Genomic DNA, 243,793 nt, shown 5'->3' on the forward strand with positions numbered 1-243,793 from the left:
TGATTAAAGGGTGTAATTTCTCATTACGGTTCAGCAAGTGACAGACAGTCTAATTGGCAGTCTTTCTTCAGCCGGACCCTGTAAACGACTGCTCGTATCAATTACACGCGAGTGGACATGACTTCAAAGAGCTGCCAAGCGAAAAAGAAAAACGAAGAGTTTGCATTTTCTTCCAGGGCAGAACTATGGTGTAATTGGGGATGTGAGAATGAGGCAGTAGTGGTGCCTCACATCTTCATGTTTGCCTGTCTTAGTTGACATTTTGTTATATTTGTAATAAAAGCTCCATATTTATGTTTGTTGAAGGCTGCATTTTTAGAGGAAACATTAATTTCTATATTACTAAATTAACTGGATAATTGCAAAACCCAGTAAAGCTCATATTTTTGCAATAAGTACATGTCCATTTGATATAGTTCATATTCCAGATTTAAGCAGGTTAAAACTTAGTGATCCTGCTTCGTGAGACAGGCCCCAGGTCCAAACTGTAAATAGAAAAAGCAATTCATTTGATAAAGATGAATTATTTATTTCTAATTATGTTTTAAAATATTGGATATGACAGCAGTCGTAATGGAAATGTGCTTTAATATTTCAACTTCATGGAAACCCGCTTCCTAAATTGCCTGATTTGAAAGTGAACCTTGTTCACAGGCTACACGGTGGCTCAATGTCATATAATCACTAGTCTTTCTTATTAAGGTCTTGGAATTTTCTGAAATTACAAATTAAAGGCTGGTTATTCTATGTTTTTCTAACTGACCAAAACCAACAATAAACAATGATGTATTTCCTGTGTAGGTCTACTATCAGACCAAAGCCTGAAAGCTAATTCCTCTGTGCCATAGAGCTCCATTATTATTCAAAGCACTGAGAGGTGGACTAATATTGTGTTTGGTCTTTAAATGGGATGTGTTGAAAATAAGAGAAACACTGAACGTCAGCCTTATGTTTTCAGAAACACAGATGGAGGCTGGAAACAAGACTCACTCAACTCAAGTTGTCTTTTCATTTTATTTCTTATATGAAATTGAGTCTAGACAGCATTATTCTCTGTGTATTACCAGCACCAACAAAGGTTTTTTTTTTTGTAAAAACAGCCTAGTTGGATAGTTGACAGAGTATAATTATACAGTACACATGAAACAGGTTTTTGATGATGCTGTGACACACATTGTGATTTCTGTGAGATCAACAACCTCTGTCTACTTTCAAAGTTTTAATCTCTTCCCTTTCCTTAATCTTAACTCTTCTATTCATCTTCTCTTTTACTCTCTCTGTGCTAAAATGCAGAGGTTAATTGATATTTAGAAGGTTGTTTGTGTTCACTTTTTTGGTATTTCCTACTGTAAACTGCTTAATGTCGTTTTTTAAGGGAAGTATAATCGAATTTATTTCAGCCAACAGGTCAGTTTGCAAATGCATCCTCATTTCTTTATATTCAGGCAATGTTTATACTCAACAATTGGAGTAATATGTTTTTCTAATTTGTATAACTAAGTACTTTATGCAGTATTGATGTCTGTGAATCTGCTACATTAAGCAGAAATTGTAGAAGAGGAATTATCTTTAGTGCAGCCTCTAATCAACCACAGCTAATGCAACCTGCCTGTGTTCCAATGGTTAGTGTTAACTGTTCTACCCTAAGATAGGGTGTATCGTGCCCTGTCTGTCAACAGCTCATCTAGGCTAACGTTACCTTAGATGTCACTCCAGATAGCTTCAGCCACAGGCTTGATAGAAGGCCTGTAAGTGATAGCACCAGCATAGCTTCATTGGCAGATGATGCAGAGTTTTCCCTGTTTAGCAGCATGGGAAGAAGAAGCAACCGGCTGTGTGGTCTGATCTGCAGCCACCCCTCCCGACTGCTCCTGACCTGCTGAAAGCTGACGGTCTTCACCCTTAATCTAGGAATATAAACAGGTATTTATGTCATTTTCTGTCCTGGAAGAGGGATCCCTCCTCTGTTGCTCTTCCTGAAGTTACTTCCATTTTTTCCACTTCAAGGTTTTTTGGGGTATTTGTTGTTTTTTTTTATCTAAGAGTGTTATATGTGTGTTATATGTACACCAATTTGTGATTTAAGATATGGGATGGGATATATATATCAAATTGACTTGACTTGAAATTGTATGCTTTTTACATACATCAGACAACATGGATCCAATTTCCCACTCCCTTCCTTCTACTCACTCTTACCTCACTCAGCTTTGTCAGTTACTGTTGGGAAAATATTCTGGTGACTTCCTTTGTTTGTATAAGTGCTTATTATGTTTGTATGACCGCTGAATCCACTGTAGTGCTTCTTAGTCCCTGATGCTAAACACCTGCAGACTGTACCTCATGTGCATACAGATGGTAAGTCATTTTAGAAGACAATGAAGCATGTGCCATACACAGTGCTCTTGCTGTTACACCAATTATGTAAAAGTTCAAGTTTAGTTCATTTAGTACAGTACAGTTAAAATGTAATTTTAAACATTTCCCCAGCAGTTGTAAAGTCTTTCCTCATTGACTAGAGCCATGGTGGAAAGAGGAAACAGCCTAATGAAGAAAACTGTATATTAACACCAAAAGCACAATGTCTGACTTCATCCCTTTAACATTTATGATGTTGTTGACAGTGTGCTGCTCACATGAGGACAGATGAGGGCACGCACGTACATTTAGGCTGCTTTGATTTCAGAAAGGAGTGACTTCAAGCAGCACTTTGTTGCCTCTAACAGAAACTTGTTATACATGTGTCTCAGCCATCTTCAACTTATTAAAAAAACATTACAGTACTGCAGAGCCTAAATGATGTTTGAATTGTTTAAGTCCAACTGATTAAATTGCATTTAAACATCAAAAGGGCAAAATTTATATTTAATATGTTTTGGTTTTATGGTGGTGGTCCTGAGTTTTGCATTAATTAGTCTGAATACCATTAAGTATCCATCCTCTACGTAGAAGGAAAGCAGTAACGTCAGCATTGTACCAGTGATAGGCCAGTAGCCAAACCGTTTGTGTGTCAGATAAAACCTGTTCAAAGCCATGCTGTCAAAGCAGACAGCTCAGCTAGATAAGTGACAGTTATCGTGGTGAGAATCTGACCAGGGTGAAACTAGAGCATAGTGTTTTCTTCACATTACTGCCACTACAAAAGACTCTGATGTCTAACACGCATACATAAATGAATGTGGCCTCACTGACTACATGTTGTGAGATCAGTTTTAGCTTCAAGACTTAAGGCTTCCTTTGTGACACATCCACAAATGCATTTTCTGGATCTCCCTCACTAATAGCTCCACTATGGTTTTCTCTAGGAAATCACCTAAATAGTGCTTTTATTTAGTGCTCTCATTCCCTAAAGGTTAATGTTTTATTTCATAAAAGTGTATTCTTTTCATTTTCCTGTAGCTGATGTGGTCTTTGTTTCAGGCAAATGCTTATTCTGTCGGGACTTGGCTTTGGAACCAGAGGGTTGTAAGTTCAAGTCTAGTACGGACCACAATATGAAATGTGGAGCGGGAGAGGTGCCAGTTCACCTCCTGGGCACTGTGGAGGTGCCCTTGAACAAAGCACAGAACGCCTAACTGCTCCTGGGGTGCCAATACATGGCAGCCCATCACTCCACCATCTCTCCACATCTGCATGTCAATGTGTGTGTGTGTGTGTGTAGGTGTGTGTGATTGTGTGTGACTGTATTTCAGGACTATATGTGTACAAATTTCAGTGAAAAAATAATTTAATTAATAGAGTAAATCTTCTTCTTCTTCTTCTTCTTCTTCTTCTTATAATTTCTAATCAACTATTCATAATATTTTTGTTATAGAGCCTAAGATCACCCTTAGCTCCCACTGATCAAACTATAGGGGAGGACGAGATGTTGAGATTGATGGTCTCATTTAGGGCATCACAAACCTACAGCTGGGAGGGGTGGGCCAACTCTTCCTACTCTTCCTTAAGTCTAATGAGTACTTTCATTAGACTAAATGCTAAAAAAGAGGGGGGTAAACTAGCAGAACAGTCATTAATTATAAATATAATGGAGAAAAAATGAGAATGTATTATGGCTCACGGGTTGTTTTTGTATGACGGCCATGACAACACAAAATGAGGAGAATGTATAAGAAACTGAAAATCATAACTTTCAGGAAGAAACAGGAGTTAATTGAATCATCTTGTTTTAGATCTGGGCGATATGGCAGCAAAATATCATCACTATAATGTTTGACATATTGATCAATATCAGTAAAAAGCAGAGGCCCCAAAGTTGCTCTGGTAGTCAATTCTAACTCATTTAACAACAATTTTATTCACTGGTAATCGTAGCTAAAACTATGCTTTGTGGTAGGAGATGGGTATGTACTTTGACATGCGAGCCAAAAACTGCAGACTGACTGTCTGTTGTCACATTTATCTGCTGTCCAGTAGGCTGTTAGATCTATCCATATGGAAAAAAAGTGTCCAAAGTATACCATCGCTATCGACGTAAATATTATCACAATACTGTATCAGCCCAATCGTGTTTAGCACAGAGTCACAACGCTCCTTTTCAAAGAACAAGAGGGTTGGCCTATTGAGACACATACGGATGCTCTGAGATGAATTTTAATCTGACCTGCAGTGTAGAATAGTTTCAACACAATAAGTAAGTCATGGGAAGGTGATGATGACTCTAAAGTTTAAATTATAAGGAGATGTCAGGAGAAAGTCTCAATGTTAATTTGGCATCGTTAACCAAGATGTGATGGAGTCAGCAGTGACTCCACCTGAGCAAATGTCTTACTGCTGCTGCCCTTATTATTCTACACAGATCCTCCTTAAACAGAGTGCCTTGCTCTGTGTCTGTCAAGGTTGTGTTATTTTTCACAATCGCTTGTGAGTCTATGTAAAGCCAGAAATAGCAATTTTATTTAAAGTCTGACAATGCAGTCAGCAGGGAGGAAACTAATGCTCACAGTTGGAATGCTTTCCAGTGTCAACCGGACACCCAGTGTATACTTGAGTGGAGAAGGACTTTTGAAAATACTGTAGCTACACCACTGACTCTACTTTGTCAAGAAGTCTCTACGCCTACTTCCACAGGTTTCTCTCCAATCACAACGGCTCTATGCTGTGCCTGAAAAAGGTCACAAATAGATATGACGACCACATTATTTGTGCCTAAACCTTTGCAGCAGGAGTACAGTATGAAGCATTAGGAGACCTGTAATTAAACTGCCTCTCACAGTCAGGTAGAAAAATAATTTTACTTCAAAAAGTAGCTACTGTATACTGTTTTAACCATACTCTATAGGGCTTTTCATCAACTTCACCAATGGGATGGAAGTGGGGAATGAGGAGAGGACAACAATGGAGGGCACAGGAGAAAGGAATAAGGTGATGACTGATGAAACAGCAGAATAGTAGTACTGCCATTGTCCATGATGACTGTTAGGATCTGTTCTGCATGCAAATGTCCACATGTCTTTGTTGACAGTGACCTGTGCAGGTGGAATAATTGTTCAAGGCCCACCAGTACTGTGTGTGAGTGTGTTCTGCTTCAAAAATGAGCAGGAGCGAAGGAGAAATTACATCAAGAAAAATTCAAATTGTAAGCTGCAATGTTTTTTAACAACAACTGATCTATTGCCCTGTTAACTCAAGACAATGCCTGTGAAACACTTTATTATGATATGTACCAATTTAAAACCTTGTTTGTCATATTTTATGATGCACCACTATATATTTTAGTGCTTTATAGCTGAAATATTATTTATTGGTTTATACTTGTCCTTGTGTAGCCAATCCTTCAGTCAGGATAGCTTGAGGCTCACAGTTAAAACACTGGCGAATGTTAAAACAAGGAAATTCAATTAGCTATGTTAACCTACAGAACAGGGGCAGATTTAAAGAAATATTATTGTGGTGGTAAGAGAGTGGCATGGAGACTTTATATTATACTATATATTAATCGCAAACAATCACATATATCAATATATAAGTCCCCAAATGAAGATACAAAATTAAATGAAATTATTTCACATTATTGAAGTATTGAATAGAAATATCTAAAGTTGGCATTAGAAATTCATTAATTGTTTTATTTCCAAATCTTTAGATATTTTCCTAAGTGCATGTATTTTTTCATTGGACTTAATTAATTAGTCCAAAATTTAAATGTTTTTTATTATTATTTATTTCTAAATTTAAATGAATTTGTTAAATTGTACAGAATTTGACACCAAACTGTGGCGGCAGCTGGGGTGGCAAGACATTTTTTAGGGGTAGCAGCTGCCCACGCTGCACCCCTCTAGATCCGCCCCTACTAGCAAAACACCTAAGTTAACAATGATGCTACATTAGACAGCATTTCTCCTGCAATAGTGCAATTGTGATATTAATATCAACAAACTAAACAGGAAAGATATCAAACTAAAGGTTAACATAATATAAACCTTATATGTTAGAAATATTACAGTATCTTACATTTCCAATCATTTCAGTGGCTATTCAAATGCTTCCTTAGGTTTTCTGTGTTTATTTTCTTGTTGCATACTTTTCATTTGTTTTCTGTTGTAATGTTTATTAAATAGGTTGCTTCTTACAGTGTATATCTTCCAAGAACAGGCAGGGTCATACGGAAATTAGAGATGGCCCTCAGCCAGTCATTTTGTATTACTGTCAACTTCTCCTTGGGGAATATTTTAGGCAGCATAAAGTACTTTCTCACATCTGCAGCCCTATACTAATTGTACATGGCAACAATTGTAATATATTTAGTCATTGTATCTTTTTAGTTACTTTTTTCTCCTTTCAGTTGTGGAAAAAAGATTGTCAGCTAATATTTTCCATCATATTTTTCATTCACAAACATAACACTGCTGTAGATCTTTGCGCTTCTTAGCTGGGTTTGCCTTTCTGTTTGCTTGCTGGATTATGCTGTCCCTTTGTCAGTCAGCTCTTATCATAAGCAGCTAGCCCTACAGTCCCAGCAAGCTAGTTCTTCCTCCTCCTTGGCAGTTAGCCCTTCTTTCAGCAGTATTATATATCAGATAGATAATACTTACTGGAAACAGGGTCTTCAAATCGACATTGCCCACTACACAGCATGCTTTATGATGTCGCTGTCATTGACATCTGTGCAAGTGGAAAGGGTTCTTTAATCATTAGCGTTAGGCTTTTATTGGTCATGGTAAACAGTAAACCTCCAGGGAATGTGTGTGGTCCTGTTTATGTGTGTTTCATGTGGCTTATACAGATGTGGTTGGCTTATACAGAGTGCATGAGAGAGATCTTGGCTTTGGTCATGGCTGGTCTCTACCTTTATAAATAAATTATGGAGGCACTTAGAGTTTGGGCTAGAGGTTGAAACAAGCAAGCTTCACATTTGTCTCTGACTTCTGAATAGACATAGGTCATCCATGAAGAAATATAACTCTACCCTCTCTGCACCCTCAAAAATAGAGGATGAAATATAATATTTACTCAAACCTAAACTGCATGTTATGTTTTTTTGTTTTTTTCTTAAGTAAAATTCCCCAAGTGAACATTAAGTAGTCACTCCAAACGTAACTCTAAATGTGATGTCAAAAAGATGAAGTAGTTATAGTTAGAAATGTATTATTTATACATCAACATGTTAGGCTTGGTTTATTTCTTATTCTTCATCATTTTACTCAAATCTCAAAAAATCTTGACCTTATGACATCCAAGGCTCATGGCTTTATTCATCTACAAAATGTAGCTTTGGCCAGAGATGTTGCAAGCTTGTTGTGTTCGAATTGGGTTCTCCAGGGGTCTTATACTTAAGTTTTATACTTACTTCCTTTTCCTCTGAAGATAATGATTGTAACCCTTGGAGGATGTGCTTCACAATCCTAATCAAAAGGCTTAGAGCAGCTGCTGTTACTTTGGACAGTGTTTATCCTCCAGACTGCAATAAATCAGTCAAGTGTTAACATGAGCACTAACAAAATTATTGTACAAGGTGTCCTGTTTAAATGCTGTACAGACAGCAACCAGAAAGAGTATCCTAAAATGTGCAATATACTGAACTGAGAACTGCAGTATAGATTCAGTTTGAGAAAGATTCAGCACCCTTTGATTCTTACTGGCTTACTGCTGTGGTTCTGTACTAAAGCAACAGCTCTATCTATGATATTTAAAGTTAGTGAAGAGAAAAATCCAATGATTCCCCAGGGAAGGGTGAGAATGACAACACTGAAGAGACGACCAACTCAAGTGGACAGACGCGCAGAAAAAGGTTGTTCTGCAAATAAAAAAAATGTGAAAGAGCATGAACAATTTTCATCCTTTGAATTAATTATTGAACGTTTGAATAATCCCATTCAGTCAATCAAACTATTTTTTGAATGACCCAGTTTGTTCAGATTGAGGTACTTACATGAGACATCTTCCTTGGATCAGGCTTTGGTGAGTTAAAGGCTCTGTGTAAAATCAGGGGAAACAGAGCTTGTATCCTGTTTATTTTAGCTTGTTTTTTTACTTAATAAGTTATAATTAGTAAGCAAAGACTTTAAGTTATATGTGATTCAAGATACCTGTCGTTCCTAGAGTCCTCACAAAGACAGAGTGTCCATTTAATTCCTGTTTAAACCTCCCTCCTATGGCTGTTAGAGCACACATTGGACTGATTCAAATTATGTTCTTACTAGCCTATACACACCTTTTCAAACAATAATCTTGACAGACGAAGGAACAACCTGCCCAAGAAGGTAAGACTTGCAACATGCAGAAACAAAACTTTTCTAGAAGCAAGAAGAGACATTTGCATGTCAGTTTTCTAAAATCTAATTGGACCATTTATGAGATACCCAACTTTCTTTTAGGCAACAGAGTGCATGCAGTAGTTGCCAAGAGCATGGTGAAGTGTTGGGAGTGAACCATGAAATATACTGTGGTTTCAAACCAGCAGTGTTCCAGCCAACTCTGTCCCCTAAAAAAATACATTCACTTAACTTTCCAATAGCAAATGCATGTTGTGAGAACCATAATGCTACCTGGCTTATGTTTTTTAATCAGCATAATGAGAACCTGTTTGCATTCAGAGTATCTGTAAAACATTAATCGTCATATATAATAGCTGCTCCGGTCAAGTGAACATTATTATGGTTAATGAGGTTATAGAGAGATTGTGGTCTTGGTTTAATATTTAATTTATATTAATATATAATATTTTAACACTCAACTCAGTGCTGACTTAAAAAACAGGACAAGATTACTTTTTCAGTATTGAAGAAAAACCACGATCTTGTCCTAACTTTAACCGACCATTTAGCCTGAACAGAACAACACATACAGGGCATGGACACTGGTCTCTAGTGCCAAACTCTACTGCTTTGGATCAGTATAAATAATAATTACAGGCAGGAATTACATTTCCTTCCAAAACATATTTGGCAAGAGATAGATTTTTTCCTATACAGCTTTTTGAAGATGATTTCATGCAGCTGTCTCACTGTGTGTGCTGTCACCTGCCTGTCATCCTTGAGGGAGCCAGTGGCTGGCACTTCCACCAGTGTGGGCATGATGGCTTACAGTTGTTATGACATTGAGACAATATCTGTGTGTGCGCATTTGCAAGTGTATTTGTGCATGTGCGAATCCTCCCTCACACTCCCTTTGGGTAATTTCTGCCTTTTAACCACAACCCACAAATTTTTACATTTGGGTAAAATCTAAATTAATTATTAACATTCCCACATACATAAAATTAACAATATATGCAAACTCTACATTTAATGTATTATTCCAGCTCCTGTCCTCTGCATGTACACATTGCCATTGCAAATCTGTGACAAGCAGCAATGTGGCACCTGCAAATAACATTTTTTCAAGCATATTTCCAGGAGAATGGGTGTTGGATGCCAACAGCACTTTTCTCCACTGACCTCCTACATTACTGCAGAATCCAACACCTTCTGGCCACATTACTATGCACAGCAACTGATTGGCAGGAAGCCAAGGCACATTGAAAATGTCTCAGCAAATTGCCTGTGAGTGAGGCTGCTTGACAATAATCAAGACATCTTCTCTCCTCCTTCTCCCTCCAACATCTCCTCTGTACCATGTCTATTCCTGCTCCCAGGCTCTCCATCAGCCTCTTTCACAGCAAACTTGTCATTGGTATGTGGGTGTTTTTGTTTCGTCAAACTGTGAGTGTGAATTTCAAAGGGTAAAACTGAGTCCAGTAAGTCTAAAATGGGCACTGTTATGTGTTTGTTGCTATGAAGTATCAAGAGTTAATTTGTTTCATATGTACAATGTAAATGATGTCATTTCACACTCACACTCTGTTTGATAGCAAACGCTCCACACTTCCCACTAGTATCACGATCACAGGTGTAGGCAGTGGGCCCGGTGTGGTGTCTCTCCTGTACTTTGGGAACTTGATAACTTGGAGAATTTGATCAGTTAGACAGGATTCTTCTGTTCAATGGTGGGGTCAGTCATTCTGGAGAAAGATAGCTGATTTTTAAGTCTCCTTTCCTTCACAAATACAGACGCTTTGGCGACCAAGAGCGTCTGAATTTGATGACCTGAGAGCACGTATGACACCTGTTGTGTTGTCTGGCTCACTCATTGACTTGGAGAAATTCTTGTATTCTTATCCTAAACCTTTTTTTATTTTATTTTAGCCAGTCTAGTTTGATTCACCAAACTTTAACTGCTCATAATTGCTTTTTTGAGCCTGATGAGCATTTTTGAGACTTATCATTATCATAATTACTTAGAACATAATGAGATCATTAAATGCACCAATTAATAGTCATTAAATGTTAAATTTCCAATTGTTGTGAGATTAAGTGGCAACTAGTATAGTTTACAATTGCAACTCCATCACTTCACCTCCCATTCCAAGTACAAAGGAGATAATATGGTGGCAAAAAAATGAACGAAAAACATGAAAGGTCCTATCCAGAGCCAGTGTTTAGTTTATCTATTGTTATCTGGGCTTTTGTATGGCGGCTCCAAGAAAGACAACCTGCAGCGTCTGTAGATATAAAAGGCAACAAAAACATAACAACTATTATTTTCAGGTAATTAAACATACACATAATATTCAATTTCTGCCAATAGATGCCCCTAAAAGTTACACACTGGACCTTTAAACAATATTTCTTTATTTTCATTGACTTATTAAATGTTTCTGCATCATACTCTATCTCATGTTTGTCTCTTCTTTTTAGTACAATTTTGTGATGACTTGAATTTAAAAAGAGGCAGCCCTCTTTAATTTAAAGTTGGGTGAGCAATGTACCACTGAAAAATTAAAGGAAGTTCGATTCCAACAGAATCACCTTATCTTTACTGATCAGGTAAAAAAATTCACAACTTGTTTGATTAAAAACCTAATCAGAATGGAAGATCTAATTTTACAGAAGTAATCTGCACTCATCTTCAGTAGCTTACACTTGTCAAAGCAGATCAGACCCCAAAAGCCATGCTAAATATAGCAACATGTCGATATGGGAAGGCGCACTGTGACAAATTGTCTCCTCTTATTTCCTTCTTCTTCCACTCCAGCTGATAAGATAATTGGTTTAAGCTACTCTCTTTTATCTGTTTTAGTGTACCTTCAGTAGAAACACATCAAAACAGATAAAGAGGCGTTATAGAGCACAAAGCTGGTTGGTTTGACCTGTCTGGACATTTTCAAAGCTTTGAAATGCCTCAAGGAGCAGCTAGGTGCATTAAGTCTTCTTTATGAGGGCCAGCAGGGCTCTGTGTGGCTTTTATGAGTAAGTTGGGATGAGGTTTTTAGTCAGAGTTGTGCAGAGGTGACCAGAAGTTACTCATAAGTGCAGTGGAATTTCAACTTAACACTGCCCATGCTCTTTGTAGCCAATGCATGTGTGTCTGATTTGCATTTTTTAAAATATTTTCTGGCTAACATCAGGCTTTGGCTCCAAAGGGAACATTAGTTATTAGGATAAATTAAAATTAAAAATTTGCAGATAGTAAGAAAAATGTAGAATCATCTAGCTTTGCACAATGTGTACGTCTCTCGGTCACATGGCTCCTGGGCCTCTCTCTTACAAAATGGGGGCATGGAGTGAAAAAGATGTGGTTACTTCCTCCCAGCAGTCCAAAGCTCCTTTACTAGTGGTGTAAACAAACCTCCCCTGTCCTTCGAGCTGCCAGTCTGGGTAGAGTCAGCTAATAGGACCGATAAGTAGCTATGGCAGATAGTACAGTTAGCACATGCAGCAGTTCACCTGTTTTTTAATTTTATAATAGATAACTTATAAAACAACATCTGAAGGGGAATTGATACATAAGCTTAACATATTTTAAGTATTCTAAACAAAGTTTTGCAAGTCTTTGTTTTTAGCGTGTTTTCTTATAAGTTCATTCCAGTTTCATTATTCAGTTTTATTTCACCTCTTCTGCATACTTATTGTTTGCACTCTACAAAATACCACTAATACCCCCAGGGTTGGGTGGCTAATCAACTTTCTAACTCTAGTTTTAAAGGCAGGTATTATAAATATGTATGAAATGATGCTTCACATTTCTAATCAAATCAGTGTGCACAACAAAGAGCCGTGGATGCAATGATGCATAATCTATTCCCACGTATTAGACCAAGGCTCCATTGGAATCAAATATTCATTGGCTGTATAAGTAGTTTGATACTGCAATGGATTGTCTTTTGGTAAACACATAGACTAAAGATTAAGGATTACATTATTCAAAACTTCTATTCTTTCAACTTTTGGATCCCGAGTGATAAATGCATCTATTTTATTACTTTCAAATCCCTTCTACTGAAAAAAGATCAGACTAGATCAAAAATATGGAAACACAGACAATAGCAGCAGTGCAGTGAGTCCTTTTCAAATGGATTTCAAATGAAAGGCTTTCCATTTGAAAATCCACCTGTGTAACTTTGCTATGATGTAATGTCTTTTAAAAAACACACAATATATAATGATGACAATTAAAGTACCTATAAGTAGCTCTATTTTGGATAGAATATAATTAACTAGCAGTTGGCAATAAAATAAAACATTTGAGTATAAAAGGCACACATACACAGGAATACCGGAAAAGTCAGTGCACTTGTGCCCTGGCATTTGCAGCGCCCTAATACACCTACTGGCTCCAAGACCCCCGTCACCCTCATATCTTGGCAAAAAACATCTGCACCTCATGAGGCATGAGGATGTGATGCGTCTGATACTGAATTATTCGCTACATTTGCTGGGAAGCGGCAGGTGTTTCTTTCCTCCCAGTAAGCAGATGATTTTTGTTATGCTAGCTATGTTGTGTCAACACCTTTTCTAAAAAGGTCACATCTGACTTTCAAAACATGGAGAGAAGTCTAAACCATCCATATGTAATGTGCAGAAAATTGTAGTATGAAAATGTTAGAAGTACAATAAAACTAAGATACATGTTTAAATTACTAAATAAATAATAGCTATCACAGGACCTATATATATATATATATATATATAATTTGTTTCACGTCAGGAAGTAAATAAGGAGACAGGGAGACAGACATCACATGAAAATCACAACCTCTTCCTGAGCCAGATGAGACATATAATCCCTCCAGCATTTCTTGGGTCTATCCCAGGGTCCTCTCCAAGGTGGACCAGCCAGTCTTCTGATTATAGAGTCTCCTCACCTGCTCATCATCTCCACTCACCTGTTTCTCCTTCCCTCATTAGCTCACTATATATACTGATTTATATCCGCTAGCTCTCTGCCAGATTGTCTGTGTGCCATGTGCCTTTGCTTTATAGCATCCTGTCTTTGCCTGCTCGTTTTGATGTCTGTTTTGTACCTTATTTTCCTGCCTGGATTTTTGTATCCTTGTTCATGTAAACATTCCTTTAGTTTCAGCTTTGCCTCTTGAGTCGTGCTGTTAGGTTCTATAGTGTTTTTGAACTGTAACAGTTTTATCATCCTGGTTTAACTCGCTTTAATTGTGCCTAGCCATCAACATGTGTCTCCTAACAGCAGGAGATAGCCTTGCAAAGCCACGCTGTTGTGTTCCTGCTGAGTAGCAGACCATGACCACAGCACACCTGTCACGTTCTCCCCACTCAAACAACACTGGGCTCTGAGTGACTAGGTGTCTAGAAAGAAGTCTTTTTTTTTTTTTTTAAAGTCTTGCAGTACACAACTATAAGTACTTTTGTTATGTGTAAATAAATCCCTGTGTTTCTGTCCATACTTTCAGCCTTATTTTAATGTTTACTGATGGCATTCAGTCATATCACAGCAGTGTCAAGTCACTGCTGCTGCTGCTTTCTCTGGTGAACATGAAGGACGCTGTTAATGTTAATATTTGATCAGTGGATTGGTTTTAATTATTATAGGAAGAAATGGCACAAGGAGAAATAGCCCCAGTGAGCTGTCAGATGAAGGAGCGGCAGGTGACAATCTGAGTCTCTATGGTTTTATGCAAACCCACACGCCTCCAACACTTCATCAGCGCCTCAACCTTTCCTTGCTGTGCTTTGGGAAAACACTTGCACATGACCAGTGTGGCTACAATGGCTGCATAAGAATGAGCCCAAACACCTTTTCAATGAACTTTGAATTATGTTTTTTTTCAGGCATATCAAAGAATGACAACTCTATTAGTGAAATTTGGTATCTATGAGTAATAAAAAATAATAGTAGTCAAACATAATAAGAAATAAAAACAATTATAGGAAATGTCCAGCTGATAATTATAACACTGGAATTACATAAATGTAAAAAAAAAAAATACATAAATGATGAACTTTTATAATAAATACTAATTATTAATGGTTAATAAATCATGTATTAATAATAAACCAGTAGTAGGAGTGTTGAAAATCCTGTTGGCTGGTGTTTATCCTTTCTATTTGTTAATAATGGTAATGGTAGTAATAATAATTATTAGTAGTGCATTATTTACTACATTGCTGTCTCACTTTCTTATCTCCTATCAATTCAGTGGGTATAAATGTCAATAAGGTATTAAAAGGTTTCAATTATAAAGTTCTTCAGTTGTAATTGTTAGTAAGTTAAGAAAGGGATTTTGGCATTCATAACCTTGCAACCCAATTTATTATTATCAATGTTTATAACTGACCTAAATCCATTATAAAGCATTAGTAAACAATTTGTTTTACCATTATTAAAGCCACTAGTTACCACCCCTTCCATAAGGAGTGCTTCATTAGAAGTGGTACTGTTACTTCTATGAGAGAAATAACCATTGTGCCGGATCAGCCGAAAGAGAAGAAGTCAAATTTAATTTCAGCTTTATCCTGTTGGATCTTTACTTACTTGTTTCCCGTCGGTTGTTAACAGCCTTTTAGATTGTGCGCGGCTGAGGAAAAAACCTGTGCCAGTCGTTGTAGACTCAACAATTTTGCAACATGCCAACAAGTCTCTCTCTCATCAGCACATTCTGACACAAGCAAAGCCCTGGGTAGTTGGGTTTCTGCCAGGCATGCAACATGAGTGTCATTTTTACAATGTGGCTTGACATCACAGTCCCAACGCAGCGCTGCAATTTGTGTGATAAAGGCGGTGTATGCCGCACTGAAAGGGAAAAGGGCACACGAACAATAAGAACCCTGCTCTGCTTGTTCAACTCAGCTTGAAAGTTTGTTAAATTTAGTTTAAACACCCTGGGAAGGTGGCAGGTTGCTTGCCATCCCCTGTAATGAAGTGGATGAGCGATTTGAGCCAAAATGGAGGACAATTTTGGTAAGGCCCAAGTCTCCCAGCAGGTTTTTGAAGGATACATTTTTCTGTGCACCTCCCACCAAGTCACAGGAACAAGGTTTTCTGGGTACAGTCACAGAAGGGGTGGTTTATTGCACTTCAACTCTTAACAGGTGCACAGAGACTGGAGATGGTACACGGGATGGTCAAAGAGATAGAAAGTTTATGAATTATCCTGTAGGAGTAGATGTTGAAAAAAGACAGTGGGAGTTAATGTCCAACCCTATCCCCAGACGAGAACTTTGATATTAGAAAATATTGCAAAATCCTGGGTTCAATGTCACTGCTTTCCACAGTGTCTCCCATGGCAAATGCAGTATGGTCAAGGTTAGGGAAAGATCACGATTAAAGCCAGGCAAGGCAAGTTTGTTTGTTTAGCAGATTTCAACAACATGGAAATGTTGGGACATGGAAGTGCTTTATATAAGACAAAAAGGAATTATAGAATAAGAAACAAATAGGAAATTTAAATTGTAAAAATTAACCACGACAATAAAATTTACTGCGCAGTGCAGGATATTAATGAATAGTCCCAGATTGTATTTAATAAAAGGCAGTGTGAAATGAAATGTTCTGGCTGTTCATTCCATATATGTGGTGCATAAAATGTAGATATTGAGGCCTGAGAATGAAGCCTTGTGGAACATTTTTAGCATTGTAGCATAAGGTCCCACCAAGTTTATTCTCGACTTTTACAAAAGAGTAGTCTCAGCCAACTAAAATATTGGGATTATGAAATAGAAAGATTAGCGAGCAATGTTTGTGAGTCTGTGAATTTGAATTTATTGAAAGGATAACGCCTTGAGATGCAGCATCTCTTTTACGATGGGGTCCTAACAATACCACAGACAATACAAACTCTGGTCTCCAGCATTAAAGTCAGACACACAACACACCCATCTACCCATGTGACCTCCAAATCATTGCTGTCTGCCTCACTACATAAAGGTCACACTACTTCATTGGCATGGATCTAAATCATAAGGTTCAGCAGTCCAATGTGATTCAAGGATGAATTATAAGATGGATGAATAAGTGCCTTCGACATCAGCATCATGGGCTGGAAGGTCAGACAGAAGACACCAGACTTTGACCAAATTTGCCAATATCTTCTTTTTAATGCATCTGAACTACACAATAATCAGGGTTTGATGCAGGACAGTACAGAGACTGCTCAAAATTAGTACCACTGCATATAAGTCTTGCACCTCCTGTTTTGTATTAATATATTCTTTAATGCATATGAGGGACCATAAAAAGCTAAAAGATGTGCATTAAAAAATACTGCAGTCCCAAGCTTTATACACAGCAGCTGTTTCAAGCCTATTGATCTTAGTGCTAAGAGTCTTTTTAGAGGACAGAGTCCAGATCAATTTTAATGACAATTTAGATAGGGTCAGATCTACTCTTGGTCATAAAAGTACTATTTCACACCTAACAGGGAATCCACTATGCTAAATCACATTCAGTTTCGGTTAACTACTTTCCAACTTGTTTTTTTTTTTCAGAAGAGGCTTCTGAATAATCATCCAAACTGACAAAAACAATAAAGGAAATTATGATAATAAAGAATTTGTGTCAGTCGCTATAAGGGAGCTGTTTCAGATCATTTCAATTCATGCCAGAGGAACTCTGTAGATCCAGACACCTCTGTATCAGCAGTAGCCTTAATGTCAAAATTTCACCTTTAGCCGTTGGGTAGGAACACTGTGTATTGACATAACTTCAGAACAGATAAGCAGCTACTATTTTATACTGTATCTCCTTATTACTATTCTCTGTGCATGGTGTTTGTTGGCTCTCCTATCAATATGAGGTGTGGGTAACATGTGTGGCACAGATCCAAGTCTCTATAGCAGCAAAAGCTGGCAGAGAAATCGGAATATTGACTCTCTATAATTTACATCAGGGAGTTTCGTGCCAACCATGATTGCATGCTAAACACCGATAAATAAATAAAGATGTCAGCAAACAAATACAATACATGACCAGCCAGACTGACAGCACAGTTATGGCGGATATACTATGGGGACATAGCTGTAACTCATCCTCTGAGTTGTGTGCATACAATCTTCTATTGGCAGCTGTCAGAACAGTCATCTGGCCTGATTCAATTTTTATTAGATGCATTTTGTGCTCTCAACCAACAGATGAAAGTCCTCATGCTATTTTATTTTTCTGGGAGCTCTGTAGTGCGGTGCAGTTTCATCTACAGTAGCATAACAATATGAGAAACAACAGCTCTCAACTACACAATGGTGGTAGTGTAATTGAAATGAGTGGACTGTACTCGCAGAAGGGAGCTTGATTGGCATACTAGGGATTGCATCTTGGCAAGTCAATCAATGTAACTGCACCATAATCTTGCTATTTTCCATTTATAGACCAGCCTCCCTGTCATTTAAATTTATAAATGACGGTGTGCACAGTTATAGCTCTCTGTGTTGCATAGGTTTAAGATACTGTGCGAAATTTGAAAACACAGGCAGTGCAGTTCTAGTTCTGCAGCCATGTTACAGGGTAAGAGCAACAGTTTGAAGCATGTTAGCAGCCTTCATCACACCTCTAGTGTTGTGATCACAGTTTATGTTTCAACATATGGGACCTGGGTTTGCAAAAGTCTACAAAAATGAGTGTAGGGTTTTCATTGCAGGTAGTAAAAGGGAAAGTATTGGTAGAGGTTTATTCTTCATATCATGAAGAGAAGAATAATAGAGATACAGTCATGATGCTTTGTGTGGCTGTACATGGGCACAGTGGTGCTTTGAACTGAATGCTAATGTCAGCAAACCAGCTTGCTCCCTATAACAATACGAAGATGCCCAGGTTAATATGCTTATCAACTTAGTTTACCTTTTTAGCATGCAATATGTATTCATTAGTGCTAAAAACAAAGTACAGGTGAAGCTGGTGCGAATAGCATTAGCTTTGCGGGAATTTCAAACCAATGTATTGGCCAAAGTATAATTTTGGCCTGTTTACAGCACTGGATGGAAAGGTAAGGAATCATCAAAGTTGTTACAGTCCCTAGAGCCATGCTGCTAACAGAGCTTCAAATTTAATAAAACTATATACAGGGGCTGAACAAAAACGGTCTATGAGAAGTATTTTATGAAGATACTGAATCTTCGGTCTAAATCGGTCGCCCTTGACTAAATTCAGAATTGGGACAAAATACTTGCTCAGCCTTAGCAAAACTGTAAGTATACACCTCACGAAGGTTGTTTTTATTGGAGGACTGTTGTCTAAAGCCTGTACTTGTAAGTGGATCAAACTAGAATATCCCATTTAACTCTGGTCTGCTAAATGTATTTAGGCAGAAGTGGGTACACTGATACCACTTTATTCATACTCTAATGCAGCTGCGAAACAGTGAAGACCGATTTCCCTGACTAAAAGTTCCTCTTACCTACTGAAGTGTGGCATAAGGGGTTCATACTGCAACCTCCGAGGTCTTTCTCTACAGCATCAAAATCACACACTTGTAGCTACTGGATTTTTCATAAAGGACGGTGCCATTGTGAGTCCTCGTCCTCGACCCATTTAGTGTGTTCATGAGTTATTTACTGACAATGTCAACCCCTCTGAAGCATCTTCTCCCCAGGCACACCCAGAATGCCCTGATGCATATATTCCATTTTTACACAGTAACAATAAAAGAATCGTTGTTTACTTCATGATAAATGAAAGCTTATATACTTGTGTCAAGTATCTGTCAGATTTTTATACACATCAGTTGCTTTGTGGAGAAGATTTTTTATCTGTGGAAATCTAGTATCTGGTGAATAATATATAGTTCTAGAGGATTGGATGTGCAACAATAAATTCATCCACTATATATCAGGAATTTCTAAAGGTATACCAAGTGTACACAATGTTAAATACTTCCACTTGAAATTGAGTTATAGACCCTTTTTCCAAATACATAAAAGGAACATAAAAGTTATGGACAAGCCACAACCAGTATGTAGGCCAAAATCATACACACAGTAGTCCTGGTCAACAGAAACCACCATTCAAAACAATTATAGTATACTGAAGTAGTATACTATACTACTGAACTTCCCAAGAAACATAAAAGAACATTTTCTACAAACACTACTGTGCTACTTAGGAATCCTAAAGCACAACATGCTGACAATGTTTATTTGAACTCACCAAGTCTAATGAGATGGTTGTGATTGCATGTTGGATTGCAGACTTAAGTCAGGGGGTGTAGTCATGCACTGGCACTTTGATTACATGCAAACAAAATCACAAAACACAAATAAGTCCTTGCAGAAGCAACCATATGTTTCAAAACACACAATGTCACCATAGGTGTTATCTTCTCCAAACAAAAACTGAGGGTCGGCCAGTACAACATTGAATTTTTGTTTTTGCACAATGTCTAAAATCATTCAAATTCACTTTTTATAGCCTGCAAAAAAAAGGAAATAATCTGTCAAAAGTAACATTGATAAACTGCTGCCATCATGACAGTCCTGTAGACTGTAACAGAACAGCCGTATATATGCACATCTGCCACAGTTAACGGGACCATCGTAACTCCAGGTGTCCAGCTGGTGCAATCTCGTAGTGAATTTAATGGCCCCATCTACGAGAGGGATGGACTGAAAAAAGACTACACACTGATATGAGTTGTGTTTGTTAACAACATATTATCTCTGGATGTGCAAGGCAAAGCCACAGGAATCAAATGAATAACGTGTGGATTCTGTTTTGTTCAGTCTGTCCGTACTATAGACCGTATGGTCCCTGCTGGGTAGCTAAAGCTGCAGCAGTCTGCAGATACCAGGCTTAAACACAAACAGCAGGAGCTGATGAAAACAGATTAATTAGTCTGCAGACTTTTTACTCAAGGAGTGCAGAAACTGGTTATTTAACTTGATGTAGTTGAATCATTAGGTACTGACGGTCTATACTGTATAATTATGCATTTTTTAATATGCATAATTTGGTAAATGGTCTGCACTTATATAGTGCCTTTTCTAACTGTCCTCTCGTTGCCTTACAGTGCTAAATTAAAATTTAAATGGCTGCTTATCAGCACTTTCAATATAATGAAACAAATCAAACCTTGCAATTAAGGAAAACCAAAGTAAAATATGATTTAGCTACTGATTTTTGCAATTTTAAACAGAACTGGACTAACTTTTTTAGTGTCTGATGGCTGGGGTTGGGGGTCCACAGCCATGGGTAGAGACAGGAGGTTATCCAGAGACCCACATTAGGAATGAGAATACACAGAGAAACAAAAATCACAAAAAGCTATCAAGCTGGGGAATTGCCCAAAGTGGAGCTACCACTAGGTTGAAATAACAATCTGCCAAAGGTTGGTTGATGATATTTATATAAGATAGATATACTGCAGGTGGATGGCATGAGGAAAGGAAGGTGAGCGGGTTAGGAGCGATGATGAACTGATTGAGATGGCCAGATGCATAAAACTCTGTATATTCAGGTGAAAACAGGAAAACATGCATACGCAGTCTTTTTTGTCATATTTATAAAACCTCACATATGTCGGTTCCCCTCATGTTTTTTCCTCATACATCTAAACCATCCTGAAATTGTGCGCACCTGCACAAGCCTTCTGACCATTCCCATGATTTATTATAAATGGCTTGAAACCCCAAATTGCTTTATTTGCATATGAGAGATCAGCATCTGGATAAGTTTTGAGAAGAAATGACGAAAGCATCGAAGAAGCAAATGAAGAAGAAGAATTTTGCGCACAGTGAACTCGAGGTAATGGTGGGTCAAAATGACAAAAGAAAATATGTGTTATTTCGATCCCTAAACTCTGGTATGAACAAGGGAACAGAGGCAGTGAATGTCGTTTCCAAGCCTCAGTCCCTGGAGGAGAATAATAAAAAGTGATCTGATTTCAAACAATTTCTAAATTACGCAACATGGAATAGCAACATCTTCCAGCAGTGCCAAAGCAGCTACTGTGTCACTGTTTCAGTAACTCAATGAATGAACATGAATGTGAGTGTTGTATTAAGCCAGACTTGAGGAACGTATAAAGTTAAGTTCATTCACTCCATGTTCGTTTCAAACATTAGCACAATGTCTATTTTACAATATTAAAGATACCATCTGACACAATAAATCTTCGTGAGTGGGGTTGGATGGAGGACACACTGAAAGGAAGATAAAGATATAATGAAAGGGAAGATAGGAAAGGGTCAAGTTATTGTCACTGACACATTCATATTGATTAACTGTGGGGCTGGGAGGATTTTCAGAGCAGTGAAGCAACTAGCACGCTGACTAAGCTACATACTTTAAGGTACTGACATAAACATTCTGCTGCACTTCCCAGGGTGCCTCCAGTCCCCTTTGAGCTTGATTCAAAAAGACAGTGACACTTTGAGGATGCCAGTGGGAACCCTGACAGAGCTTTGAATAAACAAACATGCTTGCTCCAAGCTACATGTGGAGTGCCAAGTTACAAGCATACCCAACATGTGGATGTTTTATTCTGAGGTGAATGTATAGAAGTAATGATGCCAGACCAGGAAGCTGCCTGTACACTTTTTTTCAGTTATTAAAGTGGGAGGTGAATCCAAGTTAAAAGCTACTAATCCTTTACTTATCTGTCTTATTAAATCTATAAAATATATAATATAACTAAAAGGGCACTAGAAGAGCGTAGACCTCCACCAGCCTTCTATGAAATGCAAATCTACAAGCACAGCCACTATATTCAATTCAATTCAATTCAATTTTATTTGTATAGCGCCAATTCATAACAGAAGTTATCTCAGGACACTTTTCAAATAGAGCAGGTCTAGACTGAACTCTTTAACATTAATTACAGAGACCCAACAGTAACACCATGAGCAAGCACTTGGCGACAAGGGCAAGGAAAAACTGCCTGTTAAAAGGCAGAAACCTAGGACAGATCCTCCGGCTCTAGGTGGGTGGTCGTCTGTCTCGACCAACTAACTATATATAGGAAACATTACTCCTTTTGTCCACAGGGGCTGCCAGAATTAAGAAAACAAGAGTTCAACCAGTTCTTTTTTTTTTTTTTTGCCACTTTAACAAAAGTGGAAAACAGTTCTTGTATCTGCATTGGGATTCTGAACTGTTCAGAAATTGTATAGGTTTTTCCTTCGCCCATGCTACACCCTTCCACCAAGTTTCATTAAAATTGGGTAGGTAATGTTTCCATAATCTTGCTGATAGATAAACAAACAAAGCACTAAAACATAACTTTGTCGGCAGAGGTAATTACAAAGGAGAGGTGTTCATAGAGAAACTGCAGAGTTAGAAGAAGGTATTGATAATGCATTGCAGGGTGTCCCAATATTAAAGATACAATAATGGCCAAGTTGGAGGGATTCAAAGAGTTATGGCTCCTGCAATTATTCCTTATCTCCATACTGCCTGGAAGTGGTCCCTTCCTAACACTCCCGAGAGGTATGGGGGACAAAATCCACAGTTTTTATTTCGTGCTAAATTTAGACTGGAAGTAATGGTTTGGCTTCAGTGGGATTTGTCCTTTATTTCTTACAGTGTAGCCATATCAGGAGGGGATCCTTAAATGGTCCACGTTTACTGATATGAATTTACGTGAGTATTATATCAAGCAAGAATTAAGGAAAATGTGACGTTTATTTAAATCGTGTTCATTTAAATAAAGTCCTTGAACTCTATGAATCTTGACCTTCATGAGACTGCATGCTAATTCAGTACAGTTTTATACATGTAGTGATGGAAACAAGCTTTCCTGGGATTTGCTGACTGCTGCGATGCTGCAAAATGATTTTGATAAGAGCAGTGTGAGCAAAAGAAAACAGTAAAGACGTAGGCCGTAGAAAAGAACAATGAGCCGAACGATGCAAAAAAGCTTCATAAATTTGGTGGGATCTGCAGAGATGGGTGAGAAAAGTTTTCTTTGGGTAATGCTTTCACATTGCACATACATGACATAAAAACAATGATTAGAGCAGCTTTAAAGCAGATGCTTTACTTCAGCTGTTTATATCTGCACAGCAAAATAATTATGGCTGTGAGACTACATGAAGACAATGTTTGAACCAGTATTTGTTTCTAGATTGACAGAGGTGTAAACTTGTTGATTGGAATGACAAAAATTATGCTTAAAGTTCAAGATAAATAGATTGCTAACAGAGGAAACAGAATACAGTATTCAAATATACAGTAGCAAGCCACTTTTTAATGTGTTTCAAACAATTCTCTTTACGTCTGGCATTACATTTCAGTCACATTGTTGCCATCACCACCTTGCAGAAAAGAAAATTGCTTTGGTCTTACTGCCCAACTCAATCCTGGAAGGATTTTATGCAATTGAACATTCTAAACATGAGTCTGTTTAGTCGTCCCAGGAGTATCATGACCCCTCATGGCCAATTTAAAAGAGGCACTTCTGTTGCAAGAACTGTAGCCAAAAGGTCCATGCTAATTTCAGCTCTGAGAGAGCACATGCTGATGACATACAGTATTTATTCCAAACCTCTCTGCCCTATTGGCCCCCTTATCAATATGCAAATGAAGGGTTGAGGATTGTGGGTGTTGATGGACTGCTTGGTAAATATTTAAATTACAGAAGCATGAAGGCATGATCAGATCTAAATAACGCTGGGACTGTGGGTATGCTGTATAGGTGGATTTTGCAACAGCAATTCACAAAATAGTCACACATGTCTCTGTGTGATCCACAAAATCAATATGTATTCTGCTGCCCACTCACTTTGTACCGAATTTGGAATAAGGGCAGCTTCGACACTGAAAAAGTAAGTTAATTAAGTGTTTTCCTTGTTGGTTGATTTTGTACAGATTTTTACTGTGACAGAATGTAGGGAACAAGGTTGACATCTTGCACTGCAGGCAGATTAGCATTTCAATACAATTTGACTGTATTGGATTTTGACTAGGGAGACCAGCTCTGACATGTGACCTGTAAATATGCTACTTTTTTCTTCTTTTATTCTCTATCTCACTGTTGGTATCTGTTTTATATCCTTTCTGTGGATGTATTCTTCAAGACAGCCACAGAAGGAGAAAAACAATTTAACCGAGTAAATTTGTATAACTGAAATGAATGTTGAACGTTTAGCAAATTGTACAGAGCTACATCAATGCATCCCCAGTAGCAGCCAGTAGATACAATTATGCCACAGAAGACAGCTCCTCAATACATTCCTTAGGCAAAATAGCAAACCCTGCTAATTAGGCTGAATAAACTCGAAACAGCCAATTCCCAAAGGGCAACCACATTATACATCACTAATTAAAGTCCCACTATATATGCTTGCAGTCTGAAAGCACCAGATGACAAGTTCTCAAACAAGACTTTTATTATGTAATAATAAAACATCCACTCTCCACGTGGATCAAAGGGTGACTTTGTTGGCATGTGCAGTACATGAGATAATAAGAGAATGTTTATAATTGACATTAATATATGGCGCAAGGTAAAATGACTAGGGGTTAATACATACTGAATATCGGGATATTATTAATCAAATAAGCATTTTGCATGAAGAACCATGCAGACTAGTGGAGTATTAGTGCAGTTCAAGTTAGATAAATAAGTCGTAATTCACAGGACTGACAGAACCACACTGTTCTGTTCTAACTCTAAACTACTCCACCAACCTTCCTGGCACTTAATGTAATAGTGACAAATGGCACCCATTTTAGAGTTAAGGAGGCTTATACAAAGGACGATAAGTATTTTCAGATACTTAGAGATCCAGGTCTGTCACATACTGTACCTCCTTGAGACAAAAAACTTTAACTCTAAAAAAATAAATAAATAAAACTTTAAAACTGCTGTTTAAAAAGGAAAACATCATGCCATGTCTCAGGAGGTCTTGCTGAGATTGAAATCTGTTATTTCCCTTTGTGCTCCAAAGGTTCTGTCTCCACAGACCCTAGACCTGCAGCGGATGGAGACTCAGACAACTTTTTCAGCTGAAGACTGTGTTAAAAAGAATTGAATCCTGCCTGCGGTCACTTAGGTCATCTGCAACAGTGTGTGTGTGTGTGTGTGTGTGTGTGTGTGTGTGTGTGTGTGTGTGTGCTGCACACATATCGAACCATGACAACAGCCTCAGCACAGTGGTTGTAGCTGAGGAGGCACCTGATTTTAAAATAAGTATTAGCATATAACCATATTCTCATAATCAATTTACTTAATGATAACAATGTCTATATTCTGTTATACATATGTGTAGGTAAAACATGATTCAAAGTGAAAGGTGTACTATACAGCAAAAGATGCTGTGGACAGACTTAACTGTAGGAAGAATAAAAACTCAACTAGCAGTGTGGTGTAGAAACTGACATTTTTATAAAATGCAAATGTGAAAGAAGAAATGTAAGTGAGTCATAACAAGAGAGACATAACAACAGTCTTTCCCAAGTATTATATCCATGCACAACTATTTTTCATTACCAAAATACATTTTGAGGAAATGAAAAGCTCTAGTGGGATCTACAGTAGAAAGATATTAGTTGATTGCAGATCTAGAGAAATATCGCGATGCAGTGAAGGAATGTAATCATTTATTGATTATTACAAAGGAGAAATGTGTTAATGAGGGAAGCAACAATGGGGATATTTGCAGAGGCCATATACTGCACCATTCATTAAGCTATGTATTTGAATGTAATTGCAAGCTAGAATGCTATATTATTATCCTGTATAGTGATTATAGTCCTGTATAAAATACACAAATTGCCCACATAGAGTGGCAAGAGGGTCTCGTGGAGACTTTAAGGCGTGGCAGAATATGCTGATTGAATCTTAAGCAATCACATATGGATTGGAAAAGACCACATAAAGATATTTTAACTCAAAAACTCAAAAGCATTGAATAGAAATATCTAAAGGGGGCATTAAAAAATGTTTTATTTCAGACATTTTTCCAACATGTTAATAATAATAATCTCAATTAATGTGTTAACTTTGACAACATTTGTCACCAAACTGGGGTGGCAAGGCTTTTATTAGGGGGGCAACTGCCACCCCTCTAGAGTCATCCCTGGTTGGTTGATCGGGAGGTTGGTCCGACCACTTCTTTTGTATATATCTTAACAAATATTACATTGATTGCCACTACATTTTGTACAGACAATCACTGACCATTGATCAATCATTGATAAGTTCCCAAAGGATGAATCCTAATGATGGTTCCCCTGATTTTTCATCTGACACCACCATAAATTTGACATCATAAAGTCAGTTATAATTAGACAACTTAAAGCACCCAAAGATGTATTGTTACGGAAACACTGTGAGCATGGCAGTTAGAGTATGGTTAATAGTGGGTAAGGGAACTAAACCTATTGGGTACTGTGAGAAAGGCACAACTAAAACAACCAACAACATAATACATATAATAATAAACGTATACGTACATACATATGTCATGCTTGTATACACTATACATAATGCATACGATGGCCACAAAAGGATACACAAATTTGAGATGCACAAAGTAACAAATACAATTACTGATTCATTATTCATGTATCTTGAGTTGTTTAATGAAATGGTCCCACCTATTTATTATATATTTCCTCTTACTCTTTGTAATTGGTGTAATTTGATGGGTGTAGTATAAAACTTCAAATAGGACACCTCTTCTCCTAGCTTCTGTTATATCCCTCCATTATCTGATACAATGTGTGATAATGTTATTTCACATTTCAAGTCCTTTCCCCACACCACTTTCCCTCAAACTTACACTTTGCATAACATTTCATAACATACTGAAGCTGAATGATCGATGTTAGGGTTGCAAAAAAAAGCTCATGAATTACAGTTGTTCCTTTGTGCTTCTAAACACCATACACATTGGTTACACAACTGTTGTATCTCTAAACATCCTTACTATTCAAATTATGCTGAGCACACATCTTGTCAAATCAAATATAGTCCATCCTTGTGAAGAGCTCCCTAGTATGCACTCCTTCTTTATCTATATCTCATGCCTTTATCATTCTGTGTGCCGTGTACCATGCTTTCTGGAGCAGTTGAAAATAGGATTTATATCCTGTACATCTAAATTTTTGTTAGATCAATGGTTTAAATTAATTTCTAGTTGCACCCATTTTGCTTTTTTTCTCTCTGGCTTTCAATGTTTAGCCAGTTTTGACAGTTTAAATGCCATTTTATATAGCTAAAACCTAACCTCATTATGCTGTAAGAAAGTTACTTCCTGTATTGGACTTAAATGTTTTCAGTGAATGAGAATCACTTTTTTTTTTTTTTTTTTAACAGCTGAGTAAGAGTAAATATAAGAAATAATATGATTGTCACAGAAGGAAGGGCCCTTGAAAGAAGCCATTGAGATGGAAAAACCTCCTCCAGTCCCAGCTCTATAATGGTCTGTTTTCCACAGGCAGGCTTTAACTTTCATGTTATAGTGAGCTCAAACTGTGTTAAAGTTCAAGCAACAATATCAAAGACGTAGTACAGTATAATAAGTACACTTTCAGTCCACATGTGGAACTTTAAATATATAACTTATATAACTTTGTAATCCCATGGCTAGCATACATCTTGCTTTGCTATACAAAGGTATCTAAATTCGTCAAACTTACAATAGACATACTGGAACTCATACAGAATCTATCCAGAGACTCTAGTCTACACAGAGGTCGTTGATGCATTCATGAATGAGATGATTCCTGGACTGAAGAATTAATTGTCAGTCTTAAAGGAAATTAAGTGTTTCCAGTCTCTAACGGTGAACATGAGCTGTCAGTCGTCTGTCATTCAGTGGATGAATCCAAACGGAACTAATGGTTATGACACACTAGAGTCCAGTCCTTGTTTAATCAGAACAGTCTCTGAGCTTCTGGAAAGCAGAGACAAGGATTTTTGTCATGGATCGTTATTTGAAAAAGAGATGAGAAAGTTTCCAAACAGACTGACAATCATCTACCAGCAAATGCAAGGTATCGTGTATCGACTCATGCACAGGCTGACAAAAGCAGTATGAGTCATTATTACCCCAACGTTCGTAGCCAAACGCAACCCTCTCTCAGGTCTGTCAACCTCAATCATGTCTCTCTAAATCAGCCTATTCGGACCCATCCATTCATTCAGAATCAGGTCATCAACCACCCAGGATGAGTCCTACTCTCTCCGTCTCTCTCTCTCTCCTTTTTTATTCTCGTCTCGCCGTGTGACAAGACTGTGGACAGGTGGGTTTGCAGGTGTGTCCATTGATCCAAAATGACAGGTGGCCCCTGAGCTTGTTGCCTGGAGACAGTGGTTTGGCAGGCTTGACAGGGAGGGCCAGCTGCACGAGGCAGGGAAGGGACAGGCCAGACCTGGTGCGCAGGAGCCGTGACTGAGGCGAGGTTAGCGCTCGCAATGTATCGTGAAATTATTTGTTTATGAGAGAAGGATTCCTGGAGTGTTTCGCATTTATCATGAGTGCCTTATTTGTCAGTAGGTGGACAAAAGACATTCAGAAGACAAGGAGTGAAAGAAAGGATAGACACTGAACAAAGGTCTCAGGCTGAAATCATATCCAGGACACTGCAGACGTAAGGTACTGTATGTGGCTAAAAACAACTGATCCATTAGAAAGCCTGGGATTCCTTCATCAAAATCCACCTTCAAAAGACCTTTAGTCTGTCAAAAGAGAGCATTAAACTCCGTGTCAGATGTATTCAGCATTTGTGTGCACAGATTTACCCATACTGTTCTTGCCTTGCTCTTCTACAATGCAGTATTGGTTTTATTGACACATTGCCTCAAAATTAAACAATATTATACAGGCAGATTTCCAGAGATACAAGTTTGTCCAATGACAGAAGCTTTAGTAGACTATGCAAACATATCTTGCATTTTTGTGGATTATCATAATATTACAATGCAAATCTCTCTGATTTGATACATCGCTGATTGGAGTGGAATGTGGTAAATCCCTATAAAATCAAAATTAAATTTGATACACTTGCCCTGATTGCAATCCAATTTGGTCTTTCCGTGGGCTACATGTAAATCAGGGTCAGCTACACTCCAGTTCAGAGCATGGTAGTAATGCGCCTGAAGCTGTTTGGTAAACTGCCAAATGTAACTGTAATGTGAGGCTTATTGTAAAGGAAACTAAACAGATACATAAAGGTTGCTCTATAGTAGTTCTGGTGAAGTAAATGTAATAACTTTACAAATAATAGTAAATGCTTTTATATCCTTGTTTCTATTGTTTATTGTGTTTTTTTTAATCCAGTGTTTGGTTTTAAAAGTGAATCCTTATATACACCCTTTCATAAATGAATAGTTTAACCCTAACCCTTTTCTTTTTATTGTCCATTATTATCATTAAATTCAGAATTTCAGTTCATCGTGCTACAATTTGCTGACGACTAGCACTCAATTAATTATATTTTATATGTAGTATGTCCCTTTTGTGTCTTTCTCACACCAATGTTTTGAATGTTTCTTGATGTTGAGAGTTTTTGTTCTGGAAATCTAACCATATGCTAGATGAAATGTCCATGAATGTATACAGTAAATTGTGTATGATATAATATATAAACTGCTGGCAAATCTTCAGATTTCTATTCCCAGTATATGAGGTCCTTCCCTTCTCGTGTTTGTGTTAATTTTCTTCAAATCTTTTTACTATATAAATATAGATGTGTTTGATCACGCTTGCACACAGTCATACACTGATAGACCCACCTCCATCTGGTCTGCTATGTGTGTGGCCAAAGTCCAGACATAGTTCATGCTTGCCAGCTGTGAGCACCTTTAAGTGGCACGAGGAGCACCATCTGTACCTGCTAATAGGGATGGGGTGGGAGGTAATGTAGTGCTAAATAATGGTGCTGGGCCGCTTGGCACCACCCTTCCCCCTAACCTCCCCACTCATCAAAGTGCAATCACTTTCTCAAAGCAAGCAATAATGTGCCCTCATCATTTCACAGGTCTCACTGTGTTTACCATGCTGTGACAGAAGCTGAAAAGTCGGAGCATATTGATGTTCTTATCAACATCAGGGTCTTTGCCTACAATAGTGAATGCATGCTCTAAATCCTGACACAAAAGTTCTAATAATGCATTGTGTTGTGGATCATTAAGAGTAGTATGACAACCTGTCCAGGGTGCATTCTGCCTCAGTGCATGCTGGGATAGGTTTTAGCCCCCTGGACTGGTACACTGAACAGGATAAGCAGTATATTAAGATGGATAGATATTATTATACAGACTTTAATGTATGCAAATAAAAACTAGGCCAATCTAATTGTGTTTCCAATCACTTTATAATCAAGCAAAGTATTACTCAGTTCCAGTTTCTAAGGTAATGCTTTACACACACATTTTACACAGTCCATTGTAAACACCACTGTTTCCCCAAAGGGTTTGACTAAGTGGGGAGGTGAAGCCTATAAAACAGCATAAAGAATAATTTACACAAATTTAGATTTTACGTACTCTCCAAACTGAATATGCATCTCCACAAAAATGAAGAGAAAAACTGAGAGAAAGTGAGCTCCCTCAACATATGGTAAGGTTTTTATAATACAATTATCACTTGTACTCCACCTATATTTAAAATAAATATACACATATACAGTATGTGTGTTGCTCATATAAATCTCTCCTGGTTTCAGAAACGCATGGCTTAGGTTTGGAACCTGGAAACTGTCATAGTGATATAGAATTATTAAAGGTTTTATATATGAGATTTAAAAGATCAAAACAGCTATTTGCTATGCAAAAAACAGTGGAGTCACGGTGTCTTTAACTGAGAATGACGCCACACACCCTGTGTTGCTATTACAGCCTGTCGGTGGTTTGTTTACATAGCCGGTCTGGTTCGTGTGCAGTAGAGGAAAGCAACTGAAACAGCTGTTTTTCTCATCTATGTCGGTAAATTAAGGATTTCTTTTCGACCAAAGCAGTGTTTGTGATTGCTGGAACAGTGAAAAGTTTTATCAGCTTGTCATTTGTCAGCTTTGAATGAAGTTACAATTATATGCAAGATAAAGTTTCTACTTTTGTCTAGTCTGGTGGTGAGCTAAATCACTAAGTCACTTTTAGTGGTTATACGTTGCAGCCATTGCAGCCCTTTCCACAACTCAGTAAATTAAGGGGTTATTTAACTTCAAAACATAATTTGTGATTGCCTGAACAACTTCACAAAGTCTAACAGAGACATAACATATTCAACATGTTAACTTATTATCAACAAGTTTATATTGTACAGTGTAAGAAAAAAAACATAGTATGCTATCTTTACTAGTAATTTACTGTACAATCAATGTTTTGTAGAAGGGAGGAGTGAGAATGATTCTCTTCTTCACCAAAGATCTGTCACAAATTGCTTGATGGACATTCAAAACAAATTTGCTTCCACAAGATAAAGTCAGTAAACTCATGACCAGAAAGCTACAAGTTCTTCCAAATTAAACGAGAAAATGCTTTGTTGGTCACTGACGGCACAAAGGAGCTGACAACATTATTTGCCTCGCAAAACTGTTACAAATCACTGTTGAAAAATATATCAGTTTTATTATGTGAAAACACTGTAGTTAAAGCTTAGTTACTGAAGGTTTAGACAGAAAAATTACTTGGCTAGGTTCAGGGACAGATTGTGATCATGCTCAAAAGAAACATTAACATTAACTGTTAGTAGGAAAATGGAAATGAACAGCAGTCTCTTGTGTCCATAACCTCAAACCTCCTCTTCAGACTATTTGGCTCACCTGGTTTTCTTTGCTCTGACAGACAGAAGTTGTAAATTACTATGGTTGCTAGATGACTTTGTGTAAGCGTGTCTTTTTCCTGATGCGGTATTTCCCGAACGGTCATTTTTCTTGTAGAGACTGTCTTTCAGAAACAGTATATTGATACCCCCTGTAAGATGCTCTGTGATTGTGGTCAGGGATTCACAGTTAGACCTCAGTATCAACAACAACAGCCTGCAGCAAACTCTTCAACAAAGGTCGCCACTGTACAGGAGAAAGGTCGTCATTGTACAGCAACAGCCTGCAGTGTATTTCCATGTCATGACATAGTACATAAATTCTGGAAATATTACAGCATTCAGGCCAAACAGGTCCTGGTCCTTCACATGCATAGAATAAATGACAGCTGAATGAAACACTTCCTCACTGTGGAACTTTTCTTTTAAGAATCCACATGCATATTTATGGCTTACAGTCGACTAACAATTTGTGACAGTCTGATAATGATACCTTTCCTGTGTATAAATTACATGCGCAGCACAGCATTCATAACCATCTGTATGTGTGAATGCAGCTTTCGGCTCTATGTTGTGATGGCAGCTTTTAAGCATGCTGGGACAACAGCCTGCTTTAGTGTTATGTTGAAGATGTCTGAGACGACACCGGCCAGCTTGGCTGTAGACTCTAGTGTTTGGGTTGAGCTGAGATGATACTTATGCAGTACACTATATGGTGTATCTACTCTATGCCATACTGTATCATAGAATTGAGAGGGAACAGGTGATGAATTTTACTTTATTTTACAAAATCTTTCATCAGGTGTCTTGGTAGTAGTGACTAAATCTTGATACATTCCCTCTACTTTATAAATGATAGGTTTCCTCCAATGATTGCAGCATTCTTCAAGCTTGTAGGAGAAACTATGGTGACCACAAAACTTGCAAAAACCATAAAAGGCCCTGTCTAGAGCCAGTGATTGGTTTGTCCCTTCTGGGCTACTCCATGGTGGTTCAGTGGAAGAGGTTCCACTCCCTCTGTAGATAAAACATCTCACTCCAAGGTAACAAGAACACAATGATTCTTATTTTCAGGTGATTCTACACTAATGAAAATATATTTATGAGCTTTTATATTTCATTTCTGCCAACACATCCTCCTAAATGTTACACACTGGACCTTTATATGAGACATAACTATTAAATAAATTTTATTTAATAATAAAAAAAAAACAGTGTAAAAAAAGGAAGCTACTAATGTCATTGGGCACACATAGCACAATATGTCCGTCTGTGACCTACACTCAGTTTCTTTCACTGCCCCCCCCTACACACACACACATATTAATCTCCATTAAAGCCAGTAAGGGGTCTGCCAAGCCCTTCACACCTCTATCAGTCCCCATACTTTGGATGACATTGAGCCCAGCAGTAGTCAAAGAGCTACAGGGAGGTGAGGGTCCACATTGTGCTGCACTGCTAAGACTACTGATATTACTACTTTTCCTTCTAGTATTACTGCTACTGTTACAGCTTCATTACTGCTATGATAACAACATACTTCTACTATTGCTTCTCCTACACTACATATTTACAAGACCCAACAAGTAGTACTACTACTATGTTGTTAGGATTCTAGTATTCTAGTCTTCCACATCTACTTCTAATCAAACAAAATACTGTCTCCCTGAGTGACACAGAGAAACTAATGCATGCTTTTATCTCGAGCAGGCTAGACTACTGTAATGGACTCCTCTCTGGTCCACCCAAAAAAAGTTATAAATCGACTTCTGCTATGGCTATAACTACTATAACTGTTGTATACATCCAGTACTACAACTATCAATTAATATCACTAATATCAAAACTTCTAAAACTACTGTGCTGCTATTGCGTGTCTACTACTGCTGCTACTCCAGCTTGTAATACTACTACGACTGCTATGACTATCCTGCCACTACTGGTGCTACAACCAGTGCTCCTGCTGCTTCTGGTAGTGTTAGTACTGCTGCTATTAGTGCAACAACTTCTACCACACTACACTACTAATATGCCCTACTACTACTTCTATTACTACTATGACCAGTACCATTTGCCGTTTAACTGCTGCTGTGACTGCGACTACTAGTTGCTGCTAATACTATTAGTAATAGTATTAGTAGTACAACTACTAGTAGTATCATAGCTTCTTTTTTGAATGACTAAGAGATGTTGTAGAGCTGATTAAGCAACCCCCTCCCCTTTACCCTTCCACCTGCCATTGCCTAACAGACCCAAAGTCATCTGTGGGTGGAGAGGCTGCAATTTTATTGGCACTTATGACCCACAGCAGACCTACAGCGATCAGCAAGGGGATGGACACTGTGACATGGCATGGCAAAGCACGCCAGTGGACCATAGCAGCTTCATTAACACCGGTACATTAACTGTAAATCCAGGAAAAGACCCCCGCCCCCAGGTTCCCATCCAGAACATCAGGTGAGAGGCCTCCAGCTACAGCTTGTGAGGGTCAATCTGCAATAAAAGGCATCCGTTTTCACGGCCTGCGGCAGAGAGATTGGAGACCTCCCACTCCTCTCCGAACCATTAACTTCACCCTTTCATGGCAGGCAGAGGGACCAGTCACTGAGCTCCCATAATCCCTTGCATTACCTTCATCTGACCTTCATATGCCCAATGAAAGAGCAAGGAAGTATGAAAAGACGGGACAACTGAAAAGAGACTGCAGCTGTTGAGCAATCATTCATTAAAGTCGAGATACAGAGTGTGTGTGCTTCTGTGTGATTTCCAGTTTTCTTCCAGTTGCATTAGTATTTCTCATTTTGAAAGAAATTATTCTCCTAAGGTCATGGCTTACAGTAATAAGGAAAAGGTTCAGCCCAGTCTCTACAAGAATTTTGTTCATATTGGACAATTTTGCAGCACAGCATATTATTCTACTGCCAGTTAGAACCACTGCAGAAAGTAGAGTGTCCTTTATGCAGGCAAGGTTAGGATACCAGATGGGTGTGTGCCAGAAAATAATTTCTATAAATTAAACATTTTCGTTTAAACTCAATCAAGTGTTTTAGGTGCCAAACCTAATTGTACCTGTGGTAGAAGAATTACTTTTTGGTATAAAATATATAGCTGCCCCTGGCCTTTTACTGACTCTGCCAAGCATTTCAGACAGCTTGAAAACATAAAATTCTTGATATGCTGGATGAAGAATGGATTCTGTTGTGTAAAAAAGATAGCTAAGAAGTTTTCAGAATCATTCAAAAATTAACTCTTTGTCCAGGGATAGGATGGGAACATTACATGTTGAGGTTCTTTGCAAATGACTTAATATACTAATAACCACAATAATAGTCAACATGAGGTTTAGTTTCATATGTTGAATATGTCATGTGTAAAGTCTTAAACTTTAATGGCACCATTTATAGACCAACTCAAAACAACAGAATAATCCCACCACCACAATTCAAAACCGAACTGTTACCTGTTGTCAAACTGTTTTCTGATCGTTGTTTACATCATGGGGTTTTCCAAAAAGGAAGTCACGTAAAGCAGTCGGAACTCTTTCACTAACCAGTAAGCCTAACTAAAACCAGATTTAAACAATCCAAATAACTGTGAGTAAACAAGTTTAAAACAGATATTGTTCTATAACCACAGTCTTTTCCTACCTTAAAGGTGGCCTGCAGAGTTTTCTTGTAACAGTTATGTTTACACTGAGTGTTTTCTCACAAAAAATCCATTGAGTGTGAGGTCATAGAAATACACCGATCAGGCAGGGCACCCTAGTTGTAATGATGTTATGCAGCCCCACACGCAACAAACTGTGATGCACTGTGTGTTCTGACACCTTTCTATCAGAACCAGCATTAACTCTGTTGGTAGTTTGAGCTACAGCACAGTTGAATCGGACCACACGGGCCAGACTTTGCTCCCTACGTGCATCACTGAGCCTTGGCGGCTGACCATGACCCAGTCTCCAGTTCACGGCTTTTCCTTCCTTGGAGCACTTTTGATAGGTACTGACCACTGCAGACTGGGAACACCCCACAAGAGCTGCAGTTTTGGAGATCCTCTGACCCAGTCATCTAACCATCACAGTTTGTCCATTGTCAAAGTTGCTCAAATCCTCACACTGCCCATTGCCATTTTTCCTCCTTCTAACACATCAGCTTTGAAGACAAAGTGTTCACTTGTTGCCTAATATATCCCACTCACTGACAGGTGCCATGATAATGAGATAATGTGTTTTTTACTTGACCTGCCAGTGGGCATAATGTTATGGCTGATCAGTGTATGTTGAATCCATTTCTTTCTTTATAGATTTTTTTATCCTTTTTGTGTTGTTTACATCTATGTGTTTGCCAGCTTTCCATCTTCTCTGCACTTTGCTACCCTTTCCTGCACGTTATGGCCACTAACTAACAGGGTATTAAACACCACCAGTGGTGGTGAGTTCCTTTAATTAGAATCAGAATCAGAAACTGTGTTGGTGTCTTTTGCTTCTTTAACTACAACATTTTCATTCTTCATATAAATTTAATAAAATTTAAATCAATCAATCATAGCTGCTATGGTACAGTGCAGTATGTTTATTGTGATTGTTATGCACCAAATTACCAAGGGAAATTCAGTGCATGTGAAAATCTTCTTGACAACAAACTTATTAGTGTTCACATTAATATTGTGATCAGCAGTGTAATCTGAATAAAACACACACACGGTTTTATAACCTGGTTCACTATGTGATTACTGCACTATACTGCCTCCTGTACTGGCACTATGCACTGCCACTTAACCTCCCTAAAATCACTAACACAGAACGGCACCATAGGACTCACACGAGGGACTGGGTTGCAATATTGCACACTGCCCTTTGTGTGGTCCTGCCAGAGAGACACAGGAGTCCACAGAGCACTTTGTTTGTTTTTGATCCCCTAAGGGTAAAAAAAAAAGGACAGACTAAAAAAAGGCATAGAAATAGAATGAAAGAGTAATTCAGCCCTTAAGGGGAAATATGGATGTCCTGCAGGGTAGATACACAGTCCCTCAGCGCAACAAAGCACTTTGAGTTCCAGTTGCACTGCTCACCTTGCTTTTACACAGACAAATGGATATGCATTAGCGAGAAGGTGGGCGTGTTTATGTGTGCATGCTTGTTTGTGTGTTTGGGTCAGATGTGAAATCCTGGCTTGTAACTTCCCCCATGTTGACTCCCTCCTATAAAAACCAAAAAATGTCAGAATCACAATCACATATATTGCCCTGTACTAATTAATTTATTTTGCTCCTTTTGAATAAAAAAAACCTTAAGAACTAAATTACTTTTTTTGAATTGATTTTGAATGACATCATACATAACATGCCCCTCTTAAAGATTTATTTAATGTACTTTATCATCTTCTTCAACACATAAAAGAGTCATGACCCCTTCAGCTACAATACGCCTCTGAGGATACATGTTCTCTGTACTGTATGTTCTTAGTATGCAACTGTGCAAGAACTGAGAGCATGAAGTTATTTCATGAAGGAAAAAAAGCCTTTGTATTAAACATAATCTTCTGAACATCATCTCCTGATCCCATTTATTATACAGTTCTTTTTTTACACATCAGTCCAGGAGTCTTGCAGCTCTCGGCTTGTTAATTTCTTCATTGAGTACTTTCTGGTACTGAGTTGAGATGTGAGCAGTGGTGTGACTCCTTTATAATAACCTTGGGTTGTGTCATGTTATACTGTATTGATGAGACTATAAAACATATCCAATCATGCATTCAGTTGTTTTGTTACTGTCACAATATCATTGTTACACAATCAAATGTCTTTTGTGAGACGTACACAGAGAGGAATATCTAAATAGGTATCACAATGCTGGATTCTCTTCTTTTCATAAATACCATATCCATAATATAAGCCATGATAAATCTCCCCATCTGCATCAATCCCTCATTTGTACTGTGGCTGCTACAGCAGCTATTGATTTCCATAAATAGGATCTGAGCAGAACAATACAAAGCTCATGTCTCACTTGTGACTGGTTATCATTCAATTTGCCTCCTGGTTCGTTACCTTAAGAGACAACATAATTACAATTTCCCAAACATCTTCTCTCTGGAGAGAAACACTATAGCGGTAACAATGCTGCATATAATGCAGTAAAAAATAGAACTTATAGTATGGAAATGTAGGAATCACTTTAAATATCAAATAGAATAACAGTCCAACAATTACCCTGAGTGTTATTGGTTTATACTGTGTAGTATTTGATAGATTATAGTGAAACCCACTGTGCAATGAGCAAAACATCCTGTACAAAGAGAAAAGAGTGCCCTAACACTACAGTATCTTCTTTCCAGCATACATACAATTAGACATGTGATTTTTCATGTAACACATTTATGTCACCTCTTTTTGACATTGTGTGAGAATTTCATTTTTATTTCTAGTTGATATTCAAATGACAGAACAGTCCCACTATCCATTGCTTACATAGTGTGACACACTATACAGCTTATTTTTAACCCCCTTATTTATCATTTATAAGCATAATATGAACAATAAATACATGTTTCTAACACACTGTAATAAATAAAGTAATAGATAACTGGAAACTTTGAAGTGGTTATTAATATGTTTGTCAATGACTATATTATATCTTAATACTTTATTTGAATATAAACTAATATATTTATTAATATATATATATATATATATATATATATATATATATATATTGCAAACTCTGGCTGATGAAAAACTCCAGAAACTGAAGCTTGTGTTAACCACTATTTCCAAGGTCAAGAATGTATTGTCAAAATCAACATTTCATGAGATATAAATGCATTTAGAAACAGCTTTAAACCTGCCTGCATAAGTGCTGTATAACACACTATAAGAATGTGTGTAATCATATGTCATTAAATAGAGTTTTAGCTTTGTTATTCTGTGTTTTCAATAACTATACACCACCTACTGATGTTCCTGCTTTGGATGTTTTCCATTTCATATATAAATATCATTTTTAGCTGTTGACTGATATGCACCTTATGCCCTAAAACATACATACTGTATCATTTTCAAAATTGCATGATTGTTTTTTGTTTTTTTTCCTGCCACATAAAATAATTTTATGTAACTAGAGTGCATTGCATCATTTGAGCCACAGCAGTGCATCGTATTTCACTGAGCCATAGGACAGTATGTGTGCAACTGTCAGTAGCAAGGACAGCAAAATGAACAGAGCCACGGCACCCTCTGCAGGAGAGGAGAGGAGAAGAGAAAGAGAGAGAGAGAGGGCAGGGGGAAGGGAGAGAGAGAGAGAGAGAGAGAGAGAGAGAGAAAGAGAGAGAGAGAGGGAGAGAGAAACAGAAGAGGAGATAATAATTTCTACTACTCTGCTACTTTACATTATATAACGTCAGCAGAAATGTTATAAAGTATAATAATACCAATAATTTTACTTTTGACAAATAACAACAGCAGTAAGGTTGGCTTGTCAGTTGGTTTGTGTTTTGCTCTCTATAGTCTTGGATGGTCGCTGTGTATCTATATAATACATGTTTTTTATTATTCATTCTGCAAGTGTTCACAAACCATACCTATATTAAAATTTGTACTGCATTTTCAAAGTGTACTGTACATGTACACCGGAGAACACATGAATTAATAATGACAAACGCTGCAATGACATTGATACATTCTTTAAGTATTGCATGTGCTTGCACACGTCTCTTCAGTACAGTACAGTCTGCTTGCAATAGTAAACTGAAGCTCAATGGTGATATTGCACTCTGTCATGGTGCTGGTGTCACTAACCTGATAATTGACAGCAATTACTGTTGTTACTGTATATGTTATTGTGGCTTGAGTAGCTGCTGCAGTATGGCTGCATTGATCTCGCAGCTGGAGAATCGCTCACCATTGCAACATCAGAAATGTCACGCAAACTAAACACATGGATGGGCTTGTACAAAAAGACACGCTTTAAAGTGTATGTGTGTGTGTGTGTGTGTGTGTGTGTGTGTGTGTGTGTGTGTGTGTGTGTGTGTGTGTGTGTGTGTGTGTGTGTGATACCAGCATGCACTGGCTGTTAGCAATAGAAATATCGTGCACACTGATGACTAAAGACCTACATAGTGAAACTGTTGGCTGACAGACACACCAATCACTTTAATTGCACGTTACAGCGACGTACGCAGTGACAGAAATGGTGACATACAGTGACATCTTAGTTTTCGCATTCCATGTTAAAATCCAGCCACGCTGTCTGTCTGCGCTTTTGTCTGTGTCATTCAGACACTCTCTGTTTCTCTGTCTGTCTTTCTCATCATCCCTTCACTCTCTCGTTGGTGCAACAAAAGGCAAATATGCCTGTGAACTCCAGGAGGTACACAGGACTCACTTCCAACTCGAAGCAGATCAAAATCACAGAGGGTGGCATTGCACACATACACTGTAATACTCTTGCAATCAATCATATTTGTTTCTCTCTTTGTTTTTTCCTTTCTCTTACACACACTCCCCCATTATTTGTAACCCAACTATGGCTTGGCTTTGTCTTCTTCCACGTCACCATGAAAAAGTGAAGGTATGTTTTTTTTTATCTAAGCACGATAAATGGGAGATGCACAGTAGGGGCCTTTTAAAATACATCAGGGGCACCAGCCGATATCACTTCACAATCATTTTGTCCTTTTACTTACAGTACAGGGAAGGTAGCACCAAACCGTATGTGTGCAGCACAAGGAGAGGGGAAGGGTGGGAGCCTCAAAGTGAGAGGTAATGATTTTCCCTCCTAGCAGGATACTGCCCCATACAGAGTTGACGAATAGAGAAGAAAGGAAGAGAAAAACAAATAGTTTTCCTTTTTTCTTCTGATCAGTCCAACTTCCAACTGGTTTTAAAATGTGTTTGATTGATACAGGCTATTTCACTACTTTACTTAATTAGTTTTGCGACTTCATACTGTGCAGCATTCAGTCTCATGACTTCTTTCAACTGGTTTGAACGATCGTAAAGAAACAAACAAACCATGATTTCACACTGGGAAATAAGCAGAATGTGACCAACTTTGCCTTGGATGAAAGCAAAAGTATAAAAATGTTGTGAAAAGACATTTCTTTCTCTCACTTGTTGTGATAACCCTTCAAAAAGAGGACACAGGTGCATTTCATTCGACCATAAGCCAAAATAGTAGTGAGAAATTTCAAAAAGCTCAAGGACAAGACTCCTCCTTTTGAAATAATATTTGACTGTGGCTCAGAACAATATAATAGCAGAAGAAAGGGGCTCCTTGAAAGCTGTTGGGTCCTTGCACCACTTACTATGTTCAAACTAATCTCAGCAAAAACAGCATGAAGCTTAAAAGTGGTTTTACAATTTACAGTACATGGTACTACAGAATGTTTCTCAACGATCCATGAAAATCGAATATTTCTAATTAAAAAGTTAGAAAACCTCTTGACTTCATGAATAAGGGCACATTTACACAGCAGCTGTTTCATAGAGTGCTGCGAGGATGACGTCTTTTTGTAGGCCAACCGGGAAGTTAGCATTGTCCTGGTTGTCCACAAGCCAATTAGATTTTTTTTAATTGGGTTATGTATTATTGCAGAAAATAAGCTAGGTGGAAAACAAAAGTTTGTGACAGTTGGATCTTTGAAAGAATGCACCTTCAGTGTTTTGTTTTTTTTTTTGTGGTGCTAAATCAATGTCAGTTCCACTGTTGAATGCCCAAATGTAAAAAGGTAGCACATACACATATTTTCAGGACAAGTTGACTAATCTCAAACTCAATTTATTTAAAATTTAAAATTGACTAGTACCTTGTGCTCATCCTGCTACAACTCATCTGCCCCCAGACCTCTGCAGCTAGTCCAAAATTCTGGGACAATTTTGGGAGATTGATTGTCCCACACCACTCCATGTCTCTGTTCACCTCACTGTCCTATTGTATCCAGTTCAAGACTTTGCGCTTTCCTACATGGAGAAAATAACTGCATCTTTCTCTAATGCCAGGTTCAGACAACACAATATTTTTGTCTGTTATAATAGTCACTGTGTCAGATGATAAGAGTAAAGTAAATACATTCTTGCCGTGGCTTGGCCAAACGACATGACAGACTTCACATAGGTCTCAACCAATCCTAGCTTGCCGTCTTCCACAATCTGTGTGATGTTATCGGAAAGGAGGTGCTAGGGACCAACTTCCGAAACCAAGAAAATGAACAAACAACACCATCTGATGGAGTGTGTATAATACTGGCTCTCATGTTTGGAAAAAACGAAAAAGGGAAAGAGGAAATAATATAATGTAACCTTTCTTATGTTTCACAGTTCCACTTCGCAGCACCTACAACATCATTGCTCTTTTGTTTCGCTATGTTTATAGTTATGCACAGAAGAGCGCTCTGGGCTGCTACTGGTCAACATCACGCAGCACTTGGTGGAATTTGTCGAGGAAAGTGAAAGAAAAAAATAAATAAATCAGAGACATTAGTCTTATCATTACAAGGCATCCCAGATGTGGTGTTGTCGTCCACTTTATACATTTTACGACATAAAACGATCAATTGTGCCCCCAATGCCCATTTTTGTTCCTAACGCCATCGTGTTGATATTGTGTAGTCTGAACACAGCATAAGCCACGTTCAAACCATTATCCGGTTGAATGGTCACCCTGTCTCTCGGAGGACCCAGTGGTCACTCATCTATTCATCATTGTGACCCCACAGTGGGGGAATGAACTCCCCAGTAAAGTCATGACTGCAGAGTCACTGGTTATCCTCCACCCCCCATGTTCAGACTACACTTAGTCACACCATTCAAGCACCTATGCCTCATTTCCTGCAGCACTGAGTGCACACTGAGATGCACTTACAATTTTTGATGACATATGTCTCTTCCAACGGATGTTCTGTAAAAGGTACTTATTATAGCTAATTTTGGACAAAATTCATCTGTTAAATAAATGCAATATCGATGTAATGTGTCACTACTTCTCTCTATATGTAATTTTCTACTTGGTCCAGAGCTCTCTGGAGACACTAATACAATATTCCTAGCATGTATTTTATGAGCACTCTGGCCTAAAGGCACCTTAATTCTCAAAACAAAGTCAAATGTGTAAAACAGAAGTACAGCTGAACACATTGAAGGGTATGGCTTTCTGTTGTTTGTATTTTTGCACAGCATACCAGTGGGGGTACACTGAGTTTAAAAAGGCGGCAGTAACCTTGGGGAGCCTAAAATGGCAGTGACAAAAACTTGAAGAACAAAAAACAGTGGCTCCAGTGAAAGAGTGGCTGAGGCAGCTGAGGGAAAGGGAGGATTTAGAAGCTGTTTGATCGATCACAAAGGTGCACATATCTAACAAGCTCAGCTAGCCAAGTCTTGAAATGACTCACTTTGACAGACATCTTGAGAGATGGGAACAAAGGCTATGTCCCATCGCCATACTACATAATAAGACTCTAAAGTATACACTAAACATACTAAACACTTATCCTCATATTGCTTTGGGAGTTTGTATAAAGCTTTTACCTTTTTTTTTAACAACAAGCTGTGTCGCCACTTTCTACAGTTTCCATTGCATCACTTTAAATGTGTTTCAGGACAATAGTGGCAATCCACAAAACTCAAGCATATTTAGTTTTCAGTTTCAAGTATGCTTCATGTGTTGCATGTGATATTGTAGTCCAGATGGTCACAAATGTGTGATGGTTTTTTTTATGAATAATAATTTTAACCTTGCCACTAATTACAAGCAGTAGCTCATAGAAAGAATCCACAAATTTAGGCTGCCACTCTAATTGTGAATTATTAATTAAAAATAATTAAAGCAGCGACAAGGAAATTTGATTTTGTGTTGATCCTGGCAGTACCTTCATCAGTGGAGAAATCTAACTGACTTGAGGCTGTTTCATAACCATTTAAAAAAGTTGTGTAGTACGTTTAAATGCATGCTTGCATTTACTTTTTCTGGCAACGGACCTTTTGTTGGTTTTGACCTGTTTTTCACACAGCTTACAGGGACATTTGAATAGAGTTGTTGATGTTTTTCCGTAACACTCGTGATTTTGACAGATAAATGTAACATGACTCTGCAAATAGTGTGTACATACATTTCATGCCTCCACAAATCAGTGCAGAGATTTTGCAAGGTGAAGGGGCAACATTTTTTGACATTTCTCTCCCCTATTCCAGGTGACTCATTTCATTGTGCACTATGACATGCACTGAAATGGGTTTGAACCACATTTTTCATTCCTTCTTTTTTGGTACTTGTGCGAGGCCGAGATAACAGATTTACTGAGCAAGCTCCTTTAGTCATGAAACCGTTGGTTACTTCCAAGTTTTGCTAAGATGAAGTAGCACCATAGTCTGTACTTGTGCCTCAGATCAGATCAGAAAGCAGGTTCTACCTACTGAAAACTGTTTCACTGAAGCAGTCAGAAAACTGGAACTTTTTCTCCAACAAACTGTGACAAAGGCTGAAAACTAACTTGTTAGGAAAGTCAGCAGTCTGTGTAGTTGTAGTTTAAGTTATGGCTTAGTCTGTTCAGTCGTAATTATAAGAATTATAATGGCAATATTTGAATTTTTTGTACACACAAAAAATTATGAATACAGAGAATACTAATCTAATCCATGATCAAACATGACATTAATAGAGCACTTGTAGCGACAGTAGTAATACATTGAGAAGAGTTCACAGGAGAAGATGCATAATAAGACCTTTTTCACAGCAGCCATTTTGACATGAAATAGTGTTACCACTGGTGTTCCCAATGACACTAATTAAGGTTCTGTTCCATGTATTGTATCAGAGCCTTCCAGTGAGCCAACATGCACAAAAGCAGCACTGTGACTCTGTTTGACCTGAATGGAACAGAACCAGTGTCTTACAGTGTTTACCCTATTTCACTCTACTATTTCTTGTCCAAATGGCAGCTCTGAATAATGTTTATTCCTAAATTCTGGGCCACAGTCACAGATATCAATCAGTGATGTTTAGTTTTGTTTAGAAGCGAATGGGGATGTTCAACCATGAGTAGATTTTTTAAAACATTGTTATCAAAGACAGTGTGATACTGTATGAGTCCAATTGTGTACTGACCCCAAACAAACTTATATCATTCAGGAATATCAATGAGGCAATATATAGCAAGCACTGAGTTCTGAGAATAAGAATATAAAGTGTAAAAAATAAATAGGAACATGCCTTGTACCATATTGCTATTGCTGCATACCTTGCAAACAACCAACCTTTTTGTGAGTGAAAATCAAACCGTATTAATGACAGTCATTGCTCACCACCACATTCCAACACCCATACAGTTTGTGACACATGTAGTTCATCCAATGAGCTATTGTTTAATAACACACATTGCATCAACGCTCATGATCACGTTACAGTTATTCCGGAGAAGAAGAAGCTGACACACTAAATGCTCCCTGTTGTTTCATCATGCAAATGCACGATACAGTCTGTTCTCACAAGATGAAGATGGATTATTAAACAAGGCAATAAACTTGACAGCATGCTATGTCGGTCATTGACCCATCTTTCGCTATGCAGCTGTGACAATCAATGACAATGAACTCCATCTAATGAATCTGCTTTGCAACCTTTTGCAACCAGGTCGGTTACACAAAGCATCTTCTGAAAGGAACAGGAGTTGTTCAAATCTATTTTTTAACCTTTAGTTAACCAAAGAGCAAAAAAATGGGTAAGAATTAACTTGTTTTCAACGTTTTTTAAACAAAATACAAACTCTCTAGGTACAGGACGGTCCTATTATAATGTAATGTCATGATTAGTTTGGTTTAAGTGATCAGTATATGGCATTTTGGGTTATAAATAAACAATCCTCTTAACCCCATTAGGCAAAACTGGGTCATAACTATCAAAAGTAAAACCTTTTCCCAAAAGAAAATGAATATTTGAATAAAAAGCACTCAAGCAACAACACAAATACATCTGAGCAGTCAATACGAATTGAGCATGTAAAGCTTTGTGATACAATACATTTTTAAATTATACATAACTTGCTATGTCTGGTATTTTTGAATCATGTCATCATGTTGATCTTGTTTTTATTCAAACAGAATACAAGACTAACTGGGAATCCATATTAGATGCTGAAATGAAAGCACAAGTGAAGCATCCACCCATCCAATCCACACCAACTCCAATCTCTATAAAAGCATCATTGTCCTGAGAAGCAACTGAGGAGCTGTAAAGAAAGTAACCGTTCAACTGTTTTCAACATAAAATTTACTTGACAAAAGTTGCTTTTTGGTAGGCATCTAATTTTTTTCCTCTCCACCCACTGTATCTAAATGGTTATCTTGAAACCAGAAAGCTCATAGTTAAACTGGAAGGCTTTATCACTCATGAAAGATATAAGTTCACAACACGTAGATAGCTGGAGAATTGTGGGATTTGAACAGCTGCCTCCAGAGATAATGCTTCACTAAGAAAAACAGGATAAAATGAACTTGGAATGTAAATTAAATCGGGGCAATTGGGTGTCACATAGTAATGTATGTCACTTAAGCATCTTTTGGAGGATTGATACATTTGATAAAACAGTGTCTTTATAGATAAACAAACAAGTGATGTACCTAAAAAATGAGTATGGATTTTCAAAAGCCCCAGTAGCAGACTGTGCATGCAAGTCATACTGCTCTTTACACTCCGCCTCTTTTAAAGCCACTATGTGTACAAATTGAAAATTCCCTTATTTTGCCCCAAGTGGTAATTATAAAGACACTGACAAACACTAATGCATCCACTTATGTGCTCATTGTCCTATTACTCATGCAATAGCTGGGATTCTTTTGGCCACTTCAGTGCTTGGCATATAATCATCTTATATGGTGAGTTTGTTAGCAGATGCATTATTTAGACATCCAGCAGTTGCAGAGCAACATTATCATTCATTTGAAGTTGTGTTTCTGTCCAACTAGTTAATTTAAGTCTAAAATTAATTAAATTTTGGCTCTGTATTTGGTCCCTACCTACTTCTAAGGGAAATGTCTGGCTGTCTAGCTGCTAAATGCTCCATATATTCAACAGCTTGTCAACTAGCTTTGTCTGTCTACTGTTTGGTGTTGAGCAGGTAGTCTATAGTGGGTCTTTAGAGCTTTGTTGCTGATCACAGCTGCCTGCGGCTGAAAACGACCCTATGAGTGCAGTGAGTGTGAACCATAACAGTAAGTTGTGGGAAATGGTCATAAAAATATTGATTAGCCGCTTTAAAGAGCTAATTCATAGTTTTCAGTCACATTACTGGCATTGAGCCCTGGAGGGCAAAATAACGTTCCAGTATAGCGACTTATACCAGAAACTCCATAGAACACCATAGAACCACAAAGGAGGAATTATCCATTCATTTCAAACCATGCATATTTATATCCAGTTTGCCGATCTTGTGGAGAATCGCTCCACTTACACTGTCACCAGACTGAAAGCATACAAAAGTACAGACTAGAGATGTACCGGTCCAATCTCAAAAATCTGTGTCCGTGCCAATCAAAGCATCTGTCAGCTGCTGTCACACAGGTGTCGTGAAGGTGCAGCCATCGCCAACTCTCTCTCGCTGTCAGCCTCTCAACTGTGCGCTCTGTGTGTGTGAGAGAGCAGGAGCAGCACCGCCCGCTGTGAAACTCCGGAGCAAAGGAGAGACAGCAGTAGAGATCCGACACACCCACTGCAAGTGCAACAAATGCCAATAAGAGGCATTCAATAATATAATCTGTGCAAAATAAACATACAGAACAATACAGTCAGTTAATTCAGGTAATTTGGATGTTTCGGTGCAACCTGTAACAAACACTGGAGAGAGGAAATCCCTCCAGACAGCGAGAAGGCAGAAGAAGCACAACCCAGTCCTGTCTCCTCATTGGTCAGTGCATCTTAACACACAACAACTATCCAACATTTTAAAAACTTGGTCTGTGTCACCAATTACTGCTGTTAAATTAGCTGGCGGGCCGCAGAAGAAAGCCTTGTTTTGCCTTCCAAGTGGGTGTTCCAATGAGGGTGTGACGTCATGTGAATAGGAAATAGATAATATTATTTTTAGAGTTGCATCTATGCTTCTTTGTAATAACATTTTTCACACCGTAAAATAAACCCGTTTGAACACATTTCTTATAAGTTGTCCACTTAGAAATGCCTTTTTTCTATGATGTATGTGTTTGAAATGACAGACCAATTCAACAACACTCTGCCACTGCGGCTTGAAGGGATAAAAAGTATCCACATTTCTGTCTTGAGAGAGAAAATCCGAGAAGTCCCCCACTTGTATATGCACCGCTTCATTCAAAGTGCTGTGCACTGACCCACAGACTTAGCATGACCATCTTTGTGTTATTTGCAAGTACAGTCGCCACAGCACTCTTGTTAACCACCCACTGAAACCACAAATAGGCACCCCGTCAGACATGGAGGCACATCAGCTGGTCCTTTTGTTCCTTTTCAGCTAACCAAGGAGACCTGGACGTCAAAGTTGGTCTGCCTGCAAAGTTCACATTTGCATTTTGCATAGCAGGGGCCAGTGCGTTCCTTCTCCAATCCCCACTGCTACTCTGAGGGTGGAGGGGAAGCAGAGAAATGTGTGTGTACAACAGCTCAGGCTTTTTGGTAGGTAAATGGTCTTCTAAGTCAAAATATGAAACTTTTTTGCACATAAAAACCTACACCATACCAGGAAATGGCTTAGCCGGTGTGCGGCCATTCCTCTCTTAAGCGAATACAGAGACAATACGCTTTTATTACCTGCAGGATTGATTACCGTAATGTTCTGCTTTCTGGTCTCCCCAAGAAGAGTATAGCTCAATTACAATTACTTCAAAACTCAGCGGCACGTGTGTTGACGAGGACGAGAAAGAGAGCCCACATTACACCAATCCTGCTACCTGTGTGCTTCAGAATCGATTTTAAGATCCTTTGATTGGTTTATAAAGCTCTTAATGGTCTTAGTCCTACTTATTTATCAGATTTGCTTTTACACTATGAGCCCTCTAGAACCCTCAGGTTTTTCAGGTAGTGGCCTTTTAATCATCCCCAAAGCCAGAACAAAGACCCACTGTGAGGCAAACTCCTTACCTTTTTAGTCTGGCTTTTAATTGATTTTTATTTACTTATTTATTTGTCTACCTATGTGTCTATCTATCTATATATTTTTTTATATTATTATTATTATTACAACTCTGTAATCTATAACTCTGTTGATTTTCTGTATTTATTTATTTATTTATACATCTTAATCTGTTTTATTACTTTGTTTAGGTATTTGTACATCTGGCAGGTTTATTTGGTACCTTGTCTTATCCTTAGTTTTCATCTATTTCTAATTCTGCCTCCAGTGTTTCCTCACTGCGACTTGATGAGATGGCTTTTCCTCAGTTCGTGTTTTTATTTACTTTATTCTGTGTGTGTGTGTGTGTGTGTGTGTGTGTGTGTGTGTGTGTGTGTGTGTGTGTGTTTGTATGAAAAGTGCTATACAAATAAAATCTAATAAATCTAATAAGATCATGATCACCAGAATATGAATCCTAATGACTTTGGTGATCACCTGACCTATCGTCTAGCGCCATCATGAGGTTGACATTTAGGATTCCAAGTGAAATATTTTAAAGTCCAAATAAATTCTATTAACTTTGAAAATCCTCTGACTTTCCTCTATCGCCAGCAGGTCAAAATGTCTTTTTGTCCAATACTTGTGTACCTTCCCATCAGCCTCAGGTGTACTTTGTGTTGATTGCTGATTAACAAATGTTAGCATGAACACGGTAATCAGTGGTGGACATGGTCATAATACCTTCTAAATATCAACAGCATTATTATTATTATCATTGTGAGCCTAAGTGCAGATAGCATGGTTCTTCTGTTAACTAACTATTTGGTTAAATGTGGGGTAGGCGATTCTAATCCAATACACTTTTCTTTTTAAATTAGCTCCTCAAGGTCCCCTAACTTTCCACTCTGTGTGTGTGCTGAAATAATAAAATCTGGTGGTTGTACACATCCCTGGCTCTGCAAATGGGAAACAAACAAAGTGGATCAGACCAAGCCACAGAGCCCTGACTTGTTATTCCAGACATTTCAGCAAGGATTTGTGTGTCACGTTAAATGACTTGCACACAGACATTCAGTTTACTTACTTCGTTTTCCAAGATATGCTGTTGTGGCAGGAGAGTTTTGAGTATCGCTGTCTGGAGCTGGTGTGCCGGCTCTGGTGTGCCTTCTTGTCCTCTCTGCATGTTAGCTGTGCATGTTGAGCGACATTTTTTGCAAACAAACAACATAGCTAACATTAGTTACAGTATTTGTCTTTCTTATGGTATTTGTTATGGTTCTGTCTCCAGAATTGCTTACCGCACCTATAATTATTCATGCATATCAACTGTTATTGCAAAGCCACAAAGCTTTACTCAAACCTAATGTGTACCTTGTTGTACCTCGTCTTTTTTGCTATGCAGTGAAAATGTCATTAACCAACCAAGCAACATCAACACATGAATGCGTGTCACTGAAACTAGCCTGAAATAATAGAATAGCAGAGTGTAGAGAAATAAATGCATATATAACTTCACCATTATGAATAGAACTCCACCGAGCAGTTGGAAATGATAAGGATATATTATTGAAAAACAACACAGCATCAGCTTCAGTGCTCCCTGAGAAAGTCTGGAGATTAGAGAAATAGGGTAAAAAAAAAAAAAAAAGATAAAAATGTGCACTGTGCAGGTGAAGCAACCGAGCCAAGATTCTGCCACTCCTTTCATACCACACTGAGCATTTTATTCCCTACGCTCTGCCAGACGAAATACTGAGTGAAATATTGCAGGACTCCAGTAAGACAGGTGGCTCATTATCCACATCATCAACAAAGAGGCAGCAAGAGAAACGACCACCAAGGTTTTTGACATAAAGCAACACCTCATCCTCCTTAGAGGTTTCTAACTGTATGTAATTAGCAGCGAGGACAGCATAAGGAAATTCTAATGATGTATTTCTCTTTTTTCTTTCTCATTTTTTCCCCCTTTTGAAGACTCTTCTCGACGACCCTGACTTTCTACATCAGGAAGTAAAAGGGTTGGAAGGGTGAGAAAATCATCCTTGGAGCTTTACAGAGACTAAGAGCCAAGTATTTAAAAATGTCATCATGCAAAATACTTCCTAGTATCTTTATTAAGAGCGAGAAAACAAATGAGAATGGATTGCTTAAGAGAGATGTGAAACTGTTGGGAATATTTGCATTTCATTATGATTAATGAGTGATGATCCATATGTAAATTTCGAGGTACATTAACAACGGGAGTCAGGTTTGTTAAAGGGAACGTGGGTATTCATCTCTGTGATTTGAGTTAACCTAGATCCTGCCCGGTGCTTGACGAGCACTGTGTTACCAGCAGAGAGTGTTTGATAATGAGGAAACCACAGAACAGAGGCTTACAGTAAGAGCAAAAACAGTTTCACGGTTGCTCTGACACGAGGTTAATCAACTAGAACTGTTCTCGCACCATAACGTCTAAATCACACTGAAGATTGTGTTTAGCAAAAGAAATTTTGTACAGAAGATTTTGTGTGCATCGACATTTTAATCACATTGCAGTATAATAAAAATAACCACCGAATCAGTAATAAATTGGCTTTAAATTACTGCATCAAGCTATTAGGCCCCACTCTGCTTTTATAAATGAGCAGAGCCCCCAAGTGTCTGGGTCTGCAGGAATTCAAATGCTCATCATGCAGAAACAGGACTGTGCCTCTGACTACTTGTTAAAGGAATAAATTGACATTTTGGGAAATACGCTTATTTGCTTTCTTGCTGAGGAATGAAGATTGATACCACTCGTGTGTGTTTCTGTTAAATATAAAGCCACAGCCGGCAGCCGTTTAAGCTCAGCCTGCTAGCATAAGACACAGGGGAAACCGCTAGCTTGGCTCTGTCTAAAGTTGATGAGCTGGATTTCCCCGCAACAATATTTTGTGGCAAAGAATATCACAGTAAAAGGTATTTAAATTGATTCAATTAAACCAACACACTAAACCAGTGGTTCTCAATATGTGGGGCATAGACTCACTACAAGGGGCCTGTAAATGACCAGAGGTATTAATATGATTAATGTACGGAAAATAAACAAGAGTTTGCTGATGCTATCGTGCTGACCTTTATTGCACAGAATTTTTACCTTGGACCCTTTTTATTATTGCTTATACCCTCTTGTTGGTAATGATTGATAAAAAATTGTGGGGTGGCATGAACTTTTTCGGCTTCTGAAGATGGCAGACCAGAAAAAGTTTTAGAACCACTTATCGTATACATTGCATTTTTGTCAGACTTGCAAAAGAATTTATACATTTAAAACGTGATAAATAAGTTCAGGTAGTGTTAGGATAGTTGACTGTAAATATCTGTAACTCTCTCTTTTAGACTGTTCAGTTAATTCATTTAATTTAACTTAGACTTAGACACACAGAGAATAAAAGCTATGCACCGTGGCACAGGCACACGAAGGCTGAAGCTAAAAGCGTAAGAAAGAACGAGTTTATTTAATGTCACCACTCAGCACCCATAACTTGGCTCTAATTCTGGCCCGGGTGTGGTTACATTGTTTTCTCTTTGACCTGTAAAAAGGGGCTCCCTTGTGGCTTATCTAAACCGCTAATAAAAGCAGGAGCACTGCGCTGTGTTCACGCTGACCTCTGAAAAACAAAAGTAAATGGTAGTCAGCTGCGGCCACCCTATAAGTAGAACTATTATTTTAAATAAAGACAGTAGTTGGGACAGAAACCAGCACAGCTCCATTTCTTCACTGTCACCGTAACATAATTATGAAAACAAAACAATTAATACGCAAATGTAATTAATAGCATACAGGCTTGCAGCATATTATATATTATATTGTATTAAGTATATACCTCTCTGCACTAGCTTATAATCAGTCACCCATTACTGGTTCACAGCACTCTGCAGGGCAAGTTATTGATTAACACATGGATGATAATGGAGGGTGAAAGTTGTGAGTATATCTGTTTATTTACAGGATGGTGTCTTTTAAATGCAAGATCTTGCTGCCTGTCCTAATACACTAATCAATATGTTTCCTCTACATTCTAAGTATAACAGATTGTACTGACTTGAAAGAACTCGTTTGGAATACACTGCTCATACGTGTGCTTTCGACCCACTTTTTGTTCTGGCAGCAACATATTTCGAATGTATTGAAAGAGAATGTTTTTTTCTATTCTTTTTTATGTTTTTTGTTCAGTTATTTAAAATCAGATGCATGAAGGAAAGCATCCCATTTTCACAAGTCTGGTTGGGCGTCATCAGGACACAAAGACAAGTTTATCCTTCCTCCCTGCAGGTGAAAAAAGACCCTCAACATCCAGCTGGTCACCAGATAACCCCCATGTGTGACAGTAACATTCCTCTGTGTGGCTACACCTGCTATAGGCTCTAAATAATAGCATTTTTTTAAATCAAAATGCCTCTTTGAAAGGATATTATGCCTCTAGCATATAGTTTACTATACAACTAGGCTGCAGCACATATATATTTGATGCATGGACCAAGGGAAAAAACATGTTCCTCCACCTGTGTCAACAGTAATATTGACATAACATACAGTACAGAGAAGGAAAGATTGAGACGTCGCTCCTGCTCCACTGGTAAATTTCTCATTACACAGAGAGCCAGACATCTCTAGAAGCACTGATGGAGGATGAGCTGTGCTGGAGGACACTGCCGGCCAATTTCCCTCATTACCCTAAATCCTCCAGAGCTCCCAGAGAGACGATGTCCATGCTAATAACAAGTTGTGAGACAATTTTTAAAAGGCGGTAAAAGCACCACACATAATGAATGACAGTGGTTGGGAGCTGTGCAGCCTGACCTTCTGAATGCCTCTGAGTACTGGTTGTAAAACTAGGGGCAAAAAATGCCTCATTAGTTTAGTAAAAAATGAAGCATAAAGTGAAAAAAAAACAGGAATTCAGGTACATATATAAAATGCATACTCATATTTTAGTGAATTAATTGAATAAATTGTCATCCAATATCCAAATAATAGGTTTTTTTTTCTAAAGTAAGACAATGATATTTTTTCTGCAAACTCTACGCATTTGTGCAGACTATATGACCCCAAAATTTGAGGTGAGGTTAAAGGACCAGCGTGTAGGATTTTGAGGTATCTAGCGGTCAAGTTGCAGATTGAAACTAACTGAACCCCCTTCGTGTCTGTATTTGATGACCTGGGAATGAGAACGTGCTGTGAGTGTGTAGGAGAAACTAAGGTGGCCGCAAAACTTCTAAAGTAACAAAGACACAACAGTTCCTATATTCATGTGATTATACGCTAAATGGAAATATACCTATTATATTTCATTTCTGCCAATAGAGCCACCTAAATGTTACACACTGGACCTTTAAATGGGAGTATACACAGAAGTGTGGTAGAAAAGTTACTTCTAGGTATAAAATCTATGTGTTTCTACATTGCCATGGTTAAGTGGCCTATTCTCTATACTCTACCAAATGTGTGAGGGGGTTCAGACTGTCAAGAACTTGGGGTGTCTCAAATTCTTGCCGTGGTGGATGGATTCTTTAGTTTAGACTAGATAGCTAAGAAGAGCCATGCATGCTATTCTCATCTATTTGTGACCTTGTTCTCTTGGGTATAACTGCATTATTTTTTTGTTAAACAAACTCCATGCCCCCGCTACTATTGTGTGTGGTCACTTTCCTTGCATTTATATACAGTTTTAGGACAACAATTCACCAAAATAAAGACCTGAAAGTACAATTTGTTTGTCAGTTTATCACAGAAGATGAATTCAGGACAAGGGTCCAGTAAAAAGAATACACCAGAATGCATGAAATGATGGCAAGATACAGCACACAGTGGTCCACTGACTTCACTCAACAATCCCTGGCTGTCTCATTATTTCCTTTGGATGCAGCTCCCATTTTTTCTTCTCCATTCTCATTAAGTGATGCCCTGTTATGCTGCAGTGCTGTATATGCGTCACTGTCCACTGTGAAACAATGTCAATAACTGTCTATACAATGTTCCATTGTCCCTGCAGTGCATGTGTACTGTACTGTAAAACTTAAATTCAAGCTCTCTATTATCTATTGTTTCTACCTTGGTGTTATTTAATGCAAAATTGTATGTTTTTTTCCACCCCAAGACCAAAACAAATAGCACAAAGATTATGTTAAAATTACAAGATGCACTCTCTTCCTCTGTTTGCACCATAACATCCTATATTCTCCTCCTATATAAACCCAGCTCATTATCACAATACAGGTTCAGTACTCATGCCTTCTGTTTTGGATTCAGATACATAGATTGTTTTTTATAATTACAAACATAAAAAAAAAATAGGCATCATAAAAATAGCACATTTAATTATTACTAAAACACTAAAAAGAGTGTGAAATTAGAAATGACTGATACAGAAAGACACATTTTTAGTTTAGTTATTATAAAACATCGCCTTAGTGTCTAGTAAATACAAATACAGGCTAATTGCTTCAGTACTTAAAATTACTCCTGTCATTTTTGTGTCTCCAGTCATTTCAACTTCATCTCCCACAGCTCCTAACAAAGAGGTGCTACCCCCCACAGCTGTAGCTCATAACGACCCATCTTTTATTCTCAGTTTATCTGCATGCCACACGGTATAGACATCTGGGAACAAGAATCATATTCAGCCACATTTTTGTGACAGCTAAAAAATGAATCAATCCCGCTTCAATAAAATCCAAAGAAAGCAACTGTTTCTTTACATTAGTGAAATATTTCTGTGCCGCTGAAGACACACAGCGAGCCGTGTGCTTTCATCTGACTGAAAGAAACAGATTAGAAATCAGCTGACTGCTCTCTTCTCCCACTTCTGTCACAGAAATAACAGCTATATTTAATACTGCTGCGTAATAACATTTGTTTTCCTGACATCCCAGTCATTACAGCGAGCCGAGGACCACTCTTTGCCGGGCCGGTAACGACCGGGATGCATCACAAAATGACATTACAGTCATATTGATGCCAGCCATTACCCACTAATCCAGGCTTTGCTTGTGTGCACTTGTTGTGGCCTCTGAAGAGCAGAGGGAAGGCAATAAAGACCACTCGCAAAGATCTATACTCACAATTTCAATAATTTTATATTCAGCCATTTTAGGCTCAAGGCTAAAACTTAATTTTTTTCTAAAGATACTTTAAACAAATTTCCCTTGAGCCCCAAAATAAGTCTAGAAGCTTGTTTTGACAGTAAGTGCTGCCATTATTGATTATGCTTGTCTGGAGTGAAGTATAAAGGCAGCGTTTCTGAAATGTTTGTCGTCTTATCTGGATAAAAAGGAACTGAGGTCATGTAGACCAAAGTGTCAAAGCTTGAGGTGTATTTTCTACAAGATTTAGATAAAGGGCATGATGAAGTAATTTGTCACAAACAAGAATGGCAGAAAATATTTATGAATCAAGATGAAGCATAAAATGTGAATGACAAACTCAGAGCTGCAACTAAGAGTTATTTTCATTATCAAATAATCAATAAATTATTTTCTCGATTAACTGATCAGTCGTATTTTTGTCCAACCATCGTAACCCAAAGATTTTCAGTTATATGGTGTAATACAAGGAAACGCTTCTATCTGAGAAGCTTCTGGCTTGGCAATGGAGTTTAACGATTAATCGATTTTAAAAATGGCTGCCGATTCATTTTCTGAGACTTGTTTGTAGGTAAGTTTTGTTACAAAGTTAACATTTAAAGCTGCAGTAGGTAACTTTTTTTGTCATATTTGCTTAAATGTTCACTATATCCTGAGAGTGGACCAAAAAAATCAGGTTCCACTTACTTGTCCTGGCGTTAAAAGTTATCCACTTAAGTTGTTATCCACCGCAAGTATAACTGGTTCCAGATTTAAAGACTGGAACCAGTTATACTTGCGGTGGATAACAACCCAAAAGTAATGATTTTCCCCTCTGATGAATAGTCTTCCTTCTCACCAGCTGATGTACTGTATCTGTCTATACTTTGATTTACATTCTATAAAATATGTAATTATGTCTGCTTGCAACATTTTAGGTACCAACTGTAAATCACTGTTTTAACGACTAAAATTCATATACATTTTTATACTTCTTACCACAAATCTTCTTCTCTGTAATGTTTAATCAGGGATTAGTACACTTTTATAGAGCCAAACAGTTGCATACATTTCATTTATTTATTCTTTCATTAATTTTCATTGTGTATTTAAATCCAGTCGTGAGTTTTCATTATCTTTGTCCTTTTTCCCTGCTGAATCTTATTACTGCTGCTGCTGCGCTGGTCTAATTCCCCACGGGGATCCAATTAAGTTTCTTCTTATCTGTCGTTTCGCACCTCATCTCATTTGTTAAACTCATGTGTCACCTACAGAAGCTACACTGTGAGACATGTAACCAGAATAAAACACTACTGTTAGGAATCCGGTAGGTTTAGAGGTCTGAAATAAAGTGGATTTACTGATATGAATGATTGTTTTAATTGTGGCTTCGCACAGGTGACATACAAGTGTGTCACACCAAGGGCAACAAAAAGTGCCCCCCAAAAAATCTACTATTTCAGACAGCACAAAGAGTTTAGACTCGGTCAGGGTTTGTGATTAATCACCATGGCAACACTATTAATGGCCGCATTACTGCCTTGGTCAGCTGGGAGGCATCATCACACAAAGCTGCGAAAGGATGGAGAGGGTTTGGGGGATTGAGGTTGAAGAAAATTAAGTCTCCAGACAGTGGTCTGCAATGCATTATGGGAGTCCTGGTCACCACGCACTGTGAGACAAGGCATTAATCAAACAGATGCCAGAGACCAAGAGAGCTCTCTCTGTTGCCACATACTCCCACCTTCCCCACCAGTGATTGATTGGTATTCATTACCCATCGATTTGAGATTCTTCTCCGTAATCTCTCGTCTCCAGTCATATCATGGCCTCAGAGGAGATCATTATTGTGAGCCAGGGACACGAATCATAAGAGTCAAGTGTAACAACTTTGGCGAGGGCTGAGTGTGATAACATTAGCTCAAAAAGCTAAATGAAAGCTCTCATTAATCATTTACCTGTACACCTCTATGTAAATTAACCTTGTACAATAATACAGTTAAGATATCAGGAACGTGATGTTTTTCAGTGTTTCCTCTCTGTGGATGTTCAACATGTAGCTGAAGAAAGACACTGTTATCCATAATAATTAGTGATAGTGTTCACAAAGGAATCTGCAAACACAATGCATTTCAGGAGCATTGACGGAGTAACGGAGCAATCTTATAGGGTTTGTTGATGTGATTGGTTGAAGTTGGTGGGGTGTGATTACTGCCGTAGAGCTTTATGTACTTGGTCCAAACCTAAAGCACAAAGTTACACAGTCCAAGAACTGGTATACACGGCACAGACTGGGAATGGGTGTAGCATCAAAATGAAGGTGTAAAATTTGCTTAATGTTGCTTTAACTATAACATATGATGTTTCTGGATTAATATTATTGGGGCATTCATGTGAATGTTGCATTTGACTGCTGTAGAAGTTAAATACTTTATATTCTGTTTAATACACAGCAATGCAAAGAAAGTACACGCACCTTGAATTTGTTCTTAAGTTGTGTATTTTATGTTCTTGTTTGGTTGAATGAGATTCCTTCAACTTAAGTTTCAATCTGCATTTTTCCACCAGGTCCAACATGTGACCCCCACCCCACCACTGCCAACACATCAATCCCCCCCTCCCAGTGTGGGAAGCACTGGATTGGAGCATGAAATGTTAAAAGTTGATATACAGACACAGAACAGAACAGGCAAATACACACTTGAGTAGCTTCCACATCATTGTTTTTAATACAGTCATTTACGCTCGTTTAAAATACAGCTGGGCTTGGATGTCAAATCTCTAATCACATGTAATGAAATTATCCGTCAAATGCACAGAAGATTAATCTAATTTTAGGTGGAACATCACCCAAAAGGTAAAAAGAAAAAAAAAAGATGTGTGACTAAAGGCGGTTAATGTAGGCACAGGAGTTTCTTCTGCACTTCTGTGTAATCATGATGCTTGGGTGCTATGGGGAAATTTTAATATTAGTTCCACATCTGTCACTGTTTTGCTTCCAGTTACTGAAATAGGCTGTTAAAAATGCTTTTCTTTGGATATTTAATCTTGGTTAATATAAGCTGTAAATATTAGCACAGCACGTCTTTTATGTTAGTGGTGAATGAGGAAAAATTATCCCGGTCTTTACCTTTATATTTCCCCAAAGCAGAGGTAGTAATGTACTTTCTCTGGCGGCCTGTTGTTAATGAATTCAAAGAAAATAGCAGCACAGGTCCAAGAAAAATGTAGAATGCATTCAGAATATGTTCTTGTTTGTCAATTAAATGTGGAGAAAACCACAAAAGCTCTGCTTTGTCGTTCTAACATCAAGTTAAAATAACTTTTTTTTTGTGTAGTGCGTCACGTTTTTACAAATCATTTAAAAAAGGAGCCAAGAACCTCTGAGTAGTTTTTAATGACAAACAAGCGTGATTTCGAGATAGTGGTGAACAATGTAGATGACATTTCAAATAAAGCATGTTTGGAGTTAATGGAAAATGGGAACTGTAGTGCTCGGCATAAAAAAGTACTATTTTTTTTCTCTTATAGCCCAAGCATAGGGGTTCACACAATAAACATTTGCAGAATGTGTGAAATGGAAATGAGATTGTAGCAGAAACACACAAAATGCCGATGAGAAATTAATTGACAACAATACATTTCTACCTGTCTGCCTGACCCAGTATTTATTGACAGTAGTGACATTGTTACATGATCTAATAGATGGGACTAATAACTGGAATAAATATACGTTTTTGATGACAACTAAATAATGCCGGCATTCCCTAGAACTACTTTGTTTACTGGAGAGAGATGGCTCGATTCAATAGAGGTTTAACCGGGATTTATTTTTCTTTGATTCCCTGATTTTATAGCACCCTTTTATTTAAGATAACATCACAACTTCAAGAAAGCTTGACTCTTGAGGCGGTGTTTGGCACTTGATTCACCCCACCAGCTTTACAGTTATTTGCTCAATGTGGCCTCTGTCTGTCATTTAATTATCATTTTTATTGCCACAGAACCCCCTCCAACTCCATTATAGCGACGGCGGTTGTCACACACTCACCTGGAATGGAATCAGTCAAACACACACAGGCATGAATTAAACATTACGGCTGCACACGGAGTTAGCTGTGAGGCATCGGCTGCTAAACCGTGCATTTTGAGTGCATGGCTGCCCATTTTTGCAGAGAGACATATCACAGGCTCATGTCCATATTTCCGAGGCCGCATCAGAATTGTTTTTAAAGCGCTGTGAAATGATCACACACTGCACTGGGCTGACACCCTGCCATTCATGATGAATTTGCAGAGAAAAGAGAGAGTGTTATAGTGTTAGTATTCATATTTTCTGCTACTTTAAACATTTCAGAGGGAAACGTTGTACTCCAAGAAACATGAAATATGATGCCTTTTTATAAATTCCAACACTAAAATAGTTCCAATTAGCGCCACTTTGACATTTAAAGGCTGCTAACACATGAAGACCTTGGCGTTTAAGAAACAATAATGTAACACATAACAGTATGAAATGGGTAATTCTGCAAAATGAGTGCTTTTAGTTTTGATACTAAAGAATGCAATGTACTGAAATCACGCTGCTACAAACAGAATACCAAAGTGTTCAAGCTGCTCAACACTGTATTTTTTTTAACTCACAATGGATCAAATGACTGTGGGTTTTAGTATTGGTCACTGGTAACAAACCCACAGAGAATTTTGTTTATTTTAAGGAGTGTTTTAGCCTATTTTAGCTAATTGTTTTGTTTTCATGGCATGAAACTGTACAGATTGGCTCAGTCTCACTGCTCTTGTCAACCTTATTTTCATATTTTCAGCAAAAAACATCAAGTAAACCCACTTTTTTGCAAATAGCTGGTAAATTATTAGTATTTAGCTGCTAGAGTATTTTTCTCAATAGTTGGTGGAGACCATAAACAAATTTTATAGAAATTGGAAGTGATTTTGTCAGGTGGACAGAATCACACAAAAATAATGCCAGTGTTGCCTTTAAATGTAAAAAGCTTATTCTTAAGTTAAAAAAAAAACACAGCTTTTCGTATTTTCAGATGATTATACACTAATAAAAAACATATTTACTTATGAATATTGTATTCCATTAATGCCAGTAGAGACGCCTAAATGTTACACACTTGACCTGTAATGTTGTGTTTAAAGCTCATTCAAGTGGCCAAAAAAAGGTAAATTATTGCTGCTTTAACTATGTCTGACAAGTTTGATTGTTGTACATTCTGTGTAGTTTTAAATACTCAAGAATAATCTTTATTGATGCCTTAAACTTATTCTTACAAGAGACACACGTTCTTCAATGTCCAGGGGAGTGGATCAGCTTGCTTGTTATTTTTCAGGATTTATTCAGTATAATGATCAGCTCGGTAAACCAAGTTCTTTTTTACGAAGAGGATTTATTCTCAAAAGAGACGATTCTCTGTTCAAGAGTCTTGGCACAAGCACTTGGTGAAAAGACAAAGTACTTGTGCCTCAGAAAGACCAAGCTGGAAGTGTTTTTCTCTCTTTCTTCCAGGCATCAGACACGTATCAGTACTGGCACCCTGCCCATAGGGTGCTAAATTATCAGCATAGACCCAGTTGTTATTATAAATTGTTGCTCTGAATCGCATTCTGCTATAAAAGCGTTCCATGTTGTTAGCCTGGGCTAATCTGTTTCCCCGTAATTTAATACTTTCATAGATGGCAAACGATGAAATATAGCCGAGACAGGACAGGCAAAGTGCATTACACAGGCCCTGGATGGCGATTTGTTGCCTAATGAAGCCATTAACCTCACACTACCAAATTTGATACAGGCAAAATAATGGCTTCATTAGTGGAAAAAATTGCAGCCCTGTAAGGAAGAATTTCAATGTGCACATGTTGGTGGTGCATATTATCTCACCACCCAAGAGAACAAAGCTCACAGTAACAAACACAAATCTTAGTTTCAGTTAATAACAAAACATGAATGAACACGTTGCTGAAAACAATGTTAAAGAGCCGCTGCTTCACATAATCCATGTTTTATTTAGACGATCAATCCCGTCATTCAGAATGATTCATCCTTTTTGTTGTCTACAAAAGTCATAATCATTATTATTAGGGTTATTACAAGTTTATCTGCAGAGAAAATTGTCTTGGTACTTGGTCACAATGCTCATTATAGACACAGCTGTGTAACTGTTAGGCTTTTTGGTTCAAAAAGCAATAACTGATAGCATCAAGAGTCATCCATCCTCTCCTCTCTTCCTACTGATATGCATGGCTGATCAGTCAACTCATTATAATTAAGAGGTGTTAATTAAGAGGCAGAACTAGCCTTTGCATTCCAATGACAGTTTGCCGCAGAAAAACACGTTAACATCCAAGTCCCTGCTCAGATCAACCAGAGGTGGCGAGTTGACAGCGCGCCACCGCCTCCCTCCCTCCTTCCTCTGCATAGGTCAAGAGTTTCTCAAGTAAATTACAGGCAGTGACTTTTGTTTGTATCTCCCAGTTCGTTCCTCCAGTTCTCCAAGGTTCCCAGCTCGGTTTAATACATCATTCATCAAATTATGGAAAGCCATTAGTGTCAAGATTGGGAACTTGCAAATTCTTTGTGGCGTCTCGCTTAGCATATAAAACAGAGCGCACCGGCTTTTATGCCCAACTAAATATCGGTGACAGCCCTTGTTACAGTTGATGGATGAGCTTCATAATTAGATGGTGCCACCGCTTTCGACTATTAATGAGGGTTGAGAATCAAGTCTTCCCGCTGCACTGCCGATTTTTGAGGCGTCTCATGTTTGCCAGAAGGAGGGGCGACCTGCAGACAGTGCAAGAGGTATGAATAAACATCATGGTGGTCTCTGATGCTGAAAACAATTCATATTCACACACCTTCACTGCTCTGTTCCTATACTTGGTCAAGGTAGACCCATTCGGAGACCTAGACTTGTCATCTTGAATAGAAAAAAAAACTTTTTTCTAATAATGATGAGGAATTAATGGGGAAAAGATTTGGAGGTTAATGATTTAAATGTCTGGATACTTTATGTTAATTGACCATAACACAGACTCAGAATCTTCAAGAGGAACAGGTGATCAGATAATATGAGCAGCTCATACAAGGCCTCAATGCTGTACAGTGTATCAAAGTTTCAGAGAACAGAACTTTCTGGATTCTGTTGCAAAAGTCTCACCCGGCATACCTGACAAAGGTGTTGTCTCTCCTCTGTCTATGTATCTGCACATCAAACAGGCAGCCTACTGCTGACAGGGAGCGCCCAAAATGGGCACCTGGGGCCGGGTCACGGGTCAGTGTAAATGGGCTCAGCAGCCTCTACGGACTCCATGGCAAAGGTGAGCAAAGAGGACGTTGAGGGGAGGAAACCAAAACAAAAACGTGATCATGCAAGACACCAGACAAGACTAAATGTCAGAGCGGTTTCACTCTGAAACTGCAAATAAAATACCAAAATGCTAAAGAAAAATACCAATTCTTAGAAAAATGTTGCTTTAACAGCAAAGAGAGAGGCCATGGCTAGGAGTTGGTTTTCTCAAATAAAATGTTGTAATTCACAAATAAACTAAAAAACACAAAAAAAACAGTGAAAAATGTGACCATGAGGTCAGAATAACAGAGAGGAAGAGCACAGAGAGATGGAGGACAGAGAAACTTTACATCTTTTTGAAGAACACAGTCAACATTATTTACAGATACAGTAAAAAGCTTGTTTCCCCCTAAATAATTTCAATTTCATTTTATTTGTATAGCGCCAATTCATAACATTATCTCAGGACACTTTTCAATACACTTTTTCATTATAAAATTATTTACAGAGGCCCTACAGTTCAAATAAGTGGGTGGCAACAGCGCAGCAAAGGTATCCCCACAGGGCATTCAGGGAAAAACAGCTAAAATCTAATGCCCTGTTGGAGTAAGAAATATAAATGGCTTTGCCAGTTATCCCATGAAGATGCAACCTACTGTGCTCATTGCCTCACCTTTAATAAGGTTCCAACAATAGTTTCATTACAAAGGGCTTCAATGAGTGGAAGAACGCTATTACTGCAAAAAGAAGTATTATCCCAAGGCTTAGCTTGACAGTGGGGCATCAAAGAGCCATTGAACTGGCAGAGAACTACCTGTCTATAGTCCAAGGAAATAAAAAGAACATTGGCTCAGTTACTAGCCAATAATATGATGAAAAGGTTATGGCAAATCGCAATAGTCTCTTATGTATCACTGACATAGTTGTGTATCTTGGCCAGCAAAATGTGGCATACCCGGGGAGATGGAAAGTGATTCTACCCAAAAGCAACATCTGCAAACAGTACCTTTCCCCCAAAACTCAGAATGAGTTAACAGAATGCTGTGCAGAGGAAGTCAGAGAGACCCTGTTAAAGAAAACAAAAGGCGGATAAGTACTTCACTTGAGCCAATGACATTTAACAGATGTCCATATGTGGGAATGGTCAGCAAGGAGGAAGAAAAAGCTGAGATAAGAAAGGTTTTCTTGGTTTTTCTCTCTTACTAAAACAAGAAGCAGCAACAATAACTGAAGCTGTCCTCAGACAATTTACAAAGTGGGATCTTCAGGCAACCTTCCTTTGGGCTCAATACATTTTAATTAGAAAGCGCTTTTCTGAACACTCAAAGACACTGCACAATATAATATAAGAAGAATACACGAACTGTACCCCATGGCAGTGTGCACCCACTATAAGAGCTGTGCTCAATTTTCCTTTATTGAGGAACACCATGTCCATCCTTGAAAGTATTGCTGTTCCCTTCTCAGTCACAAGTGCCAGGTAAGACTCTTTGAAGGAGAGAGGATACCCAATCAAGGACAGCAGGGACCCTGTTGATGTTGGACACTAGATGGGGCACCAGAGCAACCACTGCTCACTGCAGTTCACTGCTTTGAAATGTCAAGCAAAACTCAAATAAATAATCTCGAAAAACATCACACTGGAAAACATAACATAAATATTATAGGATAAGACATTTGCTCTTACACCAATGGGCCTATCCTATCCATCGAGTGTGCTGAATAGTATCAGTCAGATTAAGTTGTACTGTTGACGTTGCTTCGCTTGTCTGTGGTGCCACCGCTCCTCTTCCTCACTTGGGTAGACTCAAGTGAGTCCACAGATTTAACATCATACAGTAACATTACTAGTTTAGTTTATTGACTGTTTACTGGTCAAGCTGGATCACACTAATTCAAGCGGTCTGTTGCGTTTATAGACTGTACATTTTAATTTTAAACTTGTCAATAAAAAGTGACCTAACCTAGAAAAAAGTGAAGTCAGTAAAGATAAGTCTCTGCCTACATCGGCTTTGAAAAACTATGAAAGCAACACAAATGGCCATCTCTCCCACCATAAAATGTACGTTGAAAATGTTCCAGTGACAACAATAGTCTACTTAACCAAGCTAGCTTTCCAAACGGTTATGCATGTTATTAGTATACCAATATTTCCCTGTCGCATTTGCCCTTACTGATCATAATGTGTGGAGGGAAAGACCATAATGTATGCAGGAACTCAACACAAGGGAGGCTCATGAATGGTCTGTAGTTAGTGTGTTCTTCTGTAAAACATCCCACACACAGAAGAAGAAAGAGAGTAAATTGCTCCCTTTGTATATATTTAATTATAGATCATGAGTTTATGTGTAGTGTATAGCATGGGTTGTGTTTGTATGTGGACCTTACTCATTTTTAAACCCTGGCTACAGCCCTAAGCTGATCTGACTTATAACAAAGCTCAGAATGCTTTCCTCTGGGTATGTCATCATTTTCTTGTCACAGTCAGCTGTCAGTTTGTCGACTTTAACATGCAGAGCTTCGTCTTCTGCTCAGCACATGAAACATGTCTCAGTTCCTGTACCTAGATCTGATGACAAGTGTAGAGCGCTCGTCTGTTCCTGTTTTCAGTCCATTTTAAATCTTTTTGAAGCCAATATTTTGTCTTTGACAGATGAGTTGAAGTTGCGTAGCACCACAATTTATTATTCCTACAGTTCTGATTCAGTTTTACTTTGCTCAGCATCTTGTCTTATTTGTTGTCATCTCATCTTCCAAGCCATCCCTCACAGCCTGAGCCGGTCTCCCTATCTATGAATCAGTCAACCCATCCATTAAATCAGTTAACCCATCCATTAAATTTCATTTTCATGGTAGGTTTTGCAAATAAAATTATTTCATGTGTCTGAACAACGAATTGACGTAAAAAAAAAAAAAAACAACAACATTAAAATATCCACAAACTCTACACTTTCTGTCACAGATTTTGACAGACAAGGACCATAATGACAGTTAATGCACTGTGATACAACTCTGGTTCATGTTACAGTAACTTGATGAATATGATGCTGGAGAAGTGAAAAATGTAGGTGACGCAAATGACCAAATGTTCCTCCATGTCAAGGAAAGACCTCTTTCATGACAAATGACTATCCAGCTAAATAAGTGCTTCGAATTGTGTTCAAAATAGATTTAATGAACCTGTATAGGTCTGATGTCAACTAATCTAATCTAATTGAATTGAATTGAATTGAATTGAATTGAATTTAATTAATCAAATCTGGCAAATAAGACCAGTTAAGAAATCAGCATGTTTCTTAAAAAGATTCAAATAGACTAAAAAGGTTGCTTTATTTCACTTATTGAAGTGCAAAAAGCATCCCCTTCTAAGTGGAACTTCTAACACCTGCTGCTGGTGGCATTGAAGAAACGACCGCAGGTGAAAGAGTCCCCCAAGCAGCCTTAAAAACAGAGTATTTGCCTCATATTCAAGACTCAACGTGAGTTTTTTAATGTTTGCCACATTAAAAATGTTCCTCACTGACGCAAACCCACCGCTCTAAAGTGGGAACAATTTCCACTCCAGTGGGAACAATTTAAAATTCATTTTTATTTTATTTTAGAATTGAAACTAGTCTGTTGTTGCAGTCCAAATTTTAGGTCACAGCACAGGGCTGGAGGGATGAAATATTTAGATAGCTTGTTCTTGCTTTACTCTGTGTTACATTATTTATTCATTCTGGCCCAAAATGGTTCTGTGACTTACAATCGGCACAGAAGAGAGTTAGCTCCCAAAGGGCCAAAACATACAGTGGGTTTGAGAAACCTTCTCTTTCTGTCTTGCATACTAGAGCTATTCTTTGCCAAACTATGTTTATACATAATAAATAGATCTTTATCAGGAATGAGAGTTCAAGCTCGAGCCGCTTGTTTCATGTCCTGCCACATAAATAACGAGCTGTGAGCTTAGGGGATGTTATATATATCCAGTGTTGGGCAAGTTACTTGAAAACAGTAATAAATTACTCATTAATAATTTAAAAAGTAATGGTAGCACTTTATTTTGATAGTCCATCAGCTGACACCTGTTATCAGTGGCAGGTCAACACTTTTACTCAACATATGTATTTTTGGTTTTTACTTGTTATTTCTGTTACTCACCTCAGCTTGATCAAAGGTGCCTTCACCAACTTCAGTGCTTCAATCCACACTCACACTCTCACAACTTGTCCTCTTTTTAGCCACAATGGTGGTGTTGCTCTGCAGTGTTGATCCACCACTGAAATACAAACACAACAAATGTTGGGTGGATTGTCATGTAATATTTTGTTGTAGGAAAGTTTTCTGTTCAATATAAATGTCTCTTTGTTGCATTTTCTTCCAAACTATATGCTAATGCAAATAAGTGTATCAATGTAATTTTAGTAAACAGTTCACAGGGTTGCTATGTTCTACCAGAATTTCCCTGGCAGATAGGACAAAGAGGCATTGCTAAAGTTGAACTGTTTATTCAATTATTATTCTGCCACATTATTTATCTAAAGGCTAAATGGTCAAAAGTTCGGCCACTGAACATTTTCAAACTGTGTCTTTTTTTATCTCCTATATCCTTGTGCCCAGTGGCGGACTGGCGGCCGCCGAACTGGCCCGCTCGGCGATTGGCGATGGTCGGGACCAAAGCCTGACTGAGCAACAACGTTGGGCACAAACACACCACCTCTTCTCTTTTTCTGAGGCTCTCTGTCACAGCACTGCAGGCACACACACCAAGTTGCGCCCCCCCCTCCTCCCGCACCTGTAGTTCTACATGTTTGAAAGATGGAGCGAGATCGAGAGCCCAAGAGGAAAGGTGGAGCAGAGAGGGAGAGGCTTAAAAAGCTAAAAGCACTGCACAGATGCAGCGAAGTGCTGTAAAATAACTGACATGTTTGTCAGTAAGGGAGCAGGTAAGACATTAAACACTAGTGGTGACAACAGACGGACAACCAGAGCCTATCCAGCACCACCAGCTTAATGAGGAGGTTAGATCCACTTTGTGGAAGCTGATGGGGCTAAAACTGACTTAATAAAACAAATTTAAGAGCAAATTTTAGAATATCGTTAACTCACATAGGCACAACAGAATAAATTATATGAATATTGAAATCTGTGTTTTGTATTAAATTATTTAATTTAACCTTTATTTAACCCGGTAAAATCCCATTGAGATTAAGAACGGATTTGTTTTTGAACATAGTCAATGCATATAAAAATTGTCAATTAGTGAACAGAAACATTTATTTTGTAGGGGAAAGAAACAGAAAAAGCTGCGTGTGGGCGCATGTGGAGCCTTTGCTTTATTATTTTACACTCTCACATCAGTAGGCGCCCAACCTAACTCACTCTTGGTGTTTTGCGTTAATCGGGTGGTGGTGGCCTGGGATGGTATGGAATTCCCGGCCTGAATTATCGTCCCAGTCCGCCCCTGGGTAAGACATTAAACACTAGTGGTGACAACAGATGCACAACCATAGCCTATCCAGCACGACTAGCTTAATGAGGAGGTTAGTTCTACTTTGTGGAAGCTGATGGGGCTAAAACTGACTTAATAAAATAAATGTTTTAAGTTATAACAAAGAATATTGAAATTTTAGAATATGTTTCTTTTTCTCACTGTGACTATTGTATCATATTTCAAATTTCTTTCTGTGTGTGTTTGAAGTTTCCTTGTTTAATGTTACAGAGAATAAACCCACACATCTGCAGTGTGCCACCTGTGTACCTCTCACTTGTGGTTTGATACTATGGTTGATACAGTGGTCAAATTTATAACTAGTCTGGTACCTGTTATATTAAAAATAGGATTGGTCTCAAGTTTCTAGGTGGATGATGGTGTAACCTATTTTATTTCCTCTACTACTACACTGTTAAATGTACAGCCTGCACATTAAAAGTGTAGTAGTAAATGAAATATAATAGAAATTATAGTTATAGTTAGAAATAATTTCAGTTTATGTGATTTGAGTACAGGTTATTGCAGCACAACAGAAACATTTATTTTGTAGGGGAAAGAAACAGAAAAAGCTGTGTGTGGTCGCATGTGGAGCCTTTGCTTTATTATTTTACACTCTCACATCAGTAGGCGCCCAACCTAACTCACGCTTAGTGTTTTGCGTTAATCGGGTGATGGTGGCCTGGGATGGTATCTAATTCCCGGCCTGAATTATTGTCCCAGTCCGCCCCTGCTTGTGCCTGTGCTAGAACACAACAAGCTACTCCAAAGAGATGTGATGGGAGCTGTCAGTGTGCCTATAACAGTGTTACTGACGACAGCTCATTACCATCCTGCTGACGAAAACCTTCTCAATCCAGTGATATATCCTAATTCACAACATTGGCATTAGAGAATTGCCTTTGTTCCATCAAATGCTCAAAAGAAAATGTGCGTTTCATCGGGAAAGCAAAGAATATTAGAGACAGGCCATGTCAGCATGAGTGTTAGAAATGGAGCTGCGTTTTTATTACTTTAATAAAAGCCTCATTTTTACTCTTTATGCTGTATGAGCTCCATTCTATTGATAAAGAAAGAACTATGTGAACTGTTTCCAAGAAGGCCAAAGAGAACTGAGCTCTGCTTTCATGTCAGGACCACTGACTTGCTGTTTCATTGTCACATCTGAGCAGGAGGTGTCATAATTCGCAGTGTAACGTAGAGTCCCATGGCGCGAGATGACTGGTAAAAGTTCTCTGTGCTCTGATGCCAGAGTGTTCTGTCGGATGGCAGATAATGAGGGGGTGAGAAAGAAAGAGAGCCAGACAAGGACCGAGTGACTTGAGTGTGAGAGATTCACATAGTTAATATATTCAACAAGATAAAAGTGAGGGATCACAAAAGGGTTACTCATAAATAGACACGGATCATAAATGAAGTGTTCACTTGTTATAAAGTTGTGACCCAGGGACAGCTGCATTAAATAAATTGCTCTATTTTTTTTTCATGCTGTCTGCTTCTTTCTCTTGCAGACAACACACAAACAACAGAATAATGATATAGGTCACACAACACACTCAGCCGTGTCTGCAGCACAAAGCAGAGAGGTCGTGAAGAAGCCAGTGGGAGACTCAGCACAAATAAAGACTGTCAGCTACTTCGCTTGATATTGAACTTTTAAATGGCAAATTGTATTGATGTGATATAAATGGCCCAGTAATAATGTGAGTGTCTGTCTCTGTATGTCTGCATGTACAGTATGCAGTACTTTCCCCATGCCCCTTATTCACCTATTGACACACATGGCAGGAAGCTATCATGCAAGGCAGTAGGAGCTCAGTGCTATTGTTTACTACACCCTGACATGTGGACAAGAGGAACCACATTAATGGACACCCCGGTCCATCTACTGAGCCACAGGCTTTTGGTTTGGCTGTGGGCAACCTTGTTTAAACAACAGCAACACAGTCAAATGTACTCAAATGTTTGAGTATTGTCCTGTGTCCAGTGTAAAGAACCGTCCACACAAACAACAATAACTATGACAATATGCAATACATAACAATATATAACTATAATAGATCATCTTAATCCCTCTACCTCAAGTGGATGGCATCCGGTGTGGATGTAGAAAGTCACAACTATAGCGACGACAGTGGCAAACAATATTGTTGGGATGTGATAACTATTGGTAAATGGTAAATGGACCTGTACTTGTATAGTGCCTTTCTAGTCTTCCGACCAATCAAAGCGCTTTTTCACTACATGCCACATTCACCCTTTCCCACACATTCATTGTGGATGGCAAAGGCCATCGAACGTAAACTAACGCATTCATACACATTCACACACCGATCGAACCAACAACCTTCCGATTAGTGGACGACTCGCTATTAAACATTTATTTAACATAATATTAGGCTTCAAATTACAAATAAAAGAACATTTTTAATTTACGTGAGACATACTGCCCATTGTTCTTTAGTGCTGATCTCTGAAGTTATTTTGATCCTTACTGATGTCCTCTTCTTTTTTACCAAAGAATTAATAAAATTGGTCTTCAAAAGACAACAACTCTCATAACAGAGTGTTGGATTCTCTTAAACCCTCTCATTTGTGAAGAACTTTGGGAACCCATATTTTATACTTTTAGTTTTTAACCCTGTGCAGATTCAGCGTGAACAACTGAGATGCCTTTCAACCAGCTAATCAATATGAAACTGTATTCATACTGTCAAAGTTACATGGCGTACAAGTACATGGTATCTTTCCCTTCTTTTCCTCAGTGAATTCAAGAACATTTTAAGATGTGCCCCATCACTCAGTAATTGCATGAGATCCACTTGACCTTTAGAAGGAATAACTCCAAGTTATCTGCCTTCACTGTGTGTTTTAGACTTTTATTAATGAACTCGAACAGAGAGCCCTTTGCCTGCTATCTAAATGTCATCGGACATCATGAAACACTGGGGAAACTCCATACCATGCTTGAGGACTTTTAAAGCAGGTTTTGTTTTATTATTTTGCCTTTCCCAGACTTTTCTTTGGAGGATACTCTGACACAGCCTGCCTGAGGCATAAGCCAACTGAGCTGCTACTCAGGGCCAGCATGGAAATTACGATGTGAACTCTCTTTGGCTTCCACTGTTCATAGTTGGGCCAATTTCCAGGACAGGGATTAGGCCTGGCACTAAAATAAAGAGGCCTTTAAAATCAGATTATCAGACATTGTTTAGAATAGTTCAGAGTTTAGCCTAATCTTAAATGAACTGTACTTATTTCCTCAAATGAATGCATGAATTTAACTTAAATTCAAATGCTGCAAGGTTTAGATTTATACTGTTGTCAGTGGACAAAAACCAATGAGCAGCTCTCTCCAGACAGGTGCCTAATGTCAGGAGTCAATTATTTTAATCAAACCATCTGTCCACGATGCTCGAAGAAAATGCAGTGCCCTGCTGGAGCTCAGACTTGCATGTAATTACACGTCAGCTACAGAGATGCACTTGGAGGCTGCAACAACTGTGATTGGTCAGCTTTGGTTGCTTGTGTTTTCAAGTTTCTAATGCCGGTGGAGACTGTTGATAGTGAAAGGCCAAGACTCATTTATCATTGGCTTTCCAGAAACACACATCTACACACACCCACTGCAAACCCTCTGGTTACTGCAGCCGTTGCTCTCTATCACAGTAAATGAAAGTACATAAACACAGCAAATGTAAAGCAATACTCCTATCTACCTATACTGTTCTATGTGTCTCAGGGTTTTAGCAACCTGACCTCAGGCCATTTTTCTTTTCTTTTCTTTTCTTTTCTTTTCTTTTTTTTCGAGCTCAGTTTGGATTGTTTTAAAATGTATAAATGTATCTCTTTCTCATTTGGTGGCAGAGCCATTAACCCCTTGCATCAAGTATAATCCCAGCTTTAGTACATGTAGTTTTTCTGATAGAAGATGTTTTATGTGTCCTGCAAAAGAAGGTTGGCCAGTTAAAATGAAAAAGAATACCGTCAGCACCAGTCGTTGTGACGAGCCTGTGGAGGACAGTCCATGTAATGACTCTTGTCCACCAGGAGCAAAAAAGCAAATAGCAAGATGTTATTGTAGAGCTCCAAACTCTGTGGGAGGAGGTCGGATGGATGGATGAGTGAACAAGACGTTGGACTAACATTGGCAACTGCTGCTGTTTCCTCAAACAAGTCCTTTGTGGATATACCTTATATAGTTTGTGTGGCTTTTGTCTTTATTGACAGCTCAAGATACACAGGAGGGGGGGAGAGAGAGAGAGAGAGAGGAGAGATAACATGCAGCAAAGGGCCACAAGTCGGACCCGAACCGATGGCCGCCACCCAACCAGGATATACTTTAATCATAGCGTTGTCAGATCATTTTGAAATGGTGGCGTCCTGTTGATAGGGGTGTCAGATCAGAAAATGCTCTTGTGTCTTTCTGGTGGGAATGAACCAATGATACATTTTGTCATTTAATTTGGAGAATTTGTTGCATGAACAAATTTAGCCATTCTCAGAAACTTCAGCTGACATTAGTTAGCTACTGGTTCATTTCAGATATTTTTCAGAGTTTGCTGAGAGTTTCTACACTCACCCCCTCACTCTCTCACTCTTTCCATCTCTGGCACTTATTTTTTTGACACTTCCCTAGACCTGGTTTCTCTGGAGATCACATAGAAAAATTTATGAGACCTGTCACTCAGATGAAGCATTCATTCTGGGTGTCATTCTTTATCCCCTATCCATTTGCTATCTTTCTTTTGTTCCTTCTTTTCTGTTTCACTCTTGCTTCTTTTCTTTTTTCCTTTCTCATCCTTCCACTTCATCTACAACATGCGCACAGACCAAAGACACACAAGCACCACACAACCATTTCATGCAATGTGCACACACTTCAGTATGTCATCAAACACATACTGAAGTTTTGTATTATTGCTGACATTAAAAAAAAAAATGTTCATGTAAAACAGAAACCTTCCCTTATGGTCTTTCATATCTCCCAGGTATGGCAGTCATGACAAAGAGGACAGATTGCAGCTCACACACGATGACGAACATAATATCTGACATTTTTATTTCACTTGCATGGGAATTCTTTATTTTTATAATTTCTTTTCTTTCCTTTTTTTCTTTTCTTCTAGAAAAAAAAAATCCTTTCTACATACAGTGCTGCTAATGTACAATCACTCCTCACTCCACAGTCTTCTATAGTTACCGCTTGCCCGCAGCGCAGCATAGCAATACAGAAGGTGATTTGATATATACAGATTTTATTACACTACCCAATCATTATCATAATTTTACGAGTTTTCCGTCACATTTGTTACGGAAACTGTTCGTCTGATGGCTGTGCCGTGCCTCTGCTCTGACATCTCAAATCCGTTTTGCCACGTGCTGTCATGATCCATCAGTTTAATTTGAAAGATCACAATCGTACTTAGCCACAAGCATCGATGCTGTTATTCAATAAGAAGGCCATGTTTCATTCTTCATCTGTCACAGGAACCAGCGAGAAAAGTGTAAGGGGAATGCGTCTTCCTTTTCATCCTGGACATGGGCGGCTGACTCATGAGACCTGCCGCTCGGAGATGTGTGGACACGAGGTCACAGGAATATCAATGATTTTCTAAAGGTCAAAGGTCAACTTCATGAAACTCATGCTTCTTTTAACACTTGAGAGAATACATTAACAACTGGCATTTGAGATAAGAGGGGAATGTTGCTGAAGTGGATGGAAAATGATTAGCACCCTAAGGAATACTACAAGACACAAAATGACACAGCTTTCTGATTCGAATACCACCACAACTGTACATCCAAATATTCAGATTATTATAATAAGCATTTCCAATTTTTTTTTATCTTCTTATTCTTTCCAATTTTATTATTATCCTGAAAATACAAATGACATCTCATTCCAAAATATTTTGGTGAATTAACCCTTTTGATCATAGTGAGCAGGTACACAGCTCAACCAACACGAGGCATCGGATCTCTCATCTCGTGTTCATGTTGACCTGATGTTTAATTACAGTAAGCTGAACCAACCATCCATCCTACTCAAAAATGTCCAATGTGCAAATTGTTACATTAATTTCTATTTTCATATTAGTAGTTTATTTCACTAATATCAGAATAAATAACACAGCAATACCAGTTTTGATTATCAAACTGTTTCTTATTCTATCATCTGTGCTCACATGCTCACTTCCAATAATAGTTCAAAAATAACCAAAAATTAAGTCCAGATTGAACCTGTTCCTCATTCCCCGATGCAATGGTCTGAGATCACAGTGCGTTTAGGAGCTTCAGATGAACACATCAAGTCAATTTGTGTTTGTATATTTGCAGGCTTTCACCATACACTTTGTCTCAAACAAAACAAAGCACAAATGACAACATATTCAAATTATTAATAAGGATGTTGAAGGACCAATCCCCTGGACTGCACTCTCTGTGCATGCTAAATAATATAATGGAAACACATTGCAAACTAAGTGCAAAGGAACGCATACATTTAGTGTCATGGTATTCTCATCACACTTCTATGCAAATGGCACCTGGACACAGAATATTCTATTTAGCTGCGGCTCAATTAATCAACTTTAAGCTCACACAAAAACAACTGCTAAATACCAACATGACATAGAGTTTAAATCAATATTAGAAAATATATTTAATTACCTAAATGTGTTGTGTTTCAACTAACGTTATAGACGGTAGGTGATAATTAACATAATTTGGCTTCCACTGTGAAACAAATCAAACAAAATACTGACAACTGTGAATACTGTGAGTTTGTTAAAAGTGTCTATCAACTATCAACAATTTGTTACATGTTAATTACACAGCATTTAACATATTTAAACTTAATTTTAGTGCTTCAAACTATGTCTTGCATGGTGTGCTTAGACAGTTTGTAGCTGTCATGAATAGAACAAAGCAACAATAGTTACTTACCATTATATTCAATGCAATCCCGGGGAAATTCATGCTTTCTACTAGTATTTTTCCACTGTTAAGTGAAGGCAAAAATGTTTGTTCCTAATTGTGAATATTAATAAGTTTAGACAAATTTACTATTTTCATTTTGACCTTAAGATAAATTGTCAGCTGACTAAAACATGTAAGTGTAACAAACATTTAATTGATATTCACTGATACTATGAATCATTTCTTAAAGCACACGGCTCCAGTGGAGTGGGGACTAAGATGGTTTGCATGAGGAGTTTTACAATGCAGAACAACATTAGTGATGGCACTGCAGCAGACCATCAACATGTTCTACTGACTTATAATATGAATGTAACAACTGTAAAATGTGCACATTATACAACAAGCACAAATGGCAACAAGAAGAGGATACATTCTCCTCTTACAGAACATAATAGAGAGTACAATGACGTCAAATTATTCACCTCATCTTTGTCACATCATTAAAAGCAAATAAAATGTAGTTTATTTTGATCAGCCCTGGTATGTAGACATGAGATTTTGAGCCCCTTTGAAATGATGTTTCTCTGCAGGGAGCCTTTGAACATGCCCAATTCTTTGCCTGTAAGATCTCAGAGACGGAGAAATAGCAATGCAGTTGCTATTGACAGGAGGAGCTGCGGCTGGATTTAAGAAAATGTCAGGGTTGTCAGGAATCAAAAGCACTCCTCTGAGCGTGGAAAAGGACGGGATTTGGCTTGAAAGAATAATGTTCTTTTATTGCAAACACTTGATCTTATACAGAAATCAGCTCTGCCATGTGAAGGTGAGTGAATAACACTTCATATAATGTAACATCAGTACATGTTCATGTATGGTAATAAGAAAAGATAGGGTATCAAGAGTTTTCTTCTTTTTTGTTTGTCTTTAGATGTTTCACCAGGTGAGTTTTTAAGTTGATTCTACACACGAGCGAAGGTCAGTAGTCATATTTGTCTTGCTGGACAAGAGACACATCCATGTCAAGGTATACGTAATATATAGATATTATCCGTAATTAATATTCCTTCAAAGCCTTCATGAATACTGATATTGCATTTAACTGATCATTAAAGCAGACAATGGGCACGTTATCTAATTCTGTCCATTGTATTACTATGATTTAGAATGATTTAATATGTGTCTTCAAAGCCAGCAAAGAAAAGAGATTTATTTACATAATACGATAACAGGGACAGTTCATGTCCACCTTCAGAGGTTTTTATGTGTTGGAGGCAGGTCTAATAACAGTAAAAAAAAGATGATTAGCTAGGAGTAGAAACACAGGTGGAGACTATAGTAAAGTATCAGATCATCCTCTGGTGTGATCTGTAGAGAAGGCAGGTGCTTTTTATATAAACACTTAATCAAACTACAGTGTGTGATGTAAAAGGGTTGTTCACAATGACAACTGCAGTTTTACCACTTCTGCAATAACACTTCACATACTACACCTTAAGTACCTGTTCATGCAGGTTTAGATATAAATCAACAGTAATTGAGACATATCCATGTCTGTTAGGGATTAAAAAATGGTCATAAACACCAAAGCAAATACATTATTTTGTTGCTGTATTAGTTATAGGCTTTCTTTATTTTTTCATAAAACACTATATATAACTTTACATGACAATAATATGTCAGACTGTGTGTTTGTCAGGTTGTTTTCTGCCCCCAAGTGGCCCAAAAAATATATTAATGTAGTTTTAAGAAAACAAAATTTCAATACTTGATGTTAACAAATCAATACATATTGTTTTTTCTAGGTACATTATATTGCAAGTAGGACAGTGGCTCTCCCCTCTAACCTGCGCATGTTCTAATTTTTTCCAACCCAGCTGTATACAGCAATGCTGTTGTGGAGCCTCAATGTCAAATCATCAAACAGACCAAATGTCTAATTGTTTTTAATTCTTGTTGAGTGAATAAGGTTTGCCATAAAGGATAATTATAGTGCAGAAATATTTATTTCTTTAACGCAAATATTCAAAAGTCAGTTTTGTGTGTCCTGACACCTTTCAACAGCAGCTGAAAACAAATATAAATGTTGTTTATGAAATACAGTGAATGGAGATTTACCATTTCATTAAACTGGTGCTAACAGTCTTGATAACAAATCCCCTGCTATATCTCTTGTAAAACATTCAAGTAACATTCAATACTATATGTTCTGATTTACAGATCTACACTGATCAGTGACCTTTAAAAGCACTTTTTTAAATTGGAGCCCTTTTGGATTCACACTTAAGAGTGTGTATGTAAAATAGAAGAAAACATGAGAATGTCGTAAGGTGTTTACAAAAAAGGAAATGACAGCTGCAAGGTCATTGGACACATGTCTGTGCACTGTGAGTATTATTACTGTAGTCAATCTTCTTCATCAGTGTATATTCATATAAACCAACTGCAAGCCTAATGGAGCTTGTTGGGCCCTTCTGCATACATCGATCGAGGATGTGTGAGTTGGAGAGGGTGGGTGTTGGTCGGCTATTGGAGTAGTATGTGTGTGCGCTATAGCTTTGGCAAGTACAACAAACCTGAGGGGAAACAAGCAAGTGCACTCGCCTTTCTCCAACCTCTACCCAATTAAAGGGAATGAAAAATCCATGAGCGCTCATTAGATGGGTTTACAGGTGGCTAATGAGCTGATATTTAAAACTTGTCACTTGCCGTGTCTTGCTCTCTCTCTCAGTCTCTCTCCCTCTTTTTCTTTCTGTCCCTGGCTACCCTCCAGGACAAAGCACCAGCGGGTCTGCTGGGGTGCCAATATTGCTCTGTATCAGCAAAATGTCAGCCATGAACACACACACACACACACACACACACACACACACAGGATCCAGACTGCATATCCCCAATGCCTATTTCCATCAACTGGAAGGACGCATTCAAGATGGACGACCTTAATTTAGCTCTGGTAATATAGGTTTGTAATAGGGTATCTGACTCGAATGAACTATTTCACTTGTGTCTGTAATTATGCACATGATAGCCGTTCGAGCCCTTATGGCATCAGGCTGGTTTGAAAAGTTATACTTGTTGTCCTCATTAAAAATCACCTCACCTTTTTAACCACCGTGTGATAAAAAGGGTAATTCCACCATGACCCATCGCCTCGTCTTTCATGCCAGTAGTCGATGCGTAGGCAAAAGCTGCGTCAGGTAGATTGCCTGCAGACCATAACCACTCTAGTTGCAGTGCAGGAAATATTACCTCAGTAATCTGCAGCAAGAGGCATTTCAGCAGGAAATGGCTCCCTGTGCTGGGTTGTATATATGGCCGGGGCTGAGTGGAGCTCATAATTCAATGCGGCCGTTGGCACTTTTCATCCTCTGTCTGCTGGGGCTGGGTACTGGCTAAATGACAGTGAAAGCCACAATGGCACTTCCACTATTGCTTTACGACCAGCAGAGACCCTGGGGCACCATGACTGGAGTGCTAAGTGAGAACATGGCTGCCAATCACTTGATATTAATCTCTCTGTGTTCTGGAGAAACAGATGATATGAGAGGGGGAAACCTGCAGCGGGGAGGAGCTGGGAAAGTGGACCCAGGTGGTGCAAGGCCGACAGAAATTAGCTGTGCGTCCGCTCAGAGCATCCAAGGGCTTCACACTTACCTGCACACACACACACATAGCCACCTGTATGCACAAAGACAGTGAAGGTCAGTGGTCTATAGCCTTCTCTCTGCCATAGAGAATACTGCGGTAAGACATGAAAGCTCAGAGCGTATCACCCGATGGACTGCTTTGAGCGCCGCATATGATTTTATTGATTGCTTGCTCACACATACTGTATAAAAGGTCAAGTGTAAAGATATATGAAGCCAAGTAGAAAGATCAAAGGTACAGACATGGTGAACCCCTGCAGCTCTTTTGTTTACCCTTATATGCTATACTGGCCTAATATGATGTTTTTGTACATTATAATATAGTTGAATGACCATAGCACTTTTAAACAGAAGTGCTCATAGTATAAAATATGTACGAAATTACAGTAATGCAACATGAAACTTCAATGATGACACACAGTGATGATGATTCATAAATCTCAATTTACTGCTCACTACAGGGGAAACAGAGGGTTTATTATATAGTGAGTAATGAATGAGTGAACAAGGGAGTGAGTTCAGATGCAACCACAGTGTCCAAGAATGCTGGCTTGTTGTCTCTGTCCTCTACAAAAAAGGACCAAATCCAACTGGCTCTGTCCCAAACAGTGAACCCAGTTTGTTAAAACCAGACTGTGTAACTTGATAAGAAGTAAAAGAAATAAATAACAAGCATTATATAAAAACTAAATTAAAAATAGAATAAAAACTATACAAGAAAGAATTAGACGGTAAAGTGACAGTAATGTGATTAATAGCAGCAGAGTCAACAGTCTATGTTAACATTGTACACCAGACTAATATATAATATGATTAAATAATGGTACTGTATTAATGTAGAGATATACCGTAATATATACATAAAACATAGCTGGGTGGTTCAAGTGGTATTATAGACTGTGATTTCCAGTCTGATGGCAGCAGGTACAAAGAAGTGTCTGAAGCGGTCCTTTTTGCACCTGGGTGGGACGATGAGGGTAAGAGAGGTTATCTAGGGTGGTTTTGATCTTGTTAGACTCTCCAGCCTTGATGCCACTGCCCCAACACACCCCAGCAAAGAACAGTGCACAGGCTACTACAGACTGATAGAAGATAACCAGGAGCCTGTTGTACACACTGGATCTGAGTCCCATCAGAAAGGAACAATAAGTTCTGTCCATTCCTGAAGGGGGCGTCAGTGTCAGAATACCAGTCCAGTTTTTTTGTCCACTCTCTCCACTTCTCCCCAGTTGGATGATAGCCAGGAGAGAGGGCCTCCAATTCCTCCGGTTGTCCAGCTTACTAAAATATCGAGCTTCAGGTGATTGTTGCACCATGTGACAAAGCTCTCTATCACGTACTCCCTCTCATTATTATTTAGTATTCTAAAAACATCTGAAGGTGGCAGAAACCAGTCGAAACAGAGGTCTGAGGTGTAGAGAGTGAAGAGAGTGAAGAGGAATAGCACCAGTACATTTCCCTGATTTGTACCAGTATTGCTGATCGTAAATGTCTGAGGCAAAGCCATCCACTCTGACCTACTGGCCGACCAGAGAGGTAGTCCATGGTCCAGGATGCAGTGTGCCAAGGTGCAGTTGCATTGCCATGAGCTGGGTGGGAAATTTAGCACCAGTCACCATAGTAAAATTATGGTAAAATATGAAAGCGGTTGGTAGATTTCAGACACAAAACAATGATTTACAAATGAGTGGCTGGTGAATTTGAACAATCGTCTGTCTCTGACTTCTGACAATCTTGGGAAATAAAGGGGAATTTAATGTGTAATCATGCTGTAATTTCCACTTGTGGCAACTGTTCTGCAAAGGTTATGTCGTATTGCTCTGCCTTCATTGGTCATGGATGTTTTCATTCTTGTTCATGGGGATTTCCAACAATCCCAAATCACTAATATATTCTCTCATTACACTTACCTGGGCAATATCCTCAATTCTTTGCTGCCTCAGGTTTTAAATGATGTATGCCAGAAATGTTGGTTGGCGTCAAAATGTTGTGACAATATGACACAACACCCAGAAATAAACAGTGCAGTAACAAATCGTAGTCAAGTGAGGTGAGTTGCAATCTCTAACTGCAGTTCATGTTTTGTCTAAAAACAGTCAGAGTGTAAAAAGTACCAGAATCAGCATTAAAACCTCATTATGTGTCATTTGTGTGTGAATGTAGTGACTACAGTGCCACAGCGGTAATCGAGCATGGTCTGCATTCATTTAAAAGCATGATAAAACCGCATTGTTCATTAGATAAATAACTGATACAGAATAATAGACCAGATATATGTCTTGATCGTGCAACATATTCTCTGTGTTTAATGTTAAAGATCCCCTCCAGGCGACATATAATAGTGTGCGTGGAACAATAATTAACAAATCAAGGAAATGTATTTTCATTATACAACACAGGACTGTATAAATGAACGTTTGCATGCTACACACATAGAAAAAGATCAATTAATTCATAGAATAACATATGTTATTCTGTGAATGTGTGCCTGATAAGTTTAATATGCAAAAAAAAAAAAAATTTTAACAATAATTTCCACATTAAAATCCTTAAAAATGCATCTAATTCTAATGTATCAAATGTAAATATGGTTTGTGCCTACTACAGTTCTACAGGCTACAAAACAAGCCATAAAGTGTGTGTTAGTTCAAGACCTTTAGTAGGCCTATGTTTATGAGGAACCTGCACACACACACACACACACACACACACACAAGCCTGATTCAGCTGGTTTTGACTTTCATATATCTGTTTTTCTCCTCCTGAAACTTGCCTGTAGTTTCAATACACTTTGACTTTGAATCAGCTTTATGATGCCCTTATTTGGAGTTTTCTCTGGAATGGTTGCCATGGAAATGCTCTTTTTTGGTGTGAAGTTTTAGATGTGGAAACTAAAGACTTTCACAACATTAAAACGGTAAAAATGTATATATATATACATACATATATATATATTAATAAATACATTTAAAAATAGTTTAAACTAAGACCAGATAAGCTGCGTGTCTGCACTCAAATGATGTGGTGTAATGAAAGGATGTGACTTCGGTCGGTTGTAGCCCGCATTACGTCGACGGTTTGTGGCAGTTACTCATTGTTCTCTGAATATCATTTCCGCAGCTAGTCATATGACAGCCCACACACACACACACACACACACACACACACACACACACACACACACACACACAGACACACACAAGTGGCGGAAAGAAGCGCCAGTGCTTTCTTCAACGCACTACGCAGTTAGCGCAGACTGTTATCCGCCTCCACCGGGATCGTACGTTACGTTCGCAGCAGCCGTTGGTGAATACGTGGTCTTTTGTCCGTTGACGTAAAACGAGATCTTTTTTTTTTTTTTTTGGTACCGAGCGGAGAGGAGATGCACACGGCACTCGAGTGAGGTAACTATATAAAAAACCCATTTGTTATCATTCACTCCCACAACATGGACCCGGGCGGCGTTCGCCACAACGCGTGGACCTTATTCACCACCGTTGTGAGCGTTTGTGACCGAGTCTCAGACACCATTATGCTGCCGTTGCTCTTTTTACAGGCTGCGAGCTAATTGTCTCCCGTGAGTCGCGCGGTGCTAGCTCCTGTTAGCTGGGTTGAATCGCTGCCTTACGGGGCCAGCGTTAGCATTAGCGTTAGCCTGTCCGTAAAGGGCAACGGCTCTTCATAATAACACCAAAACAGGCTGGTTGGCGTTAATGTGGCGTCTCGGGCAGCTTCCCCGGGGACTCGCCTTTGTGTTTGTACGAGGGGGGGTGTATTGGCGACTAGTATGCTGGTGATTTTAAAAAAAAAACCATAAAAAATAATTATAATAGTTTGTTTTTATAGGCACGTTTCAATGACAAGAGGCTCGCTCACTGTGGCGTTATGCGCACCACGTGTAGCACCGACCCCCCCCCTCCTCTAACTCTGGTGCTTTAAGACTTTAACCAATGGGCGGTAACAGCGTTTCTACACTAACCCTAAACCCTTATGTGCAAGAGATAGTGTTACAAATAATTAAACTGCATTAATTTATTTATTTTTGTTGGTGTGTAAGTGGCTGCTTCTCATTATCTCCTGATCAATGACAGTATGTGTGTTTATACATCCTGATCAATGACAGTATGTGTGTTTATACATCCTGATCAGCTGCTTTAGGGAGTAACGGATTATAAGTTATTTTGAGTTGCATAATCAGGATACAAAAAAACAAACAAACAAAGGGTTATAGTTAGGGTTGCAAGATATTTTAATTAATGATGTGATTGTTAAATCTGGAGGATTTTTATGCCCGCTACTTCATTATAATGCTGTTTTGACACAAATAGCAGCTTCTTGCGATTTCTATCAATATTGCAATTAATTGTGCAGCCCTAATTACAACTTAAAAATACATCTGATTGTCTTTAAAAATAATGTTTGGGTCAGAATGTAGATTTACATTACTGTCCTCAGTTATGGATGGCGTAAGCGAAACATTAGACGACTAACAGAACTCCAAAATTACAGTTAAACTGGTTAAAAATACAATTAATCAAAATGATTTAATAAAGCAAGCAGAGCAGACGTTCCTTTATTGTCGGGGCGTTGTTAATTTTCGGTGTGGATTCATCTGTATTACACTCTGCTCTCTTTAACTCGGGATTAGAGAAGGTTTGGTCTGATATAACACAGTTAACTTCAGTATTGGCCTTTATTAATTCACAGACACAATGTGACTATTAAACCGACCTTTGTGTTTGATAACTGGAGTTTTAAGTTGCGTTAGTAAACCTTATTTACAGCCGCTCCATACCAGATCTCCTTTATGATTGCAGCACGCAGCTTTAAAGTATAGCTTAGGGTTATTATGCAGAGACTCGCAAAACACTCGCAGCGCTTCACGAATAAGTGTTTCTTTTGTAATATAGAAAAAACAGCCTCCAAAGTTTTTAAGAGTCACATCAGAAGAAGCACAGTGATGTGATTGAGATGCAGGGCAGCGCTAGAGAACAGAAGCTCAGCTCAGCAGCCTTACAGATGGGATCTCATAAGTTCATCTGTTCAGTATACAACACAACCAACTCTGTCTTTCATATCAAACATGCACTCTGTCTTGAATGTTGTTGTTGAAATTGTGTTTTGGTCTCGGCTTTACTTGCTAAACATATAAAGTGGGCTTACTGTGTGTGTGGACAGGAAACCCAGGCTTGTACATATAACTATTTACAAATGGTTTTTATGAGAGAGAGAATATGAACACAGGATTGCACCGGTCATGTCTTGGCTTGGAGTTTTTTTTTGTTCAAACTGGATAGTATGCATGAAGTTTCTGTTGTTTCAAAGGACAAAGCTTACAGTAGTAGTAAGGGCATAATACTGAGCCACAATGATGCTAAACATGACCTCTCACCCTCTAATATGATTAAACAAACCCTAAATGACTCTCAAATTGCTGTGGGTGATGTTTTTGTACATAAATATTATTTACAGCCTCTATGTAAGATTTGTACTACAATATAATTAGCTAAAAATGTCCTTTGGCGATTTCTCCGCTGATATTACAGTCTAAACGCTGATGGGAGTTTTTGTTCATCATACTAAAAATATAACCACCATTTCAGGCATGGACTACAAACTTAGTCTTGTCTCAAAGTCGCATACAGTACGCGGCGCAAGGGCTCAACAATGAGGATTGTCCTCTTGCCCAGAGCAAGTAAAATGCCCCAGCGAGCTGAAAACCATTTTGAATCCTGAACTGTGATAAAAAATAGGAAGAAGAATGATGGAAGATCAGTAAAAAGGAGTGTAACATCGTTTAAGCCTCAAAGTGTTTGGGCCTCATTCAACATTTACACTAACTGCATCTTTTGTTGAGCTAAATTGCTTCTTTGTGTGCGTTTGTCTCTTGGTCCGGTGTCTTCAGGAGGACTGTTGAAAATAGGTTCCAGATTAGAGATCCACTTTATCTTCCCTTAAAACATTCATAACAGTTACAGTTGCCAACCCAACCTTGATACCTTGCAGTACAAACCCTCTCTGAAAGTCACTATTGCTGCCAGCTACTGCAGGTTTCTAATAAGGGTTTTGTAAACATAAGTCTATTTGTTTAAGTGCTCACAATGTCCACCGTCTGCTGCACATGTATCACCATTCCCACACTCCTGCTGTTTATGATACAGTCTTTTATGCAGACACAGCATTTTTAAATCATGCCAGCTAACATTTTTTAACCAATACATCCGTTCTGACCTCAGCCTTGTTCCTCTTGGACTTTGTTGATAAGCGCCAATAAGTTGCAACTTCTTGTTGAATAACAGCTTTCAGCTAGAGCACCGTCTAGATTTGGTGTCAGCTTAGTGTTCACATGTATCCTTGCCACCAACGTTTAAGCCATAACCTAGAGAGAGCACATACTGTACCTCTGTACTGTAACTCAGGCTAAGCCTGCAGGACCATGCACGGGTCAGTCCACATCAGTGCTTCTGCAAATTTAACGAGGATGGGTTTTTTTAAAGGACATTCCACATTTGGATATTTTTTTTTTATTTTTTTTTTTTTTACATATTTTCAAGTTCCTGATCCAATCGATACATCCAAAACAAAATACTAAGGTGGGCAGAATATCCTACCAGTAGCACTTATAAGTTATAGCCCCACACATACACCATAAGTGTCTGGTCAGGTGGTTGATCCACAGCTCCCTAACTGCCCACACACACAGACACACACACACACACACACACACACACACACACACACACACACACCCACCCTCCCTGTGCCTCCCCTCCTACTTGTACAAATTAGTTAAGTCACCGGACTCAAAAACCTAAAAAGACTCAACCTGTTACTCATGTTGGTGCTGGCGTGAACATTTTGTGTTTGTATGGAGTGACTTCCTGGCCTTTCTGGCTATTATTTGTGATCAGAGGTAAGTCTCTCTCTCTCTCTCTCTCTCTCTCTCTCTCTCTCTGTGTTTTGCCAAGGTGTTATTTCTTTGACATCTGCACAGTGCACTGTTCTAGCTGATTGTTCTGTTTACTTGTCTGTATCTCGCCTTTCAGTCTTAGACTCTTTTACACTATGATGAACATGCTTCCAGGCCACAGAGCATCAGCAATGCACCTGCGCCTTGCCGCAGTCACCTCTCGCTGTTTCGCAATGCAGCTCCTTGATTCAACTGGAGGAATTCAGGACTATATACAGCCTCTTTTGTCAACAACGTTGTCTAAATGACTCATTGGCTTCAACCTGCAAAACCTGAACATGTGGTATTTGTTGTCGTTTGACTCCATGAGAAGTTCTTGGAAGCGGTGGCTTGTTAACATTGGTTTTATTTTAAACCTGCGGAGTGTCATGCTAGCCCACAGCCAAAATTCACACCACAAAGGGATTCGGGGGTATTTGCTGAAACGATATACAGGTATTTGTTTTACTCGCAGAGCCGACTTTAGATAATCACATGGGCGTTTAAAGCTGTTCGGAGAAGCCAGAAATTAGTTTAAAAGGGGTTTGACTATTCTTGGTCATTAATTTTTCTTCATATTAATTTGATTACAAGTGTGCTGGGATCAACTGGTACTGAAACTTATTTGTGTCTTCGCCTAGCACCTCTGCTGAGTCTGCTGTAATGAGTGCTGTTATCAGGCTGGCTGTTAAAAGGTTTTCTTCATCGCTGTGAATATGCCAGGTGCTTGAGTCAGGAGATTTACAGGAGACCTACCACACAATTTATGACACATTTCACAGAATAGCTACTCTTGGTCATAGGATTGCTGGTTTGAGCTGCCCAAATTACTACTGTGCATGCACCATTAGTTGGGTGTTTTCCATGTAATGACATTAACCAGTATGTCTTTTGGATAGTTGAGCTAATCTGTAATGATTTCACATTCTGTCTCCGAGTGTTGCTGAAAACAGTTGACAGTCTATTATTTCTCCAGCTGTGTTCAGTGTTTGTCAGCAGAGATATGTAGTTTATAGTATGGTGACTCATCTAGGGGATGGCAAATATTAAGATTTTATTGATACCAATGCCATTATTGATTCCTGATCAGTCTTCTGTGTGGGGAAGAAAGTCAACACAACTGTTTTATTATCTCTGAGTCTGAATTTGTTTGAGTTTCTTTGTGAAATGAAGTCACGCTTTGAACCATGTCTTCCTCTCCACCATGACTCATTCTTGTTGCAAGTTTCCAGTAGTGTTGACGTATGAATTTGACATCATGATTTTGCAGTCCGCAAATGTGAGAAAAAAAACTTTCTGGCATTGATAGGAGAGGAACCGCTCGAAAACATTTGATTCCGATTGATCAGACGATTTGGAACCGGTTCCGTATTGATTACCATCCCTTGCCTCAGCTCTCTTTTACTTTCCGAAATGTAATGATACAACAGAAGATCCTTTAAGATTCCTACAGACCATCTGTTGTTGAGTTGGACCCATGTGGCATCTGACATCTGGCCTCTCTTGCACACCTCAGGCCCTACTAAAAGAAAAAAAACTCCATTCTGACACGTTTCTGTATATATTTATCGTCTTGCTTCAACAACAAATGGTTGCCTTTATTTGTTTAAAACCTTCCTTTTGCAACAAGAACATTATTCAAAACACGAGTGGACATAATACAAAATATTGTAAGAAACCATTGAAATAAAGCCGTTATACAGGTTATATTTTTGTTAATGCAAAAATCATTGGCGTTGCATTTTAATGCAGGTCTGCTGCTTAAACTGACTGAAAGTGCTCCGTTTGTTGTATTTTGTAAGAAAAATAGAGATCAGGATCAGTGGCAAACACAAAAGACTTAAGTATTCTACTTATTAATAAAATGGCAAATGTGTTTTTGTTCAATACCAGAAGACATTTTTATGCATATGCATTTCCAGTTTTCATTTTCCCTCTGGCTTGATACTGAGAAGAGGAGGATGTGTATGGTCGCGTGAGAATCATATGAAACGGCTTAAGGGCCAAAGTCAGATTTTTTTTTCCCCATGAAAGAAATAACAAGTTTCCTGTTGTCAACAACCTTGAAATGGGGTCAAATTTGAGTAAGTAATGTATAGAAAAAGGTTTCAGAAGTGACAGAAAGAAGATTTTAAAATTAAGTTGTACAGATAGTCAACTTGGTTACTACAAATTATTTTGATATTTATGCCCATTTGTTAGCTGTAACCTCTGGCCGAGGTTCTAGCAGAGGTTCTGGCAGAGGTTCTGTCATAGTACCATTGAGGTGCATTTTCTTCCCCACTGGCCCTATATCAAAAGGAGCGGTTTCTATACTACTTAAAGACATTTATAATTTTCTTTTCAGGATGGCTGCTGGGTAGTAAAAACAGTGCAGTACAGTACGCTCTTCGAGGAAACATTGTGTGTATGAATCAGACAAAATTATATATATAAACCTCCTACACGCCAATGTACCCATGAATGTGTCCCAAAGTTAGACGAAAACGTTTCCACACTTAACATGTATGTTCTCATTTCAACATTTCATTTTAAAAAATCCTTAAAAACAAAGCTGCTGTGTTTTTAAAGTGGCACTCTCACAGTCCCAGTGTGGTGGCCTCACAATTATAGACATATATAATATCTTTGAAAACTTTGTGGTCTGAAATAGGCCTTTTTTCAAAGCGGAGATTTTGCTTTGTCACAGTAGGACAAGCACAAGTGATAATAGTAGCAGTAATGTATTCTATCTAAGTGTTAGTAAGTCATTATAGGCTGACAGTGAGCCAACAATACCAGGACCCTGAAGCAGATAAATAGAATTTTTTATGTTTCACCTGGGCTTCGTGTTGGACTCTTTGTTGTGGTAAGTGTGGGTTGTTTGTAGACATTTATAAGCTCATCTTTGCTAGTGTTGCTTACCGTTGAAGCTGTAGAAAAGCTGAATCAGAAGGCATTCGGGAGCACGCATAAACGTCACATTCTTCTGATTTTTGCGGAAAGTTTTTGCTGGAATCTTGACACAGAAATCAGTCCACAGGCGCGAAATTAGGGCATTTGCTCGGCCAATTACAAGTCTAAAGTGTCAATTTGTAATTAAAGTCAAATTAAAATTAAATACTTTGAAAGTATTAAGTATATACTACACTAATACATATATTATAATTGCCACGATCTGCCTGGGAAGACAGATTTTTAATTCTTTAGCTGCTGACAAAGAAATTGTCCTCTTGTGACAACATGAGCACTGCTTCAGATAACCTTTGTTGCATAAGTGGAATTTTTTTGTCGGCTTGAGGTAAAAAAAATGTGTAAAGATAAGCCTGAATTTCACCCATGTGTCTCCTTTTAATATTTTTTCCAGAGTGCACGTTTCAGAAGAGTTGGAAAACCCCCCTCAAAGAGTAGCATCAGGACTGGGGGCCAAGCAGGAGGACACCAATTACAGTGAGTTACCGAGTGAATGTATTTCACAGTACAATAATTTAATGATTTACTTGTCTTGAGCTGAAACATATTGTGACTGAAACATTTGCTGTTTCCTGCATTATTATTTCAGTGTTGTTGCGAATGTTTGCCAAAAATAAGATAATAATCTTAATCCACAGAAAAAAAAATCTGGGTACACTTAAAATGGATTTGTAATGCTTACTTTTTAGATTTGGGTTTGTGTAACACGCAATTAAACTCTCTCTTGTTTCCCTCAAAGAAGAAGCACAATAAAGACTCTAATCAGGAAAACACAGCAGGCTTTGTTGTTGTTAAGAGGGTGTGCTCTTAAAAAAGGTCCTGCTTTTGCCCCAACCTATCTGCTGCAAGGTTCATAGGTCACTGCTGTCTCATGTTTATAAATACTGTCTTGTCGACCGCCATGAAGTAGGCTTGTAACCACACTTAGGTCTGCTGCTTGAGTCAGTACGCCATCAGTCACTCCTTGGCCAGACTAAATTTCACACACTACTCATTCAAGGGGCACACAGTGGTAAGTAGACTTGCTTCCATTTTCTAAAGTACGAGAAGGAAGTCAGTGTTGAGGAACTGATTTTATTTGGCATGGATTTTGAAATGTATGATGGTGTTGAATTGCGCCATATGTTTTTATCATCTGGATGACTCATTCTAAAAGTTGGTTTTATTTTGGTTGTTTGTGAACTGTAGTTGGTCGTAGAAATTTCTGTGACAGCAATAATTCTTCACTACACTTTGACAAAAAATCTCTATACCAAATTACATGAAGTGCTTACTTTAAAATACTGATATGAAATACTACTACACAAGTTCTTAATCTTGTTACGTGGGGAGAAGGAAGTCCATAACAAGTCATTAGCTGATAAGCTGATGATGTCGTCTGAGCAATGATTAAGGCTTTAAAGAATAAACAAGGGCTTTGTTTTAGGGCTTTTGTGTTGTCTGTAAAACATTTTTTGTATAGTTAGGGGTTGTTGGATCAATCATTTAAGATTGTTTTATGGTAAAGTGTGAAAACAGCAACAACCTACCAGAGTAGCAGCAGCGCATTTAATGTCAATCACCAGTATGTTCTGTTTTAAAATGAGGCTCTTGTGTGATATCATTTAAGTGATCTTTGATTCATTTTCTGTCTTCTCCTGAGTTTGTGTTTTGCAATTTCTTGCTTCTTCTGTGTGTATCCAGAAAGAAATCAATGAAGTTTTTTGTTGTTGTTTCACCCACAAGCCTACAGTGTGCATTCTGTTATTACTGTGCGGAGGATCTATAACTCTTTTGTTTTTAACATTTAGACCATTATCTGTGGTCTGCACAACACAAATCTATTCCCTCATGACGTGCATGCTGTAAATCTAGTACAAACTTTGCTAACAAGCTGACTGCCAAAGGCCTGTGTGTTAATGTGTGTGTGTGTGTGAGAGAGAGAGAAGAGATAGAGAGACACTGGTCTCTGCTGTGTGCCATCTTACCATTCTCCAGGATTCCTCATCTGACCTCTCTTTACTCATCTCCACCCCAGCCTCACCCCCACCCCTCACACATCAACCACCCACAGGCTTCACAAGAGACCTTATGAGGATCATTTGACTGGAATGATATTGCTGATGATGAGCTGCTTTAGGCTTTTTAGGGGGGGGGGGGGGGGAGAAAAAAAATTTTTAAAAAATTATTATAAAGATTTTTTTTTTTTTTTTTAGAGTTCTTTTTTTTTTTTTTTAATATTTTTTTTTATACTAAAGGTAGAGCTAAGCTGTAGTATTTATCTCATTCAGGCTTATTAAAATCTTCTTTTTTTTTAATAATACATATGAAACTTACACAGATGATGTCAGTGCGCCTTGCATCATCGGACACACACTTTATTTGTTAAACAATCCTCAGTAGAGAGTTTATTGTGCTTGCAAAAAACACAAGCGCCCCCAGAACCAGTGTTTCGTTTGTCCTTTCTGGGCTACTGTAGACACATGGCGGTTCAACATGTTGGACTGGAAGGAAACCTGTGGCGTCTGTAGATAATTCTTAGGTAACGAAAACATAACAGTTCCTCTATTCAGGTGATTATACACGATTAAAAACATACCTGTGAATTTTATATTCCATTCCTGCCGATAGATCCCCCTAAATGTTACACACTGGACATTTAAGACCAATATTGATCATTGATTTAATGACAGCAGGATTGATTCATCTGATATCAGTAGTTCCTGTTCACAATCTTTTTTTTTTTGTCCACGTAAAAGCTACTCTTATAATTGTGAGTTTACCATAAATAATTTTAAAAGTGTGAGAATATACAGTTTCATTCAGAAATTGTGCCTTGTTTATTTTAACTTAGGGGCACGTTCAGTATTGTTGCTTCTTGACTTGGAAGTCGAATCTCATTGAGGTGATTTAATTTTTGTGTTTTTATGTTGCAAAATTCTACAATCCAAAGTTATAATTCCAAGCGAATAGTAATTAAAAACTAACTAAATCAATTTTGGAACATAATTCCTTGCATTGAACATCATTTTAATTATTTTATGTGATGTTTGTTCATTGACATATATATATCAGTATCAGAAAAATAGGAATATTGGGATGTTTCCGTCCACCTCTCAGTAAGCTGATATTCTTGGCAGCAGAGCAAATTTTACTTGTCTTACACACCTGATTAAAAACAGCAAACAGTATAACGAAGAAGAGGAGATATTGAGAAAGGGAGATATATTAAGATGCAGCTTCTCAGAATGTGACTGTGATACTAAGGACGTAGAAACATTTGATTTATACAGGAGACATCAAGACTAAATCACAAATGCCTCTGACACAAAACTCATACCCCGCTCATACCCAAATAGAGCCAAAAAACCCCAAAACAGTAATTCTTCAAAGGTTTTGAAAGTGTCAGGAACGTGAACTCGCCAGTCAAAACAGTCAGAATGATGTTTACTTGGTTGCTTAAGCAGTTTTCATAATTGTTTTTCTGTCTAACAGTAATTTTATAACCAATGAATTAATAATTTTAAATATATTGTAATACATGCTGCTTACAATTGATGCACAATTGATCAAAGGATCTATATTCAATCATTCATTCCCACCAAGATCAATGTCACTACATTTCATTTTTAGAAAAAAAGTGATTGAGATTCTGATTACTGTTACTTTCTTGTTTTGGCAGGGGACAAGAAGTAAGGGGGACAATGCGAGTCCACGTGCACACCAAGTTCTGTTTCCTGTGTGTGTTCACCTTCCTCTTCAACCAGTGCAACCACTGCCATGGAGAAGGGCACAGCCATCAGCACGGCGGTCATCACCACGCCGACCACAACCACACCCACAGTGACCTGCAGATTTCTGAGGCTCCATACGTGAAAGGAGCCAGTCCAGCCCCGGAGTCAAAGAGTCCTCAAGGGCACTCTCTAGAGGAGGAGCAGCGCTTCTACATCCAGCAGCTGTTCAGGCGCTACGGCCAGAAAGGCCGGCTAGATTTCCAGGGATTTCAGAGTCTGCTGTTCAGCTTGGGTCTGGGTGAAGTGAAGGTGGTAGGTGTGGATCATGAGGATCTGGGCCATGACCACGTAGCTCATCTTGACCTGCTTGATATGCAGGAAGGTCTTCACTCCCATTCGGCCACCAGTGAAGACCACAGCCATGATCACCGGCATGGGCATGGTCATCCACACCACAAGCCCGGCTCCCATCCACACACAGAACAAGTTCCCACACGGTGCAGCCACCAGACTACTGCTGCCAGTCCAGCTACTGGTGCATCTATAGGACATGACCATAAACATGATCATGACCACGATCATGGGCATGATGCAGGGCATAATCATGATCATGCCAAGGTAGAGGATAGTGACCATAAACATTCTGATGGACATGTGCAGGACACACATGATCACGATCACGACCATGACCATGATCACGCACATGACAAACCTGAGCAGGTACAGGTGCACTCTAACCACAAGGACCTTTCTGCTCAACCTCACAATGATCACGAACACGGTGATCACGAACACGGTGATCACGAACATCACGATCACAGTGGTCACGACCACAACCATGTCCATGAAGTTCAGACAGAAGTGCCTCCCATCAACCAGGAACAGCAGCCCTCCCCCCAGTTGGAGCCAACCCAAGTTCCTCAGGAGCCAAGGTCCTCTCCCGCAACCACAGAAAGCCGGCCCAAGAAGCCAAGAAAGCCTGCTAGAGGAAGAGGACAGAGAGGGCGAAACAGAACCACTTCTCCTCTCACACCTATGTCTGATGACCACGACCATCAGTCTGAACACAGTCATGACCATGACCACGACCATGATCACGGTCACGGTCACAGCCATTCTCATAAAGATAAGAGAGAAGCACCAGGAGGCCCTCCCAACCCCACTTTGCCAGCCCCCGGTCAGCCTGGCCATCCGGCAGGATTGTCTCATCAGCATGAGGAGGTACGATTTGTTTAAAGTTACTGGCTGATTTCAGAAACCTCAATATGAACACATTCAACAGTTATCTGATATCAGTAAAACATCTAAAACATATTATAGAAAGTAAAATGAAGCAACAAGTGTTCTGCTGATGATGCTTGACAATATCTTGGCTATCTTCCTAGATTTTACACTATGGTGTTTTCTTTGTCATGCTAACTGTTTGCATACACAGAATTGTGGAATAGAAATGTTGAGTCTTTCTTGTTGCTACTACTACCACTACTACAGCAGTGGTCATTAATGAAGATTTGAAGTGTTTCCTAACGCACTCTGACAAATCCCTTAAAGGGATTTTGTTGTTCTTACAACCGTAACACCAGAAAATCTTCAACTTTGCTTAAGAAGCAGCTTGGTTTATTAATCAGTGTTGTAAGTGTAAAAAAACAATATAAAACTGTACAAGTGATAACTTTACAAAAAAGTATTCTTTAGGGTTAAAGCTGTAGGTATTTTTTAGTTTGTTTGCTTAATGGTGAACAGCAGTTAGAGTATGAGCAGTTTAGTTTTCACAAAACAAGTTGTGACGTTTACAGGGCTGAGTATTTGATATTTTAAGGACACACTGACTACACGGTCAGTGCTTTGTTACCCTCACACTGCACCTTCTCCTTCCAGTGTTTGAACCTGACACAGCTCCTCACCTACTACGGCTTGAATCCCGAATCGCTCATCTCCCCCACCCAGTTCACCTACCTGTGTCCTGCCCTGCTCTACCAGATAGATAGTCGTGCCTGCATCCGCCACTACCACCAGATGGATGTGGAGCAGGAAGCCTTGGAGCCCCCCAGTTCCGGTAAGGGCCAAGTATTTTATTGACCCGGTCCAGAAAGAAGCAAACCATGATTTCAATTTCAGTGTCAACCTCAACACTGGTAAGAGCTCTGTCTCAGCGCTTGAAATTAATAATTTCCTGTTGTCCTAGGGAAAGATACAGCGACTGGGACAATTGTAGTTATTACAAACAAAATTCTTATTATATTTTTATTGTTCAGTGATCAAATTTGAAAAAAATCTGAGGTGGCACTGGCACAAACTCTACACTACGTGACCTCTGCACTTGCACAGAATAATTATAGTCAATGGCGCCAACTTCATGACTTTCACTCTACATTTAGCGACTTTTCAGACCCTCTTACTGACTTTGTTTCTGTGTAGCATCTAGCGACTAATTCAAACCATCAGGGGAAGAGGAGAGATATATTTAAAGATATTAAAGAATCAACGACTCTTCTGGCAGCAGTGCCGGGGTCTCTCCTTCTCCTCTTGCCCCTGTGCGAAGGCAGTTGTTAGGTGTGGCGTGTGGGGCACATTTGACCTTTTCTCTCACTCTTTGTGTCTGGATCTCTGCATTTGGGTGTTTCTAAAGCTTGTAAATATATAAATAAGTAGTTCGTTTGATTTTCTCTTTCTCTTTGTAGATTAAAAAAAACGTTACATATACAATGAATGTTTAAAGTATGTAAACTACCATTTCTGTACAGAAATCAGAAACAGGTTTGCATTTGCACTAAGGCTGTACAGTTAATTGAAATATTAGCGAAATCGCAATATGGCCAAGTGCAATATGCAAATTACAGAAGTAGTTTTCTGATGAAGGTTTTGTGTGACAAGACTGCATTATATTATATAATAATAATTAATATAAGAGATGTCCTGGCCTACAAATCTTGTTTTCTTTAGATTGAAGAGAACATGTTTGTTTAGTATAGACTGCCAAAAATCTCACATTGTCATGATTTTAATAGTTTTTTCTGTGAAAATTAAATTTGTGATGTGATCAATAATGATAATTCCCACACTAATCGTAATTCATATCGCAATCGCAAAATCTGTGAAAATAATCGCAATAAGATGTTTTTACCATATCGTGCAGACCTAATTTGCACAGCAGTTTGTAGTGATGCATTTATTCTTTAAACAGAAACAAACAAGAGATAGTAAGATAACCAATGACAAAGAATAATGAAAACTGATTGTGGCTACAACTAGTGTTAAGAGTAATATATATATATATATATAGTGATAAGGAAAGTGAAAAAAGTGACTGTCTGTATTTGGTGCCTTTGGCTAGAGAAAACCGCTATCTTCATAAGCGAGAAGCCACAGGAAAGCGTTGAGATTATAATGTGATGCTATCAGGATGGAGATTCTCTCTTGGGGAAGAGTGCATAATAGGATGTGTATTTGAACTAATCAAGCCATATTTTATAGTGATGATAATTTAAGTGAACCAGGCATTGTACCTATGATCCCCCCACCCCCGGGTATTCCCACCATTGTTTGCCCCATCTTCTCATTTTCAGTACATTGATAGAAGAGTTTTTCTCCCAATTTTCTGCTATTCAGAGCAGCAGTGAACACTCACCAGTGCATAATTGTAACACTGGCATAAGTCAGCTCAAGTTTCTTTAAGGAATTTGAGAACAAAGCTGAGACCCTAAGGCAGGGATGTCAAACCGCCGGCTCTGAGGCCTTTTCCGGCCCTTGATCCCACTCCCTCCAGCCCGCGACATGATGTCCAAAAATATAATATAATCCGGCCTGCAAGATACATTTTTTAAATTGATACAGCTACCAAATTTTAAATACCGATTCCTTGAAGAAATAGCGGGTAATGGTCAGAGGCTTTTTTTAATTAGCTTTTATTTTATGAGGCATTTTATGTTTGGGGGGGGGTTGTGTTTTTCAACACTAATTATTCTGACAAAACCTTCTGACCATTACCAGCTATGTAGTTATTGATAGAAAGCAAAAAAGTTCTGACTTTATTTGTTGGATCTAAAAGGGATATGCAAATGAGTGCGTATTTATTGAGACATCTCCTATTTCTTCTCTTAATTTAATGAAAGTTTCATCATGATGGAATAAAAGATTTTTTTTTACCCCTATTCCCGAGTGGTGCCTGGCATTAAATACCCACTGCCATCTAATAAGGTAAACCATTGAAGTCTTAATAAAGTATTGTACTGGGTTAGGCTGGTATATGTATATGTGCATATACTTGAATTGTTGGCCCATAATTTTGAAATAATTTGTCCTTGAAATGTATGATTACAAAGAATGGCAACCCTGATAACTATGATCTTTGATCTTGATAACACTTTAGTACACAACCACACTGCCACAGAATTATCTCGGCACAATCACATGTTATTAACCCTTCTTTATACTAGAAAGGTTTCTCAAACCCACATGACTTTTTAATCAGGAAATCTTGTTTCTTATTCATGTTTGTACACTTCTGGAAAACTGCTTTGCTGTCTGTGACTAAATTACTTGCTCATGTGCACATTGATAGATGCAGTGGGCGAACACAGGGTTATTTTTTGGTCGTGTCAGGTAAACTCCAGTGAAGTTCATCCACCTGCAGGCGTAAATGTGGATGGCATTAAATAAAAAAACAGCTTGAGTCTCAGCCCGGACAGCCAGGACTGTGAATGCCGAAACTCTTAACTACTGTAGCGTAGCTCAAGAAGAAGGTTTATCCTAGTTATCAGCCATCTAATGAGGGGAAAAATATGGTGATTATTTTTAGATGTGATTGTGGATGCAGCAAGTTATTTAGCATAATTCTTAATGGATTAATTCTTCAGTCAATCACAAGTCCCAATGAGCATATGCATAACTAATGGCCATCAGTGGGAGTTGATAGGCAGTGAATGTATTAAGAGAGCTGAGGATAGTGTGGAAAAGTCAGCTTGGCGTGTGTATTTTGGGCCGACCAGGAAGAGATCATTTTGTTTTTTGGCATATTCACTTGGAGAAAGTTAATGTTTGAATAAATAGGTAGCCAATTTACCATATCACACCCAGCTCTCCTCACAAGAGCACATCATGTGATTGACGCTCCAAATCAGGATCATTCACTCGCCTAACTGAAGCACTCATGAGTTTTGTCTGCGACAATGTGTGTGTCCTTATTATTGAATAATTTTAGTTGCCATGGCAGCAAACGAGTGGTCCTATTATATGCTGGAAATTTTGAAATTGAATAAAGGACCTTTTTTTGTGGACCCCAGTCTTATGTATGTTTGAAAAAGGCGTCTTTCTTCCGGTAATCTCTCTTCTTTCAGTTTGTGTTTCAAATCCCTGAAGTAATTATATTCAGAAAGGAAAAAACCCCAGAAAGAGGCTGAAAGATCAGCTGTAAAGAATGAAAATCAATGTTAAGCCCTGCTCTGAAACACGGCGAGGTCATAAAATCACAGTGTTTTAAAGTTAATGAGTTACAGGTTGTGAAATAAAGCCATAAAAGTTTGCCATAAATCAATCCAGGACCAGTAATCACAGTTTCTGCACACCAGAATAGCAAACAATAGAAAAGGCAGCTTTTTCTTAGATGTTATGGTACTGTGTGTGTGTGTGTGTGTGTGTGTGTGTGTGTGTGTGTGTGTGTGTGTGTGTGTGGGATTAGTGGGTAATGTAAATGTAAATCTCAAGGAATAGAGAACACACAGCCACCTGGAATGAAAACGCATTGTGAACACGGCATGATAATCAATCTGGCTACGCTGCATTTACACCAGGAAAAATTCATTTGTCCTCATATTCTGTATTATACCTGCAGTGTAATTGGATTTTAGTTTTCATTTAAGTTATGCAAAGTAGGAAGTTTGGGAGCTGTCACTGTAAACAACAGACTACAGACCTTTAAGTGTGGATCATAAGATTGTCCGCACAAACTGAATTTAGTTTTAATTAGAGGTTGAAAGTGGCATTTTTATGACAAAAAAATATTTTAACTGCAGAAGTTATTGTCGCTTTTGTGAACTTCAGCATGAAGTAACACTGTCAAAGCAGCGGCCAGTGTGAGATTGGAGGAATTCCCTAACTGGGCTCTTAAATCTTTAATTATTAAACGCACACCGCCCCCCCCTCCTCCTCTCAGGCATCAGTGTGCCACCACTAAAAACAGTCATAAAAATGGTAACGGTGGCGAAAAAGACAGCACGAACAAGTCAAAAGGGCAGCTACGGCTCCTCATTAGTGGACAACTAGAGGCGCTAGATTGTCTGTAATGGTGCACCAAGACTGAACCACAGGCATCACCACACGCCATGAAGCTACCTCTTATTTACCTCCTGCCGGCATCCACGGGGGAGCTCAGAAAATTTGCAGTTGGTTTCTTTCTGGTCCCCACTCCCCTCTCTTTTTACACTGTGCCAATTAGGAGAGCCCAAGCGACACCCTGGGCCATTTTTCTGAGCCATGGCTCACAGGAGATACGTAATTGGAAAGAAGACACAGACCAGTGGGTCTCCTTCTCCTCTCTTCTGCTCCTTTATCTCCGCCTTCTATCGTCCCGCCGCAACCCCCTGCACACCTCCACATCTACACACACACACACACACACACACATAAACACAACTGCATAAGGGTAATGAGATAGAGAAGTAGATGAGCTGCGTGAGTGTGAAGGACCTGCAGTGATGAACTGTCTGACTGATATACAGTTGCCTCTCAGGGTTACAACGGTGTTACGCTTGATGCGACAAATAAGAAAGCAGTCAACTGGAGCTCCTTTTACTTTTGTAAGGCACTTTGGAAATGGTGGCTAACAATAAAATGAGAAAGTGAGGGGTTATTAAAGACAACTTCTTCTATGATGAGAAAATGAATTCAGCCTGTCCAGTTTGTCCTTCCTATTGATGAGACTCTCTCCACAATACGCACAGTCGATTAACTGGCAGAGACTGATGGGTGTGGGCTACTGCTCTACATATGAAGCTGACAGCATTCCTTTGCTTTTATGGAAAACTCAGCTATGTAACTGTCACATTACTGTTATCTACTGTATGTGTAGTCTCTAGAATATAGACTAATAGGGCACTTTAATACAGGAGTGCCACAGATCCTGAACCCACATTTTATTCAGTGTTACTAATGTCTATCTCTTTATTACACACAACTTTTATTGGCCAAGTATGTGTGCACATTTAAGTATTTTGCATCAGTTTTTTTGTTGCTCTCAATTAACACAGGAATAAATATAACCCCTAAGAACAAAGGGACTATTAACACCAATGCCCAACAACATAATTAAAAAGAATAATATGAATAAAACAAATAATTATGATGTGAGTTTTAAAGAATACAACTTTGGAATAAATATTAAATGCTACACATATACTTATATACAGGATTTATGTTGACAGTGATGGTGCATGATATGAAAAACTGTGCACTTTTAAACTGTAAAATATAATCCATAATGGAAGAATGAGGATGAGTGATGGCCTGTGGGAAGAGACTGTTCCTGTGTCTGGTTGTTTTGGCGTACAGTGTTCTTCAGTGCCTACCAGAGGGGAGAAGTTTGAACAGGTTGTTCCAGGTATGTGATGGATCGGTAGTGATGTTTCGTGACTCTGGACGTGTATAAGTTCTGAATGGAGGGCAGATTGGCACCAAGGATTTCCTCTGCAGCCCCGACTGTCCGCTGTAGTCCAGTCCTGTTTGGTGGCCAGTCCAAACCAGACAGTGATGGATGAACAGAGAGCAGGCTGAGTTATTGCAGAACTGGATCAGCAGCTCCTGAGCTGGCACAGGAAGAACCACCTCTGCTGGGCTTTTTGATGGAGTTAATGTTGGATGCCTGCTTTAGGTCCTGGGAGATAGCAGATCCCAGAAACCTGAAGTTTTCCACAGCAGTGTTGAAAAGTATGGTGTTGTTCTGACTGCGCTGGAGGGCCAGCCTGCTGTCTGCTGTATGCAGATACGCTACATGCACACATTGTTCAAAAAGTATTATAGAAGTAGTGCCCAAAATAAATGAGCAAAACAAGATTTACAGATGTATATGATGATTTGTAAGCAGTTAAGATCAGTTTATGTGCTTTGAAAGTACCGTCCAAATTCAAAAAATGTCAGACAACACTGCAAATATAAATGACTACAAATCCAGCTTGGATATTTCTAACTTTTGACAAGTGCCTTGTGCGCATTAACAATACTTCAAAATGATACTTTCTGCAGTTATTTGTGAGGTGACAAAAAGAGGAAAGGCCTGATAAAAAGGTGGAGAGACGAAACTTATGTAGCTGCTTCCACACAGGACATAGGGGCTCACTGAATGGTTTGATTGAGTATGAAAATGGTATGAATTATGATTCAGGCTATGGCCTCCGCAGTCACAGCCACATCTCACTTACGGGAGATTTTGGAGATAAACACCATCAAAACAAATGCCCTGCTTTTTTTTTTTTTTTTTTGGTGGACACATATAAACCTGCAGTGAGAGTCAGGGTTTGGGTACAACGCTTCCCAGAAGCTAATGACAAGTGGCTGTGTAATCAGCACTTAAGCATCAGGGCCTTCCTCTTCAGTTAAAATATTTCCCCCCGGAGGAACTCCAGCGTCCTGTTTTCTGGGTGGAGAGACGACTGCCCGGGGAGATACTTTTTTTGTGATGTTTTTTAATCCTACAGCTGGTTAATGGGACAGTAACAGCTTGATTCAGTCTCTCTAAAGACCACTCTGTCAGCTATAAGACATGTTTCAGATCATCTCTTCACAAGCGACACCACCTGGGGCCGATTAGATGAGGAGAGGAAGTGCGTCTGCCAGTGTGATTTTACTGTTCTTAGTCGTTTTCCCCTCTGGCTAGGTGGCAGCTTTTCTTCTTTTGTTTATAGAAATTGGGCTCCATCAGTGCTCAATAGTTTGTGCTACCAGTTAGAGGAAGAAAATATATTGGGCGTTAAGTAATGGTCATATACACCGATGAGCCGTAACGCAACAAACTGCGATGCACTGTGTGTTCTGACACCTTTCTATCAGAACCAGCATTAACTGTTTCAGCAGTTTGAGCTACAGTAGCTCGTCTGTTGGATCGGACCACACGGGCCAGCCTTCGCTCCCCACGTGCATCAACGACCCTGTCTCTGGTTCACCACTTTTCCTTCCTTGGAGCACTTTTGATAGGTACTGACCACTGCAGACCAGGAGCACCCGACAAGAGCTGCAGTTTTGGAGATGCTCTGACCCAGTCGTCTAACCATCACAGTTTGGCCCTTGTCAAAGTCACTCAAATCCTCATGCTGCCCATTTTTCCTGCTTCTAACACATCAACTTAGATGAGAAAATGTTCACTTGCTGCCTGATACATCCCACCCACTGACAGGTGCCCTGATAACCAGATAATTGGTCTAAATCACTTCACCTATCAATGGTCATAATGTTAAGGCTGATCGATGTACTTCCCAGGTTTGAAGCCTTTGACCCTGACAAATAGAGCAAATGAGTTTCATTGTTTTGAACATTAATAACCTGCTAAATCTGTGAGGAGCAGACCTTTCCTGTGTCTTCCTGCGCTATATTTATTAGCTGAAATGTCCCACTGAAGTCAACTGCCTGTAAGATGTGCATTACATGCACACTGCGTTCTAGTCAATAGATGTCCTGTAGCTGAATGTCAGCAGTGAAGGACCCAGCTTCGCTTTAGCGGCCGGCGTTGGTGTGACATTGAATTTCATACGACGGTAAAGATTTTGTCCTCTGTGATGAACGAATCATAAAGTTTTTCTCGCTCGGTCTTGTGCTGTTTTGAGACGCGTCCTGGGCTGACAGGTGAACTGACAGTTTTAATGATAGTGTACCTCTTTGACTTTTTCTCTTCTGCTTCATGTGTCATGTGCGCGGCCTTGAATAAAAAATGAGGGCGGGTTGAATTCTGCTGAAATGTCACTTCACATTTCTTGCTTTAGGCGTCTGTGCGTCATCACAAGGACACATGGATTGAAAACCTCTGGAGGATAGTTTCCTTCACATGTGAACAGGGAGGGGACAATACCTTCAGCCAGCAGGCGAATGGTAGTGAAGCTGTAGCTCTTGGTGTAGTCTGTCTTCTAAATAATGCAGCTGAAATCGCGACAGCTTCGGTTTCTTTCTTCCATCTTTTTTTTTTTGTGTGCTTTCACAGTTGAAGAGCAGAACTTTGTTTAAGCAGCAAAACAGCCGAATACTCATTTAAATCCAGCCGGCTACTTTTATTCCTTTAGTTTACTGCTAATGCAAACCGAATATTTCCTACTGCTGCAGCTTCACTTTAAAAGCATTTAACTGGTGAGACACAAGTGGAGTTTTATTATGAAGTAGTCTAGTCACAGGAAATGCAATGTGTTTTTGGATAATTTCAGCTGTTACATGAAGAGCTGTGGGCAACAGGCAGTTTAAAATATCCAAGAACACTGTTGTATTCTTTTTCTTGCATTGACCAATTATGCAAACTAACGTCTTAAAAATTAAATATAATGTTATGGGACTACCTGCAGTAAAATGCCCTCTATGATCAAGTATATATATGTTTATATATGTCAGCATCGTACATTTTATCCATGCTTTAGTGTAGTGGAAATCAATAGACTGAGAGGCTTCTTGAAGAAAACAGAATGAATACATTGCTTTATAATTATGGTATTACAATGTGCCAGAGGTTAATGACCCTTCACCCCTCTATAGCTGGGTGCTTTTTCCCATTACATATCCTTGTGGAAAGCCCTCGAAGAGTCAGACTACATTTCTAAAACGTTGGATTTAGCTAAAAAAAAACTGGGTTCCTGACCCTTGCTCTATAGTAAATATAGAGAAAGTAACGCTGTCTGTCTGTCTCTCTCCAGTGTGGGTGTGGCTGTGGGGTTTTGTGTCCATCACCATCATCAGCCTGCTGTCTCTACTGGGCGTGGTGCTCGTACCCATTCTCAACCAGTCCTGCTTTAAATTCCTGCTCACTTTCCTGGTGGCGCTGGCAGTGGGCACGCTCAGTGGCGACGCTCTCCTTCATCTGCTGCCTCACGTGAGTACGCCACAGATGGCCGCAACACAGCATGTGTACAGTGGATCAAGAACCTCTTGTGCAGTTGAATCTCGAGATTCTCCACCCACTGGGGGCACACACACACACACACACACACACACACACACACACACACACACACACACACACACACACGAACACACACACAGCGATGGATGATTCAAAAAAGTAAAGAAGCTGAAAGCAGATTTTATACAGAGTGTGATTCTTCAGTGTTGACTGCGGAGATTCCTCTTGTAGAATAAGGACTACAGTAATCATGTTTACCCACAATTCCTTCTCAAGCATTGAGTCAGCCAATAGCAGTGGTCAGGGTTGTCTCACAGCTTCATGCACCTCTGTCATGGTTACAAGTTGTTTGCTGTATTGTATATTATGGCCACTGTGGATGTTGTCTGTCCCAAGCCCGGTTGCGTCCGGTGTAAAAAGCCTGTGCCACATCAAATATGTGGATCATCACAACTGGGTAGTGTGGGTCAGACTTTGAATCTTTCATTAACCTCTCATAATACATTTGCAGAAAGCTGACCGGAGCTGGGAGACCAAACCATAAAGGACCAGTGTGTAGGATTTTAGTGGCCCCTAGCAGTGTAGTGTTTGCTTTGTCCCTTCTGGGCTGCTGTATAAACACGGCGGTTCAACATGGCACACCGTAATGTTCAGTGATCATCAAACATCCTCCACTCATTCTGCTGTAAGAGAGGCTTCAGGGATTCCATCTGTGTGACTTCTAGGAAATAAAATGTATGTACTGATGAATGTGCGACCCTCCTCCCTCACTCCCATCTTTCTCCCTCGTCGTCCTCTGTTCCTCACCCTGTCTACAGTCTCAAGGGCAGCATGACCACGGCGAGCACGGGGCGAGCGACGACAGAGATCTGGTAACAGCCTTTGATGGAGTGTGGAAGGGTCTAACGGCGCTGGCCGGCATCTACCTCCTCTTCATCATCGAACACTGTATCGGCATGTTTAAGCACTACAAAGACCACGGGGTGAGATAAACAACACTAGCAGTGGCTTCTGTTTGCTATATTCCCTGAGTATGTGAGGAATTTCTGTGCATAGAGCATAAATAATGTCTCTGCTCACAGGGCATGAAGAAGGTGAGCGAGGAAGGCAAGATTGGTAGGAAGTTGTCAGATCACAAGTTAAATCGTCGCTCAGATGCAGAGTGGCTGCACCTGAAGCCGCTCAGTGAAGGTAAGACGTGTTCAGTCATGCGGCTTTTACAGTACTTTGTTTCTGTGGCTGTCACTGTAAAAATCTCCTCCTCTCTCTTCCAGACCCCGACAGCACAGCCATCTCCTGCGACAACGGTCACAACGACACGCAGCTCACAGAGCTCCAGACGCCCGACTCGCCCACGAACAAGACGCCACTGGCTCCCACAAACCCCCAACAAGACCCGCCGTCACCCACCAAAGAGAACGGACGCAAGGCCAATCGGCACGGCCACGGACACTCGCACGGCCACGGTCACTCTCACGGTGGGAACTGCCACTCAGACCAGGAGATGAAGGACGCTGGTATAGCCAGCATCGCCTGGATGGTCATCATGGGCGACGGCATGCATAACTTCAGCGACGGCATGGCTATAGGTGAGAGGTTCAGGGTTTTATGTGTGTCCACTTCAGAGTTGCTAGTTAGATGGAGATGATGCACAGTAATATTAAGTCTAATAAGCTCATAGATAATTGGCCAGAATGTACAAAGCAACCAATATTGAGTCTGTTAAAGTGACAATGTGCAATACAGATTCATTACCCGAGTGATAAAACACTGGCCTTCACTTTGATTCTGTCGTAACTTCTTGTCGGTGCCGATTGGCTTGGCACAAAAACTGGAAACGGCTAGCCAGCTAGTTTTAGAGGGGCGACTTTCTGGAGGCTTGTCGCCACCACGAAGGGTCGACTATCTGTGTTTTTAAAGTATACTCCAGGAAGTCACTGTGCCTTTGCCCAGGTTAGTCGTTTCCAGTCTTTATGCAAAGCTAATTGGCTCTAGCTTCACATTTTAGCGTACAGACTTGAGAGAGTGGTATCGATCTTCTCGAGTTTCAGCACAAAAGCGAGCGAGCGAGCCATACTTCCCAAAATGTCAAACTTCCTTCCTTAACATTTCCTGAACTCGTGTCTACAGGCGCAGCATTCAGCGCAAACCTGACGGGAGGCATCAGCACATCAGTGGCTGTTTTCTGCCATGAATTACCTCATGAACTTGGTAAGTGGATTGCACTGACTGAAAAAAAACCAAACTAAACAAAGCCAGTCATTTACTGATTACACACGAGACACTGCACACTTCATTTGTTTAACAAGGAGAACAAAGCTGTTTTGTGACGGCCTTGTAGTCAGTTCGCATAATCAGCTCTTTTTTCTTACTTGAACCGAAACTTAAATCTGAGTTAGTCTCACGACCCCTCTTAAATACCCCAGTGGTGTCAATAATCATCACTCTTCTCTTCATTCCAGAAAAATGTACCCCCCCCCACAGATTAATAGCTTTTGTCTTACAGCAGCGAAATGGCTTGTCAATATGTCTGTCAGTGAGGATGATGTACCATGCCTGGCACACATTGTTCAATACAGTCAAGTCTCCGAGACGGTGCAGCTGCTGGTGCGTTCATTTGCATTCAGATCCGTTCTCTCTCCGAGGACCCTTTTTGATTTAGTAACTGTGGATGTTTGTTTTTTTTTTTATTTCAGTGTGGTGCTCTTTTTTTCTTTAAATTCAAGTGCTCTATAGGCAGAGGGGCCTGTTTGTTTGTAGCGAGAGGAAGAGGTGGCGAGAGTGGGGTGAGGAAGACAGACAATGGGGCCATCCACAGCAGATCAGTGCTAATGATGTGTCTTGTCGCGGTGCAGTTTCCATGCCTCGTTTGTGTGCTTGATGAATAGAGTAGTGTCAATTACAGTGGAGTGTGAACCAGTGAAAAATAGCTTACGTTTGTCTGCCTGCTCCCTCTTGGGTTGACTAGCATCCTGTCTTATTGTTGTGTTTAGGGGAAAAAGAGGAAACAATCTGCCTTGTTAAAAGCATCTATGTGAAAGAAGAGGGATGTAACACATTTGGGTTAAACTAACACTGCAGGAACCCTGTTTTTAAAGCCTGTGATGTGTAGCATTTAGCTGTTTTAATTGCCCAAAAATCTGCCGTGTGCGTGAGACCGTCAGTTCTGTGAGAGAAGAGCTTTTTGATTCTGCTCCAACATTTCTGTCCTTTTTTATTGCTATTTTTACTCCGTTGTACTCGAGTTTCCAGATGGTTAACTGCAGCACAAGTCCTGTCTCAAGCGACGTGGGAAGACTTGCAAGATCAGTCTCTCCCCGTGTAATTTCACATTTCCTGTTGATTCTGCGCCCGTTCTTCAGGAGCACTTGCAGTCATGCCTTCACCCCTGTAGGGCCGCTTGTCAGACAAACCCAGCAGTTTGACAAGTGCACCTCTCAGCTCCTCTTGAACACAAAAGCCGTCCCCCGACTGGCAGCTGGATGGCAAAGATGATGATTATGAGGGTTCTTTAACCACCCAGAGTGAAGCTAATTGGCAGTGATGGGTGTGTTAATTGCGGTAGATGAGGCGGCGGCAGGCGTGTCTGAGTGTCTGGCGGTTTGGAACCGGGGAGGCAGGAAACGCCAGAGTAAGTTGAAGAGAGGAGAGAGAAAAAAAAAGGGCCATTGAAGTGAGGTGTGCGCGGACTGTCTCTCTTTAACCCCCCCTCCTCCCCTTTTCTCTGGGTTTGATTGATGGATGAGAGCAGAGTGGTAATATATTCATTGTGGTAATTAGCAAGGAAAAGAGGCCGCTTGTTACGCGGTGCAGGAAATGTAGGCCACCCCCTTCTCAGTATTCATCTCTCTCTCCAAATCCAGGGCGTTTCCGCTGAGACTTGGGCCTCTTCCCGCATTTGGCCCGGCAATGATTGAAGAGGGTAGAGAGGCTACGGCATGCATATGCAATCATAAGTGTATCAAAAGGGAGTTAAAGACATATTTCTTGGAAAGAGCAGCTCCTGGTTTGTTTTCACCTGCTTTAAAGACAGAGGTAGCAGTGGCAGATGTATGGAGGGGAGTTTGCTTTGAACAACTTCACCTCATCACAGAGTCACAACAGAGCGGGAAAAGTACACAGCATGACACGTGCCAAGCTATTCACCGAGGGTTTTTATATGCAGCAAAGTGCATGTCGCTTTTTTAGTAAATTGGACACACTGCTGTCACCGCTGCAGCTTTACACTGTCACTTCCCACCTTTCATGAACAGCCTGCGAACGAACACAGTCATTCACAAAGAAGTTGGGAGACACGAGTGTCGCATGTTGAGGACACGTGTCGAGGAAGAAGAGGCGGATGGATGCGGGGTGGGGGGGGGGCTTTAATGGTGTTTAAATGAGTGTGTCTCTCCTGGCTCACAGGTGACTTTGCAGTGCTGCTGAAAGCGGGGATGTCAGTGAAGCAGGCCATTGTCTACAATCTGCTGTCCGCCCTCATGGCTTACGTTGGCATGGTGATTGGCACAGCTGTGGGCCAGTACACACACAATGTCACCAGCTGGATCTTCGCCATCACAGCTGGCATGTTCCTTTATGTGGCTCTGGTGGATATGGTAAGTTGGCACGCCGCACTCGAGCAGCCCCAGAGTGATAATTGTCCCCCAACAACATCAGCTTAACTTTCACTGCCTCCTCTCTCCCACAACGGGCAATCCTCTTCTCTCTCTCTCTCTCTCTCCTCTCCCTCCCGATCTGCAATGCTAATTCCAGTAAAGTCTGTTTTTGATCCCAACTGGTAACTTTGTCTCTTTCATAGCTGCCAGAAATGCTTCACGGGGACAGCGAGGACCACAAGCGCTGCCAGCTGGGACACTTTATCCTGCAGAACCTGGGCCTGCTGACCGGGTTCGGCATCATGCTGCTCATCGCCATCTTCGAGGACCAAATCGTTTTCGATTTTGGCTTTTAGTTCAAGGAGAGAGCCGGGGTGCTGGGATACGAAGGAAGGGAGGGAGGGGGGAGAGCTGGATGTATCAATATTGTTCTTCTTGGCCTTAACGTGCTTTGTTTGCGATGTAACGGCCCAATCTTGCATGCGATGTGAGTCTCATTCATGGCCCGTGCCTCCATTCCAAACAAGCTGCGGTAGTTTATGCATATCTCGTGACTCTGCCAGTGATGTTTACACTCTGCTCCTCCATCACCTCTCCTCTGTCAGCTCCAATCTGTCTGCTCCCTGTGAAGCAAACAAACAACAACAAAAAGGCCGAAGGAAAGAAGAGCGAGGCTGCACTCCAACCCCGAAAAAACACCTTCTCTGCTGTGAACCAGTAAACTCCATCTTTAAAAATAAATAAATAAATAGTAAGAGCTGTAGATAGTGAGGTGGTGCAGGAAGCGTGTTCCTGCAGAGAGGCAGCTGTCACAGCCCAACAGCTCACCGCCTATGCATCATCACCTGTTGTTAGCGTGTTGTCGTCGTACCCTAACCCCCCCCCCCCCGCCGCCCCGCAACCTCCTTGTCTCTTACCCAGTCTGTGCTGTGTCCCATCATCCATGTCTCGTACATCTGTGGTGTGTGTTCTCCACGCGGCATCCATCATCAGCTGTTGATGTCATCACGCTGGGTATCAAACATCCCGCGTGTCTCTCTGTGCCAAGCCCCGGCCACTGGAGCAGCGCCCCACACACACACACACACACACACACACACACACACAGTCGCACAGTGTCCTTAAAGAGGTGGGGAGCTAGCTGCAACATCTGGAATCAACCCCCTTTTTTTTTTTTTTTAGCTTTTTTTGCTTCACCTGCAAAAAACGTGTCCACAGCTGCAGCGTCGGGGTAGGAAAGTGTTCCCCTGACTTTGTGTCGCAGACTGTCTAAACTTATCAGTGTTTTTCTTTTTTTTTGCTACAACTTTTCTCCATTTATTACTTCCGAGTTATATTTTACCGTCTAATTTGATCTTCGGGATTATTAAGCCTTTGTAGTTCATAGTGAAAGCTAACACAGCTGCCAAAGCCTTTACAGATTAGCATTTAGGACTTATCAGTGTTTGGTTTTTTTTGTTTAGGAACTAGATGTCACAAATGTCTGACCAATTGTTTTTTTTTATGGGTTTGACAATCTGTAGCCAAAAGGAGACATATCCTTGTTAGGCCTTTTATTTTATAATGTTTCTTTAAAAGAATCAACAGCTTCAAAATGTGAATTCAGAAAAACTAGTTATTCTTGTCTTCATGAAAAAGTGTTGTAGTTTACTAGATTGATTTAGGGTGCCTCTTCGAGTTCCTAAAAGGTGCTTTGTCCCAACGGAGCGCCCTGCAGTGGACATTGAATCAGTTTGTTTTTTTTTAATGTACTATTAATACACCGGGTCTTTATAGTGTCAGTAGTTGAGCAGCTAAAAGCAGAAATTTTGTTCCTAAATAATAGTTTTTAAAGTACTTCCGTAAAGAAATAAATTCACTATGTGACAATCTCTTGAGACAGACAGAGCAACAATATACTGTATGCTTTCAAATGACCACATTCCCTGCACTTGTAATGGATGTTCAACCCGAGGTTATCAAACCACGGGACAAAAATTATCATCATTATTATTATTATTATTATTATTATTATTATTATTAATATTATTAACATTTGTTTCTTCACAAGCATTCCTCACATATGTTTCTGAGGGTGTACATTATAATCACTCTGCTGACTGTGCCAAAAGTGGCCCCCAGTGTGGATTTTCAGTGGCTGATGTTTGATACTTATCCCCCCCGACCCCCCGACCCCTGACCCCCGACCCCCCTGACATTCCATTGGCTGGTTTTGCGGCTACCGTGCTAAGCTAGCTAGCCTAGCTTCAGCTGCTGGAGCACACAGATAAAAGTGTGTGGCTTCATTTATCCTGTCACTGTGTGACATCCATCGTCTTTACGTCTTAACTGGCTGTGAATCATCGTTCGTCAGTCACATTGAACTCATGTCATTGACCTGACTGAATCATGCATGAAGCATGAGTGAAACGGTACAGACATTGTGTCGAGTGTAAATTTGATTTTCATTCTTTGTACTGCAAAGTTAAAATACTGACAACCTTTGTTACTTTTTAAATTAACTGTGTGAAGATCATGAAGAACTCTTTGGGGTGTAGTGTAACTGGTGTTATGGGCCTTTTTTTTTTTTTTTTAACTTATTCGTATCAGTTATCTCTTTTTACATTTTATTATTTAATCTTATGTTCATATTTAATGTCGGTGCACACAATGGTTAAACAAACCAGAATGTATTTTCATTCAACGTTCAAGTTTATTTGACATTTATTCGGTTGCTTCCTACAACATTAACTCTGATTGTGTTATTTGTAGTTTTAAAAGATTAGGGGTCATTTTTATAAAACAGTATTTCTCTTTTCAGTTTCTGTCTTATCTGTAAACTTTAAATCCAGACTGTACTGTCAGCTGTTCAATAAGAGTTATATACACTTATAGACACTATGCCCCAAAGAACAAGTTTCTTCACTGTTTATTGGGCAAAAATTGTCTGTAAAATGAAGATTGTTTTGATTTTTGCTTTGTTGTATGTATATTTGTTTAGTAATCTGGATATAAAATGCAAAATGTGACATCCTTGCTGTTTGCCTGTCTGTGCATTCTCCCCATTACGAAAGGAAAATAAACTCTGAAAAGATCCTGGACTCCTGATCTCTGACGCTACTGGCATAACGTTACAGAGACAAACTGGTGTACAGCTGTGAAACTACAGCAGCATAACACATCCATCAGTAACATTCCTCCGCCTCTCTCTCCGCTCCTCTCCTGCTTCAGTCTGCGTTCCCAGATCAGCAGGTTTAGCTAAGCTGATTCTTGAATAAATGCGAAGGCTCAGTGAACGATGCGAACATTTAGAAACCAAATAAATGTACAAGGTGCGGTTGAGTTACTGCAGTGCCACAGCTGCTGGAGGAGCTGTCATAGCTCGCTAGCTGTGCATAATGGAAGTTATCAGCCCGGTCTGAGTGTATTCCTGCAATCAAGCTCGGCTGAAACAAAATACAACATAGTAAAATCAATTACCGGTAATGTGGCTGCTGTAATGTCTGGATGCATTACTGTTGCCTCATACACCAACTCTCACATGTTCTACCTCTCTCGCTCTCTTTCATTGACGCAGTAACGACAGAACCAGGGCCCATTGTTTCAAACTGGTACTCTGATACAAAGAACTAGTGGTCATTGTTATATGCAATTATATTTTTATGTAATGCACAAACGAGAGACTCTGTCCTCTTTTTAAATTCAGAGGAAAAAAAAGAAACCGAGACTAGGAACTAAGCTGGCAGAGCAGCGCGACCCCTCGTCTGATCCAGTGTTCGGCAGGCACGTCGGAGTTGAGCGTCATGGCGATGACATAATTGGTGGAGTGGCCGGTGGTGGACAGGGTGCCACGCCGCTCGCTGGTCTTGTAGACGGGCACCACGTAACACATCCTCTGGGGAATGTCCTGTCGTTTGACAGGCTTCAACCACATCTGACAGAGAGAGAGGAGACAGTGAGCGGTCACTGTAACATTTTGGCTGCCACATTTGCGTACTCTACCTCCATTAGCTACTTTAGCAACCAGTCACTGTTGTTTAGAGGCTGTTTTACATTTAGAACATTTGACTTGTGGAATTAATTAAACTGGCAAATTAAATTCTGTACGCCTCTGCTGACGAGCAACAAAGTTAAAGGGATAGTTCAGGTTTTTAGATTAGTTTTTAGGGGTTGTGTGAGGTTCTTAAAGGGCCAGTGTGTAACATTTAGGAGGATCTATATCTATATATCTTCATTTGTGTATAATCACCTGAATATAGGAACTTTTATCTATAGACGCTGCCGATTGCCTTCAAGAAGAGACAAACCAAACACTGCCTCTAGATAGGGGCAGACCTTTCACGGCCACCCTAGTTTCTTCTTTACGCTTGGAAGAGGAGGCTAAGCAACGGACGCCACTAAATCCTGCACACTGGTCCTTTAAAGCTCAACGGTCAGGACAGAAAGCTACACAAGAAACACAGCGGAAACTAATCTGGATCTTCACTTTTTCATCCAAACATTAACTTACAAATTTGAACTTTGGGGACATAAACTTATACAACAATAGTATTAACGAGCAAGAGTCCCCCTTGGGCTATTAAGAAGTCTTGGTTATGCAAAAGGGATAAACTGGGCTACTCAAAAGAAAAAACAAAAACAGTTTGTTGAGTTGTGGCCAGAAAAGTACTCATCTAGTTCCATAACGGGCGTCTCGGTTAGGATTTGCATTTCAAAGCCACGGCAGCCCCCTCCCCCCCCCACACCCCAACACACACACAAATAATAAACACATTTTTAATTACGTTCCGCTCTTGTCAAAAACTGATTCTGTTAATAACTTGCCCTGAAATGTCTGAATATTAAAAGTCAGTCTTGTGCATTATTCATAATCACTGAATGTGGAGAAGAGAGAACAGAGGGAGAGAAAAAAAAAAAGAATAAAAAAAAAACTTGATCAGTCGTCGTCGCTCTCTGCCACTGGCACTCTGTTTCCATCACTCTGTCAGTCTGCTTTCATATAACACATCAAGCTCTGTTAATTAATAAAAGGATGAGAGAGCTAGGTTTCCTACAGGCAGAATGCTGCTGCTCAGTTTCAGGTCCAGAGAACAAGGAGCTGTGAACATCCTCCTGGGTAGAGCTGCAGCTTACTGTATGACGGTTGTTCACATTCTCCTCGGAGACTCACAATATTGGTCTCAGCCGCCTCGTAGGAGTTTACAAGCTGAATAATGATGGAATCTGCCCCATTTTTTTATAATGTGATATGTGATAGATATTATCTTTCCTCTCTTTTGACATCCTGAGGGATTCACAGGAGCAGAATCAATAAACCTCCTCCCCTCAAACTTTATGTAAGAATATGTTATGCAACATTTTTTTTTTTTTTGACTGGTTGCCTGCAGTGTTATTCACCCTAAATTGTCTAGTTATCTTATACACTAAGGCTTAATAGTTTCCCACAATGAGGAGTAAAACCATAACAATATAGAAAATGTAAACCCACACACATTGGATATAACTCTTATATCAACTAATATTCCAATCCCAATCGTACAAGAGATATTAAAGTACCAACATCTGATCAAGAGAAAAAGTAAAAATCAAACCTCGGGGGGGTTTCTTGATTCCACGAAGGATTAAAAATGTATCTCAGGGTGTATTCACACATGATACAATGTTCACACATATAAACATGAAGTTATGCAGACTGACAGTTGACTGTTAAATGGACAGTTTTGGCAACTGTCATCCTGCATCATCAGGACCCACTTGGGGAAATCAAATCCTGGTGACTGGCAGCAGTTTATGGAGCACTTTAAAGGACCAGTAGTGTCCGTCAGTCTCAGTCCGGTCCCTCAGCTGAGCTCCCTCCGAAGCATCCTCTTGGCAAATATCATACAGGATGCCTTATTTTAGCAGCTTTAGCCTGCCTTCCTTTGCAAGCCGCTTTGCAACCTGCCTCTAACCAAACTCCTCCTTTTATGCTGTATCTGATTTAATCAGTGTCTTATCTGTTGTCATTGATGCCTGCTCTGTTCTGTGGGGGGGGAACAGAAGGGCAAGGGTCCCAGAACAGAGCCATGCTGTCAAATACAAGTTTTTCCTGACTCAAATAAAAGGAAACTGCAAACATGAACACAATGTCAGGCTGAATGAAGGAAGTGGTAAAAAAAAAGTAGAGTTAGTGTTATATATGCGTGCTCCTCACCACAGGCATGGAGTCATGCAGCACTTTGGGGTAGGACTCAGCAAGAAGTTTGGTCTTCCTGTCCCAGCGGGCGCCATCAAGGTACAGGCCATTAATGTACACACCTGAGTGTGACACACAAACACAGAGACAGAGGTAAAGGTTAGTGTTAGTATGATATTAACACCGCCAACTACCTTCTGCCTTGTGACTACAATGCATATTGGCTCTTCCAGCAGCCATAAAACTTTATGAATCAAGCTGCAGCAACTGACCTCTGTGCCATAACACTGTCTTTTTATAAAGAATGTGAGCTCTTCTATCAATAGTGCGGGGGATTTAGAGATAGCTGGCTGTTGGCATCTTGTCAGTAACACACACCCAAATGCACAAACACAGATTTGTGGCTTGGTTGTATAGGCTGTGTTAGTGTGACGGGACCCGGCTGGGGACTGATTGAGGATGAGGCTTTATGAGAGACTTTGACTGAGAATCTCACAGCAGAGCTGGAGGCACAGCGTGGGGCTGACGCAGGCCTGCATGCAGACGAGAGGCGGTGGAGGCTTTGCTTTAACTTACTTTCTCACTTTATACTCTGCCTCTCTTATATTCAGTCAGCCTAATGTCAGTTTTTATGTTTGTTACTTCTCTTCCACCCACTGCTTATTTCACATTCTGCTTTGAAACCTCACTTTTTATCCCCTTGAACCTTTTTTTTTATCTTTCTGACTCTCTCTCTCTCTCTCTTCAAGTGCTCTCTGTATCTTCCTGGTGTCTTTTTCTCTACATTCATTAAACCAGGGGGTGTTTTGCTGAATAGGGCCATTTTATCCTATCAAAAGCTACCCTAATATCCTGCTTTTACTTTTAAACTACCATCCTTCCTTCTGTCTAAACACACCCTTTCTCAGCCTATCTTCTCTACCAGCCCTGTGAGCATCCTACCGTCCTCTGGGGCCCGTTTGTATTGTTTGTCGTCCAGGACCTCAAAGTCAAAGCCGAGCAAGTCAATAGGGACGGTGTGTTTCCTGGCATAGTTCTGCTGGCTGCCTGTGAGGAAGGCCTGGGTGAAGAAGAATCCTGATACCCAGAATACAGCAGGCGTACCCTGATCATACCAGTCCTGAAAGCACAGCAGGTCAGAGAAGAGAGTGTTTATAGAGGTTAATCAGTAAAAGTAATAATACAAAATATATAAAAAAATGCACAAATGAACAACTATGTGACTGAACTGACGACCTGTAGGAGGATTTACACGTCAGGTATAAAATTATCTCAGGTTCAGGATCACAAAGAAAACAAAGTACTAAAGTACTAAAGATCGCAATCCATCCCACTGTTGTTGATATATATATATATATACATATATACACACACTGACTGAAATCAGCTGTGCAGCCCTGGACCCCAAAACAATAACAAGACAAACAGCAGGATTTATATTCATAGATGGAGATAGTGAGTTAATCACTTCTGTCCAGCAGGATTTAGTACTTTAATCCACACGCCACCGTGTGTGGATTAAAGTACCCACTTGCCCACAATCATGCCAACAAGAGTCAATTTTTTTTAAGGTTTGGAGAGAGTATTGATAAGTCTTCTTGTTTTCTGTAAGAGATAGAAGGCTGGCATTTTTACACACATCTTACAGAATATGGTGGATTGCTGTAGATTAAACTAACCAGCAGTATATAAACTAGTTAAAACTACAGCAGTTAAATGCAGCATATACTTCATATATGATAGTAAAACACTGTCAGGGACCCATATTCTGTTACTTTTGATGTGTACATTTTGCTCATAATACTTACATACTTTCACTTAAGTAAGGTTTTTAATGCAGGATTTTTACCTGTAGTGGAGTATTTTCACAGTGTGGTAGTGATACTTTTACAGAAGTAACAGATCTGCACACTTCCTTCACTACTACTAAAATGTTTTGGAATAGTCAGTCCACTCAACACAGTGAGATGAAACTAATGTTTTCTTTTCAACTCGTTTTACCACAGTAATCAATCACGTTTCTTAAAATGTCGAGGTATTCTGTTAAGAGAGCGAGCTGTTTCAGATAAGAAACCCGTGACTTTCCAACTCACCCTGTGGGGAGTCATGGGTGGACATTTCCACACACACACACACACACACACACACACACACACACACACACACACACACACACACACACACACACACACACACAGTACATTATTCTCATTCCACTGAGTAACGATGAACATGAGGAACAGTGGAAATACACAGGGAAACCATGGAACCTGTTTGATGATGAAGTTGCAGACTCACATGATACAATAGCTCATGTGTCTGCATGTGTTTCCTGTCCCAACTCTGCTCATGAGTGAAAAGCATTACTAGACCCCCCCCCACCTTCTATGTGAAGTGAACCGGTCTTGTGTAACTCGAGTGTGACACGGCTTAAAGCAGGGTTTCAGTTCATTACAGAGGTTACAACGTGCACTGATGTAACTTTTTCATGTGATACTAGCTCCTCACCTCGGAAAAGGTCAAACAAGGCTCTTGTAGAGTCTACGACAAGGATCACTTTAGTTGTTCTGAAGGTTTATGGTAGCCCACTGCCTCATAACACATTATATATGCAGCCCAACATCAGTGAAGTAACGTCACCCTTAACAAAGACCGAATCTGTTCGTACACAACAGTTTTTTACCATTAAAGCAATGTTTTCTTGTTGTTTGTTCCATGTGTGTGCTGACTGACCATGACGATATACATGCACTAATCTGACGTTGCTATAAGAGTGATTAAGAGATTAAGGTCCTTCCTTTTTACAATGAAAACAAAAACACACACTCTTCTTTGTTGTTTCTTTCTCCAAGTCTCTCTCTGTTTTTTTGTTTCTTCACACCCCCATTGGCTCCTTCGTTAAGGGTCTTTTTCTCAGTAGCTATGACTAACCCCACAATACATCTTTCATTTTTTAGCATCTGATTTTGAACAGGCTTTGTTACCTGGAAGAACTTGAGTCGCTCCAGGAAGTCGTTTACATAGCTTCCCAGCGGTTTGAGGCTGGGGTAAGACTTCTTCATCCACATGCCTGGGATACGGCCCTTCAAGATACTGCTAACCACCTCCTCCAGCTCTGCAGACATCACCACCAGCCCCTGCACATAAACACACACGGACACATGCAAATGCACATATTCACCCATAGACATGTGATTCAAATCTTTACTACTTGAAAATGAAGTTGTTAAAGCCCTGTTCTAACACTGAATCGAGTATTAGAGAAATTCAAGCTTGTCACTTAAAAACCTCTCTGGAGATAGGTGACAGACAGCCACATAATGGAAACTCTTATCGCTCTGTAGGGGGTCTTTTATACCAGGATGAAAGATGATGTGCTCATTCCCCTTCCTGACTCTTTATTCTCTCTCCACTTCAATCCCATGAGACTCAGGAGGAAAGGAAATGTTTATGGAGTTTGCTAAATGGTGTAAAGAGACACGCGTGTTCAGGCATGTTTTTTTTGTTTTTTCTGAATGTGGTGTAATTAGGAGTGCAATGCTACACATATTCATGCATATACATTCAAATGATATTGTGTTTGGTCTTTAGTTTTCCCCACTAATTCTATGACCTAAATAATTACAGTTTTAGTCTTAATGCAGTCTAATTATAGGTCATGGCAAGTGCGAAATACAAACTCAGTATTTTTTTTTGCCTGAGGATGTCATGCCGAAGTAGATATTTTGACTTCTTCAAGTGTATTTAAAAAAAAAAAAAAACTGATTATAATTATATTAAGGCTTTAAGATAGCTATATTAGGGAGTCTGCTTAACTGTTGAGAATCTTAGCTCATCAGATGCTTTTTTATGGATCTAATGACTGCAAAACCACAACCCAACTTTCAAACTATTCCTTTAGAAATCTGCAATCACATGTTTATATTTTTAGCCATGCTCTAGGGATGATCATTCTCAGTCAGTCAGACCAACACTTTGGTCCAGACTGAAATGTCTCTACAACTATTCAAGGGATAACCATCAAATTTCATTTGAATTTCATTTCATCTATTTTCATTCATAGAGCTGCAGCCAGGTCTGTAGATTGTACTAGTCTATGGCCTACTATGCTACAGAGGAAAAAGAGCACTTTTTGAGAGAAGGTCAAGAGCATTTTGAGGTTTGGGTGGGTGATTCATTCTTGTCATTCAACAACATGGTCAGGGTCAACAACATCTCTATAATGTATCCATTTCATTTTTTCTGCAGCTCATTGCTTTATACCTCTGCATAGTGCATAATCTAATAACAGTGCTTGCAAAATACAAAATACAAAATACAGTAACATATTGTACGTAGAATTTCAGGAGGAAGAAGGTCTTCTGTATTGTGGTTAATTTCTAGAAATTGCCCTAAACTTTCACAATTACTGTACAAATGTTTCCATGTAATAGAAAATTATAGTGTTAGATTATTGTATTTGGAGTGTTGTGCTGAAAGCTTACAGTATCTGATTTCTGAAGATGTATTGCAAGAGTTTTTCCCTGTAATAATTCAGGAGAGGTGTGCCTCCTCTCATGAAATATTGCTTTCACTGTACAGAAATGTAAAATCAATGATGATTCATCATTTGGCTTTACTGTTTATCTAAAACAGACACATTTTGGGTAATTATAGTGCATCTGGCCATACATCATGCTGTAAGTATCCGAACAGTAAGGATCCCTGAGAATGAGATATTAAGATGACGCCTAGCCCTTACTGCTAACATGAACTGCTCAACTCTTTTTTACATCCAACACTTTTTCTACCAGCTCGTCTCATGTACCTTAATGGCCTTCTGAATGTTGATGCAGGAGCTTCGGATGGTGCCGAGCAGGTTGTTGAAGCGGCCCATCTCCTGCAGCAGCACCGTGTTCATACTCTGATTGTAGCTGGTGGGGAAGCGCCTCATTGCTGCCTCCAAGTCAAAGTCTCCAGGCAGCTTGCTCAGGATGTCAGCTGCCACATCAAAGACCATGTCATCTGAGGATTTGGCGTCTCCGCCTGAAGAGCGGGACTGATCAGAGACACAGAGCGACAGAGGACGGATGAGAAAAGGGAGGCAGGACTTGTGGCTCGGATTGGTTTGACAGTTCATCGTTTTTGGGGAAAATTATCTTTAGCTGTCTTTGACTTGTCAAATTATGTATTCCCTTTTTTCAGGACTCTTCTGCATTGGTGCTATTTTGGTCCTGAAAAGACCCTGATGTTAAGAGGTTCTGACTTCTGACTTGACTTTGCTTATATTTCATCGTCTTTGTGCCAGATTGATTTTGACATGTGCTTTTAAAAAGGGCACAAAATGAAACAGAATATCAGTCATATGATTTAAATCTTAATTTTGACCTCCTCTTTCTTAATTTGACATTTCTCAGGCTAACCTACTGCTACCAATGTAACAACACTGATGATGCGATCATAAGCATATATTTACTGGAATCCCTCTGTGAACAAACACAGTTTCACACACACACACACACACACACACACACACACACACACACACACAACACACACACAGAGCCTCATAAGATGGAAGGCTTCACAACATTTCCCCTAATTTCTCCCACACAGAAATTTGACACAATCTTATAAACAATTCTAATAATCATTCATGCTGATAATCATTCACTCTAATCTGTGATTCCTCCGCTTTCCTCTCGGCTCAACTTGCACCATTTACCTATTTGATGCTCAGTCACTAGCCAGCGGTAATGGATAATCATTGGCTAATGGCATTGGGGTTACAGTAGGGGAATGACAAATAGCTGTTTCATTCCATTTGAAGCCTCTCCCTGTTTATCGGTCATTGAGACTGATGAGAACGTATTAGATGCTAATAAAGTCCACACATGACTGAAGCCATTATTAATCTTGTTGAAAGGAGTTTATATGAATAAATGCCAGACTCCATTGAGCTCTAATTTTAACTTGAAGTCTAGAAGTGGCAATGCCCATGGAAATCATTTTGTATTTGTTTGTAGAAAGCCAGGTCTGTAGCTGTCTAAATATATCCTTGGTGTTTACGACAGCATATGTACACTGTATATTGGAATCTTAAAGAGATTAAATCCAAAGAATTAGAATGTATAAGATGCATATAGGGTATGTTTCAGTGTGCACATATGACACCTAACTTTCTTATTCTATATGTAGATCACTTGCACTTGTTTAATATCAAGTTGAATTCCCACAGGTATAAGACTGTCTGTTAAATCTATGCTAAGTGAGAGGCACAGGTCTGTATCTTATTAAAAAAAAAAATGGATACACAGATAAATAAATATCCCTTTCCGCTTTTTTGCAGGAGGAAGCTGCACTTCTGTCGTCTTCAAGTAGGTTTTGATGTGAAATCTCTAAGATCTGATTTGCAGCCAACACCGACTGGAGCCGAGAAGTGGTAAGATATAATCCGCAACAAGCTAACCTAGTCTAACTCTACAGAGCTGAGATATAATGATGTGGGATCACACAGCGCCGCCAAAGCCACTGTGAGTCATACTACGTCTCTGCAGTGTCAAAGGAAGACTACCTAATAAGAGGGATTTTTTTTGTTCTTTAAGAAATATCCAAAAACAACTGAAATATTTATTTATATTTTTTTCTCTTTAATTAATGTTGCATAGTACATTTTAATGTGGGTTGATAAAATATTTAATGCTGGCAATGATACTTATAAAAGTCAGTGGAAACTTGAGGGAAGTATATTGATGCTGTGTGCATTTTTGTGAGACAGTATTTCATTGTCTAGGTGCATGTGTGTATTTCAGTTTATTTGTTGTGAAGCCTTCCATCTTATGAGGCTCTCTCTGTGTGTGTGTGTGTGTGTGTGTGTGTGTGTGTGTGTGTGTGTGTGTGTGTATATTTGCTAGGTTCGAGTGTGATGTACTCTATCTACACTGAAAATGTAACAGATGAGTAGGGACATTCCAACTGAGCATCTGGGATGTTGGCCAAGAGGGGGCGCATTGGTTTGGGAAGCAACCCAGGGCTGCTGGCACTGAAAATCAGTGAAAATCACTTTTTTTTTTGTTTGTTTCACCTGTACTCATGCCAGGCCACACTTCTGTTTCATGTCTGAAATATATGTTATTATTATAAACCTCCAGGTCATTTTATGGCATAATAATGAATTGAGGATTGGTGCATTACTGCCCCTATGTCCTCATTATTATAACAAATAGTATTAAAAAAGAAATACTAGCAGTAAGCTTTATATTCAGAAAATGCAATGGTTTTGGGTTTGTGTGCATTCCTGACTGGCAGTTAATCAATATAATACTTGGTGTTTCACAGGTCCAGGTGGATTTACCTGTGTAAGCAAGATGCTGTCAAACAGTAGCTGTGTCTCAGCCTGATCCTTGGTGATATCTGCGTTGGCGTTCATGCCAAAAATCTCCGGCGAAGGGTTGAGCGGCAACGCCTTGGTGTATTCTATGTAACTATTGTACTGCAACAGAGATGCAGATAAAAACAGAGGGAGAAGAGTGAAGTAAGAGGACAATTTTCAACGCAACATCAGGAAACATCTCGAGTAATAACACTCATTGAAAAACAAGTCAGCTCCTTAGATTGCTGACATTTATTATAATGACTATGTAAATGTGACTTCATGAATAAAAGATGTGGTTAGAGGGGGGTGCAGCACTGGAGAACAAAATGCCAAATAAAATGGAGCGCGCCATAGATTGCACTTGTGTTAACAAATATATCAACCCTCACTGATGGTGGCTGCCTGCTGTGCCTTGTTATACACATTTTATCTCCTAATGACTTTTTAAAGGTAGCTCAACAACAGTGCTAAGCAACTGTGAGTCCTGTAATATGCTTAGTTTAAAAACAAGCACATTAAAGTGAGCTTAACTTTTATTGAGTTTTTAAGTTAATAATACTTCAGGCACCTTCTTGTAACTGATGGGTATATGGTCATGGAACTGACGGCTACACTGCTGGAATATATTTAAATAAGACTTTTGATATTTATATTTGAATAACATGCCACATAACATATCTAAGCTGCATTGTTCCGTATCTCAAAAAGGTCAAACTATCTTGAATACAACAAAAACACACAGTGTCATTGATGCAAAGCACAGTTCTTGCATAATAGCCCGTAGTGCCGTGCATGTGGTCATCTGAATAACCTAGCCAGGATACTGTAAGTAGGTTTGTGTTGAATAAATACTTTATTTGGAGAAGGAAGTGGAGAGACACTTTCTTGTTGTCAACAAAAGATCGTATTTTCTGCCCAGGCAGAAAAACATGTGTGAAGTTACCCTACTAATACCTGCATTTGTTAGACGATGAAAGTAAAAAAAGAGCTACTGAACTGTTAACAGCTCCCCCTTGTGGTGAATCTGCATTCTGTTAGATGTGACTGAATGAGTTCTTACATCACCCTCAGCTGGTGCATAGTAGAGCCCACTGGGATCAAACTTGTAGTCAGGGTCCTCGATGATCTTTGAGGTGTAGAATATAGAGAGGATCGTGCGCAGCGTCCGTCTGTCCCAGTCATCTGTCACACGACCTCCATAGTTACACTCACCAGTCATGTAGCGGACAGCATCAAACGGCACTTCCTGCAAGAAACGAGAACTCAATAATACCTGTGCGTTAGGGCTGCACGTTTTGAGAGCAGAGTATTGAGTATGTTCTTCCGAAACAGGAGAACTAGTTGAAATTCACTCTGTGACTTAGACTTTGAATGGAAACTGATGTAATAGCAGGTGAAAGGGTGGGCTTGTGGCCACTGTGGCATTTTCTGGACGAGGATTTCACTTACAAATTCAGTGAGCGACACTTGGTTACAAAATGAAAATGTCACTCGTTCAAAAAAAGATACCCTGAGTAGTTTATTCCTGCCACTTTTTCTCAGCTGCAGCAGAGGAACGGGGACTGGTGGAGGGTTGGAGAGCTATCTGTTTGTGGAAAAATGTCAAGAGGGTTTTTGAATATAGCTGATGAAAGCGGATACTTGAGTGAAGAGGAACCCACTTGTAAAAGCCAGAATTTCTATTATGGGCTTAGATGCTGAATATATATACGTAGGAGTGGATGGTGTATGTGCATCTGCATGTGAGAGTCAGAGTTTTATTCTGACCCAGATATATAGTCTCTTCATGTGAGTATATGTAAAGTATGTATGACAGAACAAGGTTATGTTAGTATGCACTAGCCTGCATCCAACACTGTATGGGATTTAGTAATTAGGGAAAAAATCTGTGTTACTGATGACTATCTTAAATTGAGTTACAGGAAAACAATATTATTTAAAAAATATATAAAAATCACCTTTGAAGGGAAAGTCAATTTGAAAATAACTACCTGGTACTGTTCAAGGAACATGTGTAGCTGCTGTACAGAGATCCGTAGGTCGGTCTCATTGAACTCGTATGGGATGTTCCAGCCTAAAGGTCCAAACTTCTTCCTCTCCTGGGTCAGGGCGTGGAAGAAACACAGGCCGTATAGCAGTTTCTTGAACACACCCTGAGAAGTAGATAAGCAAAAAATGGAAGGCGTAGTCTTAGATAAATAACAAGATGAATAGTGGTGGTCGTTTAGTATTTCCACAGATAAAACAAACACGCTCTGAAATGCACAGTGGGGGTGAGAGGAGACACAAAGGAGCTCAGAACACCCACTGATGTAGGTATGATAGATATGTACTGCAAGCCACCTAGATATGTGCACACACACTGACCGGCTTGCTGCAGCTGCCAAAAAACTCCGGGTCAGAGATGGGGTCCATTAAGAAGGAGCGTGCAATGTTGGCGCGGAGGCCCTTTGGAGCCTCATTGGTCATCTTCACCCCATTCTGAAGCACTGCCACAGGGAAGGTGGGAGACGGGTAGCTAGTCAGCCATAACCTGAAGTCTGGGTGGGTGGTGTCTGGGTTCAGCTCCTGCTCACAGCCACAAAGACCAAGTTAAAATAAAAGTGTATGGGAAGAAATGTATTATCATCGTATAAAGCTTAAGTGTGTGTTCTGACCTCACAGACTCTCTCCAGCGTTGACATCCAAGATGTGGCCAAATGGCAGTTTTGCAGAACCACCCAGGTGCCCTCTTTAAGGCCTGTCTGAATCATTTGCATAGCAATAGGACCCTGGCCTTGGCCCAGAGAGAGGGAGGTCAGCTTGTTACCCGTAAAGCCCTAAGGGATAAGAACAGTCGTGCGCACACACACACACACACACACACACACACACACACACACACACACACACACACACACACACACACACACACACACACACACACACACACACATGTAGCTGCTTTTTGACCAGGAAGGAGTCAAAATACTTTTCAGTGGTTTTAAGATGTGCGTGGAAGCCTGGGAAATCTAGAGGATTCAATTTCTTGTTTCATTTTGAGTTTGTACACACAGCAGGCTTCAAAGCTGCTGAATTTCTCCAGGTGTCTCTGTACCTTTTCATCTCCGAACTTGAGCAATGCAGCCATGGGGTCTGAACCAGGGGAGAGGATGAAGATGAGGGGGGCACAGCAGTGGCTATCAACGAAGGCCTTGCTCAGGTTGAAGGGTGGCGCTTCGATGAACGGACGACCCAAACTGTTGGACACATATTCCTGCACCATGGGAATAACCTGGGGAACACATAAATGGAATGTGTTTACTGTGTGTGTATAAAGGTAGTCCTTATAACCTGATGTATTGGTGCATTTTGAAGAATTAGGTTATAGAGGCATTTGAAGTGATTTAAAACTCAATATCTCAATAATACCCTACCATATTTTCGAAAATAGGATATGAACTGACCTTGTCTGGCCTCAGACAACGAATCACCAGCATTTTCTGAAACTGGCTCAGCTTCTCCTGCCACTCATCAGGAAAGGGAGTCTGATGTGGGGTCTGTAGATATGCAAAACACACAAGCCATATTAAATTCAGACTGTACATTAGAGTTACTTCAGATTTCACAGTGGAGAGAAAATCATGTAGTAATTTTGCATAATTACATATAAGCTAAATTCAAATGGCAACACTTAAGTGACTGGTATACAATACAATCAAGTTAACCAGAGGAGTATCTGGAAAGCCACACAGATGACGAAATGACACCTTTTAATGCTGTTTAAAATCCAGTCATTTTTATTCATCAAGAAGCCATGCCCCTCATTAGGTTACCTTGAAGAAATACGCAGCATTCAGCTGCCTTTTTGTCAACTTTTCTTGGAGAAGAGGAGGGAATTTTCAGGGTGGGGTTGCATTGTATCGAGCTGTTGCAAGATTAAGCAATGTAATTAGGCAAAAAGAGGGGTAATCTGTAATGTGAGTAGGGAGGAGAGTAATGCGGGGAGATAGATAAATATGTATGAACAAGCAACGACTGTGGAAAAGGAGAAAGCGGAAGGAGAAAGAGGTGGGGAAACAGAAAAGCCACTGGGTACTGGGTCAGAGCAATATGTTTGATTAATTTATGGAACAAGTGTACCAGAGGAAGTGAGCAATGGTAGCCGGAACTTTTGGAATTATTTTCCCAAGGCTGTTTATCGAGACACTTCTGGCTATGTGTGTTGGCAGGTGCTTTGAGACGGATACACCTATTTAGGATCTCTTGGGGATTCTCTGTGTGTACAGGGATGTGTTAGCGTGTGTGAGCCTGAGTGCCTGTGTGCTTGATTGAACAGCTGTTCTTGCATCAAGATTGAATAAATGTGAATTCTACAACTGGAACAAACTAGATTTAATTAGATAGAAGTGTTGTGGCTGATTCTGTTGATTATAAATCAAAGATGGTGTGTGTGCATGTGTGTGACAGCAAAGACACAAGCATGTGTGCCGCACACATATTTGTTTGTGTGCACCACACATTGATTAAACAGCTGTTCTTGCGACTAGATTGCATAGATGTGACTAGCACGACAGGAACAAAAAAGATTTAATTAGATAAAACTTCAATTTTAGATTCTTTATCACTAGAAGATGGAAGGAGGGTGCATGTGTGCATCATCTACACCTGACAGGCATATTACTTTCCTCCCACTTTCTTTTCTTTCTGTCTATACAACATCTAAACTAATAAAACTCAGTTATTTAACATGAAATAAAATAAGATAATGAAACATATACCTTTGGATAATCTGCATCACTGAATCAGCAAGCAGTTACAGGACACAATGGACGCTAACTGAATGTTAATTTAAATTGCATTTTATACAAAGATTGATCATAACATAGTAAAGAAACAAAGTACTTAAACTTGTTGGCAGCCATTAATAATAAAAAATGAATATTTTCATATTTGAAGATGGAAGCAGCAGAAGAAGCAGAATGTTTAGAAAAATGAAGAAATCATAAGGATGTGTCTCCAATCTGTATTGGTAATATATGTTATACATGCGTGAGTGTTGTGGGATCCCACTGAGCTGCCCTGCTGAGCTGCAGAGTAGGCGAAGCTGGCTGTGGTTCATGTGCCAAACCTACTCTGGCCTTGTTCCCTTTCTCATCCCACCGCACACCTTAATAACTGAGGTTTTCCTGCATTGCACTCACTTTACTCCTTCTCTAATACACAGTCCATCACAGCCCTCTCTTTGATATCAAGGATAAATCTTTGTTTGTTGTCCTGGTTTTACCAGGAAAGCAACAAACAACTTTTATTAGAATTTTAGCCTAAATGACAAGCAGTCTGAGCTATGGTTACCATTAAGTTAGGTGCATTGTTAGTGCAAATAGCTCAGCTCAACACAATAGATCATCACATGATGTACTGGTGCATTTTTACGTTATTTTTAAATTAGAGCAATATTTTATGTTTTCTCCATATGTAATGTATTGGTCATCCGTGCTCTGATTTTGCACACTTTGAAAGGTCGGCTGCAAAAAGTGTTATATTTTGAATAATTTGAACATTGAGCCTAGTAAATCAAAGCTGTGCACAACTCCCAGGGTGGCACTGATGCAAGGCTTGCTCTCTCTTCACAGGCAAACAATTGCTCAAGCTGGTGCCAAGAAGTTCTGCCTAAGATTGTGTGTATAAGGCCTTAGTGTCCACATACACTGTATGTTGACAAAATCTCTGGTTAAAATCCTAAATATCTTTACCAATTTGCTCTATAGACGTTGGTCCTGTAGCACCTGCAGAATTCAAATGTTCTGGTGGCAGTAGACTGCACCTCGATGTTTTATTTTGTGGTCTAACATTTTGTTGATGTTAAGTGTGACCCAGTTCAAACTGCTGACCTCCTAAACTGACTACCTACACATTTACAGTTTCTACAACAAGACACCAGCCATGCCATCCATATTAATGGGCTTATTGACTAAATTTGCATTACTGGGGGATTTACAAATTTTATTCTCCCTCTAGTTCTCTTGGGTATTTTGATTTAATGGTGCTTTTCTGTGCATGCTGATTTAAAAAATGTCAGCATTAACCCCAATTTTCCGCTATCAGGTATATAACCATACCGATCTTTTTAAAAAGAGGAAGGACAGAAAACAACTAACTTTTCCCAGTTTCTCTTTACCATCACAGAAACCTATTAAACACCCAGAGACAGAGCCCCACCAAGACCAGGCGGTCAGCTTGATAACACTCACTGGGCTGTCGTAGACCTTCTTCCACTCATTCCTGAGGCGAGCCATGTCCTGACGTAGACCTTTGAAACGCTCCATCTCATCCAAGCGGCAAATCTCATCCCAAGACTTCTTGGGGAGCCAGGTGCAGGGATTCGAGTGGGGGTTGTCCAGACCCACGCCACCAGTCAGGAGGAAGCGCCAATCAGCCTCATCGACCTACGACATTAATTACTGTCATGCAGCTATTGAAGTGTTAACACAACATAGGATTAACCAGACTTTGTGATTAAGATATTTAAAAGGTTGACAATTTGGGGGATTATCTTTGGATAAAAATTCAATGCAAATTGAAAACACAAAATACAGATAATATATATAGCAATAATGGAGAGGACTGAAAAATTAGGCTAAACAGCTTGTTTGATTAACTAACTATCTACTATACTTTGATTAACTGAACTACTACTGTCACTAACAAACCAATCGAACAACAATACTGGATGTGTTCTCAAACAACATCTATGGTTTTCAAGTTAAGAATCTGTAAATGTGTACAGCGTGTTTATTCCTACCAGCTTGTTGTGCATGAGCAGACTGATACTGAGGCAGAAGGAAAAGAGCAGCTTATCCTTCTCAAACAGAGAGCGACACACGTTGACATACAGTGTATAGGTAAAGTGGTCTCTCAGGATCTGTAGTCTGAAGAAGATACACATGCAAGCATTTTAATAATCTTGTTCCAAACCAAGCAGAGCTCTCAAATTTAACCACACTGAACTATTACTCGTCTTACATTCTTACATTAACAGTTTACAAGTCAAATGTGATTTTTCGAGTGGAGAGAAAGCTTAGAATTACTGCTTGATGACCTGCTTACAAGAACATTTATTTGCCTAGTGCATTTGTCAGCCATGCATACCTCTTCTCCAAGTCGTCACTCTTGTCTGAGTTGTCAATGGAGCTGATGAAGAGGTTAATAAACCAGGTGAGGGAGTACTGGTACATGGGTTCAATGTTAGCCAGGTCAGCAATGGAGAAGAATAAGATGGCTGAATGCACAGCGATTGGTGTGTAGCCCATGCGGGTCTGATCGATCTTTTGCTCCGTCACCTCGGCCACAGCCTGCTTCTCTGTGATTTCATTGGCTAGCACTTTGGAGCAGGAGAGGATCTTGACGGCCGTCTCATCCTCCAGGATGTTGCCCTCAGAAGAGGAAAGCACCTCTAAAATTTTGTCCTCAATCTCCTTCAGTTGTCTGATGAAAATTCAAGGAAAAGTTTGAGAAAGGAGACATTTCATTTGATTAGTTGAAATTATCTGAGCTGAGTCTGGTGCATACTAGTGTACCTTTTGTTCTCTGCTCCCTGCAGGATGAGAGCCTGTTTCTCTTCCTCTAGGTCGGGCCTTTCCCGGGCCACCACAATGCCCAGCAGCTGGTCCTGGATGCCCTCTGGGGTGATCATGAAGTTCAGAAGGGTCACCTACAGCACAGAAAAATAAATACATAGCCCAGAGAGTAAACCGACAGAAACATGCACAAATGAGTGTGTGTGAGTGTGTGTGTGTGTGTGTGTGTGTGTGTGTGTGTGTGTGTGTTTGGTGTGTGCCCCACCCTTGCTCTCAGACATTTAAGTGAGGTACTTTACAGCACAGTGTTGATCATCTTGGCTTGCTGTACTCTCCACGAACCTCCGCCATCCAATCAATTCCAATAACCACTCCGGGCTTGGCAGAGTACAGGTAGGATGCATTTACTTTTTTTTTTTTCTGTGAAAAGTGTTACAGCTAGAAGTGAAGGAGTGTGTCTTTTACCACAGCCTTAGTCATTCTGCGCTGCACTTACCCGGAGGTTAAAAGCCTATATCTGCTATCTACTCTCTGCCCTAATAAACGAGAGCACTTCTCCGGGGCCTAATTCCATTTCTATTGATGCTGCGGACCCACTCAGCTGGTGGTAAAGACTCAGAGCCCGTATAAATCTCCCGTTTGTCCTTTTCACACATACACCCTCCTCCTTCGCTTCCCTTCGTCCCTTGAGCTCCTTAAGGGCTGGTTTACTAGATGCTTGCCCTCTTGTATTTGAAAGTATAGCATTTCAAACAGGGCTTAATGGGAATAATGGAAGCCTCATAGTGAACTGTACTGTTGGCAAAAAAGACTTAAGCAAAAATAAAAAAGAGGGATTGAGGCAGTTGTGAAAAATGAGTTGAATCTATCTAATAGCTGCCCATAAAGAGCGGGGCCCCTGCAAATAGATGCCTGAAATGTGATCTTCAGTAATGCTTTCCAACCCCTTGCCTCTCCGTAATGCAATTTTCTTTAATGCTCCTTTTCTTGGAAATTTTTAGAGACTGTATTCCATTGGGGAGGTGGTATCAGAGAATCATGATTCACTGTGTTGCTGGGGTAAAAACGTGCTGCTATTTGAGTGGTATGATGCAATAAGTGGGAACCAACAAGGGAAAGTAGGGCTCATCTATCTGTAGGAAAAATGTCTTATGAAACAAAGGTCCAAAATAATTCTTCAGTATAACGAACAACCTGCTATGGAGTTCAAATTTTAAAATAAACAAGAATAAGAGAATACAGATACTCTAGCAGCTTTATGAAGCTGAACTTAGGCACAGTGGTGCTTTGAGCTGAATGCTGACAACACCATGCTATTATTCTCAAATTGACAATGCTACCATGCTAATATTTAGTAGGTATAATGTTTATCATATTAATAGTTTAGTGTGTTAACATGCAAAAATTAGCTAATTATCACTAAACACAATGTACAGCTGAAGCTTACGGTAATAAACCAAACTATTGGTATTGGACAATTAAAAGGTTTGAATTAATGATGGCACTGGATTAAAGGTTAATGGTTTACAAAAGTTATTATGATTCATCTTAAAGGGGACATGAAAGTCTGTAGCAGATTTCATGGCAACCCATCCAATATTAAAGATAAACATTTAGGGAATCATTAAAGTCTTAACACGATATTGTCTGTGAACCATGGATGCTAATACACGTAGCAGATGTTAAGATATTTCAATATATAATGTGAAAACTTTGACCCGCTGGTGCCCCTAAAAGAAAAGTCAGATGATCACGAGATTGACTGTTGCTATTAGGTGTAATGGTGGTGTGAAAATAAATGGCAAAGAAATGCAAATGTCTGTGTTGGTTCCAGTGAGAGCCTGTATTCTATTACTCCCTTCTGTTTTGGCAGCAGCTTTGTTGTGGAAGATACATCTATCCTTAGCTACCAGTTAAGGATGTTCATGGAAGGGGTGGGTAGAGAAGGCATGGGGGATTGCACAGGGCTCAATAAAACAAGACTGACATCTGCTGCAAACAGCTACGGCATGTGGCCACTGTCCAGGGTGCACTGTCACTACTAAAGTTGTGTGCAGACTCATGTCTGTCTCTCCGAGTATGTTTGTGTGTGACTGGTGTGGGTGTGGATGGAGGTTGCACTAGAGGCAGTAAGACTTTATGAAATCCTGGACACACAAATACATATTTTTAGGAACAGGTCTGTTGCCCTTTGCCTCTTGTCAAACTGTAGCAAGTGGACCAGTGAAACTGGTGGCAGGTCCTTATACCATTTAGCAAATAGTTTATATGTTACCATTTGAATACTGCATGAAATTCTTCCAGTATAGAGTTAGAAGTATTAGAATCACGATAAAATATGTTTTTACGATGTGAAGCGAGTTAAAGCGTAGTGGGATACTAAAAAATATAATTGTGCCTGAAGCATTTTCCCATTACAGTACCTTGACAGAGGTCTCAGGCAGGTAGTGTGGGTTGCGTAGCTTGGTAGTGATGTAGAAGCGAAAGTCGGGAGCATATTCAATGGTAGAGTCTCCCAAGCGGATGCACATGGCACCACCCTGTTTAAAGGTCTGTCTCAGCAGCAGAGGCTCCAGGATAGGGTCCAGCTCCTCACCGACATTCTCCAGCAGCACTGAAAGAAAATGCTCAATCTTCATCAATATTATTGACATAATATTTCTTTATACTCACACATTTACAAGCAATCTCATGTTGGAGCTGTCAAGTTCAACCACTGCTGCCTCAACTGTTGAGCCATTTGTACAATTTCAAATTTGACAAACTACGGTAGCTGCAATACAAATCTACACAAAGCATTTTTCCCCATAGCAACCAAATTTCTTTTTTAAGTATTATTAATTTCTCCAAGGCCACTTAAACACTTAAATAGACCTATACTTATACCCTTACCCTTGCAGTCCATGTGAAGAGCTAAGGGTGATGCCGCTTTTGCTGTGCTGGCTCTTCGATTGCCTTTTATTTAGCATCAGGTCAGCTAATAATATCAGTAAATAATGTTAATATTTTTTGTTTACCTTGTCTTAATTGGTCTCTTTAACATCTTGTCATTGGATACATCTTCCTGCCACTGGGAAGCATGTTGTGCATCTAGCTTTAAAAGTTTTCTATACATTAATTACTGGTTATTAATATCTTTACTGGATCTGTAGGAGGTCTTTAATAATAATAGTAATACATTTTATTTATAAGCACTTTTCTAAATACTCAAAGACTTTACATAAAAACATACAAACAGCAAAACAACATCAAATAGTAAAACACTAAAAACACATCAGACTAAGCTAAACATTAAAAGCAATTTACTAGCAATGAAAGCTCATACTCAATCCAAAAACGTATATAAGTTGTAACATATATCCTTAGTTTTTAAATATGTTACACCTATTGCAGCTGTATATTGTGCAGACCATTGCTATATTACAGTACTTATTCGAGTTAAACCCTCAGCCTCTTTCAGCTCTCTGCAATTATCACTCAACAATGAACTTCCACTGTAGCCCAAGAAACTTAATGAATGTGTGCATACATGCAAAACACCAAGAAATCAGTGAAGCAAGTAAAGCAGTACCAGTTACAAATGCCTTTTTCGCATGGCATTATTATTCATGTGATTTCACATTAAGTATGATAATGCTGTTCTCTTGTTAAGGACATAAGTGCATTTATAATTGACATTATGCCTTGAGGTGGTAACTAAGTTTTTATACAGCAGTCAGTGATAGTCACAGCTGATAAACTTTCTCTCACAAGATAAGAATCAAATCAGGTCAACCTTCTTCAGATTACTTTGGAGCATCACTTTATCCTAGTGCATCACATCGATATTGTTAATGTTTCAGCAGATTAAACAGTACCTTCTATCATTACATAAAGCCTGGCCTATCAAGAGATTTGGCAAGGAAACATTAGTTCAACCATGCTATAATTGAGAATACTAGCACATAATCGGGATTATAGGCTGCAATACAAACAGCAAGAAATTGTGGAACTCTGAAGTAAGAGAATCGGCTGACGGGGGTGGAACTTTAGCCTTCCAGGAACTGTTTTGAACCCTGTAAGGACAAGTTACTCTCCGAACTGTTAGCCTTGCAGTCTGCCAGTAAGCAAAGACCCAATGGCTGGCTGAGTTGGGTCATTATTTAGATGTCTTTTTATTGGCTTTATTGTTGCCTCTGTCTGTTTTTAACTCTAATTCCTCTCTTGCTGTTCCTTCTTATACCTACAAAAGTACGAGTAAGCACATTCTGGAAAAAAAACAGCACAAATAGCCATGTCTCCCCACACATTCTGGTCAAGAAAATGCAGAAAACACAAGGGATTTCATCAAGGATTTTGTAGGATTTACAGTAGTTTGGCATACTAATGGTGCAGTAGGTCTGAATAAATGTTCATTGGATCATCTCACACAGAAATACTGCTTATATGAATTAACCCACTGCAGAACAAAGAACAAAGGAGAAAAACATTTTGTTTTGCACAGCCATTATTAGTCCCTGTGGTGAAGAGAGACCTCAGCAGGCAGTGACAGGAACTGCAACAATGTGGGTGAAGCACACACACAAACAGACTAGACACCAACAGCAGAGGCATCAAACCAGAGAAATACTTGTGCTTACCTGGCGTGCCAAACTGGATGCAGTTCTCTAGAGTGCGTACAAAGTCACCATCACTCAGTTTAATGATATGCAGGCTATTGGCCTTCTCCATGTTTTTCACCCACTTGTTGGCTTGGCCCTGGGGATCAATCATCAGAGGCCATCGCCTGGCGTTACTACAAATACACACACGCACGGATACACACACACACACACACACACACACACACACACACACACACACACAGTAATTGCTGATCAAATGGTGCTGCCTTGTCAGAGTGAGAGATCTTGTAACTGTTAACCATGAGACATCACAACAGCAGGGGTTTTTGGTGAGGACAAGAATTGAGATGTAGCGAGAAGCTGAACATTCACTTTGAGCATAGTTAGACAGCTCACAGTTGGGTAGCACACCAGGAGCCATAGTATTGTGATTAAAAAGCAATGTTGCTGCTTCATTTACACAAAAAAGCAGATGTCTTGTGATATTTGCTTTACTTTACTGCACCTTAAGGTTGAATCAGGCAATGTCACTCCTAGGAAAGGTTACAAAGTTCTGTCCTATAGTGGTCTATTTTTTCATTAGATTAATTAGATGTAATGGGCAATCTAATGCCTCATTCTTCAATCAACTGTAACCCATTGTGATCCAGGCACACCAGCTGTCAAAAACACTGGAACCTATTCCATATGCACAGTGTGTAAGTGAAAAGTGAAGTGGCATAAAAAATAAACAGCAGCAAGCAGTTTCAATGACGATATTCACGCTCAGACGCCTGAAGCAAGCAGAGCCCCTCTGGGTTTAAAAAGATCGATTGCTTTGCCTTTATTCCAGCAACAATTTTCAGGGGCATCATGCTTCTAAAAAGCTGCTTTTGTGAAAAGTGCATTTGAAAGTCAGTTTTCATTTTGTGCTCATGTCATTTTTGTAATTTTGAGACATTTTCCAAATCTTGTCCAGACTTTCCTGCCAACAACAATTCAAGTACAGCTTTATTATGCACTTCACTGTGCATCTTTATTAAGTAGGAAGTATACATTTTGTATCCACACCGGCTGGTGGCAGATACTCGTTATTAAATGACTCAGATGCAAAACTGTTGCTTGAGACATCCATAGTTGGTGCATTAAACTCTTGATGTATTTTCCTCTAGAGAGAATGAATGCCACGTCAGTATACTGACTGTCCTTAATACTCACGAGATTATGATACCGTTGTCTATGGAGAAGCTGTCTGACGGTAGGCCAGCGATGGTCCATGCACGAATCTTCACTGCATCGCCCAAAGAGTTCATCAGAGACATGTTGGGGGAGCATGGGATCTCTCTGCTTTTACAAAGATTCATCCACTCCTCTGTCTGATCCTGGAGAGGAGTACATCTACTGGTAAAGACTTCATTTTCACTTTACTGCATGCACATAAATAAACACACACACTAACCTGCAAACAAATAAGAGCATATGCATGTATGACAAATGCAACTGTACACATACAGGCAGAGAATCACATAAACAGATTATTTAAAAAAAACAGTAGCGAGGCATATGTAGACTGTCTAACTTAAAGAGAGTGATTTTGGGAGCATGGATTTTAGCCACACACACACACACACACACACACACACACACACACACACACACACACACACACACACACACACACACACACACACACACACACATCATGCAGTTGTATGACAAAAATAACTAATTCACTCTCCTCCTTTCTGTTTTCCTGCATCACAATGGGCCTTTGTGTGAAAGATGACCTTTAAACACTGGCTTGGTCTTAGAGACATGAGAGACTGAGCGCAAGGAAAAAGCAAATTGCCTAAGCACCAACAGAGTTTACTTTCCACCAAACTGCTCTCAAGCAAATTTAGCAGCTATGTCTCTCTGAACATACATGGACAAAGGTAGAAATACAGGTAAATACAGTATTGTACACTTACCAACACCTTATACCAAAATCATGTCCCTCAAAAATCTATGTAGATGCAGGGCAATAAGTAATGTAAGTAATACGTAGATACTATCCACTTCCAAGTGTGCACAACCAATTCCCTCAGCTTACCTGTCTGAAGCTGGAGGTGAAGGCTCCCAGGTAAGCCACTATGCCCGCTGAGATAAGGATGTCCCCAGTCAGGTTATTGTAGAGCTCTCCGAGATTGAAGGCCATTTCGCTCCAGCGCGTCTTCTCTCCACCCAGGCCTCCAATAAGCTGCTCAGCACGCTCCAGCTTCTTACTGCACAGATCCACCTGGAGGACATCATTGGAGGAGGAAAGTAAAAATTTGTTGCGCTGTGGCTGTTTTCCCAGGTCAAGGAACAGAATGAAAGTCATGCTGGCCAGAGCAACTTTGTGTAATTCAGTAGTCACTGACTTGGTCCAGTTGTTTGGTCTATCAGTGGCCTCAATAGGTCAGTTATCTTTGCCTGGCTGTCTGTCAGTGGCACATTGTCCTCTTTGTTATCGTGTATTTCTCTGACTTTCATCGGGAACTGTAGTTACACTTGTTCACTCTTTGTTTTCATAACATAGCTAGATATCCATATATATCCATAGATCCACCTGAAATGTCGTTTTTTCTTTACTTCAAATTATGACAACTGTTTTAAACTTACATTTTTAAAACATCTAAAGTCACACACGTACAAACAAATAAAAAAAGCACAAACCTGATTCTCTAGTTCAGCTTTCTTGTTTTTGTTCACATCAAAAGTCTCCTGAAGCTTTGCAAGTTTATCTTGGACTTCTTTAAGGGCTGCCTGCTTTTTCTGGAGGCTCTCCATGGCCACACTCAGCTCCCCCTCAGCCTGTGCCAGTTTCTCCTTCTTCGGAGCCACCACCTTGGCCACTCTAAAGGACACATGAAGCATTTCACTCAGGAGAATGTTGTAATAAGTAAACATAAGAGCACTATGAATTGCAATTCAAGACCTACTTCATGTCCACACTGTCATGAAGTGAAATTAATGTGTGGTAATGATCATTTGGTTAATCTTTATACATATACTCAGTTTATCTACAGCCATCATTCCAGAGTGAAAAGAAAAACAATATTACTGCAATAATATATACATTGTATTTATACCTTCTGTGTATTCTGAGCAAATCATTCTGCAACTTACTGATAGCTTTTATATGATTCATAGCATAGGGTATAATATGATATGAAAACATTTATACAATGTGATGTCATTAGTATTCTTATACTACTTATTATGTGGGGGCTGAAAAAGTGCTTATATGATACATACAATATTTAACTGTTAGAAAATATGGAAATTTATTAGCATTTATTTGATATAATATGACAATCTTTCACTGCTATAAATGTGGGTAACATTTAAGATTGTAAGAACAATAATTACATTTCCCTTTAAAGGTTTCGCATCTTGATTTTGCCTGGTATATTAATCACAATTGCACCAGGAAAGTGATTATTCCTTTGAAGTTATCAATAACCAAGCTTCATGTTACTCACTTAGACAGATGAAACGCTTTGTGCATGGACATTTATTTTCATAACTGAGATGAGGGAGAAGGAGATTACTTACTTGTCATACTTGTCCATGGCACAAACCCACTTACACAGGCCTTCAGCCGCAGTGGATGCAGTTCGAATCTTCTCTGGTACAAAGTCGGGGTTGGTAATGTACTTGTTGCGGATGATGGTCATGAGATTTTGTGGGATGTTGTCCTTGTCATACTCATGGAGGCTTTGGAGAAACTTCATGTCTCCTAGAAGCTTTTTGGCTGGGCCCCAAAAGTCCTCCACTTTTTTACCGGAGCCTGAGGGGTCAGGCACACGATCTGGCTTGAGGCCTTTGAGAATGCAGATTGCCTCCATCACCAGCTTGACAGCTGGGGGTGGGCTTTTCATGGACTTTACCACTGTGATATCCTGTACATAAAAAACACATCTATAGGTCTGCGCTCTTCACTATTCTCTTCCACTATCCTATATAAGGTTAAAAAAAAACACATTGCTCCTTTTACCTGATTGGTGAGAGTGTTCAACGCAGACAGGGCTGACTCCAGGATAGGCATAGCTACAGCCAGGTCAGCATCACACTCATCCTTGATGGCCTTGGCAGCCATGGCTTGTTCATTGGCAATGGCCTCATCCACTTTTACCACCTTCTCTGTTTTAGCCACCTCCACAGATTCATGCTCAATCACCACCATCATCTCATCTACCTCCTTACTGGCCACAATCAGCTGTGGCTGTAGTGCCTCCAGCTCAACTTGCATAGAGGCCACCTGGTCTGCTGCTGACTCTAGCTTCTCCAGGCCCACCTCATAGCGACGTTTCAGCTTCATCACCTCACTGGGTCAAGGACAGAGAGAGATAAGAAAAATCAGCCCTAGTTTACACATGGAAACTGATTATTTTTCCCCATTTCCAACTTTTAACCAAAAGTAGACATAGTAAAAACATAAAATACCAGTTAAAATCACAACATACACATACAGTATATCTTAAATCTTACGCTCTTTTTGTCTTCAGCAGGACTTTGAAGGTGGAAATGAGTTCCAGGTATGAGGTTGGTGTGACATAGTTGTGACGCTGCAACTCAGACAAAAAGCGAGCTGATAGTTCTATGGTCGAGGTGTGGAAGTTCTTGCACATGTTGATGCAGCCTTCTCTGGACTCATCCGTCATCTCAATATCCTCCAGGAAGCGACAGGCCACCGCCTGCAGGGCATCCTCAGGCCACGTCTGATAAGGAAGGAAATATGCTCTACTGCCACTGCCATACGTGTATTTTAATCCCAGGTAAGGTTTTCTGGTAATGTCATAAGTTACCACCAAAGGAAGTCTGAATAACTACTATTTTTTTGATTAACTAGCTGAGGCATATTTTGGTGCAACAAATATACACACGCACCTGGAACCAGTTAATGGTGCAGCAGTTGATGAGGGCGGGGAAACGTCTCAAACGGTTCCTAAAGGCATCTCCGATGGGACTCATGGCCAGCACCACATGCAGCTGTGAGCGACAGCGCTCTATAAACATGTTAAAAAGGGACAGGGGGCTGCCATCCGTCTGCTTTTCACGGTCACGTTGCCGGTCCAAGACACGCATTCGCTCACAGATTTCCTGCTTCTCGTCAACTGCAAACAGGTTAGGCACCTGGGAACAACCAAAATATAACAAAATGGTCTGTGTTTGGGTACTGGCTTTGTAAATACGACACCTATCCATCCACATCTAATGTACTTGTCTGACTGTGTATTTATCAACCAGGCATCCATTTCTCAATCTATCCACACACCCATCCATACTTAATTCTTACTAACCATTCAGTCAAACGTTCATTCACTGATCAATCTTCCCATCAGTTTGTACATGTTATCTAGACCTCAACTCATCTATCAATCCTTGTCCCCTCCAAACCACTTTACCTCACCAGTGTTGAGCAGGTTGCCAATGTCCTCCAGGAATGACTCCATTTTTATTTGAGTGTCTGTGAAGAGGAAAACGCCATGTGCTTCACCCTGTGTGGACTTCCTCATGATAAGCTTCAGGTCATCATGCCATTCAGTGACCCCGTAGGTCTTGGAGATTTCCACCTGGAAAAGCTCTGCCTCTGCCATGTGGGCAGCCAACCGGGTGAGAGACTGACGCCCGCTCCCACCCACACCCACCAGCAGGGCGTGGCCACTTGGCTGCTTGAGGATGCGGGAAATGCGGCACACATGTTCGATGGCAAAACGGAAAAGCACCAGATTCATGGGCGCTTTGCTAATGTTGTTGTACTCCTCCAGGTGTGACTCCACCACCTGTCGGAGCTGGTCGAGTTTATGCACCTCGCGGTAGTTGCGATCCTCACCCTTGGGGTCATGAAAGTCACAGAACATGAGGCTGCGCAGGTCATCCTCAGTGACCTTTCCGTCCTGGTCCTGGTCCAGATGCTGGAAGAGCTGATGGAAGTCTTCCTTCATGTGACTCTGAGACACCACCTGTAAATGGCTTACGAGCCAGGACCGATCTGTGTCATGAACCAGTCGATCATAGTATACCCTCAGGACCTGAGGATCAACAAGACAAAGAGAGAGTGAGTGTGAGTGTGAGAGACAGGAAGTTCAAAAGAAATACTAAGTCGAACAGACAGGGGTTAGCTTGATTGCAGCTCTATGTATTACCACTTTTTGTATTTTTGTGATATTTCTATTCTATTTGCATGTTTAGGTTACTTTAGTTAGCTGTCAGGTATTTTCCACTGTTTGCTGTGTACAACATTACCTCATGCACCCAGAGGCGTTTGATCACAGATTGTTCATCTGCAGTCTCTGGCCGCGACAGGCAGATGCCCTGGATGACCCGAGAGACATCACGCAGATTGAACAAGTAATGGGACTTTGTGGGGGTAGGTAGTAGGTTCTTGGTGGCCTCATGATAGACTGACATGGTACTGGTAACGATCTGAGAGGTCAGAGCTGCATATGGCTTGGGAAAAGAAAACCTGTTGACGAAATAGTTTATTCATTGCTCAGGTCCCATTCAGATTATTTCCTAAAGTTTAGTCATGAAATTGAATTTGTAGTTGTATCAATGAAAAATGTATAATATAAATACATACATACAGTGATCAAGGATGCTTTTATACCATTATTAACAATGTATTTCCAAACCACCAAAAACTGTCAAAGGGTGAGATTGTTATCTTGTTAAAAATGCAAGTGATAGTTCTATTTGCAGGAGTGGTTGGGTAGATTTGAAACGTATCCAACAGATTTGATTGCTTGAGGACTTGTGGTCTCTGAAGTAAAGACTGTAGCAGTTCAGTAAGAGCGAATGAAAAAGAACATCTTTAATCCTCTAATTATTGAAACAGAAACTGATGTGTAGAATAACTTATCCTCCGAACTTTTAGCTCCCTGTCTGTTATAATATAAGTGCATGAATGTATTAAAAGATGGCCTAACAACCATGGAGTTAGTCAGAGATGGCATACAAATCTTTGGCCAGTAATACCTTAAAAAAGTGGTGGGACACCAAAACTTAAAGTTGTTGGTCGAATTCCATATACTAAACACTAACATTGAAAGATGTGGTTTATGTTCGCCAGAGTAGTTTGGTTATGAACACTCCTATGAACACTAAACAAATGTACTCACTCAACTTTGGGGAAAAAGCACCTCGCAAATCACAGTTGATATGTAGTTACCGTATGGTGAAATGCCAGTCCATGATCCTAGAGAAGATTGTATACATGGTCTTGTCATCAAAATCATTAATGGTAATCATGTTGAAGTGGCGCAGGTACCGAGGCGTGACAGGGTTCCGCCCTCCACCTAAGAAACAAGCAGGACAAAAAAAGAAAAACTGGATGGAGATAATACTTCTGATAATGGTAATTCTTCTACTGAGTGTTTCTGGTATTCTAACTGCAACCCAGTGCTTTATGGTGCCCTTATTATGTGTTGCATATATTCATCAAAATGTGTATGTTTTATGTCTTCATGAGATAAAGACAATTTTCCACACTGATGAACAGTAAAGCTATTTCTGTTCTATTTCATTTTTTCGATTATAGTATTATTATTATTTCAGTTTTTAAGTGCATAAATGTATTAAAATATGACCTTACAACCATGGCAAATGATAAACAAATACTACATATTGCTCTCATGATTGAAGTGATGTAATAATATACAACAGGTAACCTCATTCAGTATTTGCATATATTTTTCTGGACCTACAGTATGCCCCCCAGTCGCATGGCACACAAGAATAGGGAAACCCGTTATGTCTCAGGAGTGTGATCAACTTGCACAGCTCATCATGACTTGCAAAGCAATCTGAGCCAATAATATAGTCCATTGAAGAGATGTTTTCACTTTGAGACACATTGGAACATTTACATTTCTAGGTTATTTATGCCAATATCAATATCATATTTTAGCCTAATATCATAATAATAATATCAACACAGTAAGTCAACTCTAAAATCAATGTTGATTAAAGCCCATTATCACTAGCATCACTGAGGATGAGTAATATAATTCAGAATACTTTGACACCAGTAAAAAGTAGCTCCTTCGCTGTTTTCCCTGGTGTAGGTTCAATGGTTGTCACGCCCATAAAGCACAGGCATCGGGAGCAAATGTTGTAGCTGTGTGGGCACCTGAGTGTGGCACCCGCCCTCTTTCTCTTGCAGCTGTCGCTGCCAGCTGCCTCAGTGGACAGGGATGGTTTCATGTTTACACTGGTAGTTGTAGTGGAGGTGGAAGTGGTAAACACTTGCTATCTGTAAGCACCTTAAGGCAGTGAGGAGCTCCACAAAACAGCAGCTAGTGGTTTGTGACATTGAATCGACAACACTAGACACTCGACAGCAGCAGTTAAGAGACAGAGGAAAATAAAGTATTCACTATACCCACCTAACCTCCAGCATTTTGTCAACCAATCAAGGGCTTTCATATAATATCATTGCTGTAACAATATGCTTGTAATAAACTTTGGGTTAAGGTATCACAGCTTTTTCTCACCAGGTGGTCCCATAGCACATACAACCTGGATATCCACCAGGTTGATCATGGAGCAGTCCCTCGTGTCATACCAGTTCCAGTGGTCCAGCCACTGGCGCAGCAACTCCACAGGGGGCTGGGCGCCATAAACCTCCCTGGCTGGCATGTTCACATCATCCACAAATACCACCTGACAAGATACAAGTATAGAATACTTGGAATAAGATTCAATACTGATAATACCACAAGGTATTTGATATATAAAATTACAATGTTTCTTGTTTCTAGATGTACACTTATATATAAACAATACAATAAAACAATAAAATTGTGCTTATTATAAAGGGACTACAAGTCTGCCAACATTTTAGTGACCCACTTAACTGATATGAGTGTAAACTGAAAAACAAACAAGTCATATCAACATCATCATATGAATATAGCAAAGAGGCTGTACCATTTTCTTCCCCAATGGAGGACCAAACACTCCTTTGCGCCGCTTATCTAGCTTAGACATAATAATGTTTTGGGTCTGGGCAGCTGTGGTCTGGGCTGAAAAGTTGATAAATAATGGGCTGTACACATCCTTCTGCAGCTGATTCAATAGGAAGTCCTGGACAAGAGATGTTAGAAATATGAACACAGATTATCATCAAATCTCATAGTACTGAAGTTTACTATCACCATGAATATCTATAAATGTACAACACAACAATGCAAAATGGCGACACACTGCCGTAAGACGGCAACAAGAGATATCATCAGGAAGAGAAACTTTTCAAATAAGTACTGTACGACCATCCATGGAATGATTATATAATTTGTGTAAGGATTTAATAAGGACGCATACACTTTGTTGCTGTACAGTATAATATTTGTACTGTAGTTTTTAGTGGGATATTCAGAACACCTCAAGTGACTTATGAAGGTCTGGGAATGTCATGGACTTCATTCAGCAAATAAGTGTAATCAAGATACTAACTTGGTTGATACTGCATACTGCATTTATGTGCATTTGGTGGAAAACGTTTTAAAGTAATTTCACTCTCTGTTCTTAATCAGCATGCCAAAGAGAGCCTGTACAGGTACACAGAAAATTATCACTTTCAAATATGATCCTGGCAAAATGGTTGTGATAAGCTTTATAATCTAATTAAACGTGACATTTAGGGAGTATTTCATTAGATAAAAGCTGGATCTCAGTTAAACCCTGAAAATGACTTTGTGAGTCGAAGTAGTGAGTTAGTTACCCTCGGAGGACATGATTTGAAGTAATATTTTGCTGGTCAAAAGGGTAAAATCAATGAATTTTTGATTTTTCATGAAGATTTACAATAGTGCATTTTACTAAAAGCTGAAAGAGGCATTTATGAAAGGGCATTTTGATAAAATGCCCTTTTGGACAAATGGCCCTCTCTGTTTCTATGAACAGAGAACATAGTAATAGGTGATTTGATGTATTTTATTTGGATTGAATCTATTTTTATGGCACTTTTATTAAATACCATGTATGTTTGGCTGTAGCTTCCCCTGTGCACATATGTATAAACATGCACACAGAGCTCCAACACATGTTTGTGGAATCATGTGAGTAATGACCTGCATTATTAAAGGGGACTTGTGATGTGAGTGATCACAGGGTGCAGCCATGGTGCATCATCATCCTCTTGTCTAAATTATAAACCAGTGGCACAGTTTCTCTGTCTCGCTCAAGACTACATTGGGGTAGGTGAAGGACCCTTGTGTACAGCTGCCTGTTGGCACTGGTGCCAGTAATATTCTTATGGTCTGTGTGCTGGTGCTACTTTATCACTCCTGCCAGATTTAGGATTCAGCCATGGTCCACTGGTTGCAAGGGACAGAGCTGCTCCACCAGACAGACAGGCAGGAAGTGGAGAACAAGGCAGGCTCCCCAGTTAGATGATCTCTATTCACCTCAGAGTCTCAAGTTTGAGCACACTAATGGATGAACTAATGAAGCAGAGGGAAGGAGGGGGATTAGTCCTTGATATAAATAGCTGAATGTCTGCTGAGAGATACTCAGTATTCTTCCAAGGTGGCCGTTTCACACCTGGTGTCTGTAGCTGTCTTGCCTCCAAATGATTTGTGTGTACAGAGCACTTACTTTAGTTTCCTGAGGCCGGGAATACACTGCTTAGAAAACAAATGTTCACTCACCCTACAGAATCATGGTATTGATAGCACAGGCAGTGTTTTTCTGCATATGATAATAATAATTTCTAAAGTCCAATCCCCAGTTCCCTTAGAGAATAGACGACAGGCAGGAATAGAGTTTTACAGAGCTAAAAAAAAAAAAAAAAAAGCAGACCAATTTAGCTCATGCTTATTATAGGTACCCTGTGGAGCTTTTGACCACGTGTAGCACAATGGGGAAATTTCTTGATGAATAGGTCCCAGTTTTGTTTGCATCATGTGCACATGCACAAGGACCCACGTGCATGAGCATGCAGGCAGCGTGATTCCCATCCCCACCGATGGTTTCCAGCTAATTCACCGACCGACAGTTGGCGGCGGTTAAGGAGCCAAGAAAACACAGCAAAGTGCTAGCAAACATGGGGACGAAGAACATTGATAACTTGCAAATATACATACACAAATATCTAAAATGTCAGATTAATGAGGAAGAAAATGCACGTTTGTTAGGCCTCAAGGCATTTTGGTGAGATACACTGAATGTAATCATACATTTATTACAAGAAAACTCCCCAAGTATTTTTTAATACTGTTTCAATAATTATTGTGGACTGTCAGCACTTTAAAGAACAATAATTATGACATTCAAAAATTGTGTTATTCCTTTGGATAAGTAGTAGTCTGACAATATTTAAAGTAACTCCTAAAATGGATTGAGAATATATACCAGATAAGAGATTAATTTTACTGTTTGGTCACTTCACAAAAGGTTAAGAGTTAATGTTATGGTAGGTAATGTAATGTTAAGCAGCTGTGGTAGATAAAATCTACCAGAGATGGTCCATCTGCAATATTCTTACCTAAAATTCCCTTCAGCTGAGTGCAAAATACCTTTGTGCTTTCCAAACGTTACATTAATAAAATGATTCACAGCAGGCAACTCACTGTAATGTAGACACTCTTGCCAGTACCAGTAGGGCCGATGAAAATACTGGGCTTCTGGTGGGTGACGAGGAGCTCCATCAGTGCCATGTAGCGTACTGTGTTCTCAGTGGGCACGATGATCTCATTAAACTGCATGTCTTTGCATATGGGCGGAGCAGTCTTTAGCTCATCTGTCCACAGCTCCCACCTGCCTGGGCCCTGAAGAGGAATTCGGAAAAAGAAAGGTTAAGAATTGCGTTTGTGATGTGAAAGGGTATTGTGCTCCCACTCAACTAAAGCACACCAGGGACACATAATTGTCTAGCCTTTGACTGTAGGTAAGAAAATATGACGAAATGGAGCACACAACTAAGTTTGTCCATACTGTGAGACACAGACAATACAGGTATTTGTACATATAAGGTCACTAATCGTATCTGACCCTTTCCTTGTGTTCAGAATTGATTCATATCAGTAGCCTACAAAAATATCAATAGTTGATGTGTATGAAGTAAATGGCTCAAAAGCTACATGTTGCATCGACCAACCCTTAGCCTTTTGTACTCAGGACAAATCCATAGTAGTCTTATGTACTCAGACTTCTTTGTTAAATCCCACATCATCCACAACCTGACTGTACCGATATGAACATTTCATTTCATGATTATCTCAACCAAAACTATCTTGTATGCAATATAACTTTGATCATTCCTAAAATATAATGCCAAAATAACAACAGTCCAGATGTGCTTAAAAGCTTTGTGGGGACACATTTTAGAAGTGTTCTGTCAACACCTTTTTCAAAACACATTTAAAAGTAGTATTTCAAATCTGCTTAGAAGGGGGAACTGTACTGTAACATTGATAACAACAATACTTTGTTCACCAACCTCCATGATAAACTAAGAATTTACAGCCATGAATTTTTATAAAGATGACACAAAGACAAAAAATGAGTAGAGGGGGCTCTCTCATGTTTGTTGTCAGTTACTGTGGTAATAATGTACAGAAGATATTTGGTTTTTGTACCATTCTGAACTCCTAATATGTAAACCACAACTAAAATTTCCCAAAGTTTATTCCATAAGCATCTCATAAAGAAGTAAGTCACAAATTTCACAGTGTATTTGAGACATCACTCTTGGTAACAAAAAAGGCTTTCAGTTGCACAATGATCAGAAGCAGCCCTACCTCTTTAATGAAGCGATACTGGTAGACTGTTCCCTCAGAGGGCAGGGGCACTGTGAGCTGTTTAGATGGAGCCTCAACAGTGGCCAGAATGCCATGGCAGGCCCGGGTCTCTTCACTTAAAGGGCCGTTCAGTATCTCCCTTACTACAGCATCAAACTTGTTCCGGCTTGAATCATCACAGCTGGCACCCACTGACCACACCAGGCAGAACACAAAGATGCCCTGTGTAAAAGGAAAGGACAAGATCATCTACAACCGGTGTTTGGTTGTCTAATGTCTTGGCGCACTCCATGGAAGAGGACCGGCGGTATCTGTAGATAAAAACAGCCCTTTCTAAGGTAATGAAAACACAACGGTTCCTATATTTAGGTGATTATATACTAATGAAACATACCTATGAATATTATATTTCATATCTGCCAATAGATCCTCCTAAACGTTACACACTGGACCTTTAACAAGTAACTATGTAAATACCATTGATACTGTCTGCAAGAACATAGGATTTGCCATCAAAAATCTCATTGCACAGACAAGGTTTGCAATTATTGAATTGATTAAAAACATACAGCAACCATGTGAATCCGTCAACCTATGTACAGATTATTTCATGAGACAAACACTAGAATCCACAGAAGAGAGATGTCTTTGTTGAAAAAAAAAACAGCAGGAAGACTGTAGAAACTGAAAATTTCAGAGGCCTCATGAGCTATCATGAGCTTAGCAGCCTCATGATAGCACCTGCTGTTAAAAGGCTGATTAATTCAACACTTTGATAATGACTGGCTGAGAAACATGGAAGAGAAGGTTGAAAGGCATTCATCAGTGCAGTGTGCCACAGGGGGATAATAGCAGTACTTTCAAAAGACAGGATTCAGAGGCAAAAAAATCAATTGAAACTCACGCAGGGGGCAGCAGAAAGGGCTCATCTGCTAAAACTTTTCCACTCTTTGTGGGCCTGTTTGGAGGCAGACTTGATTGGAACAGTATATGTCAAAGGAAAAAGGCTGTAAACTCAGTTTACTGTTTGGTAAAAGAAAGAAATGCAATGCGTTGCACAGGGATTAATGCCAAGGTTGATTATTTTGTTTTCAGTTCATAACTTGAGCTGTGAACTCACTGCTTTGATGTAAGAATGCGAAGGTAACAATAGTCTGAATGAAGCTGAAAATAACTCAATCAAGCTGCAGATCATAGAAAGGAATGTGCCAAATGATCCCTTTCAAATATTAGTATGGAAGACAATAGTTTGAAATTATTGTTTTTTAATTTAATTCCACAGCTAAAGATTATTATTTTAACTATTTGGGAACGAGTGATTATTGAGGTAAAATTGGCAAAATTGGTCTGTCAGCATGTTGTCATGATGTTCGCCTTTAGATAATGCATGGCCAGTGTTCCCTGTAATAGTGCAGTGTATCTGGCACCATTAGCTCTTGTCAGTCTCTCTCTTTTCTTGCTGTTCAGACCAGCAAAACCAGTGATTTCACTCATTTAGTGTGGTTTCTCTCTTTATGTAAGTCTGTATTATACCCCACGGCGTCTGTAGATTTAAAAGGCTCACTCTAAGGTAACAAAAACACAGCAATCCTATATTCAGGTGATTATATACTAATGAAAACATAGTTATGCTTTATATATTCCATTTCTGCCAATAGATTCTCCAAAATGTTACCCACTGGACCGTTAACACTCAGATTATGAAACAGTTTCCTTGAGACTTGAGAGGAAAGTGGATATTGTATGTGGTAGACTTCTTCCAAGACACTGGGCTGCACTGTAAATCCTTCTTGTAGGATTGTGGGCCTACACTAACTCAACAATGCTGTCTAATTACCCCTAATGGCCGTTTTATGATGCTGTAGTAGACACTTGAGGGTTTACATTTTCAATCAATATCTTATTATTGTTAATAATACTATATTAATAATTAGTAGCAGTACTAGCAGTAGATGTGTACACAAACCTCCAACCAGGAGCAAATATCATTTTCATTCATGCTCTTCATCTTTGCCTCATCATGAAACTCATCCATCATACAGTCAATGAGATTCATCAGGGACTTGACTAGATTGGTGTCAGAGGTTGGGGACAGCTCCTGAAATCGAGGCAAAAGAAACAACACACATTAGAATTTGCCAAAGTGATGTCTCAGTATAATACTCAGACTCAGAACATTGCTGTAGGAAACTGAAACATTTAACTATTTTAAAACTCTAAAACTTAAGTTTGTAAAACATGCTGGAAGAAATATAACATATGTCAAAGTAATATTAATGCATTTTCGTAATGATCAAGTATTATCTCATGTAGCTGTAGATGCAGAAACTTATTCCAATACAAGTCACTTCCAGCTAGAAATAAAACTCTGTTTCTTGGGGATGGTTTAGCACCTTGGCGGCCTTTCGAATGAGCTGTAAACAGGCTGGCAGGATGCGGTCAAAAAGGGCAGTGATGAGATCTTTGTGCGCTGCATTGACTGTGGTGGGCAGGGTATTGAGCCAGGACAGCAAAAGGGGCCGCCAGCCAAGCATATGAGGCTCCATGTAGATCATACCACAACGAGACACCTGCCAAAAAAATATGTCACATCTGAAACAGAAACCTAAACAAGTGGTACTTACATCATAAAGAACAATTATTTTATACAAATATTATTGTTATTGCAGTATATATCTTAACTAATGAGTCAAACTATCTGACCAGTATCCAGAATTACAATAGTTTAATTATCAGCAAATTATTGTATGCAATGCTGTAAACTGTTACTGCAGTTAAATCATTGCAGTTAAACCATATCCTTTATACTGACGTATACTATAATTAATTGCGTGCTGTTTATGTGAAACCATGTCTAATGAATATCGGATGACTATAATACAGCCTTTTCCTGAAGAGAAGCGTTTTAATGAGATCCCAATAGCCCCACGTCCCACCCAAGAAATAGGAGTGCAGGTGAAGTTAGAAGAAAAGAGATAAGCAGAGATGGGTGAAGACATAATGCATGAGCAGTAGCTAAGAGGCATGCAGATGGGATAGGAGAGAAAGAAAAATGAAGGGTAGCTCTTTAAGATAGCACATATAGAGAGAAAAATGATATATATATTCAAAGACAAAGAGAGAAGAGAGACAAGTGATAGAGAGAGAGATCAACAGTGCACAAAAGGAGCCCTGCACAAAGTGATGGGAGTTCACTGTGATCACAAAAATGTTGATGCCTCTGCATTCAGCATGATGAAAGGAGCAGCTGCCAGGCTATAGAGAATCAAAAATAGAAGTCTGTTTAATAAAAAGAAGTAGAGCCAGGGAGATGCAAAGGTATTCTCTCAAGGCATCTAGGTATGTATTGAAATCAAGAGCCTTTGTTACTTCCTCACAACAAAGAACAATAAGGAAAGGTACAATTTAAACTTTAAAGGAATAGAGAGATGTCAGTCCTGTGATTTCTTTGTTTGCAAAGTTTTACGATTGACTGAATTTAAAATATGCTGGATATTTCCTCGAGCATCTTTGAAAAACCTGCACAACCGGTGGGTATTTTGCCCTTCTGGTCATCAATGTTATCGACGGCTAGCAAAAAGAAATCTGTGCGCCACAGATTTGGTACAAAATTAAATGTTGTTTCAAAAAACAGTGTGTGTTCAGCACATACTAACATATAAGCTCACTCACGCACATGTATCATAAATGGCTGGTAAAAAGACGTATTTGGTGACACTACAGGCTTAGCACAGTACTTATAGCAGTGAAAATAACTGCAATAACTAGCAAAGCGAACCAGCATTCAATTATTTTTTTGCCACAATTGGGTAAGAGAGGAGAAAAACAGAAGCGGAATGTAATTTCACTGACTTTCAAACAAAGTACTTCCTTGTCATTTTGAGCTTAATAGCATTCATTACACTCATCTAAAAGTCTGAAAACAATTAAGGAAAGACTAAATACGATCAACCCACAAATGTATTTTGTTCAGCTGTTTTTGACTCACTCTTTGGGCGGAGAACAGAAAATGACAGCACCAGGGCATGACTACAGGGATGAACAATAGAGTGTGTCTAAGAATGACAGGCATGAAGGGCACCATGTGTGAAAGCCTGTGTAATATGAAGGTTGATAACATGATGTGGGTTAGGGGGTGATGGGCAGCATTTCACAGCACAATGTTAAAGTAAGAAAACTACCATCTGTGAACAGAAATTGGATGTTTCTAAATAACACCAATAAGTGATGTATCCTCAGCTATACCCAGAGATTGGAAACCATCAAAGCTACAAAATGGACACATTGTGATGAAACCCTTAATCAAAAGGGTGTGCTTCTCACCGTTGCTGGCGACGCTACCTCCAGGTCCATGGGCTCAAAGATGAGGCTCATTTGCGGTGACATCTGAATGATCTCGCCACTCATCAGACACAGCTTTTTGTTGTCGTCGAGTACTGTGTTCATATTCTCAATCCACACGGCATCCACTGGGCCGTCAAAGATTAGCCATTTTCTGTCGGGGCTCTGAGAGAAGGAAGAAACAGGATTGCTCGCACTGAAGGAACGTTCAGCGACATTTATGGCACAAGTACATGAAGAAAGGTCACAAACGGTCACCAATATTGACCTGCTGCCTTGTTATAGATAGATAGATAGATAGATAGATAGATAGATAGATAGATAGATAGATAGATAGATAGATAGATAGATAGATAGATAGATAGATAGATAGATAGATAGATAGATAGATAGATAGATAGATAGACTTTCAAACCCTGGGGAAGTTTTTTAGTTCAAGGAAAAGAGTATCTTAATTTACCAGAAGGTTGGCTCCTGCTGGGCTAAAATATGCAAAATTCCTTAAGTATTCATGGGGCTTTAAAGTTTAGAAGAAGAGCTTAAAAGTGCACAGAAAGAATTCACGTTCTACCACTTGGTTTATGCACATACTGTTTTCATTTCTTTCCCTCTAACACAAATCACTGTGCATACTTTCAAGGTCACAAAAGAACTCCTGTGCATTATAATCTAAGCAAAGAATGTTTGCTAAATGAATGAAATTAACACCTACACTGTCATAATGGAGGTTGACAACAAGAGACAATTCTCCAGTTAAATGGACTGGCAAGAGCTGTGCTTTAAATTGATTTGTTGAAATATAAACAAATGGAGATGCCTGGGCTGGGGCCATCTGGTGCTTGAGAGGGAAGTGAGTATGCTGTAATGTAATGATCTGACAGAGCGTTGGCACTGAGAAAAAAAAATAAAAAAATTACATTGTGTATGCAGTGAGTTTAATACACTACACTGCTGCTGACTCCAGATTAGCACACAAAAAATTAGTTTAGTAAATGTGATTCAGGGAAGAAAAGAAAAAAAGAGCAAAACAAAGAAAGGACTTTTTTCCCACAGAGGAAAATGAGTTTTTTGAAACTGAATTAAGACCAGCCTTGTTCTCGTTTTCTATTTTCATTGCATCAGTATGTTCTCCCTCGGCTGTCATAACCACTCCTCACACTCCTTATTCATTGACAAAAAAAACAATTTGTAAAATGACAACTTTATGTACAGAGACAATTTTTAAAATGACAAGTTCATTTGGTAAACAATTTGAGAATAGGGCGAACAAATGATTTTCCATTACGACATGCACCCACTGCCATCTGTAAATCGCCTGTCCGTGTGTGTCTGCTGTGTATCCCCATGAAGGAAAGAGAGTTATTAAAGATCTAAATTTAACAAGACAGCAAAATGTTTCTTTTGTTTACCCCGTCACTGCAGCCTTTCTTTCTACCATCTTGAAATTAATTGGAATGTCATGCCTATTGTACAATGATAAATCCTAAACTTGAGAGCGCTCAGACAATAATGCATCCGAGTCTCTTCATCTTGCTGTTTCTACAACATCAAACATTTGAGGATGTTGCACCTCAGGCCGCATCCCAACGTGCCACAAGTGCACCATGCTTTTAAGGTTTCCACCCATAGGAAGAAGTTCAGCAGCAGTTTTCTGCTCCAGGTGGTTCAGTTTTAAATGACTCATTATTAAGGAAGTACATGGGTTTACTGCAACAGCATAATTGTACATCTCTACTGTTGTCATCTCTGTGCTGCCCTACGAGTCGGTAGCCTGAATGTCTATTTTGAGCTCATTCCTAGGAAAAGTCACAACGGTTAGCTGCACAGCACAAAGTACCTGAGACAGAGATATAATCCAAATACTTTCTGAATGAACTTGTGACACATAGTTGCTTCAGATGCCTGTTTCCATAGAGACAGTATCAGTCTGTGATCTATGCTGATATTATGTCTCAGTTAAGATGTCATTGCTTTGACTAATCATGGCAATTTACATGTAAGGTAAGAACAGGACATAGGACTTGAGAACCCTGAAGTCAACAGTCCCCAGTCACCTCTTTAGTAAGCAAACGCAATCAAACAGCAATGATTGTCATTCCTGAGGAGAAAAACAAGAGTCAAGATTCAAGATCTACCGTATGATGTTCGAAGCCCAGTTTGACACGTTACTAAAATGCTAGCAGCTTACATCAAAACCAACAACCCACCGACTGTGATGCGGCAGATGCAGAACAGCAGGTGGAGGTATGATAGACACTACACTGCATGTTCCCCAGAGAAGCATCATTTTTAAAAAAATGTTAACATCTCTCCTACAGCGAAACTTCTTCCACAAAGACAAAGTTTGTCTGTGAGTCTTTGGACAAATTTTAAAAAAAGCACATCAATCAAGACTGTTCGGAAGCCATTTATGGTGGACTAAAGGTTTGTGTGTAATAAGCTAAACAGTGAAGTGTATTTTTGTATTAAAAAGACTGAATGAAACTAACAGAGAGTATACATATTAGTCTCTGTTAGCACAGGTGTGAAATGTGACTTAGATCTTAGAGCTAATCCCAGCTCTGTGTGTATTTTTGGCAGCCTGTTTAAACACAGTAGTTTCCCAGGCACAGACTCAATCAATGACCTTGAGAAATCTGTGTGAGGATACCAATAGCAAGGCAACTTCCTCAGCCATGTCCTCATCCACCAGGAGGTGTGGCATCTCCACAAGGATAAATGATGTGGATTTCCCACGTTCCATCATGACTGAGAGAGCCACTCTGATAAACATCAAAAAGGTTTTCAGCTTTTGAGCTCCACAATAACAAACCCAGAAGAATGTTTACATTTTTATACCGAGGCAACACAAAATACTTGTTTCTGACTGACAGGCAGGAGCTCATTAAAATTACTAGTTACTGTAGTACATTACAGGTAACCATAGCAACAGTGCATCTGCTTTCTGTTTGATTACCTGTTAAATAATTTTCAATAAAAAGTCTTTGTTGTGTCCATAAAAAACATGAAAAAACTTGCCTGTGAGTTTCAAGAATATTTTTTTCTCCCTTACTTCTGTATTCAGTCAGGGCAGCCGTCTTACCTGGGAGGCAGCGAAGGATCGGTAGCTGACGGCGAGGATGCCATCAGACCACTCATGAGAGACAGGGTCAAACTGGCCATACAGCTGGCCCATGGTGATGGATTTGGGATTGATAACTGTGATCTGTACCTGGTTCTCATCCATCAAACCCTGGTGGAACAGCCACACACAATGGACAAGGAGATAAATTAAAACATGAACTCAAGAAAAAGAAACGCACAGACAAAAAATAGATCTGTACATATGAACATACATTAATAGTATATAGATACACTCTTGAAAAGAACAGCAAAAATGAGCGTGGCATGTCCCTCATTTGACCAACTTGTCTCTGCCAAGACTCATAAATTGCTTAGAAGATTAGTTTTTGTATGACAGGACTTCTGCTAAATGAGGATGAGAAGCAAAAACACCAACAAACGGCTATCCAGACAAGGTGTCACTTTGAGTTAAAAACAATGACAAAAGTGAGCTACTGAAAAAAACAAAAACAAAAAGGAGAGCAAGGGGAGGAGGGGGGATTGGACATGATCAGTGGATGTGCACCAACAAGGATGACGATGATAAATGTGGCATTCCCAAGCGTTCCATCAGCAGGCCTTCATCTGTCTCCTTGGTGGGATGCCTCTCAGACCTCTCAGCCATGTAAATACAACAAGCCAGCTCTGCTCTTCTCTGTGAGATCGATAACTACTAAACAAAGACTACAGCTCTGACAAATTGGATGGATGTGTTTACTTGGGACAAACATGTAGCTCAGATAAGCCTTGGATATTGAGTGTAACACATATTTTTACTTGACATGAAGGTTTATATTTCTTTTACTGACTGAGCAAGTTCATGTCCCAAGGACTCAGTTAATTCCATCAAAATTTTGAATAAAATACAATTAAAAATGCATGGCTAACCATCTGAAAATTAGGCTCTTTTTTTCAAAACCTTCTGACAAATTGATCAGGTTAACACCTGGCAGGAACATAATAAATAAGTTGAACCTCAAGGACAACTAGGGGAATACTAAAAATAATTATTTTACAATAGCTATTGATCAGAACTTGCCACATAGGGAGTCATGACATATAGTAGGTTGACAACCTGCAAACTAATGTGCACTTTTTCTAAACTTCTGTTGCCATGATTTTAAATCACAGTTCTTTTGTAATTCTACCAACCATCAAGTTTAGCACACACAACTTTTATTTCTTGTGGTCTCAACAGATAAAGAGCACAACACCCACCTTCCTCTACAGCCTACCAGTTAGATTTGGACATTGTACCTTTTCACAGACGTCATGAAGGGCTGCTGCCAGCACACGATAGGCACTGGTTTTGCCTCCGAAGGGCTCACCCACCAGCATGAAACCATGCCTCACAATCATCATCTCAAAGATCTGCAGGATTTTCTCGGCAAAGAAATCGGTGACTTGCAGGTTCATGCGCTGGCAGTTTTCCTCAACAGCCTCCAGCAGCATGCGGTAGTCGCGTTTAGGGAGCTCAACCCCCGGGAAGAGGTCAGAGGTGATACCCTGAGATGGAAAGGCAAAGGCAAATGAGCCAGTAATTTTGGAGTTGAATAAGGGGACACAGATACTTAAACACAGTTTTAAACATACACATACATAACATACAATGGAAACACACAAGCTTTCTCACATGCAAACATGCAGATATTCAGAAACTCAGCGTAAACAACCACTCACTCACACACATACACATACTACTGAACTGTTCTGAGTCAAACGGACTTAAGTTGTCCGTGTGCATTGTGGTTTCAAAGGAACTAACTGGAATTAACATGGACTGACATCACTTAATGTGTATCGCTCCATTAATCAAGACAAGAGGAGCTCCACTCTATCGCACCGCAAATAGCTTCAGATCATGCGACAGGAACTTGGGCAGATTGACATCAATAATGGATCTCAGCAACAGGGTGTCTTCGTTCTCCTCTGGAAAAGTGAGCTGTGGTGCCAGAAATGAAACCCCCAAGGAAGAAGAGGAGAAAAGAAGAGGAGAAAAGGAGATGAGAAAATATGTGTAAAAAAAGTCAGACAATGACAGAAAAAAGAAACATACATTTACATGTAATGATGTAAAGCGCTTCACTCGCAGAGTTTAAGAAGTGTCACTGTAAAGTCACTATAAAGGTGTGGTAAGGTTGTAAATAACGCCTGTTTTCCAGGACAAATTTTTAAAAAGGCAACAGGCTTAGTGTCTTTGCTTACCAATATGTAACCCAATCCTACTTAAAATAAACTAAATGCTTCCTCTGAATTAAAACTGTTCCTTGCAAGACATTAAACTTAGCTATGTGCATGTTTGCCTTTTAACTTGCTCAGCACAACTTTCATCAGCACAGACTGAGCAAGAGTTGAGAAACTGTTGCACCCCAATTAGGCACTCTTTCCTCCCATTTGTCATTTAGTTCAATGATCAAAGATGGTTCTACTTCATTAAAATGTTATTTCATGTAAAGAAATCACCATTAAAATCTTTCAAAACTGTCACAACAACAGTTATTAAGCATAACGTAAGCTACATATGCGTTGCGTAACTAAAATTAAAAACTAAAATTATTTTGTGGGAAAATATTCAGGTGAAAAAAAAAAGTCATCATATTAAAATTAGTTACCTTGAGGTTTCCAGCAGCAGTCAGCACAGACTTGACCGCCCTCATCCCATAGTCGTAGTGATGCTGTGAGGAAAGCTGCTCCGAACAGAGTCGATAAGTGGCCACAATTTTCACTGACAGCGGTCGAGCAGTCACAAAGCCACACGAGTAGAGCACAATCTCTGCAATCATTGCATAGTCCGGTACCATCATAGCCACAGTCCTGAACAGAGCCTGGTGTAAAGAGACACTTGCTGAATGGAAACATTTTTATTTATTGAATATATTATAGTTGTAAAATTAGGTATTCTGATGCATGCATTAAAGTAGAAAAAGAATGGCTGAGACACTGATACTGTACCTTGAGGTTGTCGGGTAGCTCAGAGCGTCCAGCGTAGCCAGGATTCATAGTAATGAACACAGCACAGGAAGGGTTCAGTTTTAGCTCTGTCCCTTCAAACATCAGCAACTCAGCATGGGCTGAAATTCCTGGACACACAGATGCATTTAGATACAGTATGTGTCAACTTGTACTTTGTGTCTTTTGACTCTGATGAAGACAGTTGAAGAGAAGAGGCTGCACATCAATCAACGTGGGCGGGTCTTTATTCAGACTGCAGATTTAGGGTGCTGTCTGTTTGGACACTTTTTTGTCATGAGCACACCCTGAAGAGCATATTCGTAGATGCCGTATCCACCATAACTGTAGGCCATATCAGTATATGACAAATGCACATCAGAGACAGTCAGGGCCTGTGCACACCTCGATGCAACTAAATACAAATGCACACCATAACACTCATGGTTACTTATCGTTAAACTAGCAATTAGTCATTGGATTCAAGGCTGTTCTCAATTGATTGAAAAAGGCTTTAAAACCTGTACAACTTACAACATGATTTGAATTAGAAGAAACTCCAGGTTTAAAAACAGCATTTTCAAACTTTTGAGCTGAGAAAAATCTGTATACCCCTTTGGCTCCTGCATCTTATATTGAAAGTCACTTGACGCCCATAGCACACATAGGACACACTGCTGAGCTGCACTGAACAAAGTTATACTTGAAGTTCTGCTGGCCAGCCTACACAACTTGCCTTAGCTCCGTGTTGCATCTCTTTGTAGTGAAAACCTGCTTTTTTACTGGTGAGAATATGCCAAACTTGTTCCTGGTATACTGCCAATTTATGCAAAGATCAAACGGAAAAAACAGAAAGTCAAAAAAGAAAAAAAACAGCTCAAACCTCTCTGTATGGTGAGAATCTGTTGAGCCACCACAGACAGCACCTCCAAGTCAATGCGGTTAAACTCATCAAAGCAGGCCCAAGCTCCGCAGGACAAAAGGCCCTTGTCAGATACACACACACACACACACACACACACACACACACACACACAGCTTTGTCAGTATGGCAAGTGGGAAGACGTACAGTAAGGTAGGCAATTTCTTTGTAAACAAAAGTTGGATTTTTTTACTTGTGGCTTGTTATGGGAGCAATGTACCTGTGTTATTGACTGCATATATTTTATATATTATATATATATATATATATATATATATATATATATATATATATATATTTATATATCACTTCATCATATTGCATATATTTGCATAATGGTAGAGAAACAAGCACTGCATTATATTTGGATAGGTTGTAGCGTGTAGACATGGACATTTAAATGTCTGTATGCTATTCTGTGACAGGAGGAAATAAGAACGGGAGGGACGAATATCCCCTGTGTCACTTTCTATTATCTGACTCTTTGAAGTGCTGATAGTTATGCTATATCTGTACATTTCTGAAAGAAGGGGGCAACAGAACCTGGGAATATCTACTTTTGATTAACTATCAGAGGTAAAATATTTCTGCTACGTATTTGGTTTAAACTTGCGCGGAACAGTTTGGTTATGTTAGTGTTATGTGTACTTTCACAACTGTGTGTGACAGTTAAAGTTTTGATAGAAAGTAGTAAGAAAATTCTAGTAATTTTAACTTATGGTAAGAGAAATGTACTCACTTTGAAGAACTTGCCCAGAGCAATGTAGTCCAGTCCATCGGAGCAGTTGAAGACCACACACTGCTTGGCTACAGCTTTGGCCAAGTCTTTGGTTGTCTCTGTTTTTCCTGTGCCAGCCGGGCCCTCAGGGGCCCCTCCCAAGTGGAGGTGGAGAGCGCCAAACAAAGTGCTGAAGTAGGAGGAACAGACACGGGAGAAAACTCACCTTATGGCCTGTCAGTGATTTATGTGATTATGTGTTTCCTCACTGTAGTATGTGCATACATTGGAAGGTGGCAGAGTGCTATACTTTCAAACACACTGGAACATCATATGTGGGCAGTTTCTGCACTGCAATACAGGGACTTGGCAACCGTTTATTAGTCAATTGAGGAAGTGTTTGTTGCTAAGGATTCAAAATAAACTCTAAACTCTGACCACACAATATTTTTTAAAACATAACTTAGGTGTATACCACAAAATGTCTGCAAAGTGCTGCATACTGTATAGATGTCATTGTCCCACATGGTACAATATGATCATGGTCACCCAATTATGTAAACCTTATTTCTTAACTATTTTGAACATTTCTTTGACAAAATATATTTGTTATTCTTATATTCTCTGTTACATACACATTTTCCTATGCTATTAGGACTGAAGTCTTCAATCAGTGCAAGAATATATTATTAATATCAATGGGATTAAGATGTGTTTTGATTGATTTAGGGATTCAGCTTCAAATATGTAAACTGTAAATTGTTGCAGTAATCTTTAAAAACTTGAAAAACTGCCCTAGTAGCTAGACAGAATAATAAGGTAGGGGATTGGTTAATAGTTTGGGATATGTGTAGTCGTCTCCAACTGGGGTTTTGTAGGGTAATTAGGCTTTAGACAAGACCTAAGCTGCAAGCATCACTGACAAATAAACTTTAGAAAAGGACAGAGAGTGAACTGTTGAGGGTGCTTGTGTAAAAGCTTTACCGGTAGCAGCGGTCAGTGAGTGGGGTAATGACCAGACGTGGAGTGTTGCCCAGGTATTCATAACCATAAGGCAAACCGGCATTGATCATCTTGGTCTGGAGGTGGTTCTCCTGCACAGGGTGTGATCCAGAGTTCAGAAGTCAGTCACTGAGTATGCATAATAATTTGAAATGAATCCCCAAACACTTATATCATCCAACCAGTGCTCCTTTTACATACCACCCAGTAGTAGCGCAGTTGGCTAAGCCACTCAAAGTCATTTTCGTCACTTATTCCTTTTTGCACCAGCGTGGCAAGCACATCCCTGGCATGGACGTCCAACACAACAAGGGCACCGAGGGTCACTCGGTTCTGCTTGGATAGCTTGCCACGTACAAGTGCCACAATGTCGTCGATCTGTCTATTGTTCTGCTCCAGGTAAGCATCTAAGGCCTGAGGGAGAGAGGCATGATTAAATAGAAGGCAGAGCAGGCGGGCATTTATCAAGGCAGAGGGAGGATGCTATCAAGACCCCATCTATAAACTGAAGGTCACAAGTTTGACCCCTGCAACAACTACTAAGTCCATCACTGTCAAGATGTCCATGAGAAAAAACACTACACTTTTTCTTGTTTTATAGGTACTGTTGCTGGCTGGGCATGAGCTTCACCTTCTGAGGTAAATTGTGTAAAGTCTCTTGAAGGATATTTAAAAAAAACAACAACACATAAGCTGTGATACAGAGGGGTTTTCAAGTCCAACTTTATAAAAACAGCATTATGCCGCAACTGGTTATGGCAGCAGACCTCAGCTGGCTACATGAGTAAAATAAGATGTGTCAGTTTATGAGATATAGGTGCTCTTCATTTGATGTGACTGATTTAATAAAGTTTGTAATCATCATTCACACCAGCTGTTCCCATGAACACCTCTGTGTTTAAAGCTCAACTGTTTTGAATTAGATGATACCAAGTAAGTCATTACTGTAAGTAACACATTCATTGAAAGGTAATCTGTATGTCATACAGTTTATCTATGAGTGATCAGACTTTGTTGACTAATGTTGAGAACTTCTGAAAATATTTTGTTTAAGCTGTTTCTCGTGCTCTGTCTGACATGGCATACTTCACGGCATGTGTTGCCATAGTTACAGCTTTGATACAGACATCATGGAACTTCAGAGCATACGGTAGTAGACATGAGCATAACACACACACTGGCTTGCTTGCATTATTAACAGAATAAAGTATGTAAGTATGTCTATCTCTACAAAAATATTAAAGTCTGTCGCGCAGTAAAAATATTATTAACAATGATTTGGATGACTTGAACCAAAATGTTAAAGTAGTACATGTTGATGGGCTATTTTTCTATCCAGAAGTGTCTTTGAGGATTCCTGAAATACCTTCAAAACAGCAGTAAGTGTTTGTGACATTCTGGGTTTTTTAAAAGACATGGATTTATTTTTTTGAAAAACAGATGCTGAGATGCTGTGACTCAGATATAATGGCAATGATGAGAGGCACAAAGCGGGGCTAAGTGTGAGCTTCTGTATGAAAGATCCCAGGCAACAGATATATATATATATATATATATATATATAGTGTCTTATACTATAAAAAGGGACCATATCCCAACACTACAAATGTAAACTGTAATTCAGGATACAAAATGCATGTTTGCAGACACTTGTTTACCTTCTGGCCTGATTTAATGGCTTCATGAATATCCTTTGTCCAGTAGACTTGTGAGACGCAGAGCACCGTCTGGCCTGGCCAAGCACGCACCCAGTTGATCCTCAGCTCGTTGGGGTACGCCTGGATTGCCTCCCCGATGACCTACAATGGAACAGAAGAGGGACAGACGCTTTAACTCCCTGGTGCATGTAGCATGAAAGACATAAGAAAGCATATACTGAGAAGCCTTGAATGTGCAGGCTGAATTTTGGTACATAAACAACTTATTTGCATACATAAATTAAGCTTAAAAAAATGGGGCAACAACAATCTACACAACACCTTATGGAGGGAGGCAATCATGCCCATCTCGAGTTCCAGAAGCCACTTCTCCACCTGGCCTCTGGCTTTGGAGGTGGAAATGATGTCCAGAAGCTGTACCAATTCACCCTCACTGCTCTTCATGTGGGTGATGTCCAGCACATCAGTGAACACCACATTAGCAATGCCTTCAAAGCACTTCTTCAGATGGGGCTGCACCCTGGAGGAAAGTAAAGCAAGACAATTTAATCACTTAATGTTAGATATTGTCTAATTTATACAGTATATCTGATTTAATATAAGTATATCTTACACTGGCTCTTCACACTGTACTAAGGGACATCGGATATTTTATCAGTATGAAGAATACTCACAGCTCTAACACAGATCTATTTCAATATAAACCAATGCAGCTATTTTCATGGTTGCATTGTTTCTCAAGTCCAACTTTACGCACAAAAGTATTTGATTGTGTACTGGGTTGCGAGCTTTGTCAAAATCTGAGTGCACAGCACAAACATATGTATGAAGGAATCTAGTGTAGACAATGATGGACACCAACAGATGTTGCTATTGAGATGTTTATGTGCTGCTTTCTCTGTGCAACCATCCAGACAAAAAGTAAATTGTCAGAATATGTCTGGATCAATATTACCCAGACAGACCCCCCCACTCTTTGTTTGAAAGTTGCAAAATCACATTTAAATTCTACAAATACAGGCTTTTAATGGGTATAGGTATCCCCTAGTGTGAGGGTGCTTTATTAGTCCACATCTATACTGCATGTGCATGCTGTTTTTTGTAGATAATGATGATAAAAATGTGTATTTATTATAGAAAAGAGTAATGATGCACCCAGTTTGAACATCTGTCTCCATCTTGTGAAATTTTGAAAAATGAAAAAAGATTCGAGACATGAAACACGAGCAGAAGAACTTTTTTTCAAAGCTCACTGAATCACATAGGGTTGCTCACTGTCTGTCTTTTTACATTGTAATAATGATTTTTTTTAATAATATTTAAGGAGAGAATTTCCATTGATCTGTAACATTTAAGGGCTGAATTTATTAGATTATATGTCAGTGTTTAGTTGTAATTGTGATACAATCCAGTTGTATCCCAAAAAACCTCATTCACTGACTAATTTTATCATTTGCATTCTCACCATGTCCTGTGCCCGTCGCTGTTCTTGGTTCTAAGTAATTTAATTCCAACTTAAGTGCCAGATCTGCTGAGGTCCTTCTTATTGTTACTAATGCTTCTTGAATATCACAAAATAAACAAAGTATTTCCTCCTTTTTATACTGCTTTATATATCTGTGTTTCTGCACTTTGTAGGACAACCATAGACATAGCCCCCTGCACAGGGAACATTCAGGGAAACTTGAAAATAAGAAAACCGTTCCCATGCTAAAGCATTAAAACAAAAAAAAATTGGTACCTTACTTTCTCTGTCCCTGAAATAAAAGCAAGCCCTTTCAGAGACCAATGACTCAAATTCTCAAAAATTCAGCACTTTCCCATCATTACACTGCCCTCCAAGGCCCACCGACACTCCCACTGCTGCAGAAATCCCTTCTTTACAGAAGAGCTCATGATTGTGTGCATCTGTACTGATGTGATGACAATTCCCAGAAGTCAAAGTGAGAATAGAGGGATTATAGAGTGCATACGAAAAAGACATCTGCCAGAAATGGCAGGAACAGAGAGTCTAGAAAATCTTTTGTCTGGAATCACATTCATTATTAACCAAACACCCTGGGTGAAATAAGACATGGGTTGGCTATTAGTAATGACTTGGCTTCTGGGGGAAACCACTAGTTGGCAGAGCTGAAGATTTTCTAGCCTCTAACATTCTCAGAAGCGTTAACTCTTTTAAATTGTTTACTGTTTCCCTTCCTGGATTTGATTCTTTCCCATGTTGAATCTGTTTTGAGTCTTTTTTAATGGAGAATGGTCTGTGGTTTCACCATTTTTGTTGTTGTACAGAAGGTGCTTTAGTTTATTTATCATTGTCTAAATACCCAGACAAGTTTGGACAACGTATTGAGTGAACTGAGTGGGCTACTGATGGACAGTATTTTACTAGGGGCTAGCAAGGGTGCTGAGCATCAACTTAATAAGTTTACCTTGTGGGGTCTTTGGTCTCAGAGAGGATTTCCAGCAGCTCCTCATTGGACAGGAAGAAGAACCGTGGAAAATAGAGACGCTTCTTCTCCAGGTAGTTATTAAGACCTTTGAGGATCATCTCCAGAAGCTCATTGGACTTTTTTAGCCTCTCTAGCATCTTGTCGATGGCTATCACTGCCAACACATGCTTGTCCTAACACAGACAGGAGAGAGTGGTGTTTAAAGCAAATAGTCACTTTGGTTAAGTACTTCAAATTTACTTCAACAATAGTTTCAGAGGTCAACCACCAACCCTTTATTACCATCACCAACTCCTAACAACACACAGTTAAAGATAAACATGTTCAAAACACATAAATGGACGTTTTACAGCTTTGGACAATTTCAGGTCCTTTCAGACTAATTTCAAGTCCCCAGTATCTGCGCTCTAGTTTGACAAGAGGTAAATTGGCACAAACTGCTGATAACTACCCACTGAAGATTTTTCTCTGAGTTCACATAATTGCTAATGAGATATTTTTTTACTTTGTCTCTTTGGACTGTAAAGCTTTGTTGTAATGGAACACTCAAGGCCACTACATCTGCAAGAAAGCAGCAATTTCATCACATTTGCATCCCAGTCAAATGACACAACCATCTGCAAAACAGCCTACAGTATGTGTGTTTCACAAAAGTGTTTGTTCCAATTTCACCCTCACATTAATTCCCTAGCATAAGAAAACATCTAAGTGCCGGCAATATACTGTACCTTTTACTTCATTAAGGAAACATATGACAGAAAAACAGTTTGTTGTTCTCATATTTTTCTCAGTACTGTCACTGCTGCCTTGAAGCAAACACTAAAACACTGCAATATCTTCCTTTGCTACATCCACTCTATGCTCCACAGTGAGGACCACTTGTCACACAGCGCCCTAAAAAAATCTATGATGGGACAGTAATAGAGATTTCACCTGAGGCCTGTCTAGCACCTATGAAATATTTCAGCTCTGATATCATCTCATCTGTACACTAATTCAATATCCTCTGGAACTGTCACCCCCAGGAAGTGCCTAAATAAAAATCTTCAAGGTTGGACAGTGAATGCCGGAACCTGCTAATATGAAAACACTGGTCGTTCTAAAATGAAGCGTACAGCCTGATATCATCCCCTGAATGGAATAAAATGCAGGAAGGAGCAAAATGGAGAGCTACCATGGAGCCAAAGTGAAAAACATTGTGACTTAAGAACATGCTATTTATAAAAAGGTAAAGATGTTGAACATAGAAAACATGTTTGCTTTGTTGTCATACAGCATTTTAAATCATCATTAACATACAACATAATATTATTTGCCATTCCACCCTGCAAGAAATCACAACTCTCTACTGAACGATACATGGTTTCTAACTTTTGCAAATGGAAACAATATAAACCGTAAGGGAAATAACAGCTGATATAGTTGAACAGCTAGCCTACAAAAAAGGTGGTGTGCTTTCATCTTTGTTTGCTGTGATAAATTAGCCTTGAACCTGTCTTTGCTTTATAACTACATACATCTGGATGTCCATGAGTTTTCACATCTCCTAACAAAAGGGAAGGTGAAATGTTCAAGTGAAGCCACCTACATCAAGGAATCAAGGAAATGTATTCATTATACACACAAACAAAACAAGGCTGTATAATGAAATATGTATATTATGTCTTTACAATATATGTGCGTAGCTTTAAATCAACAATAGAAGATTTTACAGTATAATGTTACCATATACACAATGATGTTAATAAGATTTTAAATAAAAAGAAAAACATATAGACAAGATATTCAATGATGGACAGTGTGTGTAATACAAACAATTCTACTGTAACAGATGCCCTGGAAAAGTCTACAATCAATACTGTTGGAAAAGCAGCAGAGGAGGATATACATTATTGGACTGCTTTGAATTGGCACAACTTCCTTTTCGTATCAAGGGTCACTGTCCATTAAAAGGAAGCACAGCCACTGAAAGATACTTTTAATCTCTTCGAGTTCTGTTCAAAAACCACAAGCACAAATATAGGATAATCATTTTTTTGATCTCTCATGATTTGGTATTGATTTCTTATGATGACTCGAGTGGAAGCAGAGGCTGTTAACTCATGCATTTGTGACTTTTTCCCCTGTGGGCTCACCATACAATATAAGTAAACACGGTACAAATGGGAAATTAAAGCCATTTAGATCTTTTTTTTACGAGGCAATAGTCGGTAGGAAAGAATAAAGTAACTGACACTCACTTTAAAGCCTAAATCAAAGCTTTGTCTGTGTTTCAACTGGTCATACACTTGTACTGGTGTAGTCTGCTTGATGAACTTTGATTCTGGTTTTTCATAGATTTCATCGGACTTCTGATTCTGGCCCATTCTCTAAGAGGGCAATGTAATAAGAGGGCTATTTTTATATTCAGTCTGCCAGCGGGAAGCTATTCATGAGCACACTGAAGGGATAACAATGTTCTAATGCATGTATTATGTGTGATAATGTGGATTTTATGCACCAAACAGATGGCTTCAATGGGGTACAGGAACTGTCTGCAGCTGATATAGCAGCTCTGCAATCTGTGTGGTGAAAAAAACATAACCTAAAGAAACTATTTTTCTTAGTTCTAATGTGTGACACACACCACACATCCAGCACAAAAAAAATGTCCTGTATATTTAAGACACATCCTGCAGAGTATTATATCTGCACGAGCGTGAGTGTCATACCAAGTGAGCTATTCTTTTACTGACTAACTATTGTTTTACTGACTATAATTGCGTTATAATTGGGTGAATCTATCAGTCTGTTAGTAAGCAGTATGCCAGTCATCTTTGCCATGAGCTCAGATGGTCGATTGTTTCTCCCTTCGTCAGCTCATTAGAGGGGGCAAGGGTGTGGTGTACTGCAAAGTTGAAAGAAAGCAGGTTCATAGATGTAAGTCTTTAAAATTGAATTTGGCCCTGTTTTTATCTGCAATTGCACATGCGATAGTAGATAAGTGACACATTAAAGCGAGGAGCAAATAAAGAAAAGTGGATGAAAAAGAAGCTATGTGTGGAGGCTGTGAGGCAGGGGAAGATCAGTGATTCTTGAGCAGCTCCCAGTGGTTGATCTGATGACAACAGCCCGGGCAAAAACCCCTGATGTGATTTGTGGGTAGGATAGCTGCACTGTAGCCTGCCTTTTTGCTCACACTGTTCTGTGATAGTATAGAGTTGAGATGATTCCAATTTCATGCACTGCTGATCAATGCTATGGACGAGATGAAGGGATGCTTTCTTGTCTTGTCAGATTTTGATGCAGTATGAACCTATGCAGAGGGGTGTTTTCCTATAACTGGCCTACATGGTGTGGTGAACTAGAATCATTAGCAGTAAACAATGTAAAACAAAAGTGATTACAGAAGAAGGGCAGAGTGTGAATCATAAAGCTCACCATTTATAATTCATTCTTAATCTGCAGCACTACATTTAAAATGTAGATAAATGATGCAAACAATATACATTGTGTTTTTAAAATCATTTAGACAAGCTGGCGCTGAGAACTAGAGATTTGGGATCCTCACTATTCTCATTTAGGATCATACCGAATGATATCTAACAATTAAAGCAAATTCTATGAAGATAACATTCTACTATCATCACTGGTGGCTCTATAGATTCATATTTATTATTTATTTATTTTTCAGATTCATAATACAAACTTTACATTGAGTAACCTACTTTTTAATCAAGTCATAGATAGAAACCCTAAAATACACAACAATTAAAGAACCAGTGTATAGAATTCAGTGGAAGTTATAGATATATACAGACTATGTAGAAGAAGACCCACTCCCCATGTAGATAAAAACGGTTTATTCTAACGAAAACAACAATTCTGATTTTCAGGTGATTATACACTACTGAAAACATATGTATGAATAATATATTCCATTTCTGCCAATATATCTTGCTAAATATTACAAACTGGCCTGTTTTAAAGCAACATAGATGGATTCCTTTCTCAAAGAGACTTAAATAGACTGAATTATTCTTGTGACAGTTCAAGAGACTGACAGTAAACAACTCAACTCATGTTAGGCATAGAAAAAAACTTAAAGTCTTGTGAATTATCCCCCTCGGGCAATTTTCAAATTAGCAGGTGGAACAGATAATAGCTGCTTTCGGATATGCATTAAAAAGTTGTTCTTGGAGACTATATATGGCAAAATAAGCAGGATTCCTCTCCAACCAGTAGGAGCTGCTAGAGCAGGATTACAAACCTTGAACACTACTTTTACTTGCACTTCTGATTAGTGTTATGAAACAGTAAAGCAGTAGTAAGTGGTAATACAGGTGCCTTCCTATTTATTTGGAAAACAGTTTGACAATCTTCAGTGCACTGAAACTACATAATTACCTTACTAAAAAAGAAAATGCCAACATCAAACAGCATATTTACTTTCTGATTAAATTCACACAGCGGGTAACAATGAAAAATCTTCCTGACTGTCTAATCCCATTAAGTTAACTAAGCAGCTGTGTGGAGGCTTGCCAGTTTAAGCAAATACAAATACTCAGCAGTAACATCATACACATTAGGAAAATGGCTTGTGACAATGCCATTTTGTTGCAACGTTTAATCATTGAGATGCACATCAATATTACCAAACTACATGTAGCCTACTGTAAAAGTGTTCTTAGTGCGTTTGTCCATCAAACACTTAGAAGACTCCACGTTTGACAAGGCCCTTAAGTGTCTGATGTTTCCATCTTTGATTCAATAAAACTGAAATATAACGCAATCATCCATTAAATCACACAGTATATATAGTCCCGGTTGAGTTTATCTGTAGATTTAACTGTATCTTTACATAAAAAAATGTTTGTTTCCCCAGCATACATACAGTACTTACTTCAGTTAACTTCACTGAATTCAACCAAAGCTTGACAAACTTAAGAAATGGGGCCCTATTTTCCTGAAACTAGGTGAGTGGGAAGACGCAAGCGGAAATAGTACTGTACAAACATTTATGCCAACATGCTCCACAACACTGTGTATACAACTCACAGTAGACTAGACAATACACATGCACATCTGTGTGTGTAGGCTCCCTGTCCCTTGGTGACCTCATTTTCTTTGTGGCTCAGTATAGCCCTGCCCCTTCCAGACAAAATCCATAATTTCTATTTGATGGTGCAGTCAGGCTGGGCTTTCTGGAGGACACTGGCTGAAATTGATGTGTCTCATTTCAGGTCTACTGAGGACGCCAATTACCCTTTGGAAACTCTTTGAGAATGCTGGTGCAACACTGACTTTCTATCCTCATTCTGTTGTTTCTGTCCTGCTCTCTATCCTATTCCTACCGATTCCCTCCTGTCTGCACTATATTTCCCTCCCTATCTCAGTCTGAATACTTCTTTCTGCTTCTACTGTGGTGTGCCTCTCGTTTTCCTCTATATTTAATTTTCACTCTCTGTTGTCACTCTCACTACTGTGCATGTTTGTGTGTTTATGTTTGTTTCACCTCAATTGGTCATGTTTTATGGAGTCATACAAGTCAAGGCTTTGTGAGGAATGTTGTCTGATTATAGCAGACAACTTATATTTAAATGAATACAATGACTAGTAATATACCAGGCTTGAACTGTGTATGACATGACAAATTTGGATTTGAATATGCAGTTCAAGCCGTCCTGTGGCTTGAACTGCATATTCAAATCCAAATCTGGATATCCTGATTGTGTTACAAGTCATGAAAAAAAGAAATTGAGGGGAATAGAGAGTCCTTTTTAGTGTTACCTTATTACCCAGATGACTGAAATTTGTGGCGTAATTAATGACGATCATTATCACTCCAGTTTAACAGAAATGATTAAAATAAAGCAACCATTCTGTAGGAAATGACTCTGTACGGTCAGTGCGTCAATAGGATGGTTGAATGTGTTCCTATTCCACCAGGATTTAATTGGCTGACTGGATTTGGAGGAACTATGTCACTATGTGCTCCTCTATCCATTCTGTGACTGTTAACATGATTTGATTTGAGTTGATGAGTTGATGATTTAGACCTTTTGTGTTTATTTAACAAGAGTATTTATCCATTTACTTCATGAGTGACAAGCTGTCTCTGTAATGGTAACAGGGTCACACACACCACAAAACACTGATGTATCACCCACTCCAACAATCATAGATGTTACTTTTTTCTTTGAACATTAACTTTTAGTCAGGACAGCTGCCACCACCTACTTGCTGTGCTTTGGAGCCAAGTCATTTCACTACCAGTTGCACTGTATAGAGAGGTTGCTGGAACAAAAGGTTAGCCAATAGGAGAGGACCAGTTCAGTACTCTTCTCTCAAAAGTAAATGTCTTTCTGCACAGAAATTAAGGGATGAGTTTTTATTGAGTTGTTCACATGTGTTACTGTAATGTTTATTTGTCTTCAACTGCACTAGATGTACTTTATTGCAAACCCGTTGCTATTGTATGGTAATTTTTGACACAATTGTTTTCTATACTGTAGTGTCCCTTACAGTTATTTCTGTGGTACTGTCAGTAACTTAATACAATGCTCCTATCATACCATCTATCGTGGTAAACAGATCCTATTCCAGATTGTTCGTTTTGGATAGGGATTATATAGTGTATTGATCCATCTAAGAAGAAACTAATCTTTTCCACAGAGAGAACTCCTTGTATTAAAGATGGTCTTTCTAATCGTTACCACATCCTGCTGCAATAATTAAATCTTAACAAAACAAAATTAAATCAACTTACCAGGGAAACTTGTTTCATGGTGTCCCTCCAGGTTTTGTCAACAGTTGTGAAACGGCGTCCCTCTTCAGGCATCTGAGTCATTATATCTGGGGAACTGAATATTGGCTCAAGGTAAAGCCAAGTGGACTGCACCTTTAACCATTCATCCAGGATCTCTTGGAGGAGCAGCAACTTGCCCTCCCATTCCCTACAGGAGAAAATGAGGTAATACAGTAAGTAAGGTGGGGCACACAATTAAAGATCATTGCGTTCAGTTGATTGTGTGTATTGGAGATAACAGGGTATGTGTGACCCGAAAAAGGAACCAGGGTCTTTTTTGGGAACCTACAATGAATCGTTAAAAATGATCACAGAGCCAAGGTAAAAGATGCAAATTAATACTATCTTGCATTTTATGCCAGATATCCTGTGATCTGTACTTAGTACACTCAGTATAAAAAGGTAGTTGCCTCTGGGAGTAAATGGTACAGTGTACTTTCCATATCCTCACTGTGATATCCTCCTCCCACCCACAAAGCTACATAATGGCATTATAAAGTTGCCGTGTGATATTACAAAAAAGTTCATAAAAAACTTGCAACTTGCAATAGCTGCTTTAGCATCCTGCCAAATATGGCACAATACATTTTTTAAAGCTGCAGGGAATCATGTGTCAAACTGTGCCTGGCAGCAACATAATATTGCAATAATCTCACAAATTACAGAGGATGGGGGAAATTTTCTCATTTGCTGAACTGAGAGGCATATAAAAACTGAATATTAATGAATGAATTATACAGTGTGCTCAACTGAAACCGCTGTTTTCCAAGTTTCACAAAGAATATTTTAACTACAATTTTTTGACACAGACAAACAATTCAGGTCTTCACATAGCGGTATCAGCTCTGTATAGGCTGCTGATTCACTATGCTACAAATTCCAATGCTCCAGCTCAGACCCATTAGGAGCAAGACTTAGCTGTGTCACTCACCTCTGCAGAGTGGGACAGAATATTAAAGAACTCTTTAGAAATATCTAAGTCAGTAAAGGTTTTTGTATGGATTTAATACTTTAAAATATTCATAAAGAAATGTTTCACCAAACACAGAAATATTATCCACCACAAATAGGGACAATATACAGTCCCTCCAGAAAAACGCGATTATGCGATCATCTAATTCAATGCATAATCAGCCAAAGTCCGCATATTTATTCGGGGGCTGCATTTTTTCAAATACGCCGCACTTTCGCTGCATAAATTCTTGCATGATTTCATAATCCCTGCATTTTCGTTGCAAAAAAGTCACATATATCTTTGAAGAAAGTTGAAAAATGTTGCGTTTACTTCACACAAGAACAGCCATTTTCCCCTGTTGCCATGGGAACGTTATGAAGTGACGTAATTCTATAGTTATAGTTTTGATTTTCACATTGGACTGTTGTAGTTTCATTCAGGAGTTGATGCAACTTTACAGTTGTAAGATTGCACTTTTTTGTTACCAGTGGGTTAAATCATACTAGTTTCAAAAACCTTACAGTTGTAAGTTTATTAGTAGTAAGTAAATTTACGTTACAGTAAGAGATTGCACTTTGTGCATTGGAAGCACTTATTTTAACAGAAGATGTCTGTTTTGTATAGCTACCTCTGTAAAACAGAAGTTGTAGCATATTCTTTTTGTAAAGCTACAGAACTTGTTTGACTCATCAATGTTTTGTAAGTTTGAGCCATGTGTTTATTAAGGTCTGAAATAAAACAAGATGAGAACTTAAATATTCCCAGCACTTTCTGTGATGTAGTATGCTTGCTTATCATAGGAAGTAATAAGAAATTACTCTTTACATTAAGGTAATAGCCTCGTGAGAACAGGGTGTTGGGGGAATCACTTTTTTTGCTCTTTTTTGCAAGTTCCGGCAATTTTTGCAATTTCATCGCATAAAATTGCATAAATATATATTATATATATAAATATATATATATATTTTCCATCGCGTTTTTTAAGAAAACGTGCCTCATAATCAAGGATTTTTGCCCACAACAATTACAAAAAAACATATATAACTGCCTGAACATTGAGTGAATTCATTATGCTGGGGCAGTTTTAGCCAACTGCACCAGACAAATCTTCTTAGAACTTACCGTATCTCCACCTCAAAAGGCTTAATGAATGGTGAGCCCCTCATGGTTTGAGTCTTCACAATGTGATCGTCCAAAAGCATCTGCACTTCATCCACAGATGACAGGATGGAGGTGCCCGTCTCTCTGTAGGCCAGGAGGCTGAACTCCATGTCACCCCACTCACTGGCCATCTTCTCCATGGCTTTCTCTAAGGAGTACTCCTTGCTGGCCGCCTCACTGATACCCTCAAAGCTGCCCAGGTGCTCTTCTATGCGCAGGGATACGAAGTGAGCTACACAGGCCTGGTCATCAGCTGGCTGCAGGGAGACGCCAGCCACCTCAGACATGGCATCCCAGTGGCGGTCACGCAAGCCTGGGTTGCACAGTACCTATGAAGGAGTAGTACAAAAAGAGGCTTAAATAATCTAGTGGAAAGAAATTTAAATTTATAGATATTGTGAATATTAAATCTTTATGTCAGGGTTTTACCTGAACCAAAGGAATGTGCTCCTTGAAGTCCTCCACCTTAGTCTTCATAGCGGTGGCTATGTTCAGTGCTTTGGGTACATCGCTGAAGGCTTTCTCCAACTTGTACAGAGTGCGCCAGTAGTTGCCAACATCCCCTTCTACCTTCATGGGCGAGGTTTTGCGTTACAAAGACACAGGGGGAAAAAAAATAGAATTACTATATTATAAGAATAGCCAAGATAATAAAACAGTTTCTAACACCAAAAACAGTTTGTGCATCATGACTCTATTATTTTTTATGCTTATATGCTACAGTAACTCACAGCCTTATACATATAAATCATCTTCTCATCCTTTCAGTCACTCTTATTTCATAGAAATAGTTCTAGAAGTATACTTATTTAAGTAACCATTTTGCTCGATAACTGAGGCATCTTAAACATCAGCACCAAAGAATTTATAGAAAGTATGGTTCTAATACAAAATGGTGCAGGAAGGAGTTGGAGAGTTGTAGGCAGGGCATGTTTAGGGGATTGGAGGTGACTGGAAATATTTCCATTGGTGCTGAGTAGGACGCTTGGGGTGCTTGCCAGGTGGTTGGTAGGTGGTTGCTATGGTGTTTTACATACTCACAATGGTGTTGCCAAAATGAATGGGTGGTTGCTGTGTTGATTCAGGGTGGTTGCTAGGAAGTACTAAGTGGTTGCTAGGGTGAAATACAGTTATAGGAGTAGTTTTAACAGCTGCATATGAAAATGGAGGAAGTGCTTAGTCTTTAAAATGCAGTTAATGCTGACAGCAAAAGACATTAACCATAAAACTAAGGTTTGTATGCAGCGTAGCTTTAAGGAGGTCTAATCAGTCAAGTGAAAACAAGTGTGATTTTGGGTGGGTTGGTGGTGTGCCGTTATATACTGCACTGTGAGTCCACTGTGATTTTATGCCTGTTTTATCTGTTACATTCACTTTTTTTCTATTTTATTTACTCTTTCTTTTAAAATATTAATTGTGTCTTTTTTTCCACCTTGTGTTTCTTTCTTCTTTCTTCTTGTCTTGATGCGTTTTTATGTCTGTTTAAATTAATGTTTATGTTCTGTATATAAAGCTCTGAATGATGATTTTCATTGCCTTGTTATAGAAAAAGGCTATACAAAAAACTCACTTTGTCTAGCAGTGATGCCATCAGAGGACAAAATGGCAGCAATACGCATCAGTATAGTCATAGACAGAGATGTCAATCAAACAGTGGGGAGCAGGACACTGGGGCAGGGTCAGTGTGTGTGTGTGACCTTTCGTTCACACATACACATGTCTCTAACAAGAGATTTCACAAAAATACCAGGAGAACACTGCAAATTAAAGCGGAAAAAGATTGATATGTCCTACAACTTATTTATACAGTATGTTTGAAGACTAAAATCCATAAATGTGTGTGTGTGTGTGTGTGTGTGTGTGTGTGTGTGTGTGTGTGTGTGTGTGTGTGTGTGTGTGTGTGACAGGGTGCAGGAGAGCCAGCTTTTAAAATCCTGTAGCATTATTGTGAAGGAAACCTTGACAGCTGAAGATTTTTATATATTATGCTAGGAAATAGAGAGGGAGCTTTCAAAGCTTTCGAAGAATACAGATTTTCAATTTCCATGTGCTGGTACCTTGTCTGGATTCACACCCGAAAGCGGTCCATGGAGCCACTGTTCGTACTGGTTTAGGAAATCACTGGCTGTTTCATAGAGGCGCAGGAAGGGTATGAGCTTGTCCTGGATCTTCTTACGCTGTGGGTACTGAGAAACAGACCAGCCGAAGGCCTCCTCCTCTAAATTGAAATCGTCAATCTTTCCAGAGTGGTAGAAAGAGGAGTAAGGATGGACGGATGGAATGAATAGAGGAATAAAGAAAGACAAACAAAAAAGAGATCAATGGATAAGTAGATGACTGTCAATGTATGGATGACAAACACCTGATAAAGCCTCTTACAACTCCTGTGAGTTCATTTTGCAGCCAATGCTGCCCTCTAGAGGTAAAATTGGCAAATATTGTAATTCAACTTCAAATACAATGCTGTACAATGTATGTATATCTTCCAACCATGTCTATCCATGACCATCAATTCATACAACCTCAATATATAATATTGTACTGATATAAACAAAGACACGTTATGCTATAATAGGTTATATCATGGTTTGGATGTAGGTAAAAGTAAACTTCTTCTGTATATCTCTCCTATATTTTAAAACATTGAAAGCATCATGTACCTTTTCCATAGCTAATTCCAGTTTAGCATTGAGGGCCTGGGATTTCTTCAAGTACTTGCTGAGATCTGACAGCTCACCAAACGTAGTAAACTCCTCCACCTGTACGCTGTAGCTCTCCAGCTCTTCCACAAAGTGATCACGACACAACTGCAATGTTGTTTTCAAGCAATCAATATTTCATTTTACATTCACATTAACTATTTAGTTCCACAATTCTGTTGCAAAAAAAACATCCAGATTACAGTCAACAGATCAATAGACTGATACATAGAGTAGAAGCACAGACCTGAAGGCCACTCTGATATTGGTTGGTCTTCTCAGTAACGATCTGCTGGTGTTCAGTAAAGATGGATGGCATACGATTAAACCATTGGATGGTCTGTGTGTTGAGCTCCATGTCCGATGGTGAGAGGGTGACAAAGTCCATGAGGAAACACAACTGTTTGTTGGAGTCTGTCAATCTTTGCTCCAACAGAGGCATCTCTATGGTCTCCACCTTACTCATGAAAGTCTGGATGGGGGTACAGGGCAACAAGAAACTGTTATACTACTTAATATAATAGCAAAAATAGTTTAGATTGACTGTCACAGTCCAGTTACTGTCCAAAGCTAGTGTGATATGAATCCCCATTTAGGTTAGCACATTTAAAAGAAGCACCCAACACCACAGGAACAAAAAAAAAATTATTACTGACTGGATCTTTACTGTGTAATATGCATGTGCTGTGCCTAACTGCTTTGTGGACAGAGGTGTGATAGTTTGATCATAGTACAGTTCACCAAGCTGGTGTGTGTGAGAAGAATTCGGGCTAATTACCTTGAGCTCCATCAGTTTCTGTGTGTCAGGTGGCGTACTCAGTGCCTTCTCTGCAATCTTCTCAAATTCATGACTGAGCCTGTGGGAAGACAAGCATGAATTCAGCAACACAAAGGACTTACAATTTTATTATGGCACAGCTTGGAGCTAAAAAGCACAATTGGAATAGAAGTCAATACAGCAGCTAATACTGGGTCTAAATCAAAAAGGTTACCACTGTACATTTGACTGGACCCGGCACTCAGTATGTCAAATTGCCATTAATCCCTGCCCCCCCCTCCCTTTTTTTTTTTATGATTTTCCTTCTTCAGCTGCATTTTGAAATGTTAGTGGATGTGGAGAGAAAAAGGCAACTGACTTCTTGTTGATTTCCTGATGGTCCTGTAGCATCCGTTCAACTAGTTTCTGCTGTAGCTCTTCAGCACGCTTCACGAGAGAGTGGATAATCTTATGGGACTGAATCTCAAACATGCCAAGACGTACCACCTAAAGCCCAAAGTGTTCAGTCAGTAACACAATTATGTAACACCGTTTAAGAAATAACTTTTAAATAAGCACTGACAGTCGGCCAAGTACCTTGCATGATGTGTACTGGATCTGGTCAGCAAGCTGCTGGTAGTGTATCACCTCTACCATGATTTCCTGGAAGGAGTGCTGCTCACTGAGGAACTGCTCCAGATCTTCCTCTGCCTGCCTGGATACCAGTGTGGCGTACTTATCATACTCGTGGACATACTCTTTGGGCCTGACACACTCAGCCCAGAACACCCTGCGCACTTCCTCCTGCTGGGCCTCAAGGATCTCTGGTAGGATGACAGGCTTCAGGGTGCTTCCAAACTGGGAGCCTGGCTAGGAATACAAGAATAAGCCCAAGCAGAAAATTACAGGAAAAACCTACCAACCACAGCAAAGATTTAGATTATATACACAGCGCTGTACAATTACTCAGGCACCATTACTGAGTTCATATATTAGGATGATATCAATAAGTTTCAGCATTAGAAAACATCCTCAATATTCATTCATTCATTCAACCTTTATTTACTTCTCGGAAATACACTGAGGGTTATGTAAAAGATAAACAAATACAACTTGAGTATCTGCATTAACTGACAGGAAAATTATAGTATGGAAAACTAATTCTACTGTTGCCATCATGTGTCCTCCAACTAAGTCTATTAGGCACACCTAGCAGTCTAATAACAGCAGTCTAATAACAGCCCTGCAACACATCATACCTTCATTAAAGGTAATAATATATAACATTGAACATTATAAACTTCATGATGGCAGAACACAAACACACACACACACACACACACACACACACACATCCACTTACCCACTCAGGATACAGTTTGGTTTCCACACGAGGTATCATGCTTATAGACCTGAGCATGAACTCGTAGACATTAAGAATGGCCTCTTCATACAATTTGAAGCCAGGCTCAAACTTGATCTCCTTGTCCTCCAGGATCAGATGCAGCACAAAACCTGGGTGCTCGTGTGCTCGCTCTGACCGCTACACAATGCAGAAAAAGAGTGAAACTTTAAGTGTTCACCAGTTCATCTAAGTCAAAAACATTTATAGCTATTACTTTTTTCCAGCCCAGTTTTCTAAAATATATCTTTAAACTTTCTCCTACCGGGTCTGGGGAAATGAGGTGTGTATAGTCCGTGATTGAGTCTATTACAAGGTTCTGCAGCAGGGAGGTCATCAGTGTAGCTGCACAGTTAAAGAAAGACAGTAGCTTGGGCATGTTGCTGGTGTCCGGCACCAGATTGCGCCTGTACCCATTGTGGTAAATATTTTGCACTTCAGGAATCCAACTGTAGAAAACAGCAAAATCACAATTGAAAAATTATATTCAGGGAATGTGCAAATATACATTTAAAAAACTCAAACCCACAGGTGCAAATAGCCAAATAATGAAACAATAAATTGAAGCTTTAATGATACCAATGGGGGAACTGGGGTATAGGAGACCGGTGTAATAAGTGGCTTGTTGGTTTAGAGGTGAACTGAGTAGTGTATAATGAGTAATGCTGTCTCTTTGCACAAAATTACCATAATTCATTCACCTGACTAATGTTGCAGAGCCACGCTAATCACACCGCTGTGACCTTAATGGCTGCTGATTTCAAGTTTCTTAAAAAAAATTAAAACTGGCCCCCTGAATTACCCACAGTGCAATGTGCACTATGCACTTGGTTTTATTTCTCTAAAACTCCTTGTGAACTTTTGAAAGGTGAAGGGAGCTTCAATTCAATCTTCTATGCAGATGCAAAGTTGGCAACGCATTTATGTTAAGGAACGTATAATGTGAAAAGTATAATGTTTTTACTAAAGCAAAGTAATGTCTGCACACCTTAGCATAACATTTGGTAACATTCTCATACATCTGGCTTTACTCTCACTGTTAGCCATTTGTCAGTTTATACAGGAATGACTAGGTGAATATTTGAGGCATGCTATCTGTAGCTTTTACTCTTAGTAAAAGCAGTGAGGCACCACTTCACTGAGTCAGTTTGTGTTGATGAAGGTGTGTATACAGTATAGTGCATAAGTTCATAAGGTTGGTTAGATATACTGAATATTATTGTGATTTACGACCTCAGGTCTAAATTTCTGGAGTACTGATAAGCGGGAAATTTGCAAGTACTAAAATATAGGATTTATGGACTTGTAGAGAAGATGTATTTACTGATATAATAGCTTTCTATGTTTACAATTTCATGTTACTAGAGAAATATTTTGCAGATGTATTTGTTCACAACAACTACAGAAATATGATGCATCAATTTTGAAAATGATTGATGACTTTTGATCTTCAAGGATGAAATGATGCTGAACTCTGTTCGATTTACATTCATTACATCTGTACATCAAATCCACAAAAACAAGCCAATTTAATTCTGACTCAACTGAGCACAAGTATCGTGGTGTTAGGTGATAATGTGGACTCACATTCTGAGGAGGATTCTTCTGGCATTATCAACATGTCTGGTGACAATCTGCTGAAACACAGAGAGCTCCATGGACTCCTCTCTGCTGCGGAACTCCTCTACATCTACCAGACGGAGATTTCTGCAAGCAGATCACCCAGGAGGGTAAGATGATAAAACATGGGTCGACTACAGCAACTGTATTTTCAGTGGTGTGGGACATGGGATAATAATAGTAGCACCAAAAATGTAAGAATAGGCTGCCATGATTAGTAATAAAAAGTTCTTCTTCACACTATATGGGTCACATACTACTGTCTGCTTATGAGATGTTGTGCTTTTTTTTTTATCAGACATTATGAAATAAAAAATATTAATCAGAAAAGCAATTTTCTCAGAAAAAAATTAAAAGATAAATAAAATTCTTTAATTACCTGGAATTTTTAAAAAGGTCAATTTGACCAAAAATTATAAAACTCACTCAACACCTACATTTTTATTTCGATTTCATCTTAAATAGTAAAAATCAAAGAACTGAAGGTGGAGTTTTAACAAAACAAAAAAATCTGTCATAGCATACTTACTTGTAACGGACATGCCAAAGGTACAGCACCTGCAGCATAGTGGGGTTGACGGAGTGAAGCTTATCTCTCATCCTCTTTTGCGCATGGACAAAGGCTTGGTTCCATGGTTTTGGCACTACCTCCACTCTAACAGTAAATAATAACAGAGGTACTATGAAGAACACAGTTATTTTTCACTGTGGTAAAATATATGATTCCTAATTTTAAAGGCTTATTAAAACTCAACTTTTCTTTGTATAATGGAAAACTAGGAATCTGTATGTGGCCTGATCATCAGAGTACGTCGAAGCACTGTAAACTTCTCACAAAATAAATATGCTACATTCTACATAACGTCCGGCCGACTTACTCAAGTCTGTGAGGGGGAAGATCTTTCACTTTGTCATCGTCATTTTCCTTTGAATCTCTGAATGTATATTCCACTGCAACCACAAACACAAGATATTAAAACAAACAATATTTTATAACCACATTCTGTAACCACTGATTTTAAGTTATCCATCACTGCTATGATGTGTGGATTTTAAAGGCCAATGTATACATGTAGATTATATATTTGCATCTAGTGTAATAAAACAAATACAGATTGCTGTCTTGACGTTGAACAAGTAGTCCTCCTTTATTTCATTAACCAGCAGCTCCATTGGTGCACTCAGGCTCTTTAGGTGGTGGGGGACCAAATTCTGAATCTCCTCCAGCAAAGAGTCCTCCAGAGGAGCCACATTCTCCAGGTCTATGCCTTTCTGGATGTAGTAGTCAAATCTCTGCCGGGGCAAAATATAATAAACAATTTTCAGTAGCAGTAAGGACATCTTAAACAAACAATGCCTGACATGAAATTGACATACTTGTGGAGCAGATTCAGTGTGTAAATATTCATTTTCCACGGGCAAACACTGACTTCATTTTCCATGTTGTGTACCTGAGCTGAAGTTATATTTTCTTTGAATGGTTTTTGTCAACTTAACCACTGCACATACACCTTAGTACTGGCAAGAATTTCAAATATATATATATATATATATATATATATATATATACAGTACATATTTACGTAAAGAATAAAGGCTGCACTGAGAAATAAACACAGACTACCTAGCAACTGCAACCAACAACACAAATCAGTGATGAAAAGACTACCATATCAAGTGTCTTGAAAAGATTATGTAAAAGGGGGGCCTGTGATATAATATATATAATCTACGGAATCAAGTGTGTATTGCATTTCACCATTTCATGGTTATCCTTTGTTGTAAATTTGGGAGAGCCACATATTGCAGAGGTGCCATCCTCTTCCTCCAGTTGGCTAAAAAGTGAGAAGAAATGGGCAAAATGAAACACAACAAATGATCTTCATCATGACAAACAAAAATTCGACATCTAATTTCATTAAAGTGGTTCAGTAGGTAGTTCTTCATGTCTTACCTGTGCTTCCAAACTATATAAAAGGACACAATGATGAATAGATACATTCACTGAAATGTCATGACAGACAGCTAATTAGAAAAAAAAACTGTACAACTCACCACATTACTTTAACCAGAATTTCACGGAGACTCTTGCGATTTTTACCGAGTCCTGTGCGGGTACTGCTGCTGTGCTTGGAGATCCCAGCGACCTGCACTGCCCTTTCTGCTCTGGTGGAGGGTCTGACCTCTCCCGTAACTTTTACTGGGTCTACTGTCTGCCCCTTCAACCGGCCCATCACCTGCAGCACATGTGGCAAAACAGTTCAAACTGAATTACCATAATACTTACAGCAAAATACAGCAGTATCTAAGATTATGTGGACATCAACCCACTTGTCACAGCTGCTTCAGTTCCTTGAGGTTTCTGCATGACTGGGGGATGCAGTGAAAATGAAGGTTTTGTTTCCACCCACGGCTGTTTTCTGTGCACCTGTACAATGGAGGTCACATTAGTTTGGTGGCGTTTTCACAAATAAGTTCAAAAGTTACTCTAAAAACTTAATAATAATTAACTTAATTGGCTGATAACTGAAATAAAGTTAGCTTGGAGTCGTTGGCAGTCAGCCTGACGTTGAGTGGCAAACATTGATAGACGTGTTTCAACCCCTGTAACGACAATATGCTTAACTTAATGTTTTTTTCTAAACTTACCCGTGGTGGCTTTGGTTGTAAGAAACCTTGACTGTCAGTAATATTAATTTTCTTCCTGGCTGGATTCATGTCGTTACCTGTGCAAAGATATCAAAAGCTAACGCTTAGCTCTTTAACGAAACCCTTGTGCCGTTGCTAGGGCCGTTGCTAGGGCTGTTGCCGGGGCCGTTGCTAAGGGAGCAACGGTGAACTCGCGTGAACTCCTAGGCACCAACAGCAGTTGCGGATAATTTTGGATATTTTCATCATTAATCAATAACCAATACGATTTGATCATCGATAGTAGCACAGCGGAAGCAAGACATTGACTGTGATAACGTTGCTTCAGTGTTTGATGCTGTGTAAAATACCTTGAGTCTCAATATTATGGTTTCAGCGCCCCTAGCAACAACAACGTTCAGGTGTGCAGCGGAATAGTCCAATTAGTCTGTAGTGCGGGGGGGGTAGGGGGACACTGATGGTCATACAGTAACCGGAGGAAACTATATAAATTGTTGGAGAGGATATACATGTGTTAGAATAGAAGTTTTTATGTTTTATAACCAAACATATTTTACCTGTAGCCATTAGGGGTCCTATTAGTTGGGGGCGCCAAGCAGCTACCCCTACCTTGCTCAATGGTAAACCAATTGGCATCTTATGGTTTAACCCCACCGTGCTTTTTCTGGTGTGTATGGTTAGTTTTTTAGTTTTTGGCGTTTATACCATTGGCAGTATAGGTTTATATTTTATATAAGTATGTTTTTCCTCAAGCCACAGCCAGGACTGCTTGGGGGGGGTCACAATATGGCTGGAGCCTTCTACAGGCTGAATGTAATGAGACAACCAATCACACTCAAAAATCCAACATTTATTGGCATTAAATTGTTTATTTGCCACATGGAAACACATTTTACAATCATTTAGTTTTATTCAAAAACACCAGAAACATTTCTTAAATTCTTCAGCAACTGAATAATTTAAATGGACAACAGATTGAATATCTAAACAGTTGAACAGCAACATAGGTAGTCTACAAAATACCTACAAAAATGTATTGTTGGAGCTGAAGCGTGTAACCCTTCCTCAGCATGCAGTGACTCGCTGGGTCTCCTGCAACAAACAAACTTGGCTTTTCCTTTGTTTCCTTTCCTATATTACATACAAACTATCAATACAATTATTTACATGGAAATACAAAAGGATAGCTTTGGCTCAGATCAACTAAAAATCCAAACCTCTAAATAAAATATCCAAAATAAACACGTCATCTTGTTTGTGATAGGGTAGAAATACACTTTCTGATGAATTACATTCTCTTTTTCTATAAAAATAAATGATGAGCCGTAGCATTATTATTCAGGATAATGTGGTTTCTGCTTGTCACCCCAAATAACTTGTAATAAATTGGATCATTAAATGATCTCTGAGATATCGAAGCATGCTTTAAAGATAATTTATAACAGTATATTTTATTCTGAATATTTTTGTGAAATCGTGGGGGATATCTGTAAGTAGATAAGCTGCACATAAACATTTTATTCCAAGTAAGACCTTCAGTAGGTGTGAATCTGTATGTACCTCGGCAGATCACGTTGGACATACAATATCTGCTTTTGGCAAACGCAACTCTGGTCGGCGATGATAAGGAAGACAAAGGAATATGCAACTCTCCAAAGCATTTATTTGGCCCGCATTTGGCCTTGCTGTGGTTGAGGAGCTGCTCTTTAGTCTGCAAACAGATGTTTTACAACTCTGCCTGCTAGCTGGATTTCTTCAGCCCAGGCAATGTGAGCTCAAACCTTGAGAGGGAAGAGAAATGAAATACTCATATAATTATACTTGAACCAAATGAACATTTGTGCGCATTATTACTGTCGACCAGACAAAGGTCTTTGCCCTCCAACCAGGCTTCAAACAGTAGTTATTTCTGAAGTTTGTTGTTACCAGCTTAAAGGAGGAGCTTGATATTTTGGGAAGTATTCTTCTCCCCTTTCTTGCCAAAAGTTAGACAAGAAGATCAATACCACTCATGTCTGTCTGCTAAATAGGTAAAAAAAAAAAAAAGAAACAAAATTAATCTACCAAAACTCACGAACGAACACATTATATCACATTATATCTTGTTCGTTTAATCCACCAAAAAAGTGTAAAAATGTAGGGATTAAACAATACAATGTGTTAATTATTAAGCTTTAAAGGTGCTGGTAGCTGGATTTTGTGACCTTTGCATAAAGCCAGTTTCCCCTTTGTTCTAGGCTAAGCTAACTGTCTGCTCACAGTAGCTTCAGTTTACTGTACAGATTTGAGAGTGGTATTGATTTTCTCCTCTAACTCTCTGCAAGATGAGTAGGCACATTTCCCTAAATGTCAAAACTATTCCTCTAAAGAAGCTGGGGAGACAGGATTTTCTCTCCAGAACAAAGTAATGAGTGCAAGAAAACTTAAACAAAGACGAAAGATTTCAATTCAGCACAGTTCTGATAAACATCGAAGCCACTTTGTGTTTCACTCAGAACAAACCATCAAGAATTATTTACAGCTACTGTTACTTCTACAGCTACTACACAAATCATGGAAAAGTAGAAAACAGGGCCCCATACCACTGTGTGATGCCTTTGGCTATATCCAACCGTGAAAAATCGATCATCACCTGTGGACATGAGCAGAACTTGAAAATTCAGTCAATTATCTACACTGAGTCCAAAAAGTGTGACAGGCATAGCAGTCAAGACATTGCTTTTGCAGTATATGTATGAAATAAAAACATTAACAACAATGAACTAAAATGAACCAAAGTTGGAAATGTAGAAGCTATTTGTCTCACCAATAACAACAACAGAGAGCATTTCAACTGCTGATAGCCTTTGAAATCTTGTGTCAGGAATGAAAAGACAGTCTATCACAGGTAGCATTACCTACCATGCCAATGTCCTTTCTCTCCCGTGTGTAGAACATCTTGTTGTTTTTCACTGCCACGTCCAACTTCCTGTTTTTTACGTCTTCAAGTTCCAAATCAAATTCAAACCTGTGAGGAAAGAAGATTGGCAGAAAGAAAAAAAAAAAGTTCCAGACACACAGTCTTAAGCTCTGAGCCTCTGTGCCTCATTTTAGCTTTTTCTCATTCAAATGTGTGATGCAGGATGAATCCGGTAAGCTTACTTTTCATTGAAGACAGGGTCGACTGTCCTCTTCTTGACATGCGTCTTCTTGCGGTGTCTCCAGGATTGGTCAGGGAGCAAATACAGGCGGACGTAAGAGTCTGTGCCATTCTCACTGCAGGAGAATAAGTTCCTGTAGGCAACACGTGCACACAATAGGTTATCATTGCTGGCTTTGCTTTTTCTATTTCATAGTTCTTTTGAACAACTTTGACATTTGAATTTGAATTTGTGTGTTCAATTGGAGAAAAAATACTCAACACAAAACTGTTTTTTTATCTTGTAACAAGGCCTGAAAAAGAAGTTATGTTACTGTAACTTGGTTCTCTTCATATCTACCTACTGCAAGCACAGTATGAGGTTGACATATATATGCAAAGTTAAGTATATGTACTGTATTTCAACTTATATATAGTTATTTATCTTTTATCACATAGAAACTGAATTTCTGGTTTCATATGTATAAAATTTGTTCAGAGCTGAGATGAGCAAATGGATATATCCCTGGTCAGTATTAGTGCTGCTGGGAAACAGGCTGGGTTTTTCTGATGTACCTGCAGGAGTCGACCAAGACAATGAGTTTCTTCCTCAAGGTGGCATAGCGTACAGTCAGGTGGATCTCCCCAAACGAACCCTGATGATTCCTGATGGCCCTATAGTGGTCAAAACATTTTTAAACATCACTTTTATAACTTACCTCGTTAAAATCCATACAGTTTTGTTCATAACATCTTTAGAAAGGTTAGAAGTCGGCACACTAAAGGTGTGAAAAAGACACTAAGCCGTAGACTCACTCTGGATACGATGCTCCCTCTGAAAGGTCGAAACGTGACGAAGCGATGGAGTTCTCTGACAGCAGGCTGTGGGAGTCAAACCGACGAATGTTTGATGGGGAAGGAGATGGGTGCCAGGTTTCAGAAGCCAGGAAGGAGCCACGGCGTTGGGTTGAATAGTCTGCACTATAGCCATTCTGGGAATCAGCCGCCTGGGTCGGAAATGAGGCTTGGGCAGCGTTGGAGGAAAGTGCGGGAGTGGATTCAGGGGCTTTACCTCCTTGGTTGGTCTGTGGTCCTGGCTTTTTGGGTTGTGGAGGAGGGTCGAGGATAATCTTGGGTGGAGGCTTTTCCACAGTAAGAATCTATTTTGGGATCGAGGACACAGGTTGAAATTTAGCTTTGAACAGGAAGCAGCTAAATGTCGTTTGCTATACAAGACTGTGTGATGTGCTTGATCTCCATGTAATGTGAGTTTCCATGTACTAAACGTGTGTGTAAGCTTGCCGATGTTGTGTACCCACCCTAAGAGTGGCTTTCAGCTTGATCTCGCTTTTAGCTCCGGACTGTTCCAGCAGGAAGCGCTGGTCTACAGTCATGTTGGAGCTGTTGAGGAGGCGACTCAGGGGCAAGTTGAGAATGCCAAGCTGAGTCTTCTTCTCAGGCTCTTTGACCTGGACCACGAGAGCAAAAATGTGAGAATATGCCAACAGAAATTAACATCAATTTAGACTCAAGATTTTGACTAGTGCAACCTCGAGAAATGTTTTAAATAGCTGAGAAATGTTCTGTTTAGTGTGTAGACATTTAAATGACAAACCTGAACACAGAGCTGCTGTGTTTTGATATTATGCACAAAAAAGTTAAAGCCCTCCTCCCACACCGGGTCTTTATTTGCATACACAACCTGTGAAAAGTGAAGAGGTGTTAGCTACAACTCAGTGGTTTCATTGCAAAAAGCTACTACTGTGTTGTGTGTTTGCTTTTTGTGACAGCACATTTTTACAGCACATTCATGTCAATTTGAATGACAGTTACACGTCTACTTGTACAGCTACAGCTACTAAAATACAAATACAACTAGGTTAAACATTAAGTAATAGATATTCCTTCATTCATATGATAAATTAAAGAGAAAATTGTGTGTTAATGTCATAAAGTCACAGCTATACCTTGCTTTTTTGAACGTTTTTATCAATGGAAAATTCCACGAAGGAGTTGGGGCAGGCAGCTCTCTTTGTGAGCTGAAAACAAAGCAAATCACTCAATTAAAGAAAAAAAAAAGCAATACATCAACACTTTGCATTTTTGTGTGCCAATAACACTGACACAGAAAACCCCAGGGACAATGAGTAACATTAGTTATCTACTGCACTGATGGACAGAGTAACTCACCATTATTAAAAATATACTGACACTTAATAGCTCAACTGCTTTCAGTTTCTTATTATGACACAGTTCTACCATTATCAAAATGCTTTCATTTATTATAAAAGGCCACCAGCAACAAGCCAACACTGGGAGTTTGTCTAGAAGCAGGCTGTTGCCTTCCAGGTTGCATTCCTCTCTAATACATGTCTGACATACCTCACTGTCTGGAGGCACGTTAAACAGATGTTTATGCTGGTAGCCACAGCTAACATGAGCATTATGTCTCATTTTAACAAATATAAAACCAGAGGTTGATGCAGACACATTTGAGGTTTTAAACACCTTCAGTGAGCTCAATATGTTGGCAGAGACTGTCTACAATAAATATATATTTACTGAGTAACTGTTACAACCACATCACCATCCATGTTTTCCCCTTGTATTTGTTTTTCCTCAGAATCTTCTGCAAATGAACAAACCGCCTTTACTACGTTATTTTTGTTGTTTCACACTTAACTTGTTGCATTGTGACTGTATTTTCACACAATGACCAGCAGAGGGCATTTAGAGGCAAGAGCTTTTACTGACTGAGCTTTTTGTATTGGGTCAGATTTGTTTAACAGGTCAAATAGTGACATTAAATGATTCTTACTATTCAATTATAGCGGCCTTACTGACCAGATGAGACATTTGAATGTGTCAAATGTTTGTCACAGAAACTGTGATGTGATCTGTGACCTCAGTGGCATTTACTGATTTGTCCAATGTATAATTCTTAAAATCCTCAGAAATATGAGCCTATTTTTGCTTTACAAAGAGGTCAAATGACTATAAATATAGTGACTGTTTAATTTCCTCAACAAGATCTTCCACCACAAATAATATTCCCTTAGTGATCTTAGTGATCAACACTTCTCTGCGTGTTTCTTTATGATGGGAAACTGATCCTGAACAAGCTCCAGGTTAAGAAAGGAATCTAGCAACATGAACACCAGCTGATAATAACACACCCACATAAAATGACAAGCATGCACTCAACAAACGGGAAATACCAGCTATGCACAGGGTCAAGTACAACTGGAGCACTAACTGAAACATCTGATCTGGCTGAGGCTTTTGTTTGACATCAAGATAGAAGAATTGTCGATTGTAAGGCAGTAAAGTGACAGAGACGCTAAATGTTATGCCCGATTTGACTCTCGAAAGCCAACACACAATCTTCTTTTGGCTATACCAATTCAAATGTGGAACTACTGTAACTCTCAAACTGGATTTTTAAAGAGGCAAAAAAGAAATCCCAGTGTTGACAACCCCTAACATATAAGGCTGTGTGCATTCCTCTGCAAGGGAGTAGTAGCTGTAAGATTAAAAAGAAAGGGTCTGCAGGAACAGGGGTTGGGCCTCTGCATACCAAAGAGCTCTGGATTAGGTGTCTCATATACCGGTGTTAAATCACGTACAGGGTAATAGTTTAGGAACAGTATGGGTCCTATGGCAAGGATTAGGCTGGTGTTAGCAACTGAGAGAATTATGAGCAAGAACAACTTTATGTGATCATGTTTATGAAAAGATACAGAGAAGATGACATTAAATTCTTATTGTTATTTTGGTAAATGAATCAATAAAAATTACACATTATTTACAGTCTATGGGAATAATGTTTTTATGATCAGCAGTGGATTAGTGAAAAAATTAAATATGCATTCATATTGATTATGTTTTAATGCTATGTTACTGTTATGTTTCTACAACGGGGGGAAATAATCAATGTCATAAAACAATGTACTTTTTCGACTCTCAGTAATGAGGAAGAGAAGATTTTTTCTTATGAGGAAGTTTTAGTTTTTCTTATACATATACACAGCATGTTCTTTATGTTTTACTAGTTTACCCTCCTTCTCAAGGGCAAAACTTTCTATCTTTCCTTTAGTGGTGAATATTCACAAAAAAAGGCAATTAATCACAACACCAAACCAACTGTGACACAATAAAAATGGGGCGTGAGGGGCCGGCCCAGCTCCTTCTTATAGCAGCTACAGTGGAGGGAGGGCAGCTGGCATAATCACAGGACCACAGCCTTATGTAACAATACTGCAAGCTTAAAAAAAAGCTCTCGTCTTACCCGGGCTTCCTTTGAGTGCTTCCCGTGTTTATGATTCTCTGTGATCTCACGGTGGTCTTTCTGGAGACAAACACATGAACACACATCAGCACACGTTTCTACCCATGTTGCATCATCCGCTCTCACCAACAACAGTCCCCTGCTTGAAGCCACTTACTGGTAGGTTTGACGCGTTGTCCAGATACACCGCGAGCATAGCACAAGCAAAGCCGTCGGAGGACTGGAAGAGAGTGATGGCAGAGAGCGACACAGTGTTTACACAACTGACAAACTTGAGTTACACACAGGGGCAACCTGTTGTAAAAAGAGGCAAAAGAAATGTGAGAAACAAAGAGGTTACCTCCGTCAGCAGGCTGGGGTCATCCTTAAGGGAAAACCACTGGAGCTTGAGGTGAACTTCTCCATTCTGGATCCCTTCCAGAGGAAACCACTACAACGGAGAGGGGGATTCATTCATCGACATGATCATTTATATAAAGACTATTTAAATTGAACACTGGCATTAAGCCTGTCACAATAATAAATGTTATTAATCGTACAATATACTCGACTATCGCCTGTCAGGATAATAAATTACTTATCGTTTAAGAATGTAACATTTTAGCAGGGTTTCCCCTACAATTACTATATTGCCTGTTAAAGATTGAATGACTCTATAGCCTACCCTGCCAAACGTTTAATATTAAAAGTTGGTTTTCTTTATTGTTTGGTTCCAATTCCAGTGTCTGAATCATTGCAATGCATTATTAGGCTTATCATTATATCAGTTGAACAAAATGACAATATTTTTGTTAATCAGAATTTGTCCAACAGGAGTAGTTATCATGACAGATAAACGTTTTTTACCATTCTTAAAAATGATGCTACCGCAAGATGTTTTATTAGGACTTAAAACAGTAGGAGACAGTACACTGTAATGTCCTGTAGTGCTGGCAATCATTTTGTGATTACAACTGTTTTTTTTCCTACTGCAGAAAACTGCTCTTACTAGGCACAAATCACTTAATTCAGTGTATCTACAACGTTACATATAAGCTCACCCGATCCATTTCTTTCTCCTTCTTCACTTCTCCCAAATCGAGATTATACCTAAGGTGAAAATGAGAGCGTGAAAACCACAAAACAAAAACATTTAAAGTATATTTTCAGCACTAATACAATACGTACTCATATTTTTCACATATTCCACATCATTACTCAGCTGTCTTCCCTTACACTATCTTTGTACGAGCTATTCTGCTGTATATTTTCAAGCAAAGGCTGAGACAGCACATGAGGCTATAAAACACGACACATTATTCAAATATATACATACTGTACCTGCCGACATATAAAAAAATACTAATAAGTACACAATAATCAAGACACTAATGCTAATAATGAGAATTTGACATCCTTTGTCAGGGTAATAAGCAATGCCTGAGAAACTCCTACATGATTTGCATACAGTAAAGTGAGGAGGGGAGTCAAACAGCATTCTCTTCATCAGTCGTTTGATTACCTTCCAAGGAAGTCATCTTTGTCTGTGTCCTCATCGTATAGCTCCAACTCCAACTCTTGCCCCGGGGCCTCGTGGACCACAAACTGCCAGCAGACGAAGAAGGGATATGATGAAGGTTATACACTAAATACTGAAAATAAAACACAAACACGCTGGAGAGAACCTCAGCTTTCAAACAATGAGTTGCTAACAGTGATTTGTCTAGCCCTTCAAGGCAATCTGTGACAAAGTTTTTGTCTTTAAGCTTTGCCTTTCACAAACAAGGAAATGTGTGATGGGATTTTTTGTAGTTTCCTGTCGCATACCAGAACATGTGCAGGGTTACAGGATAAGAAAAACAGTCTTGTTCAGGCTTAACCATCATGCAAGTGAGTGATAAGTAAGTTTATCAAGGGGTTTTAAAGGCCCTTAATAATAACTTCAGTGTGTTGCCGTTACTCTACCTCATACACTTCATTCCATGTGGGGTTCAGATTCTCTTTGATGGTCTTGCTTTTGAATTTTCGGTTGCCGACTCTGAGTTTTACATAGGGGTCTGATTTGCCTTTCACTAAACCCATCATGTATGTGTCCTTAGCCACCAGGTCCTTGGCCTCCAGCAAGTGAACCCTCACCACACCCTGAGGAGAAGACAAGGAAAGCCAGACTCAAACTAACAAAATCGTCTCACATGTAAGAAAAAGACAAAATCTTCACCTACATATCTATGTGTCTTTCCAAATCCTAACCTAAAATATGCAATGGTACAGTAATTTAAAATGCAAGTGACAGCAGTTGATAGAAGATTCATGTGTGAAATGGAAAGTTTATCTTACATACACGAGGTAGTGGGAACCTCATCTGGTCTACTTTGACCTGGTCTATGAGGGGTATACACATGCGGTTGGGCAGCACCATGAGCGAGGCGATAATGTCCATGATGGTCTCCTCGGACAACGAACTGGAAGGTGACAGATGAGGTGAGAGAGCTTCAAAATGTTGGGGTGACCATAACACACTGTGTAAGAGTCAGGGGGGGTTTCCTGTGGACACTAACCTGAAGGCAGGGCTGTCCAAAAGGTTGGTCATGCCAGTCCAGTTGATCTGCAGGGTCTGGAATAAAAAAATGGGTTTAAAACTTGACTAATGGCATCCCTTGATGACAGTAAGGCAACGAATGTGTGTGTGCACTCACAGGGCAGCGAATGAAAAAGAAGGTGACTCCTCCCACCAGTGGCGCATCACCAATGAGCGGCTCTAAAATGACCCTCAGCATCCCCTTGAGCTGGAAGATTCAGGACAGTTTTTACAAGAACGGTAAACACTGTACTGTACTGTAAATACTGTATGACAATGAAGGCGATATAATAATACTGAAAAATTAGCCGCCCACTTGTACTCCTTTGACACCAGCTGTGATCGGCTCCTTCACCACAGCGTCGATGTCCACATCGCCTTCATAACTGCAAAGTGAATATTGCCGATGAGAAGTAAATGACTGTACCCCACTGGGCGCTGTTCAGAGTTTGAAGAGAGGGACCAAAACACATTTGACAAGACAGAAACAGCTTATACCCAACCTTATATTCAAGTCCAGAACCACCTCCCTCTGATCCACTTCATGTGTGTACGCTTTCATCCCAGTGATCTTGAGAGGCTGGAAATTAGGGAAACATTTAAAAGGAACCTCCTCAACCATATTTAATGACACACAATACTCTCAGTTTATCAGATACAGGAGTGGTGGCATTATTACATAATACAGCAAATCACAGAGGAGTTCTTTGCTTCATAGAACAGTAAAATAAACCCGTAAAAGATTTGGTTACTTGCTTTAAAAGTATCAAAAGAGAAATGGAGGTCAAATGGATGCAAACTGAATACAAATGCGAACTTACTATGCGTCCAAAGTGGACCTTGGTGAAAGTGAATGTTTTGAGCGCGGCGTTGGAGAGCCTGACGGACGCCTGGATTTTTTCTTTAAGGAGCTTCTCCATGTACATACCAAAGAAAGGCCAGGCCTGCTCCAACACCTGAACATACAAAGCAAAACAGAGCATGTGAATACGCCTCGATTCCACACCTTAATCAAACAGCTAATTTAATTTCATGTGCACATTTATAACGAAGGAATGCTTAAAGGCACTATGACTTAAGCTTTTCTAGTTGCATTCTTTAAATCATACTGACAAAGTAAGTTTCAGTTTGTAGAAAAATACAGCAGTCTGTTTGTTGCTTTTGGCTCATTCATCTCAGTGTGCCCAAGTGAGTTTAACACCCTGTGCTATATCTCACATGGTCTTCATTTGTATGTGTTTTAGTGTACATCAATCACATTCAAATCAGAGCCATGTGTGGTGGGAAGTTGAGGATGGGATGATGATGATTAACATCATCTCATAAAATCCTAAAACCAGAGAGGGGGAGGAAGATCACTTTATTTTGATACTGTACCTTGTTAACCCAGTCAACTTTCTCAACATCAGGAAAGTGGACCTTAAAAGAGAAATGACAGTAAAGTTAGAAGTGGGTCTGTAATGTGTATTTGAGCAACTCAAACAACATAAAGGCATGCATGATGATAGAGATGGAAGACAGAATTGTGCCAGTAATTATTCATTATCCATCATGCAATTTTTAAAAGACTTATACAAGTGAGACTATTCAACGTAAAATCGGTCAGATTTTATAAAATCTAAACTGGAGGATCCCAAATTTTCCCATTTCAGACATTTCTTAGTATAAATGGACATTGGAATTAGTTATTTATGGCTTACCAAAGTTTCTCTGCAGCGTCAAAACTGCGGACTGCAACAGAGGGTTGGAATCATGTACTAGTACAGAACATCTGATGGGCCCACCCCTTATCCAAATAAACTACAGCACCATCAGTGAGTTCTGCCAAAGATGCTAAAGTACATTTTTTAAGACCAATAAACGGGGTGATATAACTGTTTTACAATGGCTAGAAATCATAAATCTGCATATCTTTAAAATGGAATTCTGTTTCAGGTTTTAATAAAGTATGCCATCATTATCATTTGTTTCACACACAAAGACAACAACCCCACCCACGATTAAAATGTAATCTGATTATCACATCTGCCGTGCACGATACATTGCTCCTCCTCAGACGAACCCGTCTGATTGTCGCTCCCTTCTTTAGTTCCCATGAGTCACTGTTTGTGCGGGTGTGGTGTAACCAAATGTGGAGAAATTAAACCTCCTACAGAATTACAGCACGTTTGGCTGGCTTAACCCCTTTCTGAGTATGGGAGGTTTTGCCTAAGTCATGCAAATAAAGTGCATCATAGTCAAGGCAACAGAGAGCATGACATGCGACCTGCAGTGTACGACTTGTTTCAGGATGTTTTACACAACTTGGCTGCATATCAGAGAAAAAAAAAAGATTGACATTTGACCTTTCTTCAGTGACTGGAGTGTTACTGAGGTTGAATCCCTTTGATGTCTCTGGTGGCTGGAGTGCCCTTAAACAAGGCAGTTCACATCCATTGCCCCAGTAAAATAAAGTAAACTCAGTACATTTACTTAAGTACTGTACTTGTGCACAATTATAGATACTTGTACTTTACTTGAGTAGGCCTGTTTCCAGTACTTGCTACTTTATACTTTCACTCCATTACATGTTGGAAGCAAATATTGTACTTTCTTTCCTTTAACTACTTTTTTGACAGCTTTAGTAACTAGTTACTTTTGTAGATTCATATTATATCCATACAAAATACATACCTACTAATAAATGATTATCTAGTTATTATAGAATAAACACCTTTACCAAATGTAATTAATGATATAAAATTATAATATTGGGGTTTTAAATATATATATATATATATATATATATATATATATATATATATATATATATATATATATATATATATATGAGATTCTGAAAAGGCCCTTTAAGTGTATTTTAATGCCAATATTACCTAAATAAGATTTTGAATGCAGGACTTCTACTTACTTCCATTTCTACTAATTTTACTCCAGTACAACCCCTCAGTACTCCTTCCACTACACCCGACGTACCCATGATGCCATTTGTAAGGCACTTTTCAGCTCCCTGTTGACCAAATGTGTCTCATTGTCCACAAAGTCGATGGCGGTTCCGATCCGGGCCTCTTTCCACTGGCGATTCTTCTTCCACCAGGAGACCATCATCATGCACAGCAGCACCCAGCTGACACTGAGGCCCAGGTATCCCGTCAGATACACGGGGTAAAAGACCAACATGGCTCTGCCAAAGTACATCAGGAACTCCATCAGGATGCGATTCACGGCGGAGGAGCTCAGCTTCTCCGTGCTGCCGTGGATCGACAAGCTTTCCCCGAGCCCCACTCCCTCCGCCGGGCCGCTCGGATACATCTGTCCGGCGGATGCCATTGGGTCGGACTCCCGCTGGAACCTGGTTCCTGGCGTCCTAAAAGAGCTGTTTTTACGCTCACTGGCTGAACAGCTTTTTCTCTTCTTGCTTATGTCGGTCTAAATAAGGAAACAACACATGCCAATCTACTGCACATACCATCGGTGGGACTAGTAAAATCAGCCGTCATAGTCCTAAAAACTTCCGTGTTTGAAACTTCCAAAAGACAGGTAGTCACACCTGCGCCCATGGGTGGAGAATGCGCTCAGCAACCAAAAAACAATTCCACCCTAAAAATGAATGCAAATATCCTTCTATTATAGTATCTGTTTGTGTTTGTTTTTACACTCACTCTTTATAGCTTTATTATATTGTTTTGTATAGTTTATTTACACATTTATTTCCATGTTGTTGTTGGCAGTTTCTTTTTTTTTTTTATTGTAAATAAATAATTAATAAATAAATAATTTAGTAAAAACATTTTTTATTGTGACTCTAATCGTCCAAAATCATCCGCCGATATGTCTGAAAGGACAGCAGTGGTTTGCCCTTTCTGTTATCTGCAAAGCCCTAAATCTCAACATTTGTTTGACTAAGCAACAGGAGATTTTAGTCAGGGTTGTAATTCTGGAGTAAGACCTGCAGGTGGAGCCAGAGAGTGCAGCAGAGGTCATTTCTAATAAAGCCTGCACTCTCCTTCATACTGTCTCAGAAGTCATGTGCTTTCCTGTAACTGAAAGGCATCTGCAGGGAAACTTCAATACAAGGACTTGGAAAGGTTTATTGTCTGAGAGGGGAGACACTTAAGGACTTTGAGGAAATCAAAGCAGCATTACAAGGAATTGCAAATACAGACATTTATTTATTATGCACAAAATGCTACTACTTTTACAAAAAAAATTGATTAATCTATAACTGGCATTTATTCTGGTTCTGCTGACATCTCAGAGCTTTAAGTTACTCCTGTATAATGATAATGTCTGATTTTGACATAATGAATCTCAAGGAAGTCCTAAGAAATTAGAGTTATGGGGAGAGGCTACTAACATGATGTTAAACATTTAGTTTTATATTCCCTTGTTTTTATTTTACTTATAGCATCTGGATATTCATTTTAAAGCAAGAGAGTATATGTTTAAAGATGTTTTTATGACCAGCAAAATTACTTTTTGCTCCTGAGCTGGAGTTAAGAATATCAGTCCCTTCATTGTATAGGTTTGGTTTCAGAATGTTAAAACTACTATTTACCACTGGGTAATGTTGGAAATGTTCTATGTATACCATACAAGGGGTGATAAGCAGGCCATGTTTACTGATTTATTTGTTTGGGGTATATTTATCCCTTAGTTGTGTTTCTGTTTATGCCAATATGGAAACTGTTGACTGTTTCCCCGCCCCCCCTTTTTTTAAACGTGTGATTTAATTAGTTATTTAACCAGACATAAATATACAGAGAAACGTACTTACGTAAATATTCTGCTGTTTAAAGATATGTGAGGGAATGTATATTTGTGAAAAAGCATTTGCGAATATATTTTCATGACATTTTTCGTACTGTAAATTAAATGAAAACTACTCACTTTATTATGTATTCTGCTGTAATAGACAAAAAAATGTAGAGAGTAATTAACTTTAAATTAAAAAGGCATAGAAAACAGACAACAAATATTAGTGTGCTTGAACCAGTTTTTATTTGTGCAGGCTTGTTTATTGGAACAGTGGATAAGTTTCAATTCTACTTTCAAAACCAAAAGTGATTGTTAACCTGATTTACACATGCGTACATATACACATTTTTCTATTACAAGATTTCCTGGAAGAACAGGTACTTTCCATAAGCTTACCGGGAGTCAAGAATCTCAGTACAATGTTAAGTGCATTTACACAGTGCGTAACATACATACAGGCAATAATTGTTTCCGCAACCCTCTTTTTTTCCCTTGTTTTATTTGTTCTTGCATACATCTTCCACTATATGGCCACAAACATATTTCAAGGCACTATATTAAGTCTTACTACTTATAGTACCATAACTGACCCTCGTAATCATTATTGGTTGTTTGTAAAACAGGAAATGGCAGCTATTATTGCAATCATTGTAAGTTTAAAGAAACATCTTGAAAATAACAAATATAGTAATCAATTGACAATTAGCAACGAGCTACTTGTTGTAAGGCAGTTTCAAAAGTAAGGCACTTGTTTTAGTTAGCGCTTTAGTGTGTCACTTGAAGGTAATCAAATATTCAGGATACGCCTGGGTGTCATGGAAGATAACGTACATGCTGGGTCTGGCAACGTTGTCCACGACGCTGTCGTACTTCTGAACAGAGACGGCGCCCTTGGCCGGTGGCACGATCATGTTTTGTTGTCCAAGGGTGAAGTCCCCCGTCAGCACTCGACAGAGGTACATGCACTTCTCCCCATTTTGATTTGGCTTGGAGTAGGTGTTACTGGCAGAGTAGCTAGCATTGACAGCAAAGTATGTGCCATTGCCATAACAAGCAGCTGAAAATGTAATAACAGCAGAAAGTGAGTGACTCTATCTGTGAGATAATTATCATATCATTGTTTTTTAAATAACCAAAAGTCACTGAATCGTCTGAACATCTGTTAAAATTAAACTTCTATTATTGATATTATTCTGAACCAACTTAGTAACCAAGTGAGGTACAGTATGACCAAAGTGATTTAAAAATATGTTTAACAATCACGTGTCACACTGTAATTGCCTTCAGGTTTTCAATATAGATTGAGGAAGTGTCTGATTAATGTGTGTGTCTCATATTTTCAACCTCTCACCGTTCTTTCCTGCGTAACTCCTGTTGAAGCCATGATTGTTGATGTAGGCCACGGTGTCGTGGCAGGTGCCGTGGAAGAGACGTTTCTCGTTGTTCTGATGACCATTTCTCAGCTCCATGTCACGCTTCCTCAGCTGTAGGCTCTTCCACAGAACAGGGTTCTGGATCCTCTCAATCTACAAGGAGGCAAAAGTAAATGTGCATTCTGCTTTTCCTGTATTAGGGAGTTTTAATAAATTTGCTATTCATCAAAAAAACTTTATTGAAGTGATTGATTTGTCACCCGATGATGAGATACATGATGACAAAGAGTATTCCAGTGTTTCCTCTGGGATTTTTTTGTTAGCAGTGGGGGCAGGCCCGTCCGTTGTTAAATTGGGATGTGAGCGGCAGCCAACGGGGGTGCATTATGTCGGCAGGATCATTTAAAAGGCAACCGTGACTACATTGTGCATCTGCCCCATTTCTGATACCGTGGCGGCAGAAATTTAACAGTGGCGGGTCGCCACTCCAAAATCAACATAGAGGAAACACTGGTATTCATTACATACAGTGCATGTTATATGAAGTCTACCTTTATAATGGCTTGTTTGCATGTGGCCTGGAACAGAGTCTGGATCTCAGTGTACTCGGTTGTCCCAGCCGCGACGGTGACGGAATGACTCGGGGTGTTGGCTGGCATGGCATCCCAGTTATCAGGGATGTCTTCATCTAGTGGCATAGTAAACAGTTTTGTTTTTATTATTCCTGGCATCAACAATGTATTGGCAATATTCTTTGCAGCTTTTCTGCATACGAAATCTGATTCGATAACCAGATATCAACATTTAAAACAATACGTACAGTGCTGATAAAGTTGGCCAATAAAAAAAGCAAAATATTTATTCTGGCTTCATAATGAAGTCATAATTATCCCCGGCATTATTGTGGTTGAGTTGTGACAAATAACATGCTTCCCCTATCAGAGGACAAAGGTACGATTCATTACCTCTCAGTTTGTCAATGCGCTTCATCTCTATGACACGGCCCTGGTTATCAGTAGCAGGTCCATTTGGCATGGTTACAGTGTAGACTTGACCCTGGATGGTTACTTTTGCACTTGGTAAGTTCTTTTCCAGCGCTTGCTCAAGCTCGTAGTTGGTCTTTGAATCGAAAACTCTGAAACTGAGACCCCAGCATGAACACCCACTCTACCACTGTGCCTGCCAGTTCTACTTTCTTCTTCAGGTCCTCCTCATCTCTCGCCCTTCTCAGCATCGCATGGATCTCATTGTTGGCTTTGAGCACGTCCTTGCTGAGCCCCTTGATGGTGAGTGAAGCTTGACCCTTCTTGCTCTCAGTCCTTATGCTCACGCTCATGGTCTTCTGGATGTCAACAATGCGTTGTTGGTCTGCATCAGACAAGCTGAGGATGGCGTTGTCAGCAATGGTGTCGCTGTGATGCTCTTTAGATATAATGTCGTTGATCCACTGCTTGGCTTTGTCAACTTCAGTCTTTGACTCGCCACAGATGTGGAAGCAAGCTGGGTCCACTTTCAGAGCCTCAATGACAAAATCCTCTTCTTTCTGTAGTTTGTCAGAACTTCCAACAAATAATGCTGAAGGAAAAAATACAACACTGACATGTAAAAGTGATTATGGATTAAGGAATATGAACAGCAAAATTATTCTCTTCATTGTGCTTACATTTGATTTTGGAGCCGACGCTCCCCCAGAAACCGGTTGCTTTATCTTTAGGATCAGTAGCTTCTCGTTCGTGCATGCTGTTGTAGAACTCTTTTAGCATGGGTGGCTGGAAAATAACGATCCGGATTGTCTTCAGGGTACTGGAAGTGTTTTGGTTCAACACATCTATCACTGCGTCCAACATGGCATCTGCCACCTGCTTTGCTTGTACATTGCCTTGACCTAAAATGGTACAGCAGACATTATGGACTCTGCCAGCTGTGGCATGACTGTGATGATTGTTTCTAAATGAATTTAAATGTAAATATTTCTGAATACAAAGCTAATTAAATCCCAATTTTTTGCAAACCCAATTCAAACCATAATTCTGCAATAAGTAGGATTTCATTGACGTTTTAACCCATCAACTGAGATGGGTTTGGGGATCAATGTCAAGATATTCAAACTCAGGATTCACAATGATAAACATCACATTCTCTCGATGAAGCTCACCTGTGCCAATGGCAGGAAACGAGACAGAAGTGTATGAGTTTGTCACACACATTTGGAGTGCCTCTTTCACAACCTTGTTGATTTTTACTATGTCCGTCTGTCCAGCCAAGTGGAGGATCTTCTTACACTTGAGGTTGCCTGGCTGGGTCATTATCATACCTGGGTGGGGCTGGGCACCTAAAGGTGTAGACAGTGGAATTTAAATGCCTCTGATCTTTGACAACCATTATGTGTGTGTATTTAGTTCAACAACCTTGAGTTACGATTACAGATTTGGCTTAATGATTGATTCTACCTATGTTATTACCAAGCAAGGAAACTTGTTATTGTTATACTGTGTTTGCCGTCAACTTTGGGTGTAAATGTTTCCTTACCAAGCGTTTGGCATTCTGCTTCAACGGTCTGACCGGCTGCATCCAGAATAGCCTTCGATACCCCTAGAAGAGAGAAAGATAAAAAAATAAATATAAAAACAAATACATATAAATATAAATAGCAGGACGATTACTCTCTTTTTGTGTTGATATTGATGTTAAAAGTGTCAACATGTGTTTTCTTGTAGTGGATAGTACTACCACTACGACAACATGTTAAAATTAACAATAAATCCAAAAGTAAAAAAGCAATAAAGTGCAGAGTACTTACAAATACATTGGGGTAACAAATACAATAAACAGTTTTACCTGACTTAAGAGAGAAACCTTCATTGGAGGAGTTGACAATGACATCAGTGGTCTCTTTGGTTATGTCTCCTGTGACCACCTGTATAGCCACGCTACCCATTTTAGTCTCGTGCATTCCTGAGCTTGAGACAACTTTAGAGAAGGGACCTTGAAGCAGCATAGAAACAAAAAGAATGAACAGCAGCCCAAAAACCCATTAAGTAAAGCTTTTTTCTTAGACAATAAAGACAATTCAGTATTGTTAAAATGACAAAAACAGTATAATTTGATCATTACTGAAGTATTTTTGGTTTGGTGTATAAATAAAACATTTTTGAGTACTTAACTCTAAAATGATGTTTGTTTAGAGAACTGTTATTACGTTATACTAATAATCGCACATTAAAATGGTGCAACAATATTGCCTACCTGAGCTTTGTTGGGAACTTGTTGGCACCGAAAGACCTGAGGCATTGGGGAACTTCTTAGTGAATTCATCACTAAACGCCTGGAGACAGAATCAGAGAGATTTCTGATACAAAAATCTCAGCAAAGAACAAATATCACAGCAATTAGAAACACAGACTTAACTGACTGCCTCTTTGTTAACAGTGATGTAGTTGTGACTTGTTTGGCTGCACTATAAACAGATACATCAGTTGATCTCTGACAGAGTAGCTGCTCAAATAGCATTTGCTGCCCTCAGAATTTTGGGACTTGTAGTATTAAACCACAGTTGCTGTTCCTAGCAGTAACTACTGGTATTACAATATCAACCAGATCTAAAATATTACAGATTATAACTGTAGATTAATGTTGCTGTTTCCAAATTTCAGTTAACTGTTGGGGCCTTTTAAGTACTACAAAGCTTTTTTTTCTTTCCTTACCTGGATAGTGTTAGCGTCTCCCGAGTAAAGTATGATCACAACCTTCTTCAGATGCTTAGGTTGTTTCTTACTGCTAAACGCTAAGATTTCATCCAGCATCAATGAGGCTACAAGGTTTTTTGGGAAACCCAGGTTCCCAGTGCCGATGGCAGGGAAGGATATGGAGCTCAGACCACTGTCCTCGGCCTTGTCCAAACAATCCTTGAAAAGGCCACTCAGGGTCTGGAAGGCAAAGCATGAATGCTGTTAATATCTAGGTGCAAGATATTTAATGTTTACACTGCTTGCGACCTCAAAGAAAGCAGAAAGCAATATTTCTTGTGTTATATATTTTAGCAGAATCATGTTTTACATACTATGCAGAGAGAAGAAAAGTGTAGATCTGTGGTATATTCAGTATGATGTGTTTTGACCTGTCAACTAATTTAAAAGTTATTAAACAAATAATATGCGGGATGTAACTCTTTACCTTTTCAGCTGCGCCTTGTCCATTGTCCCAATGAGGTGTGATTGCATGGAAGACTTGCTTGCTCTTCAGCTGGCAGCCATCAGTAACAATGACCTCACCTACTTTTCCATTAGCATTTTTTGCAGTTACCAACTGCTGAAGTTTAGGTCCAGCCACACGAAAGATGGCGTTTGAAACGGCCCCTTTGGTCAGCGTAAGATCTTCAAACACAGTATTCACGGTCACCTCCGTCTAAGAATGAGTGAACAGAATGTTATCAGTTCATCACCTTACTGTTTTTTAGAAAATAGAACAGTCAAGAATCAGTGGTGTAAAATTCATGCAGAAAATAATGATTGCAGTTAGTGAACGATAATAAAAAATCCAAATTACCGTGGCGTTCTCAATATTTCCTTTAGTAACAGTGATGACCATGCCCTCTTTGGTCTGCACTTGACCCAAGCACATTGAGTCACTTTTAGCACGTTTCACCGGTGGAGACTTGGTGTCTTTGTTAGCAAGAGTTTGTTGAGAATGACTGACACCATGATTCCCATACTCCTGTCTGACAGCCATATCCATAGCCTGAACAGCACTGTCATCATTGTTCACAAAATGGATCTTCTTCAGGGTGTTGTCACCATACTTGTCATCACAGTGTTCCTTCACTGCTTTGATGATGGTGGTTGCACACAAACTGAGAGGAAAGCCTTGGCTTCTGCTGATGGCAGGCAGAGCAACCGAGATGCAACCATGCGTTTCAGCAAGTTCCAAGCTTCCTTTAACAGCTCTTTTCAACTGTGCCAGAGCCTTCTGGGGATTACCTTGATCAAACTGTGGTCCTACTGCATGGATGACTTTTTGGCAGCAAAGCTGCCCCCCTGCACCAGTAATGACACAGTCCCCAGGCTTCAGCTGTCCTTTCAAGTTCATATGTTTGTCACATTCAACCTGCAACTGAGGGCCAGCAGCATTCAGAAGCGCCTTTGCAAGACCTCCATTATGTTTCAAGTCCTGATTAGAAGAATTGACAACTGCATGCACTGGGTAGCTGCACATATCTGCCTTGCAAACGGCTATTTCCACTCCATCAGCTGTCTGAAGCTGGTACACAGGTTTTGGTAGCCGACTGTGGGCCAAGTCACCCTGTCCGCCACTAGTCTCATCAACCAGCTGGACCAGGCAGCCAGTATCACTCAAGAGTGAAGATACATACATAGCTTCTTTTTCCTGGAAGAGCTTCTTCCCTCCAGGCATGGAGACTTTTAACATTTCAAAGACCACAGAAGAGACCATGTTTTTAACCAAGTCCTTGCACTTTTCAACATCTACTCTAGAACCAGTAAGACAGATAGCCTCCTTTCTATAAAACACCACTACTTTGTCTTTAATTTGCTCCAACTGTCGTGTGTCATGTTTTTGAATGTATTCAACTATAGTGTTGGGCTTGACCACGACAGTTTCTTCCACTTCAGCATACTGTGTTAAAAAGTCATCAAGTGCACTGCTAACTCTTCTGACACTATCCTTGTGGCCAGACACTACAACTTGTTCACCAGTGGTATGGATTTGAATTCCCCTGCATGGCTTATTGTTGGCATTCTCCAAATTACTGACAAGGTGCTCCCACTCTTTCCTCTTCAGGACATTACTGTCTTCAACATCAATGTACTCGGATATCAGCAGCCTTCCAAGATGGTCTTCAGCATCATTCAGATCTCTGTCAGAAGCAGCAAGGAGCTGCACCCTGTGTGCATTGATCTCAAATGTGGCATTTATTCCATTGGATATGAGGAGATCATTTGTAAGCTCCTCCTGTTTTTCATCCTTCAACCAATCAAGCACAAACTTATCTAGTTCTAAATTCTCACGTTTTAATGCAAACATTGCATCATATATAACTTTGCTTGCTGCCATAATCTCTTCCCTTAAGCCAGTTACCATCAAATCTGGACTATCTTTAGTAAATGACATTTTGATTTCGGGGTACACACGTTGCAGCTTGTCCTGAAGACCATCTTGACATAGGATGTGGAAAACTGACGGAGCCACTTTGATCTCTTGGGTTACACTAGATTTCTCCCTCTGCCACCTTTTGAAAGTCTTGTTCACAACTTCACGTAGAGTTTGCTCTAGTTTGTTAACATCAGCCACAAGGCCAACCACTGATAAAACACCATTGGCTTTATCAGGCACTACAACCACATCCTCATTCAGTAGCTCCTGTCTGATCTTCTTCTCTGACTCTTCCCATACCTCTGACTCTAGCGGAAGCCTCAGGGATTTGAATTTTGACAGAGCTTCTGCAAAGGCAGTCTTCACAGTGTCCCCCCACTCTTTGATGAGGGCTTTGGCATCCTTTTGTTGTAGTAGCAAAGATACAGGGCTCAAGCACACAGTAGATTGGTTGAGGTTCACATTGCAGAAGTGTTTTGCCAAGTGACTGTTAATGGTCTCTCTTGCTGATCGATTGTCCTTTAGGTATTTCCAGACAGCACTGTCAATTAGTTCAGAGATGGCAGCAGGGAGTTTTATGGAAGGCTTGTCTTTGCCATAGAGGGCTGTTCCTAACGATTTGTAAAACGGATAAACCCTGATCTCTTTCTGTTTGATGTGATGCTTCTTCTTCGTGACTTTCTGAACCGCTATGGGGAGAGAAATTACAAGAAAATATTACATTGTCACATCTGTCTAGAATTAATTGAATCTCTGATGTTCATAATACTACATGTATATTCACACAGTAATATTTAATATGTACTGTAACTGCACTACCTTTGTGGTCTTTGAAGGTGATGATGGCGGACTGTTCCACTTCATTAAGCACAACATTTTCCACGTCCCCACCTGCATTCTCAAAATAAAGGCGGATGAGATCCTCACTAAAATTTTCCAGGTCTTCAACCACGACTTGCTCTGTGACTTCAAGAGGTTGGACTGATAGTCCTTTCTTTGTGAAGGTCCGGTTTTGGGGGCATCTTGTCACAAAATTGGTGTTTTCTGTGAAATAGTGACAAAAAGTTAAGGTAGTTAGGCAATGACAATTTTCACACCTCTTAGGGCTTTCTTAGAAAAAGAAATCAGCCAAACATAAGATTGGTTTAAAGTTATGTTGGGATCCACACAGCACACTTTGTTAACTTACTAAATGGTACGCTGTGGAGGTTTTGACCAGTATTAGCACTGTGGAGCACGACACACAATCCTGATGATGTTTTCATGCCTTCAACGTGTTTTCTAGGTTATGAGGACTCATACAACATATTTTGGTGAAAACTACTGATTTACAGCATAACTTTGTTTGCTAGAAAAAGCACATAAGGTACCTCTACTGCTCATCGATGATTTTATATGAAGTACAGCACTTTGTCAGGTTCTATTGTCAGTGCATTGTTGACCAATATGTGTATATTCTGGCATATAGCCTTCATCTGGCATACGTGGGAATTTAATATAGGCTGCCAGTATTCAGGACGAGGACACCTCTGTGTTCTCTATGTGTGCTGACCATTACTGGTCTGGGAAACTGCAGGAATCAAAGTAATTTCTCTATTTGTCATTTCTCTTTCTTGGTGTAATTCAGCTTAGTGTTTTGCCTCACTGTAATAGTCATATTAGCTAGTTAGTTAGCTAGTGCCATCAGCTGTCTATCAAGGTGTGACGTGTCATAAATGTTTTTTTCTCATACAAATGTAATTCTGCAAAAAACAGACTTGTTTCTAAATGCTGAAAATCATCAGAAGTATGCTGGAGATTATACAGGTGCATCCTGTATCGTTTGTAAAATGAAAACCTCTGAATAAGTTGAGCTGTTTGGAACTATTACTGTAATACACACACATTACACACACACACATACACACAAGTACCTTTTCCACTCTGGAAAGTCACCACAGCAGAGGAGATTTCAGGAACTACTTCCAAGTTGAAGCTTTTAAGGGCAGATGGAGAGTCAGGATCCTTTAAGATATTCTCCACAAGCATCTCCAAAAACTCCTGGCTTAATGTTGCAGGAATATTTCCTAAAACAGCCGAAGTGGAGCAGAGCTCTTCGTCGTCTGTTGTCTCGTTGTCTCCGCCTTTCGCCTCTGTCTGAACGTCGGCTGCAGGTGTGCACTCCTCAGTGTTTGACTGTTTGTTGTCCACATCAACATCCACTGCTAATAAGACAAGAAGGTTAAATGACTGAACACACATTTCTTAATGAAGCGAGATAATATAGCACTTAACAGCCAACTATTAATACAATTTGTATTTGTGGCAAGTTTATTTCAATTTGTGGCATGCCATTAGGCCCCTACCTAAAAAAAATATTTTTTAATTTTAAAAAATTAAATATATATTTTCAATATACCTGTGCCAGCTTGCTCATATAATCTTGCTTTTCAATGTTGATAATACAACATTATTAATACTCGAGTCTCATTATCTAAAAATATGTGTACTGCCTTGTTCTAAACAAGTGTTTTTATGTCTTAATAGCCCATCAACCACAGACATGTGAACACTGTCAATACCAACAGGGCGGGGAGTGACAGCCATTTTATACAGATCATTACTGTGCCTTATCAGACGCTGCTGGGCTGTGGTAATTTATGTTCATGTTATTGATTAATATGACATTTAACCAACTATCCAAATAGACAGATAGATATTGATCAAAAGAAAAACTGAGACAGAGGGAGAGAGAGAGAGAGAGAGAGAGAGAGAGAGAGAGAGAGAGAGAGAGAGGAGAGAGGTATGTGGAGAGAAGCAAAACAGAAACAAACAACTAGGCCAGCGCGAAGCCAAGTATGAAAAGTGTAGCAGAATGTTTCTCACAACTGAAGCAATCAGTGAAATAGTTAAATTTAAGATTAGAAATCATCAGAAACAACATTTAAAAAAGTCTGGGCTTAAAAACGGTTTACAAACATTTAGGGCTTCAACTAACAATCATTTTTTTCATTACTAATTAATTGTTTGGTCCATAAAAAGTAATGGAAAGTGTTGCTCAGTGTTTCGCAAAGTCAAATGTGATGTGCTTAAATTTTATCCAGAACCCAAAGATGGACAACTGTCAAAGAGGACAGGAAACCAGAACATATTCAAATTTGAGAAGCTGAAATCAAATGAATTAAAACATGCAGAATAATTTTTCATAATCCGAGCACAGCAGACATAGTGACACTATATCAGTCACCGATGTGTGTATCTTTAAGTAAATGTTACATACAGATCTTAGTGTACTTAGTGGTTCGAGACCAGAGTGAGGCTGACCTTTTTGACCCCAAAGCATGTGGCCACATCAGCAAACCAAACTAAACACATTTTGTACGTTACGGCAATTTATCACACTTACAAAAGGTCAGCATAACCATTAAGATGTTATATTAACAAGATTTCAGCAAATACAGCTGATCCTGGTTTAAGGCCTACAATGCTCTAAGTCTCTGATTTCTCTGTCTGTCTGATCAACATGTAAAGGAAGTAACCTTTGGACCCAATTTTACTTTACTTTCTTAAACTCTAGCAATTAGGAACACAGGTGAGGTGAGGAATATCTTCCTGACCACAGAAAATTGTTTGGATAGTCCTGTTATATCCAGATATATGTATTAATGAGGTTGATAATTTACAGTAAATAAACTTCTTGCTATCCACATGATTACAGAAAATGAATAACTTATTATAAATACACTATGTGGACCCAAACAAATTGACATTATAGCTGAAAAATGAACGCAGATAATGGACAAAGCTGTACTTTTAGCTACTATAAAGTATATTATAGAATGAACTACATGAGCAGATGTACTTTTTCATATGGAAAGGGAAACCTACCATATACATTTGGGGACCTGTGTCCTTTAAATACACAAAAACCTGTGTGTGTTTTATGACCAAGAAGCAATCACACACTTATCCAACAAAGATACAGAGCACAGACAAACATATGAGAGTATGGCACATATGTGTTTTAATCTGTACTTACATTTCTGGTTGAGTTTAGGAGCTGGAGATGGAACTGGAGATGGAGATGGAGCTTCCTGTATAAAATGGACAAAAACATAGATTTTAAGTCACCTGTGTTTTTTATCACTTTGGCAACTTATGTCACCAGTTGACTTTAATTCCCTCCCTTTCATGACAATGCTTTGCAAGCGATTTGTACGTTTTGTTTTGGTATCATGTTATCCAATCACCAGGAACTAAATCACAGAATGTAGCAACGCCTTAAGTTATTATGATCACTCACATGACTGCCGGTCAGATGGAAGATGTACAGGGTTTCTCTTTCACAGCTTATCATGAACTGATACGAACTACAGTCCCCATTTCAGTCCACAGCAAATAGTTCAATATCACTGATTGATTGAATTGTTATAGGAAGTGAAAGCCGGGCTGTCTGTACCCTCCCCAAATAGGCCCTGTCACACATGCCCAATGACACTACAGGAATCTCACTCAGGTGGGGGTCTCACAGTTAATCTCTAGTGGGACACAGAGTTCACCACAGTTGCTGACAGTTTCCTTTACTAAAGGGGGGGTGTTACTAACCTGTGTTGCCGTGTCATCTGTTAATAAGCGAACAGTCATCTTCAGCACGCCTTTATCCAAAGTGATCTGATGCGCCTCTTTCCCCAAAACATTTTTTTGATCTGTAAGAAAAACGACAACAACTCTCAGTCAGTAAGGAAGTAGGATTGATTAAGAAAATAAACAAAAAAGTAAGGTTACGTTTTGTTTTTAACGTCAAAAGTCAAGTATCCGGTATAAGTTTTATCCGGCCATACTCACCCTCCACTCTGCGGAAGCGAAGCACCGCTGTCCTGCTGCCATTTTCATAATCGACTTCACAGTCGCCCCCGTTAGATTTCTTACTCTGAAAGTACTTCACTAACTTGTTTTTAAGTTTCTGTACGTTGTTTTCTTCGAGCTCGACGAGCAGAGCATGCGAGTACGCGTCTGCCATCGCCGCTGACTCGACAGCCTTCTGCCTGCTGCTGCCTGCTTTACTTTCACTTTTGATTCTCGGGAAACGAAACGGGGATTGTTTGCGACGGCGTTGTTGTTGTTGAGTGCTGCCACGAAGGAGGGCTGACGCAGAATGAGCTACAGCCTAAAGCAAAAGACACGGAGATTTGGCTGTCATATATATATTTAAAAAAAAAAAAAAAAAAAGGACACGTCCAATGAAACAGGAGCAAAAACTTGGCGAATATCCCGCGAGGCAGTTTGGAGAAGACCGCACCCGGAGTCTGACCACTGCTTTCTGTGTGTTGGTGGGTGAGTGTATTAATGCGTTACTCCTTTTTTTTTTTTTTTTTAATGAAGGTTTGCATTGCTGAATTGAATATAATCGAAATACATGTGAAGCTGCCACTTAAAAGTGGCGTAAAAACTTGTGAGCTGTCTCGTGAACGCCGTGCGTCAGGTTGCACGCGCCGAGGTGGCTGATATCTACTGAAAGAGAGAGAGAGAGAGAAAGAGAGAAGGAGAAAGAGAGAAGGAGAAAATGGCGGTTTAGTTAATCTATTAGATATTCAAACTGTTTTGAAAAGTCAACATAAACTTGATGCATGAAACCCCAACTAAATGTGTCTTTTGCACCTTTTTGGTAACAATAATTTGTTTTAAGAATCAAAATGAGCGTTAAGTGTAGTTTCTTTATAGTATGTCAGTATGCTGATACACAGCTGGAACAAAGACAGATAAGACTCCAAAATCTTATCTTAATATAGTTTTAGTTTCTCTTTGTAAAGTTTCAATGTACGTCTTTACATTTTACAAAACTAAAGTAAAGCTTAATAACTTTATTGTATACTAAATGCCCAGTAATACTAAGCACATTAGTGTAGCCTGTACTTTACAGACTATAAAGTATATTCTGGAAAGTATAGGAACACATTTAGCTTATGTCCTTGTAAGACAGGGGATTTATTAATGAGTGGGACAGTCTTATACATTTGACACTGTGTTTGTCTCCCTCTACTGTAGTGAAAGGAAAACAGCACCTACAAGGTACAAGGTTCATTTATTATATATATATATATATATAACACAGGGTGCTTTTGCTAGGCAGGCTGTATCTGGTATGCAAATATGTTGTGAATCCCCTGTAGGCTAGTAAAGTTCTCGATATGTTATTTTCCAGTGCAAAGTAGGATATTTCAGATCTGATAACAATGGCATGAAATTAAATTGTGTGTTAAGTTTTATATACATCCATAAAACTGTGATACATTTCACTGTGTCAATGTGTTCCTGGTAGGCCTCAGTAAATACCCTCTGATTCACAGCCAGTCAAATATCAACTACAAGTGATAGGGAAGGAATTATATAATGTCATTGAAAGACCAGTAGTATGGTGTTTATATTTAACCAATAATTCATTAATTACCCTTGTTTTGATTTATTAAATGAAGTCTGTGATTCCAATTTGATTGATAATCCTACTTCAAAATGTGCGCCTCTACTGCTGCTTCCATTGTTGCCATAAGGCACACTCATATTTCTTACACATTCAGCTCAAAGTGTTTATTGAGCATGTTAAGGCATTATCAGTCATTCATTTATGTTGATTTATGTTGATTCACTGTGAAACACGAGGTGTATGCATGCTGTTTGAGGTGCGATAACACTTGACTGGCAAATATACAAACACCGGTGTCAATGTATAATTTTGTCATTTAATATTTTTCTGTAGCTCTGTTTAGGGAACCATGACCAGTAAATTGGATATTCCTCTTCATGGACCTTCGGTCAACATTGTGAGACAGTGTGGATCTGCTCTGAGTGACATCATACAAAGCAAATTTGGATGTGTGGCCATTATCGATGGCGTGAGTTTTGAAGAAGACCTGAGCAATGTGCAGCAGAGAAGGTCAACTGTTGTCCCAAAAAAAAAGTGTGACTTTACACTGCGTGCAGGTATTAAGGTGTCTGTGTGGAAGGCTGATCTCACCAATTTCCAGGTGGATGCTGTTGTGAATGCTGCTAATGACCAACTTAAGCATTATGGTGGGCTTGCTTCAGCTCTGTGCTCCGCTGGTGGTCCACAAATCCAACGACAGAGTGATGATCACATCAGAGTGCACGGTAACCTGAAAACGGGAGATGCAATCGTCACTGATGCTGGGTCACTACCATGCCGCAAGATAATTCATGCTGTGGGTCCCCAACTGTTCGCACATCACAGTAAATATGATGTTGATCGTGCTGAACCGCTGTTAGAGAAGGCCATCAGGAGCATTCTTGACAGAGTTAAAGAAAACCATCTGAATACTGTTGCTATTCCTGCTATAAGCTCCGGACTGTTCAACTACCCCCTGCCGCAATGTGCAGACACCATAGTGAAAACCTTGAAAGAGTACTATGAATTCTCTTCAGGATATTTTCCTAAAGAGATCATGCTTGTGAACAATGATGATCCTTCAGTCAATGAAATGGAGAGGGCCTGCGCTCAGATATTAGGCTCCCATGCTCCTGTGACATACAGTCAACCAACAGCGCAAGGCTGGAGCAAAGGTAGTGCCAACACCTCAGCACTTAATGCCCAGATTGAAAATGTCCATGTCACACTGAAGAGGGGTTACATTGAGGAACAGCGGGTAAGTAAAAAAAAATTTCTTCATTAATAAATTCATTGATAATTTATTTATTTACATACATACATTCTGGTGTTCCGGTTTTATGAAGAACAACATATTACAACAACTTCCTTGTTTTTGTATCCTCTCAGACGGATGTCATTGTAAACACAGTAACAAGCCGAGACCTGAACCAAGGTCAAATCTCCAAAGCTTTACTGCAGAAAGCTGGTAATGGGATGCAACAAGAAATGAATGCAGTTTACAGCAACAAGAGAGGATATATGGTCATCACACATCCCTACAAGCTACAGTGTAAAGAGGTGTATCACACGAGTTGCACTGAAAACTATCGAAGCCCAGCACAGCAGGTACAGTATGAGTTTAATTGTTATCAAGCATTTAATGATCCAGTATGTAAGATTTAGGAATTCTACTGGCAGAAATGGAATATAATATTCATAGGTCCTCCGTAGTTTCTCCTCCATTCTTAGATGGGGAAGACTGAGGCAAGTGGCACTCAGTTGCACTCTGCCACCTCATTATTAGATTCTACTAAATCATTCACAATTTACCTTTTAAGAGAAGGGATAATATATATTATATTAATATACTCTCTAGATGTATTTCTCTTTTACATATCTGATGACGTTTTCGGCTGTCTGGCCTTCAAGATCAACAATCATAGTCAGACACAGGCACTGGTATCTTATATAAACCACACCCTCGTTACCCCCCATCATCACCATAAGTGAACAATCAAGAGGGCTTCAGACAGTCAGAACTCCAAAAACTCCAGGTGCTAAAGTCAATAAAAAATAGAAACACATCTCATATCACATATAAAGATTTAAATGACGCATTAATAACCAACGACTAATAGAGCCAGGATGTGCAACAGTACATATAAAACTGTTTATGTTGTATTGTAATATATTTAATGTTTTTTTCTGTCCACTTATTTATTCGTTACAGACTCTTTCCAGTTCAGTATTGGATTGCTTATTGACGGCACAAGCAAAAGGCCATAAGTCAATTGCTTTTCCTGCCATCGGCACCGGAGGCCTCGGGTTCAAGAAAAAGGAAGCTGCCTGTGCCATGTTAGGAGCAGTGAAAGAATTCGCCACAAAGCTACTTAAGATGGAGGTTTATTTTGTCATATTTCCTTCTGATGATGAGACGTTTAAGGTTGGTTTGACAAAAATGCTGTCATGATCTTAGAATAATATTTCCATGTGGGTGGCTGTATAGGTTTCTTAACAGTAATCATAATAGACTAACAACTTAGAAAGGGACAGAGAAACACAAATGTGAGAGTCATTAAAAGATTGTAAAATATGTGTACTGATGATTGAACTTAAAGGTGACTTAAGTTCAAGTGTTTTCTGACTGAATAACTCAAGGAAATTCCATTCATGCTTTGTGAACTGTCTCATAGAAAAGAAATATATATATATATATATATATATATATATATTAATGAATTGCCTTCTCTTGCTAGGCTTTTGAGGAACAAATGAAACAACTCAAGGAAAAGACATCTCATCCCAGCTTCACACATGGTAACACAACATTTCAGTTATTTCATGTACACAAAGGTGACCTTTATTGTAAGTACCTATGGGGATGATTGTGATTGAACGCCTCATACTACCTGAACCACTGCAGTGCAGAACACTAGCAGAGTCTCCAAGAAACAACTAAATGTAATTAAATGATTAAAAGTAATAGTGATCCTAACTGGCAGCACTGATGGCGGATGCTCTCTCCACCAGAAACTGAGCGCAGAGATGACTTCCATGGCAGCAGAGCTCCCCCTCCACAGATCACCCTGAGGGCATCCTCTGATGCAGCGACACGCGAGGCTGAACGATGGCTCCAGGGCCTTCTCTTTGGATCCCCTGGCGCTGTCGTCATCAGCAACAACTTCATCCAGCACTTCGGCGAAGAAGAACATCGGCAGCTATCCCGGCTAATGAAAAAGGCTGTTTCCATTGAGGAGCTCTTTCAGATTGGCCGTGCAAGCATAATTGTACACGAGGGTTTAAATGAAGATGTTGTAGTTGCTGCGTTGCAAGTGGAGGCCATGCTTTGCAACATCCAGAGGAAGTTTATCGCAGAGGAAGAGTCTGCCATGTTTCTGATCTCGCGTCAGGATGTGTCCTTTGAAAGAAAGATGATTGATTCCTCCTACCCCGAGTTCTCAGTCAGGTCATTTGACTTCACATCTAGGGAGCTGGACGTAGTGAAGGTACAGTATGTGTAAATACAACATGGTTGACGTTGAAAACTATAAAGCTTTGTCATTTGGTTAATGTCATTAGAAGTTTTAATATGTCTTCACACACATTTAATTATGCTACATTTAAAATATCACATTACTTCCTTAAATTAAAAGTGTTTGTACTAGTTTGTTTAAGAGTTATCTGCAAGTGTCTTACTGATTGACTTGTGAAACATTTTATTGTAGTTATTATATTTTGTACTTTATTATAGGTGGAAAAAGTGGAGAACGCTGCACTGAAGATGTTGTTTGACCTCAAGAAAAAACAGCTAGGCTGCTCCACTTCTCAAAAAATGTTTCAGTGCATATCTGCACAGTTCTGTGAGATGGTTAGCCATATTGGATTCCATGCAGAGTACGCACCACCTGATGGTATGATAATACTTCAAATAGCATTTGATACTCTTTACATCTGGTTATTGATGGTTTTGTAGGATGTTAAAATTACAGTCATATAAATACAGAATAATGAAGTTAGAATATGAGTAATAACAAAGATAAATAGAAACAATACAAGTATTTGTCTTGTGTATCTTCCTCTGTATACAGACCCTGCATGTGGAGAGGGTATCTACTTTGCCCGCACAGTGAGAAAGGCCATGGAGGTGTGGAAGCAGCCTGACAACGAGTATCTGCATTTCGTTGAGGCCGAGGTGGTGACAGGAAAGTCCTGCCCTGGTAAACCAGGTCTCATTTTGCCACCCGCTGTGGGGTCAGACCCACAGATTCGGCATGACAGTGTGAGTGGAGGACCTGATATCTCGGTCATATTCAGTGGTTATCAAGCTCTGCCCACGTACATTATCACCTGCAAGAGGTTCCGAAGATAATTTTCTTAAACTTTAGCAGATGCAGGAATGCTAGAATAGTGCTAGAGAAAACTAAACAATTAGAGTTTGATTCTTCTAAAACAAGTTGAAGTGCATTCTTAATGAATGTATTTACTATAGGAAAGAATTGGCTGTTGCACTTGAAATCATATAATGGAGACCGATACCACATGTCATGTCACATAAATGTCAAAGAGGAATCACAAATGTTCAGATATTTTTCTTATTTTCTATAAATCCTTTTTATCCAGCTTAAATTTCGTTTTTCATTCTAACTTTTTTTTTTGATTAACATATATTTTACATAGCAGCACGATCATTTGTCTATCAATCAAACATTCAACTTTACAAATTCACTGTGTTATAGCAATAGCATACCTTTAACAATATTAATCATTTTAGTGGCACATAATACTATAGGTGCAAATATCACTGGGGCAACTTATTCTACCAAGTTTTATGTTGATTTCATTTAATTAAGAGGACTACAGGTTGACACATAGGGGATTTGCATTAAAGATGATTGTAACCTAATTGTTAAATGCTGACAAAATCAAATTGTGTGTGATGCTGATATACCAATAAAATGTTAAAAAGTTGGATTGTTGTATTCTTTTTTTGTTTAAAGAATTTAAGACAGTTTCTTCTAAAACCTAACTTTAAGTCACAACACCACTTCAGAGAATATGTAAACACAGCACATGATTTTTAATACTTTTGCTGCCTTGTTTACTAATAATTTATATTTGAAGATCATTTTAATGACGCTCAACAACAAAACCTGATCATCAGATTAACATTTACTGTAACAACATGTAACGTTACCGTAACAGTGAACAAAATGAAACAACTGATTCACTTAAATCATACACCGGACATATAAGACATATTTTTAATGATACAACAACACAAATGTTAGAAATCACAGTCTATTGAGCACGAAAGTTTATCCTTGACCTTGGAAATTGTTTGACAAAAAAGGTCCATTCAGTAGAATTTACCAGAGCTTTCAGCTGCATCTCAGTGGATAAAGTTTACTCTGTTGTCATGGAGACCTTGAATTGAAAAAACACAAAACTGTTATTAAATATTAAATTAGTAAATGCCTTGAGATGGATACATTTTCAATGTTTTAATTTCCAACCAGGACTTTATAAAAATGTTTATCTTAAATTGTGTGTAACCACAAAATCTAGCCTTTACATAGAAAACAAGACTTATAATTTTACAGCACAACAGAACCCCACACATCTCTGAGGACAACAGGAAGTCTCCAAAGTATTTTTGGATATCAGCAGGTGATTCACTTCCGCTGTTTATACGATTTCTATACAATTACTGGCAATAATGTCACATCTGTATGATTGTCTGTGAAATTGTTACTACCGTTAAATTGTAGACAAGGATGTTTTGACACATTACAGCAGTCTGCTAAAAGCTAATTACATATGAATGTAAGATCAACTGGCTGAACCAACCATACACAGACCATTTAACACGTCAACGTCAGACTAAACAAAGACACTCCTGAGCAGTGCACGCTGGAATGAGGCTACATTCAAGGAATAATCTTGTACCCTGGTATTTGATCCTCCTATTGCGCAACATTTAAACATACAACAGAAGAGCAGGGGGACAAGAAGTCTGGGGTTTGTGTTATTTATAAAGTGGTTGTTTTCTACAAAATCACAATAGGTACAGAACGTCTCTAAGAGAACACCAGCTGCAGATACATATGGCACATCTGGACTCCAATATTGATAACAGTACTACAATTTATAGTATTTATAATCAATATAAAGTACAAGTTTACGACTCAAAAAAGTGTTTCAATGTGAAGTTACATTTTGAGACAGTAAATCCCTTTTTCTGGCTGAAATGTATGGCTGTACCCTCTCCTCTAAAACTGCCCAGACTGCAGGTCCCGTCTTCAACTTGTACTATATTAACACAGGGCAACCTTTACAGTACCGATGTATGGCTAATATACCCTCCAGAGTATGGCCATCCAAACTCTGGAGCGCATATTTTTGTCAGTTGGTCCCTGACTCCCAATAGCTTTAAATGACTTTTTTTTTCTACTCTTCACAGATACCAAGAGTCACACGTACAAACGAGATCTCTGCTTTCACACAAATGTAAAAACACGCACACACACGGTCACTCTGTGCATTCAGCTATCTCTGTGCCATCCACGAGCAGCGTGTGGATGATCCCGTCTCGTCTCTTCCCGCTGCTGACGGCCTTCACGCAGCAGTTGTGGTCCGCTAGTGTGAAATGTGTTTCTGTGCCGTCGTCCACGAACTCCCCCTGCAGGGGCAAACGTGTGGGGAAAGAAAGCAATCATTCAGTTCATTATTGCCCGCTCTGGAGAAGGTCTAATATGCAAGCAACTGTAGAAAATACAGTGTGTTTGAGGCTTTGTACCCTTAGCTTTTATAATGCTGACTTTAGGAGACATGCATTAACAACCTTGATAACAGAATCTACATATAACTTCTTAAATGCAATATGTCCTTTATTGCATAACAAATCAGTATGAATAACTGTACTGTACTTACTGCAGTCTCAATCTTTTGTCCATTACACCAAACATCCATTGTGTCTTTCTCTGAAAGAAAGTAAACAGAATCTGAATCACCTGTTAAATAAAAGTATGTGGTGTGACTGCCAGTTAATAGTTGATGAACAGGTCGGAGTATGTGTACTGCCAGGTTTGAGTCCCTGTTTGTTTTCACTGCTTTTAGGCGTTGGTGTGAGAATGTTTGTGTTTATCTAGTGTGCCAGAACAAGCAAGAGAGCAATGCCCTGATTGGTATCCTTTCTGTGTCTTGAATCACTTGCAGGCTTTCCTTGACACCTAAAAATAGTCAAGTCAAGTCAAGTCAGCTTTATTATCAAATAAATATAGAAAAAATCATGTATTGACCTGCTCTTTGTTTAAGGATTGTTTTAGTCAAATAGAAAATATGAAAATAAAGCCTAACCAAACAATTCTTCACGTATGTTTCACTGATAACTGACAACTGCAGCAGGTCCTGGTTTTGAAATCCCACCATTACTAGAGCCGTGGTGGTGATGCATGATGAAGTAAAGATAATATTGTTATTGTTGTTTTTGTGTGTTTTTTCGAAGATAATTTTAACTCTTGTAAACCGTCTTTGAGTACCATGAAAGATGTGACTTTTATATGGCTGAAAGCTTTATATGAATGCTGCAGGTCTTATTTTGATTGGTTAAAGCGACCTCTTGAGGACACTTGTGAAGTTACTGAGAGCTACCAGTGAGTTGAAGTTAAAAGCAAGCAAACTTCCTCCCTTAAAACTACATGAGGGGTTTAATGGTTCTAATTACAACATGTTGAGAAGTTACAGCTTATCAAACAACATTTAAACTCAACGGTGACCAGGATCACAGCTACAAAAGTTGAGCTGTGAGACTACTACTGCAGCTCACACTCACATATTTCTGCTCGCTCACTGAATTATTTCGATTATTTTACTGCTGAGATTTACAGATAACTGTTGCACACTAATGTACAGTAGCTCTCATGTGTCGCACCGCTTCAGGTGTATCGCCTGATCAACTGTAAGCAGTGTAATTATAAGAAGGATTAACTTAAAGATGTCCAAATGACAGCGGTAGCTGAAGATGGCGTGGGGTTTAAAGCTGTTAAAGAGCTTAGCCTCAGCTCCAACATAATATAAGTAGCAAGTTCTGGAGGGGCAGAAATCACACAATGTTAATTTATATATAAATCCAGTGTCTGTCCTGATTGATTGCATGAATGAACAAATAAAACCCAGCAACTCTCGGCTCAGTATATGGGCAATATGACAATATGAAATCATAACAAACAAAGACATAATCAGTAAACGATCAGTAGGTGAGTAATATACAAACACAGAGAGGCTCACCCAGGACCACCCTGCAGTCAATGCCATCCAAGTTGAGAACCCAGGTGCTGGTGACCTTTGATCTGTTCTCCATGTACTTCTTCAAGCTCTTCCCATTGATCTCCAAGGTGTACTCATAGGCAAAACCACTGACTGCATCAATGTTGATGGTTGCTTTGGTGTCTGATCTGCCCACACTGAAAGTCTCCTTCCCCACAAGTTTGAACATCCAGTCCCGTCTCACTACCTCCTGCAGTGAAAATCAGAGATTTACAAACCCCACAAATGAGAGAAGCTTCATAAAATGGGGGTCAGGTTTTTAAAAATAAACATTACTTAAGACCACGATCCGTACCTTTCCATCAACGAAGATGACCCTCTTTCCGGTGGTCGTGCCATGTTCAAACTCTATCCTGTGGACACCATCACTCAGTGCCACCTCCCACACACCAGCAAGATCATTCGACATCTTCAGACCCTGCTGGAGACGAACAATAAAGAATAACTAGACCGCAAGTCGAGGCAAATGCATGAGTAACGTTTAACGCTAATATCTAAGTAACGTCAGCTAACAAACTGGGCTGACGTTGGTTAATAATAAAGCAGCGTTATCATACATTTATGTGCAGGTTTAAGCGTATCCACCCAAAGACACTGCTACCTAAGTAAAGTAATTACAGTGTATAATGTTAAAACGTAAACAGTTAGAAAAACATGGCTATGGATAATGCGGGAAGTTATCGCTGTTTGTTGCGTTGTGACTTCCGGTGTCAGGGTTTCCCTTTCAAAATAACCGCAAGCAACGTTTGAACTATTTCAGATTAAAAGCTATTAAAGCTTTACAAAACAGTAAAACCCTAGTTTCTGAAACATCATACATAGATTGACATAAGGTGGGTGTTGGTTCTCTGCGTTTTCAATCAAACATAACCAAAAGTAGCTGTTTTTAATAAACTGGCATTTTATTTTGAAAGTCAAAAACGGAGCGCCAGTACAATGTCTCTCTTTTCGGTAGCTCTGACGGCTAACGAGGATAACCTTAGACATTAGCAAAGAGCTATAACCCTTCATTATATATCCTAATTACCTTTTAATGGTCCCGAAGTAAGCGCCCCAGCTCAGTGCTTGACAAATGACCGGCGGGCCACTTTAATGAAGTTTACTCACGGGTAAGTTAGCCACCGCAGAGAAAGTCAACAGACGAGCTGTGACTATGCTGTTACTATGGTAACATGATATACGCCTACGTACGCGCTTGGCCACGCCCACCCAGGACATCCAATCCAATCCAATCCAACTTTATTTGTTAAGCACTTTAAAACAACCAAAGTTGACCAAAGTGCTGTACAGGAGAATAAATAAGACATCATAAATAAAAGACATAACAGCTCACATGGAGACAATCTCATTCAGCAGGTTTGATTCAGTGTTGGAGCAACAGGAAGAAAACCTAAACCAGGGTTGATACCTTTCAGCAACCAGCTGGAGTGAGATTGTTAAACCAATGTCGGGGGACTATAAAATGCAACATTTGTGTCTGAGATGGAGGTGAATGCAATTTAGGACTGTTTCTTGGATGGATTTTTTATATGCTGTGAGCGAAACAAAAATGTAATTCCACTCATCTCATGTGTATTAAAGATGGGTGCGGATATCTCTGAGACAAAAACCTCTAAAAACCCGGACAAATAAATTATAAACTATGCTAGTAACTATAGAAGTTAATGAGCCCACACACAGTCATGGAAAGTATGTTTACTATGGACTAACTGTATAAAAACTAATATTTTGAAGCTCTTTATAATTATACTCACTACATTTCAGAGGAAAATAATGCACTTTTTTATCGACTTACATTAACCTGACAGCCAAACTACCAAACAGTATAAAAAATATAGTTAAAATTATCTCTGGAGAAAGTTATTTAACATGCTACATACACATTGCTGCATCAGAAATAACAATCCAGTTATATATATATATATATATATATATATATATATATATATATATGACATCACCAATCATGTTATGAGAATGAGAATAACAAATAAATGAAAATTGTCCCAGACCAACTAAGTTCACTGATTCTGGGACTAAATGATTTGGCTCTATCTTCTGGCAGAGAGCTTTACGTCTAATAAGGACACTGAGTATTTGTAAGGAACATACAATATTGTAGGAGGGAACGTTTTGTGATTTTAAACTGTAACATAACTCTGGTACCAAACCCTTTTTATGGATATGGTTTGTGATCAGATGATACTTTTAATTCAATTCAATTCAATTCAATTTTATTTGTATAGCGCCAATTCATAACAGAAGTTATCTCAGGACACTTTTCAAATAGAGCAGGTCTAGACCGAACTCTTTAAAACATTAATTACAGAGACCCAACAGTACCACCATGAGCAAGCACTTGGCGACAAGGGCAAGGAAAAACTGCCTGTTAAAAGGCAGAAACCTCGGACAGATCCTTCGGCTCTAGGTGGGTGGTCGTCTGCCTCGACCAGTTGGGATGAGAGAGAGAGAGCGAGAGAAAGAGAGAGAGAGACAGAGAGAGAGAGAGCGAGAGACAGACAGACAGGTGCACAGCAACAACAGTATTGGCAATGGCAATCTAGCAGGACCATGGCAGGAGGCTCCACCAGGATCGACAAGAACCTGCGAGACGAGAAAGCACAAGAACTCCGGGGAAGAAGTGAAGTTAGTAACATGCATTAATGGGACATGAATGAGTGCAGAAAGAGGAAGAGAGGAGCTCAGTGCACCATGGGAAATCCCCCGATAGTCTAGGCCTATAGCAGCATAACTAAGGGATGGTTCAGGACTCACCTGATCCAGCCCTAACTATAAGCTTTATGAAAGAGGAATGTCTTAAGCCTACTCTTGAATGTGGAGAGGGTGTCTGCCTCCCGAACCACAACTGGAAGCTGGTTCCACAGGAGAGGAGCTTGGTAACTGAAGGCTCTGGCTCCTGTTCTACTTTTAGAGACTGTAGGAACCACAAGTAGCCCTGCATTTAGAGAACGTAATGTTCTAGTGGGGTAATAGGGTACTATGAGCCCTTTAAGATATGAAGGGGCCTGACCATGAAGAGCTTTATAGGTGAGGAGGAGGATTTTAAATTCTTTTCTACATTTTACAGGGAGCCAATGCAGAGAAGCTAGTACAGGACAGATGTGATCTCTTTTTCTAGTTCCTGTCAGTACTCGTGCTGCAGCGTTCTGAATTAATTGGAGCGTTTTAATGGACTTATTGGGGCAACCTGATAATAAAGAGTTGCAGTAATCCAGCCTTGAAGTAACAAATGCATGGATTAGTTTTTCTGCATCTGTCTGTGACAGTATGTGTCTAATTTTTGTTATATTACGTAAATGAAAGAAGGCAGTCCTAGAGGTCAGCTTTATGTGGGAGTTAAATGACAAATCCTGATCAAAGATAACTCCAAAATTCCTGACAGTGGTGCTAGAGGCCAAGGTAATGCCATCTAGAGTAACTATGTCTTTAGACAGTGAGTCTCTAAGGTTTTTGGGGCCAAGAACAAGAATTTCGTTTTTTTTTCGTTTAACATCAGAAAATTGCAGGTCATCCAGGACTTTGTAATTTAGATAATTGATTAATTTCATCAGGCTTGATTGATAGATATAACTGCATATCATCTGCATAACAGTGAAAGTTAATGGAGTGATTCCTAATAATGTTGCCTAAAGGGAGCATATATAAAGTAAATAGTATTGTCCAAGTACAGAACCTTGTGGAACTCCATGACTAACTGTAGTATTTACTGAAGATTCATCGTTAACATGTATAAACTGCAGACGATCTGATAAATATGACTTAAACCAGCTTAGTGCGGTTCCTTTAATGCCAATTTGATGCTCAAGTCTCTGTAAAAGAATATCATGGTCAATGGTGTCAAATGCAGCACTAAGATCTAATAATACAAGTACAGAGACAAGTCCACTGTCAGAAGCAGTCAGAAGGTCATTATTAACTTTAACCAGAGCTGTCTCTGTGCTATGATGAACTCTAAATCCTGACTGAAAATCCTCAAATAAACTATTGTTATGTAGAAAGTCACACAACTCTTTGGCGACTACTTTCTCCAGAATCTTAGAGAGGAAGGGGAGGTTAGAAATCGGTCTATAGTTGGCTAAAACCCCTGGGTCAAGAGTGGGCTTCTTAAGAAGGGGTTTAATTACAGCTACTTTAAAGGACTGTGGTACATATCCTGATAATAAAGAAAGATTAATCACATCCAGTAAAGAAGTGCCAATTAAGGGAACAACTTCTTTAAGCAGCCTAGTTGGGATCGGGTCTAATAGACAGGTTGATGGCTTCGATGAAGAAATGATTGAAGTTAACTGATGAAGATCGGTAGCAGAAAAACAGTCTAAATATATATCTAAGTTTACACTGACAGAAGTCCCTGAACTTGGAGACCCACTGATAACTGTTGATGGCAGTTGGTGATTAATTTTCTCTCTAATAGTAATAATTTTATTATAGAAGAAGCTACTTAAGTTTATGAGGATATGTGGCTCAATAGAGTTGTGACTCTCTCTCAGCCTGGCTACAGTGCTGAAGAGGAACCTAGGGTTATTCTTATTTTCTTCTATTAGTGCTGAGTAATAGGCTCCTCTGGCATTACGGAGGGCCTTTCTATAAGTTTTAAGATTATCTTGCCAAATTGAGCGATATTCTGATAATTCGGAAGAGCGCCATTTCCTTTCAGATTTCCTAGCTATTTGTTTTAACTGGTGGGTTTGGTGGTTATACCAGGGTGCTAGTCTCCTATGTTTTAATAATTTCCTTTTTATAGGAGCGATAGAGTCTAATGTTGATCGTAGTGAGCCTGCAGCACTATCGACAAGATTATCAATTTCAGAGGGACTAAAGTCGTTATAGGACTCTGTTAAATTCAGACATGGCATTGAATTAAACACTTGTGTAATGAAAAAAACATCTTGAGAGACACAACATAAAAACATAAAGCATAATGAGCTTTTTTAACATTAGCACACAGGTAAATTGTCAACTAAGAGAACAATGGACAAATTATGTAGGGCAGACTTCTGGACCCTTTTCTTTGGTACAGAGCAAAGACTTTGCGTAGGCAGAATATACTTCCTTCCAACTTTGTCAAATAAATGCTGACCTGTGTGCTGGTCTCAACTTGGTGCACATAGCCACTGTATGAGAATGTATTTGAGATCAGCCATCCCCAGTACTACCAGTTATTTCACATCATAAAACATATTTTTTTGCCTTATTTTAATAAAACTTAACCCATAAAGACCCACGGTGACACTTTAAATGTTTTGAAAATGTGTTCTATGTGGTCTATTTAATCTGTCTTATGTCCCCCATAATGTCCCTTAAAGGAGAAATAGGTCTGGGTTCTTATGGGTTCATAAAACTTTTTTTAATGTTTTCTTCCTACTGGTCATGACTTGTGAGGGAGGTTGCGACAGTGCATATGGGAACATACTGATAAATGCTATGCTGAATATTAATTTTCATAGTCACTATGGTAAACAGCAGAACAGGGTTACGTTAGGGACCACAAACAGAACGTGGCCACCATGACAATTATGTTTCAGTTTTGGACTGCAATTCACTGTCAGGTTTTTGGATTAGAGACCTGTTTCTGTTATCCACATTTAATAACAATTTAGTTAAAATCCCATCAATTTTGGATGTCCTGGAAGGGTTTTACTTACAACTATTTACCTGTTTCTTGGAGAAAACTGCTGCACATTTTAGCTTATACTCATTTTGCCTTGCCAGAGGATCTGCTCCTCTGTCTAAGTAGACTAATGTAACACATATAGTAGAACTCATTTAATGACCGAAACAATGAGTCACATAACTTGGCTGAGGAAAGATGGGAAACCACACATGGTTTTGGGTTTGAGGATTTATTCGATCACAAGTAAGATATATCAATCCAAACTAAAGCAGTGCAGATACCTGGAAAGTGTCATACAGAAAACAAACAAAATACCCAAAAGCTAAAAGATAGGTGAAAGAGTTTTTCAAGGACCTTCATAACATAAACTATTCACAAGTTATATTTCAGCTGCTTTTCCAATCAGTACAATTTCTTGCACTATTTAGCCATTTATTTTCCATACTGTATAGTGTGAATTTGTAATTACACACTACACTACATATACACTGATCAGCCATAACATTATGAGCACTGACAGGTGAAGTGAATAACACTGATTATCTGGTTATCATGGCACTTGTCAGTGGGTGGGATATATCAGGCAGCAATTGAACATTTTCTCCTAAAAGTTGATGTGTTAGAAGCAGGAAAAATGGGCAGCATGAGGATTTGAGTGACTTTGACAAGGGCCAAACTGTGATGGTTAGACGACTGGGTCAGAGCATCTCCAAAACTGCAGCTCTTGTGCGGTGTTCTCGGTCTGCAGTGGTCAGTACCTATCAAAAGCGGTCCAAGGAAGGAAAAGCCGTTAACTGGGGACTGGGTCATGATGAGCACCCAAGGCTCATTGATGCACGTGGGGAGCGAAGGGCTGGCCCGTGTGGTCCGATCCAACAGAGGAGCTACTGTAGCTCAAACTGCTGAAACAGTTAATGCTGGTTCTGATAGAAAGGTGTCAGAACACCCAGTGTATCACAGTTTGTTGCATATGGGACTGCATAACATTACGACCACCAGGGTGCCCAGGTGGTCACAATGTTATGGCTAATCGGTGTACATGTTGGGTTATACATAATACAGTTTTTCAGACAAGCATAAAATAACTCTAAATATAGGCTGAGCGTATCAGGTTTTTTCAAATATGAAAACATCCCTTTACATGTAATTCTGTTATGCCACAATGGCTGCTTGCACAATTTCTCAGAAAGACACAATTTGCACCCACGCAGGTGCACACATGCACACACACCACATCTGCGTGCCAACTGCGCACACATTCATGTGATCAAGGTACACATTTGAATAAACAGATGAAGTATATCTTATTTAGCACAGCCAGATGTCAACTTCAAGACAGAGTGTAGCATTAATTAAAAACACAGTTTGATGCCCCAGCAGTTTGTACAGACCCTATAAGTGTGCCCTTAATGCCTAAAATCAGTCATCAGAGACAGACAGCACCTTGTTTTTAAAAAGATTGAAAGATGAAGGAATCTGATCTGAATCTAATACTCTTTCTGTTCTCACTACTGATTGCCATAAGGGCAAAGAAATCCATTCAAATTAAAAACTACAAAATAAAAACATGGTTCTCCAGTCACGTCCACATTGTCTCTGAATCCAAAACACAATTATATTACGTTATTAAAGGACTTAAATGGCTATAAAATGTGTAAAATGTTCCTAAACCACAATAAAATCTCAATAATTCACCAGTTATTATGGCACATCATCAAAGTAGTCAGTGGCTGTGTAGCTTTCTCTAACTGCTTTGTTTGCATGCCACATTTTTCTCCATTGACAATGATTGATTTATGTTTGAGCACAAAGTTAACATTCTTCAGTGTGATTAGTTGTCCAATGGTTAATAACATGATTTAAAGGAATAACTTTTAGGAAATAAGCCATGTCCCTTTTTCCAGTATTTATGCTACATATTTACTGTACAGACATATAGAGTGGTATTAATCAAATGAAAATGACCAGCAACCGAGCCAATCCATCAGGAGTCATTTACATAGTAGCAGAGGTGAGTCTAGATCTGGTGCTCCCTGCACTGTTGACAGAGCCCTTCCTGTAAGCATTCTGGAGCCTCTTGCTGATGAGGCCATGTTTGTAAAGAGCTAAGAGCAGCTGGTTACGGAACTTCTGCCCAATGAAGGCATACAGCACTGGATTCACTGCACAGTGCGAGAAGGCCAACAACTGGGTCACATTTAGGATCACTACCAATATGTAGCGAGATTGACATGTCTCCACTTTAAGAGATCCGCCTCGTATGAGTGTGTCAATCAGTACAGTTATGTTATAAGGCAGCCAGCACAGAACAAATGCTATCACCACTGCCAGGATGACGCGTATGGCCTTATATTTTTGTTGATTACGTGCATGAAACAGCTTCACCAAAGTCCAGCCATAGCAGACAGCCATCACCACCAGTGGCAGGAAAAAGCCCATAGTATGACGTAGAACACGAATGCCAACACGCCAGTGGTTGCTGCTTTCACCAGTTAGGTTTTCATAGCAAATGGCCAGGCCCAGGTCTTCAGCGTGCATGCTCTCCTTTAGAATTGCCACAGGTAAGGACAGTAGTCCAGCCGCCACCCACACCACACAGCACACAACTTTCACCAACAGGTGATGGGACCGGGCATGTGTAGCTCTCACAATGGCGCAGTAACGGTCCACACTGATGCAGGCCAGCAGGAAGACACCGCTATATACCGATACCTCCTGAAACCCTGACAGGAGTTTGCACGGGAAGTTGCCGAAGATCCAACCAGAATGAACATTGACGGCCCAGAATGGCAGGGTAAAGCTGAAGAGAAGGTCCGCCATCGCCAGGTGCATCAAGTAGATATCTGTGCTGGCTCTACCTTTCTTCATATAGCAAACCACATAGACAACTACACTGTTGCCTACCATGCTGAAGACACACACGATGATGAAGGTGATCATCAGGCCCAAGCTATTGAATCCAGGCACATTTACACTGCAAGGAGATGAGTCATCTTCATACGTAGGAAATGTAAAATTTTCGAGGTCAAATCCCTCTGTTGTTGTCAGCTAAATAAAAAAAAGAACAATTACAGTTTGTACTAGTAGCAGTAGAAGAAGAATCAATAGCAGAACTGATGGTTCGGTGATGCCATAGTGGCACTGTAGCTTTCAGTGAAAAATTTTTTGTCCCATAAACCCAAATTACTCAACCTCAAGAGCTTTAAAGGAATAGTTTGATATGTTGGGAAATATGCTTCTTTGCTTTCTTGCCAAGAGTTAGATGACAAGAGCAAAAACATCCTCATATCTGTTCATTAAATGTAATCCAAACGCCAGCAGCTCACTTGGCTCTGTCCAGATAATCTGCCTACCGCCACCTCCAAAGCTCACTAATAAAAAATTTTGGAAGCCGCCATGCCTGGCCAAGAAATAGTCCCATTACTCACTGCGATTCCACAAATTGCAATTTTTTTCCCTTCAGCTTTTATATTGATTAAAAAAACATGGTATGCAAATTAGTGACAGACAGACATGAAAGTGGTATTTTCTTATCTAATTCTCAGCAAGAATATGACAAAGCATACTTAGATATTAAAAACAGTTCATTTAACAGAAGGTCCATGGACTGCAGTTTTTCACCCAAAAACATTTCTGGGTAGTGAAGTCGTCAATATACAATTTCCTGATTTCAGTGCATGAAACTACTTAATGCAGTTTTAATAGTTTAAAATGTTTAAAATTACCTCATTAGCACTATTTTAGACAACAGATTTACATATGAGTTATTCATATCATCATCATATGCTCACATTTACCAATACCATAACTGCAAATTATAAAATAAAAGTTCAGGAATTCAGTTTACCTGTGTTCCTTCTTTTTCTTGATTGGTTAGAACCAAATACTTCAAAAAACTGACAATCAAAAGTTGCAGTTTCATCTCTCCTTTCTTGATGCACACAAGTTAACAAGAATAAAGCTATTTCACAAAGAGTGGTGTTAAAATGGTTCAAGTCCCTGTGTGTGCAGTCTATTACCAAACTGTCACTATCACCTCAAGGGAAGTGCACGAACCACAGATATTATCTATCAAAAACAATCTACATAAATAAGACCTCCTTCAGGTTGTTTTTCTTTGTAAACCTTTACCTCTCACTGTTACATGTTCAATGTATCAGGATGTTGCTAAATTGAACCTGCAGATGATAATGTAACTTTAATATAATAAAGTATAGTAAATATAGTAAATTACTTGATATGATTTCATGGTTTCACATTTGTTTCTCTCTAACACACTGATTAAGGGTCCCAGTACCCATCCTGGTATCATAATCACAGAAGTACAACACAGTGACACCCATTTGTAATTGATGCAGACCAAATTGTTACAAAGCTTCATTAGTAAAATATTAACATTAAACAACTGGAAAATTCTGTTTCACCAGTACATGACGTTTTTTGATCTGTTTCAGATTTACCCATGGCACTGAAACCTTCCTTATCAGTGTAATCAGTGAGCTCTACATCAAGAGTGATTCAAAAAGAGTTTCCACTGTGGTACTCTTTGCATTTGTAGTTTCACATTTGTCAAAAATAAAAATGTATCTGGTGTTTCACAAGGCACAACTCTTGGACTCTTGCCTTTGGATCCAAAAAGTAACCTAAATAAAATGGAAACTTCAGACAGTTGGTTTCTTTGTGCATGGATGTTGTTGCTTGTGGTTTTTCTCTTACAGACGTGTGAGTGTCACTGCACTGGTTTGTGTCTGTGGGTTTTTTTTTTTTCTGCCTTTTGGATGTTTTTTAAGGACATTTCAGTCTTTTCTTGTCATATCACATTTATACCTGTTATTTGTTGCTGCATGCATTGTAATGCAATATAAAGCATATACCAATAATGACTTGTGCTATAAAAATGCTTTGTCTTGCCTTCTCCATTCATAATGAACTCCTGCATTTTACATTCTAACACTACATAAGAAGTACTATAACTTTCACTGCATGTATGACACATTGTGGTTAACTAACTCTTGGGTAACTGTTTACTGAACATTGACATAATGGCTTCCTTAGATATGGCTTCTAAATGTATTTCATGATCTTTGTTTTCTATTATAAGGATAGTAATAGAAAAGTGGTGCAGCATGTGATAGTTTGATAAGGAGTCTGGCAGTGTTATTGTACTGAGCACAGCTTAAATGCTGGTGGTCTATTATAGCCATTGTACTATAACATCCAACACATACACTATCAGTGAACACACGTAAGACCATAAAAACAGTTCAATGTTATGTCTGACTGACAGGGGTGTCAGTTAATTCCAGAAAGATGTCCTTAAATGCTGACAGGAAATACCAGAAAGACACTCACAAAACATTGAAGTTTGGAGATGTATTTGTTGTGACTACCTGCCTATAGGTTTGTTTCATTTGCATCAGAGATTATAAAGGTAAATCTAGTAGTTTATGCCAAGGTATCTCATTTTGCGAGTTAAACACTTCCTCACGTACACTTTCTATTCTTCATGATGTTATTCTACCACTGAATACTGTTCGTTAAGGGTTGTGACAGACTTCAAAAAGCAGAACAATAATTATTTCTCACTTTACTTGCTTCATGACCACTATATAGTTATTTAAAAATATGTCTAGAAAGGTGCATGCTCTTAAGTATTTAAGTATTTTTAGCAGTTCACTCAATGGAAGGCTCTGAATTAATCAAATATCCTATTATTTTACTATTTATTTTGATTTAGTTTTATCTGTGTTGAACCTGCTCTGGCTTGTGATTGCATAGTTTATGAAGGTTATTATCATATTCTTAAATAATCACCTTTTCCTTCAATTAATTTTAACACTGCTGCTTTTTCCTGCGGAGGGCAGCAGCACTCTTGCTCTACTGCGTTTATTCACTGCATACCTTTTCTGTGAATACAGAAATAAGAATAATAGAATTTAGAATAGAATTTGTAAATGCCCTGATAATCTTTTCAAAAGAACATTTAAAGGGGAACTCCACCAATTTTACACATGAATGTTCAGTTGTCTTCACAAGAAGTAAGCATCTGTCTCTTGCGAATCCCCCATTTACTTAAGTACACCCTGAACAATATTAACCAAAGGACTTAATTGAAAACAAGAAAAGCAAATGCTATGAAATATAATTTCTGCAAAAACACCCACATCTAGAAGGGCACTCAGAGAGTATAGACCTACACCAAGGCCAAAGGCCAGTCTAACATTAAATGTAAGGCTGCAAGTGCAACCACTTTAATATGTTTGTATTGCAACTGACCTGTCTCGCAACATTTTGAAAGTAAAAAAGAATGTGTGTCTTCACCCCTTCATTTGGATCAAAAATGTTGATTTTCGAAAACAACAGTGAGTGAAAGGTCAGGCCCAGCAGGTTTTGGGCAGAAGCATTAAAGACATTTAACATGGGATGAATATAGCACAATTTTCATAATCTTGTTGTGTGGTTGACCAAAAACTTACTTGGAACCACTTACTCCTTGTTCATAAGTCATTTAATCAGTTGCACAACTGGCAAGTACTACATTTATTAAATACTCAACAGCAGTGGACTCAAACAAACTCCAGGAGGTTTCAGTCTCTCCTTTGAACACAGAGAGAAATTATGTGAATGATCCTATTCGATCCCGAGCAAGACAGCAAACACACCTCCTGAAATGTGAGTGATGAATTAGTACTGGCATTTGTAACTGCGATGTCATAAATCTCTTCTGACCTCTGATGGATTTATCACAATGTGTGATTATGAAGTATTGAGTCTTTATAATGTGTCCTTGAGTCTGTAGTCGTACTTATTTGAAAATTTCCACTGCATAGGAAATGTCTCAACATGATCTGCGTTTGGCCATTTAGCACTAGAATGGTGAAACTTGCTCTGCCAAACAATAAAATAATCCCACTGTTGAACTTTGTAAAGCTTTAAAGTGTTGTGGAGTTGATGCGTCATTAAAGAAAAGAAAGGACTATCAATGCATGCAGCTGGCACTGACTTAAAAACGTCCACGTCAAAGAAAAGCTGGATGAAAGAGCAGGAATGTCATCAGTGTTATCAAGGAGCCAACTCCCACCACAGATGTTAAACTGCGTTGGGCTGACATCACCACTTCCTTCACTTGATGAATCTGGGTGATCCTACACCACCCTTCCACCTTCTCTCAGGAATAACCAAAAGGAAATGTTTCCTAATATAACCCTCCCATGTCCATTTAAAGACTGTTTTCCTTTACCATCTGTCAGACCTGGGCTGCTCTAATCAGCACATTGCAGCCTGAAATACTGGGCAGAGGTCAAATGTCATTCCTTGTTCCTCAGCGATTCCATGTGCTCTGATCAACCAAGTTGTTAGGGCAGTTAAAACTCTTTTATAAAGTTACCCGGCACAGATAATCAAGTAAATTAATCTTGGTTGTTTCGGGAGGGAAGCAAGTGACAAGTTCTTGGTGATAAAAATGGTTATACTTGTGAGAAACTTTCTTTAGTATAATAAACCTAAGGGTTTGAGGATGTTTTTTTCTTTTGCTTTCTGTGAATACATAACTCTATAGAGATTAATTACTTCTGCAAGACTTTGACATCTAACACTTAGTTAATGTTTTCCAGGCATTCCATGTCCCAGTTATTTTATTTATCACTCACAGCTCATAACCAATAGACCAGGCATTATATGAATTATTTGTAATATATATCAGTGACCGTCTGGTGATCTTATTTCAGATTTTTGTGATACTTCAACACCTCAATGTTACATTACAAAAGAAAACCCAGCATATCAGTGTTAAATGGGACCACCCAGACAATGTCCAGCCTGCTCTGTTTGCTTTTGGTTTTGTCTGTTTGATGGCTGGAGATTAAGTTGTGGACACACCACTAAGACGTGCTGTCTATTTCAAAAGGTGTTATGTTGGATGAGAAAACAGTAGCCAGTGCACACTCCTGCTTGTCAGTGAAGACCTTTATTGTTGTGTCAGTGTCAGCTCCCATTTAGCCTGTGCTACCCACCATTTCTATTGCATGTCATCTGTTTCCATTCTAGGAATTAAGTAATGCAATAAGCGTTACACTTCCGCAAAAATAATTCCTGTCTTTTTTCTTTAGTTCCTCATTTTCTTTCTGACATTGACGTACAGCTACAGAGAGATAAAGTGTGTTTTATATTTCATAAACTATTCTTCACATTTTGTAACAGTTGCGCAGAGCACTTTAAGGACATTTACAAGGACAAGTACATTTTGAAAAATGATCTCTGGATCCTTGGAAGTATAGGAACTCTGAAACTCTGACTCAGCACTTCCATCAATGTCCCTGCTGTGCAAAAACTCTGTAACATCCTTCTTTTTCTTTTTTATTGAAGAGTAAACCAGGGAGAAGCTGTCTTTACCAGATAGCTGGCCTGAGTTGCTAATATAGGTTTATACAACTTGTTTCATGGAAATACCTATAGATGTTAGCTGCACATTCTTACAAAGACAAGAACAGTCCATGTGCTTTGAACTTAAAATAAAAGGAAGGAAGGAAGTTCAATTGTGAAGGCCAATTTGAAAAGCGTGTTGCACATGTTGCACTCAAATAATCTAAAAAAAAGGGGTACTAAAGACCAAACTTGCACACTCTTATTATAGTTTGGGGTATTTTGCATACTACGGTGTCTCTGTTTAAGCAATGTTCTCTCCAAAAAAACAATTCATCCCAATAATGAAGATAAAGTTGAGTATCCTGGAAGTGTTTTACTTACAACTATTTACCTGTTTCTGCTGCTGCACATTTTAGCTTATAGTCATTTTGCCATGCCAGAGGATCTACTCCTCTGTCTTAGTAGACTAATGTTAGACATATAGTAGAATTCATTTAATGACTGAAACAATTATGAGTCAAACAACTTTGCTGAGGAAAGATGGGAAACCACACATGGTGATGGGTTTAAGGATTTATTCGAACACAAGTAGAGCAGATACCTGGAAAGTGTAATACAGAAAGCAAATATAAAATCCCCCAAAACTACAAGATAAGTGAAAGCGTTTTTCAAGGACTTTCATAACATAAACCCTTCACAAGTTATATTTCTACTGCTTTTCCAACCAGTACGATTTCTTGCACTATTAAGCCATTTTTTCTCCATACTGTTGAGCAGAAAGTGATTATGAAGTACACACTACTCTACGTATACATGTTAGAATATACATATTACAATTTTTCAGACAAACATTTAAAATAACTGTGAATATAGGCCTTTTCAGAAACAGTTGAGAATAACAGAATGATACAGTAAGAAATGATATGATCAGACAATGTAAAAGCATCCCTTGCTCACGCAGGTGCACACATGCACACACACCATAGCATTTATTACAAAAACAATGTTACGTTTGATGCACCAGCAGTTTGTATAGATCATTAGAGATTGTCATTAGAGAAAGACAGTACCTTGTTTTTTTTAAACAGAAACTTGATTTCACCACTTCTTCCTGTTTAGAAGATGAAGAAGTCTGATTAAAGGAACAATACCTTTTGTTTTCAATACTGTCTGACATAAGGATTAAAAACCTTCCTCAATTCAAAAAGTTTACAACGTTCAAATTTAAAGATTGCAAAATAAAAACATGGCTCTCCAGTCATGTCCACAATGTGTAAAAAAAAGTGTCAAATGTGTAAAAACAACAACAATAAACTCTCAATAATTAGTAGAACTAGTGTCTTTAATCCTAACAAATTTTGACTTTATTTTACTTTAGTACTAGCCATGTGAAACAAATAGGCTTATTTGTTATGGTATTTTTTAGGCCGCTGCTCGAAAATGACATACCCAAAATAAATAGAGCATATCTCTGCAACTACATGGTCTATTTGAATAATTTTGGTGTCATAATGAAGGGAACACTTGTGACATTTGTTCAGATGTGTAAGTATCAGTATGTATGCCACTGGCTCAGAGTAAATTAAGATGGCACACAGCATAAATGAAAAGTTTCATTTCCGCCTAATAAAAAATTCACACCGATGCAGTTGCAGCTCTAAATCTAAAAAAATCAAAGCATAGCAACATATGTGGACATTATCTCTGCCAAGTTTGGGTCTTATAACGTGAGGTAGAGCAAAATTACAGAGGTTTTAGTACAAACTATTTAGGCGGAATCTCCAAAATAGCTATTTTGGCACATCTGGCACACATTGGTTACATTTTAGCACCATCTATGCCATTTGAAATTTTTTATATACCAAACTATATATTTCACTGTTGGGGTTCATCACATCCATTTACAACAGTTTTTGACTTATTTAGAAAAATCAACCAAGCCTCTATTCATTTTTCTAAGAAAACAATAGAAAGCACTTGCAATGGAAATGTGGCGAGTGGGTTGACTTTATGACGTTATACAGATTTTGATATTTGATAATTAGTTTGCTTGGTGTTGGAGTTGTTTTTGGTGTGTGTGAATATGACTTATATGTGATTGTAGCAGAGTTTCTCCTGATTAATTTAATGTGCAATATGACTATATTTTTACGTGATTAGTACAGTCTTTCATGCTTCTTGTTGCGACGGTTTAAAGGAATATCTTTTGGGAAATAAGTCTATTCACTTTGAGAAAATCGATACCACTCTTATGTCTGTTCAATATAAGCCTAACTTGGCAGATTGGAAACAGCCCAGCTCTGTCTAATGGTACCAAAAACTACCTACCAGCTCCTTTAAAACAAATTTTGTTACCTTTGAACATGGCTGTTGTCCCTTTTTCCAGTCTCTATCCTAAGTATTTACCATACAGACATACAGAGTGGTATTGATAAAATGAAAATGACCACCAAATGAGTCATTTACATAGTAGCAGAGGTGAGTCTAGATCTGATGCTCCCTGCACTGTTGACAGAGCCCTTCCTGTAAGCATTCTGGAGCCTCTTGCTGATGAGGCCATGTTTGTAAAGAGCTAAGAGCAGCTGGTTACGGAACTTCTGCCCAATGAAGGCATACAGCACTGGATTCACTGCACAGTGCGAGAAGGCCAACAACTGGGTCACATTTAGGATCACTACCAATATGTAGCGAGATTGACATGTCTCCATTTTAAGAGATCCGCCTTGCATGAGTGTGTCAATCAGTACAGTTATGTTATAAGGCAGCCAGCACAGAACAAATGCTATCACCACTGCCAGGATGACGCGTATGGCCTTACGCTTTTGTTGATTACGTGCGTGAAACAGCTTCACCAAAGTCCAGCCGTAGCAGACAGCCATCACCACCAGTGGCAGGAAAAAGCCCATAGTATGACGTAGAACACGAATGCCAACACGCCAGTGGTTGCTGCTTTCACCAGTTAGGTTTTCATAGCAAATGGCCAGGCCCAGGTCTTCAGCGTGCATGCTCTCCTTTTGAATTGCCACGGGTAAGGACAGTAGTCCAGCCGCCACCCACACCACACAGCACACAACTTTCACCAACAGGTGATGGGACCGGGCATGTGTAGCTCTCACAATGGCGCAGTAACGGTCCACACTGATGCAGGCCAGCAGGAAGACACCACTGTATACTGATGCCTCCTGAAAGCCTGACAGGAGTTTGCACGGGAAGTTGCCGAAGATCCAACCATAATGAACATTGACGGCCCAGAACGGCAGGGTAAAGCTGAAGAGAAGGTCCGCCATCGCCAGGTGCATCAAGTAGATATCTGTGCTGGCTCTACCTTTCTTCATATAGCAAACCACATAGACAACTACACTGTTGCCTACCATGCTGAAGACACACACGATGATGAAGGTGATCATCAGGCCCAAGCTATTGAATCCAGGCACATTTACACTGCAAGGAGATGAGTCATCTTCATACGCAGGAAATGTAAAATTTTCGAGGTCATATCCCTCTGTTGTCGTCAGCTAAATGAAAAAAGAATATTACAGTTTGTATAAGAAATACTGCAGTTTTGCCTCAGTAACCCAGGTTACTAGTAGCAGTATTGTAAGCAGGTATGTAAGACATGGTCCCTCCTGTAACTTCTCAATACAGCATCAGAATGAAACACAAGTGAACACTCCATATACAAACCTCAAGAGCTTTAAAGGAATAGTTGGAAATGTTTTCGGGAAATATGCTTCACTAACTAAAACAAACATGATATGCAAATTAGTGAGCCGGCTACTGGCTGTAGCTGTAAAAACATTAGACATGAAAGTGGTATTTTCTTATCTAATTCTATATGATAATAATATGACTATGCACACTTCCCACAGTGTTAAACTATGGACCCCCCACTCCATGGACTGCAGCTTATTGACGTCACAAAAACATGATTTCTGGGTAGTGAAGTCCTCAACATACAATTGATTAGTGCATGACATTACTCACTGCAGCCTCACGTGCACAGATCTTTTATCATTTGCTTCCATTTACCACAAATTTGAAATGAAAGAAATGACAAATGAAAGTTTTAATAAATTCAATACCCTAACTGCAACTTGAAAAATAAAAATTCAGGAATTCAGTTTACCTGTGTTCCTCCTTCTTCTTGATTGGTTACAACCAAATACTTTAAAACACTGACAATCAAAAGCTGCAGCTTCATCTCTCCTTTCTTCTTCAAGTTAACAAAAATAAAGCTATTTGGCAAAGAGTGTTGTCTTAGAAACGTGGTAGAACTGTGTGTGCAGTCTATTGGCAAACTGTATTTTCAAGGGAAGTGCACAAACCACAGATATTATCTTTCTTAAGCAATCTACATGAATGAGCCCTCCTTCAGGTTGTTTTCTTTATAAACCTTTACCTCTTGTGTTCAATGTATCAGGATGTTGCTAAGTTGAACCTGCAGATGATAATGTAACAGTAAATTACTTGACATGATGTGATGGTTTTTACATTTTGTCTCTCTAACACACTGAGTAAGGGGCCCAGTAACCATCCTTGTATCATAATAACAGGAGTACAACACAGTGACACCCATTCATTATTGTTGTACACCAAACTGTTACAAAGCTTCATTAGCAAAATCTTACGCAGTGCATGATGTTTTTCAATCTGGTCTCAGATTTAATCATGGAACTGAAACTTTCCTTATCAGTATATTTGTAGTTTTACATTTGTCAAAAAGATTTTGACTGTGGTTTTACAAGGCACAACCCTTGCCAAAGATTAATCTTTAATCTCTCTTGGAGGCCCCCATGTGTTGAACCGCCACGTTTCTACAGTAGCCCTGAATGGGAGTTGCAATCTGCAACTACACCTTTAAAAATATATTTCAGCATTAGGATTAATCAAAAAACTTCACATATGATAGTTAACAGAGACAATTTTTTCTTCTGAATGAGCTTACTTTTGATACTTTTACTTAAGGTTTGAATGCAGGATTCTTACTTGTAGTGGAGTATTTTTATTATTATTACTTTTACTTATGCAAATGATTTAAATACTTCCAGCATTGGAATCAGAGTCGTCGTTTACGCATACAAGGAATTTCACTCACTGTGGATGTAAAAGACACACTCACAGTAACATCTGGGTTTCCAAAAATGATCATGAGCATTTTCTTGTGCCCTCTCAGTTCAGTGTCTTTGACTCAATCTTACTTCTAATCCATTCTTCTTTTTCTTGTTTTACCAGTTATGGGTGCATATAGACATATCTTTACTTGAGTTTCACAGCATGAAACAGAAGGCTGTTTCTATGTCCGCAAGTTTGGAAAGCTGATCCAAGTTGGGGTTTTTTGACTGGCAGAAGTACAGCAAATTATACAGCTAAGTAGGCTTCATGTTTGTGCTGTACACAGGTAAGTTTTGGGAGAACAAAAGGACAGACTGTGTTTTTATACGCATGATGACATGAGATGGTCTTATTTTAGAGTCCAAACTCTTTTTCATTCAATGGAAGGCGTGTCAAGGAGCCTGGGACTTTGGGTTGCATTTCCAGGTTTCTATTACACTCAGCATGAGCCACAACAACCCAAACCCCAACATTATATATTCCCAAACCAAGTTTTAATCAAGGTTAACCGCTGTGCCATTTAGGATATTTCGAGCATTCAAGTCAAGCCTAAAATAGCATGCCTGTTCTCTCACATAGCAGGAAGGAGCCATGGAAATGTTATGCCAACCCGCACACTGGTGGTGTGTTTTTTTTGCGCCTGAAACAGGAGGAAGTCTGTTGTGAGTGTGTTTAAGAGTCTGAGAAAGGCTCGAGCTATCTGGTTTTCTCTGACAAAGTGACTCTTTTGCCAACATGTAATTCCCCTTGAGACTTCGGTTGAAACCCCTTTTAAAATCTAAGTTTTGTTCACAATGTGACCAGTTCATGGGATCTGAAGTGCAAAGATAATATTGGCCAATGAGCAAGTTACAGCATACATAACAGCAAGTTATTTATTTATTTTTTATGTAAAGCACCTTGTTTGTGTAAAAGGTGCTATGTATATAATGTTGTTGCATTTTGTTATGCTTAAAGTTACATTAATTTACTTTTTGACCACTTGGGGGCAGCAGAACAAACTGTAAACACAACAATGCTTTGGTGAATGTGAGCAGCATAACATTAGCATTCATTTGTGTTTCTGGCCACCTTAAAAAAGTCAGTCCAGAGTGCTCTGGTACCTTATCTGGTAGGACTGCTGCCCCATGTACTAAGGCTGAGTCCTTGCTGCAGCGACTCTGACCTGTGGCCCTTTGCCTCAGCGACTCTGACCTGTGGCCCTTTGCTGCCTCTCTCCTCTCTCTGTTTGGACCACCAGATATCTGTATCTAGCTCCACTGTGTTTGCTAGTTAGTTGCTAACTTTGTTTGTTTTGGTGCTGAGCAGGTAGCACAACCAGTTATTACTGAAAGCAGCTGACCACTGTGGCTGGAGTTTTTGGAGCCACAAAACCAGCATACTATATTTCACTTAAAAGCAGCAAAAAGGGCTCTTCAGAGCTGAGGGGCACTACATTATGAGCTACCCCTTTCACACTACACTGAGTCATTTAGTCCATATAAAAATATACTGTATCAGCACACAAGTGGTATGTAAAGGCTCACCGGTCAATGTGAAGATGCCATTTGTTCTATCTCTGCAGTAACTATTTCACAATGTGTCTCTACGTGTCCATGTTCTCATTAATGTCTCATTAAAATGTGTCAACATTTGTCTTAATGAGGTACCAAAGGGCTTGTTGTGCAAACAAGCTTACATATTTTATCAAGTACTTAATCACTACAGGACTTAATGGTCCTATTAATGTCTGTAAAATTTTACTAAACAATGGAAGATTAATTATTAGTTATATCAAAGTTTGAAGTCTGCTTAACTATCAGTAAGCTGTAAGTTGCTGCAAATGTTCATTGTCTTTGGACATAAGTTTCTTAATATTTAGCTGATCAGTATACCACAAATGTGTTCAAATGTGCATCCGTTTGAACCTTGTTAAGAGTTGGAATGATGTGATTTCACCCTCTGCCTTTAAAAAGAGTCATATTGGGTTCTAAGAACAATGAAATGTGTGTCGCTCTTACTTCAGAGGATTTCTAAAAGGAATAGTACCTGAGGTGTCAGGTGACAGAAATACAGCTGTACTTCCCACGTGCCCCGTCGCCAAATGAAAAGGAAACAAGCAGATTAGGTTTAGCGTGAGGGGAGGAGAGTCAGCGTTAAGCCTGCAAGCTATTCAGGACGAACACAATCAAGGTATTGCATGCAGCTAAAAATGATCATACTAGGTGGGGCAATGTGCGAAAGCCAATGAACTGAGTGCACAAGCCACATCGATATGACAGGTCACAAGAAATGTTTGGTTTCTCAATGAGCTGAAAGTGTTCCATATGCCTGTAGTCAAGTACATTATGTTCAGCAATTATTGTGATATTGACAGAACACCAAAGTCAGCAAAGTGGTTGGGGTTTTTTTTTTCTCATCAATGATATAATAGATTCACAGCAAATAAATCCCATAAGGCAACAGTCCAATGTGCCAGAGGACACAGAGGAAGAAAAGGCCCATCTGACAAAGACCAAGATTCATTCAGTGACCTGGAAACTTTATTCTCTGTTATCCAGTGGAACCAGTTCAACCTTTCTTCTTCATAAAAACAAATATTGACCTCTTGTAAAAAGACTGAGCATTGCTCTACACCCCTGGCATAATTGATGTGAAGGATTTACAGTGACATAGTATTAACTATATACACAGTTACAAGAGCATAACATGATGGATCGGAGATTAAACACATCAAATATTGTATGTATTATGAACTATTATGAATGCATTCATTGAATAAATGTCCTGCGTCAGTATTTGGTGACTCAACAGCATTTGTTTGCAATGCTCATGTGCTTCATGACTTTGCATAGAATACCTGTTCAACAAAGGCTGTTGACATATCTATCTTCAGTTTATTGTCACCCCTTCCTTGTTAGGGGAACATTGGTGCATTGTACACTAATGTCTTTGTCATTCTATAATAGCTTAACTTGGGCTTTAAGTGCAATCCTGCAAAACAGGACACAATAACCCTGCCCTTCCCTCTCTAATACACACATACTCATGCACACAGACACTCAAGAGGCACATGAACGTACACATACAAGCTCCTCAATCCAGAAACAAAAACAGCCCCAGGTTTTCTGAGCAGAGATCATGCCTGATTCCCTGACAAAGTGATTATGGGTGTCATCACTGCATCACAATATTGAGAAATACCTGTATGTTCATGTTTTCATTTTATATGAAGCCATCCAACACGACAATGTGCCCACACATGTTGGGACCCACATTGTGAGATACTCGCGCAGGTATAGTATCAGGTAGCAGGAACCAAGCAAGAAGGAATGAGCTTAACATGAGATGTTGTTTTTGTTCCTTAAACCACATGAGCTGGGTGGAACAAAGAGGGAAACCTCCCCGTTAGCCCAGATAGCATATTTATCCATTAACATGTAGCCATATGGCGCGGGCCATGGACTTTAATAATGTATTGGATTGCTTTACACAGACACTGATGATGTTACTGTGTGTTTATGGCTGTTTAATGCACAGTGAAATAAGTACTTATTTTAACATAAACCACTTCTAACTGTCAAATGTTTGCACTATACAGCAGCTTGTAACTTGAGAAGTTTACTACTTACTGTTGTCCTAGAGGGATGTCACAATGTATTCGTTTAATTCAGAGCTAATACCAACAATTAGGGTTAATAACAATGTTATCAATTAAATGTAGTAGAATAAATGTACTAGATTTGCCTTTAAATTATTGTGAAGTAGATGTATAAAGTAGCAGAAAACGGAAATACAACATAAATGGTACATTAAAACTGTGGGCCTACTTCAGTACAGTACTTGAGTAAAGTTAGTGTTAGCTTTGTCTGACCGGATGTGACAACTAAACATTATCACTGTGAAGAGTTCTACTTGGAGAGGACTATTTGTCAAGCAGTGAATAGTCATTGTGTGTCCTTTGATGGCTCATTGGATGAATAGGCCGCAGTCTTACACTTTAAGTCAAGTTGCTTGACTAAAAGAAAAAAAGCAGTGAAAAGTTCAAAATTCTTTTGGTGGAGGACACAGCTGCAACTATAAATCTTTATGTTATGAACAACTATTCCCCTTATGAACAACAATTCACCACACGGATAGATTTATTCAAATAGTACGGACCCATTGTGTGAGTCAGTTGGTGAGACAAGGTTTGCTCATATTGCTTAGATGGTCTGATCTCTTGTGGAACTGGCTCAGCAGCAGGGTTGTCTTTCATGGTTTGGTCTTTGAGCCAAACCACCACACCCTCCTTTGGTTGGTGACCAGAAGTGATGCAGGAAGGGAACTTTTCAAACTGCTCTCATGTGATCACAGTAAAACCTGAAAAGTTAAGCTCTTCAATATCAGCGCATCGATAATAAATAAAAGGTTAGCCACAACATTTACACTCCATTACTTTGAATTCATTAGATTACGACAGTCATCATTGAACGGGCGTTCTTTTATAGAGATACGCTTTGTGACTCATGCAGAGAAATCTCTTTTGTATTCCTGTAAGAAGTCATACACCATCAATTATAAGATACACTAAATCTTATAACTGCTGAGTGACGGCAATGTTTATAAGACGTTAACTTTCACATAACTTTGTGAGCTAATGACTAACTTGAAATCTATAACAAGTTTAAAGTGTGCACTTAATGTTTGCCCTTTTTTATCCCTGAAGTTTGCTCCAAGTGAACAAACTCTTACGGTATTTTAAGTTTAGAAATGACTTACTACCAGAAACCCCAGGCTTTTAATATAAGCTTATGTTGCACAAGATCATTATTCTATAAAATACTGTATCTCATAGAAAGCTGAAGACCCAGATGGTTTTGACTATGGTCCAGACCAGAGGTTTTTTTTTACAACCATTTAAACCATATTGAATTCTGCCCAGCCTTGAACTTGTAAAGCTACTTATTGAGGAAACTGTGAAGATGCCAGGTTTTAATGACCATTTGTGATATTGGTTGAA

At 39.2% G+C, this 243,793-nt stretch overlaps 8 protein-coding genes across 14 annotated transcripts; 2 read left to right on the forward strand and 6 right to left on the reverse strand.

Moving 5' to 3' along the window:
- The first annotated feature begins 76,987 nt into the window (after positions 1-76,987).
- On the forward strand, positions 76,988-112,295 carry slc39a10 (solute carrier family 39 member 10). The gene is made up of 11 exons (XM_051405004.1): positions 76,988-77,105; positions 90,225-90,307; positions 93,492-94,764; positions 95,422-95,599; positions 104,421-104,596; positions 105,445-105,609; positions 105,709-105,817; positions 105,901-106,215; positions 106,757-106,837; positions 109,031-109,221; positions 109,425-112,295. Exons 1-11 carry the CDS (start codon positions 77,049-77,051, stop codon positions 109,575-109,577), a joined length of 2,781 nt encoding a protein of 926 aa, XP_051260964.1. The 5' UTR covers positions 76,988-77,048; the 3' UTR covers positions 109,578-112,295.
- On the reverse strand, positions 111,894-183,179 carry dnah7 (dynein, axonemal, heavy chain 7). Its single transcript, XM_051405003.1, has 66 exons — positions 182,814-183,179; positions 182,496-182,592; positions 182,220-182,401; positions 181,924-181,999; positions 181,277-181,457; positions 181,043-181,115; positions 180,694-180,819; positions 180,132-180,251; positions 178,810-178,993; positions 178,506-178,685; positions 177,740-178,012; positions 177,522-177,649; positions 177,164-177,242; positions 176,633-176,857; positions 176,347-176,493; positions 175,744-175,923; positions 174,116-174,256; positions 173,648-174,015; positions 171,532-171,718; positions 164,763-164,956; positions 162,655-162,853; positions 162,334-162,474; positions 160,877-161,089; positions 160,658-160,767; positions 159,695-159,863; positions 158,917-159,019; positions 158,037-158,164; positions 157,697-157,909; positions 156,928-157,026; positions 156,342-156,590; positions 155,065-155,214; positions 151,965-152,147; positions 150,035-150,211; positions 149,608-149,739; positions 147,642-147,863; positions 146,472-146,669; positions 143,830-143,985; positions 143,394-143,562; positions 142,070-142,196; positions 141,145-141,364; positions 140,304-140,930; positions 139,786-140,031; positions 139,387-139,616; positions 138,893-139,223; positions 138,451-138,797; positions 137,569-137,749; positions 136,964-137,149; positions 136,090-136,253; positions 134,908-135,062; positions 132,712-132,902; positions 130,289-130,422; positions 129,861-130,196; positions 129,514-129,640; positions 128,963-129,157; positions 126,176-126,268; positions 125,827-126,003; positions 125,387-125,548; positions 125,097-125,297; positions 124,721-124,882; positions 123,790-123,975; positions 122,709-122,846; positions 120,183-120,413; positions 118,360-118,512; positions 116,318-116,495; positions 115,394-115,497; positions 111,894-113,134 (listed from the first exon to the last, which is right to left on the reverse strand). The coding sequence occupies exons 3-66, from the start codon at positions 182,396-182,398 to the stop codon at positions 112,928-112,930; spliced, it is 11,841 nt and encodes a 3,946-aa protein (XP_051260963.1). The 5' UTR covers positions 182,399-182,401; positions 182,496-182,592; positions 182,814-183,179; the 3' UTR covers positions 111,894-112,927.
- Positions 183,180-183,662: 483 nt separating this feature from the next.
- On the reverse strand, positions 183,663-196,321 carry esyt3 (extended synaptotagmin-like protein 3). The gene is made up of 23 exons (XM_051405159.1): positions 195,753-196,321; positions 194,154-194,195; positions 193,598-193,732; positions 193,280-193,356; positions 193,093-193,162; positions 192,895-192,984; positions 192,757-192,812; positions 192,540-192,660; positions 192,164-192,340; positions 191,721-191,803; positions 191,260-191,308; positions 190,560-190,649; positions 190,377-190,439; positions 190,220-190,279; positions 187,899-187,970; positions 187,547-187,633; positions 187,251-187,400; positions 186,748-187,091; positions 186,508-186,606; positions 185,955-186,086; positions 185,715-185,820; positions 185,396-185,445; positions 183,663-184,594 (listed from the first exon to the last, which is right to left on the reverse strand). Exons 1-23 carry the CDS (start codon positions 196,104-196,106, stop codon positions 184,555-184,557), a joined length of 2,547 nt encoding a protein of 848 aa, XP_051261119.1. The 5' UTR covers positions 196,107-196,321; the 3' UTR covers positions 183,663-184,554.
- Positions 196,322-197,758: 1,437 nt separating this feature from the next.
- parp14rs1 (poly(ADP-ribose) polymerase family member 14-related sequence 1) lies at positions 197,759-210,014 on the reverse strand. The gene is given in 18 exon segments (XM_051405158.1): positions 197,759-198,591; positions 198,886-199,060; positions 199,459-199,595; positions 199,873-200,038; positions 200,040-200,482; positions 200,571-200,792; positions 201,063-201,239; positions 201,437-201,499; positions 201,746-201,892; positions 202,154-202,232; positions 202,612-202,833; positions 203,081-203,311; positions 203,453-205,704; positions 205,835-206,059; positions 206,929-207,219; positions 209,034-209,088; positions 209,600-209,700; positions 209,840-210,014. Coding segments are annotated over 18 exon segments (5,445 nt in total). The 3' UTR covers positions 197,759-198,307.
- Positions 210,015-210,176: 162 nt separating this feature from the next.
- On the forward strand, positions 210,177-216,345 carry parp9 (poly(ADP-ribose) polymerase family member 9). Of its 3 annotated transcripts, XM_051405162.1 has the most exons (9): positions 210,219-210,328; positions 211,040-211,063; positions 211,749-212,652; positions 212,784-213,002; positions 213,607-213,819; positions 214,133-214,193; positions 214,407-214,882; positions 215,128-215,287; positions 215,465-216,345. In XM_051405162.1, exons 3-9 carry the CDS (start codon positions 211,765-211,767, stop codon positions 215,743-215,745), a joined length of 2,298 nt encoding a protein of 765 aa, XP_051261122.1. In that variant the 5' UTR covers positions 210,219-210,328; positions 211,040-211,063; positions 211,749-211,764; the 3' UTR covers positions 215,746-216,345. The 3 variants fall into 3 exon arrangements, with proteins under 3 accessions (XP_051261121.1, XP_051261120.1, XP_051261122.1); XM_051405161.1 differs by lacking the exon at positions 211,040-211,063 and having other exon boundaries at positions 210,177-210,324; XM_051405160.1 differs by lacking the exon at positions 211,040-211,063 and having other exon boundaries at positions 210,179-210,328.
- Positions 216,346-216,623: 278 nt separating this feature from the next.
- Positions 216,624-220,934, reverse strand: faima (Fas apoptotic inhibitory molecule a). 5 transcript variants are annotated; one of them, XM_051405164.1, is made up of 5 exons: positions 220,809-220,934; positions 219,997-220,119; positions 219,663-219,891; positions 218,307-218,356; positions 216,624-218,055 (listed from the first exon to the last, which is right to left on the reverse strand). In XM_051405164.1, exons 1-5 carry the CDS (start codon positions 220,917-220,919, stop codon positions 217,906-217,908), a joined length of 663 nt encoding a protein of 220 aa, XP_051261124.1. In that variant the 5' UTR covers positions 220,920-220,934; the 3' UTR covers positions 216,624-217,905. The 5 variants fall into 5 exon arrangements, with proteins under 5 accessions (XP_051261124.1, XP_051261123.1, XP_051261125.1 ...); XM_051405163.1 differs by having other exon boundaries at positions 219,997-220,122; XM_051405165.1 differs by having other exon boundaries at positions 219,997-220,122; positions 220,729-220,885.
- Positions 220,935-225,549: 4,615 nt separating this feature from the next.
- Positions 225,550-229,346, reverse strand: LOC127366091 (C-X-C chemokine receptor type 1-like). The gene is made up of 2 exons (XM_051404821.1): positions 229,184-229,346; positions 225,550-228,384 (listed from the first exon to the last, which is right to left on the reverse strand). Exons 1-2 carry the CDS (start codon positions 229,256-229,258, stop codon positions 227,332-227,334), a joined length of 1,128 nt encoding a protein of 375 aa, XP_051260781.1. The 5' UTR covers positions 229,259-229,346; the 3' UTR covers positions 225,550-227,331.
- A 4,915-nt stretch (positions 229,347-234,261) lies between these two features.
- LOC127366099 (C-X-C chemokine receptor type 1-like) lies at positions 234,262-238,024 on the reverse strand. Its single transcript, XM_051404828.1, has 2 exons — positions 237,827-238,024; positions 234,262-237,215 (listed from the first exon to the last, which is right to left on the reverse strand). Exons 1-2 carry the CDS (start codon positions 237,899-237,901, stop codon positions 236,163-236,165), a joined length of 1,128 nt encoding a protein of 375 aa, XP_051260788.1. The 5' UTR covers positions 237,902-238,024; the 3' UTR covers positions 234,262-236,162.
- Between the last annotated feature and the right edge of the window lie 5,769 nt (positions 238,025-243,793).

The sequence above is a fragment of the Dicentrarchus labrax genome, unplaced genomic scaffold (assembly GCF_905237075.1).
Source record: "Dicentrarchus labrax unplaced genomic scaffold, dlabrax2021, whole genome shotgun sequence".
NCBI lineage: Eukaryota > Metazoa > Chordata > Actinopteri > Moronidae > Dicentrarchus > Dicentrarchus labrax.

Excerpts from the sequence above, each read along its gene's own strand:
- dnah7 (XM_051405003.1), bottom strand. The coding sequence starts at position 182,398 with ATGGGCCGGTTGAAGGGGCAGACAGTAGACCCAGTAAAAGTTACGGGA. Across the intron at positions 160,768-160,876 it reads AACTGCGCTACTACTGGGTG|GAGAACCACCTCCAGACCAA; the intron begins GTATGTAAAAGG and ends CACCCTGTGCAG. Across the intron at positions 126,269-128,962 it reads AGAAGGTCTACGACAGCCCA|ACCCCACATCAGACTCCCTT; the intron begins GTGAGTGTTATC and ends GCATATCTACAG.
- slc39a10 (XM_051405004.1), top strand. The coding sequence starts at position 77,049 with ATGTTCTTTTATTGCAAACACTTGATCTTATACAGAAATCAGCTCTGC. Across the intron at positions 94,765-95,421 it reads TGTCTCATCAGCATGAGGAG|TGTTTGAACCTGACACAGCT; the intron begins GTACGATTTGTT and ends TTCTCCTTCCAG. Across the intron at positions 104,597-105,444 it reads TCCTTCATCTGCTGCCTCAC|TCTCAAGGGCAGCATGACCA; the intron begins GTGAGTACGCCA and ends CCCTGTCTACAG.
- LOC127366091 (XM_051404821.1), bottom strand. The coding sequence starts at position 229,258 with ATGAAACTGCAACTTTTGATTGTCAGTTTTTTGAAGTATTTGGTTCTA. Across the intron at positions 228,385-229,183 it reads AAGAAAAAGAAGGAACACAG|CTGACAACAACAGAGGGATT; the intron begins GTAAACTGAATT and ends TTTTTTATTTAG.
- LOC127366099 (XM_051404828.1), bottom strand. The coding sequence starts at position 237,901 with ATGAAGCTGCAGCTTTTGATTGTCAGTGTTTTAAAGTATTTGGTTGTA. Across the intron at positions 237,216-237,826 it reads AAGAAGAAGGAGGAACACAG|CTGACGACAACAGAGGGATA; the intron begins GTAAACTGAATT and ends TTTTTCATTTAG.
- esyt3 (XM_051405159.1), bottom strand. The coding sequence starts at position 196,106 with ATGGCATCCGCCGGACAGATGTATCCGAGCGGCCCGGCGGAGGGAGTG. Across the intron at positions 192,341-192,539 it reads TGAGGTTCCCACTACCTCGT|GGTGTGGTGAGGGTTCACTT; the intron begins GTATGTAAGATA and ends TCTTCTCCTCAG. Across the intron at positions 187,971-190,219 it reads AGCACTCAAAGGAAGCCCGG|CTCACAAAGAGAGCTGCCTG; the intron begins GTAAGACGAGAG and ends CTTTGTTTTCAG.
- faima (XM_051405163.1), bottom strand. The coding sequence starts at position 220,919 with ATGTCCTGGGTGGGCGTGGCCAAGCGCGTACGTAGGCGTATATCATGT. Across the intron at positions 220,123-220,808 it reads CTGCGGTGGCTAACTTACCC|CAGGGTCTGAAGATGTCGAA; the intron begins GTGAGTAAACTT and ends GTTCGTCTCCAG. Across the intron at positions 219,892-219,996 it reads TCATCTTCGTTGATGGAAAG|GAGGTAGTGAGACGGGACTG; the intron begins GTACGGATCGTG and ends TTTTCACTGCAG.
- parp9 (XM_051405161.1), top strand. The coding sequence starts at position 211,765 with ATGACCAGTAAATTGGATATTCCTCTTCATGGACCTTCGGTCAACATT. Across the intron at positions 212,653-212,783 it reads GTTACATTGAGGAACAGCGG|ACGGATGTCATTGTAAACAC; the intron begins GTAAGTAAAAAA and ends GTATCCTCTCAG. Across the intron at positions 214,883-215,127 it reads GGGAGCTGGACGTAGTGAAG|GTGGAAAAAGTGGAGAACGC; the intron begins GTACAGTATGTG and ends ACTTTATTATAG.